This window comes from Carassius auratus, chromosome 8, assembly GCF_003368295.1.
Source record: "Carassius auratus strain Wakin chromosome 8, ASM336829v1, whole genome shotgun sequence".
Taxonomy (NCBI): Eukaryota; Metazoa; Chordata; class Actinopteri; order Cypriniformes; family Cyprinidae; genus Carassius; species Carassius auratus.
The window spans coordinates 22,624,480-22,912,837 of NC_039250.1; the positions used below are offsets into that span (position 1 = coordinate 22,624,480).

At 36.3% G+C, this 288,358-nt stretch overlaps 9 protein-coding genes, 1 long non-coding RNA gene and 1 pseudogene across 12 annotated transcripts; 4 read left to right on the forward strand and 7 right to left on the reverse strand.

The window, feature by feature from the left end:
- The first annotated feature begins 2,157 nt into the window (after positions 1 to 2,157).
- On the forward strand, positions 2,158 to 7,238 carry LOC113107684 (selenoprotein Pa). Its single transcript, XM_074559924.1, has 5 exons — positions 2,158 to 2,517; positions 3,408 to 3,635; positions 3,797 to 4,006; positions 4,103 to 4,220; positions 5,713 to 7,238. The coding sequence occupies exons 2-5, from the start codon at positions 3,433 to 3,435 to the stop codon at positions 6,211 to 6,213; spliced, it is 1,032 nt and encodes a 343-aa protein (XP_074416025.1). The 5' UTR covers positions 2,158 to 2,517; positions 3,408 to 3,432; the 3' UTR covers positions 6,214 to 7,238.
- Positions 7,239 to 14,349: 7,111 nt separating this feature from the next.
- On the reverse strand, positions 14,350 to 45,074 carry ghra (growth hormone receptor a). Its single transcript, XM_026270357.1, is given in 12 exon segments — positions 14,350 to 16,832; positions 17,371 to 17,440; positions 17,608 to 17,698; positions 17,824 to 17,977; positions 19,520 to 19,545; positions 19,548 to 19,616; positions 19,619 to 19,661; positions 19,663 to 19,697; positions 19,795 to 19,961; positions 20,462 to 20,594; positions 35,415 to 35,521; positions 44,743 to 45,074. Coding segments are annotated over 11 exon segments (1,803 nt in total). The 5' UTR covers positions 35,506 to 35,521; positions 44,743 to 45,074; the 3' UTR covers positions 14,350 to 15,908.
- A 6,037-nt stretch (positions 45,075 to 51,111) lies between these two features.
- LOC113107686 (F-box only protein 4-like) lies at positions 51,112 to 70,624 on the reverse strand. Its single transcript, XM_026270358.1, has 7 exons — positions 70,276 to 70,624; positions 53,027 to 53,259; positions 52,573 to 52,793; positions 52,373 to 52,448; positions 51,951 to 52,099; positions 51,577 to 51,764; positions 51,112 to 51,489 (listed from the first exon to the last, which is right to left on the reverse strand). Exons 1-7 carry the CDS (start codon positions 70,414 to 70,416, stop codon positions 51,406 to 51,408), a joined length of 1,092 nt encoding a protein of 363 aa, XP_026126143.1. The 5' UTR covers positions 70,417 to 70,624; the 3' UTR covers positions 51,112 to 51,405.
- Positions 70,625 to 71,480: 856 nt separating this feature from the next.
- Positions 71,481 to 75,612, reverse strand: rimoc1 (rab7a interacting mon1-ccz1 complex subunit 1). The gene is made up of 6 exons (XM_026270359.1): positions 75,385 to 75,612; positions 74,302 to 74,411; positions 73,538 to 73,684; positions 73,022 to 73,153; positions 72,822 to 72,936; positions 71,481 to 72,344 (listed from the first exon to the last, which is right to left on the reverse strand). The coding sequence occupies exons 1-6, from the start codon at positions 75,473 to 75,475 to the stop codon at positions 72,109 to 72,111; spliced, it is 831 nt and encodes a 276-aa protein (XP_026126144.1). The 5' UTR covers positions 75,476 to 75,612; the 3' UTR covers positions 71,481 to 72,108.
- A 768-nt stretch (positions 75,613 to 76,380) lies between these two features.
- On the forward strand, positions 76,381 to 113,123 carry oxct1a (3-oxoacid CoA transferase 1a). 2 transcript variants are annotated; one of them, XM_026270360.1, is made up of 17 exons: positions 76,381 to 76,642; positions 78,168 to 78,279; positions 78,664 to 78,754; positions 81,849 to 81,984; positions 82,119 to 82,268; positions 82,398 to 82,504; positions 83,560 to 83,620; positions 92,036 to 92,143; positions 92,256 to 92,370; positions 92,718 to 92,812; positions 93,709 to 93,757; positions 93,895 to 93,967; positions 95,515 to 95,590; positions 104,237 to 104,326; positions 109,944 to 110,024; positions 112,766 to 112,867; positions 113,080 to 113,123. In XM_026270360.1, the coding sequence occupies exons 1-17, from the start codon at positions 76,544 to 76,546 to the stop codon at positions 113,113 to 113,115; spliced, it is 1,581 nt and encodes a 526-aa protein (XP_026126145.1). In that variant the 5' UTR covers positions 76,381 to 76,543; the 3' UTR covers positions 113,116 to 113,123. The 2 variants fall into 2 exon arrangements, with proteins under 2 accessions (XP_026126145.1, XP_026126146.1); XM_026270361.1 differs by having other exon boundaries at positions 78,171 to 78,279.
- Positions 113,124 to 114,538: 1,415 nt separating this feature from the next.
- LOC113107689 (PI-PLC X domain-containing protein 3) lies at positions 114,539 to 130,478 on the forward strand. The gene is made up of 3 exons (XM_026270363.1): positions 114,539 to 114,970; positions 123,162 to 123,870; positions 129,003 to 130,478. The coding sequence occupies exons 1-3, from the start codon at positions 114,868 to 114,870 to the stop codon at positions 129,157 to 129,159; spliced, it is 969 nt and encodes a 322-aa protein (XP_026126148.1). The 5' UTR covers positions 114,539 to 114,867; the 3' UTR covers positions 129,160 to 130,478.
- A 14,009-nt stretch (positions 130,479 to 144,487) lies between these two features.
- Positions 144,488 to 151,180, reverse strand: LOC113107690 (regulator of G-protein signaling 7-binding protein A). The gene is made up of 6 exons (XM_026270364.1): positions 150,528 to 151,180; positions 148,875 to 149,041; positions 146,833 to 146,963; positions 146,389 to 146,533; positions 146,230 to 146,300; positions 144,488 to 144,956 (listed from the first exon to the last, which is right to left on the reverse strand). The coding sequence occupies exons 1-6, from the start codon at positions 150,666 to 150,668 to the stop codon at positions 144,865 to 144,867; spliced, it is 747 nt and encodes a 248-aa protein (XP_026126149.1). The 5' UTR covers positions 150,669 to 151,180; the 3' UTR covers positions 144,488 to 144,864.
- Positions 151,181 to 152,294: 1,114 nt separating this feature from the next.
- rnf180a (ring finger protein 180a) lies at positions 152,295 to 158,458 on the reverse strand. The gene is made up of 4 exons (XM_026268809.1): positions 157,440 to 158,458; positions 155,281 to 155,512; positions 153,075 to 153,200; positions 152,295 to 152,949 (listed from the first exon to the last, which is right to left on the reverse strand). Exons 1-4 carry the CDS (start codon positions 158,067 to 158,069, stop codon positions 152,747 to 152,749), a joined length of 1,191 nt encoding a protein of 396 aa, XP_026124594.1. The 5' UTR covers positions 158,070 to 158,458; the 3' UTR covers positions 152,295 to 152,746.
- Positions 158,459 to 159,863: 1,405 nt separating this feature from the next.
- Positions 159,864 to 161,763, forward strand: LOC113106783 (5-hydroxytryptamine receptor 1A-alpha-like). The gene has a single exon (XM_026268810.1). It carries the CDS (start codon positions 160,167 to 160,169, stop codon positions 161,373 to 161,375), a length of 1,209 nt encoding a protein of 402 aa, XP_026124595.1. The 5' UTR covers positions 159,864 to 160,166; the 3' UTR covers positions 161,376 to 161,763.
- Positions 161,764 to 200,108: 38,345 nt separating this feature from the next.
- LOC113106823 (importin-11-like) overlaps positions 200,109 to 288,358 on the reverse strand; it is a 118,624-nt pseudogene continuing 30,374 nt past the window's right edge.
- Positions 257,310 to 258,042, reverse strand: LOC113107691 (uncharacterized). Of its 2 annotated transcripts, none has more exons than XR_003292699.1 (3): positions 257,954 to 258,042; positions 257,747 to 257,843; positions 257,310 to 257,671 (listed from the first exon to the last, which is right to left on the reverse strand). It is a non-coding gene; the product is annotated as an uncharacterized LOC113107691 (long non-coding RNA). The 2 variants fall into 2 exon arrangements; XR_003292698.1 differs by having other exon boundaries at positions 257,314 to 257,648.

Sequence of the window (288,358 nt, forward strand, 5' to 3'; positions counted from 1 at the left end):
ATGCCTATATAGGCTAGTTCTCAATTTTATTTCGGTTTTAGTTAATTTAGATAAAATAAATCTATTTTTTTTTTTTTTTGTTAACTATTAATTGTATTATTGTTTTAAGAAACGTTTTAATGGTTTTGATTTTAATAAACCGATCCAATTTGACTTTTTTTTCCTAAACAAATTTCACATTCAAAAATGCAAATTCTCCAACTGTAAATCCACTTTTTTTTTTTTATAAACCTTTGTTAAACAACAAGGCGTTACAGAATGTAAAAGAAAGTGAAAAGTGAAGAGACATTCAGCCAAGTATGGTGACCCATACTCAGAATTTGTGCTCTGCATTTAACCCATCCGAAATGCACACACACAGAGCAGTGAACACACACACACACACACACACACACACACACACACACACTGTGAGCACACACCCGGAGCAGTGGGCAGCCATTTATGCTGCGGCGCCCGGGGAGCAGTTTGGGGTTCAATGCCTTGCTCAAGGGCACCTAAGTCGTGGTATTGAAGGTGGAGAGAGAACTGTACCTGCACTCCCCCCACCCACAATTCCATCTGGCCCGAGACTAGAACCCACAACCCTTCGATTGGGAGTCCAACCCTCTAACCATTAGGCCACGTCTTCCCCAGAGCACAGAAAATGCTATGTAGAACAGTACAGAGTAGCACAAATCTTTTCAACATTCATAAGACCGTTAACAGAAGTAATTACATTTTTAACTGAGGATATTTGAAGTTAAGCTGAAAATGTACATGATAAAATGTTTTTTGCTTCTCTCAGAGCCGAAACATGCGTTATTCATTGACAGACAAAGCTCTCTACTGTCCTCCTCAGGCACAACTGAGATACAGTAGCGTTCCACTCTTGAAGCGAAAGGTTCCATGGAGAATCTTGAACATCCATGGAACGTTTCCATTCCACAAAGGTCTCTTTATGGGGGAAAAGATTCTCACAGTTTTCTTCACATTAAGAAAAATGGTACTTTTAAGAACTGTTCACTGAGAGCTAAAAACGGTTGTTATGGCATCACTGTAATAACCTACTTTTGGAATCTTTATATTTTGAAGAGTGTAGCGTTTAATGTATGACAAAATACTGAGGCTTTTAAACAAAATTATAGCAAGAACTAAGATGTGATTGTTGGAAGCATGCGTACAATGTAAAATTAAATGTAAAAACATGATACAACATAACCTTAATTCATTTATCTGAGACATCAACAGGGTTACACATAAGCTGAGTATGTTGAACCATTGCAGGTTTGCTAGTTAAAAATTAGGCTAATCTAAAAATGATTGTCAAAACTTGAGAGAGAAAAAAAGCTTAAATCAAATAGATTAGACAATTCCTGAAGATGCTATTGATTTAATGTCCAGTTGTTGCACTTGTTACACATTGACTTGGATCTACAGTTTATTCTATATACTAAGAATATACAAATGTATTGTCAAGATTTACGAGAATTAGTTTATCTACTAAATGATTTCATAACACCTTCTTGAAGTTAACTATTAACTAGCAGTAATCAGTAAAATGTATATTAACTGCATCTAAAGTGCATCACTAGGAGGTCAAACTGTCCTCCATGATCATGAGATCTGATAATGAACATTAACAAATTGATTACTTATAAAACATAAGACAGTCTTAAGACTGTCTTTGAATGTTTATAAAAAGGTTTTTGGATGTTTATGCAAGTTTTAAACACGTCTTGAAAATGCACTCTATCGTTGTTTTTCCAGTTTTACCGAATTTGAAAAACAGGGTTTATCAAAGTTCAGCAAAAAGACAGGAAGTTTCAAAGTTTGATCTCAGCAGGAAAAGTGCTGACACTAACCCAGCTGTGCACTGCTGCACAAACAAAAATTACAGGATGTTAAGAGAACCATGCAAATAAAATGATCATTGATTCTGTACAAATGAATGCTTTGATAACCATGTTGCACACAATGATCTGATACATAATTGGTTGTAATTTCTTTTCAGTGTTGCACCCAGCCCCCCACTTTTCAGTTCTTAGGGAAACAGAAGTCTGGAATGCAGTGTTCGTTAACTGTTTACTATCTGGACATTTTTCATTAATTTTTTTGTGGCAAAAACAAGAGTAACTTTGCTATCAGTTTTTTATTTTTTATGAAAGGGACATGTGTGAAGAAATGAAAATTTTAGAATGGAAAAAATGAAAGAGAAAATAAAAAACAGACTTTGGCAGTGACACATTCCAATACTAATCCACTTAGACCTTCTTTTTTTTTCTCTGCTCAAGCTTTGGCGTGTCCTCTCAAAACACATTGTGGAGGTTACAGATATTTACTGCTGATGCGTGTAACTCCTGGGGTGAATACGTGAGCTATTAAAGTTTTTGAAACAGGGACAGAGGGACCTTTGCCCCGCTTTCAGTTGGGAAAAACAAGAGGAGTATAAATAGGAGGAGCCGTGTGGGAGTGGGTTGTTTTCGTCTAGAACACAGCTCAGAAAGTATCGCTGCTGAAGACTCTCAAGTAAAACAAGTAAGTCACTCATCAGTTATGAGATATAATATTTTTTTGATTTCTTTATTTTTTTTTTCTCCAGCAGCTTTGTAAAACATCTTCTTTGCATTGCTTATTCATTTTTTGGTGTATTCAAATATACTTCAAGTTTAATGTAGCCTAGCTATTAATGCATAATTTAAAACTAGTTTGCACATTAATTAGGCTCTTACAACTCTTTACAATGTCCCTTAGTAGCATCTGGATGTACTATGGACCTTGTCCTAAACTTGCTTTCATTGACTTTGATCACTAAATCAGGGTTAATTACCGTAATTACAGGTACATGATTATTATATGGCCAATACAAGAACAAAATGGTTATATAACTGCTGCATGGACAGTAATTTCAATATGTGCTGAGTCAAAAGAGACTATTCCCCTGCAGAGGTTCCCTTTTGTTTTGCACCATTTTTTCTGGTTTCCTGTAAAGCTTCTTTAGAACAATATGTACTGTGAAACATATAAAAATTTATTTTATACAAATATTATATTATATTTTTTATATCAGTATATTTTTTAGAGCTGCGACATTTGAATATAGAAATCAAATCAATAATAAAAGAAACATTTTATGTATATATATATATATATATATATATATATATATATATATATATATATATATATATATATATATATATATATATATATATATATAATGTATGTGTGTGTTTATATATATATATATATATATATATATATATATATATATATATATATATATATACACACACACACACAAAACACAATACATATTAGAAATGTTTGTTGTTGATTGTCAAGTTGGAACTGTATCAGCATTTTACAGTTCAAATGTGTTCTTTTGTTTTATGGATATGAGACAAACTGTTGGTCTTTGTGTTTAGGTCAGTGGGTTTGTTGTTCGGAGTCATGTGGAAGGCACTTAGCCTTACCCTGGCTCTCTGCCTGCTGGCGGGCTGCAGTGCAGAGAGCGAAACAGACGGAGCCCGCTGCAAACTTCCTCCTGTGTGGAAGATCGGAGAGGAGGAGCCCATGAAGAACGCTCTTGGACATGTGACAGTGGTGGCTTTCCTCCAGGCCAGCTGATTGTTCTGCATAGAGCAAGCCTCAAAGTGAATGCAGACTTTTTACCTCATACTAATAATTTCAAACATATCAGAGAAAACGTTGATGAGAACCTTGTTTTTCAAACCCTTATCTGGTCACATTCTTGATAGTGTTCTCTATGTACAATGTGTATTTATTTAATCCAACTTGTTGAATGTTCTTCAAGGCTCAATGACTTGCTCCTGAAGTTAGACAACCAAGGTTACGTAAGTATAAACTACATGGTGGTAAACAACCGAGATGAAAGGTCCCAGGAGATGCACCACTTGCTCAAAGAAAGACTGATGAATATCACCCTCTACGCCCAGGACCTCAGTCAGCCGGACATCTGGCAGGCAGTAAATGCTGAGAAGGACGACATCTTGGTCTATGACAGGTTTGGCTCACCACTCATCTAGTTCAATTCACCTAATGAACATGATCACTATACTACTTTAATAATAATATTCCATTAAACACCTTTTACTACCAGGTGTGGCCGACTCACTTACCATCTGTCTCTTCCCTACACCATCCTGAGCCACCCACATGTGGAGGAGGCCATAAGACTTACTTATTGTGATGGTATTTGTGGAGAATGCAGCATCGAGGTAAAACAGCAGTTATTATACATATAGTATGTAATATACATAATATTTGCTTTCTGTAAACCTAGCTCAACCCCAGTTATAAACCTGACCAGAATAAAAAAAATAATAATTCTCTCCGTTATTTTCATTTGCTCACCCTCATGTTACTAAACGTGGTGCTGAGAATGATATTAGATAAATAGTCAAGATCCAAAAAGCACATAAATGTACCATAAAAGAAGTCTGTATAATCTGTGCTCTATTATTTTATTCTCTCAAAATCTTCCTCCATCCATCATAATCTGACGCGTCTGTTTGTTTACGTAAGTGCGCTCTGCAGCATATAAGGGGAAGAAGGTGGGGCTAAAGAAAGCTATAATACATTTCGCTCGTCTGTTCCATAGACTGTATTATAACCAGCAGGTCTGTCCTTACAGCCGTAGATTTGAATGTTTGCAAGCGAATGCAAAATGCACAGGGAATTTACGTTACAATAGCTAATTTTCCCACTAGGAGGCCCCCAATCAAATACAGTAAATAGCCAGTATTTTTTTTATTTTTTTTCGTTTAGAAAAACAAATTCATAATATATACACTGGACCTTGGCATCCCATTAGGAACAATATACTTTTTTTAAACTGTTGTTTTTAATTACAGATATTGGTATTCATATTGTTCATTTATTTGTTATTTCTCTGTATATGTTTTACTACTGTTATTATTTAATGGGTATATATCCTAAAACAACAACAGAAAACTTAAACATTTACTTTTAATATAAATGTTTTTTTCTTAGGCTTTGGTTTTTATAATATATGTGATGCATTCAATACATAAGAATAAAAGCATGTGTAAAAAAAGGTTCTTTCTCTTCTGGGTTCTAATCTATGGCTCCATGAAGAAACTTTGACATTCGTGGAACCTTTCCATTGCACAAAAAAGTTATTTATAATGGAAAAAGGATCTTTAGATTAATAAAAGTATTTTTTTTGTTTTGTTTTTGTTATTTTTATTAAAATAATTGTCATAAGTAACACAGGTATATTTGTAGCAATAGCCAACAATACATTGCAGAAATATTTTGTAAATTTGTAAATTTCCTACAGTAAATATTTTAAAACTTAACTTTTGATTAATAAAATGCATTGCTAAGAAATTCATTTGGACAAGCTTAAAGGCAATTTTCTCAATATTTGGATTCTTTTGCACCCTCATATTCCAGATTTTCAAATAGTTGTATCTCAGCCAAATATTCTCATATCCCAAAAAACATACATCAATGGAAAGCTTATTTATTCAGCTTCCAGATGATGTACAAAATTTCAATAAATCAACCCTTATGATGGTTTCATGGTCCATTGTCACAGAAGGTCTTCTAAGAACTGTTCACTGAACGGCGATTATTTGGAGAACCCAAACAGTTTCTTTTATGGAATCTTTTAAAAAGAAAAACTTTTGGAAGCTTTGTTTTTTATGAGTATTTTCAATTTGCCATTTCCTCTGGTCATTACAGAGTTCACTGCAACTTGAACAGTGCAAGAAATCCACAGATGAGAATACAACAGAGGGAGAACAGCATCATGGTCATCAAGGACATGGTCATGAAGGGCATCAACCCGACGGCGTGGAGAGGCACAGGCATCATCATCACCATCACCACCATCACCACCACGGCCAACAGCAGGTTGATTTGGGTCAGCAGATGCTGGTCCAGGTTGACTTCGGTCAGGCAGCTGTTGAGCCACCAATCATGAAACGGCCTTGAGCAAAGCACACTAGGTGAAAGGTTCAGTACAGCTGACAGCAGGGGGCAGACGCTCCAGCCACCAGCTGATGCTGACACTGACGACAGCTCTTCGGCGACAGCAGGCGTGTGGCAGGCCTCTGACACTGTGAGGGGGCTCTTCCAGCCTCCTGACACTGACAGGGCCTGAAGGAGGAAAACCACATCAGGGAGACCTGACAGTGACGTCCCGTCCCACAAGCTGAATGAGAGCTGTCGCAAAAAGCCTGAGCCTGACCAGCAGGGGACGCCAGTTGAGTATGACAGGAGAAGTAAACAGGGCCGTTGGCTTTGTTACAATCTTGTCTGATCATTTATAGCTTCACGTAAACATCAGTGAACCCCGTACTGCTGGTCAACGCTCTCGCTTAATCTTACCAACTAGTATTTACACCTCAGTGTGTGGCAGCACTGGACCTTGGCATCCCATTAGGAACAATTAGCAAATTGGTTTATGTTAGAAGGAAGCGAAATCATTCAGGAACATCTAAATTACAAAATGTGCACTAGATTCGGATATTTTTTTGGTTACATCAAACAAACTTGAATGGGTCCAGTGTCTGTTTGCTACTGAGAGTGTGTTAGGTTCATCATGTTAGTGTCTTTTCTTCTCTAGATGCTTTATGTGGCCTTTATGAAGGCAGGTGCGGAAACTATGCACTAGTGGTGCCTGTTTGATGTTAGGCCACACAGAGCAGAGGGCAAAGGTCATGTAACATCCTGTAACCCTTGCTATATCCAATCAAAGCTATCCTATATGAACATCTGGGGTATTAAAATCTCTCTCTCTCTCTCTTTTTTTTTTTTTTGCTCTGGTATTCAGTAAGATGTTGTAGTTTTGCCGTGTGGAGATGGAGGTGGTAAAGCTGGCAGAGAGATTCCAATCTTAAAAGTTTCTTCCTAAAGACCAAACACTGTTGAATTATCTAGTCTATATCTGTTTTTAAATAAAAATCTAATCTATATCTGTATTCCTCTAGTGACTAGAACAGATGTTGTAAGGGGACTGTGAAATGTATTTCATATTTGGCATTACAAAATTGTTAATGGATTATAGGGAAATGCACAAAAATATTTTTTTCTTACTACACAATTATAAGAGTGGAATTTGTAACCAAGGGAGTAACTTGAAAAAGGTTAAGTCGTTGTTATCTTAGGAAAGATTGTTTGCAACATTTTACATACTTAATGAAGGTTTTCTGGAAAATCTAGTATCACCTGGGAGATCTGAGAAACTGTATGAAAAAAATGTATGCTGTGGTGCCGATTAAATGTGAATGTAAAACGCAAAGGAAAATCATGTTACTCAGATAAACTCAAATAAAGTAAAACAAACAAACAAACAAAAAGGCTTACTTTGATTTTTATACCTAACATATATTGAACAGACACAAATAATCCTACCAGTAAATCAAAATGTTACGCTTTGACTGTTAACTTGATTAATTTGAATTAATTACTTATAAGAGTTTATTATACATTAATAGATAACATATGATTATTTGTTTTATCGTTTAAATCATTATTTACTTTTTTATATAAAAATTATTTTTCAAAAAGTATAAAATATTTTATTAAGATGTTATTTAATAATACAATATTTTAATGATATATTTAATAATATAATTAATACATTTTCATGAATTCATTTAAAATATATAGGCTAACACAATTTTTTTTTTCTGAAGATGAATAAATATTGGTAACCTTTTATTTCACAGTGTCTTTATTAAATGTAACATGTACTTGTGGTAATAATAGTTAACCCTACCCCTACAAGTACACTTTGTACTCAGTACTTGCGCAATTACATTTCAACTTGCACCTTAAAATAAAGTGTAACCTAAATATTTAATTATATTATTTTCAACTTATTATATCTTTTATATTTTATTTAGACATATTTGTATATGTATATTATTTTAAGCGTGATTGTAATCGTTTAAATCATTAGCAAATGAACACATTTTTTAAAGGGAAAATATAACAAAATCTGAAACCTGTTCAAACCTGTTCTTTTCACGGTTTTATGTCATTCCGAAGTTCACCAACAGATGGCGCGCGCGCACTAATTCATTTTTCGTCTGTGTTGCTTCCCTTTGAGAGCCTCTCCAACATTTTTCTCCCAAACCTTGCACTCATGAGCTGTCTGCAGTGTTTCCTTTTAGATCCGGTTAGACACACAGATGTCTCTAGTCGTGGAACTTAACACACTCTCCTGGCAGAAAACACAGGTAACGTGAGAGAGAAAGTGAAGGAGAAATGAAATATTTTAACCGCTGCCATGCAACACCTAATTGCCAAATTATTTTTATTTCTCGGAGTATTAAGAGCAAGCGTCTAGGTTGCAGGCTTTGGGTTTCTACGAAATAAATACTAAAATAAATATTTACCAAATCAATCTAAAGCAAGCAGAACAACCAAATGCCTTCCGTTTCATTCTGTTATATTCATAAGTGAGATATTCATCGACACTTAGCAAAGAAATTGTAGCCCTAGTTTCGTTTTAGTGCCACAATCTCAGAAAAAAGGTATACAACTCACTGGCGCGGTATTATTTTAAAGGGTACAAAAATTAACCATGGTTTTATTTTATTAACAGTTGTTTTTACCATTACTATAACCATATATTTACTACAAATGCCATTATTAAACTATGGTTAGTGCTGCAAAATCATAGTTCATTTGTGGTTAGTTAACTAGGCTATAATAACCACTTTTGTTTGTGTGTTGCGTTTTTTTTTCGTTTTTTTTTTAGAAGAAAATTTTCCTTCACACATGATATGCTCCTCAACGTGTGTCGAAGACTGACATGGAAGAGATGAAATTGTTGAATAAAGTTGTTGTTTTTTTGTTGAAGCTTCATGAAATTAATTTTGAACCACTGATGTCACATGTCATGGACTCTTTTACTATCCTTACCTTCCGGACCTTGAACATGGTGGTTGCATTGCGGTCTATGTGCAGGGTCAGAAAAAAAAAAAATCTTAATTTGTGTTCTGAAGATGAAAAGGTTTTATGGATTTGGAAGGACATGAATGTGAGTAATTAATGACAGAATTTTCATTTTTAGGTAGCTAAAATATCCCTTTAAAATGCTAATGTGTACGATTTAGATGTAAATATATACCTTTTAACCTTTGTACTTTTTTTCTTGAGAGTATAGTGAAAATATTCATGAAGTAGATGAGCTGTTTCTTTCAGACCACATGACTTGCAGGATAGTAACCAGACTTGTCTGTTTCATTGTTTTCAAATCAGCAAGGGCACTGTGGGTTGTGTGGACAAGCAATAATTTGACCCTGAAACATTTAGCATAAGATCAAGAATGACGTTCCCCTCGTTTCAACAGCCCTTGAGATGCCATATAAACGTCAGCTCTCAAACCTCCCGTTCAAAGCATGCAATGCAAAAGGTCAACAAGCAAGTCGAGGCAATAAATGGTAAGGGTGGGTGGCTTTGATGGGCTTAATTGGCCTGAAGATCCAGTGCAGGAGAGCAGAGACTCACGGCCAATTACTTACAATGTCCTGAGAGGCGGACTGTGAGAGTGGGCTACACAGATCCAATCAGCTTCACGCAGTGTTGCTAAGTATGCACCGCTCGCCAAATTGCCTGATCTGCTTTCCCTATCAGCCGGGGTCCTGCTGCTTCTCTATCCACTTAGCAGAGACCGGAGAGCTTCTATCTGGTCCTTGCTGGACGCCTGCTCTTCCCCTCGCTCCCGGTACATTTAGGCTTTCGTGGTGTTGACCTGGCCTTCATAATGCATCAGGCCTTCTCCACAGCATGGCTCTCAATAATGTAGTTAAGTTAGTCTGTCATACACATCACGCCAACATCGTACTAATGGACCCCTTGTGCTGTAGGTTACAGTTTGTTCCTGTTTTCCTTTACAATGCTGTGAAATGAGAATGAAGACAACTTCCTGAGGTGTTATGAACTGGATATTTATGTGTAAGGAAGATGATTCATTTATTCACATGATGTCCATTAACTCCATGGCAGACCACAGAAACAATAGTATATTAAAAGTAAAAAAGTATATCAATCATATTAATATTATAATATATATATATATATATATATATATATATATATATATATATAGATAGATAGATAGATAGATAGATAGATAGATAGATAGATAGATAGACACACAGTTTTCTGAAGATTTTTTATTTTTTATTTGTGCACTAGAAGTTTGGGGTCTGTAAGATTTAACTTTTGCTCACCAAGGCTTCTTTTATTTGATTTAAAATACATTAAAATAGTATTATTGTGACATATTATTACAAATTAAAATAACTGTTTGCTATTTGAATATATATACAAAATAGTGTAATAAAAAAGTTATAATTTTTTATTTAAAAAGTAATTTATTCCTGTGATAGAAAAGCTGAATTTTCAGCATCATTACTTCAATCTTCAGTGTCACATGATCATTCAGAAATCATTCCAATATACTGATTTGGTGCTCAAGAAACATTTCTTATTTTTTTTATCAGTGTTGCAAACAGCTGCTTAATATTTTCACAATCCTTTGATGAACCGAAAGTTCAAAAGAACAGCATTTATTTGAAATGGTATTTTTTGCAATACTAAAAATGTCTTTGTCATATTTTTTAATAGATTTAATGCATCTTTTATGAATAAAATAATTTATAGTAAAAAGTTATATTGTAAATAATTCATATTTTAAAATTCTAATGAATAAAATAAGTTAGTAACTGTTATTTTATTTTATAATAAATACAATTCAATTGTAATCATTTCTATTCACTACAAAGGCAGAAAGGCACTAAAAAGGCACTACACTTTTCCTCATCTGTAACAATATTGTGGACTATAGGTTTAGTAGAACTCATTTTTATGGTATATTGCTTTATAAATGTAGACTCTTGGGTTGCCATAATGCAAGTCTAACACGTTTTCTTCTTTCACTTCTATTGCTTGCTTAAAAATGAATTTTGTTAACATGCTGGAGGCTTTTTTCAGTTGTTGTTCCCAATCAATCTTGTGTTCAGGGCTATTTCTGTTTATTTTTTACCAGTCCGTCCTCACCTTGAGGGAAATGATGCTTGAAAAGCCGAAACATATATTTTCACAGTAATACCCAAGTGCACAGTACACACATTCAGTATACTAGTATTACTTGCAACAAGATGAACTTAACAGTCCATGTCTATACATAAAACATGAAACAACCATCAGCATATGGCTACAGATAATCTAATAATTTGAAGCTATCGTTATGAAATTGAAGAAAACAGAACAAAGCAAATGCTGAAAATTAAGATCATCTGAGGTATGAGGAATTCAACCATTTCCAAATAGCAAACTGTACAAACGTTTCAATAACAAACCTGAATCAAGTTCTTTATAATGTCTCTAGTAATGCTCAGCAGTGTGCATCAATAAGGCAAATACATCATTTGATCAAAAATTGGCACAAAACTGCTCCAAAAACGATCTAGTCACATACAGGACTAACCGTACAGAAGATTAAATGTACTAGCATGTCTATATATCATCTGCATTCGTCAACTTGCATGTACAGACAGGCATTTAACTGCCTATGCATTTTCAGAATTTCGCAAAAGACAGAGATTCATAAGAAAATGCTACATGAGAAGGAAAGCGATAGGAGCAGCACATTCAGCGAAGCTTAAATGCATATCGTACACCACGTATCATGAGAGCTTAAGACATTTCCATTAAAACATGAACATGCTGGTTTCACAGCAATGGCAGCAGCAGAAGAGTTGTATAATACTTGATATTTCTCAATAAGGCAATATCTTTACATATAGAAGAATGGCATGTTGCTACCCACAGTGTTAAGATTGACTACATCATGTATAGGCCTACTATGAATCATATATACACAAAATAAACATGTGCAGGACTTCCCAAGTGAAATCGTTACTCCTTATCCTCACTGATTTAGCTTATGTCCGGTTGTGTGTGTGTGGAGGCACATAGAGTATAGGCCATTAAAAATCAGTTTTATATAACAGAAATATATATATATATATATAATAATTAATATTTCTGCATGTCATAATATAAAAGTAAATATTTTAACAGGTTTTTTTTCTTTTTCTCCAGCTCAATATAAGAAAAAGCTAAATACTTTCTCCTGTACCATTTTTTTTCATCTCTACTGCAGTATCTACACTACATATATCTCTAATATGAGCTTCAGCATCAAGTCTTTCCCTCCAGCTCACTGTTTCAACAGTTTTTTGGTCACATATGTCTTCGGTGTATCTGTGTGTTCGCACAATAACAAAGGCTCAGCATCATAATTATGGCACTTCATTCTACTGTGGTACAATAGAACAGACAAATTGTACTCTAAATAAATTATTAAATCAAACAATACACTTGATAAGCCTGAGCTGTTATTATGAGAACACATACACTACCCTCCAAAAGCAATTTAAAGAAGTTTTGTATTTAAATTGATTTTTCTCTGTAAACAAATCTGTGGATCTGAGATTAACTCCAGAATTTACTTGTGGACTATCAAGAACTCCTTAAGTTCTCCAGAATGTTAAACTACGTGCAGGTTAAAAATAACAGTACATTTTAGACCTTTTGCATACTAAGGAAGAAAACTGACCACAAAGTCTGCCCTAGACATGCAGGTTCTGCTTATGGCCTCTGTACAGATCTGGCAGAACATCAACAGGGAACGATCAGCCGTGTTCTGTGATGTCCGTAAATAGCAAAGTATGGGAAGTCATTTACAAAGATCAGTTCATCCAAAACAATATTCTGCCATTGTTTTTATGCACTCTCATGTTGTTGTAGAGTGTTATTTTAGGTTTACAAATTGGACTATACAACAAGTCATCCCTGAATTGTTCCAGAACTGACTGACTTCACTCTTAAAAATAAAGATTATTTTTTGGCATTTAGGATTCTATGCAGAACCTTGAACATCCATGGAACCTTTCAAATGCAGAAATCTATCTATCTATCTAATTTTTTTTTTTTTATTCTAAAAAAATTTCTTTTAGTTACTGTTCACTGAAAGGTTCTTTGTGAAACCTTTTATTTTTAAGCGTGTTCATGACCCAGTCTCAATGGAGCTGAACATTATCACTGAATAACAGCTTCAATTTTGGTTTGTTCATCACACAATGGGTTTATGGGTCTTTAAAGTCATTCTCTTTTGTTTTAGTAAATGATGAGGCTGTGATCTGCCTTAAGAATCAGTTTAAATATAGATTGAATTGAACTACTGAACTATTCCTTTAGCTTCTGTTGGAATATGCAATATTAATCATTAAGTGCAATTCATTGTGTCAAATGATTTGCCAAACTGGCGGTGTACCTTTAATATACTTGTTAAAGTTTGGGGCACAAATAACCTAAAAATTTGAATAAAAATCAAACACTTTGGGGGCACAAATAAATTAATTCAAAATCAGAAGAAAATTAACTGCTTTTGGAAGGCACTGCAAGCTGAACTACAATAGACTACAAAAATCCTTAAGATCTCCAGTATGCAAACTAGGCAAAAAATAAAGTCCTTTTAACCTTTTCATACTAAGAGAAACTGAGTCACAAAGCGCTAAATAAGCTCTTATACAACTTACAGATCTGCAAACATCAACAGCACGATACATTTGTGAGAAATCAAGATGGGAACTCTTTTACAAAGATCAGTTCATCCAAAACAATATTCTGCCATTGTTTTTATGCACTCTCATGTTGTTGTAGAGTGTTATTTTAGGTTTACAAATTGGACTATACAACAAGTCATCCCTGAATTGTTCCAGAACTGACTGACTTCACTGTTAAAAATAAAGATTATTTTTTGGCATTTAGGATTCTATGCAGAACCTTGAACATCCATGGAACCTTTCAAATGCAGAAATCTATCTATCTATCTAATTTTTTTTTTTTTATTCTAAAAAATTTCTTTTAGTTACTGTTCACTGAAAGGTTCTTTGTGGAACCTTTTATTTTTAAGCGTGTTCATGACCCAGTCTCAATGGAGCTGAACATTATCACTGAATAACAGCTTCAATTTTGGTTTGTTCATCACACAATGGGTTTATGGGTCTTTAAAGTCATTCTCTTTTGTTTTAGTAAATGATGAGGCTGTGATCTGCCTTAAGAATCAGTTTAAATATAGATTGAATTGAACTACTGAACTATTCCTTTAGCTTCTGTTGGAATATGCAATATTAATCATTAAGTGCAATTCATTGTGTCAAATGATTTGCCAAACTGGCGGTGTACCTTTAATATACTTGTTAAAGTTTGGGGCACAAATAACCTAAAAATTTGAATAAAAATCAAACACTTTGGGGGCACAAATAAATCAATTCAAAATCAGAAGAAAATTAACTGCTTTTGGAAGGCACTGCAAGTCTGCAACTACAATAGACACCTAGAACAAATCAGGAGCCAGTATGCAAGGATCATAGGCAAACCAAATCCAAAGCCTCCTTCTTAACCATCATATACCTCTACTGTGATCCTCTAAAAACAGAGAACACGTAAGAGTCACAAAGCGCTCAAAATAAGCTCATCTATACAACTTAACAAGCAATACTTTTTCTGTACAAACTTATCAACAGCACAGAATTACATTTGTGAGAAATTCACAGACTGGGTGGCTTGAGAACTCTTGAAAGTCAATTGTTGTAAATAAAAAAAAAAGTTTTTAATTCTCCAGTTATTATTTCTTCTATTATAATGCATGATTTCATAAAAGAGCTGTAGTTAAAAGCAGCTTTTGAGGCTGTGGTGCTGTTTCTAGAGGACATCACACAATTAACTGTCCTGACAAGAATTATAGCCTTATTTAATGGCAAGTCTTTGTCTAATAAAACAAGTCCAAAAATTGGCACATCTTTCCCAGCTATCCTGTAATGTAACTCCCATTGTAAATGCACATATACATTTATAGTGTCTTCTTCAATATAAAACTGCTACATGCACAAAGGTAACACATAAGAAAACTTGCCATACAGTTTGCATTGCACAGCAAAGACTCTACAAGCGCCGTCTTTTCACAATTCCCCTGGATACATTAATACAAATAAAGACAAGTTCATTTGTCACTTTTTGAACAAGCAAAGGTAACATCTTGTTCAGTGGGCTAATATAATTACAAAAAATAGTCTCAACATTTTCTAGTAATGATCTCAAATATACTCATATTTTATATATATTTTTTAGTGTTTTAGCATACTGAAAAAGTTCATTTTTCTGAGTTTATCCATCTGGCTATGGCAGAGGATGAAATGTGCAGAACGGATGCAGCGCTCAAAACGGCTCCCATAAATCTGAGGAAGCAGGTTCCCTTAACAAGATAAAAAAATATCGACTCGTCCACAAAACTCAAATAATTTGATTTCAAGAAAAATATTTTTGGGAACCTTAATATGATGCAATGGAATATTTGTAAAATTCCGTATGCGAGCAAATCCAGGTTGAGGAAATCACAGTAAAGCGATACGACTTTCACTTGTGTGTAAACAATTTAGTTTAAAGATATGCTTGGATTTATCTCATTGAATCTGTTTCATCCCAATGCCACTGTAGCTCTAGATCTGTATCTTTGTAATAAAATAAACACATTTTCTAAATGGTTCTCTGACACAGCAAGCGAGCATATTTCTGTAGTGTTTTTTTTTTTCTTTTTTTTTTGCATGTAACCAGCTGATGTTTCTGATTGTAAAATGCTAACACATTTAAACTCTCTTGGCGAGCTAGCGTAGCACTACTGCAACAGCTAACAGAAAATAAACCTTTTCAGCTCCTTCCATTTTGTAGCGTACAGCAGAGAAAATTAATGTGCAGGATTTCCATCCCGTGTCGCGCCATTCATGCAACTTTGGTTTCCAGCAGTGAGAAGGTACAGTACAACAAGACCATGAACTTTGCACCTTTTAGTTCCTTCACGGGGTCAGGTTTCCCAGAAAGTCTGGGGTGAGATATCCCATGGGCATGGTTGGCATTGCTGGGAGGTGTTTGTTTGGGCTGTGAGGGCATATCGCAGGCTGTGAGGAAGGAGGATTCAGGAGGAGGCTATGCTGGGCATCCACTTCCTGCACCACAGTATAGTCTGACACGGGGGGCAATATGGGGGATGGAGGAGCTTCAGGAAGGAGGTAAGGCATCTGGGAATCACTGGTGGACACCAGGTACTCCCCGTTCCAGATGTTCCCCTCAACAGCTTGGGTTGGAAATGTTTGGTACCCCTGCTCAGGACCAGGGCTGGACGGCACGTTGGCGGAAAGTTGCCTGGCTGTGTTCTCTGAGGTGTAGGCTCCATCGGAAACCAGCTGGAACTGTATCTTCTTCTCATTCTCTTCTTCCTTCTTTTTCTCCATAGAGCTGTTCAGTTGTCCAGGTGAAAGCACCACTCCTCCTGCTGGTGTGAAATCGCTTACTTGGGCATAAAAGTCCATGTTAACCCAGCTGGGCACAGCGGGTTGCTTTTGAATGGGCGTCTCCTTAACTTCTGATGTCTGTTGGACGCCAAGGTCAGGGATGGACGAGCTGCTTCTGGAAACCAGTGGGTGGTTATCTCCCCGTCCGGAATGGCCAGGCAGAAGGGTAGCCAAGTCCTCGGGATTTGGGATTTCTGGGTCGTAGCAGCTAGCACGACCTGAATCGTCGTCGCTTTTGAAATTCAGGACGTGAGAAGAGCCTGAGCGGGACAAGCCCAGCAGATGTTGTGTATCAGAGCTCTCATTCTTCTCTGCAGGGTCATCAAGGTCCAGCTGGATGAACTCCACCCATGGATCCTCATGGTAGAAGTCCGGCTTGTACATATCCTGACTGCTCAGCAAAGAATTGAGCTGGTCAAGCTTTCCATTCTGTCAGTGAAAGAGAGAATATATGCTGTTATTAGATAGGAAATAAGTGCTATAAAAAAATAAAAAAAAAACTACACTTAATCATTTTCAAAAACATTTGTATGTCCTACATTACATTATTATGTGGGTATAGGTGTGTTTGTTTTCGATTGCTCTTGGGGTTTAATTGTTTCATGCTTACACATCACTCTAAAAATGGAGTACGAGGGTTGTTTAATTAACAAGTCCCCAAGCTTTTTTGGAGATTTTAATAATTATGGGATAACACCCACAACATGTCAACAATTTTGACCTTTTCAAAACAATCAAGTTCTGCAGTGATTCATGCCATTTTAAAACTCATGGAAAATTTGCACAGAGGCGTAATCATTTCAGTAATAATTAAATAATTCTTATTTAAGACACTGGACAATAAATTTGCCATGCTGTATATACTGCATTACACATTCCTTGCAATTACAAATTTAATTTTTATTAAAAAATTAACAAAATAAAGTACATGTTCATGTAAAGTTGTACATGTTTAATGCAGAATTACCTTCAGCAGCTCTGGGTCGATGCCTTTAATTTTAGGTGCAGGAATAGGTGGTAAAAATATTACCATCAACCTGTGAAAACAAATTAGCAAAATTTTGTAAATGAAAATCATTATATGCATTTGTAATTCTGTGTTGTTCCAGGGGTTGTGTAGACAGAGCAATTCCCAGCTTATAGCTAAACATTAAAAAAATAAATAAAAAAATATTAATCTTACATTTTTTTAATAAAAACTCACCTCTGCTGCTGAGAGAAGATGAGGAGGACAAGAAGAATCACCACTCCAATCATTCCAAAAATCAACACCAACGTCGTCGGGAACGTTGATTCTGTGCGAAGAGAAATGGTGTTTTCTTACCCTGGAGCAATTTGCTTAACTGATTCCTGATGGTTGAGCTGCACAGCTGCTTTCACTTTGTGCGAACAACAAGTAAAGTGTCTGGCGTCGACTAACCTTTGCTTGGTATCTGTGCCACATGCACAATGATGCTGTCACTGAATTCACCAAAGTTGTCAAAGGCTGTCATCTTGCAGCGCACCCGGACTTCATACTCTTTGTCAGTATGTAAACCGTAGATGGACTGCTGTGTGCCACTCTCCAGGTCCAGCTGCAATAAGAAATGACGAAAAAGTGAATATGAAAAGCACTTAACAAGGGATTGAGCAATTAACTAGCATTTGTGAGCCATAACATTTACTCAAAGAGAAAAATCGATATGTGGAAAGAACTGTACGTTTTTTTCCCAGGACTGTCAATTTAATGTGTTGAGAAATGGTAAACAGATTTAATGTTCATTTAGTTGACAAATTGCTAAATGGATTACAGTGGACTGTAGGGCAATGATATGTAAATAAAGCAATATTTAAAGCCACTTTTTCAATGCATATATAATAACATAATGACTTCCTTTGAGGGGCTTTTCTCAACAATATTATTTATTTGTTCTCCTCCAAGCCTTACATTTTTGTACTAATCTAGCTATATTTAACCCACAAAGGGAATAACTGTCAAGAACCTCACTAAAAATAATCCTAAAGTTTATATCTGAAACTCTCTTGAGGACCCCAAAAAGCGAATGTGCTTGTATGTGACCTCAGCAGAGGGCCTACAGGAATAATTGTAACAGTGAATCATTCCCCTCTGATCTATTCAGGCCTGCCAACATACGGCAGTGATTAAACATGTGGCTCGGTGTGGTTTTTCGTGTGTCTGCTCAGGCTGGGCAGGACCGCTGGGCAGGCCGGGAGAACGTGGCTGTCAGGGAGTGTAAACCGAGAGAGCCCCTGAAGAGCCTGCCAGATGCAAAGATGTCCCAGAACTAAGCCTGAATTACAGAGCACATATGACTGCTCTGGACAAGCGGTGACCCTTTTAGAAAGAGTATATGAACACTGGTTTGCAATGTGTCTCCAACACAAATTGTATTTCTCAGAATACAATAAATAGCGTGGTACAGCCAATTTCCTCCACCGCAGTGCCTGGGAGTACATCAAGAGAGGAAGATCAAAACAGCTTCAGAATGTTCTGTGATGGTTCGATGAACTCCATAAACTTTCTTTTAAAGATGGCTTCTCTAGGTCTACAGTATTTCATGCCACAGCTCTGCTCATTTTTAACCCTCAATGGCTGATAAAAATGTTAAAGGTTAGGGTAACACTTAATTTGATGATGCCCTTGTTACAAGTTACATGTACTGTACTTACTATAGTAATAACAATAAATGATGCATAATTACATGCAACTAACCCTAAACCAAACCCGCATCCTAACCCTAAACCATACACCACCAAGTACAGTACATGTAGTTTTATTAATATTACTTAATACTTAAATGTAAATTAATTACATTGTAATAAGGACAGATTAAAATAAAGTGTAACCAAGGTTTGTTTTAATATATTAACGTGAATGATAAATTATTTAAGCAGCATTTGTATATTTATGCTTGCTTTTACAATCTTTTACCAGGACACTACAGCTAGCTAGATAGATAGATAGATTAAATACTGCAATTTCAGTAGCTGGGTGACAGTTCAAAGCAAAAAAGATCTGTGACTATAAGTCATGTGTATGGCTTTTAATCAAATTGAATCTCTCCCACACATAACACTGTTACTTTAATAGCTGCTAGAAACATTTAAAGACATACCATTTCCCAGTGGGAGTTGTTTCTGACCGGTACTGAACCTGGTACTCCAGGCTCATCCAGCCCATCTGCACATCTGCTGACGGGAGGGGAGCCCACGCACAAGGATGTCATAGTGCAACCCTGAGCGACTCACATTCAGCAGCAGTCCAGTTCAGCCCAATTGGCGGCTCAGGATGCACTGAAAAGTCACAAAACATTTGAAGTCAGACCTGCAGCACAGATCATTCTGTAACTGGGTAAACCGCCATGGAGCAGTTTCACAGCTATAAACTCACCTATGTTCTCCACCGTAAAGCAGGCCTCATCATAGGTTATGTTCTCACGAACTGAGCGCAGCTGAATGCAGTAGGAGGTCCAGATCTGTGTGAAGGTCTTGTTGAAGTAGCACTCGTTTTTCACAGTACGTGTGTAGTCTGGACACTCCTGCCACTCAGAGAGGGCACTATATGACAGTCAATGAAGAAATAAACAATTTTATTAGATGTATAGAAATATTAGACACCTCAGTACAGTATATTTAATGTTATAATTTGAGATTTACAATAAATATTTTAACTGCTACTATGTAAAAGGAATACTACTGTAAAAAAGCCCCTTTTTTGTTTAAAGTGTTTGAAAACCAAATGTTATTGCACTTTTGTTCATATAGGAGTACTTTTAAATTTAAAAAGAGCACAATACACTAATCTCGAATGCATTATTGAATTTTGTGCATAACAAGATAAAAAAATGTTTTGCCCAGCACTAAATATATTATATTATATTATAAACATTGGCTGATTTGTCATCTTCTACACCCTGAATCCTATTTAAGAATGAGTCTTATCATACTCCTGAGTCCTGTGTAACTTTAAACATACTATTTTGCCTTTTCTTTAGCTGCACATGTGACAGTGCAAGGTCTGCTTCTTGTGTCTGTGTCTTTTAGTGTTTGTCTCTTACTGTTTTGTCATGTAGAAGACCCTGAGAGCCCCAGGCTCGGTGAGGTTCTGGAAGATCCCAGCGCTCCACCAGCAACGGAAGGTCTCCTGCTCTCTGGAGCGGCAGCCCGTAAAATGAGGTCCTCTGCTTGGATCTGAAACAGGAAGAGAAAATAGAACGGGCTATAAAATGAACGAACAGCCTGTATATATTATTATTTAGATAGACAAATAAATACATCAATTATTCTTATTATACACTGTATGTACTGTATGTACAGTATGCTGTCTTTTGGCTCATTGTCAGCTCTGTCCTCTGCAGTTGAGCTCCTCTGGTGCCAAGTTTACCAGCAGCCCTCTCCGTCCTCTGCTTTTGCGCAGCCATAAATAAGCCTTGGAGGGTGCAATTGATTTCTCGTCCTCTATTTCTCCACTCCTTTCCTAACTGCAGTATAAATCAGTAGAGCTTGCACGTGGCACCAAATCGGCTAAAGGTATCAAGATTTTCTACAACAGTGTTTCTAAATTGTAACTGCAAGAGTAAATCCAGGTTAAATTAATAGAGGCTTTGGGGATGGAGAGGGCTGTTAAAAAATCTAATTTACTCTGAAGAAACGTTTCTGCTGAGGATCCCTTACACACCCATTTTTCCATATTCTCCTTCGTCTAGCCCGCGTCTGGTGACAACAAGATGTATTTCCCCCATCCCACAGCTGCTGAGCGCAACAAAACTGCTCCACAGTGACACTGGTCAGGACTGATCATGTGGGGAAGGGATTTCCAGTGACTTAAGTGTGTGAGTTCACAAGAATGCATTCACATACACATAAAACGGAAACACAAACCTTGCTTATGAAGGTGTGCTGAATTACTACAATGAGAAAATCACATTATTAAATGATTTTAAAAACAAATCTACTTCAAAATCACTTTACAATGATAAATATCGATACATAATGCTTCTAAAACAACTTCTGAAAAGGACAAAAACCAGGGATGCACAATATATTGGTACCACTATAGTAATTGATAATAGATATTACAACTTCAACAAAGAAATTTATAATTATTGGATCTTTAATTGTGCACTTGATTTTTACATTTAGATTATGTTTCCCATTATCTAATGCCCACTTAAATACAATTTAATTTTTTAAGTGTTTTTAATTTATACAGATTGAATTTATTTAAATAGTATATAATTTTTATATTAGCCAATTAAAGAAAAAATATCTTTCAGCCATTCTTAGTCATCATTTAATAAAAATCTTTGCTGTGCTACAACTACATAATTTTTTTCATAATGCTCCTTTTGTGTACCATGTATTAATAAAAAAGGAACCACATATGAGAAAGACACAGCGCTACCTGAATCACTAATAGACACTAAAGCTTTAGTCTGGATTTTCTCTGTGTCTAGAACTCTCTCTCTTCCCCTTTCTGATTCCCAAAACTCTGTTATTGCTACTCCCACCTCCGCTAAATTCCGGCATGTGCAATAAAAGAGTCTGCTATGGTAGCGATTAGGTCTGAGATGAAAAGATGATTTGTGGGCCACTGCGGAAAGGATGGGGACAGAACAGATAGGGACATTATCACCAGTAAATTGTTCCTGGTCAATATTTGGTTTGGTGCTGGAAAGGCACAACGGTCTTCGAACACACACAATTTGCTCAACAAAAAGATGTTGCAAAAGCAGCTGTAAAAATGCCAAATGACAACTTCGGGACCAGTTTCAACTGTGTTAGATGTCAGTTTGGGAACTTTTTATCACAAACAAATTGGGTGTGGTACAAGTGGAAAATGTGCTTTGGCTATGCTTTTTATGAGGTAAACTATGAAGAATAAAACCAGGTGCCCTCATGAGAAAACAGACTATAAATTAAAATCATATTTTTTCTTTGCTACAAAACAATCTCCCATAATATTAAGCAGAGAACACAAATTGTTTGTGGGATGTTTCACCATAATCTCTTTTTCTGATAATTATACAAGCAGTGTTTTTGCGTAAATTATTTCTATTTATCTTTAAAAAAAAAAAATTCATCAAAGAACCCTGGAAAAATGTATCAAGGTTTTGCTTTCATCATTTATAATCAGCATATTATAATTATTTCTAAAGAATCATATGACAGTGAAGACTGGAGTAATGGCTGCTCAAAATTCAGCTGTGTCATAAGAGGAAAAAATAATATTTTAAAATATATTAAAATAGGAAACTTGTTTTAATTGTAATAATACTATACAATATTACTGTTTTTACTATTATGGATCAAATAATTGCAGCCTTGGTAAGACTTTTTTCAAAAACTTTTTAAAAATCTTACAGACCCAGACTTTTTAAATGGTAATGTATGTATAGTACAGTGGGTTTACAGCCCACTGACAGGTGAAAACTGCGATAGCTGGCAGATTTACCATTACATTATGTACCCTGGTGTGGTGCTATAAACAAACATGAAAACATGTAAAGAATATTTCCTACTCATAGTCTTTGGATGAATGTGCATGGATATAAATTACAGGGAAAACAAACATGTCACATGAGTCTCATCATCTGCAAACAGTTTCCTTCAAAAGAGCAGAAAATGCTGTTTGTAGTTTTATGTGTTTGGTGTGAGGGGTCACTTGAACACCTCAAGCTATTTGGAAACATCACAAAGTGAGTAATCAAAAAAGAAATCCTGGCCTTTCTGAGAAAAACGACATGAGAACATTATGGTCCATTAGCATATGGATGCGTTTATTACCAGACAGGGATTCCAAACCTTTATCATAGAGAGACAGAACATTATGATTATCATCTATGCACTATCCACAGATAGCTGGTTGTTTTTCAATTTATTCAATGGCAACTGGTTTCGCAAACATTTTAACAAATATGCTTTACAACTTATTTAGAAGTAAATACTGAATAAACAAACAGCAATGGCTCGACGTAAATCCTGAGCTCATGATAGTCTTGATTCATATGGCAAACACATAAAAGAAGCTAAAACATACCATTTACTGCTTTGTTTACCTTTGTTTGCTCTGAAAGCCTGAATTATGGAAAAACACTGAAAGCTTCTCTTCATTTAAATAAAATGGTTGTGATAGCAAATCACTCTTTTTATTTGAAAGACTATCATGTTAAAAGCCTAACTTTTTGCTTTAGGTGTTCAATTACATTTTTGACTTAAAAGGTGACTTTTACCATCGCTGTTGTTGCCAGAAACCCTTTAAAAATGTATTTTTTTAAAACACATTTTTCTGACCTAAGGAACAAAAGGTCAACTTGGTTAACAAACAAGCCAAATAATGAGCACAAAATATGACAGCAGTTATTATGCAGTTTTTATTCTCTTAGTCCCTCAAATCTAATTAGCAATCACACACACACATTCACAGTCACTAATGAGCACATCTGAAAAGCCTTCTGACCCACGGCATAACTCCCTCTAAAGTGGTTCAATATTTAGTCCAAAACACAATTTAAAAAATCAATTAAATTTCAGAAAGCAAGAATTACAGCAGCAAACAACTCTGTGTAAATAACTTTTATGCAAACTGGTTCCTTAGCTTAAAAAAGATGATTTGCTCGTGTAGGTAAAATCTGATAGGGACAGATTTTCCCTCGGAAACCATCCAAAGGAAGAGCTTTCCAAATTACCCCTGATTAAAGTCCCATGAAAAGAAGGTCTCTAAAGCCCCTTTCACACTGCCATTCCGGCAAATACAGGGGTAAAGTGTTCCTGTAATTGTTCCCTGGTCGCTAGATTTGGCACTTTCACACTGCCAGTGATGACCCGGTATATGTGCGTGCTTTCACACACAACCCTTGAAGATCCCGTAACGACACGTGACATCAGCGCGTGACGTATAATGTACGAGTCGACAACGCTTAGCACGTTATACTTTAACTGAAGCAAGCAAACGATATCTGCGTCAGCGCGGAAACTGAGGAACTAACTGATCTCTGCTTCATTACAGTTTGCACATATGTTTTCGTCGCGATTGTTGATATTCTTTCAAAACAGCCGGTAAAAAAGTCGCGCGATAACGCGTGTCATCACTTCGATACCGAATTAGATCTGGCTTTTGTTCACACAGCGCTCGTTCCGGATCGATTACCGCAATGTTACTATGTCCCCGACCCGGGTTCGATTCGGTAATCAATTCCGGGACGTGGTTGCTTTCACACAGAAGGCGACCAGGCAATGTTACGGGAATATTGCGGGTCCGACGTGCAGTGTGAAAGGGGCTTATGAAAGATCCATTCCTGCAGGGTCATCTGGGGTGACCGTTTCAATGCTTTCAATGTTTATTACTGGTAATTAAAAATGTCATGTGCAAAACTGACCTCATACATAATTCCCCCGGAACTGTTTACGTGTACAACAGTGAGTGCAAGCTAGATTAAACTGAATATTGTGTAATTCACTATAGAGCTGCACGATTAATCGTTAAAAGATCGCGATCTCGATTCAGACACCCTCTCGATCTCATTTCTAAAAGACAACGATTCCCCGAGTCTGTTAAACCTTTGACAAAGTCTTACCGGATCATTCAAATCCGTGCGCGCACTGCCGCTGACACAAGAGAGAGCTCTTACCATGTTTGGTTAAGAAACATCTTCACAAACAGTCTTTTCAACTACACAGTATTATATCTGTCTTACAGTCATTTATATTATCACAGAAATACTGGGATAAAGTTTATAGTTTAAATATAAACATTGATGTCTATATGGCAGCGATCAAAATATAACAAATCCCCTTTTGAAAGTACTGCGCTTTAAATAACGTTTGTGTCGATTGCATTGTTTCACCAATAGATGAAACGTGTCTTAATTTATTTGTCAATGAATTAATTTTTAATTCAAGAGAATCGTTCAAAAACGCTGATTCATCCAGAAATGAAACAAGTGTAGTAGGTTTATGAGTGAGTCGTTGAATCAGTGATCTAAACAACTTTTTCATCATTCTAATATTAAAAAAACTGGGGTTTTAAATATATTATATATACACTACCAGTCAAAAGTTTTTGAACCATAAGATGTGTAATGTTTTTTTAAAGTCTCTTCTGCTCACCAAACTATATTTATCTGATCCAAAGTACAGCAAAAACAGTAAAGTTTTGAAATATTTACCATTTAAAATAACTGCTTTCACTTGAATGTATTTTAAAATGTAATTTATTTCTGTGGTGTGCAGCTGTATTTTCAGAATCATTACTCCAGTCTTCAGTGTCACATGATCTTCAGAAATCATTCTAATATGCTGTTTTGCCGTTCAAAAAAAACATTATTATTATTATTATTATTATTATTATTATGTTGAAAACAGATGAGTAGATTTTTTTCAGGTTTCTTTGATAGAAAGTTCAGAAGAACAATAATTGTGTGTAATAGAAATATTTTGTTATAAATGTCTTTGTCACACTTGATCAATTTAAAGAATCCTTGCAAAATAAAATAATTAATTTATATACTTGTGATAATGATAATGTTAATAGTAATAATAATAATAAAGAATCGTAGGAGAATCGTGATCTCTATATGAGATCAAAAAATCGTGATTCTCAATTTATCCAGAATCGTGCAGCCCTAATTCACTACAGTAGGACTTTGTTCACCCCCCAGAGCTGTGTGAGACACTTTTTATTAAGGATGGGCACTTTTTATTTCACTTCTTTTGGACTGATGCACTGCAACACCTCCTGAGTGGCATTAAACAGCTTGAAAGATCAAAGACAATTTTTTATATAACTCTGACTGGAGTCTGAAAGAAGAGAGTCATAAACACCTAGGATGACTTGAGGGTGAGTATAATTTATAGGCTAATTTTCATTTTTGGGTGAGCTAACCCTTTAATACTACTTAACAGATTTATATACTACAAGCACACAGATTTCTGGCAAATCTCAGAATATTATATAAATATATTTTAAATCATCAGATATCGGTCTTCTCAAAAAATGTTTTTGGCTTTTGCACCCATCAGATTCCACCTAATATATGAGGAAAACAGTTGAGAGACAGACATTATGAAAACGGTGCTTCCAGAACTGTGCTGAGCACAAGAATTTGTGTCAGACTAACATCAGTCGTACAGACCAGCACATAAAAATACTCACTGACAGTCCAGCATATGTACCACCCGCCCCTCTTGGTCCTTTAAAAAAACATTTTGCTGTAAGGGGGGCAAAGAGGACGGGCTTTGGTTATGGAGAAGAGTGAGAGAGATGACCCTATGTTAGAGACAAACTCTTCCAATAAAGCAATATAGATCACCCAACATTGAAAATTTGATAAATTCTGAATAATGTCCAGGTCCCTTTTTCTATTCAATAAAACAGAATATTACTATTCTATATACTGCCCTACAAAGGCAAAAGACCTGAACTTACTAGAGTTTGAAACTGATAAAAATTATGTTAAAGTTTTTTATTTGTCCAGATAAATTAATTATAGGTAGGACACTGGAAATCTGTCAATTAAATGTTTTAGTAATGAAAATTATATAGATTAAAAAACTGTGAGCTCAAACTTGATTTTTACCCCTATTTTGAAGTTACTGTAATCTGCCTTTGCAAAATTGAGAAGTCAAACCAAGGCAAAAAGCAGTAACTTACACTGATATCAAAACTGATCACCATTTACATAATCATTATAGTAACACCTATATAAAATCTAGTGATTATGGGCTGGCTCATAGGCTATTTCATATAGTAATGTGACTGTATTAATTGTTTTTTGATGGTGACAAGCAGACTAAATGATAAACATGAGTGGCAACCGGCACTGTAACTCATTTTGAGCATTCCAAACAAAGTAAAAAAGTATTTTTCCTTTGCACAGCATATAAAATAGTGGTTATCGGTACTCGGTATCAGCAAGTACCAAATATAGAAGTATCGGTATCGGGTGAATACTGGAAAAAGCTAAACAACCAGACCTCAGAGTGCCACCCAAAGTGCTGCTATAACCAATAAAAAAATAAATAAGTACATTTCCTCGATCATCGATTTAATAATCGATCATTGTAGGGCTGGGACAACAGGTTGAGGTCATCGATGACGTTGACGCAAAAAATACGTTGATGCAAAATATGTGCATCGATTTGTCCACCTGTTTTTATTTCTCTAAAAAACGTTTGCAAAACGTTTACCTTATGAGCGCTGAATATACGCGATGGCCTGATCAACATTCTGTCCAACGTTATATAACCAATCCAGGGGTATTTCTGCATTGATCTTTTTTTTGCCGGCTGTCAAAGCCGGTTAGTGATGTAGAATAGAATGACTCAACACGAGCGCTGTCTCTCTCGCTCTCTCTCTCTTTCTCTCTCTCTCTCTCCCTCATGCATATTGACCAAAATCATTACACATGATAGAAAAAGGCGGAATGCCAAAGTTTCACGTGAAGCATTCGGATATTTTTTTTTTCTCCATGACAAGCTGCTGGCTCCCACTGTTAATTTTTTTTTTTTTGAAAAAGCACTCTCTGTGTTAGCTTAAAGCCCTCAAGTTTACATTGGTTACTGTATTCTTTTTTTTTTATTGAATGCTAGACATCAAGTTGATGTTATTTTCATCTGAAAGAAGGACTTTTTTTTTCAGTAAGCTTGTTTCAGTAAGCTATGTTTTTTCAAGGCTTCAAGGTTTTATTGAATGCTATCTCTATACAAGTGCAAAGTTGTTCTTAGTCAGTCTTTTATTTTGTAATTTTAAGAGCAATAAACATATATTGCAATGTTAAGGAATTCATGTTTTTTTCATTCAGATATGTAAATCAACATGTATAAATTGTTAGTAGTCAATTAATGGGGAATAATCTAAATCGAATCGTCTGGAAAAAATTAATCGTTAGATTAATCGATGCATTGAAAAAAAAAAATCGCTAGATTAATCGTTTAAAAAATAATAATTTATCCCAGCCCTAGATTGTTGTCATGGTCGAGTACTCAAGTACTTGATCACTGTTGCACATCCGTAAAATATAATTATTAATTTATTTAGGTCTTTTTGTTTTTACGCCTGCAATTGTCTGTGGTCACAGCAAAACAATCTTGAGGATCAACTAAATGATCGAAGGCAGCAGACACTTACAGCAGAATGTAAACTGGTGTTAAAAATAACTGCAAAGAACACACACACACACACACACAGACTGTACAGAAAGGCGGATGAGAAACTCAATACATTGCAAGTGTTCACTTAACACAAACTCCAGCACCCAGATAATGTATAGAGGGAAGTACTTGAAACCACATTATATAGAATCTAATGGCAGATTTGGAGGACAAAATCCAGGCAGAGGCATCGATAATGACAGATAAGTGCCTATTGCATTTGCTAACATACAAATGATTGTTTTTCCAAATGTAATGTCAGGCCAGTGCAAAGAGCCATAAACAACTACTGGCCTCCAACTGTACTGTCTAAGTCCATCATTAGCACAACGTCTCTTTGATTTTCAGTGGACACAAATCCAGACCCTCAGGCTGAATTACAGCAGATTTATGTCAAGTGAATCTGCGATAATGACCATAATTAGCGATAATGACCATAATCCTCCCTAATACCATAATAATCAGGCCATTACTTTAGTTAATCTACTAAATCATTTCTTTATTGGGAATTATATTATATTATATTATATTATATTATATTATATTCGGAATATTCCGAGGTATGTTATCCCTAGATAACAACTGGTAAAAGCTAATAACAAAGGCTCATCCAGGTAACAGCAGTCGGCGCTGTACTCTTTCTTGAACTATTTTTTCTTGGTGGAAGCTTTTTGTTATTTTAGCTAATTATGTAATTATGTTATCCTGGTATTGCGGACTCGCTCTCGTTTCATACAAACGCAGCTACTGCTGCCCTTTTTTCTACGATTGTTTTGTAAGCTGTAATGAATTATAAGAGCATTAACAAACTGATAAGGTTTTAAAAACATTTTTGTCTTAATTCTTTTATTGCCTTAATTATTTATGTGGTGAAATGTTGTGTAATAAGTAGTTTGACTGCACCGTTTCACTTAAATGTCCGTTTAGTTTGAATGTGCCGCTTGCTCGCAACTGCTGTTAACGAAAGCTTTGTGTTCAAATATTTAAACTCAAATCAATATTTTGCGTCTAATTATTGACTTATGTGGCAAGTAGCCATGTAATAAGTGGGATAATGTACATCCAGCTGGTTGTTCTCGCAGAATAAACCCCTTCAGGCTTTGCGAGACTTCGCGTCAGGGTCCTTATCACCCTGTCGAGATTTATTCTGAGAGAAATACTGGTTGGATGTACATTATCCCTTACATTTTATACTTTAATTCACTAAAGATGCTCTCATTAAAGCTCTATTTAAAGGGGTCATATGATGCTGCTAAAAAGAACATTATTTTGTGTATTTGGTGTAATGCAATGTGTTTATGCGATTTAAGGTAAAAAAAAAAAACATTATTTTCCATATAATGCACATGATTATATCTCCTATATGCACCGCCTTCTGAAAAGCATTGATTTTAACAAGGCTCATTGGTCTGAAAAAGTGAAATGTGCTCTGACTGGCCAGCTATCCACTGCATTGTGATTGGCCGAATGCCTCAAGTGTGTGACGGAAACATTACGCTCCTATACATATGCCGTCTCCCAGGCCAGCAGCACGAGACTCAGTCCAGCTGCTCTGCTCAGACATCACTAGACAAGACAAAACCAATGAAACCTATTACAAACGTTGGGACATAATTACTGATTATAATGACTTATACTGTCTTTTAACACGTTGCATTTCGTATCACGCTGCGTATTGCGCTGCGTAAACATAAAGCCATGTCTGCATTTGTGATCTGAGAAACAACAACAAGCCTACTTTACACTGCTCAAAACTCGTGTTTGAATCATCATTGGCAAATTATTTAAATATTAATAACATACTTACAGCCTGTAAGTCAGAAGCGCCGACTGTCCTTGCAACGTTTGAACTGCCCAACTTTATAGAAACAGCCTTATCCTCCTAAAAACGTGCAGCACACATCTAAATATTTGTGTTCGACTGTTCTGGAACAGTCTGGAAATACAACTTAACCACTGATTTCTAGTTGTGTCCTCTTTTGTAAGGCCAAACAAGTAGTTTCGCTTTCACAACGAAACACACAGCGATTCCACGACATGGCAGTGGCGGCAACAGAGAATAAAAGTTACACCTTCTTTCTTTGCGTGAACATTTGGCCAGCGTTATGCAAATCTTCCCACATAGTGATGTAGAGATGTGGGGGCGTGTTAGGACGAGCCGTTTTAGGGGGTTTGGTCAAGTCTTAACTTTTATAAAGAATATCTCTTTGGATTTGAGACTGTGGGTTTTGCAACTTTACAGATCTTCTTCATTCACCAAGAGCTTATAACACTCCAAAGAGAAAGGAAACATTTAAATCGCATCATATGACCCCTTTAAACTGTATACTGTTTAACATATTTTTATTACCACAAAAATATTTGTCTCTCATATTTCTACAACCATTATGCTGAATTTGCAGACCACAGAAGATTTAAACATGCCTGCAGATGAAAAGTGTTTTTGAGATTGTTTTATGGCCATACGTTCCTTGTGGAAAAAGTTTCATGTGAACGGCCCTGCGATCCTGCTCTCCATTTGGCAACTGGACTCTGTTTTTCGGAACAAAAAGAGCCAACCACTGCCTTATGTAACGGCAAACTTTGCTGTTCTCTGCTGTTCTACTTTCTCTTTGGGCTCAGCTCTCTCCCTGACTCACCCTGCTGTCTAGCGTAAATAAACTTCAGCCCAAAGGGGCTCCGCCTGCGTCTGAAACTCCCTGAGTCACAGCAGAAGACTCTCAGGTTTCGGAGCACTCACAGCGCCCCCTGTGTCGTGTGAGGGTTATGGCAGACAGAACGGCACACAGAGAATTAAAGAATCAACACACCGACATCATCACTAGGCTTTTAAACACAAAAGAGCATGCTCTGCAGAAATCTTGGTTTCAGCTTTACAGTGGCTTGCTCCTCAGTGAACATATTGTTAGTACAGGAAAAATAGACAACTTCCAAGAATTTACTTGTGCTTCCCACTGTTTCCTCTCAGTACATCGATAGCTTTGAAGTCTTCCGTACTTCTGTTTGCTTATTTATTTATTTATTTAGAGGGCAGTCCCCTTAAAACAACCTGCCTTGGTCATTTTAGTACATCAGGATTGTGTTGAGATCCAAGCTTGTTGGGACTGCAGCCCAATTGAGATTATTGTAATCTGAAGGGCTCATTGGTTTTTCATTTTTAGGTTTAACAATAAATAGCACAAACAGATGGAAAGAAAATAGTAATTGTTTTTTTTCATTAATTACAAAAAAGAGGGGTAACAGACATTCATACTCAGATGAGAAGTACATAAACTTTACAGTTAGACAATAAAATTTCATTTAAAATTTTTCAGTATTCATAATGCATTTTGTTTTAATCATCTAATTCTTACATCAAAATGCAGAGATATAATAATGATAATAATAATTATAATAATTCTTATTTGTACATATTCATTAATAATAATAATAATAATTACATGTTATTTAATTACTATTAATAATAATCATTATATTATCATCATCATCATCATCATTCATTCATTTTGATTATATTGTAATTTACATTTTACCAATTAACTTATATTCATGAAGTTATTTAAATATTATGAATAACAGTTATATACATATTAATTTTATTAACATTATATTAATATTATATATAAATTTATATAATAATAATATATTATTAATTACATTATCATTAAATTACGAATTAATAACCATGTTTATTATTAGTTATGATAATAATAATTAATTATTATTAAATCATTGATATAACATCGCATATATAATATATATATATATATATATAGAGAGAGAGAGAGAGAGAGAGAGAGAGAGAGAGAGTGAGAGAGAGAGAGTGAGAGTGAGAGAGTACATTATAATAAATGTTATTATTAATAAAAAATATGTTCTGGGTAGTGCTGAACAAGTATATGCTAATAGTTTTTGAGAATGTAGTAAACACTTAACTCTCAGAAAAGTGCTGTCAAAAAATCAGGCATTTGATAATTCCTCATCTCTGCAAGATCTAATGAGAATTAAATAGAGAAATAAAAAGATAATAAACTCAATAACAACGATTCCTCGGGTCCTCTTAACCAAGAATTTAGCAGAACATCTAAATATTGTAACCACATGACACAATCATTGAGGATATCAAATATATCAACAGTCATCAGTTGTTTTAGAAGCACAACAAATCTGCATGTTGTTAATGTTTGAAATTTGCAGCCTTATCTCATTACACTTCTACCACGAAGGCCCATATGCTTGGCCCAGAGAGAGTTGAAATATAAATAAGCGAGTTGATCTACGCACATCTGATTTATTAGAGACACATTAGCATACAGGCATGACATTGACAGCACAGGCCTGAAGCGCTGCCAGTCCATTCTCTCCTCCATAAGACATCATCATGTCTTTGAAATTCCAGCCAAAACTGAAGAGTCATTTTTGCCAGACCCCCCTCACAAAAAAAAGTCCAGAAATATGGCCCTTGTCCGAAGCCATAACTCAAGACGATTACTTCTGTTCTCAATCAAAGCACAGCCTGTCCTCAGAACACCTCTGAAGAGACCTTAGTCAGGGCAGACAGCATATAAAAAGGCACACGGACAGTCCGTTCAGTAGGGTTTCCAGATTTCTGTCTCAAGGAATTTGCTTTAATGCAAAAACATATTTTAAATGCTGCATCATTTGAACACCCAGAAACACAAAGGCACCACCCATCAAACACTCAATTGTGGAAAATATCCTTGGCAAATAATCTGTTTTATGAAGCATAGCTAGAGCATTTTCCTTAACATGCAACATCTGCTGCTTAGTAAACTCATGCACTTTATGATCTCATATGGTGTTTAAAAACTCTATTAATCGCTTTGGACAATGCACTCTAAGGGCAGTTCGTAACTAATAGTGGTGAATTTATATATTTTAATACAATCTGCTTAGCCCCCACTGTGGACCTTCATGCTTCATATTCATACAAAATCACCAAAACCTAAAATTGCATTTTCTAATGAGACTGGGTTGGCTTTGGAAGGACATGTTTTACAAGGCAACATGGAATAAGTAAAAAATATTTTTTTGCAAAAAAATAAATAAATACCTTTTATGTCACAATAAGTTCTAGCACATCTTTGTTGGAACCTCTTTGGCATTGAATTACTAGCCCTTTCATTAATTTAATATATTATTATAAAAAATAAAATGACACCATCGACTTGTTCTCCACATCACCCCTTAAAAAAAACATGCACTCCAAAGGCAATAAGGCAATATTTTTATACATAGCAGTTAAATAATAGCTTAATAAACATTAAAAGAGTATATATTTAAACATAAAGCAAAAAAATATATATATATAAAATAAATCGAACTTTAATCGAAGTGCTAAAGTCTGGGCTCCAACTTGTGCACAGCTACTGGGTCATTAACCCAAGTCATTCATTGCATCTGTGAAAGCCTATTACACAAATGTTATTCACCATAACATATCAATGTCTCCATCTCAATGATAAGCTACGTGCAATGATGACATCCCATTTAGTTCATCATCCTATAAGCGCCACTGTATCCTGTCCCTGGACTTTGGATGACCACAGTCAATGTGTTTACTTTCAAACAAAACCTATTTATTGAAGGATTGTTTGACTAGACCAAAGTAAAATGTTCTGTGTGCTCAAAGGTGAATAATCTTGACACAGGCCCAATGATTTTCCAATAATGACCTGGCACAGACATCTACAGTTTAAATCCGGGATTGATGAAAGCCCTTTGACAAATTGTCATTTTTACCATCTTACACATACATTTGCTACAATTACTTTAAAATATATAACAAATAAATACATGTCCATTTATTCAAGTATTTGTAAAAATGTACTCTTTAATATTCTTAAATAAACAAACTGATTAATGACACTATAAATTTTATTATTTATTCATTATTTGTTAATTTTATTATTAAATTAATAATTTACAACCAAAATTATGCAAATTAACAATCCTTGTCCCCTAACCCATCTGTAATTTTTGCTGATGTATATATTTACATAAGCACACAATTAAACAAATAGGGCAGACTAAATGCATAAACTGCCTATAGTACAGTTGCCTCATTCCACCTCAGATAGACTGTAGGGCTCCACCATATTTCGAAATAAAATCAATATCACAATACGGCTTTGTGTGACTGTCAAATGGCCCTGGCAACGACTTAATTAAATAAAGTTATGCATTTTCCAACATGCCATTAAACACGTGTTGCTCATGATACAATGATCACTGTTCAGTATCTGAGAATGGCTTGGTTCATTTACTACTTTTTATTTTACGGTATTATTACAATATATTTTACTATATATATATATATATATATATATATATATATATATATATATATATAATATATACAGTATATATATATATATATATATACTATTTTGTTTAATATTTTCATTTAATAATAATCTACAATCTACAACTACAATCTCAATTTTAACCTACAACCACAATGAAACCATCACAATTATTATTCAATAGTGAGAATGTGGCATATGAAAGCTCAAGTGGAATATGATTTTTTTTTTTTTAAACGAACTGAAATGTTTTTTTAAAAGAGGTTTGAGGTGGCGCTTGTAAAAAGTAAACCCTAGTAAAAACGCACCATTCCGTAAAATTTTTCCCAAAACTTTCTGATTCATCTTTCCTATTTACAGCTATTCAATCATCTGATGAAAATTCCTGTATTCATTCATATCGAAATATAATGCAGAAATGCAAAAATATCTAATTATCATATGTAAGTCTTTTTTTTTCAATACTGATTTCAAATCAGACTGCTGCGGCAATGCAAAATGACCAATGTTTCTGACGTGGTTGTGAGTGCAGTACCTGGAGTGAACAGCTCAGATCTTGCAGACACCAGTCCGTTTCCACACAGCATGCCCAGGTAGAGCAGACTGAGCAAGAGAGAGTAAGCCATAGCTTCTGCTTTCTCCCTAAGTGAGGAAAAAAGAAAAATCATTATCAGTGGTGCTCCCGGATGACACCCCTCTGACAAATACTGAGCTGAAACCCCCTGAGAGCCCCATGGCCATTGCCATCTCCACAGCTTCTCCAATTCATTTCCTTACTCCTTCATGCCAAAGCGCGTTGGCGGTTACCGCCATTAATTCTTAGCTGGTCTGTGCAAAACCCTATTCGAGGACACTAGACAATTAACAAGCAGACACAGCCTCTGAGCCCTGCAACACTCAGCACTTCCAGCCATACGTGGGCTTGTCATTATCTGTAGGTGACCAGGGGTCTTTAAAGCTTGCAGACAGTGCGGAGGATGTTTTCACAAGCTAAGACTCTGCATTTACTGTGTTAAACTGGAGCTTCCATTATAAAATTATGCTAGGCCGACGGAAAACCTTTCAAAATGTCAAAACGTTCATGCTATCTCAGCTAAAGGTCCTGGTGAAACATCATCTCACATAGAATGAAGCATAAAGAATTTAAACTGGCTTGGTATTGTCTATATTAGTGGTGGATGTTAGACAGAAATACTGTTGACAAGTTGCCATCTTTCATACAGTGATTTATGTATGTGGGGGCGCTTTGTGATTTACTCGTTGTGCTTGGTTGAGTCTGTCGATGACCCTTCTCTATTTCCTCACCACTTTTGGGTCTTATCACAATAATATTCAATAGAAGAGATAATGGTTTGTCTGAAATGGCGATGACATTGTGACATAGTGAGAAATAACTGTCACAAGCAAGTAGTCTGAACAGGCTGTATCCAGCTAGCCGAAGAGTTAGGCTAAAAATAAGAACACTATGTTTGTTTGGTCACCATCGCAAATCATAGAGAGGTCAGTGGCAAAGCTTTGGTACGGATGAGTCTGATCTCAACAGTCCAACCGAGCCTGGAGATTTATATAGACAGTCTGACTGAAACAAAAAACACTACTGATATGGTTTAAATGTGCGTCAAATATATGATATCAAATCAAATTAAGTAGACAATTAATAAATACAATCAGCCAATAAACATTGTTTAGACTGGCCTCGTCCTGATGCGTTTCTGAATCTGGTTCGATTAGAGGAGTTCTGGGCTTAAACTTGGCTTTAAAGCTATTTTTCTTCTGCACTTGGCAGTGGATTGTTGAAAGCAGCACCAGGCTATAATTTCCAAATGTGGGAAAATGCGCAGTCAGCAAATAACTAGCTTTTCTGCATCTGACCTATAGCTTCACCTCATCTCGACGTCTAATAATGCTAGAATAACAACATGCAGGTTTCATAACCCTGTCTTTTTGAATTGTGAAATTTACAGTGTAAAATACTTTGGTATTTTGTATTTACATTCCCAAAAGCTAGCTAAAAAACTGTATGATTTACTATGGTCTATTAACTATCTAAGTCTGATACAGAGCAAACAAACACACCTCAAACTCGCCTTGACCGTCTCTATTCTTCTCAAGGAGATGGCTCTTCTCAGTCAGGCAGTCGAGAGGCCCCAATACTCAAAGGAATGCTGCTATCATACAGCAAGAGAGTGTAAAATACATTACACACCCATGTTGACAGGTCCAATGCTTATTAGCAGGTCTATGAGACTGTATTGCTTTTAGTTAAGTATAATTAAGTTCTATTATTAATATGATAAAATAGTAAAACAGTGCTATAGAAGGAAGAGGACTGTTTGGAAATGTTTGAAATGCTACATTTATTTGATAAAAAACACAGCAATATTAATAAATAGTATTACAATATATTTTAAAATGTAATTTATTTCTGTGATGGAAAAGCTGATTTTCAGCAGTCATTACTCTAGTCTTCAGTGTCACATAATCCTTCAGAAATAAATATAATATGCTGATAAGGTGCTCCAAATAAATAATGAAATAAATAAAATTATTATTATTTCTAACTGTTTCTAACATTAAATTTTTTAACTGTCATTTTTGATTAATTTAACGTGCCCTTGCTAAAAACTAAATAAATTAATAAAAGAAAAATTGCACTGACCACAAATTTAACACATATTATATTATATTATATTATATTATATTATATTATATTATATTATATTATATTATATTATATTATATTATATTATATTAAACAGGTAATTTTATGAGGCATAGACAAGTGCTCTATTGTCCCTCTTTTGAGTTTGCAGTCACATGTTTGGAGATACTGGGAGGACCAGTAGGGTCCGGCCTCATGAAGGAGTTAAAGGGGCACGACAGTCTTCACAGAGGGCCTGATTGTCCAGACAGCCATGAGAGCGAGGAGGGGAGGAACCTCCCTTGAATCTGATTGGCGGAAAGAATTTCCCGCTTTCTGAGTTCTTCACTGATTTCTCAGCACTGCATGCACATTAGGCAATGCTTCTCACCCTTTAACCTCAAAAATGTGTCATCTGTTGATAATACAGCCCATCTATGAGTATGGACGACATTTACATTTTTTGTAGGGGTGGAACGGTTCAACTTTTTCACGGTTGGGTTTGTATCACGGCTTTAGAGTCACAGTTTTGGTATGGTTCAGTATGTCTTATGTTTTTTGAAAAACTATACTTTCAAATAAAAATAAAGAAAATAAGAATATTCTATCTAATTACAAGCAATAGCACAAATAAATACAATAGAGTAAAGATACAAATAAAATAAACAGTGATTTTCAGGGTTTTTTTTTAGGTAGGTCTAGCATTAGTTTTTAGGTAGCCTAAAGAAATTGAATAAAGTATAATCAAATGTAAAACAGCATTGCATATTTGACTGTATAAATGAAAGATTAATCTTTATTAAAGTTACATAAGCTATTCAATCAAGAGCAGTGAGTAATTTATTTGTTGTTGCTGTTCGATTAATATTAAGAAGGTGCTGTCACTTTCAGAGAATGCACTGATACAGTACGTCTGCTGTAAGATACTTACCAAGTTGGGGATTTTGACATTTTTTTGTGCGAATTTGTCAATTTAAACACAATACTTTAGAGAAAGCTTAAGATTTGCTCATGTTCTGAGACACTGTTCTCACTGTTTGCATGAGCTCGCATCCTCTGGCTATTAAATGTTTCAACTGGCAGTGGCAAAGCTTAAATGAGTTTAGTTTATACACAGATATCAACGTTTGTTGTTCAGGTCTCACCTGTGTGCGTGCACTATCAACATCCAGGTGATGATGAAATAAACGCTTATATTCCAGCAAATGGATTTTGCATTGAACAAGAGTGATTTTTTTTAAAATTTATATTACAGATGTGTTGTCAGATTTAAGTTGAACCGCGGTCCCAGCGTGTGGAGAACTGTACGATTTGATTTTTTCCAACAAACCACCATTATTTTATTATTATTCAGTATTTTTTTTTTTATGCTGCAATGTTTCTCTTTTAAATCCCTCATAAACATGTGCAGTGTTGTATTTAGTTATGAGCTTAATGGGGAACCAAACACTTTTTTGTAACGCAGACACTTCCATATATATATATATATATATATATCTGGGCATTGTTGTAGGCTACAGTGCGTTGTGCAAATAAACAGGTCTGTTTTACATCAGTCACACTGTGTGGTTGGGCGGATGACAGCCCACAGTTTGTTCAGATTTATCTGTTGCTTAAAGCATTTGGAGCAAAACTTGATATAAATAAAAAAAATATTACCATCACTGAGGGTTTCAACCAGTCCTTACCATTCCACAGACAGACCACAAGACTCTTAAAATGATATAATTAAGGGAAATGATGCACCATTAACACTCTCAGACACATAACTCAAACAAATACAGAGATAGATAGATGGATGGACGGACGGACAGAATCACAAACTTCTGAACTGTTGTAGCTTCCCTAAATGAACTACTGAGCTATCAGGTCTAGAACTCAGGCTAACAAGAAAGAGAGTATAATTCCTATTGGGGCAGCATCCAAGACTAAATAATAACATCCAAAATTAGCAGTGAGTGAGTAATACATGCAGAGTTCACCATTTGAAACCTGTTGATCTCTGCTATATAATAAAACGTCTGGAGTCCCTGAGTCATACTCTGTTATGATGGTGTATTCCAAACAGGAAGTAATACTAAATCTGTGTGCGGTGATGTGCTCGGTCATAAACTGTTCTTAATGGCACCTATTTAGCAACTTTATATCAGCACTCAGACAATCAAGCAGAGGTTTAATCTGAATGACTGAATCTATGTGCATTAAGACTAAAACCACTGTGCCTTTTTCCAGTTCTTCTGAGCACAATCCTGCTGTCAGCACATCTCTGATGTAAAACAAACATGTGGACATCACCTTTAGCAAACTGTGCTGAAACTACAGATGATATCAGTCCATTACCATGAATGTTGGGGTAACATGTTACACAATTAAATGTATTTGTATTAAATGTAAGTGACATACCAAGTTACTTATCAAATTTACACCATACTATTCAAGTCACTTCAAAAGTACAAAAGTTACACACATTCCATGTGCATTTATTTTATTTAGTGGCAAATATAAATAGAAAAACACTCCCTTTCTATAAAAGTACATTAAAACAAAGATTATTGGAGTATATTTTACAAGACAACACTATTTCAGTCTTTCTGCATCAAAATTTTGTGTTTAATACAGTACGTTTTTTTTACATTTATGTGCAAAAGACATCAGCATCGGCAAACCCCTACTTGCAGTATGACACATACAATACTGTGGTTAACCCAGTTTCTGCATGCAAAATGTTTTTAAAGAATAAAACCTTTTCATAAAAGAAAAATAACACTTCTGTTGTAAAATAAAAATGCCGGAAGAACCCTTTTATTGTAGAAGAGAGTCTTAGTCAGCAGATAGTGTAACAATATGAATTACTTTTTATGGGTAAAGAAATCCCGCAATGCATTTTTTTAAAAAGTAACACTGTATCTCCTATTTAAGTCCAATAAATTACACTAAATCATACACATTTGGTTCTACCGCTTTTTTAATCAACTTTGTCAATGTGCTTTGGTTGGTCTTTAAAGAGACAAAAATTAAAATTCTGTCATCATTTACTCAATTTGTTCCAGACCTGTTTCAGTTTCTTTCGTCTGTTGAACATAAAAGAAGATATTTTGAAGAATGTAACGTGTTGGTACCCATTGACTTCCATAGTATGGACAAAAATTTTAGAAGTCAATAGGGTCCAGTAACTGGTTACAATTTTCAAAATATCTACTTTTATTATCTAGCTGAAGAAATAACATTCATACAGGTTTGGAACAACTTGAGGGTAAATAAATGATGACAGAATTTTTTTTTTCCTAATTATGGTGAAAATGTTGATTAAGAATTCTTGCAGCAGTGCAAACATTTTTGAATGTACTGTTGCAATCTAATTCTTGCTTAATCTTCATTGTTACATTGCTGTAGGTCTCACAGCATTCGAGTACTGCAGAAAAGAGGATATCAGACAGGATTCAACCTTTCCTATTCTGATTGATTTAGTCAGGAGACGATATGCACAGTTCAAAGGTCACATTCAGTCACCCCAGTTGCACAAGCAAGCAAACAGTGTGGTGAAACAAGCACAAAACCTTGTGTAAACCATTATACATGTATATGCATGTGCACAGAAAAAAAAAACTGCATGTGCTGCAGTTTTGCTGGTGGAAAGGGGGTTTAACTTGGTTAGACAGGGGTTTAACACTTCACTGGACTGTTCAAATAGAGATTAAAGTGGGCTTCTGCCAGCAGCAGTTTATGAGAGTCTTTTCGCTTTGTGATGGCATTTAGTTCTGACTGGTGAGACCCGATCGTCTCTGCCGCTCCTATTTCACAAGGGCAGTGGAAAAGTCTGGGTCAGCAGAGCAGGCTGCTGGAGGGGGACGGAGCTACATTCTGCCAAACCATGTGTGTGTGTGTGTGTGTGTGAGGGGGAGAACTCTAAACTGACTCTAAACAAGAAAGAAAGAGAGATATCATGCTTCAAACACCTCTGGTAAACTGAGGTCAATCATGTTTGTGCAGAGAGCGCTTGCAAACCTGTTTGTGCTGCAAAGGTCTTCGAACGTCTAGACATTTTTCATAGAGAGTCAAAAGCTGGTGCACTGTCACATTAAACCTTCATACTCTGTTCTAATACAGAGTTTGACACTCAAGCCACATCTAAATACGTATGCATGTCTTTGCATTATACACTGCTGTTAAAGGTTTGGGGGTGAGCAAGATTTGTTTACATTTTTTTTTTTAAAGAAATGTATATCTTCTGTTCATCAAAGATGCATTACACTAAAAAAAGGCAGAAAGAAATTACAAAAGAATGAATGAATTCAAATAAATGATTTTAACTATCTATTCATCTATCCATAAAAATATTAAGCACCACCTCTGTTTTCAACATTGATAATAATAAGAGATGTTTCCCAAACACCAAATCAGTATATTAGAATGATTCGTTCGTTACTTTATTAGGTTTGTTAAAGCTGCTGTAGGTAACTTTTGACGCTCTAGCGGTTAATAAACAGAACTGCTTTCGTCTTGCGAAAGAACATCGTAGCCGGAACTACTTCTCTCTGTTTATTTCTATGAAGAATCACAAAGGTACTGGGTTACTCCGCCGCGGTACCCCCGAAGCAATCTAAAATACTCCGAATATAAACACTTATTATAGGTGCACCCTAGTGATTCAGGACAAGCCAAGAACATGGTTTGGAAAATGGATTCATGGTGTACTCGCTTATTATAAACATATTTCTACAATTTGAACACAAACAAAGTTACGGACCGCAGCTCTGATTGGTTATTTTTTACCGGGAGCGCATGACTTTCTGCAAATGGCAATAGGACCACTGGGAGGAGCCAGAGTAGCTGGCTTTTTTTCACAGATTATCTGTCTCATATTCTACTGTCAGGACATAATGACAGGTTTAATAAATATGTAAAAAATATTTTTTTGCAAAAGTTCCCTACAGCACCTTTAATTAATAAAACAATACGCCTACATGTGGCTGTTCGAATGTCATTATGTTTTTTGGTAATGTGATGAAGTACAGCTGTGGTTATTCTGTTAGAACACCTGTGTTAACTTGAGGAAAACAGACTTCCACTAAATAAGACTTTTGGAAGATTGGCTCAAAAAAAAAAAATATTTCTGAGAAAACTGTTTACAGATGCCACTTGGTTTGATATTTTACATCCTGATATGCGGACATTATAAGTGTGTCCTAAACGTGTGCAAATACTTATACAATATCTAAGCTAAACTTTAACTCTTCTACCATTACCAGCACCTTGATCTCCTCTCTGCATGTGTAAACTGTGATTTCAGTCAACACAAAATGTTCCTGCAAAGCCTGGTACACAAAAAGCAATTACTATCAGCCGGAAAACATTTAATTGCAGACAAACATTAGGCTGAAACAAGTAATTCAGTTTACTGAGGGATGGCAACAATTTTATAATGAATTAGTTTAAACGAATAATGAATTTCAGGTTCAATAACTGCAGAAGGCATTTTGCAATAAGCATGTGAAAATTTACTAAACCCATAGAGGAAGCATTTCTCTTCTAAACAGCAGCTAAACAGCATTAGGGAAGCATTTTGTGAGTGTAAACCAGCCAATCAAACATAACATAAGCTGCTCTGTGCATATTATGCCTTAAAAAATGAAACCTGTACAACCTGTAACCTTTTCCACAACAAAGAAACGTCGGAAAAAATCTAAGTAAACTGGGGTCTTCTCATATTGGCAAAAAGTTACAAAAAATAAATAATTATAAAGCAGTAGATTAACTTAAAAAAAAATGTCATACATTTCAATTCAGGCAGTGTTTTAGGAATATGCCAATCTAAAACAAGTTCATGTGCTTCATTCACAGACCTATTGCAATCGGGAACTCATAACCTTCTGTTTAAGCATCTGTAACATGGGAAATTTGATTGCAGTGCTCTTTACATCTCTTTGTTCAGGATTTTGAAGAATTGCACAGGTAATGTCACCATGGCTGCTTGGAAATATAAAATGCAGGGAGTCTGAGATTTGCAGTCTCATTTCAATGCCATTCCGGTCTGAGAGGTGGTCAGAATCCTTTTTATTATTACTCCACACATTTTTTTTTTTTTAAGTTTTTAGACTTTTAAGCTTTGTTTTCTTCATCAATATTAAAATGCAAAGTGATTAAAAATTCACTGCAGCATTTTATTTGGGAATCATTGATTATGGCAACATTTTAAATTATGTTTTCAATTTTAGTAGGTTGATTTTTTTTTAGGAACACATTTAAATATAAGCATGAATATATTATTAATACTGCTAAAGTAAATCTAGCTAATTAGTTACATTAAATTCTAATAGTTTAGAATTTTCTAAAGTTATTTATTTTAAAATATTCCGTGTTATCGAGTGCTTCATTTTATAAAATCTCATTTTACATTAGCACAGAAATTATAATAATTTGACAAAAGTAGGAGACGTATTTGTCATAAGTAGGACGGGTAGGCTAAATTTGTAGCAATAGCCAAAAATACATTGTTAATGTCAAAAAATAGTTAAGGATATTAAGTAAAGATCATATTCCATGTAGATATTATGTACATTTCCTACTGTAATATAAAAACTTACTTTTTGATTAGTAATATGCAATTCTAAGAACGATTTTCTCAATATTTTGATTTTTTTCACCCTCAGATTCCAGATTTTCAAATAATTGCAGAAAGCTTATTTATTCAGCTTTCAGATAATATATAAATTTCAATTTATGACCCGAAGTGTGTCAAACATGCGGAAAACACCTGAATGACAGATGTCATGTGCACAAATCCAGCTGTCATGCAAATTCATAACAGGCATAAACAGCAAATGTGTCCATGAATTCCCGCTCTGTTTAACTTGTTAGTCTGGCCTTGATTGAACGAGAGCAATAAATATTTTTCAAACACTTTTCGCAGCAGATAAGCCACCTGAGGCCCCTTATAAACACTGAGAAGTGCGTAAACTACATTTCTGCCTTATTCCCACTGTGCAGAACAAAGCTTATACGACAGAACAACATCAAATGAAAAAGAAAAACATTACTTACAATCAAAATACTTCCAAACTGCACACGCAGCGCGCAAAAGTGCTCGATTTCGCAAATTGTTTACTGCCCTGTGCTCCACGAGCTTTGCACACCCCTTTAAGCCAACGTATTACAGTAAACCACTTAAAATACAGATGTTTAAATGTATACCATGCAAAGAATACTTGATAAGAAGACTCACTCAGCTCCAGAGAAGTTGTCCGCGAGAGAACTCTGTTGCAAGTTTTTACTTTCTCAACAGTTCGTTCATCCGGATCAACAGACTTGCGTGTTGTGGGTCTCTCGGTGTTCTCCCCTTTTAAACGATGTAAAAACGTGGTCAGATCAAACTCAAAAATCACCCGAACATCGTTTCGGGAAAACAGCTGAACGCGTTGCAGGGTTTTTAGGTATAACGCGCTGAAAAACGTTGACAGGGATTTGTTCAGAGGGAGTGGGGGGCACAGCGCGGATCCTGAAGGGTCTCACGTTGACTGCGTAGCACTTCAAGTCTTCAGATTCACATATTTACTGGTCTATCGCAGTGTCACTGGCTCGCGCCCCCTGTCGACAGATATTCCAGTCCTTGCGCGTGCTGCGAAATACAGCGCTCTCCCACGCGCTGAGCGCGCGCAAAATCCACAACACTCATGTCGCATAGACTCGAGTGAGTTTAATGAGAATAGATCACTCGCGGAGAGTTGGCTTTTGTTGTTTTTAAAAGTGAGCACTGGTCACTTTTTATCGTATTTGGCCACTTTAGAGAGCCAGCGTTTTTGAGGGAGACTATTTTGGTTGCTTACTTGGGAGAGAGCAGACTGCTTATTCTTTTCAACCAGTTTTTAAAAGAAACCCAGCTCAGGGCACTCCTTTTGGTTAGGGAGAGAGCCTTTCTGGTTATTTACAGTTTTTCCAGCTGCTTACACACAAAATCTTTATTTGTCGCATAATTTCTTAAACCTGACACTCAAACACCAAAACAACACAAATCTGCAAAACCATACTCTAATTCTCGGCCTTTGAATAAGTTTTGAATTTTTAGGACACTTTTTGCAAAACACAACACACAACTCTCTATGTAACACGAAAATCTGGTATTGCAAATGTTTGCTTTGAGGTGTGTTTGTGATGTTTTGACTGCAATGATTCATTTAGCAAGAGATGTGAGGCATTTTTGCATTTTGTGTGTGCAAAAAGTCCTTGGATTTGTGTGTAAAGTTTGGAAAAAAGAGGCAAACTTACCCACATTTGTTTACCTCTTTGTAAACAAACAAACAAACAAAAAAAAATCACTGCAAACTATGAAGACAAATAATATGCTCTTTTGAACTTTTTCGAATCTTGCCCAAAAACAATATATTAAATGATAGATTTTTATTTTTGTCAAAAATCATTATATGTAATAAAATCATGATATATATATATATATATATATATATATATATATATATATATATATATATATATATATATATATATAAATCATATGTTTCATGAAGATATTTTGGAAGTTATCTATCGTAAATATCAAATCTTAATTTTTTATTTTTAATATGCATTGCTAAGGACTTTATTTGGACAACTTTAAAGGTGATTTTCTCATTAAAAAAAAATGTTGCACCCTCATATTCAAAATTTTCAAATAGTCCATATATTGTCCTATCCTAACAAACCATACATCAATGGTAATCTATTTATTCAGCTTTCAGATGATGTATAAACCTCAGTTTTTTTAAAATGGACCCTTATTTGTAGCCCAGGGTCACATATACGGTACTGAAGAAAGTCCATTGGACATGTAGTCTTTAGACATTTAAATTTCAATTGCTTTACTACTATGACATAAATCTTAGGTTTTGTAGGTTATCTCTGTGTTAATGAACTGCAGATCAATGGAGCTGGTATGGAAGAATTTCTTTGTCTAGATTATAAGGACAACACAACTGCCAGCAAGAGAGTAATGACAGTAATTGTAGGACAATAATATTTGTGTAGGGCAGAGAATATTTTATTTTCGTCGTCTCTAACTTGCAGTGAAAGAATAGAATCCAAATCACTGTAAATGTTTGTCTGTACTCTGTACAGCTAAAATGACCTCATCTTTACTTTAGGTCAGAGTTCATCGTGTGTCTTTTAACATGTGACCTGCCTTATAATTATTTACTGGATTTGGCTCTAATGGAGTTGTTTGATATTGGTTTTATTAGGCCTTGAGAAACCTTACATCCTCTAATCACAGACATTCATTTTGCTTCATCATTCATGATCTCAGATGTGAAAGGGTACAATCTAACTCAAGGTCTGCATGTTTTTACTGAAGCTTGCCTGTCTGCTTACTATGAATTGAATCAATGCAAGAGCTGTGCTTTTAATACATGAGAGGCTATTAGTTCTCATACCCACAGCTGTCTTAAAAATATATAAGAAATTCAAGTTTTTTTTTTAAATATTACAATCTTTCTAAGAAACCATAACATGTTGAGGTGTGATAGTCATGTAGTGAATTTTGATCAGATTTTAGAAGGGTAGTCCATTGAAAGGGGCCCATTCTTCGCTCACTATAGTGCCTCAGTGAATGAGAGTGGAAAAAACAGCAACTTCACATTAAACGAATGTGGCATGTGAACAAAGCTCTTGGACGAGATGTTGAGTGTCCAACTTCTCTTTCACCGAACTTCAAGCGCTGCAACTTGCCCTTATATTTCATCTCAATAATGTTCATCACATGCTTGGCCAACAACTTTGTTGCTGTTAATCGATTTTGGTTCAGGGTCAAGCCCACATTCTTGAACTTCTGAATACAATATGTACACATTTTGCATACACACTGCAACTCTGCCAGTAATAATGTTTTGGAACTGATTTTTCTTACTGATTTGAAGAATGTTTAGCTAGATGCATGTAGTTATAAAAAGTATAAAGGTTGGAAAATGAACAGCTGGGTGGAAAATAGCCTTCGGATGGACCTTGAAAAGTGGTATAAAACAGAAATACTTGTAAAATCGTTCTTTTTCACTCGAAACATGGCCTTTTCTGGCTCCAAATGAAGCGTAATTCACTTAGCTGGTCTCACACCAAGCTAATGTGTATTTACCTCAGTGTCAGTATAGCTAAGCTTCAATTGGATTAGAATGGCTGTTGTAGTTGGACACAGCATTGGATTTAAGTTCCCTGAGGCGTTAATTTAACTTCAGTTGTATAAGTTGTTGCGGAATTGAAATGACAGTGAGGTGTACAAGGGAAAAGGGAAACATCAGATTATTAGACAGGAATAGAGACAGAATGCAATCTCCATCCACATCTAGAAGATCAGCGGTTATATTTTTTATAAGTTGTCGGAAAAATTCCTCAAATGCTCTTTTTTTGTAGTTAAAGTTGTTCTAAGAAATTTAAGGCTGGATGTAAACTTGATTGGCCAATCAACTGTTAAAACAGAACTGAAATCAGATTCTTGAAGTGGCGTTTGAAGACTGATTTTTATGTAAATCTTTCCACATGATATAGTTACACCCAATTCATTTAACCAGTTCGTCATTCTCAAATCAAGTCATTTGAATTATTCACTCAACCTATTTGTTCAAAAACACTGATTCATTCTTGAATGAAACAGTGTGTCTGAAATCGCATAAAATCTGAGTAGGTACTTCTTTTGGATAAGTAATTTCTGCAACAGTTTTAAAAAAATATGTTCCGACTACACTGTAGTATGAATGTGTGTATTATGAATGATATCCAGAAGTACTAAATTCATCATGTTGTTATTATCATGTGACCTACCAGAGTTAATAGCCTCGCTGCCATTCACAAATCCTCTCCTGTGGCCTCATGGGATAGTAAAGTCATGTGCACATCAGAATCTCACCAGCAGAGTTTTATGAACACTATAAATTCAGTCATACTACTCTTCTCACTTTCTGTTTTTGGCCCAAGGGAAGTATGTGGTTTCAGATGCAGCCATGGTTTTGTTTGGAGATAACATCTTAATAACTTACTAACATCAGATTTGGACACTGAATCGGGATGATTTGATGAACACTAGTGAAAATGTTTATCAGGCTGTAGAACTCAAAAGAGATGTTTTTACCCACCTGCTGACAGTCTCAGTGGGTGAGGAAAAAACAAAACAATTAGCATCCCAGTCCTTGTTTTAATGTAGTATGCAAATTAAATGTTTTCCTCATAATTTCTTGCGCATGGATGATCCTAATGGAGGTTAACATACAAGAATACAAATAAGACATTTAATTCTAATTGGCAGTGAAAAATGGGTGCGTATGAGGGGAAGGGAGGGAACATGGAGCCACGTGTGAAATATTGTTATTAATCCAACAAAAAGAAACTACAATGTGTCAGTAAAACATGAATAAAAATGTAAAAAGGAGGAAAAGTTCTGACAAAAATACTCTGCTGGGACCAGAACTGCAGGCCTGTTGTTTAATTCTGTTATCCTGTTTGAGGAGGAATGGTAACCGTAATAACACTAGTGGAAATCACAGGTATTATCTGAAGAGAAAATAGGATTAATTATTTTCGCTGATAGAAAACAACAACATTATAAGCTTTTACACAAAAAAATAGCCATTTGGAGAGGGAAAACCATGATACATTATCAGAAAAGAGATGCTACTCTGTAGACTCTGACCCACTGTGTCATGATGGAAAAATCTGAGTAAACAACTCACATCTTAACATAAGAACTGATATGTTAGTCACGTTGTTCATGACCCACCTCTTTATCCTTGTAGCTCTGTTTCTGAGACGAGCCGGGTCTATGCCACAGGTATTCTTACAGCTGAAGTGTTTGGCAGAGCTGAATCATATTAAAGATATTCCTACATATTTATCTGAAATATGTAGGAAATGAAATACAAAACTGGGCATCTATCGATATACACTACTCACAAAATTGTCTATCTATCTATCTATCTATCTATCTATCTATCTATCTATCTGTCTGTCTGTCTGTCTGTCTGTCTGTCTGTCTGTCTGTCTATCTATCTATCTATCTACATTAATTTGCTAACAATTAAACTAAGCCGCAATAATGATGCATGTAATCTTAAAATAATCCATGGAATTCAGCAGGCAATTTATTCTAAAAGGATTTCAGGCCTGTTATTTTTATGGGTGCAGACAATGCACAGTCTGTCTCACTACATGAAATCATGGCATGAGTGAGTTAGAGAGGGACCCGTGAAGGAAAACTGTTTGCAAGAGCTTCTGGGGAGATGAAAGAGAAGATTTTAATACGGAAAGGTCAACACTTTCTCCATTATGTCAAATTTCATTACAGAGCAGGCAGCCATCTCTTCCATTCAGGTTAGACTTAATGCATCCAAATTGCAGCAATTACGATTTCATTTTAAAACATCCTTTTTTTCTTTCTTTTTTTTTCAAGACAATGATTATTGCTATACATAATCATTTTAGGAGTAAGAAAATAGATTGCAAGAGAAACAATTCTGTTCTTACTTTAGGCAAATACAAAAGGACTAAACATAATTCAATACATCTTCTTCCACCCGGAATGGATTTTAGACCAAAAAATAATAATAAAAAAATAATAGTACATGCACTTAATGCTAAAAAAATGAGTCACATGTCATAAAAACCCATCTGTCTAAACTATCAAGTGCTCAACCTTTAAAATATGTTGGAAAGACAAAAAAAAAATAAAAAATACAATGACTCCTGTCTCATTTCTTTAAGGCACTTCAAGGCAACCTTTATCCTCCTATTGAGTCCCATTTTTCACTATTTCAAGTGACTTGGGTTGACAGTTTAAGCATGCTCTGTGGCAGTGTGGCCTTTAGTAAGGCTGAACTTTAGGATTAGTCTTAATTACTCAGTTTAGCACATTACCTCTGTAAAATGCAGAAAACATAGGCTGGTTTTCACTTTAATTAAACAGGAAGAGAACAGGGCCGCAGGGAGTCACCGACAAAGAGTAGACAGAGACAAAGCAATACCTAAATATTTCTGGAACACTGGCCACTGGATGACCTCCACCCTGAATAAAACAAGGCAGCAGGTTATACAAGGTCGATGTTCATATTGTTGTCAACAAATCATCTTAATAAAGCTGAGGATGCTGCCTCTTTGTGGACAAAAGAGGAAAAACACCCTTCTGGAGTAAGACGTGCTGGAAGAATGATTCACACTGAATAATAAATTATAAATAATAATGATTTTCTTTCCCCAAAAATGGGAACACTAAATTAGGTAAAGGATTTTCAGCACAACACAGGGTTTATAAAATTGAACTATCATTATTTCACGGATATATATTTTACATGCATTACTCACCTAAGATAGTTTCATAAAGAAAGGAAACTGTTATGCTTTGCAATAAAATAATTGAATTTAGCTGGCTGAGTGACATTAAGTGTAAATATTTACATATTTAGTCCAGCAGCACATGGACTATGAGAGTGACTCAATGAATCATTAATGCAACCAGTTCACTTAAAAACACTGATGTGCTTATAGTTGTTTGGAGATGGTTGGGTCTGCTTTGTAATTGATGTTTGAAAAGAAGAGAGAAGTAACAGGCAAAATTGTGTCTAAAGTGTAAGTTGATTAATATTAACTTCTTTATTGAACTGCATTGTATCACATTCTGTAATATTACCTTCAAAGCTATAATTTCCCTTTAAAAAAAAAAGTAATTTAAAGGAAAATAATTAGTGCAAAAGAGTGCAGTGTTAAAACAGTTCACTGAATTATGTAAACTAATTTCATGTTATGACTGTGGTCACCTCCAAAAGCACAACTGTTACAATGGTGTGACTTTTATGTACTTGTAGTAAGATGATTAAAAGGCCTCTTTTATAACGCATCCAGCAGCTTTCAGATTTTCTATTGGTTAAAGCTTGACTCCAGAGTGCCTCAGCAGCCAATCAATACCATCCAGCAGTCCTGACAGTGTTTCTGCAGCTGTGTCCTGAACCTAAAGCATGACAAAACATATTATTGCATATACAATATTCATTTATTCTATACAGAAATTCTTTGGTTATGTTTCCAGATGTCTTACTATCCAAGGGTTGGTCAGTGTGCTGAGCTGTAGCTGATGGGCAACGGTCACACAAGGTATTCTGCATCCGTCTGCTGTCTCTCTAGACACACAGGAGAGCACCAGGATAGGGCGAGACACAGCACCCACCGCAGGGTCTAAAATAACCCGGATCTGGGCACTTTCCTCCTCCCACCCTTGGTCCGTACCTCCAATATAGAAAGAGAGATATACTGTAGAGTATAAACTGCAAAATAACTTTGGGAATCTGCTTACAATGTTTCAGCAAACTAAAGAAATTCATACTTGAGCACAATTTATATTTGTGTACGAAACTAATTTCAAGCATAGAGGCTTAAGCCTTTAAATCCAAAGTGTGCTCAGGACAATCATACCTCTTTCTTTCTCAGCATTGACCACAAAGATAAATCCATTCACAGCTTGACAAACTGGATTAAACATGGGGTTGATGCTTAATGGTATGTTGGACTCACTATCCTCCTCATAGACAAAGAGTTTACTGCGCAGACTGAGGTGCTCCAGCCTGGACAGAACAAGAGCTTGAACAAGGGGTTGTGAAGTTTGTTCAGAAACAAAGAGGCCTGATCTCCCTAAATGCTGTATAAAGCAAGTCTGTATAAACATTTATAAAAAGATATAAAAATGTATATCTGAGATATAAATTCATAATTGCATGATAAAATTAAAAAAAGTCATAATTGGGAGATTTAAAAGTTTCAATTAACTTTTTATTTTTTTAAATGAAAAATTCAAAGTCTAACACTTCTAAATGACAATATAAAATCTTCTCCCTCACCTGTTTGTCGAATATAAAGTTGCAATATTGAATCTGTGCTGATCTTTGTACTTAAAACTGATTCCAGATCCAATGCCTGAAAAAGTAAAAATAAAGAAAAATCTCATCAAGGTCAAGTTTAGAAAATGCAACCACAGAACACAATATCTATATTCAGTTTGATAACTGACTAGAATAAACTATAAGTAATGGGACAGCACCATCAATCTGACGCTGAGGTAGTCCTGCTACAGGCAGCACATGAGGGGAACACATGATCGTATCCATGAGGGAAATCTCTAACTGATCGAGCCCCGGGCCCAACATGGCAAACTGCAGCTCTGAAACCGGTACAAGGGACTGGAAGAAGGACGTCACGGATTCAAACACTCTGGGTTGGTGTCTCCATTGGTTTCGACAGGCCGGACAAACACGAAGATACCTGTGGGTGCCACGTTAAAGAGAATATTCCAGTAAATATTAAGGGTTTTTAAATACAGGCAACAACTTTCATAGATATAAGTTATAAAGCACTTTCAATAATTTTCATTAAATAAAGTATAATGTAAAATTTTTTTTTTTTTAAATATTATAAATCTACCAGTGCAACGTAAACAGGGTGCACCTAAAGCCAATTATTTCTGATACTGAAGTGGCATAGCATTACACACTTACTCGGCCATATAATCAAGCTGCATCTCAGAGTCATCCAGCACAGCTGAGCCAGTGAGCTTGACCTGAGGCACTGATAAATGGTCAACTGACTGCCAGAGCGGCATATCACGCAACAGGAAGTACTTCCACAGGACAGGGTCTCGAACCATTGACCGCCAGTATGTACTGGTGCCTCCCAGTCTGCAGAGGTCTTGTGGAGACAGGAATGTCATAATGATAAACTGCATGTCAACCTGTGTTTGAGTGAGAAAGACAAAAAATGTGTTTTGGAGCATTATAATCTTTGTATATTTTAAAATGTTATTTATTTCAGGGACGACAAAGCTGAATTTTTAGCAGCCATTACTCCAGTCTTCAGCCACATGATACTTCAGAAATTATTTTGTATCTGTGCTAATGTTCTTCGTTCTTTCTTCTCTGATATATTTTTTCAGGATTCTTTGATAAAAGTTAAAAAGCAAAGTTTATTTAAAATGTATATATTTTCACCACTTTTGATTAGTCCTTGCTGTAATTTATTTTTTTATTTTTTTTAACCGGACTGATTCCAATATTTTGAGCAGTAGGCTACAGTATAAATAACACTAACACTAATTTAGAGACATTATCTGGCATTAACATAATAAACATACTGTAATGAATTTAGCCACCACTAGGAGCCACAGGTAAGCTTTCTTATTGCGGATTAACAACTATTCTGCCACCACCTTTGATTTTAACCCGGTCTGGTCCAGTAGGAGCACTGAAAACACACTCAAGAGTAAGAATTACCAAAGAATACACTTTTTATTAACAACAATAGCAGCCATTTGGCATTGTCTCACTTAAATATCCTGATTACATACACTGGTCATATTTCATTAAACCGTGACACACATTTAAAAGAGAACCCAAGAACTCATTCCAAATTCACAGCAAACAATAAATAGTGTAAAATCTCATGCAAAACACACAATTAGAAACTCCAATCCTAGATCACATGCCCTATGTGTAATAACCAGCACAGGCAATCAACATAATTCGGGAGGACAGTAATCACAAATGGCTGAACACAACAACACAACAACACACAACTCGTTAATAATAAAATAATTTCAGACTTCCCCTTCCACGTCCGACGACACCCTGCCGTCACTGTGAGGGGGGCGGTTGAAATGCTATTTCATGCATACTGAGTTTTTTACACTGTTAAACAGTTGGATTCCCATGCTAAACATGGACAAAGTTTCAAAAATTAAGTTGTATGTTTGAAGGAGTATTTCTGTTCCAAAAATACTCCTTCAAATACCTTGCCACAAGTTTCGGAAAGTTTTTTTCGAGTATGGCTCTGTGTGACGTTAGATGGAGCGGAATTTCCTTTTATGGGTCCTACGGCACGTGTCCCGGGAAAAGCGCGCGCTCCCGTATAGCAGAGCACTGACTGAGAGCACAACAGACGTACACTGATCAGAGCGAGAGCGTCGCGAAATGTCACAAAAAGGAGTGTGTTTTTGGTTGCCAGGGCAAGACAACCCTGCACAGATTACCAAAAAAAAACAGCATTAAGGGACCAGTGGATGGAGTTTATTTTTACAGAGCATCAACGGAGTTGTGCAAGTGTTTGTTCCCTGCATTTCGAAGATGCTTGTTTTACAAACAAGGCCCAATTTGACAACGGATTTGCGTATTGTTTATTTCTTAAGGATGATGCAATCCCAACAAAAAAGGGTCACGATCGTGTGTTGGAACCGCAGGCGGTGAGTAAAACTGTTTAAAATATCTCTGCCTCCTTGTTAGTGCGTCCCCTCCCATGCCGGAGACCCGTGTTCGAGCCCCGCTCGGAGTGAGTCGTTGCTGCTGCTCTCCTTCAGTTTCAGCCTCTGGATCTGATTCTGGATCATAAATAAATGGCTGAATCTGACTGTTAGACATGGTTTGTTTTTGGATTATGTTTTTTTCCTCAAGGTAAGGTCACAGCTTCCAAACGCTCTCAACGCAAAAGCCTACTGGCCCTCGTGATTTTTTAGCTCCGCCCACACGTCACGCCTCCAGTCGGTCGTGTTTTTCCAGGAAAAATCGGTACAGACTATCTTTCTCTTATGAATATAATAAAACTAAAGACTTTTTGGAGTTATGAAGGATGCAGTACTACTCTATAGGTACTCAAGATTAACAGGATATTGAGTGAAAACGAGCATTTCACCCACCCTTTAACAAATACAGCGTCTCAGTCTCTTTCACAGTTATTTATCAGGCAACAGAGTGTCCTCACCTTTCCCCTCACCCGCATTTAAAAGCATCCCAAAATTGTTCCTTGTCCACAGGTGTGCTCGAAGACATCATTCCTTCAGTGTTTGTTCGTAGTAGTGACATCATACACCATCAGTAGAATCATAATCATTACACTACTTCTCCTCATGAAAAAAACGGCCCCACTCTGTAGCAGATATAGCGGGCATAGGCAATTTGCCCCCAGCCACAGACAAATCGCTCCTGCCAGCCCCCTCAGCAACAGTAGACTGGAGACACCGGGGGGCAACAACTGTCCACAACTGGAACTTCCCCAGAATCTGAAGACACCTCAGCCTCAATAGAAAGCTGAGATGTTTGAGTCACTGATAGCAGCCGACAGCCCAGGTGAAACAGGTATTCCAGCAGCAGCAGGTGACCTAACCGACTGAAACCCCTCAGTGACACTGGTAGAAGCCGATGAATGGACAATCCCACCAGCAACAGGAAAATCAGGTGGCCGTAATCATCAAACACCCAGCTAGACCCAAAGCCTGGACCCCTTTCTTTCTTCCCCCTAATTGGGGCAGATGTAGTCTTATGGTCGGCTTTGTCTGTTGTATAGCCATCTGTAGAGTCTGCAACCATAGATTGGACATAAAGTTTCAGTTGATTAAAATGCACCATATGATCTATACCACAAGCCTCTGGCTGTATCCGATACAACACTTCAGATACCATTTTCAAAACTCTATATGGGCCCTTAAACCATTTCTGCAGTTTTGGACTTACCCCTTTCTTCCTAGCTTTATTCTTTAACCATACTAACTCACCAACTCACCCACTGAATAATACTGAAACTTGGCTTTAAAGCCAAAATACCTCTTTTGATGTTCTGAAACTCTAGCCTGATGATTTTTCACTGCCCCAACTACTATTGCAAGACTTTCAGCTACCCCTTTTACCATTGCAAGACTTTCAGCTACCCTTTACCATTGCAAGACTTTCAGCTACCCCTTTTACATACTCATTCACAGTTGCAAATCGCTCTTGTCCATATACATCAGGGTTCCTCAATAGGCAGCCCTACTGAGAGAAAAATGTTTGGCCCACACTAATTTAAAATATTGTTGTCAACATCATCAGGGTAAAGTCAGCGTAAGAAAATAATTAGCGCGAAAAATCTAACGCAGCTTCATTTAAAGCTTTCAGTCTGACAGTGAAAACATGGTGAGTGTGAAGAAAAGAAAAGTGGACACGGAAAATAGGCGATTTAGATGTGAATAGACTGAACAATTTTTTTTTTTTTGCCTGACCACTACAATTCAAAGCCAACGTGTTTGTTTTGCACGCAGACTGTGGCAGTCTGTAAGGCTGATAACATGAAATGCCATTTCATCGCATTGCACAGCAATTTTAACTGCAATTATCCAGAACATTTGGAGGGCCGCAAACAGAAGGTAACCCAATTGGTGGCAGTTTAGGAGCAATCAGTTGCTGTTATGCACAAAACCACATCCATACAGTAGAATGCATCCGCAGCTTCCTTATGTGTGTCTTTGAACCTGGCAAAGGCCAAAAAAAGGTGAAATGCTATTTCATGCATACTGAGTTTTTTTACACTGTTAAAGAGTTGGATTCCCATGCTAAACATGGACAAAGTTTCAAAAATTAAGTAGTACGTTTGAAGGAGTACTTTTGTTCCCAAAATACTCCTTCTGGTTTGTCACAAGTTTCGGAAAGTTTTTTTCGAGTATGGCTCTGTGTGACGTTAGATGGAGCGGAATTTCCTTATATGGGTCCTAGGGCACTTCTGCCGGAAGAGCGCGCGCTCCCATATAGCGAGGCTGAGCACAGACATTTCACTGATCAGAGCGAGAGCGTCGCGAAAAGTCTCAAAAGAAGTGTGTTTTTGGTTGCCAGGGCAAGACAACCCTGCACAGATTACCAAAAAAAAAAAAAAACAGCATTAAGGGACCAGTGGATGGAGTTTATTTTTACAGAGCATCAACGGAGTTGTGCAAGTGTTTTTTTTTTTTTCCCTGCATTTCGAAGATGCTTGTTTTACAAACAAGGCCCAGTTTGACGACGGATTTGCATATTGTTTATTTCTTAAGGATGATGCAATCCCAACGAAAAAGGGTCACGATCGTGTGTTGGAACTTAAAATATCTCTGCCTCCTTGTTAGTGCGTCCCCTCCCATGCCAGAGACCCGGGTTCGAGCCCCGCTCGGAGCGAGTCGTTGCTGCTGCTGCTCTCGTTCAGTTTCAGCCTCGGGATCTGATTCTGGATCATAAATAAACGACTGAATCTGACTGTAAGCCATGGTTTGTTTTGGATGATGGTTTTTTCCTTAAGGTAATGTCACAGCTTCCAAACGCTCTCAATGCAAAAGCCTACTGGCGCTCGTGTAAAAACTGTGCAATTGACATGGTGAAGGAAGTTTTATATCTCGATGACAAAACTAAGAAAATGGTTGTGGAGCTATTACAGAAGGTGCCATTATCCGACTCCACGGCAACAAGAAAAGTAGAGACATTGGCGAGTAATTGTCTGTTCAATCTTTTATCTGACATAAAGAAAGCAGAAGTCATGTCACCTGCAATAGACTCCTCTTGCGACCGAACTGACGTTGAATAGCTGTCAGTATTCGTCAGATTTTTTGCTGGGGACATTTTCCGCGAAGAGCTGCTTTGTTTGCTGTCAATACAGGGGCACGCAACCGGAGAAATCATTTTTAACAAACTGATGCAGTTCTTTAAAATTAATGGATTGGATTTAACAAAGTTATGTCAGTTGTCACTGATGGGGCTCCGTAAATGGTTGGACATCACAGAGGTTTGATTAGCAGACTAGCTGCTGTCAACCCAGCTCTCATAGCATTTCACTGCATAATTCATAAATCGTTATTGTGCGCAAAACTGTCTGGAAAAATGAAAGAGACAATGGATACAGTGATGAGGCTGGTAAACTTTATTCGGGCGAGTTCTGGTCTGCAACATCGCCTTTTCTGAGCCTTGCTGGAGGAAATGTCAGCAGAAAGGCACGATCTTTTGGTGCACAATGATATCCGATGGCTGAGCAAGGGCCGTGTGCTGGAGAGAGTGTGTGAACTTCAAAATGAACTTTGTTCATTTTTAAGCAGCCTTCAAAGCCAAAAGGCAGAGAAATTTCTGAGGTTTTTGACAGCATAGAGATGGCCTACGTGCGTTTTTTATTTGAACAAGAACAGTTGACTTGGAGGCATAAATTGAAAAAATTTGTTCATTTGTTTATAATACTTAACATTCAAAGTTATTTAGTATCTGAATACAAAATGTTCTGAATACAGAATGTTCAAAATAAAACAAACTACTGAGAAACAAAATGTTCATAATTATTTGAATAAAACAGACTACTGAGGGGAAAAAAATCGTATATTGTGTATTTATATTGTGCAATCAACAATAAAAAAAAAAAAATGCAACAATAACAATAATAATAGCAGAGCAAACATTGTGGTAAAAAAAAATTGCGGCCCTTGACTTCGTATTGTTGGCAGAATTTGGCCCTTGATGAAAACTAATTGAGGAACCCTGATCTACAACCTTGGTCGAAATGCCGGCTTCTAGGGGTTCCATAAGGACACATCCACTCTTCTACAAGTACTCTAGCTAGTCTTTGCCTCCTGGTCTAGGAAGGGGTACACTTCTGTCCACTTTAAAAAAGTTCCCCACAACCAACACGTTTATTTTTGAGGAGGGTCTCAAGGAAGGTGCCCTAATGTCAAGTGCAACTCATTCATAAGTACGAGACATTACAGAAGGAATAAGGGAAACCTGGGGGACCGAACCGATTTCCTTATCAACTGCGCATTGTAGTCGATGAAGTTGTAACGCTTTGACTCAGATAACTCGATAAATCCATGAAATGAAAGAGGCAGAAAACTAGGAGTTGGTGTCCCAAACATTTAATGGCTGGTACACGGCAACGCACTCTTCTCAAACATGAGATATTAACTCTTTCTTGCCGTTACAAATAAAGTAAAGACAAGATAATAAGGCGGCAGAGCAAAAATCATCCATAGTATTCCTTCTCTTTAAAGAACGATCACTTAACTTATAACACTCACTATGTGGTGATGACGTAGAAGGCCTACGTAAGAACCACTATGAATAAGTTCACTCTGCCGCCTTTTTATTTTCATGCACACCTTACTATAATGTGATGCATGCAAGATAGATTGGCTGATTCAAAGTCTTCATCCACAAACAGACGTACATCTTCTGCAGATATACAGGGATTTCATTGCACTTTAACAAATAATTTGAATGACCTGTATATGTGCAATATTTTAAACGAGCCTTCACTAACAGAGTTTAATGCCACAGTTATGTTAGAATGCATCTCATTCTTGTTTCTTTGGCGGTGCATCGGTCTCGTCATGAGGCGCGCGGTCCAGAGCATATTTGCATATTTCACAAGAATTTCATAGAGGGTCGTGATGGACGTGTAATGCATGTGTAAAAGACATCACCTAGTGACGTTCTCTCACAACCAATTCACAACACGGGTATATATTGAACTACACTTAGATAAAAGTCAAAGGAACAATTTTACATGCAACCCCATAGAACTATAGACATGTACAAACGTATTTGAATGCATTATTAGGAAATGTTGTGTGTTACATTTTTTTATTGATTTATGCCGTCGACTAATCTAACGATTATTTTTATTACAATAAATAATTCATCTTATGTTCTTTTTTTTTAATTAGCTAAAGATTCCTTTGGATAACTTTACCAAAAAAAAAAAAAATATAAGTACAACTTCTAATATAATATTTCAACCTTTATTCATTTTCAACTTATGTGGTTGAAGTTTCACAGTATAAAATAAATAAGAGGCAAAGAAAATTATTTTACTATGGTAAATATGAGTTTATGATAGCATTTATAATTAAACCACTGTAGCCATAAATTTACAGTTGTCTGAGACGTAATGAAATGTTCTTTAGCATCACAAACCATAAAATGTAGTCAGGGTTCTGCTACGGTTTAGCATGGTTTCCAGAGATCTGGAGCTGAATCGGGGTGGCTCGGTGGTTTGTGACTGTTGTCTCGCGGCACGCTGTCTTTTAAGGGGCCGTTCACATATAAGGGGCACGCTCAAGTTCGTTATTTCCAATGTAGGCGCGCGATAAGCGCGCTCATAATGGAAGCGACGCAGTCGCGACAAGCAGCGACGCGCTCGTTTTTTTTGCAGGCGCGTCCGCACCACATCGAGTTAAAAACATCTCTACTTTTCAGAATGCCACAAGCGCAAGAATATCAGACCTGAACCAGGAAGTTGGTCACCAGATCACACGGTAACCAGTTAAACCGGAACACCGGAGAGCGCCAAGATGTTTTCCTCTGAGGTGCTCACGCATTGCAGTTGTGCTGCCGTGGTTCACCATATCAGTTTTACAAAGGGAACAAAGGGCCATTTTATTTGTCCTGTGTTAAAAGTATTCACATACTTTTGATAACAATGGTCTCTGTTTTTGTGATAGAATGCAACTTTCTCCATTCCCAGTATGCCATTACGCGAGATGTAAACAAACAGTGTGACACGTCAACGCCTTTCACGCACGCCGACGTATTTTTGTAGTCGACGTAATCGATGACGTTGATGCGTTGTTGCAGCACTAATCTGTATACAGAATAAATGAGCGCTGTGGATCTGGATAGGCTAAAACTGGAGCAGTAGTAAGACAATTTCAACTTCTCAAAAGCAATAGGGCTGCTCCGATCATGATCGGCCGATCGTTATGCGCATCTTGTCAGTAAAGCCGGTTCTCTAATCAGCGGTAAATTCCATCAGACGCGTGATTTCAGATAGAGCAGCTGTTACAACACTAGGGGTGCTCCGATCACGATCGGCCGATCGTTAATGCGCATCTCGTCAGTAAAGCCGGTCTTCTAATCAGCGGTTAATTCCATCAGGTGCCTGATTTCACATAGAGCCAGAGATGTATAGTAAGAAGTAGAACTACTAAGTACTAAAAGGCGGTATCTGTACTTTACTGGAGTATTATTTTTTTTCTCCTACTTCCACTTTTACTTCGGTACATATTTTCGCTGAGTTTAATACTTTTACTCCAATATTTTTTTATGTGCTGCATCGTTACTCGTTACAATTATAATAATGTTACGAATCATTCCATTACAAATCACTGCCAGAACTGTAGATGGGAGGTTTGATGAAGCTGGCACATCATTGAGCGAAACAAGCGATTAAGAAGACTGCGCGTACTGACTGAACTGCTGTGAAGAGAGAAATGAAAACCGAGCCGAGCCAGATAATGACTCGTTCACGAGTCAAGAACCGGTTGCATCGGTTCTCGGATGACCAGTAACGTTAGTTCTTTCTGACAGTTCGATTCAATAAACCAGTTGAAGAAAACAGTTCACCGATTCTTTTGCGCTCGATGCAATGGCGTCATTGGCGTTTACTGCACCTGGGCTCATAACATTAACACAGAATCAGTTCAGAATCAATCACCAAAAGAATCAGTTCGGTTCAGACGCTCTGTGTGTCGGTTTGCTTCACGCTAAATCACACATGTGCAGTATCATCAGCTCATCGGTTCACGAATCAGACGCGTCTGACAGAAACGGTTCTTGACTCGTGAACGAGTCATTATCTGGCTCGGCTCGGTGTTCATCTTCAGTTCTCTCTTCACAGCAGTTCAGTCAGTGTACTGTTTGAGTCAATGAATTACTCCAGGATATTGGTTTGTTTTAACTCAGAGGGAGTGTCAGACACATTAAACAAGTTAACAGCTTAATTCATCTGTGGATTAATGCGTATTGGAGACGCGAACTGTTTAAAACGATTCAATTCGATTTGGTGGACTGTTTCAAAAAGATCCGGTTACATAGAATGATTCGTTCGCGAACCAGATATCACAAACTGCTTTGTTTTTAACTGTCTTACAACAGACACGGAAGAGAAGACAATGCTGAATAAAGTCGTAGTTTTTGCTATTTTTGGACCAAAATGTATTTTCGATGCTTCAAAAAATTCTAAATGACCCTCTGATGTCTTACGGTTTGAAACAACATGAGGGTAAGTTATTAATGACATCATTTTGGAAATTGGGCTAACTAACCCTAGTAACCGTTTTTTGTTTACAAGAAGTTACAGTCAAAGGAATTGTGATTGTCCTTTAGGTTAATCATTTGAAATAGTAAAAACAATATGTTCAAACTTTTTACTACTTTATTTAATAGCTACATAACACAATACTTCTACTTTTACTTTCAGTACTTGAGTAGTAAATTTTAAAATAGACTACTTGCAATACTTAAGTACAAAAAATGTTGAATACTTTAGTACTTCTACTTAAATGTGGTGCTTAAAGAGCACTTCAACTTCTACTCAAGTCACTTTTTTGATAGAGCACTTGTACTTTTACTTAAGTATGGGTCTCTAGTACTTTATACATCTCTGCATAGAGCAGCTGTTACTACACAGAGCCGTTGTTAACTGAGAAGATGCGCCAATAAACGCTTAAAATGAAGTGGATTTGCGCATCTTCTCTATTAACAACGGCTTTGTGTAGTAACAGCTGCTCTATGTGAAATCACGCACCTGATGGAATTAACCGCTGATTAAATAACCGGCTTTACTGACGAGATGCGCATAACGATCGGCCGATCGTGATCGGAGCCCCCCTATACAACACGGAGCCATTGTTAACTGAGAAGATGCGCAAATCCATGTTCATTTTCAGCGTTTATTTGCGCATTTTCTCAGTTAACAATGGCTCTGTGTAGTAACAGCTGCTCTATGTGAAATCACACACCTGAGGGAATTTGCCGCTGATTAAAGAACCGACTTTAATGACAAAATGTGCATTAACAATCGGCTGATCGTGATCGGAGCAGCCCTAAAAAGCAACCTGGCAACAATCATCTCACTGAAATCGCCTCCCCTTTTCTGTAAGCCGAAGCAATAGTCTAGCCAATACAGCAAAACCCCTTATAACGCCTATAATACGAAGCTAAGCCCAAAAAGCTTCATACCTCAGTCTGATTTTTAAGGATTGGCCACGATTGTACAGTTTCCACTTTACTGGGATCGGCCATAACCCCCTCAGCCGAAATAACATGACCAAGGTAATGCACTTTGGTGGGAAACAGACTGCACTTAGATCGTTTTACTTTGAGATTGGCAGCCTGCAATTTGGACAATACTTAACCTAACCGCTAAAGAGGTTCCCCAAATTTTTCTCAGAAAACTATAATGTCATCCAAGTAAACATCCGGACCACTGCAAATCTGCCAAAATCAAGTCCATAAGTCTTTGGAATGTACAGGGACTATTGGACAGCCCAAAAGGAAGAAAGGCTGTTTAAGGGCGATCCATAGGGTACACTTCGACCTGCCAGTAGTCACTAGCTAAATCCAAAGAGGAAAACCACTGTACATGATTTAGGCTACCTAATGCATCATCAATACATGGAAGAGAATATGCATCCTTTCTAGTAACACAATTTAACTTACGATAATCAACGCAGAACCTCAATAACCCATCTTTCTTTCTCACTGGAACAACAGGAACAGCACAAGGACTACAGGATGGTCATATGATACCCCCTTCCTGCATCTGCTTCACATGATCTGCCACCTCCTGCTGCAAATGGAGCGGTACCCGACGAGGAGCCAATTTAATGGGCTTTGCATCCCCAGTGTCAATCTGATGTAGGGTCCTATGGGTCTGCCCTAAATCTGTGTCACTTGTACTAAAAACAGGAAGATAGTCATTCAATTCTTGAACAGCTTGTAACTGTGTCGGTTCCAGGCCTCTATTATTCAGCCCCAGATTTTGTAACAAAACTTCAGCGGTCCATGGCTGCTCTGCTGAATCTTTCAGTGAACCTAGATAATTGACTGCACTATCCCCTATCTGAACATTGGTACACAAAGTTTCAATAGTCATCCCTTTTCTTAGGATAAGTTCCTCACTTGTCACGTCGATAACCCTTAGTGGCAACATTCCCTTTTACACCCTACATAACACACCGGCCACCTGAACTTCAGTAGCAAATCTATCCGAAGGTTCCAGCATTCCTTCCACACACCCTTGCCCCACTCCTTTGACACTACCAGGAATTATAACCGCAGTTCTTGGGGGCACAATCACATACTGCCTAACTGATACAGTCCTGGTCTTTTTGTTCACATTACTCAATTTTAGGGGTAGCTGTATTCTGCTGTATTTGCAATTTGCCCGTCCCAAAATTGCTCACGCGCTAGTAAATCTCAGGTATCACAATTAGCCAACCACCGGGCCAACTGGCCTTCCAAACCCTGGAAATTATGCAATACCGAAAAGAATTATAGTCCGTTTGCAGCAAAAACTCTTTCCCTAGCAGGAAATGTTTGAAATACTTGGTAAAAGTAACTACACTAATAATTGATTTCTTTGTAGTGGCGTATGTACATTCTTTTTAACTCAGGATTCAACTTGCATACACCACCACTTGATCTAAACCATCAACTTCTTGTGACAAAACAGCCCCAATCCCCATGTAACTGGAATCTGTATACAGAATAAATGAGCGCTGCGGATCTGGATAGGCTAAAACTGGAGCAGTAGTAAGACAATTTCAACTTCTCAAAAGCAACCTGGCAACAATCATCTCACTGAAATCGCCTCCCCTTTTCTGTAAGCCGATGCAATGGTCCAGCCAATTCAGCAAAACCCCTTACGAATCGCCTATAATACGAAGCTAAGCCCAAAAAGCTTCGTACCTCAGTCTGATTTTTTAGAATTGGCCATGATTGTACAGTTTCCACTTTACTGGGATCGGCCATAACCCGCTCAGCCGAAATAACATGACCAAGGTAATGCACTTTGGTGGGAAACAGATTGCACTTAGATCGTTTTACTTTGAGATTGGCAGCCTGCAATTTGGACAATACTTAACCTGACCTAAAAACAGGAAGATAGTTATTCAATTCTTGAACAGCTTGTTACTGTGTCGGTTCCAGGCCTCGATTATTCAGCCCCAGATTTTGTAACAAAACTTTACTGGTCCATGGCTGCTCTGCTGAATCTTTCAGTGAACCTAGATAATTGACTGCACTATCCCCTATCTGTACATTGGTACACAAAGTTTCAATAGTCATCCCTTTTCTTAGGATAAGTTCCTCACTTGTCACGTCGATAACCATTAGTGGCACCATATTCCCTTTTCCACCCTACAAAACACACGGGCCACCTGAACTTCAGTAGCAAATCAATCCGAAGGTTCCAGCATTCCTTCCACACACCCTTGCCCCACTCCTTTGACACTACCAGGAATTATAACCGCAGTTCTTGGGGGCACAATCACATACTGCATAACTGATACATAAATGGCTGAGCACAACACCACAAAACTCCGTAATAATAAAATAATTTTGGACTTCTCCGTCCACGTCCAACAACACCCTGCCATCACTGTGAGGACTCAACCTTCCCCTCAGCAGCAATGATGAGAAGGTTTCTTTAGAACAGCCTGCCATGTCCACCTACACTCTCTTCCCTATCTATCCAAGTTCCCCCCCTTCACGACAGTGGTGCTAGCCAACCATGAACGCGACGGATCCCCTGCTATTGTGAACATGGCAGGCTTAACAAATACAGCGTCTCAGTCTCTTTCACAGTTATTTATCAGGCAACAGAGTGTCCTCACCTTTCCGTTCCCTCTATATTTAAACGCATCCCAAAATTGTTCATTGTCCACAGTGTGTTCAAAGACATCATTCCTTCAGTGTTTGTCTGTAGCAGTGACGTCACGCACTATCAGTAGAATCATAAGGCTTGTTTGAGATGTGCCTTGCCTCGTCTGAAAAGTAGGTGAGAGTAGGCGGCTGCAGTGAGAGGTGTAAACAAAGCACAGGCAAGTCGGACAGATCTGTCTTCTCGTAGTGAATCTGACACCTGTGAGATCAAAGATGGATATCGCGGGACTCACGCTTGTGGACAGTGTTGCTAATAAACTGAATGTAATTCAAGTTCTGTTGCTTTTATATGAAAATAAATAAAATGAACAAGACTCCCATTTAATTACATACCAAAGACGTGTTTATCAATATTTTTTTCTTTAATACAGACATGATTTTTTATTTATTTATAAAAATTAAATTACGTAACCCAAAGAGATCAGACTGTCAGATAGTTTGGGAATATTCACACATAACATATACATATAAAACATGATATTAGAGTTTTAAAATCAAACATTTTAAAAGAGAACATTACATCACAGTTGTTTAAACCAATGATCATTAAGCTGTGTCGTCAGCATGTAATTTCCCATGGTGCTTTTGATCAGCACAGTCGGTGGATAGCAACTGCGCCAGACTGCAGAATCCGACACGTGCGCCTTGCGCTTGCGAGAAATTTGTGGCACAAGTCAGCATGACATCAGAGCAGTGGTGTCAAAAGTATTGGCATTCATTACTCAAGTAGAAGTATAGATACTAGGGTTTAAAAAGACTTTTGTAGAAGTTGAAGTATCAACTCAAGCTTTTTACTCAAGTAAAAGTGTAAAAGTACTGGTTTAAAAAACTACTTAAAGTATAAAAGTAAAAGTAATGTAAGGAAAAAAATGCCATTAAGAACAAAAGCTTGGGCCGTGCCACAAGGGCCTATTGTGCACTACCCCACCTCCTCAAAAAAACATTTTTCTAAAGGCCATAATGACTATAATGTTATATTAAAATGTTAATGTTGAAAAATTTGGGATGCACTAGGCTACCTGTTTCAGCCGCATATATGCCCATTGAAAATGAACTCATTTTAGTACAATGCAAATACATTAAAGAGCTAGAGATATGATGACTAGTTGCCAATAAGTATTGTTATGGTGCAAAAAGTCAAACTTCAGAGGCATGTCATCAATAACCTTGAATGGAATGTAAATGTACATCCAAGCTTAGCTGCAGGACTCTGTGAGGGCAATGGACAAGAACATTGGTGCAGGCTAAGAAACAATTACTCTTGTGTGGTTGACTATTTACAATAAACATTATAGTGCTGTCAAAATGAATGATTAATCTAAGTGATTATTCAAAAACTAAAAATGAAAAATAACTCATAATCCTGATACCTTCTTGATTGATAGCTTCTTGTATTCGGTACATACGTCTGCTATGTCCAGTGTTCGGAGGGTAACGAGTTACAAAGTTGATATAGAGCTTCACAGTCCCACCCACAGCCCAAGAGAGCTCTGGTGCCGGAAGTAAATTTCCCATTCATTTCTCCCATTCACTTTCGGAAAAATCCGTATCTAAAGAGTTTTAGAGCGTGTGTGAGGATAACCAGCTACGGCTGAACTCATAAGCATATAACATATCATTTCAAGTGAAAAAATTAAGACAAAATCCAAAAAAAGTCAAAGGTACAAGACTGTGTACATATTTTCATTTCGAGCGCAGGAACTACTCATCCCATAAACCACCGCGCCCCATTGAATTCGACTGAAGCCACAACTGCGAACGAGGCAACGAGCCTTTTGAGCGACATCCAAATCTGATGACGGCCGTTCGCGCGAACTTTTTCCTCCAGTGAATTTTATTTTATATAGTGAATGTGCAGTAATAGCAGTTCTTTCAGTATTAATCGTGTAAATAAATAGTGTTTTATATATGTATTGTGTATTGATTTTTATTTTATCATCGTGTATTTTATATTGTGTGCGTGTGTGAAAATGGTTAACGATAACGTCAGCAATGGTGCAGTGCTTTGTATCTGACTGCAATCACTGCTCAGTTGTCAACACATGTCGTTGCCATTACACAAATGTTCAGTAAATGCACAAAAAGGTATGTCTAGGCTAAATATTGTTTTGACAGTGGCTTTATAAAATGCTTGATATGACTCATTTCATATGGAGGCTACAGTAGCCTAGCTAAAGTGGACGATAATGCTAACTAAAGTTACAAACCTCCCTGCAAAACTCTCAATGGAAGCCAAGGAGATCATGATTGCACTGATAAGTCTACTGTGCAAAAACGCAACACAGGTTTTTATTCGATTTTATTTTTTTAATAATGATCTTCAGTCTTCACGGACCTTCGAGGGGTTTAACCAGACGGTTATACGAGCTCCACCAATCAGATGCATCACTGTGGGATTGTTCAGGATTGTGGGTAATGAAGTACTTAGCCAAGACATCGCGAATAAAAGGCATTTAGATCAAAACAAGGTTAGTGCCCCATGATCTTTTTACGTTTATATGAGCATATACTGTCGCTTAGTACAGCCATAGCTGGTTTTAAGTCTACCATGTATGGTTACGTTTTAATGGCTTATACCTTAAATGTCAATCCAAAAATTGTATTGAATTTTTAGTTCCGGCACCAGCTGTGGGTGGGACTGTGATGCTCTATAGCCTAGATATCACAACATTGTCATTTGCGTCATTAATCGCAAACGATAATTTTAAAATGGTACTGGCGCCTCAACGTGCCTGAACCGATACTTAAAAAAAAAAAAAAGAACTACAAAAAAAACTATGGATAACATTAAAGAACATTACAAATATGTAAAATAAATCCATAGCTTTCACCTTGGATGCTCTCATTTCCCAAGTTGTGCTTCCCTTAATCTAAGGCTAATAAATGTATTTCACAATCTGGGTCATTATTTAATACAAAAGTACACATAATGTTTCTACTGTATCTCTGTCACTCACTCTGATATTTAGTTAAGATGAATGCTGTCTGTCACTGTCTTAAATCAGTTCTGTGAATGACTGTATGCTCATTCTTTATAAAGTAGCAACAATCTCGTTTTTTAAAATACAGTACTGTGCAAAAGTCTTATGGAAAAGAAAGAATAGTGTTTTCACCCCAAAAAGGGTTTTAAGCCAGTTATTTATATATTTTGCTGCAATGTGTCAGTAGGACAGTAGTTTGCCATTAATTTTAATAATAATCTAGTGCGATTTTGAATGCACAAGCAGTTTGACGATGGCAAAATGAATGTTTGGTAATGTAAACTGATATTTTATACTGACACTCTACAGCAAAATATATAAATAACTGGCCAAACACCATTCTTTTAAGTGAAAATACTGCCTAAGACTTTTGCACAGCAGTGTATGTACGTATGATTAAATGAAGTATATTTAAATAAGTGTAAGGAAACAGCTGTTTCGTGATAAGCGGTGACAAGCGAAAACTTTACACTAGATGAGAAACCGACTGATCGTGACCTTTTGTAAACTGTATTTATGACAAAGAACTTCACAGATACAGATATTCTAACAATCTATCGGTAAACACACACCTTGTGTCCTCTGTCTCTGTTTGAGCTCGCGCTGCTCCACCGTGGTCGGCGGATTGAAGAGCGCGCTGAAAGACGGGAGGAGACCGGACTGACGCCGGTTTCATTTGAAATTTAAGCGGACTGACTCTGAGGCGATCGGATACTACTGGTTCCAACCTACTTTTAAGAAATATATTTTTTGATAAACGAACCCAAAACTGTCTATGCAGTGTGATGTGATTTGTGTCATGTGCAGGTGTGATGGATCGCGTATGGACCAATAGGGTGTCGGAATGGTATATGTGTATACTTATCATCCAACCACAATCAAATTCACTCCATCCTGATGGTGCGATTTATCTGGATAGTTTTTTTTTTCTTTCTCTCTCTCTGAACGATAACAATCCGGAATGAAATAGCAGTAACGAAGCTATTTTTTTAAATGTAAGGAGTAGAAAGTACAGATACTTGCGTGAAAATGTAAGGAGTAGAAGTAAAAAGTCGGCTGAAAAATAATTACTCAAGTAAAGTATAGATACCCCAAATTTCTACTTAAGTACAGTAACGAAGTATTTGTACTTCGTTACTTGACACCTCTGCATCAGAGCAAGGCGTACGTAACTCGGACACATTTCTAACCGGCATGCATCTCGCGCTGATCACCGGTGATCAGTTCTGCGCAGATTTTGCTCATCTCAAACAAGCCTATTATGGTTACAATACGAAACGTAAAAAAATCGTGCCTTACCGGCAGGTTATCCAGAGAGGGGCCCGTGACGTCATTACCTGGCCCCTGACCATCGCTTTGCTCATTTCTTTGTCGTCTTGTATCAAAAAACCTATTTCTAATACTCCTGAGACTTTGCACGACTATAGATCGGCTCAGCATACTGACACTTATTTGTCAGCTATTTCCTTGAAAGATTTCTATCCTTGACTTTTTTAACGGAGCAAAGATGTTAATTCATTTACTTTACTTAATTTCATGACATGTCAGTCAACTATTACTCCCGATTTCAGTTGAAGTATCCTTGTGATTTTTCCCGGAACTGTCAAAAGTTACACGTCTTTCGTGTTTTCACAGGCGTGCAACGTCACGTACAGTACTGCATTGTGGGAACTGTAGTTTTGAAATCGAAACTGCCAAACTACAATAGAATAAAGGTTGGTCTATAGCGTTCAGTATTTGGGAGGACTAGGAGTGACACGTGATAATAATATGAAGGAAGGAACAAGTTATCAATTTATCAATTCAAACATTAAAATATGATAATAACACTTTTAAATGGACAAACTATCTTTCTTTTATTTTTCATTTGCAAATGTATTAGCCTATCAAGTTAAAATCACGAATTGAATAAACTGTTCTAAATATCCAGTTATATTTCTCAATTTAAAAGTGATTTATTGATTTAACTACATTTCATAAATTTGAATTATAAACCTAATTCCTTGATTTATTTTGTAGATCACTCCTGTACCGTGAAGCAGTTAACCTACTTCAATATTGTTTAGTGCCCCAGTTAAAATAAAATAAAATTTTATTTTAGTGCCCCAGTTACCTACAGATTGTGAATACGGTTTTACAGAAAACTATAGTAATTTAATAGTAATAGTTATTCACAACCACCAACTAGTTATCTTTTGTGTGAAAATTTACATTGGATAAGCATATGATTTATTTTGGTTTAACATAAAATTATGTAGTGTTGCTATTAACCCCAAAGTTGATTACTGAAATGTAAGGTAGTAAAGGTGGATGATTTTACTATATCTTAAAAGGTTAGTAATAGGAGTAAAAAATACAGGTACAACCTGAAATTTAGTTGAAGACCTTTTGATGATTACTGGGGACATGAAGGCAATTCAGCATCTTGTATCTATTAACACTCCTTTGGTTTAACAACCTCTCATTAACGTGAAACCAAAACATCACTCAGACATTCGCATCTCAACATTTCTTAACCCAAAATTTATTTCAATGAAGACATAAAAAAACAAAAAAATGAACTTCATTTTAAAAAGAATATGACCAAAAGGTTTAGCTTTTTAAAAGTATACTATCAAAATATCCAAATTCCCATCTCTGAACATTACATCTGGTCAATGAAAGGAATAAAGATACAACTTTTAATATGTGAGCAGAAGAGGTGTCATATACAAAGAGATGTTATTAAAAAGAAAAGGTCCATACTTGAAAATGGTCACAAATACTTAAATATGCAACATATACCTGCATTTTCCCCTCCTTTGTACCATTTCTTTTAACATATATAAATGTATTTAATTGAAAATAAATAAATAAAAATTAAAATAAATAAAAAGTTGTGATGTTTCTCTGCTGGAATTTGTTTTCTTAAACAAATAGTCATTTGTTTATATTTTACATTAGAAGTATTATTCCACATTCTCAGCGAAAACACACATCCAGAAAACAAATCTGGACCGGAAGATAAGTGCCTTTTTTGTTTTCAGTATTTTCTTTTTTTAATCTTTTTTTGTTTGTTTGTGGTTTAGCTTTTTCTTGCTAGCTTCAGAACAATGACATTTTGTGAACCTCTCCTAGAAGCTCTCTCCAGGTTTACTGTAAAATACTAAGGATCTCCTTGGCATTCTCTGTGTTCCAGCCCTGACCCTGAAGTGGCCCCTCGCATGCTAGCACATACTTATGGAGGATTTGTGTGCCAATATCTCGGAAATGAAGCCGATCCTCTTTGCGCTCTGTGGTGTCCATGCTGCAGTCCTCATATTTCACTGCCCAGAAACACATCTCACCAATGTACATCATTGTAAGCAAGTGAGTATCAGAAAAGATACCTAATGAGGAAAAAGGTAAAAAAAATAAAAATAAAAATGAGTCAGTAAAAAGTTGCATATCATTTATTATTATATAGAAAGTGTTTATCATAATGAACTTTAGTTAAAAACAGCGCATTGTAAAACAGCTAGCGATCTCAAAAATATTGGTTAATATTGATTAATGCAAGTACTAGGGGTGGAGTCTGCAGGCTACACATCTTTGCAATGGAAAATCCATATCCTTTGTAAATTAACTTAAATATTTGAAGATACTGATAACCCACTGGCTGTGCTGTTTAGAGATGTAATAAATGCTTTGAAAATCCATCCCTGCAGAGACACAACCCCTGATGTGTCACACACAGAGACACAATCTGAAGTAACAATGACCTGCATGTCTGCAGTACTCAGCTCCCGAATTCCAAACAAAACTTCACAGAAATCAACCATTCGTCTTTCGGTTTTAGAACAGAAAGTACATTTACAAAGATGTACCTTCTGACAGAAAATTGGCGGTTGCAGAGTCATGAAAAACCACACCATCGTTCAGCTTGACTGAGTTCCTCACTTGCAACATTCTCATAAGGTAACGCACACCTTCTTGAAGACACTGTGAAGACATGGAGCATTGCAACACTTACTCAAGTCATGGCCACTAAAACTGGCACTGTGGAGTGAGAGGTTGGTGAAAGAACCTTAAGGAACGTGGCTTTGTTCTTCTTGATCCATTGCTTGCGTTGGTGTAGTGTGTGGCAGTACATATATAATAATGCCCCACGCCTCCAGTATAGGCACTCCAACAGCTCCAGCCCCAGAACAGACTGCACCTGATCCGAACCACAGCATCACACTACAGTTACTCACAGAACAGCTTTCTAATCTTATTCAGTCTATGCAAATTCAACTTGATTACAGTGTAGACCTGAAGGTTTTAATTTAATTTATGCTATGGGTGCTTAGAGTAAAGACAATTTTTTTTCTGAACACCCACATATAAAGTCATGATGCATAAAAAGTTGCACTTATGTTGCACATAAACGAACAAAATAATTATACTGTGCTGCATAAATTGCCACATTTCCAAATTGCACAGGTGGTCTGTAACCCAAAATATTAACCAGTGGGAGTTGATGCCTTATTTAGAATCAACAGCAAATAATGAAACTAATTGTTCTAAGTAAATATATTCTACAGATACAGAAATACAACACCTCTTGAGCAGGTACCAGTCGCCCAGCTAACACCTCTGGCTCTGTCAAGTCCTGTAGCAACTGCTGGATTTTGAAAGGGGAAGTGTCCTCAGGAAACTCCTGATCTACAAGCCTGTTTTCCTCATAGAATGTAATGTCCAAAACAACCTGTAGAAAAGTAGGTAAAACAATAGGTCATATGAGCCATTAAATCAAAAACAAGAAATCTGCAGTGTTTTTTAAATGAAATTTAAGACTTTATAAAGCCCTGGACAAATACAATAATGTATGAAGAACAAACCCATAAAATAAATAATATATTGCTTATTCTTTTACTCAATTGAACAGACTGGGAACACAAACATCTGCAAACCATGGTAAATGGACATAAAAAAAAATACATTTTTTCAATATGTACATAGGTATTGAAAGTGGCTTATGTACAAATAATTAAATATAAATTAGGTATCGATCAATTTTGGATTGCAGTAGGCCATATTGTTTTTCTCCTTCAAATTTAAGACCTCCTAAATTTATATTTATGACTTCGCATGAAGTCCTTTGATGCAACTGAATTCCCTGTGAAATCTTAAAAAAAAATGTAACTAGTATTTTTCCTTAAATTAACTAACATGAATGCTAATATAAAGGCTGAAAAATTATATTCAATTAATAAGACAACACTTCCAAATTAACTGTTTTATTCACATATCACACATTTCAATAGATAGCTAAGCTAAGCTTAAGGGAATGCTACAGGGTGAGACCAGTGTTATGTGAAGTACCTGTGTATAATCCTGCAGCAGTTTAGGGAGGCTGCTGCTCTCTCCTCCATGTCTATAATAGCTTTTCAACTTGTCTAGTATGGAAGATGCATTCTGTAAGTAGTCATCATCTAGGAAGGGGAAAAAAACAACAACAATATGTTAATATTTAACATCTAACAGAGGACATACAACATGAAAGTTTATAATTGGTTGTCTGAAAAAACAGTGGTGAATACATATCGTTCTTTTTTTTAAATACATTTTAAAGCTTTGAAATGTGTTACCTAAAGCAAAGCTTTTATTATAGACCAAAAGAAACGACACTGTATTTCATATAACAATAGCAAAGAGGAAACCCTTGTATGTCTTCTGTTTTATTCTGATCACATCATGGGAATAATTCAACTGAAACATTTAAAAATAAAAACCATTAGTGTGTAACGTTACACTACGTATAAGTGAAAGGACCTAAAACGCCAATATATTTTACAAATCTACATAATTTCAGATTAAAGTAAATAAACATGGCAGAAATGTGATCATTTGATCATACATTGGTTACTATTTTTATATTAACGAGACCTGGCTGCAGTAGACAAAATACTTATTGGATAATTCTGCTAAAAGAGTTTGACAGCACGTTAAATTCCTATTTATCTCTGATATAATTTAAAGTGAGATCGTAATATCACATTGCAGAATACGTATAACTAAATATGTTGTTTTATATTATTTGTGCGTCGTTCTGTATCATTGCATGACCACATGCGACTTCATTAACGCAAAATGTATCTAAATAACTAGCCAAAACATGTGAAAAATTACATAAAGTAATAAACGTGCTTTACATTTTACATTATCTTGCGGTTTAGTAGAAGTACTATGGTGTTCGTATAAATTAGTTAGTCGAACGTTTGTCTAATAAACAGGGTGATCGATGTGCGGGAAAATGTTTGTTGTGATTCGCAGGAATGCTAACGCAGAGCGGCTAAGCTAACTAGCCAACGATGACAACACCGGGCTGATTAAGCTTAAGAACCTGCGTGATCTATAATAACAGGAGTCTGGTTTTGCGCAACTGACGACATGATTCCTGGTTACCTGGTTTTTCAGTCCGAAGAGTGGCACACTTATTATCTAACTCAAAAATCCTCCTTTCCAGTTCGACGCTTCGTCTGTAGTCGTCGGCCATGACTGCAAACGACAGTCACGTGACGAGCGCACGATTACTCACGTGCAGAGGATTACATAGATGTTTTGTACTTTCGTTTCATTCATAAACTTCACGCTTGGCACGTATATCAAAGCAAGAGCATACTTTGTCCACTCTTATCCAAATTATTCCCATAATTCCCGTTGTTTGATTACAGAGGGTTTAAATATTGGCAGAAGTGATGAATGGGTTTCCATTTTTTTTTCCTGCGAATCGATTCTTTCAAACAGTTCTTTTAAAGAATCATTTCAAATAAAGATTCATCAGTTATTTATGTTATGACGTAATTATTGCATCACGTGGTGTCATGTTGTAGCTTGTGCTTACTTTTATTTTCTTCTGTTCCGTTTTATGAAATTTCCTTTTTATGTAATTTGCATACTGTTATTATGGGTTTTATGTTTTTGTATTATTTGTATTTGCATTTTATTTATTTATTTATTTGTAGCTATTATTCTGATATTTTAAAACTATATTGTAATTAAAAAAATAGCAAATCAATGTACCTACATTTTAATATTATTGTAAATAATAATAATAATAATAATAATAATAATAATACATATTTAGGTTCTAAATGTTTTTATGATCAAATATCAATGCTGCAACAAACGGAGACGCATTAATTGCTTATTTACATTTAACACTCTCGCTACCATCTAGCGATTTCTATAATATAATATAATACAGTATAATATAATAATAAATTATAATATAATACAATTATAAATTATAATATAATATATAATATAATATTGATCAGTGAGACTCGGACATGTACTATGCTGCGTTGTTCAAACTGGAACCACTTTGAAAGATTTAGTACGATTCGTGAACGAATCACTTCAGACTGGTATGGTGAACAACCATCCGATTCATAAGAATGATTCGGAAGTCGCTAGATGGTGGTCAGAGGGTTAAATGCAAATAAGCAAATCGAGCCCCCGACACTCCTTTGCTTACTATATTTCCGCCTATCTGAGATCACCGAGGGCATACTGTCACCATATTTCACTGTACATCAAATTAGGCCTTTAATTTGCAGACATGGCGACTCTAAAAGCGCTATCTAGAGTGGAGAGTGTGATCATCAGGAACGTGACAGCGACGATCAAGACGAACATCTCGCGATTCTCCGTTGGCAAGGTCAGTGTTTACAATCATAAGACGGTGCATCCGAAGTTTTGCATGATGTTGAACCTGTCGGTGCTTCTATTTTTGCCCCACTTTCAAATGCATGGCGAAGACGGAGGTGCAGATCGTATTAGAAGGCTATATAAGTAATCTCATATTATATATATATATATATATATATATATATATATATATATATATATATATATATATATATATATATATATGATGTGTGTGCTTTAGTCTCAAACTGATGTATATATTCACCTGATGTCAAAAGCTTGTCTAATTGTTAATCTCAGAGACTAGTAACACCAGTCATTTTGTGCTGCATTGTGTGTTTTCAGCAAACCATTTAAAGAGCATCAGCATACTTTTGACCTTGATTTCCAGAGTCACAACCAATCATTCATGTTGCTTTTCATGTATTTGTTTTATTGTTGACCTGGAAACAAATGGTCACTTTTTGTGAATGGTCACAGCAATTCTGTCATAAGGAATAACCACCATAGATTTTATCAATAACTTCCATAAAAATACTAGTTTTTTTAAAACTAGGACAATCAACTTGACTGCATTGCCAACACTATTTCTTGATTAACAGTAACCTAACTCTGCTCTCTCCTACTCACACACCTCCCCTTTTGTTCCACCCACCAGATTTTGCTTATTATACCTCACAACATGTGAACTAGACCACTGTAATAACTATTTCTCAGAACCAGGAGAGGAATTCTCCCTGACCGCTGAGCCTAGTTTTTAAAGTCATATAGTTATGACAGAGTCCCATGCTAGTGTCATGTGGCTGAAGTCGGAGCAGAAACCTTTGAATGACTGTTTCAAGGAATAACAGTGGTAATGATCATACATGGTTTCTTTGTTGAGTGAGTTATTATGGTCTTTGGAAAACTACTATAACTCAGTATTTTTGTATGTTATTATTTGGTAATAATGCTTAAGGCTAACATATATACAAAACAGAAGCAGATTAATTATTTATTGAGGCCGGGAGATAAGTGTTCAGCTGTTTCCTCTCCTTGTCCTTTGGTGGAGCTTTTGTGAGGTCAAACACGCACTGTTGTGTCAACAAATAAAGATATAAATGAAATGGACGTCTTGGCTGGACTCCCTGGGTTTATTTAGCACGTGCACATCAGCATGGGAAAGTGGTCAAACTGTTGTAGCTGACCGAGGAAATTGATCTTATGTTTATTTTAATTGACATTTCTATGCATCTATTCAGATTCCACTGCCTTGTGAGAAGCACAGGGCTCATGAATGGACAAGTCAACCTCTGATCTATGTAGTATTTTTTTCCACTAGGCTGTATTCCTCAAATCACTACTTGTATGGGATTGCCTTAACACTTAGTGGAAAAAAGGGATAAGATTGCCAGGGAGCTTAAAGGGTCTCAAGTGTTGAACAGATTAATTGACTGTGAATTCAAATGTGTAAACTCTTTCATTAATGCTTTAAATTTGTTGCCTTTTAATATGTTCAGCCTGCTTCATTCACCCTTCTAAATGTCTGTTGTTAGCAGACATGCGGCTGTTACTTTTCCACTTCAAATCAGCGGTCCCGACAGTTTTATTCAGACCCCCTTGAAGCAGTCAAAGATATTCCTAATGGATCGACTATTCTTGTGGGAGGTAAGGGTTATGATTTATCATCATCTCATCCTTTATCAGTAACTGTCTGCTTTATTATTTAGACTACCATTCACAAGTTTTGCGGTCAGTAACATTTTGTTAAATGTTTTTAAAAGAAGTCTCTTATGCAAGAGCTGGTAGTCCTTTACTCCAGTCTTCAGTGTCACACGATCCATCAGATATCATTCTGTAATGCTGATTTGGTGTTCAAGAAACATTTCTTCTCTTTAGGTTTCCTTGCTAAATTAAAGTATTAAATTATTATTATTATTATTATCATCATCATTATTGTATATTATGTTATATTACAACTGAATAGCCTTGATAAATAGCTGACAGCAACCATTTTTAAAAATTTTTAGTATCCTTTCTTCTCATTCACAGGTTTTGGCCTGTGCGGTATTCCAGAAAATCTGATCAACAGTTTGCTGAAGACAGGAGTTAAGAGCCTGACTGCAGTCAGCAATAATGCAGGGTAAGCCTTTTTACATGTAAACAACAACTTAAACCAAGCCAAAAACTGTGATTGCACTAAATTCGACCAACTTTCGTACTCCACTAGTTGGCCTAACACTGAGCTCCTGTACCTCCTGACACATGCAAACAACAGAAACCACTCATATTGAAGTATTAATACCATTGAAGTATTAATACGAACACATAACATCAATAAAAACGAACAGTAAATGATGCTTCTGTGATTTGAGATTTAAAATCTATTTGGAGCCTTTTGAGAAATAATAACCAAAACAGCAAGATACAACTCCATAACCTCAGTTGTTCTCTAGATGTCGCTACGAGAATTTCTCCCTTAAATGACGTTGAGAATGTGTGCTCAACTGACCACAAATAGAAAGAGATTGTCAGTATGAAGCATCGCACAACCTTTTTTTTTCAGACGGGATAAGCAAGTCTTATCTGTCAAGTAGGCCTAGTCATACTGGTAAATGCAGAAAAGTGAACACAGGGAAATGAATGATCAAAATTCCTGTAAAGGTTTTTTTTTTTTTAATGGCTAGTTATACAGTCTTTTTGCTATCTTATTGGATATTGGCGTTTGGTTTATTGCAGCTATGTTGCAGCTGCTCTGAACATGTGACTCAACACTATGTATAGGCCTCTCTGTTCTGGCATTTTCCCAGGTTGGTTGTCTACGAATATACTATTGCCTTATTTCTGAAAATGGGCCAGTTATGTTATTTGGGGTCATTTTTTTATTTATTTTCTATCATGACTACAGAGTGTGGACAGTGTGGGTTAGTGCTGAAGATGGTTGAAGAAAGCAATAAAGTCCATTCGAATTTTCCTAGTCAGGCTTAAATAAGACTATATACATGATGAATGCACACAAAAAAACACCTACACCATTTATTATTGTCAGCTCCTTTATAACAAAATACAAACTTCTTTAAAAAAATCTGTCTTTTTCCCTCAAGGGAAGTTTTGACCTGTTTTAAATAGAACGTTCTCGAATGATTCCTTTCTTGAAGTTTATTTCCTTTCTATCTGACTGTTTGAGTCCTGCTGTTCTTGACTGCATTGTTTGTTGTCGTAGACCTTGTTCTGCGAGTTCTGAATCTCTGTGAAAAAAGTCTTTCGGTCTACCACAGAGAGACTTCTGTAATGTGAAACCAGCGTCACAGCAGTGTTTGGCATTAGCATGCGTAGCTCGCACAGAAGGACGCCGTTTCCTATGCAACTTCTTTCCATCAGCAACCCCTGCTGATACTTTTAACGTGTTGCTCATTACTTAGAAATGGAGTGCTGACTTGTTTGGAAGTAGTTATTGGCCACTGTGTATTATCTGGTTACAGACTCGTGTTATTCTAAGTTGAAAGAGCTGCTCCAACTTTGTAGCAGTGTTAAAGGGATAATTATACAGCAGTTAGTTCCGCTTCTTGAATTTAATAGGCTGAGATGTATTTTAAGAGTGCTGCTTATAAGATCTTACAACATTGGGACTTGTTGAGTCGATATAATAGTGGAGTGGATGTTTCAGTAACCCTTTTGGCTGGTTACACATGTGACTGTTGCACTCCACTGATGTAGTCTACTTGAAGGAGCGAATGAAACTAATTGAGCAAATTTGGACGCTGATTGCGCCACCTGCTGGCGAGTTCTGGGAATTCATGGCGCTACCGTCAAACATTGGTTTCGGACATCATTACAAGCGCTGTCCCGTCAAATAATGCATTGTATGTGGGTATAAGGGGTGATTTTATGCACATCCTGTCGTTTTCAGTAAATCAATCATTTAAACAGTTGCTCAAAATAACAGATTTATTCAAGAACAAAACCAAACAATTGCGATGCACTATACTGATTTTGCTTTAGCTCAGTATTAACTTGCACTTGTTAAGTTATTGTGCTTTTTATAAAATACAGAAATCACCTCAGTAAATTCTAAGCACATATGACCTAGACAGTAGCTTCTTTTTCCTTTCTCACTTCAAGCACTTTAAAAGCCTTTGTCGTTTCTCTGGCAGGAGAAAAAGTGAAGAAGACACATTAGAAGAGAGTTAATGAGAACATGGCATGACACAGTATGTGTCTAATTGCAACCTTTCTTGGTCCAGTGAATGAGTCGTGACATCAAGAGTCTGTGCTCCCTGTTGATTAAATGAACCTAAAAATATGCATGCGCTTATAAAACGTCTGTAGTAACTTTCATCAAACATTTCCCCCTCATGTTTCATCAGAATCCCTTCGGTATCAATAGTGTAAAAGTGTCCAGATTTGCTCTACTGCACTGCCCTAAAGGTAGCCAACATTTTTATACCTCAGTGCGTTTCAAGTCATGCCATTAGTTAATGAGTGACAAAATCAGTTTTGAGTCACTGCTTCTGTAACTGTGCCAAGCCACCGCACACACCAAACTGAAGCGAGATCTGTAAAATGTTTCTTGCTGTAAAAGTGAGTTGTGTGGCCTTTGTCTCAGTATTCTCTGCGTGTTTTGAATTTCAATGACCTGTTTGTTACAGAATGCCCATTGGACACTGGATTTAGACCTGTTAAGACAATAAGTGCTACTTTTCCAACAGTAGTTCAGCTGAGAGTTTCAACTGAGAGACTTCAACCATAGATTCAAACTAATTTTTATTTTATTTTATCAAAATTAGTTAATATGTTATTCAGCAAGGAACAAAAACATTGCAGTAAAGACATTTAAAATGTAACTGTAAAATAAAATAAATAATAAACTCTCTGTTTGCCAAAGAATCCTGAAAAAAATGCATTGTTTCCACACAAAAAAAATTAAGCAGCACAACTGTCAACATTGACAATAATATGAAACATAATCAAGCACAGACTCAGCATATAAGAATGATTTCTGAAAGATCATGTGACACTGAAGACTGAAGTAATGATGCTGTTGAAAATTCAGCTTTGCCTCATAGGAACGAATAAATTACACATTGAATTATATTACAACAGAAAACATACCTTTTAAATGATAAGACATATTTCCCAATATGAAAAAAAAGCCTGTTTTCATTGAGTTTTTGAGCATATAATGCTTTTGATTTTCATGATTTTTTTTACATTGATTTTCTCTATGGTTTACACAGAGTGGATGACTTTGGCCTGGGCCTGCTCCTTCGGACCAAACAGATCCGGCGTATGATCTCGTCATATGTTGGGGAGAATGTGGAGTTTGAGAGGCAGTATCTCAGTGGTGAGCTGGAGGTGGAATTGACCCCACAGGTGAGACCATCCTTTACCCAAACCTTCAGAATAAGCACTTTCCTTTTGTTCTCAATAGCCAAGTATATGTATGCTAAAGATTTTATAGGACCATTCTTCAATTTAGTTTACCCATTGTGCTGTGTTGATGGCAGGGCACGCTAGCAGAGCGGATCAGGGCCGGAGGCGCAGGTGTGCCTGCCTTCTTCACTGCCACCGGCTATGGCACACTCATCCAAGAGGGAGGCTCACCTATCAAATACAACAAGGACGGCACCATTGCCATCGCAAGTGAACCCAGAGAGGTCAGAGCTGCTGCTTTTATCGTCCAGTCTTACTGAGTAATACAATAATACAGCTGATGTCTCCGCAGATGAAGGTTGATCAGTAAAAGCAGATCTAAGATTTATAGCGATTTCTATCTTGTGTTTTAGGTGCGTGAATTTAATGGCCGACACTATATCATGGAAAAATCCATCACGGGCGACTTTGCGCTGGTCAAAGCCTGGAAAGCGGACAAAGCTGGGAATGTCATCTTCAGGTACAAGTGTCTGTTTTTTTTTCTCAGGTTGTTCAGCCCTACTTCAATTAGACTAGACGTTGTTTTCCATAACTGTACAGTGTCACACGTTCACTGGTGCGGTTGGTGTTTTGCCCAAACCTGAAAATAGTTATGTTCTCTCACGTTTCTGTTTTCATTTAGCACAATCCCACAGACTTTTTCACTGGAGGGATGGCCACATGAGACACTCTTGTAAAAAGGAGACATGAACAGTACCTTGTTTTAGATTACATTTTAAACACAGTTGACAAGGCAAACTATTAAAATGACTGTAATTTCAAACCCAGTCATTTCATTCATTATACAACCCACAGAGAATAAGGTTCTAAAAATAGAAATTTAAACACATACATAAAATAAATACAATAGTGGCATTTTTTTTATTTATATTCTTTTAATATGCAGTACTATTCAGAGGATGTCTGCTTAACAGAGCTGCATTTGTTTGATCAATAATACATTAAAAAACCGTAATATTTTGTGATACTATTACAATGTAAAATTAACTTTTCTATTTTAGTATTAAGTATTGGTTTCTTTAAAAAAAAAAAATCTTACTGACCCCAAACTTTTGAAATGGCAGTGTGTGTATGAAATGCAACAAATCTTTATAAAATGTTTTCATGTTGAAACTATAGAATTAGTTTTATAAAAGTTGCTGTGTGGTAAAATTGTGTTATGTTGCATACAAAAACATTGAACATTTCCAGTGTTAAATCATTTTGTTTTACCACAAGGGTGCACTGTTTCCTTTTCCATTAAATATGAATGTGCTCTTGTTCTTTTTTGGTTAAAGGTTTTAAGCATGAGTGCAGCACTATGGATGATGACTTGATAAAAGTTGTTTTTGACAATAGTCAAACTGATTTGTATAGCTCATCATTCTGGCCTATTTCTCTATATTTCATCATCAGTGCCTTGTACATGGAGGAAAGAACATTCCATTCTTTCACATTTCACCTCAGCTCTGGATGTTTGTAAAGTTGGTTTTACAGACTTTAATACTGAGCATCTACTTTTTTTTTTACTATCAGGAAAACAGCACGAAACTTCAACCAGCCCATGTGCAAGGCAGCCAAGATCACAATTGTGGAGGTGGGTGGATACCACATGACCACATAACACATGTGCTTCTTTTAGATTCAGTTTGGTGCATTATTACAAGTTTAAAAGCTTGTACATATATCATATTATCCCTCCTATGAATTCACTTGCCTGGAACATTCATCTCTCTGCCTGCGTTTCATTTCATCACTGTTTTTCACATAAACAAAATAAACTGTCAGTTTCATCTAGATCTTTGAAGCCCCCCCCCATTCACTCCTTTTTCATTTCCTTTCTACTGAGAGCGCTTTTCAAACACTTCAAATATGCTTTCATCCAAGCCTTTGTTCAAAACACGCAGCTACGAACAAAAGACTTATCAAAAGGCATTTTCAGTGGCCATGAACGAACTCCATTAATTAATATGGTTCCAGCGTCTTGCAGCCGTGGCTGGAAATGGTTTACAGTGTGAAACGATAACTGAATTAAAAACCTTTGAGTAGATATTTCTGTAACTAGTCTTCACCCTTCACAATCTGGCTACCTATCAATCCATCACTAGTAGTGTCATCAGGAAGAAAGACTTTTATCTCGCTCATATTGTTTAATTGTCTTTTGCAGCAATCGTGTCGGTTGCTATCAGCACATTTTATATTACTGCTTTTCAATCTTTATTGTGGCAGTGCAACAAAATGAGCAGTTATTAGTGGCCAGTATCATCTGACAATACGGTTATTGCAGTCCAACTGAAGATAAGCTTATCAGTTCACTAAACACCCAGTAATGGTTAAAAGCCTTCTTCAGTGTTTGCGCATCTGGTGATGAAAGCCGTCCTTCTAGGAGAGTGGATCAGTTGGCTGAGTGCTGAGCAACAGTGTGTATCTTGCATTCTGCCTCTGTTTGACTGGTTAAGATGTTGTTTGTGGCAGCAACCCTTCAGCTTTCACAGCAGGGACTCAGAATAAAGATTGACTCATGCCACGTGCTGCCATCACTGTTGTCTGGGGATGAGAAAAGAAAACAGTCAGCTGGTTTACTACAGGTGTCGGTCTTAAATGTTTTAAAATATTAACTCCAGGATTCTATACTGATCCATTGTGCATATACAGTACACTACCATTCAGTTTGGGGGCAGGATTACTTTTATTCAGTAAAGATGCATTGAATTGATCAAATGTTCAGGGTATTTCGTATAACCATGTTTGAGCAATACGTTTATATATGTAGGATGTGCAGAAATATCTGTCAATTACATTGCATTGATTGCTTTATGTTCACAACAGCAACTGCAAATTCAGACCAAAAATGACAATTATTTGTTCTAGGGATGTCAATTTATTGTTAATTTAAATTTAAAATTGTAAATTTATGTATTTAGCAGACGCTTTTATCCAAAGCGACTTACTGTGAATTTTTTTTTACCTAATTATTAAAACAATTGTCTGATTAATGTATTAGAATCCTGTTATGATGTTCATTTCAAATTGTTTATATTGTGTGTATTAGTAATGTCTTTATTATTAACATTTTACATAATACAATGTAATATAATAAAATGCAGTTGGAGCAAGCTGCAATTAATGAACACATAAACCTCAGTTAGTTGATTGCATTTAGTTACTATGGAGATAGTTAATTAATAGATCATATAATTAAGTTATACATTTACTTGATTTACAGTCCTAGTTAAAACGTTAGACTAAAATGCATACAGTGGAGATTTTGTGCAAATGCTTTTTGAGCGCATAGTGCTTGTGACCCAGTTTTGTGGATATGCAAATACATCTCTTTTCCCAGACAGAGCCATCCTGTCATGTGAAGATGATGATGTGAATCATCCTTGCAGTCCTTGATCAGCTTATTATGGTCTCTTCTGTTTGATTGGAACCAGCGTAAGCCCTGTCCCATGTTTTACTTCAAAGAGACTGCCATTTCGTTTGGCCCTTCACCTGCACCCGAGCTTGCATATATTATAAAACTACAGCATTTCATTCTTTGACTTTCTGCCATCTGATTTTTCACTCTAGAATAGCTGAGGCCATATTTAGCTGCGTGGAAGGGAGACAGTGTTTTATGATCATCCAGTAATAATCTGCCAAAAGCAGCAGCCATGTTGAATTATTTCCTCTCAATTGGCTGGCTGATGAGGCTTGCCAATGGCTCAGTGTTTTGAGAGAAGCGTTCCTGTTGCCTGTCAGAGCCAGGCGCTGGAAATACTGATGCCACTGGAGGAAGCTGCCACCTTATTTCCTCTCGTTATGAAACGGAGAGCACGTCACAGCATCCTAATTAACAGGATATCTGATAGCTGCGCATCCATAAAGCCGCTGTTTTCCTAATGAATTAAAAAGAAATGATCATTAGCATTAACCAAAGGAAATGCAGATTGCCCAAAAGACAATAATAAAGCAGGTGAACTCGATTCGGCCAGTCGGTTGCCAGGCGACAGAATCACGGCAGATCCGTGGCATATTCCAGTTATCCGGTTCTCACAGGTACAATGAGGCCCAAAGCATTGAGGGATGCAAGGGCAGTTGGTCCAAACAAGGCCATATTTGCTAGTCGCATCGGTTCTAAAGGAACCAATCTGTGTTTTTTATTTAATTTTGTTGAAACGACAGGTTGCATGAAATGGTTTTTTTCCAGGATGAGGCTAATTGGTTATTGATGAAATTCGTCCTCAAAGGTATTATCTCTCCTCCCTCTGTCCAAATTCAAAACGCTGATTATCCTTTTGGTTTGTTGCACATAAATTACCAGTGCAACAGCTGGGGCATTGTGAGCCAGATCAGGGATATTGCAAAATGTGAAGCCAGTAGATCGTAGCATTGATTTTTCAATTCTGTTTCAATTCAATAACCTCCTTGTAGAATATTTGTGTCTTTATGTAAAGATTTCCTTATTATTCTGCAAATTCTTAGTTTTGCCCCCCCCCATCACATTTTGAAAAGGTACTTTTGTTTTTATAAGAGTATAAAAGTATAAAAACAGCATCAGCGTCTGACTTGTGAACCGTTTGTTATTTTAATTTGAATCTTTTCAATGGATAAGCTGTTCTGGTTCACAAAATGATTCGCTCGCATCTGAGATTCTGTTCATTTGCTGAGTTCACTGATTCATTAACTCATTGATCTGGATCAGGAGATGATTGTCTGTGGAATTATTTGATTCTCACACATGTACTATAAATACACATTTTTGCAGCTTTAATGTTGTCTTTTGTGGTGTGTTTTTTGAATACTTAAAAAAAAAAATGAAATTACTGGTCAAAAACAATAACAATAACAAAAACAAAACATTTTTTACGTTAAATTACATGAAATCTCACATTAGATTTATTACACTGTACACCATATAAAGTATTGAACAGGTTTTTACTATATACATTTTTAGTCTCTTACCATTAAAATTATCAAACTTTTTCATAGTAAAGCATCAGTCATTGTTTGCTGTATGTGGAATGATTATGCATATAATCAAAATTTTCTCCATTCATGTTATCATATGAGACTGAATAAATGTTGACAATGTAAAAGAGCACGTGCAGAGACTATATGATAATTAGATATTTATATTATAGATTGCCTTCTTAGTTTATTTGAAAGGCTTCATTCCTTGGTGTAGATTAATTTTATAAAAATGTTCTACACTTCGATAAATAGCATTTTTAAAACGTACCTGCTTCTTTAGAGGTCCCTTTTTCTTCAGTTGGTGCATATTCCCCTCAAGGGCCATTTGAGTGAAGTGGTAATTGTATTTAGCCTCAGGTTGGCGGCCCCTCAAGGTGCATGCTGCTGATAGGCCAGGACTCTTCTAACATACTCCTACTGAGCTGAAACCTGCTTCAAAAACATCTGAAGAGAAGTAGATAAATAGACAACACTGGACAAAAATACTACTACAAATATATCCTTATTATTTTTAAACATACCTGGTTTTGTGTTTTTTGGAAAATGTTGTGTTGTAGGCTTAGTGCTGTTAGCTTTATTCTCCCATTGGATTTTGGATTTGGATTCGTCTCATCATGCTCAGTGCCACGATGCCAAACTATTTTTGAAGATTATGGTTTATTTGTGCACCGTCTGTTGCCTGTGCTTGGCATTTGCTATGAAGTGAGACATGCATAAATAAACTGGAATCATTTTTAGCTGCCTGCCTGATTCGAAGCGATATGAAGAATTTATCCACTGCATGTTTCTGATCGAGACCCCAACTGTTTCATAACAACATGTGTCCATCGGCTTCTATAGATCTAACCTGCTTTGACAAGGATCTCAGTCCAAAAGAAGAACAAACCCTTGAAAAAAGATTTCTCTGAATCTCTCAGGGATGTTGGATCCCAAGGGATTTTCTTCCTTCTAGATTACATCAAGGTTATTTTCATTCCCATTGAAGACCAAACGCCACTTCAGAAGAGTTGCACTTTATAGTATAAAATATAAATGTTAATAAACTATTTATAAAGCAGTACATTTTATAAATGGTGTAATATAAAATAACACAATATAATATAAATGCTTCAATGTAAAGCAGTATATATACTTATTACATTATTAATTAAAATATTATATACAGTATAATATAAATGCAATACATAGTCTTTTTTTGCAGTCGTTATATCTAACAATATAATGTAATATAATATAATATCAATTACCTCTGTAATTGTCACTTTAAATGAATAAATTATCAAAATAATAATAATAATAATAATTGTTAAAACTGTAATTTATTTATTTATTTATTTCAGTAATGGCAGTGAAATAAGAACATAAAGATTTTCATTTCATTTTGGATGTACTGTCCCTTTAACCAGTATACTATCTCTCTGTATCTTAGCACTATAGCATATATGGTAAATTCATGTATGAAGGGTTAATGAGGCAGCAAACTCTGCAGGGAGAGTGTTGCTAACTCCTACAGATTTCATTTTGCGCTCCGCATTAAACCCTTAGGCCGTCTGGAAGCCTGAGCCCTTCAGTCACTCTCTGCCCTGCGCAGCCCGTCTAATGATAAAAAGCCAAACGCCACCAGCGGTAACCATGACAACAGCAACACCGCTCAATCTAGGCTCATGTTTCTGCCCTCTCTAACAGCGCCGTGTGCACAGTACACATTTATTAATATGCACCGATTTCAAGAAATGTCTCTCTGTGTATGATGCACAAGTGTGCAGAATCTGAAAAGTAAAGTCAGATGGGTGAGGTCTGTAGGATCCTTAGCAAGCCTGGCCTTTGTTCTCTGTTTGTGCACATCTGCAGGGCTTAAACATGCTTTGGGTGCATCGATTTGCTTCTCTGCGAAGTGTGTTTTTCCCCCCGAGCCTTTATCTGAGCTTCAGATTTTTGTTCAGTATTTTAGGAGCTTATTTTTGGTCCTTAAAGGAGTGCTAAGCCGCTCTGTGAGCTCTCAGCGGCGCTGTCTGTGAAACCGCGGTCTGCGGCTTTGTGCCGTTATCAAACACACCACCAGAAAGAACAGGTACAACATCAACATTCCTCACGGGAGGATGCGGATGAAGACACGTTGAGACATACACATGAGACATACTCGGCAAAATGTGCACTGATCACAAAGTTCATCTAAAAATTTTATGTATTTTAAATGTCTTTTTAAATAATTTTCTCTGTTCCATGAAACACAAACAGGGTTTTTTATCAGGATGTTGCACACTCTATTGGTTGTTGGGCACCTTGTAACTGATCACCATTTGCAAATATTAAAGCTGCACAAATTAAATATCAATTACAACATTTGGAGTATAATAACTGGTTTGTTATTAGTAATGGTAAAAACCATCTCTTGTTTTTCGTAGCTGGTTACAAGTGCCACATTTGAATATGCAAACAATAAAATTACACAAATGAGATATTAATTATTAGTATGGAGTATTTATAATTAAGCACCAGGTTTGTAATTAGTAATGTTAAACACTATTTATTCTTTAGTTTCTCATAACTACAGTATTTACAAGTGCCAAATTTGTATATGCAAATATTTAAATTGCATAAATTAACTAGTATTAGAAATGAATCACTAGGATTGTTATTAATAAAGTTAAACACTATTGGTTCTTGTTTCTAATAAAAAGGTTAGAAGTACCAAATTTGAGCAGCGCTTATTTGATTACAGCTGTTACCGGGGAAAGCGCTATATCTCTGCTCCAGCAGTGTCTCCTGCTGGCAGAGAATTCACTTGCATTCTGTGGGAAACGCTGGTATCTGTCAGTAAACAAACAAAAAACAAGGTGCTTAAGTTCTGAGCCATGGGGGGGGGGGGGGGGGGTTGGGGGGGGGGAGAAAACCGGCCAAACTTATCAGCCAAAAAAACCCCAAAACAAATCTGCATCATATATCGGCAATCAGCTGCCTTGGTTTCGAAATATTGGCATTGGTCTCGGCCAGTGAAAAACCCATATCGGTCGACCTCTGTTAAAATAGCACAAATGTAATATTCACTAGTATTGTGGTGTTAATGAATTCTGGATAGTTGACCCAAAATTGTCATTATATTTGGTCTTTAATTAGCCACCCTCATGTCGTTCCAAACCCGTGAAACCTCTGTTCATCTTCAGAACACACTTTAAGATATTTTGGATGAAATCTGAGAGCTTTCTGAGCCTGCATGGACAGCAACGCAAAGGTATTAAGAACATCGGTAAAATAGTCCATGTGACATCAGTGGTTCAACCGTCATTTTATGCAGCTACAAGAATCCTTTTTGTGCGCAAAGAAAACAAAAATAATTGAACAATTCAGTCTCCGCCACGTGTTTACAGGAGGAGCACAAATCTGTGTTTCGAAGATGAACAAAGGTCTTACAGGTTTGAAACGACATGCGGGCGAGTAGTTAATGACAGTTTTCGTGAGTGAACTATCCCTTTAAGAATGGTTATAATTTTCTTGTTTTTTTATTTTTGTTTTTTTACAATTAATCACTTTGTTATTAATAGTTGTCATTTTTGGTAGTGCTAATTGTATGTAAAAGAGCTACAGTATGTGCACATTCTGCCAAACATCTCTGTAAAAAAGGACTTTTAGAGACTTGAGTTTAAGATTACTGGTTACGGAAAGTTTGTGATTTATGTTTATTTATTTTTTAAACTGTCAGCACTTCATTCCCTGCTTCTCATATCCTCTAGTCTCCAAAGAGAGATAGGTTAACTTTTTACCATTTGCAGGGCAAACCCTCCTCAATCAGGCTGCTTGTATGTGACAGCTTTATTATTCCCTGTAAGCTCCTCAAAGCTGCCCATTTCAATGCTGTCTGAAGGTAAAATCAACATCTCGGAATTCAGAATAAAAGCTTTTACTTGCATCTAGTGTAAGGCGTCTCTACCATTTTCTGGGGCAGTTTGACCTACAGAATATGGTACATTTTTCAGCTGTAATGGATCCCAGACAGGGAGCTGATGATAGATGATGATACAGGGCACTGAAGAATTGTTTGACACTGAACTGTCATCTAGCCTGGCATCCATTTAAAGCGCAGGTTTTCAACCCCACCCAAGAGTTGTGAGTCTTAAAAAAAAATGGGTTGTCAGGAAATTTAAGGAGCGAGTTCACCCAAAAATGACTCACCCTCATGTTGTTCCAAACCCGTAAGACCTTTGTTCATCTTTCGAAACACAAATTAAGATATTTTTGATGAAATCTGAGAACTCTCTGACCCTGCATGGACAGCAGTGCACCACCATTGTGGTAAGAGTATCACGATGCATGCACTTCCACTTAATGTGAACAACACATGTGCATGGCGCTGCTGCTTACGTTAACATGCACATGTGCTGTTAACATGAAGCAGAAGCACATGCATCGTGATACTCTTCCCACAATGGCGGCAAGCCACAGGATTAAGTGGAGAAGTATTGTTGAATAAAGTATATATTTTTTTGTTTTCTTTATGCACAAATATTTCTCGTAAAATGACATTTGAAACCCTGATGTCACATGGACTATTTTACCGATACTTCTTTTTAAAAGTCTGTACACACTTGTGATCAATTTAATGCATTCTTGCTGAATTAAAGTATTAAAAAAAATTTTTCAGATAAATAGGCTAAATATCTGTGTTCTGTTATTGCACAAAATTATAGTCATCCAAAAAAATGAAACTCGCGGATTATTCAAAATAACCAATATAGTATTCATTGCAGGTGATCTGAAGTCTGATAGTGCTTTAAAAGGAATGAATATAGAGAAGCAACTTGTCATGCTGACAGTACTGAAAGACTCTTAGCGCGCTAAGTGCTACGTATACTGTCAACATCCTAAAACTGTCTCTGAGAGGTTATGGCACCCATTTTAACCACTACACACAACATTTAAAGCTACTTAAAACAATCTTGACAGTACTAATCAACGGACAGTCAGCAATTCTGCCCATCTGTAGTTCCTTTCTTATTGCAAAGAAACATGATATCTTAATCTCATTGTCATCATCAGCTGGTTTATGTTCTGTCTTCAGGTGGAGGAGATTGTAGACGTGGGCACGTTTGCAGCAGAAGACATCCACATCCCCAGCATCTACGTCCACAGGATTGTCAAGGGAGATAGCTACGAGAAGCGGATCGAGGTGAAGGGGCTTGACTCGTCTGGCTCGTTTCTATCAGTTTTCCTTTATCCATCTATCCTCTGTCATCTTTTTTTTTTTTCTTATTGCCGCCCCTCTGTCTGACCTTTTGCAGAGGCGTACAGTAAAGAAAGGCCAGGCTGAAAATCCCAAACCCAAGAAAGACTCTGATATTGTGAGAGAGAGGATTATTCGCAGAGCTGCGCTGGAGTTTGAGGACGGGATGTATGGTATGTACAGTGTTTCAGACCATGTCACCTACATTTTATCGATTTTAATTTCACACTGAACACTGAAATTGAAATCTGTCATTATTTATTTACCCTCATGTCGGGGAATTTTGAAGAATCTGTCTTTGCCGTGCATTTACAGTGAATGGGAATTGAAGCTTTCAGAGATTAATACAAGTGAATCACACAGCTTGTGTGCTATATTTCAAGTAAATGAAAGCTATATTGAAATTTGGTGATGTTCTCCTTTAATTTTAACCAGTTATTATGAGCAACAATGGTTTTGATGTTTGCTAAGAATGTAATTCCTGTTTGTCTCTCATGATTATCTGTTAATGCGGTTTTAGCTAACCTGGGCATCGGAATCCCCATGCTGGCCAGTAATTTCATTAAACCAGATATTACTGTCCACCTGCAGAGTGAAAACGGCATTCTGGGGCTGGTAAGCTATCTTTTCTCAGAGTTGTATTGCATTTGCTAAATACAGTTATAAATGCAGTTATACAAGCATTTGAAAAACCTGTCTGTTATGCTTTTATTGTACTTGCATTCTTGTTTATTTTAATGAAGTAGAAAATCATTCTAAAAAAGTGTAGTTGTTTTAAGTTTGAAAATTTTGACATTACTACAAACCTACACTACCATTTGGAAGTGTTTTAAATCCTTTATTCATGAAGGACACATTAAAAGTGATAGTAAAGACATTTGTAATGTTACAAAAGATTTAAATGCTAATCTTTTGAATGTTCTTTCCACGAAACTATGAAGCAACAAAGCTGTTTTTAGCATTGATGATAATAGGAAATATTTCTTGAGCAGCAAATCCGCATATTTGGATGATTTTTGAAAGGACTGGAGTAATGGCTGTTAAAATCAACTTTGCTTTCATAAGAATAAATTACATTTCAGAATGCATTAAAATTAAAATAGAAATTAAAACAGAAATTATATTTAAAATTGTAATATTATTTCTGTATACATAACTATTTTTGATCAAATAAATGCAGTCTTGTTAAGCATTTGAGACTTACATAAAAAATCATACCAAATGCAACGGTAGTGTACAGTACAATATATGTACAATAATGTATCTTTAGTTTGTATGATTTGTATTGTATTATTGTTTAACGTCAAATATTACCCCTATTAGATATTCAGCTGGTATCATGTATGAAAGGAACAATAATTCTTCATCTACATGAAGCAACAGTTGAATCCTTGGCTCCATTTAATTTTAATTGTTTTTATACCTTGTATTTATTTTTGACTTAATATGACTGAGTTTTGCACTCCTCATAAAATCATTCCTAAGTTACTGTGCTTTTTTGAATAATTCAGGGCCCTTACCCAACAGAGGATGAAGTTGATCCAGATCTCATCAATGCTGGTAATAATTACCCCTGATTTTCATACTGGTAGACAGTCATACAGCATTAGCATTGCATAAATTGCCTTTTAATAACCTAATTTGTCCATTCAGAGCACTTAATGAAATCTCTTTCCATTTCACCCTCACCCTTTCAGGTAAAGAAACTGTCACAGTTCTTCCTGGAGCCGCTTATTTCTCTAGCGACGATTCCTTTGCCATGATCAGAGGGTAAGGACGAATCACAATCAATTCTAACATTATTTAAAATCATATATAAGGACTTTTTATATATATTCAGTGTTTTATAACCATCCCCACAAAAGATTTTTCCCGAGTTGACTCAGTAGATTGTTCCTCAGACAAGCTGAATACTTCGCCCCAGATGGTGTCACTTTAAAGAGCTCACTTAGACATTCCGGTAACAAATGTGACTTTTCATGTCGAATGAAGCGCCGTGGCTGTTTTGTGTGTAAGGGCTTGATTTGGAGCTGGTAAAGGGTTGTTTGCTGGGTGTAAATGGTAAAAGTGAGGGATGGAGCGGAGACAGAATATGCAATAAGACGGCCGTGATGCTGGCTGCGCCTCGGGCCACGTTGGCTGACATTTTCAGCTGTGTCAAAACAGGTGGCTATTTTAATTGGATGCTTCTTGTACCGCTCAGTAGGGTGAGACGGCCGGAATGAAGGTGCTTTGTCTCTGCCGGGACCGCTCTGGCCTTCACGGAGAGATCGTGTGGTGCTGTCGATAACGCAATTGACTCTTGCTGGTCTTAAGTGCGTGAGTGTGTAATTGTGCATCCTGTTTGTGTGAATATCAATTTCCTGATGACACCATTTTAAGTGGTGTTTTTCACAGTGTATTTTATTAGGGCCCAAAAGCTACTAGAGTCTAAGACCACAAGGAAAAACTATGTATATATAATATTTATATAAACAGATATATTTTATATATATTGTTCATTTTGATTCCTTCCTGTTATCTGTTTTAGTGCAGTCACAAGTTTAAACTTGCCTTTAATAATTCTGTTATTTGCATAGCTGTATGTTAGGCAATAGTGCCATGTCATTTAGAAAACTCCCTGTTGATGTTTTATGAGCCTTATCGATTTATTCACAGGCAGCTGACGCCTTCTTCCCACAAGCTTCACTGTTATTTCTGTTTTCTCCATCTGCGAATCCAGCAGCGGTCATATATTTAGGCCTTAATTGTCTGGTGCAATAGGGAGCACAGTGAATGGTCATGGGGTCTTTGCGGCTCAAGGGGAGTCATGACAGCACATACATTAAGAATAGAGCACTTCCACCCACTTACAGTCTGTCTCTAGATTCACGAATAAGACCTTCTGACAATCCATTGGTTTAGTGGTGCACTATTTCAAGCCATCTTTTTGGCATGCAGGAGCTTACTACTTAAAAGATTTAGTCCAGTCTGTTAAGAATTGTTTATGTTTTTTGGATGGCCTTTTAGAATTGACAGTTTTGCATAAAGGGATACTATACCCAAAAAGGAAAATTCTGTTTAATTACTCACCCTCATGTTGTTCCAAACCAGTAAGAGCTTTGTTCATCTTCGGAACACAAATTGAGATGTTTTTGATGAAATCCGAGAGCTCTCTGACCCTGGAGAACTACAACGTTTTAAGGCCCAGAAAGGTAGTAAGGACATTAATAAAATAGTCCATATGACATTGGTGTTTCATTGACAACAGACAATACACCCTTTTTCCTCCATGAAATTCATTATTTAATTAGATTTTTTTTGTTTGTTTCCTCTAGGGGTCATATCAACTTGACCATGTTAGGAGCCATGCAGGTATCCAAGCATGGAGATCTGGCCAACTGGATGATTCCGGCAAGTTCCCAGCTTCATTTCCTTATTTATACATATAGCTGTATGACTGACTTTGAACAATAAGAGTGGAGCTGAAACAAGATTTTTTTTTCATGCTTAAATCTATCCATTTGCGTCTAACACACAAAACATTTTGTGGTTTTGCAGTTACTGTATGTTTGTAATTGCTTATAGTTGTGTCCTTCTTAAGTATTTTAAGACAAGTGTACAACCTTATCCATAGTTTCATTATGCACACATTGCTGAATCAAACTGAACTTCAATTCTTTCCCTTCTTTCCATCTGCATCCGTTCTTCAGTCTCCCGCTGAGATTAACTTGAGATCTTTCCTTTTGTTTTCTGGAAATCACTGAGCAGCTAATGACAGAACTCCCAGTGTGAAATCCGAAATGATTTATGTAGAAGATGATGTTCTCTGAAGAGCACAAATACAGATGCATGGTCTCATTTTACGCCTGTTACCGTCTCCTTTCAAGCAGAATAAAGAAGTTGTCACTCAGGTAGCGCTTGTACAAACCCATGAAGAGTTTAATTCATTTTGTAACATGGTAGTGCAAACGTGCATATCAATTTTGGTCTGTATTAGCTAAAACAAAAGCTAATCCAAATTTTCAGTATCCAAATTGGAGATTAGACAAGTCTAATCTGTATTTTTTGGGGTCACAACCCATGAGTTGAGAACCACTACAGTTAAGAACCACAACATAAATGCCAACAGTTGAAATGTACTGTAGGTAGTGATCTAACACGGACTCCAGTTAATCAGACCCACTGCATGTCAGAGCAGTTTATCCTATTTTTGTGTAATTGTGTAATTCTTTCTTACAGTCATCCAAGTATTGTCTTTGCATCAGTTAGTCTGCTATTGTCCTAAATCCAAAGTCATTGCTTCCCTCTAGGTTCACAAAATGTGTTTCCAAGGCTTAATGAGAGTCGGTGTTGGCTGTGGTTTTTTGGAGCTGTTGGTCTGCTGGCTGTCACCTGTGACGCCTGGTCTTGCTGTCATTTGAGGGACTGTCGATACACAGCTGCCCTGCTTGCAGACACCTCTGCAGGGTTATTTATAGTTCTTCAGGGCCCTCGTCCTGTCACTGACTGATGCCTCCCAGCCTCCTGGCCCTCTGCGCGTCTCGCTTATCGAGTTTGGTTGAAGGTTATTTCTCGCAAACTGGCACACATAGACCATAAGATGCATTCTGCTTTCAGTGATCCCCCACTCCCCCACCCCCATCCTTGTTTTTGTGTTTCATTTTTTCCCCTCTCGTCTCCTCACTTGCACTTCAGTAAGGGCAAAATGTGAAGCATACATTGAAATGCAGAGATTACGCTCATGAAAGATGTGCTACTTAATGTGTCTAAGATGCCGAAGATATGGATTGGTGAGTTGATAACATTTAAATGAATGCATTTGTCAGAGGCTTTTATCCAGAGCGACAGCAACATAGCATTCAGAGTATACACTTTGTGTGCTCCCTGAGAATCAAACACATGACATTGGTGTTGCTAGTGCATTGCTTTACTATTTGAGTGCCCTGCTTTACCATTTGTACCTTCTTACAATGGAACTTCAATGGGTGCCAGCCAGGGAGAAATATATGTTATTTTAATATGTGTTCCAGTATATAAAAGTATATTATTTGTTGATAGGTTTTATTTATTTATTTATTTATTTATTTTTTGCTAAAATGATTTTATTTTATTTCTATTTTCCAAAGCTTTGAAATATATGTTGCCTTAAGGGGGTATATTCTAATAAATTATACAACCATTTTATTTACTAATATAATTTGTTTTTTGTTGATTTCAATAGTAATAAATTAAATCATTTTTTATTTTATTTTATTTTCATCTAATTACTGGACATTTCGGAAATCTCAGGCTTTCTCACGTTTATACTGCATATTGGAAAAAGAAAACTGGCAAACCCATAACACATTATGTACAAAGGCTTTCAGAATAAGGATGATTTTTGTACACAATAGTTTTACAAAGTATTTGATCTAGGCTTAAATAGCCTTTACCAAAAGGTAATTTTAGATCCATTTATACTATTACACATTTATTTACATATGTCTGACTCTTTTCAGTCAGAAACATAAATCATTCCACTAGCTTAAACAGTGGAGCATAGCATTAGCAACGGCAAGTTCATGGCTCGATTTTTAGGGAAGTGTGCAATGTAAATATAATGCAAGTTTAATCTAAATACAACAGACCTGTAAAGACTATATTCTCCTGTGATGGTATGTTTAGGTCAGTAGCTGTACGTGGGGCCATCAGGGTACATTATCAGACATAACTAGGTTTGCATGCAGCACTAGAGTGTGCTGTTCTAAGCTGTCTTTAGCCTTTAAACTCTTAATGAATCAGACAAGCCTGGCAGACTAATTACAATAATCCCTCCAATTACTGTGGGCTCCCCGGCCACCTCTCAAACTAAAGGGACAACAGACTGTAATGTAGCCAGAGGGCCTGGAGCTGAAAGACTCATACTATCAAGAGAGGAACAGGGATGTTATATGTCCCCTCCTCTTCTTTCTGCTCATCTGCTGATAGCAGCTCTCCCTTTCCACGGCATCCCAAATGGTAATGAAGACATGCTACATCAAATAGTCTTAGCATCTTCAACAGGGGGCCGGTAACAATAAAAAGCAGACGAGTTGTGTCAGGGTGTGCCAGCTTACAGTATTAACTTTTATTTATGGGAAGAAAAAACTGGTGTTCAGCTGTTATTATTAATCTTCACTTTTTGGACTATTAATCAACAAATCCCCTTTAAATACCACAGGTGTTATGATGGTGACATGTATGAAGGTTAAAAAAAAATTCACCGATCTAACAGGTTACTAAAAACCCAGCTCTCTCGTAGATCATCATGTAAAGTCATTTCAATTCAGAATTGGCCAAAAGTGGTGTACTTTCTAAAGTCTTCTTTATAATTAATTCAAGTTTCATCAGTTTGACCCATTCCTTTGGATTTACTGACCAATTGTGAACATAATAGAGTTTGTTAGTGCCTACCTACTTTTGGTTCTGTTAATATTTCTTAAAATTCTCACATAAATATTAAAAATTAAAAAAAATTTGTTAAAGCATTATAAGCCATGAACCAAGCCAACCAGCTACAAAGGGGAATCACAGCATTACTAACTTTGATTTGAATCAAGAAAGCATTTGAAAATCAAACAAAAAGTATAAGACTGCATATTTAATGGCTTTAGTGATTCTTGTGATTCTTTCTTTGAATGTGATTTACACAGCCTTTCACCAAATAAAAAAAAAAGATAAGGACATAAATTGTTACTTGTGAAGAACCTGTTTTAAAATCTTAGGGCTAGATTTACTAACAGCTTATACCAGCGCAAACCATCTTTTGGCATTAAAATAAGCACTGAAGAGGCATGGACACAGTTATTTTTGTGCCTCTCCTCACCTGCATTTGTAGGAGTTCACATTTCAGACGCGAAATTTATGGGAGTAGAATATTAAAATGAATCATGCAATGCAATTTACTAATGTTTGTGCTCATCAAATGAATGGTATTTGTGGTGTTATTTAACTCCCCCAAAAAGAATAACTTAAAACAAATGGTAATTTAAATGGTTCTTGGTAGATTTTTCAGCTTATTTTATGCATAACATGCACTATGATATGTTTTGTCCATTATTCACACATCTATTTTGTATTTTGCAGCATTTTGTGTATGGCTGAAGTTCTAATGACTTTGAACTCAAGTTAAAAAAAAGAACCTTGCATTTTTTCCCACTGCCCACGTCTCAGTTTTTCAATGCAAAAACACATGCTGTGTGAATGGACAATCTGACCTTTCATGTTTAATTTTATTTTTGTACTGTTGATTGTTTTCTCATCCAAATTATTTTGATGTGCTTGGGTCCTAGGAGAAAATGCCCCTGAAGCGGCAGTAATGGGGATTTTGAATTTGCGTTCGTAATGTTCCAGAGGAGCTTAATCCAGAAACAAATGTACATCAGCCTTGAGCTCTCAGAAGAGCTGATTGGCATTCATTGGTAAAGGAAAGTGGTTTATGGACAAGAAGTGGGAAAATAGAGCCATTCCTCACTTTATAGTCATGCTGTGTCTTTAATTGTAATGTACAACGCAGATGCAAAAAATGGGGGTCGAACACAATCTGAACTTGATGATATGAAATAGTCCCGCTTGCTTCCACATCCTAACACCCACACACTCTCTTGTTAAAAACATGTGATTAATGTGAACAAACTGTAGTTGGGACTCTAACTCTTGACCCTCACTAAGAAATGGCTCTTATACAGCCTTTCAGAAAGCCCAGACACAAAATTATAGTCCACTTCAAATTACCCATTACCCGACGGTACTTAAGGACACAGAAGTTGCTCAGTCTTTGCTCACTCTTCTGCATGAATCTTGTTCTCTCTTCTATGTTTTATGGCTTTCAATTTAACATCTTAAAGGGATGTTTCACCCAAAAAGGAAAGTTTGATGTTTATCTGCTTACCCCCAGCGCATCCAAGATGTAGGTGACTTTGTTTCTTCAGTCGAACACAAATTATGATTTTTAGCTTCAGTCGTTGCAGTCTCTCAGTCGTACAATGCATGAAAAATGGTAACCGAATCTATGAGAGTAAAAAAATCTTGGATTTAAATCTTGGATATCCTGGGGGTAAGCAGATAAACATCTAATTTTCATTTTTGGGTGAACTATCCCTTTAACTTAGTACACTTAATTATCAGAATAAAATAAAATGTAATAAAATAAAAACAAAATTATGGAATGTATGTTTTTTTTTAACAGTAAGATTTTTTTTTCTTTTTTTTAAATTTATTTTTATTAAAGAAGTCGCTTCTGTTCACCCAGCCTGCATTTATTTAATCCAAAGTATAGCAAAATACTGTAAAATGTATATATTTTTGTTACTATTTAAAATGTTTTCTATTAGAATATACTTCTAAAATATAATTTCGTCCTGTGATTTTAAAGCTTAATTTCTAGCACCATTACTCCAGTCACATGGAACTTCAGAAATCATTCTAATATTCTGATTTGCTGCTCAATTTTTTTTTATTATTATTAATCTGTTGAAAACAGCGGAGCAGATTTTTTTTTAGATCTTTTGATGAATAGAAAGATAAAAGAAGAACACCATATATCTGAAATAGAAATCTTTTGCAGTATTATTAATGTCTTCATCAACACTTTTGATAAATTTAAGCATCCTCTCTAAATAAAAGTATTAATTTCTATAACCCAGTGAGTTTTGAAGGAAAAAGTGACACTGAAGACTGAGGTAATTATGCTGAAAATTTAGCTTTGATCACAAGAATAAATTACATTTTCAAATATATTCAAAAAGAAAGCAATTATTTTACAATATTACTGTTTTGCTGTATTTTGGATCAAATGAAATCAGGCTTGGTGAGCAGAAGAGAATTCTTTAAAAAACATTTTCAAAAAATCTTACTGTTAAAACATTTGGACTCACAGCTAAAGTAATTAATTCACCAAATGATTTCCCCTATTTAAAATGTCCTCACAACAGCAAAATAATTAAAACCCTTTCTATAGCAAACAATAGGGGAAAAAAATAAATTACGAATTATTTCCATGTTTTTGCCACAAAGTGCCATTTCATTATATACATAAAGCCAATGCTTCACATCTTGGCAGCATCATCATCTCAGGTGTGCATTATTTGCTAATAATTCAGTGGCCTGCTGTGAACTATTCCTTACTTACATTAATAATATTCATAGTATCTTATTTGCTTAAAGGGATAGTTCCTAATTTACTTACTCATTATTTTCCAAGCATATACAGTCTTACAGATTTGGAAATGAGTCAATGATGAAATTATTTTATTTATTTATTTATTTTTTATTTTTGCAATATTTGTGCTTCAAGGTTTCTTGATATTAATTAAGGGAGAAGTGTCAGTGGCTAACACACTGCGCAGAGGAAAGCCACCGTTCCAAAAGGTTATGTTTCTGGTTAATTATATATATAAAAAAAGAACCTGGAATGTAATACCCTAAAGTTCACAGACTTCATAAGATGTGATAAAGAATTATACAGTGGTCTGCAGTTGTTCGGCTCTGTTAAACTACAGCCTTTTGTCACACTGTCATTAGCACTTCAGTTGTTGTCTAAGAAACGGCATTAATGCTAAACGCTATTGAATTGCCGCGCATTTAAATGTCCAGCCTGTTTGTGTAGGAGAGAATGAATTTAGAGGAGCGGATAAGGATACAAACCGACAAAAGGAAATCGCCTGAAGTGAAGGGCATAATTTCTCGTCTTCATCAGCAGTCATGAAAAGCAAGGGTAGTGTGATTTACAGGGGAAATATTTGATAAGTTGTCATGGAAACTCTGTCTGCTGTCCACTAAAGTTGCATTTTTTTTCTCCATGTGAAATATCCCCTCAGCACATATACACACACACACACACACACACCCACACATCACTTCCATGTGGCACTTCCCCAACGTGTAAACAGCTCTCCTTCCAGAATGTGCCTCCTTCAAAGCCTGCATAAATGAAGGAGAATAAAGCCCAGGTGTCTGTACTTGGGCCCTTTCTGTCCACTTTGCTTCCTTTTATTTATTTGCATGCTTGTCAAGCTCTCTGTGTTAAGAGCCCTTTGCAGTGATGATGAGAGCTTGATGGTTGATTGATTGATTTGCTCTTTGTGGTTTTGAGATAGACTTTTGGTCCATTTTCAATCGGTTAATGCATTGTTATTCTTCATCTGACAAAAGACAGTTCGAGTTTCAAATCCATATATGTCATTTGATGTGATTTGTGAACCGTTTTCAAGGATGGAAACTCAATGAAAGCTTACATCACTCTTTGGCAATTCATTTTTCTATTGTTATTCAGTTGTAGGAAAGCCATATACAGTATAGGGCCGGGAACAGCAACTATCTCAAGATTCATTTCAGTGAATAATGTACAATGTCTCAGTTGGATTGCATTTATTATTACTGCTTTAAACTAATTTGGAAATAAAATTAGTTTTTAATTGCTTTAATAAAAATACAAATATTACAAAATATGCCAATTAAAGAATTATTGAATGTTAAAAACCACATTGAGCTTGTGACATAAACCACACGCATCTGAAGGACATTGAAGGACTGTCTACTGACCTGTCAGTAAGCAAATTGAGCAAAAAAGGGTTAAATGTGTCCAAAAAAAAATTAAAAATCATACTTTATCAACATGTTACGCTCTGATGTACATGATTTATTAAGTCATGAAATGACCACACTCTTGAAATCAGTTTCATTTTAGTATTATTTATGTATTATTACAGTATTTATGAACATTTTTTATATATTTATTTATTCAATTTTATTATTTTCTATTTAATTTTAACTTTTAATAACATTTGACTTTTCATTTTTTTTATAATTTAGTTCACTTAATGATTTTTTTTTAATTAGTTTTAGTTAACAATAATCACATTGCTTGAAATTCGGATCATACTGTAAGTGGTCACAGGAGACTCATTGGAGACACATGTTACTACTAGCTATAGGTCCTGACCACTATTGAGATATATTGTAATGTGTAATGTAATCTTGGCCCAGCTCAATTAAATATCCAAGTGGAACAATATTGAGTATTCCTAATCGTTATATATTAATACATAATTAGCCATATTATGTCTGTGTGGCCTCTTAATTTACCTAAGATTTCTCCAGCACATTTAGAGTAAACAGAAATGGCTTTCTGTAAGTCTGTATTGAGGACATTATCATAGATTAATAGACCTTGAAAAATAATATTGTTCAAATATTTATTTTTACAAGATATTCCTCCATACATGAGTGTGCACAAAATGCAGACACCTGTAGTTGAGAAAAACCATCAAGACTTTAAGTGTTCCATTTATATTCACTTCTTTTTATTGAGAATCTACTCAAGCATTTCAAGTATGACTGTCTCTGTTGGAGACTGAATAAGATCATGCTGGTTGAGCGTAAGCCCAATACTTGAAAAACAAGAGAGGAGATTTTCTTAAATGAATCCCCAAAGCCTATAAAATAGATTTGAGAAATTCCTATAAAAAGATACTACGGGGGATCAGGAAGCATGAACGGTCAAGGCCGTTTCCATTTGTCATAGTGGATCTAAATTATGGCGGAATATCTAGCCATTTACTTAATGTGTTGCTTGAGGGATGGTAGGAAATGTTATGTTGATGCATTCAAGAGCAAAACTAAATCTATATGGCACAAGACAAGCTTATCCTCTTATTTCTTAGCTTCCGTGTGCCCAGTTTGTTTGTGCATGTGTCTGTATTTGAGCATGTTTGGGGGAAAAAAACTATAAAATAAACGTCACTAAAAAGGCCCTTTTGTTAAGTGACTCCAGCCACAGGTAATCTGGTTTATGGTTTCCTAGCAACAATGCCCTTTCCGATCTCTTCTAAAACAAATCTGACCGAGCACTCCTGTGTTCCTCAAATTGAACTAAAACACATAGACCACTGTAGGATTTCATTTGAATTGCTTAATCAGTTCTCAATTGTTTCCTACAACCTGAAATATTGTGTTGTTTGTAATGCAAAAATGTGTTTTGATTTATATGCATGTGTTGCTTGTGTCTTGCAACATCTTTATTTGTATGTTTCCCTTCAGGGTAAGATGGTGAAGGGCATGGGAGGGGCTATGGATTTAGTGGCCAGTGCTGGAACTAAAGTGGTTGTTACAATGGAGCACTCTGCTAAGGTAGGTGTAATCATATGAGACTGTGTTATACTGGCTTGTTAGCTGCTGCTCAATAACAAGAATTTAATATAATTTGCATTTCAGACACAACATGGCCATTTGTTTGTTTATGCTATGCTAATAAAAAAATTCCAAAAGTCAAATGATAAAGTTTTGAATGTCGCATATAGTTCTGGAATGCAGACAAGCGTAGTGACAGATGGTAAAGTGTTCTGTGTTTGAATTGGGCTAGAATGACACAGAATGATGTTCGGGACCTGCGAATTAAAAAAGAAAATAAATTCCATTCCATTTTGATCCAGTACACAAAACGTTTGGTAACACTTTATCTTAAGGTGTCCTTGTCACACATGTTGCATGTACTTACTATTATAACAACAATAAATTATATCATAATTACAGGGTTGTAAGTTGTTCTGGAGAAACTGACAAAGGTGTTTGGATTCATCTGCAGAGCTTTATTTCACAAGGTGGTTTCAAAACAGGCAAGGGTTGGACACTGGCAAACAGGCATATCTTGGGCAAGACAAAAGAGTAGTCCAGTAAACAGACGTGGTCAATCTCTGGCGAACAATGTCCAAACAGGGTAATCCAAAGATGAAGTGTAACCAAAAATCGTAAAAAGTTAGTAAAAAAATTATACAATGAAAATTACCAATTTTTCAATATATACACTAGGGGTTGCAACAACTAATCAACTAGTCGACTTCAGTGCTCTGCCATGATGCTTTAAGCTCGACTAGTTACTGGTCCTATAGAGGGTGCAACAGGATAAGAAATCTTTGAAGGACTTTTTTACGCTCCTTTTCTGAACAGTTAAAAAGACAAATAAATGCATGTTCTGAAAGTGCTCCACAAAACGTGTGATTATATTACTGGATGCTTGAAAACTGAACTGGAGAATACACGTTTTAAACAGTCTATTGTACAGTGAATGAATCGTTGTTTTAATCTAATGCGCTTCTGCACTGTAACACACACACATAGTCTACAGACAGTAGCTCGTACATCACACACATCATGCAATCGTTCTCAATAATGCATTCATATGAATTTAATCTTTACTGTGCTACTTTATCTGTATCTGATTTGAGCAGAAATCTATAAACGAAATATAATGACCCAAAGAACTGATAAAAATTAGCTTTTATAGGAGCAAAAGCCATGTGGGAAGTGCTGTGTCATATGCCATAGCTGTGGACAAGATGTTTAAGTCTCAGCTTCAGAATAATTTGTTCATTCATGTAGTCATCAGCGACTAGTCAACTTCGACTCGAATCTCATCACATAAAAGTCGACTTCAAAAAATCAGAAGTCGTTCAATCCCTAATATGCACTACTGTTCATACTGTTCTGTTCTGTTTTTTTTTTTATAATTCAGCTGAGTTAAACTGATCAGAAGTGACAATATTACAGTTAAGTTTTGCAAAATATTTCAAATAAATTCTGAATTGTCTATTCATCACAGAATCCTGGAAAAATGTACCATGGCTTCAGCAAAAATACAATAATAATAATATAATATGAAATGTTTCTTGAACATCAAATCGGTTATTAGAATGATTTCTAAAAGATCATGTGACACGTAAAGCCTGGACTAATGGCTGCTGAAATCTCAGCTTTGCCATCACAGGAATAAATTACATTTTTAAAGGGGGGGGTGAAATGCTATTTCATGCATACTGAGTTTTTTACACTGTTAAAGAGTTGGATTCCCATGTTAAACATGGACAAAGTTTCAAAAATTAAGTTGTACGTTTGAAGGAGTATTTCTGTTCCAAAAATACCTCTTCCGGTTTGTCACAAGTTTCGGAAAGTTTTTTTCGAGTATGGCTCTGTGTGACGTTAGATGGAGCGGAATTTCCTTATATGGGTCCTGAGGGCACAAACTGCTTAAAATATCTCTTCCTCCTTGTTAGTGCGTCCACCTCCCATCGGAAACCCAGGTTCGAGCCCCGCTCGGAGCGAGTCGTTGCTGCTGCTGCTCTCGTTCAGTTTCAGCCTCGAGATCTGATTCTGGATCATAAATAAACGGCTGAATCTGACTGTTAGCCATGGTTTGTTTTGGATGATGGTTTTTCCTCAAGGTAATGTCACAGCTTCCAAACGCTCTCAACGCAAAAGCTTACTGGCACTCGTGATTCTTTAGCTCCGCCCACACGTCACGCCTCCAGTCGGTACAGACTATCTTTCTCTTATGAATATAATAAAACTAAAGACTTTTTGGAGTTATGAAAGATGCAGTACTACTCGATAGGTACTCAAGATTAACAGGATATTGAGTGAAAACGAGCATTTCACCCCCCCCCTTTAAATTCTTATAATATTCCACAATATTCTTGTTTTTACTTTATTGATTTTTTTACTTAAATTTTTATTTTTAATCAAATAAATGCAGCTTTGGTGAACCTAAAATACTTCTTTCATTAAAAAACAAAAAACATATTGACCTCAAACTTTTGAACAGTATTGCATGTTAGTAATTTTAATTGGATAATTATCAGAAGTTGCTTGGCTTATTAAAAGTGAGCTTTAGATCCAATGACCACTCGTGCCATATTTGTACATTTATTTATGCCATCCATGACTTTTCCCTAGTCACTAGATCCACCACTCAGTTTGAAAACTTTCCCCACTCCTGAAATCCCAATTCATAAGCTGGTTTTTAAAAATGTCAGCACTTTTTGGGAAGCTACTTAAAAAAGTAATATAAGTGATGTTTCTTTCTCGTGAGTCGATGGTAAATCAACTATCAAAGATATGGTATGTGAACAGAGTAAGGTGTGTTGAGCATTATGTTATGAAGGTATTTCTTCAGTGTTTCTTGTAATTCGTCCAAGTAGCTTGGTTCTAAATGTAGAAGCAAGTGATGATTGCATCAATCTGTTTTAATGAACAGTTCTTATTGAGGCACATTGCATGGCACATATTCCCTGTGAGAAGGGCATCATTATTTCCCGTGAGTGACAGAATCTCTTTTCCCTAAGCAGACATTTGGAGGGGCATCAGTATTCTGAGAAGCTTTCAGCTGTGCAGACAGGGGAATGCATACATGCCACGTCAAAAGGTGTATGCTATGCGTATTTGCAATCTTAAAGGCTAGTTACCCAGAAATAAACATTCTGTCATTATTTACTCGCCCTCATGTTTTTTCCAAATTTATATGCTGTTATTTTATCAGTGGGGAAATTTTTGTTTGTTTGTGAATAACATACAAATAAATGTTTTGCTCCAAACACCCAGGGATGTACAGCATATCGTTTACCTTATCAGTTTTGGCTGATATTAGAGAGATTCTGCATTTTTTTATAGGTTTCAGTTTTGATCACTTTAGACCAGTTTTATTTTAGTTTCATTTATATACTGATATACCACTCTAGTTTTTTTTTTTTATATTTTGTATTAGATGTTGTTTTCTGCTTTTAAAATTATAGAAAGTTTTAGTAATTGTTTTGTTTTGCCATTTTCATTATTTCTTTTTAATCATCAGTACCATATATATATATATATTTTTTTTTACTTTAATTTATTTTAGTACTGCAAATTAAACAACAAAAATAAGAAATATTTCCTTGGCAGCTAGATTTTTATGGTTTTAGTTTTAGTTCTAAAAATTTTTTTTATAGAATTTTAAGTTGAATAACCATACCATGAAAACAATTATATCACCCATAGTTTTAATATTGATGCATTCCTACAAGAAAGCATCATGAAAGTATCCTGAAACTGGCTTGTGCATTACATACGTACCAAGTATTTTGAAGCTATATATAATAGCTTTGTATGGCTTCAAAAGATTTGTAATATATTGCATGAGTCACATGGACTACTTTTTCTGCTGCTTTTGTGGTCTCTTTTTGTAGCTTGACAGCCACTATGAACTGTCATTTAATGGAAGGAGCTGTGTAAAGATTCTTCAAAAACCTTTGACAGCATACAGGTTTGAAAAGACAAGAGGGTGCTCTTTACTGTTTCTTGAAACAATCCTTAAGGTACAGCTTTAGTGGTATGTTCAGCACATTTGGAAATTGTCTGTGAAAGAAGAATCAAAGAAGAATTTAAATAGAATGTAGTAGAAAGAAATTAATATTTATTTATTTTTCTTCAGAAATTGGCCATCAGCATTGAGTATTAATTATTAATAAAATTGATTAATTAGCCATATTTATTTTAATTTATAATTTTACACACACACACACACACACACACACACACGCACACACACACACACAGACACACACACACACACACACACACACACACACACACACACACACAGTATATATGTCAATTCTTCATGCAGGCTGTTGTAATAAAGTTAGTAGCAGCACAAAAAAATTAAAGAGAGAGAGAGAGAAAGACTCAGCCATAGATTTGGATGTTTTTGGATGTGTCCATCAACAAAACCCCCTATTAAACCTAAATGACACCATTGTTCAACTATCTATGTCAGAGTTCAGTGTTCCCATCTGTGAAATGTAGATTTGTTCAAGGCTTGTGAATAGTCTCGGTTATGACAGTGGTGACATAATTCCCTTCACACCACTCAGATCACATTGATTCAGACAGAGATGGAGTGAAAGACAAGAGAGATGGGCATAGAAAGCTGCGGTCACATGCTGCCCTTCTTTGTTCATGTTGGCAGTGGCCGGCCTAGAGGAAGGCTAACAGGGCCAGCTGCCTTTCCCTGGGGGGATGAACTCTCTGGACACGAGTAGAGTTGACCACCATTAGCCATCTAATTATGATGCCCTGATCCAACAGCACATGGAGTCAGCAGGGCAAGTGTATCCAGTACGCCTGATGATGAACACTGCTAGCTTAGAGTGTTTTCTGTACCCATGAGTGGATGACGGGTGTGCACCATTCAGCATTTAATTTAGAGCGCCTTTTTTACATGAATTCAAATTTCAATTCAGTTTTATAAAAAGTAGAATTAAAATGGAATGTAGTGCAAATAAATTCATGTTGAATAGACGTTTTTCTCAACAACAACAAAAAGTCATAATAAGCATATAATTAGATACAATCATATGGAGTATTTCTGAAAAAAAAATTCATGTGTGAATGGATTAAAATGGGAAACGATGATGAATAATGTTTTTGTATTTATATTATAACTATTTAATTGATCATACTTGAATATTAGAAGTATTAAATAAATATTAAACATTAAATATGTATTCAGATAAATAATTTATTGTAAATAAGTTATATTTAATGTCATGTATGAAATTATATTACTTATAATTACTTATTGTATTATTTGTAATATTACTATAACTATTGTTATATTATGAATCACTAATAGTTAATTTTATATAACATATAATATTGTCAAATATTATATAATTTATAATATTACTGTATTAATTTTTTTTAAAGAATACCACAATGCTTTAATGTAATAACTAATTTATTCATGTTCATATTCATATTTATTCATATTCATTTGTTATAATATAATTTCATATATATGTCATTTACAACTAATATGGGCCAAAAGACATTTTATTTTTTGAATTCCTTGTTTTCTTGTGCTAATGAAACATAACATATTTTAAATATTAAATATTCTACATTATATTTTGTGTATGTTTTGTTACATATTTTCTAGGGTGGCAAACACAAGATTCTGGAGAAGTGCAATCTGCCTCTGACAGGAAAACAGTGTGTGGACCGTATAATCACAGAAAAGGTGGGTTTTGATTTCCAAGAGCCATTGATTTTACCTTTTTAACACAGGAGACTACTTTAATCAACAGCCCACACCGTGTCTAACCAGACTCTGCTGCTTATCACTTCATCAATATACAAAATCAGCCTTGGATAAAACTTCAGTCGCCACAGTGAAAAGCTGTGAAAATGGCTTTGCTCTCTTCTCTTAACGCATGTGCAAAGATATAAGAAGATATGATGAATTGTTATGACACTGCACATAAGCAGTGGAAAATGGAAATCCAATTATTGGGCCAACCTTTATCAAATCTCCTGATTGGAGCAACATTACATATCGACTGTTTTTTGTTTGTTTGTTTTCAAACCCAGAGCTACTTAATGTGAATGCTACCTAATAATAATATCAGCCCTGCCAAATGGCCTGTATTTGAAGAGCTAGGTGCTGGAGCCTAAGGATTTGCTGTAGTCTCATCAAAGAGCCTTACTAGATGGTTCAGGGGCTCTTGACTGCTGTGTCTGTTCAGACTGTAGCTGCTGGTTTTTATGGAGTGCTGCTGGCACTTGTTGAGCCGACCTCTCGCCTCGCCAGCAGTGTCACTGGACTGTATGCACCACAGCTTTTCTCCGCTACTTACCTGTTAGTCTTCTGTTTCTCTTTGTGTGATTTGCCAGCGTCTGCTTTTGTAACAATTACACACTGTGGTTTCCAATGAAAGGATTCTGTCAACATTTGGAAAGGTTAGACCTCTCCAGCTACACTGCCACCACCTTCTGTTCAGCCTGTGTTTGTCATGCTACCCTGCTGTTCAACACAACCCCTGTCTGTCAGCCTAACAAGCTGAGCTTTAACTTCGCTTGTAAGAAGAACCTTGGGACTCTTTAACCCTCATGTTCTTCAAGACCCCAAGGCCATTTTAATAGCTCAAGAAACATGTTTAGCATTTAAATATATCCTTGATACTTGGCGGCTTTGTTTAATCTTTTTAGAACGTACTGTATTATAAGGAACTGAAAACAATTTAAACTTAAGAACATTCTTCAAATATTTTTTTAAATATATTTTGTCAGTTTGCGGTCTCATATGATACAGGTTCATAAATACAAATATGAATGATAGATAAATCATTCTAATATGTTATTGCTAAAGAAACCTTTATTATTATTACTAATGTTGAAAACATGAATGGAATATTAAAAATCTTTTTTTTAAAGAGTCTTAAATGGCACATTAATTTATTTAATGAGACCTACTTTTGAAGGATAATGTATATTTTCTGCACTGTGATATATCTGTTTATAATATATGTTTTATTTATAATACAGTGCTTTGAAATATTAGACATTTTTTATATATGTAGAAATGATCATTAACTAAAATCATTAACTTTCATTAACTTTGTGCTTTCTAATGCTTTAAGTAATAACTAATTGAAATTGAAACTTAATACTAAGTTTCAGTAATATCTCCCTTCATGATTTAATTAGGTAACATAAGGATTTAAAAGAATTTGAAGGAAAAATAAGATATTAATTTTGAAATTACTACTATTATTTTGAGGCACTGCACATCACTGAGACTAAACATATAGACTGTCACTCAAAAAATACAAGGTTTAAATTGCTTTTCGAACCTCTATTAAAAATATTAACAAGAAAGAGCAACTGTTAGAGCCAGAGGATCTAACTTAACATATGTGGTTCATATGTTAGTTTCATTATGAGCTGTTGACTTCTAAATAGAACCAATACAGGGCAAACATCCTTGATTCCTAGAATGCATATGAATCCAAAAATGACATTCTGTGCCAATTTGCCACTTGTCATTTCGTCAGCACACATATCTCCGGCGATGGAAGTTTTATATAAATATTGCTGGCAAACTGTGATGTTATTATGCCATCCATCTTGCCATGTTTGACTGTTCAATTCGCTTTCCCCAATTGTTGAAAAAAAATAAAAATAAACAAGCATGCAGTACAGAAACATTTTTTTGGACTCAGAGTTTACGGCTGGAAATCTCGCAAGTACAGGCCTACATTGTTACACATCCAGGCAAATCCTCCAGCAATGAGAGACTCTCATTTAGGTGAAGGAGAGGATGCAGAGACAGCAGGCCCAAGGCAAAGCTGCCCATGGCAGGTTGTGCTCCACAGGTATTCAGTGAAATGAGACTACGGCAACATTAGATCTGGGTCACATTGAACGTTAAAGGGATAGTTGACCCAAAAATGAAAATTCAGTCATAAATTACTTCATTTTTGGGTGAACTATCCCTTTAACAACAGGCTACTGGTATGATGTGAACATACATGATTTGGTTCAGTAATGGCCTTTAGCATGCACAATGCATGCATTTGACCTCTTGCAGGTCATTGTGAACCACGTACATGTCTTGACTAACAAATGTGTTTTAAATAAACAACACTGTGTATTATGTATTGTGTTATTATTACAATAATAGAATTAAAAGTTATGTTAATGATGTTCTGACCTGTTTTGAGCCCATTGAATCACTGCAAGCTTAATGAACACAATAAAAGAAATAAACTGCACTAATAGTAGGCAGGTTTATATTCCCTTTTTTCCCCAGTGTGTTTTTCTGGATACATTGTTTTCATTTCATTTTTTTTTTTTTTTAACCACATTTCCTTTCTCTACCCCATCTGACCACATCTTCAAGGTCAGAAGTATTCACTTACACATGGCTGCACATTTGATGGCACTTCTGTCATGCTCACATTGTTTTCCTTTCTTCTCCAGGCTGTATTCGATGTGGAGAAGGACAAAGGTTTAACCCTGATTGAGGTTTGGGAGGGTCTGACACCAGATGACATTAAGAAATGCACAGGGACTGACTTTGAGGTAAATGGCACAATTGAATTACAGAAACACGTAATAATGTTAAACACTTTACACCATACTGTATGTAATATAGCCCACTATTGCATTTTACAACAGACAAAACCCTTTAATACTTGCTTGAATGAAAACTAACAGCATTAGCTAGTATCACAGAAGGTCATAATTTTGACGTCTGCTTATTTTCCTGTTGTTGTTTGTTTTTTTCCCAACAGGTCTCTCCTAACTTGAAACAAATGCAGCAAATTTAACAGTTTTAAAAAATGCTTAAGGCTGTTTAGACATCTGATGGAAACCACACACTTGTTAAATCCCCCATGCAAATCCTTTTAGGGCTTCAACTGAGGAAATGTCACTGAAGCATGTTCAAAACAACAAATATCCAACAAGGCCATCACTGTATCTTCATCTGTTTCAGTGATTTCCATGAATGTGCAATTGCCTGAATGGTTGTTTTGGCTTATCAATATCAGTTTATTCAAATGCAAATTCAAATGTTAGAATGTCGATAGGTGTTGAATAGAAAATATTGTCAATAGGTTAAACAGAAAGTATTGTGTTTATTTTAAAACGAACAGTCAGTCATTTCATATTTAGATTTTCCATCTAATTTAACTTTACAGGATGGAAGCCTTAAATGTTCTGTCTACAATATGTACATATTATTTGTACAAAGCAATAAATGTGTATTCAAGACCTGAGCAAAAACCCTTCTTAAGTGTGTTTTTATATTCATTAACTTCTTCTAAATCCTTATATGTGACCCTGAAACACAAAACCAGTCATGACGGTCAATAATAAAAAAATAAATAAAAATGGAGTAACTGAACAATAAATAAGCATTGCATTGATGTAGCCTATGGTTTGGACTATTTTGGGCTGAGATATGACCATTTGAAAATCTGGAATCTGAGGGTGCAAAAGAAATCAAATTATAAAGAAAATCACCTTGTCCAAATTAAGTCCTTATGCTTATTATGCAAAAAATTATTTTTTATACTTTTTCGGTAAGAATTTTACTAAATGTCTAAATTTTTACTTAATATCCATTTTACTTAATATCCTAATATTTTTCACATAAAAGAAAAATCAACCATTTTGAGCCATACAATGTATTGTTGGCTATTGCTACAAATATACCTGTGCTACTTACGACTGGTTTTGTGGTCCAGGGTCACATTTTATTCAAGCTGTGTGACTGAATTTTGTAAGTGGAACACAAAAGGTGATGTAATGCTGAATGTTAGAGACAGCATATTTTCTTCAGGCAGCCTATGAAAGTGAATGGTGTCATTCTGACTAAGATCTCCTTTTAATTGGTTATTTGTACTGTGTTATCAAATTCTTTGAGAATATTTTTGGAAGCTCTGTAATTTAAGCCTGTTGTTTTGTAATTTGTGATGCATCTGTTTACACTTGTTGCACAACCGTTTGTTCTTAACGTCACTTCACAATTCAGACTAATGAAGATGTTTGTACAGTGTTATCATATTCTTTGAGAATATTTATGGAAGCTCTGTCATTTAAGCCTGTTGTTTTGTCATTTGTGATGCATCTGTTTAAACTTGTTGCACAACCGTTTGTTCACAATTCAGACTTATACAATTACATAATAATAATAATATCCAGCGTGAAAGGTTGAATGTGTATGATGCACGAATCCAGGATTTGTCCGCCCCGTTCCTCTGCACGCAGTAATTGTTCAATAACATCAAATGGATTTAATAAATCCGCGCGCTCTGAAGTCTATAGTTGCGCCCACACCAAGAACACACATGGGAGGGAATAATTTAGACATTTTCTTTGCAACGAGCTTCAATATGTTTTTAAAGACGCTGTTTAAATCCAGACCAGAAGGCAGGGGGAAATGTGAAGTAGGAGCGGCGCGCGCCGTCTCGGGGGTGTGGTGTGATGCTCGCGCTGTGAACTCACGCGAGCGCGGGCGCTGAATACTAGAGCACTCAGAGCGAAGCACCGACACCGAGCACCACAGAACCGACGGCATGGCATCATCTCAGGGGAAGAGCGAACTCCGTTATGCGGACTGGATGTCAAGTTTACCGGACACCTTGCACAGTATCCCTCTTACCAACCTCGCCATACCAGGTAAGCATTATTTGCCTTTTAATGTTCGCATTGGACTACCTGTGGACAGTGAGAAACTGCTGCAGATTATATAAATATGATTGTGGTCATTAATGACTTAACTGACAGTTTCAAAAAAAGTTTTTAGTACTATTTTAATCAACTCTTGTTCAAAACGCACATTGCGTTGAGAGGTCACCCAAACGTAGCCTAGATAAAATGGGTTCTGTCTGTGACATAAGCAGTTGTGTGACTAATAGGATGTCGACATTAATATTGCTCCAATCTAGCGAGTTTCTAATAATGTTAAGACGTGTGACAGAAATTAAATAGGACACTTGTTGCTAAGGGCTCGAAATCCGTCTATGCGATGGATTAAGAGACATAGGCTATTACACGTGTGCCACAGCCTTGACCAGATATGATATTACCAAATAACACTGAGATTATATTTGGAACCACAATGTAGTTGGATGAGGAGTAAAAGAAAAATATAAATACCAGCGAAGTGAAGAATAATTGCTTTGTTACTTTTTAACCTTACCCTATACATATTCTCAATATTCACAAAAACCCTAAACATCTAATTCACAAGTAATAGTTTACACAATAGCAACCCCCCCCCCCCCCACACACACCTTTATACATATATTGCCATCCGTGGTTCTATAAAGAACCTGTAATCTATATAGCCCATGGAACATTCCCAGTGGAAAGTGTTCTTCACAAGACCTCTTAAGAACCATTAATTAGTTTATTTGAGGAACCCAGTATGATTCTTCTTTGCCTTTGCTGCAAAACCCCATTGTAGAAACCTTAATTGTAAAAAATAAAATATTAATAAATAAAAAACCTTGTTAGAATCCCGGGGGTTCAAGACTGTATTTGCATATAGACATTGCATGTTCTTGGTGTACAAGGAATAATGATTCATCACTTTTTGTAAATGTGTCAATTCTGTTGAGATGAATGCAATCAGTGATTGAGCGCTCATTACTTGTAGGAATCTGTTTAAAGGAATAATACTCTCCCCGAAAAAAACTAAAAACAAACAAGACATCTAAAAATGTATTTAGATGTGGATGAGCTTTTTTCTTCATTTGAATATATTTGGAAGATCTAGCATTACTTGATCACCAATGGATCTTCTGCAGTAAATGGGTTCCGTTAGATTAGAACAAGAGTCTAACCGGCTGATAAAAATCCACAAGGGTTAGTAAGTTTTCAGCAAATTTCCATTTTTAGGTGAACTGATCCTTTAAACTTTCAGAAAGGCTTCACTCTGTGCTCAATCCTGGGTAAACCTAGGGTTAAGCAACATTTCAGGAGGGTAGTACAGCTTTTATATGATAGCAGGGTTCTTTTTATCCCCAAACTATAATGCCAAATAAATACACATTAATTACTTACCCAGGTTAATGTATGAACAAATATAAATCAAGATGACTCAGGATTACGTTATTATTATTTCAAATCCAAAAAGCACATAGTTCAGGATGGTTCTGAAAGTAAGAGGTTTAGTGTTTTTTTATAGTGGAGTTTGGGTAGTTGAACTGCACCAAACGCTGAAACAATCAGCCCTGGACAGCTCTGATTAAAACCCCTGATTAACGTCTCTGTCACTGATTTTGACCCTGAGCCACAGGGACCAATTAACTGCCCTCCAAATTATCAATTACAGATTCTGATTTCTTGATCGTACCATACAGTAAGTGCTCTGGTTTCGAGATACAATATAAAGGCAAACTAAATAGCATGATTTTTATGGACTGATCTAGTGGAGAAGATCACAATGCCACTGATACTGGTCTGTGCAGGATTCATCATTCCAGCAGTAGTATAGAAGCAGTAGCCTACTTAAGGACAACTTGACCCATTGCCATCATCACTCTTTTGTAAAACTTTTGTAAAACAGTGTTGTCGGCGAGGCTGTGGGTGGGTGATGGAAAGTTGTAGTGTAGCAGCTGTTTATCAAAAAGCTCTAAACGAATGAAGGCTTCGGTAAGAATTCTGAACACGTACCACTCCCACACAGATATCTTGCAAATCTGTGAGCTTTTGAGTTTGTCTTACCATGTGTGGGTAACATTAACTCTTAAAGACAACCATAAATGATCCATTAAAATGTAAGCATCTTGCCCAGGGGCTCGTATACAACTGACACTGTATGAAAAAGTATATATCTGTCTATCCATCTATCCTTGTTTCCATCCATCCATCCAATTATTGTAGAAATGCATTAATCATCTGCAACAGTGAGAGGTTTTGTACGTCCATTCATTCATCTATTTTGACCCTATGTTAGTCAAGCCTGATGTTGCTTAAGCAACTGGTAATAAAGTGCATTTTTCAGTTTAAATATACACCGATATAATTAGAGAAAGCATTGGTCATTTTAGCTCCTCAAGATCAATTCCAAAAACATAATCATTGATCTTTCGCCTTTGTCTCATGCATATTTCAGTAATGCTTAATTTCAGCCTGAGGCACTTTTGCTCTCATGCTGTCATATTGTCAGACTACTGGAGGTCTGCATGATTATCCAAAAACATTATATTTTAGTGTTTTTTTTTTTTTTTTTTTTCAAAACTTGCATAATGCACTTTGTTTTACTTTGTAAGTCTGTATTAAAGACACCATGAAACCACAATCAATCTATTTACTTAATGCATGTTCCTTGTTTTCTGGGTTGTGCTGGTGTTATTTCAGAGCATTTCAGTGTTATTTCAATGTTATTCCCATGAAAAAACAAAACCTTTATTAAAGCCATAAACCAAAACCAACCAGCTGCACAGGAAATAATAATGGTACAATTTTGTATATTAAGAATAGAAAGAATGTAAAATTGGATAAATAGACAAAGATCCAAGACTGCACTTAACAGCTTTAACCAAGGAACAAACTACCCAAGAAGCATAACAAATGAAATAATTGAATTCAAAAACAAATGAGAATTATAACTATTGATTTAAAGATTGTATTGAAACATTAGAATTTGTTTATTGCAAACTCTATTATTTGGGGTGCTTCCTGGAAGTGGGCAGAATTCTTTTGGTGCGATTTGCTTGCCATGAGTCTCTGTTTGGTGGAGATGTATGTGCAGAATCATGGATAATGCAGTTTTTTCCACCAGGAATTCAACAGTTTAATGTGATTATTTAAAATCAGTTTTTGATGGCTTCAACAAACGCATACCTTTAACAACCTCGTAGTTCACAGTAGGTCCTCCTTCACAAGTCATGATTAAAATCAAATTCCTCTACAGAGAAAATGAATGTGATTTTTACTTCCAGAACCCGACTAATGCAGTCTAAAACTTGCTTTTGACCTGCCTCCATTCTGGTATGTAACATTCACTTTTCACAATCCAATCAATTTTAGGGTGAAATCAAATCTTGCTCTACATTTTCTTGGGAATACATCATATTAGCAACGCTTAAACTTGTGATCATTTCTAATAGCAATTCCTTCCTATACAACGATATTAGAAAGCCATCTGCTTTAAACTTTATCATAGTCAGTCTGTGGATGTATTATAGGCCCTGATATTTTTAAGCACTGCCACTCAAAAACAGGCTCTGCCTCCTCCTGCTGCGTGAAGGTCAATGTTTGTGCTAAGAGAATCTGCTGTGTCTTTTATTTCCTCTATCGGAACTCTTTTTATAGTCATTCTAAATTAAGAGGCTCAAGAAATCATTATAGCCTCTCAAACCTCTCTCTAAAATTAAAGATTTGACTGATCCTCCTGTTGCAACTCAACATTGTTTACTTGCAGCATCAGTATTGGCAGTATTTTGGAGGTCGGCTAGTCATCCTCCACATACACACTTGCAAAAACATGATTCATTCTTCTATCGGCATACAAGTCCCCAGGGGGCAGACATAAAGTGTACCATTACTGAACTGAATAGATATTCTATGTTCTACTCTCAGATTGTATGTGCCAGGGGGATCTTTGTCATCAAGGGATACATTTATCCCTTTGTTGTGGACATTGAACAGTGTTTATGTCCATAAAAAAAACATGCGTGCCTCGGCTAAGCGTCTTAAAAAATGCCTTATTTTTGCAGAGGAAGTCTTTTGTGTGGCTCTTATATGACTGTGCTCTGCTGGATGGGTGGCTTGATGAGGTCATCACCCCGTTACAGTCACCGTTGTAACCTGCAGAGGAATTGTGTCAGTGCTAAGGGCACCTGTGCTAAAGTGTACAAGCCTACAGAAGAAGCAGGCCACTGCTGCTTTTATCAGACACCTGTGCTTTGAATGTATGCAGGGTGTTGCAGTTGAATGGAACCAGGGCTTATTAGGTTTTATGGAGAGCCATAATTGATATTCATGCTACGGCTCTCATAAGGGAATGTGTCTCTGCCCCTTAATCATATTTAGTATGTAATCAGCTTTTGAGTGGCAGCCAATGACAGACACTGTAGAAACTGAAAAATCTGTGGGTTGTTGAGTGTTGTGCAATTTTCATTTATTTATGCCATACAAATGTAAACACTTTATTTTCTGCTATGTATTAAACATGACAGATTTTGCTGATATTAAGCAACATTATATGAGATGTAAGAATTTTTCATGTTTACTTAAAACATATTCCTGTGACATTCCAGTGTCACATGATAATAATATAATATATTGCTAAAAATTTTGTATGAACTGTAAAGATGTTTGCAGTGCAAAGCTGGAGTTATCTTGCCTCATTTTTCATACATGGTAGCATATGTAATCCCACCTATTCACTAATGAAGAATAAGTAGTATTACGCCACTAACCAGAGCTTTTTGTTGATGAGCTTTACAGAGGCTTCGTAATCTCACTGCAGTGCTATGTTAGAAGTGATCTTGTCTGGTCTAGACGTCTGACCTTGAGGCATCAGGAGAGTGTCATTAGAAACTCATCTGCTGGCCAAGTCTTTTCCTGTCCATGAATGGCATCCATGGCCAATTATTGGCTAAGCACTTGGATTGCTTGTACATGCTCGATTGAAAACCAAAAAAATCATCCAACTCAAGGCACATCTTTGTTGCAGATAATTGTTCTCTGAAAATTAGTTTTTTAATTACCCATTTTACTCTTCTCCACTCATTTTTCTTCATAGTAGAGCATTGCATTGCTTTGATGTCAAAAATGCCTGCCCAAAATGTTTCCTGCGGTGAAGTGTAGGAATTATTTCTTTATTTCCTGACAGATCTCACACACACACGCAGCAACATGCGCACGTACAAAATGATTTCAATTACTTAAAGTTGTACTAGAGGCATGAAAAATCGTAATGGATTCAAACCTCGAAGGCACCGTTTGCTCTTGTCTGATTCATCTTTAAATCTGACCATCCGTCCAATTGTTCATCCATTAATCCTGCACTTTAGACCTAAAAGAGAGGATTTTTAGCCTGCCATGTCTCAATAAACAAGATAAATGGAATAGATTAAGTGACCAGACATGAAATTGCACAGTCACCATGGGGAAAAGATTCACTTTTTCCTGTAATGATGACTTTTTTTCCTGCTGTACTGAGGTTGACAGTGACATGTCAATCTTTTTTGAGTAGTTACATCATCACACAGCAGCCTAAGGGTTCACAGTAAACCCCGGAACAGAATCTCCTGTATGCTTTGCTGCAGCTGGTTTGTCTTTTAGTATGACCAGCATGTCTCTGGGCTGCATTATGTGATGTTGGACAGGTAACCCAGGGAGATTTTGACAGATCACATTGGAAAATAATTCATGCTAGCTCTTATTCACCATATCCATGGACAAAATCACATTATATCAGAAGATAAAGTCTTAAGATGAAAACACTGCAGCACTTTCTCATCTAATTTGTTCAACTAAGCCGTGGAAAGGTGTTTTGTGTATATATTTTTGGTGTTGTAATATAATTAGCTTTTTATTCATTTTACTGTAGACAGGTCTGTGACTTCTCTGCACAACAAAATGTATTGTTTCACTAATCATTTCTGAATTGCATGTTTCAAAAACAAAAATGAGTCTTTAATCCACTCTAATGTGCCTCCTCTCAGAGGTTCAGAGGTGAAACATGAGCGCAGTCAGTCGCATTCATTTTGTTAAATGGTCCATTTTCCCAGAAATAATTTTCCTCAAACCTTCCCAATATCAGCTCAGTGCATCTCAAAGCAGGGATCTCATAACAAGAAGATACTCTTTTGCATTTAGCTGAGGAGCTATCAGAATGCCAAATAAATGCACTGGGTCCTCATGGAGCTGTAGTTGTTTAGGCCTGTTCTATTTCATGTGATTTTCTTCTGAATACAGCTTCCTTTGTCTTTAAGTTTTTCACAATACCTTAAAGAGAAAAGACAAGTTGCTTTCAATTAGTTTTTGTAAATGTAATAAAAGAGGATGAGAATAAACATGTTTAAATAGTAATGTATAGTGCTGGTTTCATAAAAACGTATTTACGGTTATGCTCACATCTTATTTCCCTTCACAGTCTCTGGTTTAATGAGATGTAGATGTAAATTGTGTTAGCTGAGACTTCCCTCCGTTTCCACATACCAGAAGGCATTACCTATGTCAAGGAGGAAAATGAGACATACTTTTACTCATGAATCTGAATTTGACACAAGAGGTAACAGCAACAAAGTCTGTATATTTCCAGGCTGATCTGTTTAATGAACATTCATTAGATATATGACACACATTATTGTCATAATAGAGACAGATTGTCATTAAACTGGGAAAACTGTAGCAAATCTCTGAGTTGCAATGCTTTCTTTCTTTCTCCTTGGCTTGTTAAAAGCAGCATCTATTGCTTCCATCATTTGGACTGGTTTTGTTGTTGTGGTGATTGCGGGGATGTCTTTGGCGAGCAGACAGCTGTTTGCCTAATGGCCCTTTCCCATGGTGAATGTTGATGCTGCCTTCAGATGCAGAGCTGCATTGTTTATTCATCAAAAATAATATTCGTAGAGTCTCTCTCACATGCACAGGATATAGACTGCTTAATGCTTTCATTTAATTGCATTAGCAATGCATCTATTTAAGTAGTTGTTTTGATTTTTGGAGATCAAACATAGCACCTGGCTTTGCTCTGTATTTACACTGAAAGCGTGCTTGTGAACTCTGTGTTATTGTCCTGTAGGCCCTGGTAACGCTTTTTCTTCTGCTGCAGTCTGGATGCAAGTGTTGGCTATTGCATTATTCCATTTAACTGTTACAAGAGCCATTATATGTATTCTTAGATTCCTGCTGTACAAAAGTATGCAGATTGTCAGACAGTTTTAGATTCGAGTCTTTCTCAGAGAAAGACACCTTAAAATCATTGTGCTCATCATTTTAGAGCGGATGGCCTTGTCCCAAAATGGTACATGTGAAGTGCACTCGTAGACTTGAAGTGCATGTCTGTGAAGTCCATAAAGCTGGAATATTCAATAACTTTACCAGAAAGGAGCCAAAACGGAATATTTTCGTGGTATGCCAGTCAGAATATTCTGTCAAAAAGCTGGTCTCTACAATTTTTTGCTGTATGATAGTTAATATAGTAATATATAAACTTAATCACTTCATTGATCCACAGAATACATTTTTATTATTAAATACACTACTATATTTATCAAAAGTTTTTGTCTTGTGGTCATCAAGGCCTCATTGATCAGACATACAGTACAACCTGTAATATTTTGAAATATTTTTACAACAAAATTAATACAAAATTCTATGTACATTAAAAATAAAATGTAATGTATTCCTGTGATGCAAAACTGAATTTTCAAAAGCCATTACTCCAGCCTTCAGTGTCACATGATACTTCATAAATAATCTTAATATGCAAAATTGTTGCAAATTTTTTTTTTTTATCAGTGTTTAAAAACAATTTTTTCAGGATTCTTTGATGAATCGAAATTTCAGAAGAGCAGCATTTATTTGAAATAGAATCATTTCTAACAATTTATATGTCTTCAATGTCACCTTTAATTTAATGCATCCTTGCTGAATAAAAGTATTAATTTCTCTTTGCTTTTGAATAGGAGTGCAGGTATATTTTATATTATATTATATACTAAAGCAATGAAAATATTGCCTTTATCATTCCACAAAGATTGGTGATTCTGTATTATACATACGATAACAAGTTCCCTAAAGAATGCTTTATATGAGCCAGGAAATTGCATTAGTTCGCTCAGTTGTAATAATTTTTATGTTCTATCTTAATGAATATCACTAACTCAGAAATCTTCTCATCCAGGTTCCCACGACTCTTTTAGTTTTTACATCGACGAAGCCTCACCAGTTGGGCCGGAACAGCCTGAGACCGTACAGAACTTTGTCTCTGTGTTTGGCACAGTGGCCAAGAAGCTGATGAGGAAGTGGTTGGCGACACAGACCATGAACTTCACCAGCCAGCTGGAGGGGGGCATCCGCTTCTTTGACCTCCGCATATCCACCAAACCCAGAGACCCCGACAACGAGCTCTTCTTTGCACACGGCCTGTTCAGCGCCACCGTGCGTGAAGGCCTGGAGCAGATCAGCACCTTCCTGGCCTCCCATGCTCGCGAGGTCGTGTTCCTGGACTTCAACCACTTCTACGGCGTACAGAACCTCCATCACGAGAAGCTGGTCCAGATGCTGCGCACCATCTTCGGGGACCGACTCTGTCCGGTAGTGTTTGCTCAAGAGGTAAGCCTGAAGTACCTCTGGGAGAAAGAGTATCAGGTGCTGGTCTTCTATCACAATCCCATGGCTCTTGAGGTTCCTTTCCTGTGGCCTGGTCAGATGATGCCTTCTCCTTGGGCCAATACCACAGATCCCGAGAAGCTCATTCAGTTTCTTCAAGCCTCAGTAAAGGATCGGAGACGCAAGGGCACCTTTTTTGTTTCCCAAGTGGTTCTCACTCCCAAAGCAAGCACTGTCATGAAGGGTGTCACCAGTGGTCTGAGGGAGACCATCACAGAGAGGTAGGCTATCTTACAAAATGCATTCTGTGAAATGTGTGGCATCAAAGAACATGTTGACTCATTAGATTTCACTCTCTGTTATCTTCAAATCAGCGCCAGGCAGATTTTTTTTTACAGTCCCAATTTAATCTCATTACAGTTATTAGCCGTTGCTCATAATCTCTTGGGCTTCACTGATCAGGGTTTGTCAGGCTTGGTTTGAAACATGAAACTCTTGGCAGAAAGCAGATTTCGAAATGGCTCTGGACGACAGAACAACATATTCAGTGCATTAATTCTAGAGTGCACCAATATTCTGCTCATTCAAATGACTGAGAGGGGGTCTTTCCACTTCCCGCATGGAATACATTGGCATCTGCGGCTGTCAAAGGATGATCTTCTGTTATTCTTTCATGATATATAGTGTACCACTGGGCATGCAGCTAAGCACAGCCCTAACAACTAGGCATTGGAATCATAGGGAAATATAATAATTAAATTCCTCTCAGTGATTCTAGTTTCTTAAAAGAATGATTATTTTAGTATTTCTGAAGAAGAAATATTTGGAAACAATTTCTGCAAAAGATGTTTTTACCCAGATGTTTAAATTACTCTTCATATTCTTATCATAGATGCAGTACATAAAGTTGGTGTTAAATTTGCAATACTGAATACTGGGGAAAAAAAAGGTTTAGAGATTTTAATGCATTTATTTATTTAATAAAATACTACCCACACACAAAACGCATAAAACTTATGTTTAATCACACATAGTCATATGAACAACCAGTCAGTGAAGTCTCATGATACCTAAATACAATCACAGATTGACTAAAAAGAACCAGCTAATTTTTTCGGGAATCATTTTGACTACATTAGTCATGTTGTATGGATTTGATTCATTAAAGAAACAGCTAAAATGGTTCATTCAGTAATTAGTCTACACTTGTCACATATGTTTTTCACTATACACTACTGTTCAGCAGTTTGGGATCAGTATGATCTCTTAATGTTTTTGAAAGAAGTCCCTTACGCTCACCAAAGCTGCATATATTATTGTGAAAAATAATGAAAAAAACCCCAGTGACATTCAGATGTATTCCCTTGTGAAAAATAATATGTATTTGAAATCCATTAATTTCATTCTAAGTATACTAAAAATTTATTTACATATGTATGTACTTAATAATATAACCTGCATTTGTAATTTTGGTGTACTAAACTGGTACTGTATACACAGTCTGCTAAACTAATTTTTGTTAATTGTGTTAATGCACTCTAAATGTTTGAAAGTTGTACTGAGTGCAACTAAAGATGTACAAAATAATTTTTGCTAAAGTGGAACTATTGCAAATATACTTAAGGTACACTTTAACCCTTTAACTGTCGGGACGCCTACATTTACTTCACTATATTAAAAATTAAATCTAATCTAATCTTGACAAACTATATATCGTTGGAAAGGTCTAAGACTCCCAAATATTTATTTTACCAATGTTTTTTGTCAAAAATTATGTAGGAAAAGTAATAGATTAATTTATGACAAGAGTGCACCCTTAAAAATCTACATTATAACAGGAGTTTTGACCTTTGTTTAAAAAAAAAAAAAGACTTCTTTGTTGCCTTTTTCTCTATCACATTTTAGAAATCATCAGAAATTATATATCAACTGAAAACTTAAAATCTCAAAATTCATCCTTTAAAACCCATTTTAACCCTTATGCGTTGTTGGGGACGTTTTCGTCCACTATGGGGTAAAGTTGAGTCTTATTTTGGCCACAACTTTCTCTGTTTGAGCTAATGGAATGATTTTTGGTGACAAATCTTATTTGTCCCATATTTTGGGAAAATGCTTTTACATTTTTCAAAAGCTCAACGGTACACTCTGGGCAAATTCGTTTTGTGCAGCATTAGATTTTAATTTTTTCTCCCTCATTTGTTGTTGGTGGCTGGTTTTGCCCCATTTACTTCCATTATAACAAAATTTTTTGATTGCAAAGCCATGACACCATATAATCATTCATGCCCAAGACTGTAATAAATAGTTTTTTTTATTTTTTTTTAATCCAGCCGCAATTATATATTGAAAATAAGTCATTGTGTGTGTTTTTTCCCCCAAATCAGTGACATCATTTATGAACTTGGCCATTAAAGAGTTAAAATCTTGGATTAAAAAAAAAAAAAACATTTGGTAGTTTTGATCAGAAATGAAGTTGATTAACTTAAAAAAAATTGAGAAAAAATATTAATCGGACACATTTTTACATCAGTTTAATTGAGTGGATGTTTTCATCCCGAACATAACGAAAGGGTAGTGAATTTGAACAAGGCACAAGGGTTAATATCAGACATTGCATTACCATGTAAATGGTACATCAATATCATGTTACAAAATGTTTTCAGTCATGAATTATAAAAATTGAAGTTTGAATAATGCATTATAAAGTCTATGTTCAAAAATGTGAGTGACAGTTGCAATTAGTTTGCAAATATCTTGCAATTAAAGACCAGTATTATTCAAAGATCATACAATCCTCACCAACAGTGACATTAAAACACATTTTAGGCTTGAAGGGTTAGTACACCCAATAATCAAAATTATGTCATTAATGATTCACCCTCATGTCGTTACAAACCCGTTTGACCTTAGTTTATCTTCGGAACACAGTTTAAGATATTTTAGATTTAGTCCGAGAGCTCTCAGTCCCTGCATTGAAACTGTGCACGGTATACTGTCCATGTCCAGAAAGGTAAGAAAAACATCATCAAAGTAGTCCATGTGACATCAGAGGGTCCGTTTATCGAAAATACATTTTGGTCCAAAAATAGCAAAAACTACGACTTTATTCAGCATTGTCTTCTCTTCCAGTCTGTTGTGAGATTTCAAAACACTGCAGTGTATGATATCCGGTTCGCGAACTAATCATTCGATGTAACCGGATCTTCTTCAACCAGTCCACCGAATCGAACTGAATCGAGAACGAGTCAATCTTTTGTTCGTTATCTGGCTCGGCTAGGTGTTCATCTTCAGTTCTCTCTTCACAGCAGTTCAGTCAGTGTACTGTTTGAGTACATGAATTACTCAGGGATATTGGTTTGTTTTAACTCAGAGGGAGTGTCAGCCACATTAAAAAGTTAACAGCTTAAGTCATTTGTGGATTAATGCATAATCGGAGACGCGAACCGTTTAAAACGATTCAGTTCGATTCAGTGAACTGGTTCAAGAAGATCCTTTTACATCGAATGATTCATTTGCTCCTCAAGAAAATATCTTAATAAAATCAGTGTTGAATTATCAGTGCTGTTTAACATGATAGATTATTTTCAGGATTCTTTGATGAATAGAAATTTCAAAAGAAAAGCATTTAAAAAAATAAAAATAGAAATCTTTTATAATATTATACATGAATGTACAGTCTTTTTTTGTCAGTTTGTGTCCTTGCTGAATTACAAGTATTAACTTCTGACCCCAGACTATTGAACAGAAGTATAGATTCAGTAGTGGTGTTATTGGTACCGATGCATAGTCGGCAGAATTTACCTGATTCTGCTAACAGAACGGAGCATAATTTTGTTAAGGTATTTAAAAAAGTCGAACCATATCTGAACTGTAATCACACCTTATGATACCACCTTCATGCTATCCACACACGTAGCAGATCCCCCCTGGGTATTTGGTGAGGAGCAGCACATTATTTCTGCTTAGTGTAACTGGTACATTAGCTAAAGGGCAGAGCTGACACCAGCGTTAGTCACCCTGGTTACAGGAAGACTCATTCAGAAGTCTCATCTCAGCATGTAGCAACATCTTAAGCATTCAATCTCTACTTTCTTTTAGGAAAATGCACACTTTTGTCGTATGTTTAAGTTTATTTTATCCAGGCCAAAGCCAATGTGATCGTTTGGTCGATGGTGTCATTATTTTTTGCATCAACTGTGCTGATGGCAAATTAATTATAGATGAGGGGAGAGGTGGGGCACAGAGAGTAAAATGATACGGCCTCTGCCAGCACACTGCAATCTGACAAGCATGGCGTCTTATTAGCTGATAAAGCCTTCTAGCCCTTGCATCATCTGGGAGGGAGCAGCATGAGATAACTCCTGAGTCATAGTCCTCACAGGAGGGAGTCTGTGTCTGCCGATGTGACACCACTTCAGGTGCATCACCACCTGCAGACAATTTATAGACAGACCCGGCAAACCATGCATATTAGATTTGTTCCAAAATGTAGTGAGCTGCTTGCCTAGACCATATCCTAATCAAATAATTTAATCATGCTTCCTGCTAAGACAGGGAAACCCTGTTTCTGCCACATAAGAAAAAAAAAATTACTTTGGTAAATAACTGTGCCACATAAAAAATTAAATAAATAATAATTATGACAAAAAATTTAAAGATGATAATTATGACTATGTTAAGAATGTTTAATTTCAAGGTTTTGACTTGTCGCAATTTAACCTTTTATCTCTAATTATGGAGATAATTAGATTTTTTTCATCTCATAATCATGACTTAGTATCTCTTTGAATTTTCTGCGTTATAATTAGGACTATTAAGCATGATTTCTTATGTGACAAAGTCGAAGTGATGACAAAACAATTATGACATCAAAATAGAATCTTACAACTTAAACAACAAAAAGTTGAAACTATGAGATAATTTTGACAAATTAGTTATAATTATAGAATAGCTTAAATTATTATAAAAATTGACTTTGTCATAATTTGTGTAAAGATTGATGTTTAATTTCAGAATTTTGACTTTTTGTCATAATTTCAACTTTTATCAAATAATTGACCTAAAGTATGTTCTTATTTTGATTTAGTATCTCATAGTTTCGACTTTGTAAGTCTTTATTATTATTTAACAAAAGCATGATTTTTTTTTCTTCTGTGGCAAAGAAAATGTGCTTCCATTAGATAACTAATTTTGACCACATTTTAAGATAACATTGCATGTATTCTTGAACTGTATGATGGCAAACGATGCAAGAGCAAGGCTGATTATAATATAAACACACTCATAATTCGTTCAATTCTAAAAAGGATTGCCTTAAAAGGAATCTTGCCTTAAAACTGATCAATTTTTTGTTCTGTTTGGGAACTAATCTCCTCAGATTGTAATGGGCTGGTATATATATATGTTTTCTCAGGGCTCTTCCTAGCATGATGCAGTGGATCCGTTCACAGCGACCTGGGGAAAGTGGAGTAAACATCATCACGGCTGATTTTGTGGAGCTAGGGGAATTTATCAGCGCCGTTATCACCCTCAACTACTACCTGGATGATGAGGAAGAGAACGCCACTTGAACCGCCACATTTCTCACATTGCTTGTGGTATCAATTACTTGCTCCCTCTCTCTTTGCCATTTGTTTATTTTTTATTGATTTTTATTTATTTTTTGGATCATAGAGGCGGTGTTCGTCTGACATTTTCAGGGCTAATGGAAACCATGAGAATGAAAGTAGAAACCAGACACGGTCAGGTGGAATAATTTCAGGTTTTGTCAGAGGATGAACAGGGGCAGATGGTGAATTCATTTCTTTCTGGGCAAAAAAAAGGTGACTGGCCTTTTCCCATGTTTCTCTGTTTTCAGTCTGTGGACTGGTAGTTACTGATCTACATTGCTCGAAACCTCGATAAGTTCTGCCCAAATTCTGCTTCTGATCAAAGTAACAGTAATGTTAACTTATTTCATGGGAATAAATATTGTTTGTACAGTGAATGTGATGCTGAATCTATTGTAGGTTTATTTCTAGTGGTCATAGTAACTTGTATGATTGTCGAGTTGTAAATACTTGTAAACCTGTTGAATTGTAACTTGGCTCACTATTTGTCATGCTGAACACACATCAAGAGTTGAGGTGAAGAAGTGAACTATTAGATGTTTGTATTCACAACCAAAAATTGCAACTGTATGTAACAGCTTTTTTGCCTTTCTGCCGTTATCAACACTAATAAGTAAGACTTTGTATCTACATTTTTGTAGTCATTCTTTACTTTTTCCAACAGATTATTTTATATATCCATGAACAACATAAATATTCTTTGCATTTGCACTGCTGTGACTGTGGACTGTTAAAGAGTGGCCACTGAAGTTGCAGAACACCCCCCCCAACACCACCACCATACAATTCATCACTTAATAATGCACAAATTGCATTAAATTGTAAACATGCATACATAAACAAATACTCAAGAGACTCACTTAATGGGTGTGAACAGACTTATTATAACACCATTTTCTAATTAGCCAGACTAATTGGGTAAATGGCCATGCTAATGTTTTAATCACACAGATGCCAAGTAATTGAATTTGTTCAATATATGACATTATGAAACAATGTCCCACACTGCTGCTGCCTTTCTTTTACAGTCAGGTGGCACTGTAAAACTAACTAGAAAGTTTGCAGCATTGTCTGTTTATTGAAGTGTAAATCATATTTATTAATGTGACAATCCTATGGCCAAACTGGAGCATTAATCATGCCTTTGTACAGTATAAAATTGCATGTAGTTGTCTAGTTCGAGAAATTGTATGTAAACTTTCCATGGGTATATGTCCTAATCGAACATTTCTGACAAATCTGGTGTACAATAAATGTAAATACTGCATATATACCACAAAGTGTGTTTTTTTCCTTTTTATTAAAAAATACACACACACACACACACACACACACACACACAATCTCATTTGTACATATCTTTATGATCTGCTAATGCACAACTAAAGGTCTGTTCACAAGAAAGGACAATAATTAGAACATTACTGATAACTATAAAGCAGCCAATCAGAATCCACCTTACTTTAAAGACCTTGAGTATTTAAGGCACTGGACAAAATTGCAGCACATACTTACAAGAAACAGAATACCTCTATTGGTGTCAACACTAATATTGTTGTCCTTATAGTTATCATTCCTGATGTGAACCAGCCTTCAATGGATAGTTCACCCCAAAATAAATATTGTCAACTTGTTCTAAATTTGTATGAGTTTCTGAACGCAAAAGAAGATAGTTTGAAGAATGCTGGTAGTCAAATAGTTGTGTAGCAAATTTAAGCTCATGGGAAATGTATATAAATATTACAATTAATTTTGATTAATTACAAGTATTTATATGAGCTGCCAGTAGTAACTGCAGTAGACTTAAATTGCCATCAACTAATCTGGGGTTCCAGCGAACCTTTAGTGTAATTTCATATAAACTCTAAGAAAGACATGCAAGAAGAATAAATTAATTCTGCGCACCATTTACTAATTCGTTCCCTCACTATACTAAAATGTGCACATGTTTACTATTGCGTTTCCTCTAATTACAATTTATAAACGGAGTGAACTAAATAGTAAATTGAGGGAACGCAATAGTAATTATGTGCACGTTTTAGTACATTGAGGGAACAAATTAGTAAATTGTGCACATGATTTAGCCTACTATTTTTTTTTTCTCCGTAGAAAGGATATTTTCATGGCCACAGAAAATATTTCATACAGTATAAATGCATTAGAGCATGTAGCAAAATCAGAATCGTAAAGGGACATTTTTTTGTAAGGCAGAATTGGAAACTCATGTAATTTGTGCACAAGAGTTTAATTAACTAAACACTAACGCAAACTAGTCTAACAAACGAACATACAATCACTCATACAGGGGAAAAAGGCAAATGAGTTTGATGGATGATGCCATCATGAGAACCAGAGAATGAAGCTATGGAAAGTGTCAGTTAACCACCTGAGTAAAGCCATCGGCGCTTTTTCTAACGGGGTCTATAAGTTATACTAAACCTCTGATTCGTTTAGTTAAATATACAATACTTGCATTGCCTTGGCCTGGAACGAGTGCCTTGATGGTTTGAAGGTTCGGTGTTGTAGGAGTTGCGATCACGTTCTTCCGGTTTTGAAGAGTGATGAATTCCAAAGATGTCCTGACTCAGTGGTGATTGGGAGTTTCTTTCTAGCGGAAAGTGAAAAGAGCTAAAAGAGATGTCAGCTGAGATCATAAGATCTCTTGTGAATGGAAAGTGCAGACTTAGGGGTCCAAGAGAGTTCTAGCTCATCCTCCTCATTCCCTTAGGATCTAAAACAGGGGTGGGGAACATTGTTCCTGGAGGGCCTGTAGGTGTTTCTCAATGTCAAGGAAATCCGTCGAAGGACTGTTCCAATGTCGAGGATCCTCGGAATTTCAACCAAGGACTGAGTCCTTCATTCGAAGAATATCCGATACACAGGAAAGGATGCATATGTGTATCCTTCGCGCTCTCAAATCACCCACAATCCTATGCGCGCAGCTTTGCCATCTAGTTCAAAAATTCAAAAATGTCGAATGTTAGCGTAGTCGAAGTGTTAACGGTTTTTATTTATGTGAACAAACATTTGTTATAACTGTAGTAAATATAAGTTTGACGTTTACATGCCAGTACAAATTACTACCGTATTGATATTGTAAATTATACAAATACAAATGGTTAACTGAACCGGACCTGTCATTTAACAATTGGTTGCGTCATCGGCATTTCTTTTATAAATAACTAGTTAAGTTGTCCAAAGTAATTTAATGTTACCATTCACAGCATTATTCAAACAGACCTTTTCACTAAAGTAATGACGCAATTACGTGCACTTGCTAGCCTGTTCCATTTACATGTTCTCTGAACGCGAAAGAGGAGTCTCGCCTAGCCTCTGAAGGAATTAACTTGGAAGGATCAGTCCTGCCAAGGAAGTATCCTTGACATTGAGAAACGCCTTGAGTCTCTGCTGAGTTTAGCTCCAACCCTTATCAAACACACCTGAACAAACGAATCAAGGTCTTCAGGATACAGATAGGTAGTTTTTTTTTTCAGGGTTGGAGCTAAACTCTGCAGGACATTGGCCCTCCAGGATCAACGTTCCCCACTCCTGATCTAAAAGAACCACAGACTAAAGGCGGGTCACTGATGTGAGGCCTCCAAGGTTTGAGAAGGTTCACACCTCTCAGGATGTGCTTGTCCAATAAGGACGGCTGAAATTCCAAGCAGGAGGTTGAAACTAATGAAGAGTTTTACAACCCTTTGTGTGCAAGTGTATAATCAGAAGACAAATTCATAGATACTAAACATGGTAAGATTATACTGTATAGGTAAGATTACATAAACGAGTGGTTCTATCATAAGCATGCATAACACTCTACTCAATTGAAATTCAACAGACAATATACAAAACAGCAATAATATACACAATATCCTAAAGGATATATGTGTTCATTCAAAGACAGGATTTCTTATGAACTTATTAGAGAAGAGTCCCTTTTCATGGGCATTGTGTGTCTGTTTTTGAGAAACTTGAGTTAAGAGTTGCTTTGCTGCATTCCTGGGAGCCATAAACTAGTGTCATCAGATAGTGTGCCTTTGGTTGCTATGGAACCAGAGACCTGTTCTGCCTTTTTTGAAGTGATAGTTGCATTTCGGGGCAAGGGTCCATAGACCCTTTGGTTAGATGAGGGGGTGTTAGATATTATTTGTTAAATATAACAAATAATTGTGTGTATGATTGGTCCAAATGCTACAGTTGGATGTACTTCCATAATATGGTAAAATATCAACTGTTTGACAAAATTCTCCAAATATCTTCTTTTGTGTGCAGCAGAAGAAAGAATCATATACGTTTGGAACAACTTGAGGGTGAGAAAATGAAAGGAACTCTCCATTTAAGGGTTAGGTTTAAATTAAATTAATGAATTTAACAGACACTTTTATCCAAAGTAACTTACAGCACATTCAGGCTAACATTTTTTACCTAACATTTGTTCCTTGGGAGTTGAACCCACAACCTTTTGCACTGCTAATGCAATGCTCTACCACTGAGCCACAGGAACAATTTATGTTTAGAGGTCGCCCCCAGTTTTTCTTCTTTTTTTATAATTTTTAACTCAAATTATACAAACAGCTAATCTTCCAAAAAACTGATACTTTCTCATGAGGTTGGGTTGTAATGTAATCTATACAAATGGATATACAATCATAACTGATAATTAAATTAAATTCAGTGCTGAAATTCTTGCTACAGGCCTTCTATGATATCCTCCACCAAATGAGCCATGACTGTTGAAATCTATTGAAATGAAGATGAGAAGCTAATTTGAATAAATAATGGTAGAAAAGTAACATTTGCAGTGATGAGCATTTTGCCAGTTCTCTCTCTCTGTATGTGATGCTGAGAACAGAGTCCGTGGCCTCATTACATGCTTTCTCAATTACAGCTTTCATTGCTGGCAGAGGTCCGATCAGCTTGTTTTGACAATGGCACTATGCAGCTGTGAAAAACCTCTCTTTCACTTATTCGGAGCACTTTGTGCTCTCTTTTCTGACCGTGAGCTTATTAGTAGAAGCTGTTAGTCTGCTGATTGTATTTTTCATACTGCAACAATGAAGTGTTGCTGTAACTGTGATTCTCCTAATCAGTGCACAGCAGATAGACAATCTCTGCTGTTCATGGTATGTAACTGACCTTTTGAAAACCACACAAAGATATTTGGAGATATTGTACGGTATATTCTGTGTGAGTGATTTTAACCAGATTGCTGACTTCTTCCAGTAGCTATACTTAACTTCAACTACACAATCTTCATCCAAAAGCATCCACTAAAGAAATGTCAGCAAGAATCACTCACATGTAGGCAAAAAAAAAAAAAAAAACTTTATGATTGTTAGTATTCTAAGGGATGATCCCATGACTGTCTTTATTGTTTACAGAGCCTATAGTATACTTAACCTGTTATATCTGTCAGGTTATGGGGACATTTTATTGTATGTATTCTAAAAATAATTAGAATTGATCTGCATTAATTTAGCTCAAATTAATTAGTTGCTAATATTTCAGAATGTTCATGTTGTAATAATGTTGAAAGGAATTCTGTGTACCATTACATTTGTTAAGAAGATGAAAATGGTCATTTCTTTACTGTGGACAGGATTCAGGAGCCTTCTTTATCTTTACCAGGATATGACATCACACTCAGAGGTAATAATACTGTAGGGCTACACTTGATTTGTGACTGTAAAGGAGCAGTTGATGAGCAGGTTAGCTGTAATATTTTCGTATGTCAATAGTGACAAGCCTCAGCTGACCTAGAAATTAATTTTCCTCGATTTTTTTCCATCTGGGTAATTGTTATTTCCCATTATAAAATATAGAACTTAATAAATGACATCACAATATTTCAGATTGTAAATAACACTAAACCAATGAACCCCATGTGCCACTTTTTAGTGGGGAAAAATCTAATCTAATAATAATAATAGCAACAATTATTATTATACTAAGTTATTAGAACATGTTAGATTCAGTGCAGTTTTCTAATATGGATTGGGGTGTAACCTTGAGTTCTGACACTAATTCATCTACTTAATCAGCAACAATTCCTGCCCAGTTCTAGATGTATGTAATTCTAGAGAAATGTTTCTCTTGGGCATAAATAAAAACCTGTTGTGGGAGGCAGTTATGATATAATCATTAGTCAGTTTCCATTTCTGATTAAGAGTGGACATTGTCTGACTGGCTCTTTCTCCTGCCAACTCAATCTATTCGTGTTTGACAGTTGCTTGCAGCGACTTTAAAAACGCTATTCAGATCGCCAAATAAGGCTGGGCATAAACCTCGCATTCACAGTCCACAGTGTAATTACAAGCAGCGTGGCACCATTTTGAAAGCAGCACTGGCGTAAGATAAGAGTTTCCCTAATGCCAGCATGCTTTCAGACAGGCAGCTGAACAATATTAGCTAGTTAGAACATCCTAGTTTGATAGCATCCATTAACAACCCATATTGAGTCAAATAACACAAAAGTAACTGTAGAAAAAACGTTTTTCGCCACATTTTTGTGATGTTAACAATTTAAACAAATACTGAATATTGCTGTATTTATTACAATTTAAAGCAGATTACTTGAATATGCTAGTGTTGTATAATCTACAGTTTCTTCAAACTGTCAGACACTGCAAACCTTGACTTTGAGATTTACTTTCTAAGCTGGATTCTTCACTTTTATGTCATCAGAAGAACAAACTGAAATTGTATTTATTTATTTAAATGTGATTTATTGCTCTGATGGCAAAGCTGATTTTTTTTTCAGCCGTTACTCCGGTTTTTAGTGTCACATGATCCTCCAGAAATCATTTAACAGGCTGATTTGCTTCTCAAGAAACATTTCTAATAATTATCAATGTTTAAAAGAACAGCAATTTTGAAATAGAAATCTTTTGTGACATTACAATTGTCTTTACATCACTTTTGATTAATTGAATACATCCTTGCTAAAAAAAAAACATGAACATGATCTGCAGGTTTAAAAAAAACTTAAGGAGTTCCTGCAGTGTGAGTGATGTTGTCAAATTATATAAGAGATATATATTCTTTAGTTTTTAAATAACATTTTCAATTCAAATCACAATAAATGAAAAAACGAAGAACAATCATTTGCTCTACTGTTCTCAGACTTTGGGGACCCTAGTGAACAAAATGTACGACCTTTTAATGAGTCTAATGAGTGATTTGAAGAATGCTGTAGCTGGTGCCAGCAAAAGGCCTAGTTAGATCAGAAATATTACTTTTTTTCAGCTCCCAAACTTCTAAGTTTCCATTCATTCATCAAGATTCAAATTATTAAAAATATCCTAGTGTTAATGAAGAAACACACCAGAGCTTCCAGGTCCAGCTGTAGAACTTTCCTGCTCTGTGCATTTCAGTGTTAAAAGATATTGTATGTATATATTTCTGTTTGTGTGAACACATGCAGGAAAGGACACAGTGACCGTACGACTCTGACATGATTTTATGATGCATTACCTGCCCGCTGAACATGTTGCTAATAACAGCTTGCTGATGAGGGGCTCACTGAGAAACTCAATTACCTTTTAATTATGCAGATGAGATTCTCAGAGGAACTGTGGATCCTGAGTGGGAAAGCATGCCAATTAACCCCTGACCCAGAGACAATACATGGCATTATTATTCAAAAAGGCATCTATATGCTGGGAATGTGCTTTTGTTCTCTTAGGAGATACATCAGGAGATTTGACTTTTAAATACAGTGACCTTTCCAGTAAACAAGACGTCTGAAATCTAAAAGAGGCTATATATTAAATTCTCCACATTGGCAGCATCTTAAAGGGATAGTTCACCCTAAAATTAAACTTTTCTGAAAATGTACTTATCCCCAGGCCATTCAAGATCTAAATGAGTTTGTTTCTCTCCAAATCAGAACAGATTTAGAGAAATTTAGCATCACATTACTCATTAATCCTCTGCAGTGAATGGGTGCCGTCAGAATGTCTAAACAGCTCATAAAAAATTCCAATAATTCACAAGTAATCCTGAGAATTCCATCATTTAACCTTTTGTGAAACAAAAAGCTGTGTGGTTTTAAGAAACAAATAAATTAAGGATTTTTTTTACTTCAAAGTGAACTTGCTAAATCAGGAGAGAAATAAGCATAGATTAGCTTATTTAAAAGCAAAAACAGTTCCAAACAAATGTCAGTGGATTTTGATGTGAGAGAACAACAGAGAATTAAGTTTTTCACCGGCAGAAGTGTTAGTATGGATAAAAGATTTGTTATTTTGACCAGAAGAAAGGGTTTATAGTTAAAACGATGTAATAAATGGATTTATTTCTTACAAATACACTGATTTTCTCTTCACAGGACGTTAATTGATGGAATGGAGTCATGTGGATTACTTGTAGATTATTGTGATGTATTTTATCATCCGTTTGAACTCTCAATCAGACACCACCCATTCACTGTAGAGGACCCATTTAATTCAAGTTATGTCATGCTAAATTTCTCAAAATTTGTTCGGATGAAGAAACAAAACTTGTTAACATTTTATTTTGATAGTCCAGTTTAGACATTCTGCTGATTACAAAAAAGTAAGTTTCAATTTATTCTACTAATCCCTACTCTAATGAGAGTTAGGTGATGTTTAGTTGCAAAGTTATTTACTGTTAGTACAATTTCTAAAATGTGAAATAAAGTGTGAAAATAACACACACACACACACAAAAAAAACTCTTCTACATCTTTGATTACCTGAGGGTGAGTAATTTTTATTTTGGGGTGAACTGTACCTTTACTGCTGCAGAACTGGATGCGAAATGGTGCTTTGTCTCCATCAAGTGTCTACTGTGTATATTTACTTGACATAGAGAATCCAATTTTAAATGTCTAATTCACAAGATGCATGGCAGCTACCCAAGTGAACATGATTTAATCTGTCTGTTTACTCAAATGGATATCCATAACTGACTTTGAGTGTAATGCTTTGTATGCAATGGAGATCATGACTGTGAAGATGGCTCAGATGAGTGGAGATGTGACAATAAAGAGATCTGTGACCTGCAAAAACCTCCAACGAATGTAGAGCTCATTGGTCAAGAGCAATTTAATGATATTATGAGCTATAATAAAAAGAAGAACATGTTACCAATGCAAGTCCAGAACCTGGGGACTTTCTTTCAAGGTTTTTTTTGTCTCAGTTTCTGAATTTGTTTTTGCCAGTCACAGCAAAAAATTATTTTACAGATGAATCAGCAATATGACAGCACTTGGCACTACCTTAATCACATTGAGCATCATTCAAGAACAATAGGCACGACTCATGGACATGATGATTTTATCTTCCATGATGAGCTGTTACAGTCAGAGGTACTGTATGTTTCAACATATTCACTATATAATATTGACATTAACTCTTGAAATTATTTGAACATATATTGGGGATTGTTTCATATTTCACTATGTTTTATGCTGTTTTAGTAATTTGTCCTGGCCTGTCAGAAACTGTACATTTAACATTCATATTTGCTTATGTATGTGGTTAAAACCATTGGTTAAAGGGATGAGCATGTGACCTATGTTTGTATACATGCTGACCCAAATCCACTCTTTTTGTTTTAAGTCTTCTAAAGTACTGGAAAAATAAAGCTGTCTCATCACTCATCACTGTTCAATATTTGTAACATTTTCTCTTAAGATTCTGGAAACTAAAACTAAACAAAACCTAAAGCTAAAAACAGCCTGTGAACTTTTTAGAGCCAGTTTACATTATCAATGCAAGATGTTGTTAAAAATGCGTAAGTGGTATGTATGTCACATATTTGTTTCACTATTACAAGAATTCGTTAATGTTGTTGATGATGTCTTTCAAGATGTTTCATTTCCCCATGAGCTGGGGAAAGAGGTCTTGTGTGCGTGGGTAAAAAAAAACCATCACTTAAAGCACACAACTGAGACTTACCTCAGTGAGAAACAACCATGCCAGAATAAAGTGTGTGTAAACCAGCCACCAAAGGAAAGGGATGCGGGCATGGGACACCACAAGATAAACAACAGGGCACAGATTACACTTAAATTATATCGCATGGATCAGGGTATTTTTATTTATTTTTTATTTTATTTTTTACACTTTTTAAAGCCACAGACTCCAAATGATGATGATCCCAGCCCAATCTCAAGAGAAAATGTTACCGTTTTAAGAGTTGCCAATTATAAATGATTCAGTCATGATTATATAATTGATTCAGGTCAAGTCAGGTCAAGAGATACTATGAGATAATCAGAAAAATAATTGGCAGAATCAATTAAGGAAACCTCTGCTGTAAAGCAGCTTTAATTATATTATTATGTTAAATTGTTATATTGAAAATGATTTGATTTAAATGAAAATGTAATTAAAAAATAAATAAATAAAAAGATTTGCCTCAAAATGTATAAATTGCCATGCCAAAATACAAGACAGCTGATTATTACCATGCATAAAGAAGACAAATTTACATTTGTGACATGCTTTATTTTCATTATCCATATTTAGAGTATTATTATACTGTAAGTATAAACATGAAGTCAATTGTGTAATGGTGATTTAGCTAATGAAGTTAATCTTTTGAAATCATAACAAAACAGTAATGTTGTAATTAATTTTTTTTAACTACATTCATTTATAAATGTAAACATTTATTTGATAATAACTAAAACCTTTTTTAACCACTTTTTCAAATGTTTTTTTTTTTTTTTTTGTATATGATTTTACTTTATGATATGAGATTGGGAATATGCTATAAATGTATATTTAATTTATTCATTTTTAAGCATGGCTTAAGTATCCAACTGGGGGGGGGGTGGGGTCACTATACTTGTTTCTGAGTGTCCAGTTCATGTCTTTGTGTCTTAGGAGTGATCCATGGAGACAGGGCCGGTTGGTCTTTATGGAGCTCCTGCAAGGACGGTCAGTAACGCTGGAGTCACTCCTTCAGGCAGCAGGGGACTGTATTGGGAACGCTGTGGAGAACACAGCCTGGGATGATGAATTAGATTAACTACTGTGAGGAAAGGTCACCAGACTGTTCAGCAGCACAAAGCTCTGTTCTGGAAAGCTGTAATAAGCAGTTGTTTTTTACAAGGTGCTAGAGACCCAGAGAAAGTTACTGTGCAACAACACTGCCACTATGTGGAAACCTGATTAATTGGTTTTGACCTATTTTCAGTATGGTTGAGCCCCTTTGAAAATTCATTCACACACCCTTCCTTCCTCGCTAATGGGTTTCTTTTGGGAGTAATAATTATGATTATATTATAATAATTATATTATTACAATATGATTGAATATGTTTTTTGATATGTTATAATGTTGTCGTCCTCCCGTGATTGCAGTATCTCAAAGATGCATATCCAGCAGGCAGTAAGACTGAGTGATCTGAACAGGTTGAGAAATCAAACAGAGTGCAGGAGTAAGTGTACAGGACTTTTTAAAGCTGTCATTTGCTGATGGTTGTATCTATTTTCAGTGTATCTTCATAAAGAATGCCTTTATAAATACTGTATATAATATTTTAAATATTTACATAAGCCATGGTTCACAAATACTTAACGATTAATTAGTAACTTTACTTAAAATCTTTTTATTAGCATTTTGTGTGACAATACAGATTGAAATAATGATAACAAGGTGAACAGTCGGATATTGTCCATTTATTAATCCCTTCCACAATCCCCCCATTCATATAAACTCAGACGGACAGAAAAATAAATAAACATTAACAAATTAAATAAAATAGATATAATTAACTAATATATAAGTAAATAACAAAAAAGATGTATTAGTAACTAAGATTATTTATATTTCACTTTTTAAATATTAACATAATTACTCTTTTGTAATATATATTTTATTGGATTATTGCTGTTTTAATTATTTTAATTATACACTTTAGAGAATGAGAAACCATGTTTCAGAAATACTAAATTACATAAATAATATAATTTTTTGTAATGCATTTAAGATATTTCAATATGTGTTTTTTCATTGTTTTTTTTTTTTTTACTTTTTAATGTTTTAGAGTTCAGAGAATTGAGAAACTATAAATATGTTATATATATTTTTAAATAAATGTTACTGGTTGTCTGCAGAAACATTATGTGATCTACCTCAGCTTCCTCCAGATGTCACTGGAAGCCTGAGGAAGCTTACGTATAACATCGGTGAAGCTGTCTCACTCTCCTGCCCTGAAGGGAAAGTCAGAGAAGGTCCGGCTGAGATTCAGTGCAGTGCTGGCCTTTCCTGGTCACCGCAACCAAAAGAAACCAGGTGTCTCACAGGTACTAAACTAGTGTGGAAGCTGTGCTTTGTATGCAATGTCAAAATAAAGGAATTGATACACATTACACAAACATTGTGAAGTGAGAATCATTACAAGGTCGTTCATTGACAAATTGATGCATAAAAATGTAGAATTATTTTATTTTGTTTTCCACTACTTTTTAAGTCATCCACTGTGCCAGTGCAAATGCCAGGAATGGGAGAACCTGGCAAAGGACAAAGGCAACTGTAAAGTACCCCATGAGTTCAAGTATGTTCCCAGGAAGGCTTTTAGCATGTACATTACACAAATGCAATAAATAAATAAATACATGTCATAAGGGCATTTTTATACAGCCATCCACCAAAACCCACACATTTTATTTTAAGTTTAATAAAGGATTTTTTCTCTCTTCTGCAGGTCTTCCTTGGAGATATGTGGTACTGATGAGAAGGGCGGTGGGACACGGACACTGAGTCTGTGTAAAGTACCGGATATGTTCTGTCTGGGACATCAGTACATGCTTACTGAAGACATCGCTCATCCACTGCTCGCCCACACTGCATGCTCTGGGAGATGTGTGATGGTGAGGGATTATAAAATACAAAATAAAAAAATGGCACGCATCCCATGATGAAAAAGAAGTTTATAAATAGTAGACCTACTTAATAAGGAAATAATATACCTAAAAAAAAGAAAAAAAAAGGGATAGTTCCTCCAAAATGAAAATTCTTTCATTAATTACTCACATCATTTCAAACTCATAAGACGAACACATATTTTCATATTTTTGGGTGACTTTCTGACCATACATAGATGTCAATGCAACTATTCATGTTCAAGGCCTAGAAATGTAATAAGGACATCGGTATTATAGTCCATGTGTCATCAGTGGTTCAACGATCATTTACGAAGCTACGTGAATATATTTTGTGCGCAAAGAAAACAAAAATAACTATAATCAATCACTTTTGTTCAAAAGGGTCATTTTTTTACATGTAAACTGAGTGTGCAGACACTTTTACATTTATTTTGCCATTTTGAAATCTTTGTGGTTACATGACTGAAGTACATGCTTTCATACCCAAACCTGAAATGTTGCCCAATGCTTTAATGTTGTAAAACAAATCATGGTCATCTTTTCAAATAATGCTAACAACAGAAATTGAAAACTGCCTTTTGAAAAACCCATTTGATATTCCTGAGGGAAACCCATGGCCTGAAAATGTAAATTCTTGCTTTAAATTGTGTTTTTGAACCTCGTATTTAAAAAACTTAAAATATTGCAATCAGATGCAATGTTGTATTCAGGAATGCTTGGCTATAACAATTTTGTCATTGTAGAGCAAACAAACAGCTGCTGTTGCAAGACAAGTGAGGAATGCTCATCCCCGGACGCTTGGATCCATGTGTGCGTGCAGCAGGAAGGAGCGAGCGTCTGCAGCAGTGACAGAATGTGTACGCATTGTCAGCATTCAGCCCTGTCAGTCATCATATCAGAGCCTCACTTATCAATTAAATAGTGTAAATGAATTTTGTACCCTAAATATACAATCAAACACTACACCAGAGTCACAAAGCGTCCATGTCTTTATTAAAAAAAAAAAAAAAAAAAAAAAAAACATTATTCATAAAATGTTTAGTTAAAAAAGTTTGCCGGAGTTTTCCTGTTTGCTTTGATGATATTTAATGTCCAAGACAAGCTCTGTAGTCCCCTTTAACTGCCTTTTTTTTTCAAGACAAGCAAAAGCTTAAAAAAAAATCACAGGGGAGTGTTTACTCATGTACTTTATGTCATAGAATAAAATGAGAATCAGTGGCAGACAAAAATCAAGCAAAACTGTCTTCAGTTTCCTTAACTATTTGATTAGCCTAATAACCAACAAAACCAATAAATGAATAAGAATAGCACGAGTTAAACATTAAATCCTGTCAACCTGTTCTGGACTTCCACTGGGCTCTATATTGAGCCAGCTCCAGACGTCCTGCCAAACTCCTGACAACCAGCCCGGATTCTGCCAACAGCTTTTCCAGCGTCAGCACTGCAGCCAAATAATTCACCTGAAAACCATGTCGGTTCCCGTAAACGCTTTTTTTTTGCACCCTCCATTACTGCTTCAGCATTGTTGCGAGAAAGTAAAAGGGTAGGCACTGCTGCCAGGTGTGAATTTCACAGCCTCCCTATTAATGTGCTAACAAATCCAATTACCTATAACTGACTGAGATCCAAACGGGATACATTTAATGGGAGACGTTGAAATTGGAGTCTGTGACCTGTCAGAGGGTTGTTCTGAGAATTGTGGATAATAGGGAGGATATCAGATGGTTTATATTATTTCTTATTGAAAATCTGACTAATCAGAGGGTATCTCTGAAAAGAGGGTAATACTTATTGATACTGACTTATTATTCCACAGATTCATATTTTTACCTTTTCTTATGGTATTTTTATGTTAAATAAACATAACCATTTCTAATACAAGACACAAAGTTCCAGTTTATTAAATCATTAAAAAAAGGTTTATTACCAATGTAAAACGACACTGCGCCTTTTCTTAAACACTACAGTATCTTCACCATGCCTGACACATTTAGAACTGTAATTAATAAGCAAGACCCATGCTGAGTCCCTCCAATCTGGACTTATATCACACCACCAGATGGATAGACATGCCAACCTTTACTGACAATCTCTTTAAAAGAATCACACTTTTGAAAAATAATTCAGAGCGCTAGGTTTACATTGTATATGTACATCTCTACAATTACCATTTTTAGATATATTCTTTATTTACAAAGGCTTCTTCAGGTATTATATACTCCTAAAGGCTGAAATAAAATGAAAAAAAAAAGGTTACAGGATTTCGGTTTATGGAAGACTAAAAAATACTGTAGTAAAAACATGGTAACAGCAAAAAAACAAAAACAAAAATCACATTCAATCATGTTGCAATATATATATATATATATATATATATATATATATATATATATATATATATATATATATATTTATATTTATGTTCAGCATAACCTCTGCTCTAATTAGCACTCTTGAATGCCTCATTACAACATCTGTCTTGACAAGAAGCACAGCATATGAATCATGTGGACAAACATAGCATTATTCATACTACAAACCATTTTCTTTACAAAGCATAATGTAGACGAACATTCAGTTATAAAGAAAATCTGTTGTACTGATCAAATATTATATAGTGTCTGTATGATTACTGATATTACACAGATATTACTATTTATTCTCATAGCAGTAGGAAATTGGACGGAACTCACCAAAAGAAAGTACTGGTTTGGGAAATGGCAGTAGTACGGTTGATTGGTGAGTGTCACACATTGTGAGGAAACGCAGTCATTTGTGACTGGATTCTGGGAGAGAGAGAGCTCTTAGCTAGACACCAGACAACAGAGGCCAAAGAAACGGCGCTTTCTCTGCCGGACCAACGGGTATGGCGTCAGATTCAACAAACTGCTGTCGTCTGCATTGATACGAAAACAGATACATTTTAAGATTAAAAGAGCAAACATTAATTAAACATCTGTCCTTTTTTATTTAACAAAACATTATTTCTGTCAAATATGACCAGCAATTAGCATACAATTAGCATTGCATCTGGGCAAGAACTCCCTGTGCATCCATGCAGCATAGCATGGATGAGAACAGGGAGAGCAGCGATAATCCCACTAGGATAAACAGAACAGAACCAGAAGTAAAGTCTGTTTCAAAGGGCAATCAGAAGGCTGAATCTTGACTGGACGAGAGGAGCTGGGGATGGAGGAGGGTAGTTAGCTATAGAGCAACACGAAAGCTGCTGATAATACTGAAAGACCTTATATATGAATGCTAAGGTAGGCGTCACAATCCTTTATGTTGACATTGATCAGCTGAGAATCAGCTAATGCGAACTTGACTAACATGACCTGCCAGAATTAACAATACGCTTGATTTTGAATTCAATATTTTGTTATCATCTAGCCAGCATTAACTAGTAGCAAATTTAATTTTGAAATAAAATCTAAATATTGCGATATTCTGATAATTACAAAACGGAAATAAGAATGTGTTCACATATTGAACCAACTACATTATTATTAGTATTAATATTATTTTCTGGCAAATAATCCTTTTAGGTCTAAGGACATCTTTAATGCTAAGTGAATCCTAATATATTACCATTCATAAAATTGGGGTCAATACTATTTTATTTTAAGAAATGTATACTTGTATTCAGAGAGGATGTATTAATTAAAAAAATACAGTAAAGATATTTACAATGTTACAATTTTTCAATAGATTTCAGATGAATATAGTTCTTTTAAACTTCTGTTCACACGTGAAAAAAAAAAATTGCAGTAAAAATATGAAACAGCTGTTTCTAATCTTGATCAGCAAAATGTGACACTGAAGACTAGAGTAATATCTGCTGAAATTTAACTTGGCTATCAAAGGAATAAATTAACATTTAAAAATATATTAAAATAGACAACATATTTTAAATACTATTTTACAATATTACATTTTTTACTGTATTTTTGATCAAATTAATGTAGCCTTGGTGAGCATAAGACTCTTTTTTTTTTTAAACAGACAATCTTACAGCAACAAACATTTAAATGGTAGTACAGATAAATTTGAGACCTTGATAATGTTGAATGTTGTTAGATGGTCATTTTGTGTTTCCAAAGAATTTCAAGTTTTCAAGTGTTCTATGAATTTGTTGGTAAAATATTCAGAAAGGTGAGAGAGATTACCTTGGTTCTTCAGTGGTAAAGGCATGGTCTCCCTGAGTTTGCTTAGCAGGTTTTTCATTTCTGTCATGTCCCTAGAATATCGAGGAACCGATTCAGATTCAAATGGTCAGTTTCATAGAAAAAAGAAGAAGATCCTGTTCAGCAGCTCAGACTACTCACCTCTCGATGTTCTCAATGTCTGTGGCCACCAGGAAGTAAGTCTTCGGACAGTCTGGCGGAGTGGATGACGTTTCTTCCAGGATTGGGATGTCAGAGCTGTCCTCTTTCTTACTTTCTACCTTTGTAGCTCCAGAAAAATGTTTTCCTGGAACACATACAGTGAAGACATCACTAACGGACTCTAAACAGAAATGGTCAAAATATGTCATCTCAAGGTTTGACCCCAGGGCAACAAGTCAACCTGCTCCATGAGCATCCATATTTACTGTTTCTGATAAGCTCAAATAAGATACAATTCACAGAAACTAGCAGTGTCGGCTCCTGCAAACATCAAGCCACTGGAAAGCTCTACAGTTAGACAAGCCAGGCTTCATCAGCACCAATTTCCTGTCGCTGATGTGGCTGTTTCCTTCTGAGAGCCCAGGGGCGCCCTCACAGCATTACCTTTCCTGTGGAGCTGCAGGGATCCCAGCAGACACACAGACTTCAGCATCTCCGTCAGGTACATTTCCAGACAGCACTGCAGCTGGATGAAGAGGCGGCAGATCTCCGGATGTATTTCTCCATCTTCTGGGCTGTGGAAGAAAAGCATCAATAATGCATCTTAGATCTGGATTCTGCAGATTTCTGGCCCCGAGCCCTGCACTACAACCTGTCTAATTTCTCACAAGATACATATCCCTGCGTTCCTATGCCTCGCAGTACACTACAAGTGACCAGTGACGGAAATCATCTCAGACATATAGTCGTGCTGGAAAAATATAGCTATTAGCATCTTACATCTTGGTATTTTCAGAGTTTTGATTAATGTTCAGTTCAGTGTATTTGTATTTATTATTTGCAATGAAATTGCTTAGTGTCTTTTTCCAATCTGTAGGACCATCATTTCAATTAAACAGTCACTGTAGATTAAAAAATTCAAACATTGAAAACTGAATTAAAAGCAATTATGGCTAAATTAATTTCATTTATTCATTTAAACACAAAATATAACAATACAAATAAATAAATAAAAAAATGTATTTGAAGCCGAGTGAATGCAAATTGAGTTTTGAGTTGGAACATGGAAACAGAACTGATTCACAAAAAGGTATCGAACTTACCAGTTCTAACACCGGTTATGCTATTAAATTATTTATAATCCCTTTAGGTTTTAATAACATTTATAAGCCATTAATACATCTTAATGAAAATTAATTAATGACCAAAAAAACTAATTGAAATCATGCCTATATTCTTCATGGCAGCAAAATCATTATGAATATATCATGAATATTGAGTATATCTCCCTAAGTAGATGTTTGACTATTGCTGAGCAGGATGTTTTCAAGGCTATACAGAAAATCTAGAGCTCTAAACATATTAGCTCAGTGGCGAGTGAGACTTCTCAGAAAATCATATTTCTCAGAATCCTACGTCTGTAATTACTGCTCTGTAATTCCCAGGTGTAATGCTGTGGCTGCTTTATTTTCCTGTTCTTTTTCCCCTGTTCTTGAATTACTTGGAACAGAGAGATGCACCAAATGCATGCATAAAAGATGAATCATGTAAAGCAAAGCCATAACAATGCCTTGACCATTGTAGCTAACCATTTTTTAATGAAGTATATAGAAATAAAAAGCTAGGTCTATTTCTATTTGTAAAGGAACCATTGCAAATAATATTTAAAAATATGCTCACATTTATTCTTATTTGTATGCATAATATGTTGAAAATGCATAATTCAGTTTTAATTTTTTATTTCAGTTTTAGGTTGGTTTGAATCACTTTATATCACTGTCGGTTGTTTCATTACATTCAAATTACCTTGCTCTTTATCAATGTTAAAACTGAAGCTTTGTGCTGAAATTCACGCTGGGTTTCTATGTACGGTAAACCTCACCTTCTTTAATTCAATGGACAATCTCAATTATTTTGACATTGACAAACACTGTCAAAACACTGAGACAGACCAGCTTAAAAATGGAACTTTAAAACCTTTTTGTCATCCTAACAGCAACTTAAGAATTTCAGATACTGGGGGCACTATTTGGCAATTTCTAATCAAAAGCTGTGGTATTGATTTATTGTGTTCTTAGAATATGAAATCATGTAACAGCCCTGTGGTTTATGGTAAATGCACAGTAGAAAGTATATTTTACAACTTAATTCGCATTAACCTGCTCATCATACAGTATATAGTGCATGATATGCCAGTCAGCACCAGATGATATTTATAACCTTATGCTGCTGTAAAGGTGAAATCGTGCCACAGTTTCATAACATATAACATTGATTTCAATAGGGGAGCCGAAGGGGTACTACAAGCTAACTATAACTTGATAACGAATAGATTTTTGTAAAATTAAACAATTTATATATATATAAAAAAACATATTAATTTGAAATAAAGCTAATGCCACATTAACATGTACTGTTATTATGTAATGTAAACATATTACTCTTTGCATCCACGATCAAATACCTGTATGCATGTATGTTTTTACCCTGATATTGCAGAAAGGTTTTGATGTGCAGTCCGTGCCATCTCACAGCCTTTTGTGCGTGTCTTGTGCATTTCCGCACGAAGAGAGGGACAATCAGTGGAAATCTCTCCAATAGAGATTACCAATTCCCTATAGAGGGCCACAAGTGTATTGAACTCCTGGACAACCTGATGGAAGAAAGAAAAACAAATGCAAACTGAGAAAATACATGGCTCATAAAACCATTTTAACCTCGAAATTGTATAAAGCATATAAAGGAAACATGACAAAACATTGATGAAAAGACATGTAACCAACTTGTCAAGAATTTGATTTTTCATTCTGAACACTGAAACAACCTGACAATGCCACAAAGGTAAAATAGGCTATTTGTTGGAGAGCAGCGCCACAGGCGACAGATGCTCATGCCATTTTATCAATATTTGGCAGAAAGGAAGCGTTCAATGGCAAGCTGTTTTAACATTTAACAAACCTTTAACCAGAGTACTGTTATTACTCGTTTTCATGTTTAATTACTCATAAGTAGTCTCAAAGTTATTGCTGTGTTTTCGAATTATTTCTCTAGTAACTATTCATTACAGATTAGCATGTATTTCAGTAGTGACTAGTATCTATTCTACTCAGTCACTAATACTCACTCATTACTATAGTGACAAGTAACGGTTACATTACACATACTATTTTTGTTATTGAACTATGCAGATAAGTTGCTTACAAACACTACAGAACTTACAAGCAAAACTGGAATAGTGACCAGCAACAACTGGAATACATATGTGACCTGGACCACAAAACCAGTCATTAGGGTAATTTGTTTTGCAATTGAGATTTATACATCAGCTGAATACATTTCCATTGATGTATGGTTTGTTATGATATGACAATTTTTGGCTGAGATATAGCTATTTGAAACTCAGGGATCTGAGGGTGGAAAAAAAAATCTAAATATTGAGAAAATCACCTTTAAAGTTGTCTAAATGAAGTTCTCAGCAATCCACATTATTAATCAAAAATTACGTTTTTATATATTTATTGTAGGAAATTTCCTAAATATGTTCATGGAGCATGATCTTAACTTTATTCTAATTATTTTTTGGCATAAAAGAAAAAATATATAATTTTGACCCATACAGTGTATTTATATTGCTACAAATATACCCATGCTACTTGTGACAGGTTTGTGGTCCAGGGTCACATATTAGTCATAAATGAACAGCTAATATCAGCAACAGAGAATTCAGTGTCAAAAATTCAAAGCAACTGGTCAATGTTAACACGGCTTGCCACAAGCCTTCTGTCTGTTAATGGGGTAAAGACTCCTCAAACACAACACAAGCCAGTTTTCTTTCCAAATGTGCTCGCAGTTTTACCCCAAAATGGAGTACTAAATCATATCGCTCACTCCATGCCATAATCAGCCAACTGAAACGTTGTTGCTGGAAAATGAAAATGAACATGGAACAACCGCCGTACCATAGGACAAGTCACAGACCTCCAAGCCAAATCATTCAATATTTAACGTCCCTAGTGTCGCATTATACATTTAGGATGTTGGCACTTGCAGAACACTGCGTGAATTTCAAACAGTGCTTGAACAATCAGCAGGATTCAGAGCAGAATAATGCTGTAGGGTCATGACGCAGGCATACGCACCATTCTGCAGTCCGCTACGGCACGCAGAGCCTCGCTGCTCTCCCGGCGCTCCGACTCTCTGGACGGGGGCTTACTGCCGATCTGGAAAATGGTCCCGGCTGTTCTGGGGCGGTTTTTGCGCCCATTCGGTGCAGAACTCATGCATACACATCAAGTGAAGAAACTGCCCAGATATAAAATGCCGACTGATCAATATAACTGCCACTCGTTTGGTAAATTTCTTACTCAATTGATCGATCTGCCCGTGTCTTGCTCCTGGATTCTCTCCGCATTGCCACGATGCAGAAGCCGAGTCACCTTCATTCACTCCAGCAGTGAGCTGAAGTGTCCTTGTAGGGCTTCGTCTTCTTCAGCAGAGAGACGCGATAACAAAGAACCAGATGCAAACATGTCTTGATGCCCCGTATAGTCTTTCAACGAAGAAATAACAGCCGCTTTTAAACGAAACACCTCCCAGAGACAGTAACCGCAACTCGAACTAGACTAATATGCGCCGCAAGTTGAAACGATAAACTCTCTATGGCGTTTATTGAGAGTAGGTAGCAGAAGGTGATCTAAGAGCGCTTTTCTAACCTTGATAGGTGCAGTTGCTCGAGGCATGACGTGGTTGAACACACTGCACTCTCATAGGATGAGAATACTAATGCAACAGATTCACCAACTCCAGTGTGTTCACTGGAAGGAACAGTAAAATACTCGAGTCAAATCACGGGCAGCTAAAATCTAGGCTATCTACCCTGCTGGGAAAAAAGCTCAAGTTAAATAGCCTCTCTGGTCTTGGCTGGTCTTCTAGTCTGGTCAAGCTGGTGCTTGGTGCGGGAAAAGTGTCCAAAACACTTTTAAACCAAACACACAGATATATTGGAAGAGGCTGGAAGACAAATCATCTTAGATTGGTTTAAAAAGTTTTTCAGCAGGTATCTAAATAAATAAAAAAATACAGTAAAAAATAGATAATGAGTGTTTGTGTGTGTGTTCAATAAAACAGTTCCAGTGTAAGCCATTTCAAATTAATCTTATTAAATATTCATAAAAGTAAAGTATCTTTAGGCTGGTTATTAGGAAATGTTGTATTTGTGGTTTACTCATACTGTTTATTGTACCAAATCCTAATTGTACAGAAAGCAAGTGGCAAAATTAGACTTAATATTGGATGAGTTGCTAATGGCAGCCTGCTTTGCTGTACTCTGCCAAATCACTGGAAACCACTGCATTTGAGATACTGTGTGTGTGTGTGTGTGCATGAGATACATAATGTAGAATTGATGTGGAGTGTCTTGACATCCCATTTAGAACATGTTGTTGAACAAGACAGCTTGTGTTAACAGCATGGACTGGATGAGTTTCCAAAGGACGATACTTCATGCTTTCAACATGAAATATTTATTCAAGTGCAGGAAAAGATTCAGACAGCTGAAAGATTTTTATTGCTGCTTCATGTTTTTTAAAGAAAAAAGTTAAATTAATACTTGAGAATAAAATCTATATATAAAATATAAAATAATAACATCAATAATTTTCATAATCAGAAACAATCTATGACCAAGAAACAATAAATTGATGTCCTTGATATCTTCGGTGAAATTTTATGGAACTTTATGGAACAAATAATTGTTTCCTCATCATATGCTGAGAGAGAGAGAGAATATAAATTGTGTTGCAAAAGCCTATCTAAGACAACAAACTGAGTATTAGGTATTAAGACCAGACAAAGAAACTTTATGGCAAATTTACAAATTCTGGAAAAGCAAGCAGAAAACGTTAAAAACTAATGAACTGTTATTATTCTCTGCATATTTTATGAATAGTTTAGAAGCTGACCCATAGTTATGGATAGTTTACAAACCTCTAGAGAAGACCTTTTACAAGTTTATTCACATGAAAATACAGCATGTGAATACAACTTGTAGTGAAATGAATAGTCCACTTGTGATTATCCATGCAAAGCTTCTCCATGCACGCAGTCAGCCAAAATTCTGTTTAAAAGCAAACAGATATCAGGCAAACCACAAACTCAAAATTCATGATTCATCTTTACAGTAAATGAACCATCACACTCTTGAGTTTTAGCTGTATGAATTCATTTGTCTCTGTGACTGGTTGGTGTTTCTAACACATAGTTCAGAAACAGCTGCAGTGCAAGGAGATTCTCTTCTTGACGACTTTGGTATTTTCCTAAAGATCTGAAACACCGCAGACAGTTTCCCTGTGCTTTCTCTTTAAAAAGAGAGGAAGAAGAAATAGCAGAAGAAGCAGAAGATAATGAAGCCAATGACCCAGTTGACGGAGTATATATAGATGATCACCATGTCCATGTCAAATCGCCAGCCATGCGAATCATCCTCAAAGTTGAAGGCATCAAGCCGGTAGCCCCCGTGAGGGAACTGCCGTCTGCCGATTGGATTTGCCTGCCTTCGAAAGCCTAAGAAAGAGAGAGTGGGAGAGAAAAAAGAGCAAGACAAAGAACAGTGAGCATTACTACCATATGAAGAATTACAACTGAATCTGAAGGGGAAAGAATTGGAACAGATGTAAAAATAGTTTTACCTCCAAAAATTCGAAATAGTTTACGGCAGCTTGGAAGAGGCCATTTTGCACAGCCCGCTTTCTGGAAATTCTGCTTCCGAGACAGGTATTCCTTTGGGAAGAATGTACGGGCTGTTTGGTTCAGTTCTGTGAAGAGTGGGATGTGTGAATTTATTTGTCTGTGAATCATTAGTGTGCTCATGTGGATCACTTCCAGAAAGCCCAGACTCGTTTGAAATGGATTTATCATATCTTATACAGCTTGTTTCTCAGGTCATATTTCATTTCATTTTTGGTGTTTGAAATCAATGTAAGATCAACATTTCTACTCAACCACTCTGAAAAACCAGTGCAACTAAAATTAATTCATTTTCATCTCATTCATTTTTTTCATTTAGAAAACAGATTTTAACAATTCTCTATGAACGTTTTGAAAATTTAAAATTTTAAAATTGGTAGTAAATTTCACAAATAATTAAGACACAATGCATTAAACAAATCTTTGAAGTTGAAAGACTAAATTTTTCTTTTAAAACTTAATATATGCACAATATAACTACATACATTACAGTGTACATGAAAAGAAAAGAAAAGAAAAGAAAAGAAAATAATTCTATCTCAGAGCTTGTAAAAATGTTTTGAAATCCCTATGGACAGAATAAATGGTAAAAGTACTTCCAGAACCAAAGTGTCTGATAAATGTAGGCGCTCACTCTTGTGCTCAATCCCACTAAAATGGTCCATAATGTAAGGGAAGGATGTTACATTCGAAACCTACATTAGTTCCATTATTAGAATTGGCTTTTAATATCTTCATAACATATCTCTTTGCCACATCCTTAGCCATAGAAATGCTTTTGTCCAAGCATTATCACTGCATTTCTTGATTATTGCAATGTTCTTTTCTTTGCAATACTCTGCAAAACTATTAGCAGACTATTCAAATAGCAGTATATTCAAATAGCAGTTAATAAATATATAGTTTAAGGTACAAATTCTTCTTTTGACGTTCTGTGACCCATCTTTCTGAGCTCCTCTATCCTTACATGCCATCTCTTTCAGGATCTTTAATTCAAGTCTATTTCAGTTAGTAGATTATTCACTGTCATGAACTTTCTCCCTCAGATCTGAGCTTAAGCTCTATTCTCACAGTGCTTCTTCTCTCCTCACTGCTAATCTTTGTCTTACAGAACTGTTTGAAGGCCAACCCAGAAGGCTAATGCTACATGTGTTCCCTTGGGAATTTCTAATGGGTTTTCTTTCTACTGAGCCTCTCCTATTTGTTATGTAGAAACCTGTTAGCCACTTATGTTTATAAAGCACATAAAGGTTGAAAAATTCAGGCTGAGGTATGACTGTGTGTATTTTATGTTGCTGGAAATTATGTGAAAATCTTTTGAAGTAATGTGAGCCACAGACCTCGTTTTACTAACAAATCTAAACTGCAATCTAAACCCATTGGAAATTCCTGAAGAAATCGATTGCTTGTTAATCCTAATTGTCTTCAGGGTTTTAGGACTACAAAGTGAGAAGATCTGTTGTGCTCTTTTGTTTTATTTTGCTACTCTCTCTTTTTTGATGTTCTTTCGTATTATGCATTGCTTCTTTCCTTGCTAACCTTTTATGTATACGCTCTGTTAAACATTTTTTGTTTTCATATTTATGGAGTTCCTTTGAGCTTTGGAGAAAAAAAGTATTATTATTTTAAATAATAACAGTAATATTTAAAAATAATAATAATGTAATTATTATTAGGTGTTTTTGACAAATTTCCAAATAAGATTACAAAAATAAAAATACAAATCACAACAATAAATAATGATAAAAAATATTATTAGCATCCGTTTTTTTTTGCGACATATTTGAAAAATCACAATAATAATAATAATAATAATAACAATAATAATAAAAATAATAATAATAATAATAAATTAGAAAAACAATTTCTGTTAGCTAGCTATTTTTATTATTATTTTTCATTAGCTAAAGTTGTGTGTGAGCCTAATTTAATTTTATTTAATTTTATTTTATTTCAGGATTTTATTCATAACTCTTGGGTGACTTCTTTGACAAATTATGTTAGCTGTTTTTGTGAAATTCCCAAAGAGATTCCTGAAAATTACATTATTATTATTATTATTATTATTATTATTACTACTACTACTACTACTATTATATTTGCAAAAAGATAACAGAAACTGTAATATGGCTTTCTTCTGAAACAAACCTTTCTGGAAGAAGACGTGTGTTATGGTGGTTCTGCACAATGGACAGGGTGTGTTGGTGGGGCAGTTCTTGGCCAGTGTCCGCAGACAAGGCTCACAGAAGACGTGGCTGCAGGGATGGCACATGTAGGGACTGAAGTAGACATCCAGACACACAGCACAGATATAGCCTTCACGATCCCGGCCGGGCAGCTCCTCGTCCTCACTACTGCTAGATGGGTTCCCTGTAGAGCTCTTCAGCAGAGTGAGAGAGCAAAAGAGATGACTCAGAGCTGCTATTAAACTCAACAATCTGCTGAGCTTCACCTTTACTAGGGAGAATCGCTTGCAGTGTTATGCTGATGGCTCGCATAAACAGTGTTTTGACTTGTTGGACTGTCAAACACACGGTAAGATTCCCTGAACTGTCCTGTTTTGGATTGTGTCCCAGGCAGCACCCAGAGGTGTTGTGTCACACACATGACTCCTCTGGTGCACAGGGCCTGTCTGCATAATCACAGCTCTCCCACCCATGGGGACCTCCAGAGCCTATGCCCCTTGTTCCCTAGGTGTGTCTTTATCACCAAATACACATCTCATAAAATCCTGCACATCCCACTTGACAACCCAGAAACGCTTCCTGTGGACGCCAGAATCCTAACCTCAACATCTCACACTGAACCTGTTAGGGCATAAAGCAAAGTCAAACATTTTTATATAAATGGATAATGTAAGGGTCCTTTGTCTGCCAAATCAAAACCCACCCCACTTCTAGACTGTGGACAATGACAAATGAATGAGGAAAATATGTTACTGCATTTGAATACTAATAATCAGACCAAAACCAGGTATTAAAGGACTAGCACTTTCTGAGAGCTGTCTTCTGTGGGTTTTGATTTCATAGGAGACACTTTGGGGTGTTGTTGCATTAAAGGATAATCAAAATCATTGTGGAGAGAATTAATTTGAATTTTTACAATCATTTTAAATCTTTAATTTGGCTTTAACTGAAATTGTACATCATTGATAGAGTGAGCATTAATGCTCATGAGTTTATTGCAGTATATTCAGAACCACTAATGCAGAATCTGTTGATTGTTGAAAGATGCCCTCTGCTGGAAAATGATCAATTCTGAATTATCTGTGGGTGATCATTCTGCTTTATAATGTGCTAAAGAAAAAAGGAAGTAATAAATAACATATGAATATAGGAATATATGTAAGAAATGATGTACAGCCAGTTGACCATTATCACAAAATAAAGAATAATTTGAAAAAACAAATATTTGAAGAACAATAGTCTGTTACAATGTAGAAATCAATCAGTCTTTAGAAACAAGACAAAACAAAGGAACAAAATCATAAAAGTAATATATTATTATTATTATAATTTCTGCTCTTTGACTTTTACTAGTTTGGTGCCTTTTTCTGGGTGATAAATGCTTTGTCTTGTTTTAGGTTTTATATATCATAACAGTAATACTGTAGTCCCCTGATTATATTTTAACCAAGTCAATAAACATTTATAACTTATATATATATATATATATATATATATATATATATATATATATATATATATATATATATATATATATATATATATATATATATATATAATATGTAAGATTTTAGGAAATATGTAGTAAATATAGACAATACACATGTGGCATCAACATAAACTAATGAAATACAATATTACACACACACACACACACACACACACACACACACACACACACACACACACACACACATATATATATATATATATATATATATATTTACATTATTATTTATTTAATGATTATTTTTTTCCATCAGCACTTGAAAAGCTGATGATAAATCAATTGAATAAATTGTATTTATTAAACAGACAAAGTTTTTTTTAATAATAATTAAATCTTAGGCTCTAATTTAACAGAAAGCATTACTGATTCAATGACTATGGTCTTTATTTTGTTTCATTGTTTGACTCATTTGTATCACATTTGATAGAGACTTTAAAATTGCAAATAAGTTTTTCTTATCTTCATTTGCCGCCAGTGTTCACTTCTCTAGAAAAGCAGCTGAAAAGGGCTAATATTCTGACAGAAAAGCTTTAGTCCTATTACAGCTCATACATCATGTCTAAAATGTAAACTCATTTGTAAACTCATGCTTGATTGCGTTTCTGTTTCACCTGCACGTTCTCCTGCTGCTGGCTCTGTTTGCAGAGCTCTCTCCTCCTCTGTCTCCTCCTCAGGCTCTTCAGTTGCTTCCTCTCTCTCTTACCCAGCCTGCGTTCCCCAGTGGGAGTGGGTGTTAGCAGGGATGAAGTCACGCTGAGCCCTGCTGGAGCTCTGCCAGCCTGTTCTCCAGCCTCCTGTTCCTCCTCAGAGCTGCTGAGAGACATCAGAGGAGCTCTGCGGTTGAAGGAGCTGCCTGCTTCCTGATCCTCACGAGAGATGCGTGAGCCTCTAATAATATCCGACATAACAGGATCTAGATCAGACCTCCTCGAAAGCATCACAGTCCTGCCATAGGGAGGAGGGCTTGTCCTATGGCATGGGGATGTGGAGGCCTGTTGTCTGGCTGTGGACCTCAGCATATGCCCTGCCTGGAGATCACAGTCTGGAAAGTGCAGATCAGAGTATCCTCGTGGGGAGTTTTGCCCCCTGTAATGAACTACCTGGTGGGCATTTGTGTAGTCCAGACTGAAAGTCTTCCTGTGGGCTAGTCTGGTTCCAAGTCTGTCCCTCTGCAGAGGCCTGATCTCCAAACACAAGGCCTCCGCCGTGCGCCCAAGGTCCTCTTCTCCATGTGAGTCCATCTCAGATCGGATAACTCACTGTTGAACTGAAACACCCCCCCCACCCCACTGTGCCCAACTCTACAGCAGACCAGGAAACATTTGAATTCATTGTTGAAGAGGTGAGCAGGAACATACTGGCCCCCTGAGGTATTTTGCACTGTTGACAAAGGTAAAGCCCCCTAAATAGTGGCAGTTCAGCGACCCGATTGTCTCTGGGGGCCTATAGAATTCAAACAACCCACAATGCATGCATTGTGTTATAAGGGTGGCAAAATTAGGTGAAATAACTAGACCATCCTTTTTCAGCAGACACCGTCAGCTCTTTTTCTGTCTGAACAATTGGCAGCATATGGGAATATGACAGTCACGCTGACTGAAACAAAATCTGTGGTCATTTTATACAGTTTGCATGTGTGGCTTCTACTTGGTGCTTCATTTTTCTTTTTCTTTTTCTTTTTCTCTTTCTGTACAGTCATTAGGTTATAAGGCCAAGTTTTAAACAATTATTTTAGTTAAACAATTATAATTTATGGAAACGGATAAAAGATAAATGTAAAAAAAGTGAAAGATATCTGAACTCTTAATGGCAAGCAAAGCAAATTAATAAGTTTATAAAAAAATAATAATATATTTTTTAATTATAAATATAATATATATATATATATATATATATATATATATATATATATATATTTTTTTTTTTTTTTTTAATGCGGCAAACATCTGTTTTAGCTTATGTTCTCCAGAGTAAATGGCATAAAGAGTAAATTAGTGATGTGTCTTTAATGGTCCTCTGCAAACGTTTTTTTTTATTCGTTATTTTTTTTTTCTCAGTTTTTTGTTTCGCACACCTCTCACAACTTGGCACGTTTTCAAAGCCACCTACAAGTCGAATGCCATTACATAAGGTTACGTAAGCTCGTTGTCGCAATTTTTCCATTATTAATTATGCATGTTGATAGCTTTGCGATAGCCGTAGTAAAAAAAAATAACAATTACAAAAATCCGTATTAAATGATGTTGGGGAAGCAAAGTCTATGCTGCATGAAGTTAAGAGTGGTCTGAATCGTTGGGAAGAGGGGTCTCGTTCCACAATCCGTTCTCGTTATGTTCTTTCATCTTTTTGCCATGTTCTCACCAGATGGCAGCAGATTTCCGTTCTGGGGAACTCATGGAACTGTCCGCGGTGCTGAAACTTCATTTTCCCGATGCATCTCTGCAACAAAGGTAATAGGCCTTGTAGGGTACAGTATTACAATCAATCCAATAATCTTCAAAAGGTTTGTGATATTCAAAATATTGAACTGTCATTATATGTTACTGAAAAAATGGAAACCTAAAAAAGAACAGCTATTTTGGATAATAGGCTACCAAAGTATACCTAAGTATCTAACTAAGTACTTTAATACAAGCAAAACTCATTTTTTTTGTTAATCAAAACTCTTTAAGGTAACAATTGCAGGTTACGAGTTTTTAGAGTGTAATGCTCATATAATAGCCTATGACACTTTTTGTATTCACATTTTTTATTTATTGTAATTCATTCATCAGATCTAGCTATATGAACTGTATTTTTTATCATTTCGTCATGATTATCTTTATTATATCTTAATTATCTTATACACATTTATTTGTCTCAAGTTTCAGATTTCAAGCAGATTTTCTTTATCTGCAACGAAAATCAAATTAATTGAAAGAGTCTTTCACTGTAATAATAATAATAATAATAATAATAATAATAATAATAATAATAATAATAATAATAATAATACATTTACCGGACGGAGCAAGTTGTTGAATTTGCATGCGCAACTTTTATAACAGAAACTGTTGAATATCTCAAAACATATTGTACTAGAACTCTGCAAAAACGAAAGGACAACTTTGTCCTGCTGTAAAGCTTGCACGGCCGCTCTGCAAAGTACGCGCGCCAACCTCTTCTCAGCCATCTCTGACGCACTTAGCACGACTCGTATAAATGAATTCACTTCGTCACTGAGCGCCAATGATAGCAGCTCGAGCGTGCGGCACTTCCTCAGCCCGGAGCCCGCCATGCGTCTTCAGAGCAGCGAGGTGACCGGTGCGAGGGACTGTCTCTGAGTCACCGCTCTCACCATGGAGAGTTACACCAATACCACAGAAAGCCAAGACTGGAGCGGGAACGCGACGACAGCTGGCCAAGTTGCTTTGAGTTACCAAATAATCGGCTCACTTTTCCTGGCCGCGTTAATTCTGTTTGCCATATTGGGAAACGCGTGTGTCATCGCTGCCATCGCTTTGGAGAGATCGCTTCAGAATGTGGCTAACTATCTCATCGGTTCCCTGGCCGTCACAGACCTCATGGTGTCGGTTCTAGTGCTACCCATGGCAGCCCTGTATCAGGTTCTGAACAAATGGACTTTGGGACAGGAGATGTGTGATATTTTCATTTCCCTAGATGTGTTGTGCTGCACCTCTTCCATCCTACACCTGTGCGCAATCGCTTTGGATAGATACTGGGCCATCACCGATCCCATAGACTATGTAAATAAAAGGACCCCGAGACGAGCGGCTATCTTGATCAGCCTCACTTGGCTGATAGGATTTTCCATTTCCATTCCTCCCATGTTGGGCTGGAGGAAACCAGAGGACCGGGCTGATCCCGACGCGTGCACAATCAGCCAAGACCACGGGTACACCATCTACTCGACTTTTGGAGCTTTCTACATCCCCCTCATCCTCATGCTTGTCCTCTACGGGCGGATATTCCGAGCGGCGAGGTTTCGCATTAGGAAAACTGTGAAGAAAACCGAGAAAGCTAAAATTGCGGACAAATGCCTGGCCGTGTCTCCGGCGCTGTTCCCGAGGAAAGCGATCGGCGAGGTGAACAAAACTTGGAGGCGAAGCGTGGAGCCGCAGCCGAGCTCCTGCGTAAACGGAGGACTGAAACACTTGGACGACGGAGAGTCGTTCGAGATTACAGAAGTTCAGACCGTCTCCAGAAACCACCTGAGCCTGCCCAACAACCCTCAGCCGTGCTTCGAGAGCAGAAACGAGAAAAACACGGAAGCGAAGCGCAAAGTGGCTTTGGCCAGAGAGCGCAAAACGGTTAAGACTCTGGGAATCATTATGGGCACGTTCATTTTCTGCTGGCTGCCCTTCTTCATTGTGGCGCTTGTTTTGCCTTTCTGTCAAGACTGTTTCATGCCCGAGTGGTTGAGGGCGGTCATTAACTGGCTCGGATACTCCAACTCACTTTTGAACCCCATCATATACGCGTACTTTAACAAAGACTTCCAGAACGCATTCAAGAAGATCTTGAAATGCAAATGTATTAGACAGTGAACGGTGCTGTTTAACGGATGCTAATATGCAGATATTGATTGTTAAAGAACTGCTCTAAAGGCATTAATACGAAAGGACCCAGTGCGGGACAGTACAGCACAAGAAGAGGTAGAGCTCTTTCCTTGTGTATTTATTTATCTGTGAAGTTTATCTGCTTCCAAAAAAAAAAAAAAAAAAAAAAAAAAAAAATGCATATACAACTGGATGGATTCAGATAATACCAGGACTCTCAGACCAGCTGTGTGCATTCAATAATAAAGCCCTTAAAAAAAAAGGTTTTTATTTTACTGTATATGATGAAAGCCACCTTTCATCGAGCAGGGAGGTGGGATTGTAAGCACACAGAGATGTCAAGATCCAGCAAATCATTTATTTAGAAAAATGTAATGTGAAACCATTTCTCATTTTTTTATTTATTTTCCGCAGTTTTCTTATATTACATGGACTGACTGGAAACACCTTGAAATAAAACATAAATCTAGATCAATAAAATGGACTGAATTTGAATCATTGCATTTGGGGTGGGATGGGGCTATTTAATGGGGTTGGAAAAAAAAAAATCATGTGGTTAACCATACACTGTTCAACTGTGTAATTTAGGAAAGTCATGAACAAAAATATAACAAGTTAGTATGACAATATAATGCAACCTCGCTGAAAGAATTATTTTCTTTTTCAATTGGCATCTAGGTAAGCCAAAAATATTTAATTTAGCATTCAAATATGTGCACTTAGATAAAAATGCATTATAAAGCATGTGTGAAATGTCAGTGACAGTTAGAATCAGAGATGCTAAGAGTACGCAATGATCAGTTTGCCTCAGGCACAGCTAGGCCATTACCCATGGGCCCTTTGTTCCTCTAATACTGCAGCCTTGCCATGTTGCATTAAAAAGTAACTTAGAACCCATAAACCAGTTCAAGTGATTAAAACTTAAAACCCTTATGTTTGTTCTCATTTTTTTTAAAATGCCTAAGAATAGTTCACCCAAAAATAAAAAAATAGATGAAAATGTACTCATCCTCAGGTTATCCACAATGTAGATGAGTTTATATCTTTGGCGATTTGGAGAAATGTAGCATTACATCACTTGCTCTCCAATGGATAACTGAATGGGTGCTGTCAGAATGAGCATCCAAACAGCTGATAAAAACATCACAGTAATCCACAGGACACCTATCCCTCAATAAACGTCCTGTGAATCAAATCGAATGTGTGTTTAAGAAACAAATACAGTCGTTAAGACATTTTTAACTTCAAACCATTGCTTGCAGCCAAAATACGAGTCATCTATTCATAATATTACTTGCTTCAGTAAAAAGTCATTTTATCTGAATTATAAGAGAAATATAAGCACAACATGCACCATTTACAAGCCAAAACAGTCTAAAAGAGTTCTAAACAAACATATTGGTAGATTTTGATGTGAAAGCTCAAAATATATGGGATTTTGCTCTGAAAGAAGCATTATTATGAATTATGGACTGGTATATTGTTAATTGTTAATTGAACTACAGTCGTGTTGTGATGTTATTGTGATGTTTTATCATCTGTTTGGACTCTCATTCTGATGGCACCCATTCATTACAGAGGATTCATTGGTGAGCAAGTTATGCAATGCTACTTAATTTCTCCAAATCTGTTCAGATGAAAATTTTCATTTTGGGGGAACTGTTCCTTTAAAATCTAAAGCAAAAAAAAAAACAAACAAAAAAAAAAAAACACTTCAGCTATCATACAGACCTCCTCTGGTAAATTGAATTGGCTTATGTCACCCCAAACATATTTTACATGGGTCTCCAGATGTTGAATTCTTTAAAGCTAGTCCTATAGATTCTAAACCTCCTCCACGTCCAGTGACATTTTCAGTGTATAAAGTCAGTGGCCACATGCACAGTGTGCTGGGGAGAGGCAATGGTGCAGAAATGTTATTCAAATAACATCCTAAGGCTCTGCCCACACAGAGCCCTGGCAAAATATAAATGTCAGAAAAGATAAATGAAAAATACTCAATGTATTGTTTATGATTTGCCTTCCCCACCCCTTACATTTGTAAGTGTGCTGTTTTACTGACACACTGCCATGTGACGAGGACGTTCAGAGGAGCTGACAGCATTGATAACATGACAATGGATATTGTGAATGAGCACAAATCACTTGCTGAAATATCCTCTGTAGGAGTGAAATTTTGCTGACTCACTCCCTTTGCACATAAAGGACTCATGAACTAATTTTACCCATTTTCACTTCTCATGAAGGTGGTCATACCCTCATGTCAAAGTTATAAATGGCCAGCCACTAACTTTGGCTTGATTGGACACTATTGGGGAAAGACGCAATATGTATTTCTTCTCCTTTGTGCCCTGGAGTAAATCGAAATGGCTACATTTGCAAGGAACATTCACAAGGTCATTCTAACCTTGATGCAACTTTTTTGTGAGGCTAAATGACTGTGAAAGAACATTCTGAAGTCAATCTTATCTTCTGAGGAACGTCTTATTCTAGAGACAGCTAGATTTTTTTTTATGTGGCTGTTAGTTACTCAGCTGACCTTTGCTTTGGAGTATTAAGAAGAGATTAAACTGCACGTTTGTCATTTCTTTCTTTCATTCAAAAAAGTGAGATATTGATAACCCATCCATCATCAATTCCTTGTATATTTAAACAAGCTCTGTTGGTTCTTTCCCCGGCTGAATAATATATTGAAAGCATATGAGAATAGTATAACAAGCTGTGTCGGTATGATAAGTTGTGATAATAACAAACGCAGTGTTTGTCTCTGGATTGTAGCACATGACCTTGTTGAGCACTCCTATTAAAGGACATTTAAAATCAACACATTTTTCTAGATTAAAAAAATTTAAATCAGCTGCTCGAATGGATTTTTAATTCCTTTATAATTCAGACTAGAGCAGGGTAAAAGTTTGGGGTCGAACATAATAGATAATTATACAATGCATTGATCTCTCCCAATGGCACTTTCAATATGTTTTATCAAATGGTGCGTTATAGATTTCAGTGAGCTAATTTTAGAGGGGTTTATTTACAAAAGGGATGACAACAAACTCCTTTTAAGGATGTTGAAGTTGAAAGGCCATAATGTAAAGATGAGTTCACACTAAAGCATGTTTAGTGAGTCATTATCTCATCTCAGCTTCTGTTTCAGTGTTAGTTTTGGAGAGGGTCAAACCAAAGAGCTTTATGGGATCAAAAGTCCTCTGCTGGGATCATGACAACATTTATTCAAAAAGAAACAGAATGCAAGCTAGTTGATTAAATAGATATTTCTGTTTCTGTTCACAGGCAAGACACACACACACACACACACACACACATATATATATGTATGTGTGTGTATGTATGTATGTATGTATACACACACACACACACACACGTTTGATTTAAGCCCTATAGATACAGCAGAAAAGGAGAAGAGAAAACAAAGCACACAAGTGAGTAATTTCATTTGATGTAATCTAAAAGCTGTTTTACATTTGAATATAAATGTTTTTAGTAAAATGTAGATTTTCCTTATTGCCCTCTCTTTCTCCTATATATGGTGCTTCAGCTCAAATGAACTGAGCATGCACACAATGAAAAGAGAAAAATTAGCAACAGCAAAAAATAGCATTTTTGCATTTCTAGCCTAGCCAAGGGGCACAATAATCTCATTGTGTGATTGCTTATGAGTCACGTCTTCAGCTACATACGTCAACGAAGTCACGTTTTTGATTCCCTCTGTCTGGCTCCGGGGCCGCAGAGCTCTTGTTCACTTCAGAGCGTGATGTTGTGATCTCCTTATTTTTATCTTAAACAAATGTTTGTACTGACACAGTTTTAACAATGTTTGAATACAGACCGTTCTTAATAAAATGAGACAGATTTTCTTCACTGCTCTCCTTGTCTTCATGGTGTTAGGCTGCACTGCTCGCCTGCTCTACTACCAGCTCCATTAAATGAGTAATTCCATTAGCTTTCTTACACACATTTGACCCAGCCATTTACGATTCAGCTGAAGGTCTCCCTGCTATTGACCTGTAGCACATTCCAGCCAACTTTCCCTAAGTGCATTCCCCAGTGGTTTGCTCAGAGACAGAGATCCCACCGTGTCCTTTGTCTGCATATATTTTATGACACATTTAATCATAATATTTAGTAATTGCATTTAATTTTTTCAAGATCAAAAACAGCTATTAGTGATATACAGCCAGGTACATGTTTTGAATGTGTAATTGTCAGGGAGTCGCCATCTCAGTCACCATCACAGTCAACAGCCCTGGTGCACCAGATGTGTTTACTTATCCCGAGATGCTCCACTGGATCACCTAAATAAGACAGTCTTCTTACCTTCGGCTAAGAGACTTGAATTCCTTTCCTCCCTTAAATGACTCCTCCTTAAATTTCATCTTGCTGCCCTTTCATCAATAAATCTGTTGTTTTGAGAACTTACCTGTGTTTCTGGCCAGTTTGCTGACAGTAATATACTTAACAATGCATTAGTTTATAAAACATTTATAAAATATATTTGTTCAAATTATATATATATATATATATATATATATATATATATATATATATATATATATATATATATATATATATATATATATATATATATATATATATATATGAAAAGAAATGTTATAATAAACAATGTCTTCATAAATTTGTTATTTTATTCTTTTTTTAACATTTATAATTATATAGATGTTTATAAAATTATAAAAAAATGTCAACATCTTATAAGTTCTATCGTAATTTATAACTATATAATTATAATTTAGAATTCTATCAAAAAGAATTTGGAAAACAATTAATAAAATACATTATGATTTTTTTAAATATATTTGATATTCTTCATAAATGTTAAATAGACAATTTGCTTTTAGTCTTGGATTTATATATTATTTTCATAGCATAGTCAATTTTATTACTTATATTCATAAAAATAATGAATAAACTGCAATTCTCAGAGTCTACTGAAAAATAATATCACAACTTCCTGTATCATGTTGACTTTGTTAGCTAGCAGATTAGCTTTAATGGCATGCTAATCTATTTAAATTGTCCACATGCAGGGTACAATGCTAAAACTTCATTCAGATATGTATCACGAAGAGCTGTTCTCCAACCACTGCCATCAGATCAACGCTGAACATGCAAGAAGTATCGCACTTTATTAAACCAGACCCCTCGTGGTGCTCAGAAATGTCTGTGGCATAAGCTGTATTCTTTCCCCCCATTCATAAGAAATAATACCCAGCTATTTGGATACTTGGAGGCAGTGCTGAGAGCTGTGCTGGTCACCATGGAGATGCTCAAACGCCGAACCTCTGCAGTTCCAAGGGAGCAATTACCTGATGACATCAAAGCCCTTCAGCAGCACAATAGAAGCATGCAGGACAGACAGGCTTCAAACAAATTAGTCTGAAGATTCTCCTCATTTGCATTAAATTTCCACTCCGTGTCCGCGGAGCAGAGCGCAACAGCAGGATGCAAATCAAATGTTAAGAGTAAACAATGTTTGATGTACTGCAAAGTACATTTACGCTTGTGGAGAATGAAGGAAATTGGCAGCATTATTGAAGCATTCCGGGAAAGCAGGCAACGTAGTTCTCTTGTTAACACTCAAAAGTTTTTTGCAAGGGTACAATGAGTACCAACAGTTCCTTACAGTGACACAGTGAGAGCAAGATCTCTCTGGCTCAACTTGACTCAGTTGGAGTGGGGAAGGACATGAAATGAAAGCGTTGCCAACATTAGCATGCTAAATATTTTTTTTTTTAATGCAACACAAAATTAAGTAACACATTTTCATTCAAGACATATGTTGTGTAGGGTTCTGGCAGGAAGGGAACAGTGCTGCTCATTTCATCAGTGATCACCCACTGAAATTTGTCATTTTACCTAACACAACCTGTTCTCATGCACAAACCCAATTTTCATTACTGCATAACCCCTAAAACATCAATTTGAGAGAAAAAGGGAACAAGCAATATGATGCTGTCTGTTACTCACTGTATATGCAAGGAAACAAATCAGCTGAATATTTCACCTGTGACAAAGGTCAAAAATATAATTTTCAGACAAAATAATTGCTTGCTGATGCAAGTTATTTTTATACACCTAGCATCTATTAGCTATATATATATATATATATATATATATATATATATATATATATATATATATTTCTAATAAATATAATGTAAACTACTATAAAATAAACATATAAAATATAAACTATAAACAAAAGTTTGTAGTTATTAGCTGTTTTTTTTAATTTATTTTTTTTACTTTTTTTATCCTTAGTTTTTATTCAGTAAGGATGCATTACATTGATCCTAAGTGACAATGAAGACATTGATAATTTTTCAAATCAGTACTGTTAATTTGAACTTCCTATTCAACAAAATACTGGACAAGTATAAATATTACATGCTGTATTCAAATTCTACAGGGAAGCTGTCTTCAACAATGATAAAAAAAAAAAATATATATATTAATTGGTTCTTGACCTGATAATTATAATAGGATCATGTGACACTGAAGACTGGAGTAATGACTGCTGACAATTCAGCTTTACTATCACAGGATTAAATAATTATTTAAAATATATTTAAATAGAAAACAGTTAATTTAATTTGTAATAATATTTCATAATATTACTGTTTTTTTCATTGCATAAATGCAGCCTTGGTGAGCATAAGGCTCAGACTCATAAGTGTTGTAGTGTCGTAGTGGTTTAGTCTCAGTTATACTGAACACAGGATGTGAGTTCATTGTGAACAGGGATCAGCCGGTAATTGAGTCAGAGATCACAGTCCTTTCAGAGAATCAGAGTTGTGTCCTTGGGCTACATACATTGCTCCAGTGGGATCTGGCCTTGCAATTAGAGTACAAAAAGTCACACTGAATCCAAATGATCTGTCTAATAAACTATGAGCAACTTTTAAAGTACATCCCTGTTTATCACTAAGCAGTGCTAATGTGTTGTTTCTCACCTTGTATAAGGTGAAAACTGCGTTCAGGGTAATCTTGTGTGTGTCACATTTCCAGCGGGCAATGTTCTGTACAGTGGCTCTATACAGCGTGTTGTCCTCATTAAGGGAGCCCCGAAAAACATGTGCAGAAGTCATTTATAAAACATGAAAGGGTGAAAGATTCTATTGATCTCTCGGTCAAACTCATTGCTTTTAATATGAGATTTTACAAGTCTTACATTAAAGGGATCGTTCCCCTAAAAATAAAAATCATTTACTCACTCCATGTCATTCCACACCTGTCTGACTTTTTTTCTATTCAAGACAGGACCTGCCAAATAGTGATAGACAAAAAAAAAAAAAAAAAATTCTAATAATTTTCATTCAATTAGCCACTATGTTTGACATAATTCAAATAACTGACATATCTGCTAATGGGTTTCTGAAGCTCAATAAGAGGTTGTGGTCTATGATTTGCTCCCTTAAAGAAACAGTACACCTAAAAATGTACAAATGGATGGAAATTTACTCACGCTCATGCCACCCTAGATCAAAACAGGAGAAAATTAGTACTACATTACTTGCTCACGTGCATCCTTTCCAGTGAATGGGTGCCACCAGAATGGGAGCCCAAACAGCTGAAAAAAAAAAGCACAATAATCCACAAATAATCCACATGACTTTAGTCCATCTATTAACATCTTATGAAATTTAAAGCTATATACATTCAATTTGATTCACAGGATTTTAACTAATGTGGATTAATGTGGATTAATATGATGACTCTTATTTTGATGGCACCCATTCACCACAGAGGATCCACTGGTGAGCAAGATGTTCGATTTCTTCAAATCTGTTGTGATAAAAAAAAAAAAACCTCATCTACATCTTTGATGGCCTGAGTGTAAGTACATTTTCAGCATTTTTTGAGGGCTGAACTATCCCTTAAAAGTTTTAATGCCCTAGTTGTAAAAGCTTTGACACACACACACTGTGCACATACTTGTTACTACAAAAAGCAAGATCACACAGCTCTCCGTGACGCCCCACATTCATCCCCTACTGTGACCTGCACGAGTCAGTCAGTAAAGCAGTAACACACCTTAATCCTCCTGGATCCATCTCTGCATTTATACAAAGAGTGATAATTAACTCTGCTTCACAATGCAAATTCCTCTCCTATAATCCTGTTGTTGTTAGTGGATGTTTTGTTCTGCATGCAATAGATAACATATCTCTTAGTCAGAGTCAGTGCTGTTAGCTAATGTGCATAAAGATTCTTGCAAAAAAAAAAAAAAAAAAGTTTCACACAAATTTTAGAAAGCAAATATCCTGTGATGTTTTCTGCAATGAATGTGCACATTTAAATGTTTGTATAATGTGGCATAAAATGTCACAGATTAATGTGTCACATTACCTTTCTACATGTCTTTGATCTTTAAAAGCCTCTGCATTATTAACCTGGAAGCTTTAACTTCTATATATACAGAGGATTACCATGATTACGGTCAACACCGAGACATCAAACTAACAGAATGCATAAACAGAAACAAGACTGAACAAGTTTGCGCTCAGATAAAAAACGAACTGTTAATGAGAATCCAGCGGTATAGCTGATTATGTTTGTTGTTTTTATGACTAGCTACAGATTGTGATGTTTACTGTTCAAGGTCATGACATCTAGTTTTAACACTTCTGATGAAATAAAGCCTTTTAAAGATGTTCCAAGTAACATGTTTTAAAAAAATAAAATCAAATAAAAAAGTCTATCTTACGAAACAATGTCTTTAACCAAATACACTTTAATAAACCTGCAATAATTAATATCACAATACAATAATTTATTATAGGCCTACCTAAGAAACCATAAAATAGCTGTTGGTTTAAGAGATACATTTTAACTGAAATAAAATAGATACTTTTACATTTTTTAACTTTCTTTCTTTTTTTTTAAGCTAATCTTGATGTGCTAAAATTGATGTACTAAAACCAACACTAAAATACAAATTAATTAAAATGATATACATATTTAAAAAATAATAGAAATGACAAAAAAAAGATTACTAAAACTTTAACGAAAATGAAAATAGTCAAAATAAAATAATTTTTTTTATTATAGATATTTTTTAATTGTTTATAATTATGATCTCTGGTCTACTAACTTAACCTTGAACAAGATGGATTATGTAGGAAACTGCAAACATAAGCCATTTTCTCACATCATCTCACAACGTTGTTCATATAATTAAGAATATTATTTGATCTCATATTTTGATTTGGCCATGGACGAATACATATTTGCTTAATGCTTTGGCCTACATTTTAAATAATTTTATTTCATTAGACATCATTATACCATGTAGCTAAAACCAATGTTTAAATAAACATTATCTTTATGAAGCTGCTTTGGAACAATATGTATTTTGAAGCACGACACAAATAAATTGCATTGAACTGAACTGAAAATCTCTGAGGTCCAGCAACTTCCCAGTCTGATTCAATTTTAGGGACTTTAAATGTTTTATCGCACAGCTGTAAGACTAACCTTAAACTGATTTCAAACAGTTGATGTTTGTCTCCTATTACGGTGAAGCTATTTATATTATTTTAGATTGATTTAGTTTGTGGAAAGCACTGGTGGAGGCCATTAAAGAACAGACCTTATCCCTTCAGCTCTTATCGGGAAACTCCATTTTGAGTGTATCGCAGAAAACACAAGCACTTCTTCACAGGACTTGACTGATTTTAAGAGACAGCGCACTTACCCCAGGAGAGCTCTCGCATATACCAACCCACAGCATGGACTTCAATTCTGTTCTACAACAATAGAGGAAAATCAGGACTTAATGGTGAGGAGTGCGAGTGTTTGGGAAACAATCATCATTTTTACATTACAGTTCAAGATCATAAATATTTGAAAAGGTCATATTGAGGCTGAGAAGCTTCATATATTTATAGTTCAAACGGAAACCCTTAGTTTGGTGACTCGTCTTAATTTTTAGTCTCCTTCACTAATAACATTTTCTGTTTGAAGCTGTCAAATTTCACCCCGAGTCAATCCCGTGATCATTATGGGATTCTCTGGGATTCCATTGGCATTCATTTATTCCCTTATGCTTGCTGGGCCTTGTTCCCTTGTTCTTTGTAGTCTATCCTTTTAAGAGGTACGAATCCCTCTTGCGAGTTCCTTTGCCTGGAGCTCAAAAAGTAGAAGCCTTAAAGGTGGCAGACAGTGAGGAACTCTGGGTAAAGAGAAATGTCGCTGTATCTCAAGGAGGGCAGGGGACAGAAAGAAACTGACAGAGAGAGGAAATGAAGAGCCCAACCCATCTGATAGCTGAGAAAAGAGATCCTTTATGTCAATGCAAATCTTCCACTGATATTTCTCTCTGCATAAAGAATAAATCTGATTCTAAACTAGAAGAAAACATCAATGCACTGAAACTTTACTTAGTAGAAAGTGCAAATGCATGCAGAATTTTTTTCATTTAAGCCATCCTGACACTGCAATACTAATGTAAGAGAGGAAATATGATTTCTCAGTTCTTTTTTCTTCTCATAAAGGAAACAGATGTTCACACTGCGCTTGAAAGCATGCTTAAGGCTTTATGATCAGTCTTTCTTTTCTTAATTGTTTGACCAATGCATCACAAAACCAATTAATTTAAGGTGTCAGATATTAGTATTATAAGAAAGATTTACTCCGCTAATATAATTAATTAGCAACAATCAGATGTAATAATAAGCTGTTAACCAAAAGAATGAAATATTGCTCATTAAAACTGTTCAGCACTTATGCAATTAAACTCCTACATGAAGACTAAAGTAAAGCATGACCACATTTAATTTGAAAGAAGTAAGGAACAGTTTGAGGACTTTGTGGGGGCAAGAAAGAAAAACAATGAAAGTACTTCACTCAGAGCCCAACGTAGATCACTTCTGAAACCTGTCAAAATTGAAAGAGAAGAGAGTGAACTGGGCTTCAGAAAGAGAAAAAAAAGAAAAGAAAGAAAGAAAAAAAATCCTCAGAGTCTTTGAAAAAATGCAAAATAAAAGGCTTCACAGTCTATAACATCCTTCAGCGCCAAGAACACTTTGCTACCTTTGAGGTGTTTTTGAGCTATAATTACTGCTTTAATAGTTTAGAAAATCATTTGAATAAGTCTGTCCTTATAGGCACAAAATAAATACTGGCATTTTAATATATACAATTTAATATTTATAAGCCAGTTGGCTGCTTGCTCAAAATTGGTATAATTCACTTTTTTTAAATGTTTCTGAAAGCACATTATGTTTGGCCACGTACCAGGAAACAGACCAGTCCAAATCTATTTTAATCTTTGTGAATTAAGTATTCGTTTGCTGTTTGTCTGATCTTGCTTTCTGAAAAGAGGTGAATCCAGTGTTCTCCCCAGGCAAAGAATGTGTCAGGCTCTGGGGCTTGTGTAAAATACCTTTGCACTCATTTCCACTTGTTCTGTTTTCCCTCTCTGCTTTGTAATGTGTGTGCTTGAGGCCTCCAGAATTTCCTGTTAATAGTGTAAGGACAAAAAAAAAAAAAAATTATATTATATTATATTATATTATATTATATTATATTATATTATATTATATTATATTATATTATATTATATTATATTATATTATATAAAACTTCATCATTTATGTTGCTGAAAATGTTATGCTGCACAAAATACATACAAATTAACATATTACATTAGTTTACTGTAGAATAATACAGAAAACTAGTAGTACATGAAGTATACACTTATTATGATCTTGGATGCAGTGTCATAGTTTCTAATTAGAGAATCAAAAAGCAATAAAGCTCTAGCTCCTCCAGGTTATTTTGAACAACAAGTGTGTTGCAGCATTCAGGAGCACAATCTTTCATTCATTAAATCCGCTGAAATCAGCTCATCTGCTGAAACACTCTTACTTCTACACACACACACACACACACACACAAAAGAAGCAAAACATTTTGTCTCAGTAAGAATCTTCTAAATCTGAATTTGAAAATGAGCCAAAAAGAGGAAAGAAAAGGGAGTGCTGTGCATTTATGTTTGCTGGTAAATAGGTGCTGCTGGCCTCAAGATTATAATTGTTCACTAAATAAACTAAATAGTCACTAAATAGATTAACTAAAGCTGTGAGGATGTGCTGAACGTGAAAAAGGAGTGTGCTTAATTGTATTGAATGTGGATTAGTGTCATTCCTTGAGATAATATAATTGTCATAATAATAATAATAATAATAAAAACACTTAAGGGTATTATTTATTTAAATATAATGATCTAAAGCCCAGATCATACTGTCTGTGCTGCCGTGGTTCGCATGATTTACGTGAAACCAGACCTCATTTGCACCAATCGAAAGCTTATTTACACTGTCTGAATCGTTCCCTATCACCTACACTGTGCATTACAAGCCATTCACTGTACAGGAAATACTAGACTGTGAACAAATGACTGATCTCATGCTGGCGTTTCAACATCTATTTATGGTGCAGGGGGCGGACGCTTCTGATTGTAGAGAGCATTTAATTGGTCAGAAGATTTGACGAGAAGATGAAGTACGATGTGACATCAACAAAGTGACGAACTGCAAACTTTGAAATCTCATATCTTCTAAATGCAAATTTTGTCACTGTTTTGGAGCACACTTCCTTATAGACAACCTGAAGACTGACATATTAACACCCCAAAAAATGTATGGGGACTATCAGTGGGTCAAAAAAGCACTCTATTCAATACATCAATTTTGAAAACACTGCAACCGTTTTTTATGCTAATCATGCTAAATGTACTTAATATTCAAGATCACATGATCATAAACAACAAAACTACTTAACTTCAGATGTAGTTCAGTAGACTCAGTAGTTCACTTTTGTATACTCTACATCCTGTCCTCCAGTGACCTTCAAAAGTTTGTAAATTCGCCCAAAATATTCCAAAGACCCAACGAGATCACATCCATCTCACATTGCCTGATGTTTGCATCATACCCGGTTACTGTCACTATATAACCATGAATAAAGTGATTCTTTGATCCTGAAAAGCAACTAAGTATGCTCAAATTGCCGGAAGGTCAGAACTGATCAATTCATTCAGAGCATATCCTATCTTGAAAATTGAACCATGATTCAAGTCTCTTCTTGTTTAAATTAACAAAGCCCCATAATCCTAGATGCAGTGATTTATTCTGAGTGCTAAGGGATTAAATCAACGAGCATCGATTCATTGACTTGTCTGTGATGAGAACTTGCTCGACAGCAAACAAGTGCATAGCGACAGCACTGCTAGAAATCATCTGCCGGCATAAACCTGACAAACAGGCTTTTGTTAAAGCACAGTACATTACGTCAAGGTCCTCCGAACAACATCTTCCATAATGTAGTAGCACGATCGATCCAGACCATGTGACCTGGATTAGGAGCAGACGAGGCGGCGAGCGTTCGCAACGACTGACAAAACACCCAAGCTGCCAGATGATCACACCCGCCGAACATGCAGAGGGAGAGGAACGAGATTGCATGAAGCACTAATCAATACGTTGTCTACGCTGAAAAAATTAATTCCGAGCTTTTAATATCCCAACTGACTGAGCATTACAGAGTCCTAAATCTTCAAAAAGATGGGCTGCAACTCTCTAACCTTGGTTAGTGCTGCTCCATCTTCTGAAATATAAGATGGAAGTCCAACCAAAATATATTTGGCAGGCCAACTCTTATTAATAATTGATTTGTGTAACCGAGGGCCAAATATTGCTCATGTGGAGGAATAAAGACTTGCTACATTGCTGTCAAGCTGAGATGCCCCAACAGAAAATTAGTTGTAAGATGTTAAGTGTAAGAAGGCAATGACAAAATGCACCAGGAGGAGAGCAGACCTTGAATGCAAAATAGCGGTCTCCAATCAATTAAGAAATAGTGACTGAATAACTGGCATAACGACTAGACCGTGAGTCCAAGAAGAGTTTAATATTGCATGCCGGCTTATTCATGAACTCTGTATTTGTGTGGGATTTAAATATGTGAATATGTCAGTTATGCTCATGCTTGCTTCATTCAATTTTAATGTTGCCTTGAGTCAAATCAAAATCATTTGCATAATCACAATTCCACTGAGATTTCTCAGCAGTGTAATTTACAGATTTCCTCATGCAATATTACTCAGGGTGAATTCTCAATGGACTGAGTGCCTTTGTTCATGACTTTTACACTTCAGGTTCATTCACCCTATTGCTTCGTAGTTTGTCAGAAGGCATCAGCAAGGAGTCATGAAACATAAACATCTTTGAAATATGTCAGCTCAGCTCCTCAGGAGCTAGATGGAGGCATTTGTTTTGCACTCAGTGTGCTATTTGTCTCGTAGCTGGCCTTGATGTTCTTTTTTTTTGCTTACGTTGTGTCATGTAAGAGCTATGGTAGTCCTGGCAGACAATTTTCCGGCTTGCTACCACATCAAAAGAATGGAAACTAAACCTCAGTACTTAAAACCAACCTTCAAAAGTATGGTTTGTTGCACACAAGCAACTTTAAATGGGACATTTAGCATATTCAGCCGTGAATACGGTAGCTCAGGACATTTTATATACATATTACTGGAAATGGCCGTAGTTGGGGAAGTCTATTCAAACATAAATACCTCTGTAATATATTAAAATAATAATGCCAATTATTTCATTCATAATATAACACTCACATTTTTTATATAGTGTCTCTCACATCAAATCATTTGAAAACCTACAGCTTTGGTCAAAGGTTTGCACCCCACTTTCAGAATCTGCTCTTAATGCATTGTGTTTCCTTCTTCTGCATCATAAAGCATCTGTAATAATAGTCCATCAGTTGTCTTCATTGTAAAAAGATGGATCTGAAAATCATAGTCATCATTGGAAAACATTCAAATACACAAAAAATGTGTGGGATCTGAAGGATTTTTCTAAAAGAATAGCAGACAGTTTAACTGTTCGGGACAAACAAGGGACTTATGAACATAAAAAAAAGAAAAGAAAAAAAAACAACAACTTTTGAACGGGGTCATTTTAATATATTGCACTATTATTAATTTTTTCTTGTGGATATTTCACATAAACATCTTTTATGTGAAATATCTTATTCAGGTCAGTACTAAATAAACAATAACATGCATTTTTGATACCTCTTATTATGGTAAAATAATTACAATTCTGCAGATTCTGAATGATGATGTAAAAATGATGTAAACTTTTGAACTCCACTGCACTTCAACTAAATTATATGCTTTCTTGGGACTTCATGCAGACATCTTGAGGAAGCAGACCAATATGGCTCATTATTTATTCTTGTATTATGTTTCATACACAGTTGTGAATTTTTGGTCTGTGAGCAAATAATGGTGTTCATTGCAAGGATTGGACAAAGGAAAAAATCTTTTATTTATTTGTTTTTTTTTCTTCTCTAATTTCCCACCTGGCAAGTTAACAACCCCATTAAGGCACCATTTTTTACTGACAGTGTACATTCACAGATGTGGGTAGCCAGACATAAAACACTTCTTGTTATCCGGTTCTACCACTCAGATCTCAAAACTGGCTCATAAACTAACAATAGGAGGACAAATAATAGTAAAATAAGGCTTAATAATGCCAGGATTTAAAGCAGTCGTCCTGATATGGTATTTGTGTGGATTAACGGGGTCCATGCAAACAATGAGGAAGGGGAACAATCCAGAGGTCCAGAAATAGAATTATTTGTCCAGACCAAACAACAGCTTCAGAAGCCAACAACACCAGGATAACGAGATAAACCCATAAAAATAAAACCGCAAGGCAAAGAAATCCCATTCATCTGACATACTATAAATCTGAATGATACTCAAGAACAATATGCACAACAAAAATGTGCTGCATTTTTCCTTTATGAATAGAGAGATGGCACCTAATAAAGGCATTGTGGAATCAAGGCACACACAGGCACAGCTAGTACTCCAGAAGAATCAGACACGTGAGTTTTGTGATTATGTTCCAGATATTTGAGCTAATCCATCTAAATTTGTCATCTATCCTACACGGACCTGAAAATATTGCATTCAAATCTGAACCTAAACTTAGCAAAGCTTGGTAAACCCAAAGCAAATTACTTGGAGTTGAAAGCTTGATCTCTCAGAAAGATTTTCAGTAAAAGAAAAATAAAGCTCGATTTAATTAAAGTTTTCACTTTCGCTTAGATCGAAGGGAAAAGTGTCCTGCCCAAACTCTGGCAGTAAAGATGAAAGAACTCATTCCTCTTTAATGCAACTTTATGCCACAATTTTAAGATCTGTAGAATTAAGAGACTGTTAATTAAACCCATTAATTATATGGGGGTGTCCATACTTCTGGCCATGTATTAAATGTTGGGATTATTGGCAGTGTAAATAATTGAAGAACTGCTTACATGACTGCTCAAGCCAATTAAATTAAATAGACCAGGGGTTTTCAGTCTGAAAGAGAAAATATTTGGGGGCATGAAAAATAAAAAATAAAAATCTCTGTTTTAAATTCAAACCAAGGTTATTTTCATCCATTTATTTTTCAGCTGTTTAACCCCAAATGCCTGCCATTCCTTCCAATTCAGACACTGTATCATTGGCTTTCATTTTTGAGAAGCATCTTAAATAAAATCCACATCTATATAAGAGGGTGAACACACCAAAAATCAATAACTAAAGGATTATGTCGCTTAATTAAAGAAGGATGGTGAAAAGCATAGAAGAGTCCTTTTGAACTCTGCAGATTTCACAAGCTGTTGATAACCAGTAATGGTGTGTCTAATTGTAGCTTGTTAAGGAAATTGAGTTTTTTGGCAGCAGGAATGCCACCTGCAGTATATTCCACAAAGCCTGTCTCTAGTCTTGCCTGTTGAGCAGCGATCTCAGGGTACTTCCTTTCAACAGCGAGCCCCAGGAGCATTTCTGGAAATCACCCAATCAGCAACACATTGGAGGTTATTTAAGATGTCAAGATATAAGAATTAAAACCTTGTCACTAGTTTGAAGTCTGTATGCTCTTTGAAGCTGACACAAAGCTGAGGGTCAGAAAACTGCAGGAGAGACGCAAAGGGCAACTGTCAGGATCAGTCCAAGATCACAGCAAACTAAGACACAAGAAATACAGTAGCCTTATCATCCAACACAAGAAACTAAGCCCATGCTGTGATGGGAGATCTTAAAGGGTAAGTTTTCCCCCAAAATTGGAATACTTTTATCATTTACTTACCTCAGCTTACATCATGTTGTTCCGAGCCTGCATGACTTTCTATCTGAACACAAAAGGAGAAGCTTTAATGAATTGCACTGGCCATACTTTTCCATACAATCAGTGCCTATTATTACCGGAGCTTTCAAGCTTCAGAAGGATGCAGAAGCACCATAAAAATTGATACCGATATAGGAACAGACTGAAACTTGAGCCCTTATTCACAGAGATCAGCATTATCACAGACACAACCAAAGTTAATATAACTATTTAATGTAATATTCATTTTATGTGTCTATTAAAGCATTTGCTTCCCTTTATAAATTAGATTAACATACAGTCGTATCATACTAGTCCTATATGGAACACATTTATGATACTTCTATGCTCCTTTTGTTCACTGTTTATAGCTTTAAAGCCTCAGTCCCCATTCATTGTAATGCTTTGAAAAGAGTGGCCAGTGCATTCAGCATTTCTCCCCTATTGTTTTCATATGGGGTTTGAACGAATGCCACCGTTAGCTAAAACAAGAGACCTTGACAAAGTATATTTCTTATTAGGTTATGTTTATATACAAGTTTACTTAAGGTGAAATACTGGTCTGAGTGATGGAGAGAGGCTCATACATTGAATTAATTCAGATAAAATGTCTTTTACCACCTGCTTTTAGATAAATGCACAGACTGCAAAGATATTTGTAATGGCAGAATATAACAAAATTAATATTTTAGCTACATAAAACTCATTCATTTGGCAGATGTTCTTATATTAAATGACTAAGAGTGCATTTAAGGTACTTTACTTTAATCATGTGCTTTACAAACCCAAGACCTTGATGCTGAGCTATACTTAAAACATGGATAAAATCCAGATGGCTGTTAAAATGTATCTTTGCCATCACAGAAATAAATTACATTTAAAAATATCTCTAAATAGAATTAATTGGTAATAATGTACAATTTTGTACTGATTTATTTTTGTAGAAATTCAAGACTCAATCCTGCTACACTGTTTCACTTTGTGAAATTCCCTTGCGTTGACCTAGCTGAGGCGTTTTGGCTTCAACAATCCCCCCATCGCATTTCTGAGTCCTGATTTCAGCGATATGATGCAGAGTCTCTGATGACTGCGAGAGAACACACGCTTCTCCAGCAGCGCAGACGCCCCCTTTAGGGAGATAAGAGATCACTGCGCTCATGTCAAAGGAGCTGTAATGAAATCTTTTGGAGTCAAAATGTCTCATCAAGAGCAGCATCTCCAAGTCTTAATTGAGGAGAGAAGAGTAATATAGGTGACTGTCTCCTAACCACAGGGGAGCTGTGTAATTCCCCAAAGGAATCATAGGAACGTGATTGAAAAGTGTGCAAATCAAAGGGTGGGAGGACGCCTGGTGCAGGTAAACATGACTGCAATCAGAAATCATCAAACCTGAACAGTTCAACATCAGCTTAAGAGTTCAACTCTGACATCACTATATGGAAAGCTCTTGACACACTAAAAACTTTCAGAATGACATCAAAGGGTCTTTTCAAAGAGAATAATCAAATCACCGTCTGGTGTTTGTGCTCCAAAAAAATGGTTTATCACTTTCAAGAGAACTATAATCATTAGAAACAAACTGCGAAATGAACTTTGCAAGATTGTGGTCTCAATTAACCACCTACAGGCATAACAAAAATACTATTATGACCTCTTATAGCAACTATTTTCCTTTCACACCAGCTGTTCCTATAGAGATATTAATTTATAAAAAAAAAAAAAAATCAAACCACATCAGAGAGATGTAACCTAACAAATGATTCATTTGAAATCCCTGATAGCTCTTGAATGCTGTCGGAGTCTCAGGGTGCATGCTGCTAATAAGCTTTGCTGGAGGCATGAATGGACACATTGAGAGCCTAAAGGCACAAAGACATTGTTAATGCAAAAGTATTGACCAATTCCAGACATGTCACATAACTAAATTCTTCTGGCTGCTCATAACAAAAAGAATGAGACAGCACTGATTAAGCACATTGTTGTGTTCATGTGCACAGAGTTCAAAAACACCTGGAGTGATCATTTGCTTCACTTCAATTGCACAATTACAAGGACTCTTAATTGCAACTTTTAACTTTAACAGCAGTAGTACACAGTGAGTGGAGTCCCACAGAGCCACAAGGATTGCTATATAAAATCTTTTCACTCTCAAAACGCTTTAGGGGTAATGTTATTCTTGCAGACTCTTAAAAATAAAGTTTACAAAAGGGGTTTGTCACAGTAATGCCATAGAATAACTGTTTTACAGTTCCCCAAAGAACCTTTCAGTGAGCAGTTCTTAAAAGAACCACTTTTCTTCGTCTGAAGAATATCAAAGAACCCTTTTCACCATAAAGAATTTTAAGTGGAATAGATAGGTTCCATGCATGTACCATATAACCATCAATGCCAATGAAGAAACTTGAAACATTATAATGTGAATTACCACTATTTTTTATGTTTTGACATTTGGCATTTTCACTTTTTGCTGCTAATTAAAAAAAAACATTAAAACACTAAATGCAATACAATACGGGTTTCATGACTATTCATTCGTTTTCATAGTTAATTTTTCTTCCCTGTAGAAAACACTTTGGGATGTAAATTTTTTATAAATAACCCATATTTGTTTTTTTCCTGCACCAAGTACAATGACATTCAGCTCATCCAATCTTTTAATTAAAACTGTGGATTTTTGTTTTAGCAGCGTCTTTTTTGTTCTTTCTTGAATGTAAATTGCAAATTCATCCTAAAGGATAAAACATCTGTCTTTAGTCTCGCTCCAGCTCCTTTTTCAAGTGCATGTGCATGAACACATTGAATTACATTTCAGGTCGACCGTCTTTAGCACACAAAAGATTCTAGCCACCCACGTCTGTAAGGCCGGTATACACCAGCTTCCCATTACTCTGTTTTGACACCTCGACACATCATTTTGTTCCTCCTCCAGTTTAGAAACTTTAAATTGATTTGACACTCGAATGGATAAAAGATAGTGGCTTACCAGTCACAGTGAAAGCTTTCTGTGCTTCTGTGTAATCATACTTTGCCAGACAAAACAGGCTTTAAGGATTTAATGTGCTCATCTTTTAACACCTGGCTTCATGTAATCAAGGTCTTTTCAAAACCATAAACATTACTAAGAACCCATTCCACCAATGAGCAGCAGTGAAAACTTTTGGATGAGAACGATAAGTGAATTATACTTGTGTTGGTAGTACAGTAAGTAGCCTATGTGTTGGCAGCAGATATTCGTTCATTTTGAACCAATCTTTAATGTGACCCGAGAAGAACGAGTCGTCTCGGGGAGTGATTCGTTCAGTCGCGCATGCGCAATATTCTATAGGTTCTGTTCTGCTAGTAGTAATTCACATGTGTCAGTCAATGCAGTCTTAAGCCAGAAAGAGAATTGATTAGTTCATAGTTCGGGTCTATCGGGTTTTTGACGCGTTCCTTAATCACGTGACAGACCATACGCTAACCCAATGCGGTATTGAGCTGGAAAGAGAATAGATTAGTTACTCTTTTGGGTCTTCGGGTTGTTCGTTCTTTTGTCATGTGACATGACAACATTGGCTAGAGTAGCCTAATTAGTTAATTTACAACCTTCCTTACAAATCGGTGCATAGTACTTATTATTATTTTTTATCATAATTATTGGTTATGCTTTAAATGTTGTCCACATGATGGCAAATTTTTTTCAAAGAATTTAAGAATTCACTGATTTGTTGAAGTCATCACTCAAAAGTGTTTCCAGAAGTCCTTGTAGTACTTATAGCTTGGCAGGCTTCATTTTCAAAAGGTCATCTAGTATGACATCAAGCGTTTTTGCACACCTGGAGGCAGCAGCTATGTGACCTTCAACCAGGACATTGAGAGATTTGGTGAGGTAGGAAAAGGAGCTCAGTCTTGTCAAGATTATGCTTGAGGTGACGAGTAGGCAGCCAGTTTGATATGTCAGAGAGTCACGCTGAGATCCTCTTTGAGATTGCATTTGTGGAGACAGAATGGAGGATAGAGATACTATTGAATATCATCTGAATAGCAATGACAGCAGTGACACAAATGAAAATATTTCACTCTCTCAGACACAGAGCATTCAGTTCCACTTAGGTCTGTCATCTTCACACAGTTATTGGATCGAAATGAATCTTGTGATAGTCAGTAGGAAGGGGGTGAAAATGAGATTGATTGAAAATGGTGTTTATGCATTTATAGAGAAGATTTCATAGTAAAGTAAAAAAGTTGTAAATTTTAGAGAGAACTCAACTGAGAATTTTTTATTTTTTATTTTTTAACAGACAAAAAGGTGTCTTAAAAATAAAATGTGAAAGCATAGGCATGACAAGCAAAAGTTGAACTACTGACCAATCCTTTTTGTTGATCCTAGTCTGTTCTTGGAGCAAAAACTTTTTTCTTTTTATATAGCTAAATCATTACTTTCTGCCCTTAAAACACTCTCAAGTAAACCCCATTTGTGCTGAAAGTGATTTTCAGTGTGAACGATGTTGTTCAGTCAATACCACAACAATTGGATTGCTGTGTGTCTAACAAGAGTCTTCCAGGATGTTCTGCTTGACATAAATCTCCATTGGCACGAAGCTCTGATCTCGCCAATGCCTGGCACAGCCACTCTTGACTTTTAACTCAAATTCTTGAGAATTATTACACCAGCTTGAATGGAAACTAAGTTTAAATGTTTGGCTGAACTCAAGCAAATGTATACTTGTTTATTTAGCACCGCAGACAGAAATGTCCCTTTAACTGATTTAAGTAGGACGTTGTAATAAGCAGTGTGACGGGAAACAAGGGCAAGTTTTGAGGTGGAGGTAGACCAAAAAACTCTGAATGGTGAGGGATCTGATAAACCATTTGTTGGTTCCAGGAAAATACTGCTTTTGGCTTTTATTTACTCTATAGTTTACAAAAATGTGAAAGTTTTAGTAATTGTTTACATTTATACTAGCTATTAGCTAAAATGCTTACAAGAGAGCAGATAATAACCTTATATAAGTGACACAAACTCTATCTTCACGTCTCGCATGATAAATAAGCCCTTTCCACATTAGTCTTAGCCTCCGGCAGTTCAGTATACACTTAAACTGCTTCTTTAAACAATCAGGGCGACAGGCCAAACACTTCACTTAATTGATAACAGTATTTACCATCGAGTAAATTCTTATAATTTTGACGAACTGGAATCCTAAGGTCCACTGTCAAGCATTGATTCCCGAGTCATTATTCTCAAGTGATTGTCTCACACTGAAGTCTTAAAATAGCAACACAGCGCTGCATTGTGGGAAGCGAAATGACTGCTCATATAAGATGCTTGTTGTTCATTGCTTGTGTGCCCAGAGGGGGGTTTAATTATATCATAATCATCTCCTATACATTCTGAAGAAATCTGTCCTCATTTCGTGTGGTTATCTTTTTCATAGTATTGACGCAGATTGTTTCCTTATCAGTGTGATGAGGTAGCTTGCCCTGACTTGTATTTTATTATTTTTTTTACATCAGTTGCATAAAATAGGTGAAAATGAATGAGTTGTAACATATAATAACATGCAAATAGTGTATAGATTCAAAGTCTCCTCATTGTCCAAGAAAATATTCCAAGCACAACTATTTATGATAAAATATTTCCGGATCTTCTGCTGCAATGAAAAAGCTGCTTGTTTTCAAACATTTTTTACAGAGTGGTAATTAAAATTTAAATAATATATATATAATAATAATAATAATACAATTCCATAATTGTATTAATAACGTGGGTTTGAGTGAAATTTGAGTGAAGACTTTGATTGCAGACCTATTATACAATAGAAATGAACCAGCAGTGGATTTGCTTGAATCAATCTCAGAAACCATTTTGCTTAGAAAGCCAGTTTATACACAGATTGCCTTAAGATGAGTGAGGCTTTTTAAATAACTAGCACCACTTAAGACTTTCGCTTTAAAGTCAAGAATCAGCCCTTAAGACCGTAATCAATATTAAGTAAAAGTGAGAGACATAAATAATAACAGTAATTCCAGAAATGCCATCAGGGACTGTTTTTGGTTATTACATCAGGATGATAGTGTTATATATATATATATATATATATATATATATATATATATATATATATATATATATATATATATTAAAAATGACATTTCCCTTACATTCAACTTCCAAAAGTGCATTCATCTTTGCCATGTTACATTCATTTAGTTGTCCAGTGCTATGTGCTGTAGTAACAAAAACATAAATGGCATTAATAAAAACACTAACACTGACAAGCTACGCAATATAGTGTTCATAATCGAATGCAATTCATTTAATGAACACAATATTGCATAGCTTGTCAGTCATCTATGACTGTATTAAATGTCGCTCAATTTGAAAGCACGTGATGGAGATTTACCGGTACTATTAATCACAGAATCGGCTTTACAGACAAAATGCGGATCACAATCAAAAAAGGGAGAAAACATGCCCTTATAACTGTTAAATAAAACATTTTCCTTCTTAATAAATAAATAAATAAATAAATAAATAAATAATAATAATAATAATAATAATATTTTAGGGACTATTTGAGTTATGGGAGACCATAATAAGACTCTAGAGGATCAGACTTCCAGAATAAGCCCAGAGTGAGTTTGTAAAAGTGAATGGATGATTTTAATATAAAGATGCGGAACAGCAATGAAATAATAAAGCACTTAACACACAAAAAAAGATATCATACCAAGATAAAAAATATATGAAATATGAAACCCAGCATTAGAATTACCCAATAAAATATCCACCTGCTTGCAGAAACAGTAACAACAACAACAACAACAACAAACTTATGCTAAAAAGGCAAATGAAAAACTGAAACAAAAGCCTTTTCTAAATTTGGTTAAAGAACTACTTTGATATAGGACGAATAAAACTGATATTAAAGAGGAAAATAAATAGTGTTTTTGTTTTCAGGGTTCAATACTGGAACATGATCTCAAGTATACTTTTCTATTCTGTTTATAATAAATCAAATCTATTCAACCTGCATATCTGTTTGGTATATTTGTTGGAGGACAGAGACAGTGAGACACATCAGCAGACAACTGTGAAGGAATTTTCTTGGTCTTAAAGCAAAGCCACTGATCTGAGCTCGTATCATATGTGACTTAACACACGAAGACTGAAATGAAAACACGAGACACCCATTCCCTCTCAGTATTTATATGCTAATCACCTGTGCTAAAACAAAGGGCTGACGTCTAGGCCCTCATGATGAATTCAATAATTGAGTTTGCTTTCCATTATGAAGACAAAGCAGTATCACACTTTCTTTCTGTCATACACTGGGAAACATAATACATGATTAGGGTTTATTGATAAAATGACTCAAACTGTGCTGTGGGATAGAAACCGTGTTCTGTTACATCCTCTTCTGCCTGAATAGCTTTTCTTCCATGAGCACGAGCTGAACAGGCAACAGTCATGATTCCAGATGCACTCTTAACCATTTATGTTTCACTCTTTTATTTTTTAATTATATTTGGCTTCAATTTTGAGTACCAGGTTTGTTATGTGAGAAAAATAATATCTCTAAATATGAAAGTACAAAAGTTTAATTTAGAATATTTAAAATACCTTTACATTTTCAGTAGTAATGTTTCAGAAGGCAAAGCCTGTTGATGAATCTGCATCACTGCACTCATGCAGAGTCAAACTGTAAAGCTCTAGAATACTGTAACACAAGCCATAAATAATGCTCTGCTAATGAAGGGGGAGGGACATGAACAGAGCGAGAGAGCGAGAATTAGCATACTGTTGTTGCATACATTAACCTGATGCTTCAGTCTCTATGCAACCAATGACTAGAAAAATCGAAGTAAATGCAACATTGTGGGAAATCTATTAAGGATGGTGTCATTTCCACCCTCGTTTCGACACATGCTGATTGATATATTCAGTCAAACTCAACAGCAATGTTATGGTTGTAAATATTACATAAACAGTTCATTAATACATTATATGTTGTATTTAAAAAAACATTAAGTGTGTCATGGAGCGTACATCTGTCAGTGTGATGAGCATTAACAATACCAGCTGTGATTTTTTTTTTGCAATTATACTTATTCACACTAAATTAACTCTAGCAGCTACCCTGCGGCATATGAAAAATCAAAGAGGAAAAAGTCATTTTCCCCAGTACTTTTGGATTTAATGATTCCAAATGCCACCATCTGCAAACTGTAATATCCTCCAAAAAGGTTAAATATGACAAATTCCTCACACACTGTCTTTCTCCTCATATAATACTGGTGTAAAACACAAGACTCAACATTTGCCTTCCCAGAGACATTTGCACAGAAAACTTCCTCCCAGCAGCTGTGTTCAGATCTTCTCCTGAGGCGTTTGATCACACTGCTTCACCTGACTCTGTGATGGCTCTCAGGTAAAGGTGTCTCAGTGTGAACACAAGCACCAGATCTGAAGCAACATGCTCTCATGGCTAGTCTGAGCCAGATGAAAAAACTATCTAACCGGATCCATTGCTTTAAAATGGGCATTCTGACATGTGTATTTGATAATCAAAAAGATTGTGTCTGAGGAAAAAATGAGATTATATTTACAACAGATATCCTGGTGTTATCTGAACTTAATGTGTGACTGTGTGAGTCCTGCTGTGATCTGAACTTAATGTGTGACTGTGTGAGTTCTTAACATATTCAGTCCAGAAGGATTCAACCTTAATAGCTGCTTATTTTTCTTTCTAAGTGAATTTCCAAGTCACTGGATTGATTTGACAGAGCCCTGCATTGACACTGCTGGCTATACACGCAGTAATATACACTGAACAAACTATAACTCAATTAAATTTTAACATTGCAGAGCCAGACTCACTCTGCAATGTGCTGAATGAATCACAGTATTTCAGTAGGTCTTCTGAGTAGTTTAAAGATACCCTCTGTAATTTCTTCTACATGCTGGGAATATGTTAGACTTGTCATTAACACCTAAAATTAAATTAAATTAAATTTGATTTAACTGCGTTTTCATTTAGCATATTTTGATGTGTACTGCTTACACAAATTTAGAAAATACATTCTTTCTAAGCTTTTCATTGAAAAACAGCAAACTATCGGCAATGCTTGAGGCATAGATCTATAGAATAATATAGTTGTCAAGATTAATTATGTCCCTTTCATTGAATCTGTTTGTAATGACTGACATGTGCAAACAAATAAAGTTCAGTGCAAATGACCTCATAATTACTAGGGGTATAAAACAGATGGTTTGTCATGATACGATACGATATTGATTCTCATACCCAGCGATAAAATGTTTTCCGATACTTTACAAAAATTATACGAAATGATTCCAATACGATTCTCTACAGGAGAATATCAATCGATATCTCAATATTGTTATATATACCTATTTTAAACAACCATCTACATTTTTATTAACCACAAATGCACCCAAAACATAACATGAACATTTATCTTAAATTTTCACATCCTGTTCCTCAGTTGGGACATTCACAACAAAAAAAATAGGCCAACACTTTTTTTAAAGAAAGATAAATAAATGCGGGGGGGGGGGGGGGGGGGTGTCTTTCAGGTGAGTCTTTTTTTGGCTGCTAGGCTCAGTGCTAAAAACATTTTCTACAGATAACCTAATTACAAGCAATAGCAGAAAATATTAAGCCTACAATATAAGAAAGACACAAATTAAATAAACAGTGCTTTTCAGGTTTTTCAGGCAGATCTAAAAAATATTTTCAGGTACAGAAATGTAATAATCAAATGTAAAATAACATTACATAGTCTTCACTGTATAGATTATATATATATATATCAATCTTTATAAAAGTTGTTCAGTTAAAATCTGTCAGATATTTTCTGTTAGTCTGCTTTCCCTTTAAGAAGGAAAGCACAGATCCAATATACTAATGCACATGCATTTTCTTTCTCAACTGTTTAAGTTAGGACATAAGCCTACCTGACTGTGTTTACTAGGATATTTGCCAAGGCGCACAAGTTGATGTAACTTGGTCTATTTGTTTATCCATGCACACAAAAAACGCAAGAGAGCTCAATTAGGTATTAGGGCGCTGTCGATGCGGCTGTCTGTATGTGTACACTTTGGATGCATGTCACAAGCACTCGACAATTCCGTCAACTGTCCCAGGTGTCTTTTACACTCGCCCTTCAGTCAGTCTTATAATCCCAACATGAGAAATTGAAAGAGAGTTCACAAGTTGGCAGTAATGCATAGACAGACATTGACGGTGTCAAAATAAGGTGGCTATTTATACTACACATATCGATATTTTACGGGCGGCATCGATACATCATATTGTTAGACATTTAATCGATGTATTGATCCATATCGATGGATCGTTACACCTCTTATGATTACAGTATCAAAGTTGAAACAGAAATCCACTGATTCTAGATAAATGGTGGAGGTTGTGACCTTGGTAGTCACACAGAATTGTACATACAGACTAAATCAAATCTCTCCAGCGATCCGATGTAACCTTGAAGTTTTCCTGGGAACACAATCAATACATCTATCAATTGCAACTGGACAGCTTCAAAAGAGAGAAAAAAAGTGGTTTTAAACTCCACTGTTCGCTCAAAGAAGCATCATTGAGCTTCGAGGGGATATAGACATGATCCCCATCATTAGTAAAAATCTTTTATGAGTGGATGAATTGAAGTGAAGTGATATATGATCACCAAAATGCAATTGTGATATACACGAAACAGCATCTAGAGCTGTATGTGTAAGTCAAATGACAATAGAAAGCACCATTGTCAGCACTCGCACAGGAAAATGCCTGAATTTGAGTAGGTATTATACTATCTCAAAGAAAAATCAATTAGTTCTGGAAAGAACAGTGAAGTCTGAAGTCTTCAAAATGGGTTCTTATTGTAAGACATGAATCCTTCTGCATAACCGAAACCTCCAACACCATAAAGACGATGCATTGTTGAGACCTAGAAATGGCAGGAAGCAGTAGGTCCTTGAAAAATTGAAGAGTTTTGTTGAAAAACAAGGATGGCTTTAAGGAAGAAGGCACTCCGAAAAGGAACTTTGAAGTATTATTCTATGCTAAGCCAGTGCTATAAAGCAGAGAGGCCTCTGGAAGAAATCCTGTCCGAGCTGCTGTGAACTTTTAATGGATTTTATCAAATGAATAAAGTAAAAAAAAAAAAAAAAATTTGAAGACCGGATGAGTAAATGCCAATAAAGTCGAACCCAACTGTACTCAGGCAGTCATCTATATTTAAGCTCAACTGGACCATTGATCCATTTTTTTTTCAGCATATTTTAGTCTCAGTGATCCCCCATACAGACTTTCAAGATTTACTCAGTACCACTGTATAATAACTTTCATAAAGAACATCACATTAAATTATTTTAAACAGATTATTAGTCAGGACATTAACAGCTAGAATTTGAAAACCTGTAAGTTGTTATTTACCATAAAATACATGTAATATTTAGAAAGTTAAACTTATAAAACAGACAAAATGTATATAATATTAATAATGCTCAGTCATGATTTTTTTCAGTTCCTCTTTGAGGTAAAAACATATAAAATAAAATTAATAATTAGCCATATTCATAAAACAAATGACTAATTTCTGTTTAAATCATCCATAAATCCATTCTTTTGTAAACTGTCCAACTAATTTGAATGCAATCATTTATGCAAGAATGGTTTTACATGTCATATCCACAGGAATTAATTCTGCTTGTTTCATAAATGTAGCCCAAAGCGAGATTTGAGGCAGAATCAATTTTCACACTTTATGAATAATTATTTTTAAAAAGTCACGGACTGGAGAAGTTTGCAGCTGTCACAAAAGTCCACTTCTCATTAACGTTTGTAACACGTATATATTAAAATAAAAAGATTAGTTATAGCAATAGTAGTGTTTTGGTTGTTAGGAAGATATTTTTGGTTTGGTGTTCATGAAGGGGCACTGATGTACTGTTACTGTAGCTGCAAAAGAAAGAAAAATACATACTAATAAAAACATTTCTAACCTAAAAGTTTGTCAGTCTCGAGTAAACATCAAAACAAAATCCATTTATATACATTTGAAAAAGAAAATCCATTAGAGAAAATCTGATTATGGGCTCCCTCTCATATTGCCCATAAAGTGTCTACTACACAAAAGAAGAGATGTCTGCGACAATCACTGCAGTTCCACAATCTCAAAATCTCAAATATCACAGTCTCTAATGCTCTACATAGAAATCAGTGTTCACTCAAATGGTCCTGAGACATTGTGTATTAAAATCTTTCTGGCATAGTGAGTGAGATTCTAGATTTATAACCCACATGAATTCTTTGCAAACATTTGTTCAGTTTATGAAAACCAAGTTATAAGAAAATTGTGCGTACATTTATAAACTTCAGTCCTCATTCTGTCTCAAAGTAAATAAAATGGAGATTACACAGATTACATAATACTTTTTAATTATGCATGCAACTTAAGCAAGACAATTCCAAGAGTTTGACCTTCAGGAGTCAAACTTATCATTAAAATTAAAATAATCAGAATTATTTTCATACATTATATCAATATTAATTCATTAAATTAACCTTGAAAAAAATACTATATTTATAATATAATGAAATGCTGATGTATATTGAAATGGCAAATACATTTTCAGATGCCTAACTGTCCAATCAAAACCCTGTGAATTGTATGCCCACTGACTACAGCTGCACATCTCCAGCACTGTAAGGTATTAAAAGCCAATCCATAAATCTGTTTTCCAAAAGGAAAGGTCAGCCTGACTGTTTATGTAGATCAAAATTTTCAGGGAAGATGGGGCAGCTTTGATTTACTTCCCGAGTCCCAATAAATCCTACCTTACCTTACAAAGTTGTCTGAAAGGTTAAGCCCACGTTTGCTTACTTTGCACTTCCTCAGGCTCTTAAAATAGACTCTAAATGATATTAATGGTGTGTTTGCATCCACTTTGCTGGGCTGGTAATGAGGGTGTGGGGGAGGGAGTGGATCAAAGACATGGAGCCATGCTTCATGAATTTCTAATTAGAGCTTTAAACCTCATCAAGTCACTCAAAGAGGCCGTGAACTAAATGAGAACGGCGCTTTCCCATACAAATCGCGCATCAGTCATTCAGAATCAACCATCATCCTCTTCTGTGTGCGACATTGTCTTCCGTGTTCTTGGCGAACAATGGCTTTTCTTTAATCTGTTGGGTCACACAGAAGTGAAAGGAGTCGTGGGTGGCCCTACTCGGGCCAGTGACTTTAATATCTCTGTTTGACAGATGTGTCAAAGCAGCAGATCATTTAATAATGAGTGGATTCTCAAAGTCAAAGGCTGCTGTAGTCTCAAAGCCTTTGGAGAGGAAACGGCTCGTCACAAAGTTGTAATCATTCATATGATTAATGGTGAATTGCAGCTATGCTAAACTTTTTTTCCATGGTAACTCTTAAGGCTGTTATACATTTCATTAATTAAGTTAAACTGATAAAAAATACTGGGGCTGGATTCACAAAATAGAACAGAAAATATTTCTTCTTAACTTTATTTAGTTTCTAAAAATATTAACACAGAATGCATTTTTGCTGTTAAAAATGTGAGACTTGTGATAATGACAAGGTCTAGTGAATGTCCACATGGAAAAACAATGGAAAGCAGCACAGTGGAATGCAAAATGCATTCTGTGAGAACGGCCCTAAAGACTGTTGTTTTTATCTTTACTCTTAAGACAATCGGCCCTATCAGCGCAATGCGATGCAAGTCACGCAATTGTCACACCATTTAATTAGCAAATGCATTCGCGATCATTTGTGCACTCATGGGCATGCTGGTCTAAAATAGAGGTGCGCCAACCGTTTTTCCGTCGTTAAAATAGCAAAAGTGGATTTGGACAAGCCCTGAGTGCACCTGTGCCATGCGCTTTACACTTTGCATTTAGATCGTTAAAATAGGGCCCAATCATTGTGATAACCTCCTCAAGTTAGGATATCCTCCGACTTGTTTTATACCCAAAGGTAAGATGTTTAGGGATGTTGGGATGTTTCAAATATTAAGCATGGTAATACTACATTAATTACATACATTTTAGGGTATGAAAACACATGAAGTGACACTAATTATCAGTAATGTAAAGAATGATTTCTCATGATTAAACAAGGCATAAACATTTTCTAGAATTTAACATTCTTACAAACTACTTTCTAACTAACTTCTTAAAGTATATCTTTGTGAATAAACCCCCTGGTTATGAGAGACTAGTAAAATCACTACTGGAACACTACAGTTCTTGTTTCACTAAAATAAGACGGCAAATTGTCTTGGTGGTTTAACCCTGACAGATGAATGACAGAAAGACTTTGCAATTTTACCCTTTGTACAATAAAACAGTATCCCTGTATTGATTAGCTTTAATCCCACTAGTAATCAAACTGTCTGTGTAAGCAGAAGTCTGGCAATATTGTACTTCGTAAATAAGAATATGTCAGACATAATCCATATTTGCTTTAACTGTCTGAACTGAAAAAAGAGACTTTACCAAGTCTGAAATCTTATATGCAACACAAATTTTTAAATGGTGCTATTGAATTGCCTGAAGCAATTCAATAAAACAAAAGATAAATGCATCTTTCTTCACAGACTGAAAATGGATATCACTTCTGGAAAGAGATCCACTGAAAACGTGTCAAAGTAAATTCAGTATATCATAAAATATAATCTGGATTATATTTCCCTTGCCACAGCGTTGTTCTATTATGGAAGGGGTGGGGGGAGCTAATCAGGCCTTTGCAAAGGTCTAGATGAAGTTAACATTCAAGATTTAACACCCTTATTTGAAATTTCGCAAGACTAAATATACCCCTGAAGCAAGAGATTACGAAAGGTCAAAATTAGCATTTCTGGCACAGCAGCAACACAACAAAAAACTGCTACTACAGAAACAAGAGATTGCAAACTGAAAACAATTACTTAACCTGAAAGAAAAACATGAATATGATAATTGATCATAATTTATTTAAGTGATCATGGTCCCCATGACCACTTACCTAAATTATAAACAGTTATTTTATTAATGTAGAGGTTTTGCACAACATAAAAAAATCACCTCAACACAATGGAAACAAGCCACAATGCATAGGACTAATTTCATTGTTTTGCGCTAACTTTGTTGTGTCACACCTTGCTTGTTTTCATTGTGTTGTGCAAATTGTGTTGTGTCGCTTGTTTCTGTTGTGCTAATTGTGTTGTGTTGTAGCTTGTTTCTGTTGTGTTGTGGCTTGTTTCTGTTGTGTTGTGCAAATTGCGTTGTGTTGCAGCTTGTTTCTGTTGTAATTGTGTTATGTTGTAGCTTGTTTCTGTTGTTTTGTGGCTTGTTTCTGTTGTGTTGTGACTTGTTTCTGTTGTTTTGTGACTTGCTGTTGTTGTGTTGTGCTAATTGCATTTTTTTGTGGCTTGTTTCTATTGTGTTGTGTTATTTTCGGTGTAGTGAGGCTTGTTTCCTTTGTGTTGTGGAGATTTCGGTGTGTTGTGCATTACTGGGCCAGTGTAGGAAAGCAGTGTCAGTTTCAACTTAAATTGTAAAACGAAGTCTAATTATATTTAAGCAAAAAAAAAAAAAAAAAAAAAAAAAAAAACTATAGAATTATAGTTATATAAAAAAAGATTGTCACATGAATAAAAATAAATTAATACAAATGAACGAATTAATAAAAAAATGGTCACATGATAAAAAATGTTTCCTAGATTAAGAGGGTGACGCAACTCTTCCCATTCTCCCCATAAGGCATTTAGCAGATGCATTTTAAGAAAATGTTTATTTGCTAATTGCAGGAAAACTTCCCTCGGAGCAATCTGAGATTAAGAGTCAGTGGTGACAATGACAGAAACACTGCTGAGAGCTACTCACTAGATACCAGAAACTCAGTCTGTCACCAAATAATTAAAAACACCATGTAAATAACTCAGAAAAATGCAAGAAAACACAAGAAAGAGACCTGTCTTACAAGATACTTCCAAAAATATTTCCAACGCCACTTCTCAACTTAACTCAAAGCACCACTGACACAATCCTCTCCAGTCACTTGAAGGAAAGAGAGGTGCTGCTCGATCCTGAGAGGCAGCTCTAGAGGACAGAGTGCTGTTATGCTAGCGGGCTAATATGCATGGCCACGTAAAACAGAAGAGAGGAGAGAACGCTTGAGAGGGTTCTCAGTGTGGTCCTATCAACAGACTGAAGGTTAAGCTGTCTGAGACATGTTGAGAGCTCTTCATTTAGGTGTAGAAAAGATCAGAGACCTTTAAAATCTTGCATGTAACCACAGACTATTCTGGAGGGGAAAACAAACACTCTAAATACTGACAAACAAAACCATCTAAATAAAATAAAATCTATAATGAACGAATGATTGGAAACTAACTGATTTCCTGTTATATTTAAATGACTAGGACTACAGTCCAAAGTTGTTAATTAAATATTCCACAGAAGAAAAGAAAATTGCACATTGTTTACAATGCCATGAGGATGTGTAAACAATTGACAAAAGTTTCACACAAGAGAACTCTGATTCCCAACACAAAAGTCATAGGTCCGTTAAAAGACAAAATATCCCAAGGACAAAATCCTACTAAATGTTATTCTCCACTTTACCAGTTTCTGAGCTTCCAAAGCAGTGTTAATGGCTGTTTCTCCCACATGCCAGTTTCCTCCCTCTTGCTGCCCAGTCAAAACTGGCATTTTACAATTATGATGTGATGACAATTGCATAACAATCTAATTAGATTAAAACCTTGAGGGCCGGCTTGAAAAATTTATAGGCAGACTGGAGAAAGTATTTCAAAATCAACATATTTTATGTGAAATTCAATATTTTATGTAAAATTTTGGTTTCTAATTTGGTTTTGACTCTCTCACTGACAAATACATCCAGCTAATTAATGATTTTGGGAAAAAAAGTTAGGCTAAAAGTTCAAACCAGAACATAAAATATTGGAATGCAGATGATCTCAAGTAATAGCAATTCCACCAAACCAAAGATAAAAGAAAACTCTGTCACAGGTTAATTCCTCTCAATAATATGTCAGTGCCACTGGCCAATAAGTTACACTAGAAAAACTACTTTAATTTAGTCTAGAGTCAGTAAGATTATTTTTTCATGAATACATTTTATTTAGCAAGGACGCATTAAACTGATATTAATGAAAGCAAATTAATTTTTAAATGTTACAAAAGCTTTATATTTCAAATAAAAGCTGTTCTTATAAACATTTTATTTACCTTAACTTATTTACCTTTTTTTTTTAAAGAATCCTGAGAAAATAATTTGCAAAAAAAAAAAAAAAAATCTTAAGCAGGAAATTAGAATGATTTCGGAAGGATAAGGTGACACTGAATACTTAAGTAATAGCTGCTGACAATTCAGCTTTGCATCTCAGGAAAAAATTACATTTTAAAATATATTACAATAGAAAACGGTTCATTTTTAATTGTAATATTATTTAACAATATTAATAATAAGATATAAAATTCTTACTTAACCTAAGCTTTTTAACAGTAATGTAGGCTAGATCGAAACAAGACCACAACATATATGAAGACACATGAAATCAAGTGCCTGCGGACCTCCATACATGACATTTAAGAAAAAATAAATAAATTGTGCGCACAATTTACTAATTCATTCCCTCAATGTACTAAAATGTGCACAAGATTACTATTGTGTTCAATCGACTTACTATTGCGCACGATTTACTAATTTGTATATGAATTAGTAAATTGTGCGGCACAATTTATAAATCAAGTGACCAAAATAATAAATCAAGGGAACGCAATAGTAATCGTGTGCACGTTTAAGTACATTGAGGGAACGAATTAGTAAATCTTGCATACGATTTAGCCTACTATTTCTTCCTGCATGCCATTTGTGGGGAATCTGTATGTGCCAATAATTTAAAAACAATCCCTTTTTTCCCTGAACAAAACAAAAACAAGGAAAACTCGCCAGCACAGGGAAATGAAAAGTGAAAAATTAAAAGTGTGTGAAATGAGGAGCGTTTTGCTCAGAGCAGCATTAAATAAAAAGACTTTTAACAGGCTAACTGAATCTGGCACACCCTGGGATTCACAGGCAATAAATCAGAGAGAGATGTGCTTATTAAATAGATGGAATCCGTTATGAAATATCACATCCCGGAAAGCAAACTGTTTTGATTCAGTATTCTTGTTTGGATTGACCTTCAAACCCTAAAGCGCACAAACAAATAATGAGAAAAGGCAGGACTGACAAGAAAAAAAAGGATGCCGCTATGAGCCTCAGTATTGAGTTTGATTATGACAGAGACACTAATGCACGAGGCAGCATCAACAATAACAGATTACGCATGTTTAACCTATCCTGTTCATGACATCCAAAACTGACTAATCCCCTTCAAATAAATAGCCGTGGGATGCTGTATGCCTTCTTGGAAGATACTTGTCAGTATGAATGAATGTAAGTAAAACCATCTACTTAATTACTAAATTAAAAAAACTATGGCGCTTTATTGTAAATTACAAAATATGTCCATGGAAAATGCCAGTGTGAAACGAGTTCAGCTCTATTTTTTTTTTTTAAATAATGACAATATGAAATGCCACACATCAGTCGCACCACAATGACAGGTTAACCAGTTTGGAAACAAGGTTAAACAAGGTTAACTTCCGCCCTATTACAGAACTTTCCTGCTGCCTAAAGCTGCTGGCACCAATTCCGTACGGGAACGAGTGCACAAATATCACCCTGTCCATAACATCATGACAGTTTGGTGGTTAATGGCTCTGATGATTCGAAATAAACCTTTTAAATCTAAACCTGCATTCATGCTGGGAGAAGTGATAAAAAGAGGACATTTTTCCTTTTAATCCATTTTGTGCATCATTAACCAAGAGGAACTTACACCTTCCCTGCGTCAGGGCAGATTTGTAGCGTAATACATCTCTTTGACTTTATCTTCTGACTGTTCGGCACCCAAACCGCCTGTTATGTGTGGACTGATTGCTCGGTGTGTCCATTTCCTCCGTCATCTTCCTCATTCAATGCAATTTGCACTCCGGTGCTTCTTCAAAACGGCTCTGAACACTGCACTACTGCCTGGAGGAAATATAACGTAATTCAATATACTGCTGCTTTTTGAGTACCGTGTCAAAGTGATCCAGGTACATGTTCCATAAGGAAATACATCCAAACAATACAGAAAACAAGCTTATTTGAGTCTCTTTATGTGGTTAGATCATGTTAACTAGATAATAACCTGTCAATCTCATCCCTCCTACTTGAAGCATTTCTCTTTCAGGGGACGTAGGTGTGAGTTTAGTTATTAGGGATGAATAATTTGGTCATTTTGTCTTTTTAAGCACTTGACAGACGAATCAACAGAGTATTCAGATGTGATGGAATCCATCTGCAATTGTTTAATTGTTGGTCAATGGATGTCTTTGTTTTTCTATGTAAACATAAGCTAGAGAGACATGTCAGACCATTGCAATTTTCCCATTGCAAACCCCCCCCCCCCTCACCCTATAGTTACTTTTGCTATATGTGACAAGCCATGGCACACATGTTGTTCTCAAGCAGTGAAAAATACATCATGGAGAAAAGAGGAAATGTACAACACATCAAGATACAAAACAGAGCACGTTAACTTTCATATGAAACAGTCTCAGCTCACTTTGTAAAATAAATAAAACAATAAATAGCTTTTAGTGGCTCTTTAATGTGTCGTGATAGATTGTGATAAAGACTCAGTTCAAGCAGCACGTGAACCTCTCTTCCTCTTTACTAGTTATAGCATGCAATAAACATGAATGAACATCAGAAACCACAGAAACCATGTTTCAACCACAGAAATCAATACACACCATTTTGTAAGTCACTTTTTTAAATGTGTCTAAAACATCTGCATTGTGTCTGCTTTGCATATGCATCTGCATTGTGATGCTGTGGACGCTTTGGCTCCAGTCTACGTGTCCAGTTATAGTACTGATGATGCAAACTGTAGCAAAAAGGCCTTGCCCTTGCAAAAGCAAGGAATCATCAGCAGCAGCACTGTTTATTTTTATTTTTTAAAAACTTTTCCCTCTCTACATACTTTTGCAGAATGTTTTGTAGAAAAAAGGTCAATTGTGTAGTGTCACCGCTGTCTTTTTAGAGTACTCTGGTATTGAGGTTCATCCCACATCATTCTCTAACAAAGAAACATTGTCATAAGACCACTGAGTAAAGGTTGCAACTTACAAATACACAAATGTGCTTCATTTCAAACCCGCTACCAGCTGAAAGTATCAAATACCACCAGGACCATTTCATCATACAGACAATTAAGAGAAATGACTCACTTAAAACCACTCGAACATGCTTTTGAACTACTGCACTTCACATAGTACATTTGCTCATTTTCAGTGGCTGTTTGAAAGCTATTGGTGTTGGCAGATTTTCTATCAGAAGCACCACTCAACTGAAACATGCTCATATGGCTGTCACACAAAAATAACATTAGGAAAAGACAGACTGATATTTCACAACAGTCCTCTCCAAAACACAGCAATGACATTTTATTCTCTCACTATTGTTTTTAGCTAAACACTTCTGGTAAATGGTTCCCATAAAAAAAAGAAGAGAAACACAAAAACAAACACACAGTTTGCCGCCCACGAGTCGGTGCTTTTCTGCCAAGGTTCATCTAATCAAACACTTCACAAGTGGTAACACTTCACATCTGTTAACATTAGATACAGATTTTTAACAATAAACTAACTATTACAAATACTCATAGATAATTTAATAATCTTATTTTTATTTTATTTACTAAAACATTATTTAAATCAAACGCGGTGTCCATTAATATTTAATGGATCTGAGCTGACATGAACAAACAATGATCTAACATTAACAAAGATGATACATACTGTAACAACTGTATTGCTCATTGTTAATTAATGCAAGTTAATGTATTAACTTATTAACAATAACTAATGTGGACTTAGGATCACCAAATACATATAATTTGCAAATGCAGAAATACTCTGTAAAGACACTGCAGACATACAGTCTAGATTATAAAGTTAAAACACCAGTTTTTATACATACTAGCCTCAAGTCAATCTAACTGATTAATCTTCACCTGTATTAATGCATACAAAGTATTTACTGTGCCAGAACCATAGCGACCCATGAAGAATTTGAACCTTTAACCCACTATCTTGAGTAGGATGTTCGTCAATCTTGATCTTGAGAAATTGATTTCTTTACATTAAACACTTTCTGACCTGTTGGTTTGTGAGCAATGCAGTGAATTCAATTCGTTGAATCAGTTTTAATGTACTATATCAGCTAGGAGTGTAAGAAAATATTTATACACGTGAATATCACAACATTTTGTTTTGTATTTTCGATTCTCAAAAATGCAATATTTATCTATCTATCTATCTACACACAGGGGAGGGGAAAAGCCAGTGTGTGTGACGCAGGGACCCCAGTGGACAACAGTGATGATCCTCGGTGATCCAGTGCTGTAATCCCAGTGATGGTGCTCATGATTCCGGTGCAAGGAACAAGAAGCCTCGACAATGAACAACGGGGGAATCCACAATCCAACACAGCCAGGGGAACAGAACGGAACACAGGGAAGAACCACAACGATCTGACAGCATGAGACACCAGTTACTGCACTTAAATAGACACACACAATGGGACGCAGGTGGTGCTGTTATACAGTAGTGATCAGGGACCACGCCCACAGACACACACCTGTACACTAAACAAGCCGAGAGAGAGAATTCACAAACCGTGACAGTACCCCTTCCCCTAGGAACGCCTCCTGCCTTTCCCCGACGGACATACCTGTCGATTGTAATCATTGGTCAGGGAGTGATCCAGAATGTCCCTAGCAGGAACCCAAATTCACTCCTCCAGACCGTAACCCTCCCAGTCCATCAAGTATTGGAATCTGCATCCCCTCCTTCTCGAATCGAGAATATGGTTAATCGAATAAGTGGGTTCCCCATCTACGAGACTTGGCGGGGGAGGAACCGAGACCGGCGGGTTAATTAGTGAATGAAACAGAGGTTTTATTTTAGAAACATGGAAGGCGGGATTAATTCTCCTGTACGCAGGAGGATGTTTGAGGCGGACTGCCACCGGACTAATGATTTTGGTGAAAGTAAATGGGCAAATTTATTAGATACGCAGAATGCAGAATGTTCTTGGTAGAAAGCCACACTTTTTGACCAATGAGGTATGCGGGAGGCTTTGACCGGTGCAATTGGCCTTGGTGCGTGCCCCAACCTAGAGCAGAGTCTCACATGCTCTTTTCCAGATGTGACGGCACCTCTGGATGAAGGCCTGAGTGGAGGGGACCGCGATTTCGGATTCCATACTGGGAAAAACTGGTGGCTGGTAACCTAAGGTACATTCAAATAAAGAAATGCCTGTGGATAACACTGGCAACGAATTGTGGGTGTACTCCACCATTGAGAGTTGTTGACTCCAACAGGAAGGATTCTTGAAAACCAAACATTGCAACACTCTCTCCAAATCCTGGTTGGCTCTCTCACGTTGTCCATTGCTTTGGGGATGAAACCCCGAAGATAAACTGACATTTGCCCCCAGTAATCTACAAAATTCTTGTCAGAAACCATGTCTGTCAGGAGGCCATGTAAACAGTTACCACTGTCTCCTTGGCGGACGGTAATTAAGACAAGGGAATAAAATAGAGAACCGGTCCACGATGGTCAAAATGAAGTAACCCATCAGGAGGTCAATTGGAAGTTTTACCAGTGGCACAAACTGAGCAAGTCAAGACAAAACTGTGGATGTCGCGAGTCATTAATGGCCACCAGAATTGTTGCTTAACCAAAAAGGTGGTGTGATTAACCCCTGGATGACATGCTATGCTGGAACAATAGCCCCGCTGAATGACGTCGACCGATACCCCTCTGGCACAAATAACCGATTCAGTAGGCAGTCGGGCGGAGGTGTTGCCCCTTCTAAGGCCGTTATGACCTTCGATTCGACCTCCCACCTGAGAGTGGAGACAATAAAAGTCTCGGGTAAGATACACTCGGGAGTAAACAGGCGTTCGGAAAGTTCAAAAATACGAGATAAAGAGTCTGTTTTGATGCTTTTGGAACCCGGGCGGTACATCAATCAATCAATCAATCAATCAATCAATCAATCAATCAATCAATCAATCTATCTATCTATCTATCTATCTATCTATCTATCTATCTATCTATCTATCTATCTATCTATCTATCTATCTATCATACAATCATACATTAATGGCAGTTGTTTGGTTTTGAGTATATATCTCGACCGCTAGACTGCAGTCTTATTTCTAAACTTAAACAGTGACAGGAAGCATAAAGACATACCACTAATGTTAATGTAATGAAGGAAGAAAGAAATGTTCCAGTTCACGCCTCAGTGTACAAAGCTGTCGTGTGGCATAATTTTGGCTTTCATTACAGACAGGCATAAAAGAGATTCACAAAAGTCATGCAGTGTGTAAAATGTGCAATGCCAACATCAAATATTCGAAGAACACACACATCTGCAGTGCATCACCACATCGTGGCTACTCTATTCAATGCTTGTGTTTAGCGGCATGTTCCAGAAGCGGTCCTCCTTGCTGTTTTGCTAAAGATAGGTGCCTAGTCTATTCTTGATGGACACAGCATTCAAGCCACACATAATTAAATAATTGAAGATGTGCTTTAAATGACTAAAAACAGTTACAAATCTTTTATCCTTGACGTTCACAACTAGACTTTGATATGATGTAAGTCATGAAGCATTCTTTTTTTCCTTTTGGGGTTAATTTGCATTTAATTTTCTTCACTGCATTCACACACTGACACTTTCTTTCTTTGTGACTCACACTGTATGTGTGTGTATGTGTGTGTGAGTGTGTGTGTTCACATGTGCTCATGTTCTTCACACAGAATCCTGCAAGCACTTTATTATTCATTGATATTAAGCAGATGTAATTATTTTGTTCGGATCAAAATGTTATGACATTATTTGTTACAATTTTAAACTTAAACTTTGAACCTTAAATGCAGGGTCTAAAAATATATATGGTCTGTTTATAACATTAAATATATACAGTATATATATATATATATATATATATATATATATATATATATATATATATATATATATATATATATATATATATATATATATATATATTAGGGGTGTAACGATACGCGTATTCGTATTGAACCGTTCGGTACGAGGCTTTCGGTTTGGTACGCGGTACACATTATTTACCGAACGGTTCATTGGACTAATTAATTATATTTGAAAAAAAAAGAAGTGAAATATAATGATATGCGTTCAACAAGGTAGCCCAATAACCCATACGAAGTAACAGGCAACGCCCCTGACACCCCCGAAATAGAAAATAAACACCAACTTAGATGTTTATGTTAGGCTCAGTCAGGCGCTCGCTCACTCAGTACACACTGAAGGCTCGTTGCAAAAGGGCCAATGCGTTTAACAAACCATAAATAGAAGATCCTCCAATAACCAACAGGTCTGGTGTTTGGGTGCACTTTACCAATCGATCGGGGCATCCAAACAAGCACGGAAATCAAAATGGACTAGTACTGTACTGTGTCGGAATTTCCTGAGCAGTAAGATAAAATTAACAGGCCTGCACGTTATTAGATAGAAGAACTGTTATAAATAGAACGTATGCACGGGCAGTTTTGAAAACTCCACCTACTTAGCTCTTGGCATAGTGCAGCGCAAATCGTGTTGTATCTGAAGAGCAACGCTGAGCCCAGGGTCCAGCGCCGTGCATACCGCGTCCTGTGTGAAAGACCCTTTGGCCATTTTGCAACGAGCCTTCAGCACGTACTGAGTGAGTGGAAAACGCAGGTTTTAAGAACATGCTTAATGTAATTGAGCCTCGTTACAATATTCCTTCACGAGCCCATTTCAGCCAGACGTTAATTCCTGCTTTGTTCCAAAAAACATAAGCCCTATAGAGAACCAATTGAGTAAAAACACACTCAGTATAAAGAGTTATAGAGTGCCATATAAAAAGTTACATCTTTGTATTTGTTCATAACTACTACAACAATATAACATTTTCATTTTTTTTTTATAAGGAGCTGTTTTTGTTTTATACAGTATGCTGCTAAGAAAACACCATAGAAGATGGGTAAAGAATAGCTCCATCATTGTTCAATGTAAAAAAAAAAAAAAAAAAAAAAAAACATACTTTGTTAAAATCAAGGAAATTTATCTGCAAATTTTTTCTTTTTGCTGTATCTAAAACGTACCGAACCGTACCGAACCGAACCGTGACACCAGTGAATCCTATCGAACTGAACCGTGAATTTTGTGAACCGTTACACCCCTAATATATATATATATATATATATATATATATATATATATATATATATATATATATATATATATATATATATATATATATATATATATATATATATATATATATATATATATATATAATTCATATATAATTTTTTTTAAGGTTTGCATATGATGAAGTGTTTTAATGACAGCTTTCCAAAAAATATAAAATTTTCCTAAAATAAGAAATATCCCAATATATTGCCTTGCTTCCAGTTTCGCAATGTATCACACCATATTATATCACAACCCCTGTATTGTAATGCATATCGTATCGCAAAATTATTGTCGATTCACAGCCCTAATATCAGCATTCACTATATCTCATCAATAACAGCCTTTAAGTGACAGGTGTCATCGATAGGAGTGTGTATCAGCTGTGACCTTTGAGGACAGGGTAAAACACTCACCAGTTTTCTCCTCTTGTCCTGTTCTGTTGGGGGTTCCTCATCATCTGTCAGCTTTGGCTCTTCGGAGTGGCTCATCAGCATGCAGCTAGAGGACAGGCAGCCAGAGAGAGTGTGTAAGGTCGTGAGGCATGTGGGCATGTTTGTGTGTGTGTGTGTAAAAAGACAGAGTGCAAAGCAGAGAAATCACATTCATGTTACACATCATTTCTAAAATGTGCCACTTTTCCCTGTTCTCCAGCAGCTGTGTAATCTCTCACTCCATTTATGAATCTCTTTTGACACCCCACTGAAGTATGTATGAGGCAGGTTGTATCCATCCTGCTCGGAAATGATAAAATGCCTTAGGAGGTGAACTTAAGAATATAGCACCATATCCTGAGGTCATGAAATATTGGTTGCTTTGCAGTATCATGCACATTTCATGACCAGCTTACATACAACCCAAGCCTATATGTACGAACAAACATACTGTTTTCTTATGTGGCATACCAATTTTTATGAATTCTACATTATAAATTCATTATGAATTATTATTGTTATTGTTATAATTCTTAATATTAATTAATTAATGTCATTAGATAGATAGATAGATAGATAGATTGAAAGAAAAAGAGAGAGAAACATAACTTTGAATTTAACTTTAATCATTTGTTAAATATAATTAAAATACAATTAATTTCATTAGTCACATTACAGAAAAGAATTATATTCGAGCATCCATATCAAACTTTTAGTTTTTAAAAATATATATTTTTAAATAATTACATGAATATATAATTGCAGAACATTTTATATTGTTATGAAATGTATAATCATATAGAAATATGTATTATTATAATTATTATGTGTGCGTGTGTGTAGACTACATACACATACACGTTATATTGCATACACATATATATTGTGTGGGATTTTTATATATTTTATAATTTTTTATAATATAATATAATATAATATAATATAATATAATATAATATAATATAATATAATATAATATAATATAATATAATATAATATAATATAATATAATATGAGTGGGACGGGGCTGAGAGCTGTGGGAACAGATCAAGGCTGGTGGAGCAAGTGATAATGAGCGACACCTGCGCCACTCACTGCTCTAGAGTCCCACAGAGGAGCTCCGGAAGGATAAAAGGAGGAATGACGAGGACCAAGATGAGAGAGGACATGGACTTGATTTTTTTTTTATGTTTTGTGTGCTGTTGTCATCTGTGAGGGGCTGCCGCTTTCGGCTGAATTGTTACATAATTTAAATATTTTTATATTTAATATATAATGTGTAACAAGCAGGAAGAAAACACTGAAACAGATCACAATCACTTCTCCTAATGCTTAAGAATTTGTTTCATGAAATACCCTGCCATGACATTGTGTGCCCTTGTCCAGCATCGGAGGAGAAGTGTCATCAAGAAGAGAGAATCAAACATACTCCTTGAAAGGTAGCCATCTCAGGGTCTTCCATCATGACATTGTGCAGCGCTTCCACGCTTATGTTAATGATCCCACAGAACTTGTCCTGGATCACGCTGAAAAATGATCGCAGAGGAAAACGTTATTCAGGGAATGAACACAATGTTCCATCATTCACACTTTGAAAACAATGTGACAGAAATATGTTTCAAAGTGTCTTCACGGGCCAGTGAGAAGGGATGTCATGGTGGTAATTTTAGTAGAAAAGAAAATGGAATTTCACAATACTCAATATCAGTTTGAAAAAATGACTTTAGATAAAAAGTAAACAAACTAAATAAAAACAATTATTTCTCAATTAAACTTTTTTACCACACCAAAATGGCTATTTCAACAAAGAATGTCTTTGCATGTGAGTAATAATATGAGCGTTCAAAAGCAGTCACATGTCAGTGACAGGTGTGGGTACAGTTGATACTCGACTAGCTAAACTTTAGAAAGACTGCTATTGTTACTTTTTGTATGTTTTCGCATTGAGTTGGTAGCAAAGGCAGCTGTACTCTTGACATCCCTACCCATGGGTATTGAGATTTTCTGTCTAAAAAAACAAAGTTTTAATCCAGGAAATAACTTGCACTCACAAACCCTTTCTGCAAGGGAACAATCAAAAGCTTAAGAAACACTTTCAGTCTGACTGACTGTTAAAATCTGAACTACACTCAAGGGACCTGAACATTAGACCGCACATATTATCTTAAGCAGTTATCGGCAATAAATGTGAAGATATTCAGATATTCATTAGCTTAAACCCTTAATGCAACTGAACTTCATGCTTTCTGTGACATGGCAACAGTTAGAACTTTATGAAAGACAATCTCTCCATTTCACAGCCTTGAAGCCTTGACATAGCTGATTTAAAAATGAAATTTCTGTCACAATTTACAACCACCATGTCATTTCAAATGCATACTATATGACTTTCTTCTGTGAAACAAAAATGGAGAAGTTTTGACCAATGTCTAAGCTACTCTAATCTGTATCGTGAAAGTGAACTGTGACCACTGGCTGTCATGCTCCAGTAAGAAAAAAATAAATAAATAAAAATAAAAGAATATGCTACTTTAGTATTATTTATATATAGCTTGTATCAACATTTTGAATTTGCTTTTATTTTTACTTTATTTTTTATGCATTTTTAATTTAATTTGTTTTTTTTTTTTACTCTAACATCATTATTATTTTACTTAGTTTTAAACATAACTATTTAGGTTATTTAGCATTTTTAATACCAGTTTTAAATTTAGTTTAGTTTTAGTTTTTTTTTTTTTTTCTCCAGTTGTTAATTATAGTCCTTCAATTAAAACTAAACAAAAATAGAAATGTTGCCAGCCAACTGAAATATGTTTTTGATTATATTGTATTTTAGCTTTATTTTAATGTTAATAACATTTGTATTTTAGCTTTATTTTAATAGAAATACATTTTGGATTATTATTAATAACCCTGATTCATATGACTTGTGTCCTTTGTGTAAGAAACAATGTGTGTAAAATTTTAATCATTATTCACTGAAAATATTGCACAAGGGTTGTGGTTACCATTCACTTCCATTGGATCTAAAATATCAGACATTCAGCTATAAATATCTCCTTTTTCTATTCAACAGAAGCAGCACAGGACACAAAAGTGAGTAAACGATGACATTATTTTCATTTCTTGGTGAACTATCCTGAACTAACTTGACCTTTCCAGCAGTTTTCTTTTATAATGTGTGGTGTGGCCAAATTTCCTGTGTTTGGCCCTTTCCACCATGGTCTTCGATATAACCCCTCAATGCCTAATACAAATTGATTCATTCGCCACTCAGAGCCAAAACACACATAAACCCTTGAATGTCCACTTAGAACCCTGTGACGATTCTTTTCTGCCTTGTATCTGCACACATGGAGCATTCAGTGAAAAACAAGATAAGGAGGGTCATTTCTAAATCTCAAAAACATTGCTTGGTGAAACGAGTTGATGCCGCTTCTGGAGCAGCCATCACATCTCTGTTTTGGTGATATAGAGAAAGATGATGAGGTACTGTAGTTGCTAAGAGAGAGGGACACAGCTGATATGACTTAATAACAAGAAATTGGTCAGGAATGAAAGACGGGTGGTATGAAATTATGATTTCGATATGATGTGTGCCTCCCCACTACCAATCTGCACCCTGGTACTGAGGAACTGAGTTAAAAGGTGGTCATTTAATTTTATCTGCGGCCTCATTTATTTTTCATACATAAAAGTAAAATGATCAGTATAGCATATGGCTCGCCGTTCAAAACTGATGACTGAAAAAAGTTTAAATAATTTAAAATGGGTCATGCCAAGCATATATTAACATATATGAAAAGCCAATGACCATTTGACTGAAGACACCCTGAAAGTCAGCTACAAGCAAACTTGGCAAACACCAAAGCTAAATATCTACTCAGTTATACATCTAATAAAGTTTACAGCTATATTACTTTTTGTAATACAGGGTAGGGGGAAATCTTATCTCAACCCAACAATATTACAGCTATAAGAGCTGCGCTAGTGACCTATCAAAGATGCATCATATTAAAGATTTCTTATCACTGCTTGGAGCCGAAAAAGAGGCCTTTATAACACCTAATGACACCCAAACCAGCCCCTTTGGACAAATAAACTTGCAGAACCACTTTTTCTTTTCATTTTTTTTTTTTAAATATTTTACAGGAAAACATATCAGAAGAATTGCATTTCTATTTTTGTGCTCTTATAATGTTAGTTAAATTTTCATGAACAAAGTCATAATTCAGCATTTCATGATGTTTGACCATCAGAATTTTTTACCTTTAGAATTAAGGCCCCAATATAGTTCAAATGGAATCAAAGAACGAACTGATATGTAATTTCAAACAAAATCAGGCCAAAACAAAGTTTATTATTTTTTTTTTGTTTCATCAGTTTAAAAACCTGTTTTGGCTCCTTAACACCTTCCATTGGTCCATGGCGATGACACAATCAGTGGGTGTGTTCTGGAAGTCCCCCTTCTTTGACATGCACTTTTTTCCCCGGTTAATTTCTCATTTAGTGGAGGTCAGGCAGGAGAACAACATATCCAAGTCACTAGCAACATAAATATATTGTGTCAAATAGCTGAGCTGCCACAGATAAATTCACACCTGTAGGATCGCTCACGGAGAGACTTTAAATATTCATAGAAAGCATTGAATTACTAGAAAGTAAAGAAAGAAAAATGATGCATCCAGTTTAATAAAATAAATGAACACTAACAAAATAAAGTAACAAACATTTTTGTGTTACTGTTTCCACATCATGCTAATGTTTCAGACTATAAGCCATTGGCAGTAGGGAACTTTTGACGCTCTAGCGGTTAATAAACAGAACTACTAGCGTCTTGCGGAAGAACATTGTAGCCGGGAACTACTTCTCTCTGTTTATGTCTATGAAGAATCACAAAGGTACTGGGTAGCTCTGATTGGTTGTTTTTTACCGGGAGCGCATGACTTTCTGCAAATGTCAATAGGATCACTGGGAGGAGCCAGAGGAGCTTGATTTTTTCACAGATTATCTGTCTCATATTCTACTGTCAGGACATAATGACAGGTTTAATAAATATGTAAAAAATATTTTTTTACAAAATTTCCCTACAGCACCTTTAAAGGGGTCATATGATGCTGCTAAATAGAACATTATTTGGTGTAGTGAAATACGTTTATGTGGTTTAAGGTAAAACAAACAAACAAACAAACAAAAAAAACATTATTTTCCTCATACTGTACATTATTGTTTCTCATCTATGCCCCAACTCTGAAACATAATTTTTTACATGTGACGACCCCGGGCTGGACTCAAGATCCAAAGTTGATGTATTTCCTCAGTGACCAGCACGGATCAGCTCCATGCATGACGAAGCGGATATCGTCCTCTTTTGGAAGGCCAAACAAAGTAGTTTCACTTTCACAATGAAACACACAGCGTTTATACGACATGGCAGCGGCAGCAACAACAATACTACAACAAGAATAAAAGGTATGCCTTCTTTCTTTGCGTGAACATCTGGGTGGCATTATGCAATCATCCCACATAGTGACATAGAAATGTGGGGGCATGTTAGAACGAGCCATTTTAGGGGGTGTGGACGAGTCTTAAGTTTTAGAAAGAATATATCTCTTTGGATTTGAGACTTCAGTCTTTGCAACTTTACAGATCTTCTTCATTCACCAAGAGCTTGTAACACTCCAAAGAGAAAGGAAAAATTTAAATCGCATCATATAACCCCTTTAAAAAAAAAAAATTTTGTGTTGAAAACATGACAGGGCTGTGCAAAAAATTGAATATATATACTGTCAACATCATATATCCCATTTGATTTTCTTTTGAATATGTATTCCAATTGTGATCAAGCAAGCAGCTTGCTCTAAATTGTCTAAATATTCTGACAAACTCCAACATCATTCCAAAAGCAGCTGGTTGAAAACACTCTGAATGGTTCAGTTTGTGCATGTGTAAAAACCAAGACCCAATTTGCATATCCCTCTTCCTTTTTTGGCATGGCTGTATGCGTGGAGATCATTACATCATTATTATCATCTGTTTATTCTGCACTCTCCAAATGACTGAAGCAGAGACAAATCTGTACCGTTTCATTGATGTCATCACTGCAGTCATACTTCATTAGTGGGTGAAATTATTTGTGATGTATTGAGCCTCAGAGAAGAAACATTCAGTGTCTTGGGCATTGCTCTGAGCCCACAGGTGTTTATTCAGAGGGAGTCAGAACACAGCAAATAGAATAGTAATGGCAGGATCAGAAAATGCCATTCAAAGCACCCTGAATGCCTGTGAAAATTAATATGCTGGGCCTCATTTCATGCAAGTCTCTCGGCGCCACTAAATATCCTTCCAGAGTCTGCTTTCATAATATTCTCTGTGCCGTTCAAGTCACATGAGTCCAGAGACGAAAAAGCATCTGATTAAAGATGATTGTTTACTGGCAGAGCACAATTCCTCTGTAAAATAAGTTTGTATATTGCAAAACCACTGTCATTAAAATGGCAATTTAAGCAAAACCAGACAGAAAAAAATCCCTGTCTGGGTCAGGGTCAGAAACTTAAGGTGAAATAAGGGCAAGAAAACTAAAAATACAATTACTCCAGGCTTCAGTTTCACATTATCAGAAGTCATCATTTCAGAAAATATTTGTGTGGAAACCAAGATACATTGTTTTTCAGGTTTTTTTGATAAAGTTTGTTATAAACACCTTTACTGACTTCCTTTAACATCCTTGCTGAAATAAAGTATTAATTTGTTATTTTTCTCCTAAAAACAAAACTGACTCAGATTGAATGGAAGCTTATTTCTATTCAAGAATTCCACCTAGGGTATTTGTGTTGTTGTTTGCTTAGGCATCTGTGTTCAGTTTTATGCTTAAAACTCTTAATCTAAAAACCAATTTATAGGCAATAATTTTCAATTAAATTCAGTTTGAATCTGAATAGCGCGTTCAGCGCGGGGGCGTGGTCACATTAGATATAATGAAGGGAGACGTGAAAAACGGACATCGCGTTGTTTTCATATGGACTACTTTATCACAGAATATCTGTTAGCAGCACTTGTTACACTTCATTTTAATGACGTGTTTGTAAATGAAGATCAGCACAGACAAAGGCTGCAGACAGCACACATACTGATAAGACGCTCGGGAGAAAACAAACACATAACTTCATAATCATACTTTGCGTTGTGATTCGGAGATGCTTGTTGGTCTAAATAAAGTTAGTAATGAACACTCTTTTATGGCCAAACGCTTTGAAAATCCCGCCTTGTACTCACCGAGATTAGAAAAGCAGTCATCAGTGAAATGTTGTGAACACAACAAAAGGGATTTGTTGTACTGCTCTGTTATTGTGGTAAAAATTAATTTTAGACATTGGTTCTTCTGATCTTCATTCTTTGGCAGTGAAAATAAAACAAACTTGCCTTTACAAATAAAAACACACTGTCTCCTCGACATGATGCTATCACACCAACCAGAGTGTCTGTGTGGGGGGTGGGGCAGGTCAGAGTTCCGTTTCTCTGAAGACGGTAGGCGGAGATTATTATGCAAAGTGCTTCTAGTGACGTACATAGAGAAGGGCAAAAGATTTGAAATCTATAACGACTCGTTTCAGCGATTCAGAGTCGACTCCTTACTTAAGAAGCCAATAACTTTATAAATCGTGTACTTTTTGGTTTAATTACTTTGCACATTTTTACACTGATGGACAGCTACATCATACACTGTAATACAGGTAATTTTTGATTTACCATCTGTGTGGCTCTTTAATTAGTAAAAAAGCTCCTGAAATAGAGCTCCACGATTATGAAAAAATATCAACACTGTTGATTATTGCTCTTGATATTGTAATCACAATTTTTAAAGATGATTAACTAAAAAAAAAAAATTATATATATATATATATATATATATATATATATATATATATATATATATATATATGGACTCGTGTTTTGTCCAGTATTGAATTGATGCAGTAAGACACATTATGGAAATCATTTCACAGAATCTCTAAAATATTATCAATATTTTTGGATTTTATTTTTTTCTTGATGGGTAGTTTCTTGATTGTATAGCAGCCATAGCAGTAATAATGGTTATGTAATAACTCCACAGCCCTACCCCAAAAAAGTAATAGAAAAGTTTATTTCTGACACTAGATTGGATTCGAGCAGAAGGCAAGATGCAACAATAATGGAGAAAACAACATCTTGCATCTGTGCTTCAGAGACTGAGGCTCAGAGATATGGCTCACAGATCCAGGCTGTCTCTACAAGCATGATAATGCATGACTATCCCACTCTCCCTCAAGACTCAGGCTTAAGCCACATGGGGAGCCTCTCCTGTATATCACTGCAAAGCCCTGAAAACTGCAGAAGGAAAACAAGGCCATGATGGAGCTGTCATTTTTGCCAGTTAATCATTGCTTTGGTTGTGAGGGAGACTGACAACGAAGGGCTTTGGTATTGATGGCATTATTGATCCTATAGAACAATGACACATAAGATCAATCTCAATGAAATAAGGTGACAACAGACCTGCTGCGGCACCACAATCGATTCACAGTCCCCAATGCAATTTCATGATACAAGATACTGTATCACAATGGGCACATATACAGACAAATACATACATACAAAATGTGGACACATACAATAGATCAGATAAATCCAGAGCGTGAAATACTTAGCAGATGACCGGCTGCATGCAAAGACATGCTCAAGTGTTTTCATGCGTCCAGACTGAATATTTATATTGTAATGAGAAACGAGAAGTAGAGTCAATCATGAATTTATCCACCATTTCTCTTCCCCTTACAGTTTGCATATTTAAAGCAATATGACCGGACATATGGTCCGGTCTTTAAGGTGGCAAGGGTCAGCAAACTGTTTGACGTGAAATTTAAATATATCTTGTTAATCACTGTGCCACAAGGAATAAAAATATGTTATGTCTGCAGTGCAGGATGCTTGACACCGTTTCCTAGAAAAGAAAATCATGCAAATTACCACCTCATTGTTTACTGTTATTGCCATTCACTACATTATGTGTGCAGTGGAGGTAAACAGGTGCATCTCTTTCCTTGATGTGATTTTGAGTCAGAGTTGAAAAGACTGAAAAAGAAAAGTAACTCAGGAAACTGTGTTTGGCTGCAGAGATCCTTGTTTTTAACATTGTTCACAATGGAGAAAGTTTCACCTTTGAGAGCAAAAAAGCTGCAAAACACCCCAGAGTTGTGTACAAGGGTTAGGTGTTTTCCCACTCAAATTCCAATCAAAGGTTCTAAAACTAACAAAATTATCAGACAAATTAGTTTTATATGATCATATTACTGTTTTTCTATAATTAAGACTAATGGTGTAATGTTCAATTTGTGAAATTTGGTGAGCAAAAAGAGTTTATTATCTACTGTCAATAGTATAGCAATATAGAAAGCACAGCTCAGTTTCAAACCAAGCAGCCTTCTGTTGATCAACAGGACGAATTTGTGTGATCATCTTCAACCTGTTGCAAAATTTGTATGGCCTAATCATTCACTCTCATGAAAAATTCCCTATTGTGTGGATTCCTTCAAGTGTGAGCGGTCACACTTCATTTTAATGTCCAATTGTTGTTATTAATAAACAATTAACTATTACTTTTGTCTCAATAAACTCTTAAATTGCTAAGTAAGTTGTAAGTTGTAAAGTTTAGGTATTTAAGGATACAGAATATGGACATGCAGAATATATGCTTTATAAGTACTAATAAACGTCCAAGATGTTAATAACAGGCATGCTAATAAGCAACCAGTTTAAGAAATTAAAGTTAATGAATTTAAGTTAATGAATTTCCCCTGAAAGCAATAATCCTATAAATATCACAAAACTTAATTTTTCCAGTACACTATATATACATATATTAGTATACTGTATATATATATATATAATCATCAAAGGATTTCTTAGATTTCTAAGATTTCTTTGATAAATGTTGCTATTTCGATGTTAATTGTAATTTTGACGCACACAGATATGCTTTGCAGTCATAAATGCATTCATACGGTGGCCGAGAGTGCTCAACGAGCTATATATATATTTGTTATACATTATACAGGTTCACACGTAGGCCTACTCCATTTGCAGTGCGTATATAGTATGTGCGCGGTACAGAAGCAGCAGCGAGAGAGCATTAACATAACGCAAAAGCACATTAAAATAATTCACAAGCACAAATCTCTCTGTTCGCATGCAGATTTCCTTTGCTCTGTCACAAAACCAAATTATTTTCGCATGTTTTTATTTCTAGCCTTTTACCGTGTGCAGTGTGAACGCTCTGATCCATTAACATAGGGCTCTGAAAAAGGTGCATAACAGACAAGTGTGTGAACCTGGAGTTAGGTATATGCCCAGTCTGTTCTGTTCTCGCGCTAGGCGCAATGCATTCTGATTGGATCGGATAGCATACTGCGAGAGGTCAGGACTTTGAAAAATTGTGCTATAAAATTATATCTCAGCTATTCACTGTTTATTGAGGATTAAATAATAATAATAAAACAAGCCTATAGAGAAAATAAATTAGAAATAAATTTCTAGAACCAAGGTCACTGAAAAAAAATGTGGAAGATCGCTCCGTTTGGCAAAGTTTATGATTAGTATTGCTTGTGTATACTGGCTGCCATTACTCTAATAGATGTTGCTATTTGTACTTGGTCTATTATATTAGCAGTTGAAAAAAAATTTGAGGCTTGAAAACGTAAATGACATCCAAACTACTGACGTGGCTAAAACCAACAAGCCATTTCTCCCGGCGGGTCATCATTACAAAGTCATTTTTTATTTGTATGGTCTCCGTTGTGAATGTCAAATGATTTATATAAATGTTATCACTTGTACAGCTTGCTGATGAGTTCTGCTATTAAAGCATCAGTCATTTGCATGCAAATGTGATAGGAAGATCCTGCAGGTGTTTATAATGACAAACCTGTTGTCAGACGGTAAAAGCGACATGAGCGCCAGGGCAGAGAGCTTTCTCCTCTCAGACTGGGTGATGTTGTCCATGCGGTCCACCCACATCTCATCCACGCTCCCCAAGAGCTGGTCTGCCTGAAAGAGCAGAGATGACCATGATAAACAATCTAGTTCACACAATTCTGGGAACAAGATTAATACACCCTTCATGAGATAAGAGGAAAACATTAGGGTACGTCGAGCCGCCTGACAGAGCGAATATATAAAAACCTCCATCTTTGAAGTTATTTGGCTGATACTGTAAATAAAGAAGGGGTCTAGGCAGGAAAGATATTTCTGGGATTGAGGAAATTAAGGAGAATACTGACATATGCTGAGACTACAATAGTGCAAATGAGTTCAATAATTTGGTGGGGAGATACGGCCCAGGGTTGAAAGGGAATGATGATGTGTGGGCGGCTTGGCAAAGCATCTTGGTCCACTGGGACCAAATTACAGTAAGATCAGCTTCCACAAACCCAGCTAAAGATACGCTGCACAGATGAAAAAAAGCTAGGCCAAGCTTGAGGATTTTTTGTTTGTTTGTTAATGATTTTGTGCTTCAGTGTACTTGACCTTGACATAAAGGAAGGATAAAGAAAGTACTCGGGAAAGAGGAGATATTTTTTCATCTAATTATTCAGATTCAGATTCAGATTCAGATTCAACTTTATTGTCATTGCACATGTGGGCACAAGGCAACGAAATACAATGGACAGGGGAAGAGATAATAGCAAAACATTAGGAAAGAGAGGAGAAAAAAAAAACAGCACCCAGACTGTGCTCCTATGGGAGCACCGTTTGAGAACAGTAAAAACACCACAGCACAAATGCACATAATCAATACACCATAAACACACGACTAGCAACTGGGGATGGAAATTTGGGGGGTCGAGGTGATCCAGTCCAGGCAATCAGCATCCGGTCCAACAGCCATTACAGCGCTGGTCACAGGCCCGCTTGCCAGACTGGCGGAACAAAGCGGCGAAGGCGAGGGATGGGGGTGTGGGGTGAGTGCATATCTGTATATGTGTAAGAGTTTGTGTATTTGTAGGCCTGGAGAATTGCGATTCTCTCTAGATGCCTCAGTCCGCAGATTATACAGCGTCACAGCAAGTTGCCATGGAGACAGCCTTGGTCAGGTCCTAGACAGAGTCAACAATCAACAGGTGTGGGGGGAAACGGGTGAGGAACGCAGAGTCTCTCGCTGCCGTGCTTTCCAAGGAGAAATTTGTTTTCCAGCCAAGGCCAAGCTGGTAGTGGAGCCGAAAGAAGATAAGATACCAGTTGTTTTGGTCTAGTAGCCGCATTTCTTTCACGGTCACTATGATTTTTTCATTGTCCATTGGTCTCCAAATTCTCCAATTTCTTTTCCAAATCCGTGAGCTTCTTCACGATGTTATCCATATTGCGGTTAATAGTCTCAGTCTCAATGCTGACCGCTCTGCCCACTACTTCAATCATGGCGGGCAGCCTTGTGAGGCTTTGGACGGCTGTTCCCGTCTTCTTAATTTTCCGATAACCCAGGGTAAAGCCTAATCCAATCAGCAGAAGACCTGTTATCATGGTTCCGAATAGGTAGATGTCTTCAATGTCCTCCACGGAAAGAGTCGCCAGACACACGACCCGCCAATTCGCCCACGCGTCCATCGTGTAGCCAGCTGCAAACATTCCGGCAGGGCAGTCAGGTTCCCCCGAACCCAGGCTTCTCGTCGAGAAGATGGTGTCAATTGCGTTGAGAGACCAGTTTATCAAATCCATATTCCAGTTTAGGAGAGCAGTGCAGAGAGAGTCTCTCAAGTAGACAAGACAAGAGAAAACAAGCGAAGCAAGGAAAGGCAGGGAGGAGAGGAAAGAAATGCGACCGCCTCCGTTGAGAGCTATCTCCAATTCCAATTCCAATTATGTTAAGCCCTCCAACATCTGAGGAATGTGAGCTGGACTTCTTTATTTAAAACCATAACATTAATTAGTATGCACCAATATTAAATTTCTGGCTTTTATAACAACTATTAAAGTGTATATTGAGCCATAGCTATTCATTATGGCACCCCCTAACTATAACTATCTACTATTCTCGAAAGAGATGCACAGTATATTGCATTATCAGTTATTAGGCAATATTAGTATTTATTAAGTATTTATTATCTATTATATCAGGATTATTATGATTAACTTAAAACCTTTAAAAAAAACATTTGCTTATTTGCAAGAAAATACTGAAATAAAATACATAAAAACCTATGGAAATATAATAAAAAACAGAAATGCCAAGAAAACACAACAAAATGACAAACTGAATTACATTATTGAATTATATTTCTACATATATGAAAAATACACAAGTAATAAATAGAAAAAAAAAGAATCTGTAAATATAAACGCACAATGAAAAATGTAATATTGGTGAAAATATATTGTTAGTCAGTAGCTAGTAAAAACAAATTACAAAGAAACAGCAGGTAAAACATTGAATTAACGGTGATATTTTGCAGTAGAATGACTGAAAAAAACATTTTCTTGTAAAATATACTCATTAATCATACATTAATCCTTGTTTTATTTACAACTTTGTTATTTTAAATATTTTTACAGTGTATCCAAGTGAAAAGGTGTTTTTGCATCAGAGCTACCGGTAGCTGGTTTTATAATACACTGCTTTATCAGGTGGCCTGGCATTCATCCTTACAGGAGGTTGAATTCCACAGCCAAGTGATGTGAAAAAGTCTGAATTCTGCAAGATATTCTGACCTATTATACCCAGGTATGTAGACATAAACACAGTATACCTCTGCAGTCAAACACACAAGCATGTGTCAACATTAAAAACGGGACAAAGTACATTTTCAGTGAAATTAGGTGTGTACAATATGATTACTGTAATAGACTGTGCTGTGTTCACACTCACTTCGCTTTTGACTATCCCCCGTAACACAGCTGGCAGAAGAGGCTGAAACATATGGGAGCCCAATACAGGACTTACTTTTATGGCAATTTCAATAACCTATAAGAGTAGAAATTGGGCATGAGTAGAAATTGAAAGTTTAACAGCCTTAAATTTCCTAGTACTCAAAATGGTTGTGAGCAATTTGAACACACATCTTTAAATTCCCCGGTTTGATGTCCAACTGTCTATCCACAGTGTAAAATCAAAACCTTCATACTGCATTATGTTTTGTTTTCTGCAAAAACATTATAAACAGGGGTTCCACATCACTGGGTGGTATGCTAATTATAACACTATGGAGGAAAGTTAAGTAAAAACATGTCTAAGATATATATATTAGCAAACTTTAAAATTAGTGAAATTTTGTTGAACATTTTTTGTTAGATTTGTTCAAATGTGAATAAATCACTGTACTCAAATCTATCACATTTATTAGATCCCATAACAGATTGATTTAGAAAATATTAGAATTTTTTTTTTTTTTTTTTGAGAACCGAGGTCTTAGGGAACTTAACGAATCTTAAAAGAACATCAGGGTCATATATGGCTTGTTCAAGGGCACAATGGTGGTTGTTCAAATCAAACCACAAGGACTCTATTAATATTTTTTTAACATCATCGTGAATCGCGAAGGAGAAGGCCTGAAACAAGCCTACTGGCATGGCCTTTAGGAAATGGACTAATAAAAAGCACATTAAATTATTGTGAGTTTCACAACTCTGCTTAATATTATATCACCAGCAAAATCCGATTGAATAAATCATAAATATTCCATTTATCACCCAGCACTGCTGCACACTTCTGACCTTGAGGACAACCAACTAATGTTCAATGATGTAAAATTGCCTTGTTGTTCTGAAAGAGGGCACGAGGAGCTTGCAGTTGTGTGAATTCTGTTGTCAGACTAAGAATTGGCTAGAGAAGGGATCTTGGCAGCCCAAGGCCATTACCCTTCTATTCCAGCCTCTCTTTGACAGGATGCAGGATGAAACGCTCCCTCAAGGTGCGCTACGGTCTTCATTTTTCTTCTTCAGACCACTGGTGCACAAACAGCCTGGCACATAGAGCCGGACTTTACTTAAGTGACTACAGCGGGGTAATCTAGAAACAACATGTACTGTATAAACAAATGCATCTGATGTATCTGGATTATAGCCATGATGGAGTAGAAAAGCTTGAGCTGGCAAAACCTTGCCAAACTGCTGTGGGAAATACACCACTTTCTCTTTCAAAGCGTAAAAAAACAAACAGGAAAACAAAATGTTAAAATACTTAGGTACACTTTACTGTTTTCTGGTTCACTTACATTTACATCTACATTCTGCACATTGGTGCAAGCACTTTATTTATTTATTGTTCATTTTGAAATGTCATCAAGATTTAAAAAAATAATAATAATTATAACTTGGAAGTAAACGCCCATTTCTATGATTGCATGTGACAGCATTTTTGCAGAAAAAAAGAAGGATTAGTCAAAAGCATTTCTTGAGGTAAATGTATGCTATAACGATTGATACAGCTTGAATTATAGCTTATATCATATAGCTGGAAATACACAAACCACATCAGTTTTGTAAGTAGTTGTAAGAACGTTTCTCAGAGGAGGATCTGGGCACTGACAGTCCGCAAGCTTGTGGTCAGTGTGTGCGAGCATCCAAGGACGCCCCTGTGGGCTCCCACTTGTACTTGGCTCCAGCTGCACAGTTTGCTCTTCAAATCAATCACTAACTACCACATGTTTCCCTGCGGATGTCCTGGCCAGGGCAGATAGAAGGCCAAAGACATTTTCCTAAACCTAACTGAAATCATTCAAGCTAGCCTGACATACAGCCCTAGTTTCATGCAAGTTTTATTAAAGGACAGTTCAGCTGAAAAGGAAAATCTTGTCGTTTATTCACCCTCATGTTGTTGTAAACTGTTTTTGTTTCTTCCATGGAACAACGCTTTAAAGCTTTTGTTTTCATTCACTGAAATTGTATAGAATCAGAAAATCAGCACAGATTTTTTTTCCAGACAGATGTGTCTACAAGGTTGAAATAAAATGTGGGTGAATAAATGATAACAGACTTATCATTTTTAGCTGAACTATCACTTTAAGCCTGGCAAATCCAATCGACCTCGTGAGCAACATCTTTATCTGATTTTTGAGCACTCTTAACAGAAGTGCCTTAAAATTAGTTCCTCTTGACAAAGGTGATTTCTGTCATAAAAGAACATGAAGTGTAAAGTCCTTGATCTGTGTTCTCCGTCAGCTAAATGGCCTGTCATCTCTCATTCTCCTTTAGCCTTTACTTCAGCGACATCTCTCCAAACAAATTTTACTGAGAAGATGGCCCCTTCTTTCTGTGTTAATTAAAAACAACAATAAAGAGAAAACAGTGCCGCAAGATACTGCTGATTTAAACAAACAGTTAATTAGGGACCCGATGATTTACGTATCAAACGTGCTACCTGCGGTGTAAGAAGGCAGGGAATCCTCTGTGAGGTTAATCGAATGGCTGCACACACTTCTGAGACTTTCACTGGTTACACAGATGCTTTAATGCATTCAGAACAGTTCCCATGTTGAGAAACGATTGCAGAAGTGCAGGCCAGACAGGTAGTTTGAAATGTAGACTAGTAAAATGTTAACTTATTAACCTTTAAAAGAACAACTCACCCATAGATAACGTTATAAATAAACGAATTCCAAAGCTGTATTAGTTTAATTAATTTAATTTAATTAGTTTAATTTGAACTTTTGTTAAGTAAAGTAGAAGACAAGGACAAAAGGACCACCAAAATTGGTTCTGAAGGAATACTATACAGGGATTCAGTAACAATCACTCTAAACAGTTTGAAAACACTGTAGATTTTTCCCTCAGCATACCCTACCTTTTATTTTCAACAGACGTCTTGTACACTTAGATTCCCATCATCAACAGGCACAAAACGAGGCTTTCTATCAAACTGTCAAAAAAAAGAAAAAGAAAAACATGTACGTCTCAGATAACCTTGGGCTTGTTTTTTTCCCCAATTAAGGTTGCCTTCACTCTCGTGGAAAGATGTTGCCTATTGGCACAGTGGAAGATGCGGAGCGGGTAAACACGTGCGCACACACCTGCGCTCCACGCTACTTAGGATTGAGGGAGAAAAATGACTAAAGTTAATTAGAAAAGTTTCACAATGCCCTAAAGAGATGACACAACAACGATGCCACAATAGGACATTAATATTAACACAAATATCCAAAACCTCTGGTAACATGGCTCATCCCAGCACTCCAGCTCTTCCTGCGGAGGCTCAGAGTGCATTTTAGGCTCCAAATTGGCTTGGGGTCTCTAATGAGCATCTGCTAACCTATGAAGGAGCAGCTGTAGGCCAAGACGAAAAGCTTTATCTCTAATGGCAGCATCCTGGCAGCCGTTCCACAGCACTCTGTCCCCCTGCCTCCAGAGAGAACCGGAAGTGCAGAGCGGACAAGAACCTTGCTTTGAAGCCCACATCAGACAGGCTTCAGCTGTATGACCCCTGTATGATCATTATCTGTGCTAAAAGGCCCAATTGGTCACACTGCTAAATTAATGAATTACAATGACTGAAAATAAGTTAATAAAATAACGGGGTCCTGTACGTAGCCCTTTCATCATTTCTTCAAAGTAAAAATCTGCCCCAACTGTTTGTGTGGAAACAGTGTCAAAAAGCACGCTCCTTCTGTCAGATCTAAGAGCTTGAGTGCATTAACTAAAGCAAGCAAAGTCGAGAAGGGCTTCAAAAAAAAAAAAAAGCTGAGCTGACTGTGAACTACTCGAAACCAAAGAGACAGTGTTGAGGAATGCGTTTTCATAGTCATTATTCTGCAGCAGTGCCAGGGCACTTCATTTCACAACAGAGCATCAAGAAGATGAACAAAGAGCACAAAAGAGCCTTGTGGGGAAGGATTGAGTCGTACCTTCAGATCCTGGACTTGGCCTTGTGTGGTGATCCTGGACTTGGCCTTCTCTCAGCAGATCTGCAAAGGGCTTCAGCATAGCTCTAGAGAGAGATGACTACATGTAAACACAGAGCACAATCATTACTGTCATGCAGTGCCTCACATAGTATATGTCTTAATACTCTGGTTATAAGACGAATAGTTCCAGTCCTTGGTTATGATTAGCTGAAGACATTGTAAAATAACACATCAGTAATTACATCAGTATTACATTGCTGATGTACTGGATTGCTTGGCAGAAACATTATTATTTATCATATATATATATATATATGGGTATATTAGTGCTTATTGCTTGAATAAAATATTAAAATACTGAAAAGTAATAAAAAAGGAAAATCTTTGGTTGACATTCTTTAATTAAGTAAATAAATGTGTCTTTGTTTACTTAAAAGTCTCGGTTGCCATTTTTGCTAGATCTGTTAAGTTCAATTTATTTATTTATTTTAGTGTTGTCAAAATTAGCTTGTTAATGCAGGTGATTATTTTTTTCAGTTTAACGAGTTAAAAATATTTAACCCAATTAATGCAGGTATGGAGTTAGGATGGACCACCGCACTCTGCTGCTTTTGTCTCTTTTTGTTTCCTGTCAAGAAGTGCATTTATTCAGTCGCAGAATGTCTTCGCGACCATCAAATGGGAGACATTTCAGAAGTGCACTCCATCTTCACCTCAGCACCAGGCGTGAATCAAAAGAGCGTGGAAACGGTACTGTGCTCGGAGCGTATTCTCCCGAGCATGCTTAGCTTATAACAGTATCATTAAATATCAAAACACGAATGAAAGTATCTGTATGCAATGTCGTATCAGCTAAGTCAAGAAGTTACCAAAAGGCGATTAAAGCTGCCATTAAACAAATATTAAATATATACGGTCTTAATGTTGTTTTTGTACATTCATTTGAAGATCGAATGTAAAATAACAGCAAATTAAAAGTATATTTAAGTTAATTCAAGTTAATGATAGGTGGGATTAATCGCGATTAATTTCAGAAAAAAAAAGTATTAATTTGTTAAAAAAAAAAATCAATCGACTGACAGCACTTCTTTTTTTTAGACATGATGAGAAATATTCCAGATGTTTCTTTTTTTATCCAACCATAAATTTCCCAATAAAACATTTTGAGAATACTCTTAATTCATGATTAATTGATTGTTCCCGAGACCTCAAATTTACTTTTAACCCTGCACAGAATTCTTTTTTTTTAAGTTATAGATCTTAAAAGGTCCTGCCAACAAGAACAACCCTGCAGAAGACACTCATTACATAAAAAAATATATATATATTTCAAACCGAATCATCACACACTAGTATGTTCAGATTTATGCCACATTCATCTTTCGAGAAAGTGCAAATAAGGTTATGTTCACACAGCCATTCCTTAAATGTCTACTTATTTGAAGTCTTTTCTTCAGGCAATCTGTAAGAAATCTGTAGCAGAGAGATAAATGTAGGCATTGATGGTCTGAAAACATGTCCGCACGTTCTCCAAGCTCAGTTTCTGAAATAGAGAAACAAAATAAGAACGATACCAGGGTGAAGCAATATCACAGAGCAATATCTCTGAGAGAAAAATAACAGGTAGGAGAGAACATGAACACCAGCAGTGAGGGAGACAAAAGCTTTGTCTGGAAAGACAGGAAAATGGTTACATTTCATATAACAAAACATCAGTCTGCAGCACAGACAACTCTGACTCATCCAGAACTCACACTCCTGCAGACGGAAGACAAGACAACAGGAAACAACCACAGTGGTAGACCTTCGTATATTTAAACCTTTATGCAACAACATCTTAGTCTAAGTAAGATTGATTATAAATAAACCACCATTTAAAAGGTTTTGTACGGGGTTTGTACGATTTTCAATATTTCTAAAAAATAAATCTCTTATGCTCACCAAGACTAGATTTATTTGATCAAAATGCAATAAAAACAGTAATATTGTGAATTAATATTACAATTCAAAACAACTACTTTCTATTTTAAAATGTTATTTATTTTTGTGATGGCAAAGTGTTTACTATCACGTGATCCTTCAGAAATAATTACAATATGCTGTTTGCTGCCCAAGAAAAATGTATTATTAATTATTAAATTTCAATGCAGAAAACATTTGGTGCTGCTCAATATTTTTGAGACAACAAGTAGTTTTTTTTTTTTCCCCAGCATTCTTAAAAAAAAAAAAAAGTTTTGAAAATAACTATTTATTTCTGAAATTTCTGAATAGGCTGTTCCCAGAGTGCTGTATCAAGGCACCTCAGTGGGAAGTCTTTGGGAAGAAAAAAGTGTGGCAAAAAACGCTGCACAACGAGAAGAGGTGACCGGACCCTGAGGAAGATTGTGGACTGAGTTTGGAGTAGAAACATCCAGAGCCACCGTGCACAGGCGTGTGCAGGAAATGGGCTACAGGTGCCGCATTCCCCAGGTCAAGCCACTTTTGAACCAGAAACAGTGGCAGAAGCGCCTGACCTGGGCTACAGAGAAGCAGCACTGGACTGTTGCTCAGTGGTCCAAAGTACTTTTTTCAGATGAAAGCTAATTTTGCATGTCATTCGGATATCATGGTGCCAGAGTCTGGAGGAAGACTGGGGAGAAGGAAATGCCAAAATGCCTGAAGTCCAGTGTCAAGTACCCACAGTCAGTGATGGTCTGGGGTGCCATGTCAGCTGCTGGTGTTGGTCCACTGTGTTTTATCAAGGGCAGGGTCAATGCAGCTAGTTATCAGGAGATTTTGGAGCACTTCATGCTTCATCTGCTGAAAAGCTTTATTGGGATGAAGATTTCGTTTTTCAGCACGACCTGGCACCTGCTCACAGTGCCAAAACCACTGGTAAATGGTTTACTGACCATGGTATTACTCTCCTGACCTGAACCCCATAGAGAATCTGTGGGATATTGTGAAGAGAAAGTTGAGAGACGCAAGACCCAACCCTCTGGATGAGCTTAAGGGCGCTATCAAAGCATCCCGGGCCTCCATAACACCTCAGCAGTGCCACAGGCTGATTGCCTCCATGCCACGCCGCATTGAAACAGTCATTTCTGCAAAAGGATTCCCGACCAAGTATTGAGTGCATAACTGAACATAATTATTTGAAGGTTAACTTTTTTTGTATTAAAAATACTTTTCTTTTATTGGTTGGATTAATTATGCTAAATTTTTGAGAAAGGAATTTTGGGTTTTCATGAGCTGTATGCCAAAATCATCAGTATTAAAACAATAAAAGACCTGAAATATTTCAGTTGGTGTGCAATGAATCTAAAATATATGAAAGTTTAATTTTTATCAGTACATTATGGAAAATAATGAACTTTTATTACAATATGCTAATTTTTTGAGAAGGACCTTTATACATTGTTTTATAACAGTTTTATGGATATAAAACATGTCGAACAAAATACTGACATCTAAAGCCATTTTGTTATGTATTGTCTTCATTAAAATATTGCAATCTTTTCATGAATTTCACTTCTCTGCAGCTACAATCGATATATGTAATTAATGTTAATGATACTTTTTTTTCAAACTTGTAAGTAAAGAGATACAGCAATTACAGTAACAATTACATCAATACACAGCAGCATAACAATTAACAATGAGTCTATTTGCACAGATCAACTGCAAGAAAGGAGCAAGCCACTCATCTGCTGCTTATCTTGTTATTTATTGCTACAGTTGCTATGGAATCCAATAATCACTTTGACGCAATACCTTCAATTAGATGTTGGGGCTGATCTTATTGAGCTTGAACTGAACTGTGGCATATATCATATAAAATAAGACTTATCTTTTAAAATCATCTTTTTAAATTATTTTAATTGACTTCCAGAGGTTAACTGGGAAAATCAGTACACCGCGGAGGCTGACTGTCCCGGCTTCCCTTTGCAGTTGACCTTGCACAAAGCCATAGTGACCTCAGCTGGAAAAAAAAAATGGCGCAAAATGTCTCAAAGGCTGAACAGGATTTGGGGTGAATTTCAAGGGCTTTAGGATGGGGGTGACCCTTATATTGTTAACAGTAATGAGAGATGGCAGAATCACTGCTTCAATTGTGCCAGGAACCGCAGCGTGTTTTGTACTTTTCAAAGGTCAAGAGGGTCTGCATTCTGCACAACCTCACAGCACTTCTGCCATCCTCAGCTGATGATCTAAAGATAAAATTGCTTTTCTGAGCTGGTTATGTTCAAACTCAACATCACAAGCCCCTTTGAAAGCAAAATGGACAGAAAAACGCACAAATATCTACAGAAAACACAGTGGCAAGTTTGAAGGTATCAGTCCATAAAATAATTAAGATTTGTTCAAAATTTTGAAAATAATCTATTATGTTCACTAATGCTGAAATGATTACTCAACATAATCGACAACATCTAAATCTAATCCTTAAATCAAGCAGCTTTACAGTATTAAACATGAAAAACCATGGTCAGTGTCACTTTACTTTGAAATTACAATTTGATTTTCTGTTATAAATCAGCTCTCCAATATGGAGCTATCATAATTTTTATGAGTGGGAAAGAAATTGTATTCCATTAAAGTGATAGTTTGGTTTGCAAAGATCAAAGCTTGATCTAGTTCAGGGCTGTTCTGATTATCATAACCCTATAAGGTCATTAAAGAGAGATTATGTTAAAATATCCAAAAACATCACACCTTTATTTTCTTTCTCATGTCTTTGACTAACAAAAGAGATGTTCGGCTGAATGATGTGCCATTCAGTTACTTGTTCATATGGCTAAACAAATGATGGATGAGATAGTTTTAAAAAAGTTTTAAGTTTTAAAAAAGTGATTACCTTTATCTATTTGTTATATCTTACCCTGGACCAGTCATTAAGGTCAGAATAAATAAGCTTTCCATTGATGTATGGTTTATTAGGATAGGATAATATTTAGCTGAGATACAACTATTTGAAAATCTGAAAACTGAGGATGCAAAAAATTTCTAAGTATTGAGAAAATCGCCTTTAAAGTTATCCAAATTAAGTTCCTAGAAATGCATATTACCAATTGAAAATTACGTTTTGATAAATTTATGGCAGGAAATTTACAAAATATCTTCATGGAACATTATCTTTATTTAATTTCCTAATGATTTTTGGCATGAAAGAAAAATCAATAATTTTGACCCATACAATGTATTTTTCGCTATTGATACAAATATACCCCAGTGACTTAAAACTGGTTTTGTGGTCTGGTGTCACGTATGTATACCTCAGTATATTAACTAATTTGCAAAAGCTGAATAATTGATCAAAGCCTACTGATTAATCAGTGGAATAATCATTAGTCAATTAATCAGTTTAATAGTTAGATTAATAGATTCAATGCTCATCATGCATTTATTTGATCAAAAATACAGTAAAATCAGTAATATTGTGAAATATTGCTACAAAAAAAAATAATAAATAATAATCCAATACACAACACATTTTATTATAATATTTATTTTAAAACTTAAAACTTTAAAATACTTTTCCTGTGATGGCAAAGCTGTATTTTAAATGCCTTAATTATATACACAAACACACATATGCATACATACGTGCATACATACTGTACTAGTGCTGTCAAATGATTAATTTGATTAATCACATCCAAAATAAACATTTTTGTTAATATAATGTGTGTGTGTTCTGTGTATATTATGTATATACAAAATACACACACATACAGCGTATATTTTGAAAATATTAACATCTATATATTTATATTCATATCATTTGTAAAAATGTATTTAACACACAAATGCAATTTTTTTGTAAATATTTACATGCACGTGTGTGTATTTATATATACATAATAAATACAAATAGTACACATATAATATGTGAACAGAAACTTTTATTTTGGATGCGATTAATTGTTTGACAGCACTAATACATGCATATGATAACAGCCCCACACTCTTCAGAAAAAGCAGCTGGTTTCTCTGAAATGGGACTTTTTCGACAGTGTTGAGTGGTCCATTTCCTATACAAGAGCACTTTACGCTTCCCCCTCTTACTCACACTATCATAAGAACGCTGTCTGCAGACTGCTTGGAGTTCAAATTATTTGAATAAAATTAAATTCATTCCCAATTCACAATAAATAAATGAAAACACTCATCTGCTTCCCCTAGCCATGATTTGCAGACTGATAATGATGATGAGGTACGAAACCATTTAATTTCTATCATCTCGTGCAGTCCATGAATATTTATGTCATCAGAAGAACGGCAGCTCTGCTCAGCCTCTAGAGCACTGTAACAAGTGCGTCATGAACACACACAGAGGAAGAAAATGAGCTGAAGAACACAAAGATGGAGGGAAAACAAGAACTTCAATCTGCAACAAGGCTCATACTTACAAACCAGCTATTTCAGAATTAGTCAGCAGGTATTGTTCAGGCTTTATGTAAACAAATCTGATTTATATGCCGGTACAATGAATATAAGTGGAGTGATTGATGATATTTAAATCAAAGTGAAAGACAATATAATATTGTCCTGGGTGGTTCTTCAGCCTTCAGTCACTTCAGTCACTTTTGGCCATGTGGACTTAAAATAATGCAAGTTTAAACACAAACTCTCATAGTTTATCAGTCTACTGACAATGTCCAACAGTTAATATACATGCATCATAAGTGTCATGTTTTCACATTTTTCCAATATGATAAAAAACTAATTTACATCATTTAAAAAATATACTTAATTTACTAGCATTCTGTGGAGGAAATGACAGTTGTATAAAAAATAAAAAGTCACTTATGTTAATATTCCTCTCTAATGTTTCTTGATTTTTCTTATGTGGTGAAATTACACAACTGCCGGACACGTTTTTGTAAGGTTGATAAATTATTGCCATACTATAATACTTAACAGTTTTTTTTTTGAGTTTTGTTTTTGAATTATAACAGTTTCTATGTAACAACCTAAGGCCGAAAAGTGCCTTAAATTGAAAAAGCACCTTCATTTAAATTAAAATAACACAAAACAATTGTAATATCTCTTCTCACTGCCTAAAATAGGTTTTTAAGAAGACACCTCTGTGAAATCTTTGTGTATGTGTGTGTACGAGTGTTAAACTGTGAAGTGTTAAATCTATTACTGATGCCATAGCAGGAGTATTTACACCACTAATGAAGCTCTGCTGTCACAAATTGAGAAGTTCATTACATTCCTGAAAACCTTATTAAGCCAAGTGTCAACATTTCAGTAGCCCACATGGAGTTAAAAGCCTATTAATTGAAAATAGACTGGTGCCATGTCATTTAGTATTTAGCTCTTATTCTTTGAAACCACAATAATGGGGAAGACCGCTGACTTTGGCAATGGTCCAGAAGACAATCTTTTGCTGTGTTTCCACCTAAATTACCCAGAACAATTGTACCAGGAACTTGTTTTTGCAGGAACTTTTTACCCCCAGACTTCTTGCTTTCTGTGTTTCTACCGCGGTCAAAAGTACCTTGAAGATTAGACAAATAGTCTGGTGACATAGGTCTGTGTGCGTTTCTCAATACAAAGTATTGGAAAATTTCGGACTTGCATCCTCGGTAGTTCGAACTTTGTGAGTTCGAGTCAGGAGTGTGATCTCCCGCGGATGGGACGACACAAGTCCGGTAATTCTGCAAACAGCAGCGTACTTGATAACATCAGTCAGCTTGCCTTGGCTACTGCAATTTTCCTCACTGTATATTTATAATAAGACAAAATATGATATCAAACACCACTGCCTCGTTTCGTTTTCATTTAAACATAATAATAGCCAATTATTAATGTAGCTCAAATGTAGCTCAAATGTAGCTCATGGAAAATGTGTAGGCCTATATAGCTTACATTACAATGAAACAAAATATTATATCAAACATTGATATAATGTTTTATTTTCATTTTAACATATTAATAGATTGATTGAATAAAGACCAAATATTACCGCTTAGATTTACCCAAAACAAATTATGTTTTATGTTTAACCACTAAAGAGACATCAGAGCCAGCGGCAAATGTCAGAAGGACTAGCCGAGTTGAGATTGCTCTTGTCAGTAACATGAGCACTGAGCTCCCGCTAATCACGTGGAGCTGATCGTCTCCAAAATCGACAAAATACATTTTAACATTGGCGCTGTCTTTATAAATAAACCGCAGATTTGAGTTTTAAACAACTACATTCTCACCTGAAATAACTTTAAAACTACTTTTCATGACACAATAATGTAGCTCATGGAAATGTGGAGGGACGCATGAGGAAGTGACGTCCCTTGCGTCTGCGCAGTGCGACCTGATGCAGCCGCTAAAGTGAGACACAGGCAACAGAAATACTGCTAAATAATAATAAAAACGCAACTAAACGAGGTGGAATAATGTTATAACATTTCGTTTCATCTCTTTTGGTCAACGAAAATGAAGAGACATTTTAGCATAGTTTTTAATTCGTAAACCCCATTTAGTCTCTTTTTTTATTCATCAACAATATTGCATTATACATTTAATTATAGACATTGTCACATGACCAGCATTTACACTGTGTTCCACAGCAGGAACCAGGATATAAATAAAGTTCCATGTAAAAATTTGCCCCTCAGAAAGTCCCTGCCCACAAGGTAGCACTTTTTCAAATGTCTGTAACTTTCGGGGGCGGGACTTGTGTGCTAAACATGCTGATTGGTTGAATTCACGCAGCATTGTGATTTCAACTACCATTTATTCTAATAATTTAAAAATATTACTGTTATTCTGTAATGAAAAGTATTGAGTGCATAAATGAACATTAAAGAACCTGAACTTTTCCTTTTTTTTTTCTATTTTGAGATATCAAAGTCCTTTCAGGCAAGTTGTGCCACTCCACCGCCATCTTGGCAACGCCTCCGGGCAGCTATTTCAAAATAACAAGACCAGCTCCTATATAAATGAATGGGCAGAGAGTCAGAACTGCACTTTCACTGGTCATAAAAACAGCATGTATAGAAACAGCAGTGAAATATGATTAAAAAAAATTGATGACTTTGCCCCAAAATAAGGTTTAAAATGCTTTTTCCCCACAGGTTATACCTTTACTACGCAAGCACAAGGGTTCCTCAACTGTGCGCATACGTCAGTGGAACCAGACGATAGGCTTAAATGTTTCCCGGCTTGACTGTTAAAAGCAGATGATTGGCTTTCCAGCGGGAGGGGCGGGACATGTGCACACAACCGCCATCTTTGCCGTTACGGGTTTTCCTTATATAGTTGTATTGAGGATTGAGGAAGTGACTCTTATATCTGACTCTATTCATAAAAATTGAAACAATCAAACAAACAACAACAACAACAACAACAACAAAAAGTGTTTGAAATGTTTTACTTTACGTGTTAACTTTTTCACGATGGTCTATTTTTTTGAGATGCACATGTTTGTTCACAGTGCTGTAATGCTTCATTTTATGTTTTTTTTTTTTTTTTTTATAAAAAAAGTTGGCAAAGTCTGACAGCACAGTGTGATGTCAATTAAGGCATGGCAATGGCATTCATAAATCAAAATAAAGCCACTTTCAGGCAATCATTATGTCTACACTGCCATTACTGGAGTTTATGTAAAGACGCCATAAAAGTTAAATCTAAATATTATAAAATATTTTATTTTTTGCCAAGAAGGAACAAAGTGCTAGGTTTCTCTGAAATCTATTACTGATACCACAGGGAACAGTAAAATGAATATTTGTGGAGCTTGTATTCAAATCCATGTTTGAGCATAATTAGCTGGGAATCTTTGGACTAATGCAGTCAGACTGAATTATGATCTAATCCTGCTTTGACTAAACCCTGCTCCCTCTGAGAATATAATGACCAGTCCATTAAGGCATGATTAAACAAGCTGCCATACAGCTACTTCAAATCTTTTTCTCCCTTCCAGTTTCATGTCAGTATTATATAGGCTGTACAAGCAACCTGAACGGCAATTAAATGGCATTAACTACAAATTTCTTTTGAAGTATTTTAAATCTTAAAGCAAATGCATTTTTGGTGAAAAACCTTTGGTGTAATAGTACAAAAGAACATTTACAGACACTTTTATCAAATGCATATTACAAATGAGAAAATGTTTTTAGTTAGTTAGTTAGACAGTCACTCATCAAACACAAACCATTATAGCAAAATAAATAAATAAATAAAATTACAATAATAATAATATATAGATATCTGCATAAAAGCAGATGAATAAGTGGAATTTCAAGACATAACTAAGAAACTGTTTAGTGCTTATTATGATGCTGTGAGACCATTTAAATATGTAGGGACAGTGAGTGACAGATACAAGGTCTTGCTTGTGCACCGAAGTGGGAAACAAATCTTATAATTTCGTCCCTTGTGCCAGATAGCATCGTTTTAATATTCAGCCATTGTTCCTTGCTCCATTAAGACATTAAGAGCTGATCTGAGGCCTCAAAAATTGTTCAGTGAGTGAGTGCTCAAGAGTGCAAACGGCCAACGGCCAAGCACAAAGCACAATGAAAAATAAAAAAATAAAAATAAAAAAACACCTATCAACTGAACAGATGTGTGCAGGGGATTGATAAAGCAATTATATGTGAAAATGAAAATAAATAAATAAACAAACACAATTCTATAAATCTCACACAGCTGCCATTCTTTTTCACTGGCATTAAATCAAGACAAGCGATATACAGCCTCTCGAAGAACCAACCCAACCTCAGTGGATTTTCTTCATTAAATTATTTCTAAAAAGGTCACATAAAAAGGTCAGCTGTAGCTTGAGGCAACAAACCAAAGTAAGAGTACATACAATTCCATTAACAATATGAAATATTACTAAATCAATGTAAGATTTGTCTGGTCAACATGAAGCCACATTTCTAAAAGAAACTCAAACAAGCTAAAAGGCAGACATTTTGCCATCAATGTTAACAGCAGCTTCACATATGCATCTGCTTTCATAGAGGTGATGATAATGCTACAATAATTCAACTGAAGTAGATAATTAGATGTTCCTTTTTTTTTGTAGAGATAGTTATGTAATTAAACTGCCTTTTAGAATGTATAATGTTTGTGAAACTCTCGCTCGTTTGCTTGCCATAATATAAATGGCTATTCAACTGATAAGGAACATAGTAATATTTTTATTTACAGAAATGAACTCTTTCATGCAAAAGAAAAAACCTGCTTCATTCTATACTATTTCTTGAAGTAGGATATTAAAGTGAACCAGATTTTCAAATGGTGCCATCAGTGTTATGATTATTATAAACTGTCCTCTCCCTGTAGGGTCTCTTGTTATGAACAGACATACAGAACATGCAGGACAAAGACATGTCACAGATTTCCACTACAACAGACATTTTAGTTCATTCAGTCTAACTGTAAATCAGATCTTGTGACTGGAAACAAAAGAGACTGAAAGAGAAGTTTTGTAAAGGTGATCTGCGGAGATTAATAGCCAGAAAAGACCTTGATCTTTAAATTTGAACATTTATTTCAACAATGTAAATGTAGTATTTTAATTGAATGAAGAAAAAAAACAGTTTTTTTTTAATATAAAGGGCCCTTTAGATAGATAGACAGATAGACGAACGGATGGATAAATAGAAAGAAAGAAGATGGATGTACAGACAGGCCAACCAACAGACGGATAGACGTGTACAGACAGACTCAATGAGACATGGACAGATAGAATGACAGAAACAGACAGATATAATGACAAACAATAAATAGATAAGATAGATGGACACACCGAATGATAGACAGATAGAATGGCAGAATGATACACAGAGGCAAATAAAGTAAGACAGAACGATAGGCAGATAGAATAAAAGACAATAAACAGATACTACAGACAGACGGATGGACAGATAGAGAGACAGATAGACTGATGAAAAGACAGAACGACAGAACAAGAAAATGTAAACAACAGAATGGCGGACAAACAAAACGATAGACAGATAGAATGACTGAAAAATGGTTGAAGAGACAGAATGACAGAACGATAAATGGACAGATAGAGCAACAGAATGATAGAAGACAGACAGAGAGGTAGAACAACAGAATGATAGAAGGCAGACAGAGAGGTAAAACAACAGATGACAGATAGATGGATGGATAGATGTATGCACTGACAGAACAAAAGACAGATGGACAGACTGACAGATAGAATGGCAGATAGACAGATAAAACAACAAAACGTTAAACTGACAAAATGACTGACAGATAGAATGACAGAATAAATGGAAACTGCAGACAGACAGACAGAGACAGACAGAATGATAAATGGACAGACAGAACAACAGACGGACAAACTGATCGACAGACATAATGATAGACGGACAAATTTAATGCTAGACAGGCAGATAGAATAACAGAGCGATAGACAGACAGAACAATACAAACATAAAATGACAGATGGACAGATAGATACTGCAGATAGAATGAAAGGTTGAAATAATTACAGATATTACTACAGACAACTAAATTTCCAGCGGTCTGTTAGAGAGACAGACCGAAAGATGGATGTTCATTTTTTATTTTTTATTATTATAAAACAGAAGTACTACTTTGTTTTCACAAAGCCAGTGGATTCTGACTTTGTACATAACTCTTTGTTCATATTTGAGTAGTGCTTCTAAAAGTTTAGTCCTATAAAAATGAGAGAATTTTTCATGCCTTTGAGGGCTTGTTATGAGATGTAGACAGCGCTCCATTTCTAGAATCTCTCATGGGCACTGATCTTTGCTAAAGGCTTGTGGCTATGACTCTTTGACACAGCCAATAAACACTGCTAACAGCCTGAGCATCTAGGCAAAGAGATTCAAAGAGGCAGATGGAGTGTCATTTGATGAGATAAAATCCAGACAAACAGCATATCTATAGCGTTATATGTGTTTCACAGCATGTCAGAAACAGCAGACGCCTCATTACTCGTCCTTGCAGTAACGACCATCCGCAAGTATGAAAAAACACACACAAGTGCACGCTCAGCAGTTTCAAGTGAGACAGACTAAAACGTTGGCAGTCGGGAAATTTTTTTCCACCTCTGCAGAAAATCAGTCAAAGGGTCGTTGAAATGTCCACAAGGTGAAATCAAACTCGGTTTGAGATAATCTATGGGCTTTTGCTGCTGGGGTCAAAAAAAAAAAAAGAAAGACAATTCGGTGAACGTTTCTACTGCAGGGCCTGATAAAACTGGGGGTGGAAAGAAGGGACAATTCCAGTGCTGTCAGTGTCATCAACTGCTGCCATCAGTAACAGTGAAATAACTCTCTATGGAAACATATTTCTTGAAAAAGCAATGACTTTCGTGCCACTGTGAAGTGCTGTAAGTAAAGCAAACAGGCTTAGGCATCAGCCCGATGGCATTTCCGACATTCACCGGCGCTATCAAAATAGCCACACAAACGTGAACCAAATTTCCTTAGGTTATTAAAACCGCTGCAAACGATTTGGCATTTAAAAGGTAAATCTCACGGCCCTAAGTCTACTTATTATGGGATTTCTGTTGTGTACGTGTGAGAATAAGCATGGTGACCTCATCCTCAGGAGTAGGAGTATTTACACCGCTAATGAAGCTCTGCTGTCACAAATAGAAAAGTTCATTACATTTCTGAAAATCTTATTAAACCAAGTGTCAACATTTCCATTATGGGTTCTAACCCCCAAGCGGGCTACGAGAAAAGTCACTGAACTCCTGTAACTTTGCAGGTCTAATAGCACAGAGTAAATGTGTAAAGCACCAACCCAACCCACTGAATAAAGCCATTTCAGATCATTTCAGAGTTCTTAGAGGTGCTGCAATTTTACATACATTTTCATTATTGCTTAATCAAAAACTTTTTCTACGAAATGTTGAATATAAGCTAAATAAGCAGGAACTCTATATTTGTTTAGTATCCTGATATAAAATCATTGCTTTAGCAAGTTGAGCAGTACTTCTGTATGCATTTGTGTGTGTGTGTGTGTGTGTGTGTGTATACATAATATATATGGTATATATATGGTATATATATGGTATATATATGGTATATATATGGTATATATATATATATATATATATATATATATATATATATATATATATATATATATATATATATATATATATATATAAACACAAAAAAAGGTCAAAAAATAGGTCCAAAAAATCAAGGTTACATTGAAACACATAAAATGGTAAATAGAGCTAGTAAATGGAACAGGATTCACAGAAGGTTCTTTAAAATGCTCAAATGTAACTTTTAGAAATTTGAAATGCTAGAAAACCTGGAAAATTCAGTTTAAAGTGCAGGGGGAAAAGTGTATTTGTTTTATACACACAATACAAAACAGAGAAAAGCAAGGCCTTTAGTAGTAGCGAAAAAAAAAAAGGTAGAATACCTCCGATTCAAGATATATCTGAAAACTTATTCAGGTTCAACATTTGCTTTGGAGTTCAACTAAAAGCTTTAATAGTAGGTCTTAATTTAAGTTTGACCTCAACTACTTTCAGATACAAGCATCTTGTTTTCTATAGCAAGTGATCCCAGACCAATTTCCACCTTTAAAAGCTAAATGTACTACTAAAGCTATTTCACTGTAACAGAAAGCAAATGGGAGTGCCACAGAAAACCAGCTCAGCATCACACACCTGCTCCAGATTCAGAGAAAGACAGTAGTGTAGTCAGCAGGAGGGCCGTGGCAGGAGCCTCTCATCCCAGACCTCAGCAGATGAGGAGCTGCGAACAGTGAGAGATGAGGAAAGTGAGCTGTTTGGCGCACAGCGAGAGATCTGCTCCCATGTCGAACAGCGCTAAGAACACAGAGTTACAGCAGATGATGAGATTTCATCATTCAGGCAGATAAGCTGGCCCAAACGCTGTGCTGCGTTCGCTAGAGTGCTGGCGACAACCTGAAACTTTTTCTTTCACACTGTCTCGAGGAGTTATTTTTACTTTTCTTGTCACACTGCACATTTTTAAAAGCGATACAGCTATGAATACGAGATGATAGGGTTGTCATAATAACGAAACGTAGTCAGTATCAATACCAGTGAAATACAGTGATGCAACTACAAAACTATGCTACTCAAAAAATTAATAATTTAATAATTAATTTTCAAATGACTTCTAACAGATAAATGACTGATATTCTATGCAATTTTCTAAACACACTAAAAATAAAGGACAAAAAAATAGGCCTATATATAGCCTATATAACAATATAATTGCCTTTTGTTCATATATTTTAAGTTTTTTACCAAAGTATTTTCAATATCTGTAGATGATTCGGATTCATTTCCGGTCAGAGGCCATCCTCATTCCAATCAATAGAGAGAAATAATTTTTTTCCCATAACTAGCTTCCCAAAGAATGGATGAAAGAGATGGAGTCTTAACAGGCCCTTGTGCTAATATTACCATCAGCACCTGAAAGAGACGAGGACAGGAGAAATGAGCATGCAAATGGAAAAATCGCTTCAATCAGCTGCCTCTCTTTGCATTTCAATGTGCCGGCAGATGCTTTAATGAAACACTTTCTCTTATTCTCTCTCTCGTGCTGACCTCTTGCAACCCTCGACTCCAATGGCTATGCGTCTTTCGGACCATTTGAGGTTATGAGAGATGTTGGCCTAACGCCTGAACGGCTCCTCTTGAGCGGACACTTCTGTGTGACATTTCCCAGAGGCTATGGTGGTGGAATGGAAGCGGTGATGCAAGCATATTTAATTACAGTGCCCCAATCAAACCGTTAATTATCTAATTCTAATACAACCCCAGGGAAGCAAAACAAGCAATTTTTGTGTCGCCTCAGTCACTCTGTAAATCAATGTATTCACATCTTAGAAACAATTCTATTACAACCAAAATAACATTTAAGTGAATTAAAAATACGAGAGTAAGAGACAACCACTAAAAGGATATAGCTGAGCAGAATAAAGAGTTCAACAACTGCCGACCAGAATAAGAAACTGCCTTGAACCCTAGAATAACACCTTGAATGAAAGAGTACATTAAAAGTATTAACTGCTGATTGACAATCAAACTTACTTCACACACACACACACACACACACACACACACACACACACACACACACACACACACACACACACACACACACACACACACACACACACACACACACACACACACACACACAAAAACATTTAATTTCACCTCAGGATTGAGGTCAACTTAGTTAATATTCAGCCAACAAGAATTGAGAAAATTGGAGAGGATGAACTAAGTTCTGCTTTGTAAATTCTGCAGTACAAATCAGTGAAATGTATTTCAAGGCCATACAGCAGTTAATGTTTGTCCGTATTAAAAAAGCAAACTGGAAAGGGCAATTATTAGCTAAATCAGGGGTTCTTAACTATCATGTGGACTATTATAACAATGTCCTTACTACCTCTGTGGGCCTTGTACGTGTCAGTTACATTGCTGTCTATCAGGGTCTGTGAGCTTTAAAATTAATCAAAAATATCTTAATTGGAGTTCCGAAGATGAACGAAGGTCTAAAGGGTTTGGAATAACATGAGGGTGAGTAATTAATGACAGAATTTGTATTTTTAGGTGAACTATCCCTTTGAGTGTTCTGAAGCCCAAAAGTCACTCCTTGAAATATAAGTCAGATTCACTGAAATTATATGACTCAAAAGAAAAAAAATGGGATCTCACTACTTCTCTCATGAAAACAAAAAAGAAAAGTGATTGGCAGATGATACAATTTCAGTAAATAACAAATTCCAGTCTGCTGCTCTGATAAACCTTCGAAAGACTTATAGGAATATAGTGTACCACTTTCATGATACTCTAATGGTGCATTTGCATCCTTTTTGGAGCTTAACCAAACAAGTGTTTATACTTAGTCCTTAGTCTTTATACACCTCCATTAAATTAAGAGGAGTGTACAGGAAATTTTTCACTTTTTGTAATTTAGAGCAAAAAAATCATATGACTTTGTAATGACGCAGGGATAAGGAAATACAGAAAAATAATGGCAAAATATACCGTTTAAAAATGATTTCAAAGGATTGAGGTCAACAAGAATTTAAATAAAGATGATGAATTCAGCCAGAAAAGTCTGTGACTTGCATTTCAGGGCATGTCCGTTTGACAGTTAAATTGGCATTGGCTTTCATCTTGATATTTAATTTAAAAAGAAAGTGGACACTTAAAAGGCAACTAATGACCAAGCAGGGAGGACATATTCTGGAAGATCCTCAAAAGCGCAGGTGTGATGGCAGGGCTGTTCTCTAGTCACCAACCAGCATGAAGAGAAAGATCATGCCATTTAGAAAGCCTTCATTTAATATGCAATACCCTTTTTCAATCAAATACGTTGCTAGGTAATCATGACAAAAAAATACTTTAAATGACAGTAATATTACAATGAAAGAACTATGCTTTTAGTGCCCATGGAAACTACAGTGGCATCAATTCATAAAAAGGCCTGCTGCAAGCCAAACATCTTCCATCTTTAAACAAAATATTCAATCTTTCATAAAAGCATTCCAGAAAATGAATGGGTGCCGCTAAATTTGTTGAAGTGCTGCTATTTTGGATCCAGAGGCTACAGAGGAGTCTTTGTGCAGGTCGGGTTATTGTACAGAGCGACTCTCTGTCTTGATACAAGAGAGATAGAGTGACTCAGAGAAAATGATAAATGGACAGCGGGGAACAACAACAAATCCAGAGAGCGAGTCTGAAGCCTTGAACTTAAAGGGAGCAAATGAACCCTCTTCAAAAAAAATGAGCGAAGAGAATGAGATGACTGACAGAATGGAGAGAAAAGAAATTCACTCAGAAGGGAGATAATAATGGGGAGTGTATGAACTTCAGCAGTAGAAAAGAAATCTACAGTACGGTAAATACAAAGTAGCATTGGGCTTTTCACAGACAATATCGATTATTATGTAGGACACACAGTTTAAACCCGGAGCTGGAGATAAATTAATATATGCATAAGATTCCTCCTGACTCAGCGTCTTTTTTTTTTTGCTTGAGAGCACGGCTAAGTGTAATGTGGCAGTTATATATAAAAAAAGGGTTGGTTCCATTCACCTGAGGCACGACTCCAATGATTCATGCTATCAATGTATCTGGACAGGCAATTTGTCACACAAATCTTTTAAGCATTACGTGTCACTAGCTGACAGGACAAAGTATCCAACAACTGGAAACCCATTTAGATTGAGGGCAGGTAATACCACTGCAATGCTTTAGCTGTATTCCTGAGGCTAGGAATGATTTGAACAAAAATAAGGACTGAATTGAAATGTGACACCCATATCCTCAAGTATACCTTTGAAAGGTCAATGGATTGTGTAAATTTCAACCTATTTAAAGGCTATGTAATATAATACATGAAAATGTTTTGTTAATATAAAAGTGTGAACAAATTTACTCTCAATTCAGAATGGAAAAACTCTTTTAAAAAACTTTTAAAAATGTAAATACTAAATATGTTTTTTTTTTTATTGTAATATTGTTCCAGTCTTCAGAGTCAGATGATCCTGAAGAAATTCTAAAATGATGGTTGCTGCCCAAGAAACATTTAATGTTACTACCAATGTTGACAAAACTTTTGCAGTACTAATAAGCACTAATCATTTTTGTGAAACAGTGATAGGCACCATCATGACACAGAAACTGCACTATTCAAAATTACAAATGGCTTCTTGCATCAGACCAAAGCTGCATCTGCCTTCCTACAGTAGTTTTACTTGATCTTAATCTGCATTTGACACTGTAGCCCACAACATACTCATAGACTGATTACAAAATTAAAAAGTATTCAGTGACAGGCATTGAAATTATTTAATCCTGCATGTTTGACCGTTACCTCTTTGTTTATTCAAATGAGGAATCATCTAAGTTAGTAAGTATGGAGTGCCACAAAGATCTGTCCTGGACCCATCGCTGTTTTCAGTATACATGCTGCCTCTTGGTAATATTATTAGAATACATGGGTTTCAATTGCTGCTGTGCCACTTTTTTCTTGCATCCCATAATGAGGACTAGGATTCAGACAGTGTAGCCATATCCAAATTGGTTGCTATAGTGATGTTCTATTCATCAACAGTATGCCACTAGGTAACCCTCATGTACAACTGTGAGCGACAAGCTAGCTGTGTGAAGAGAGCTGACAGAAAGCTGGAAATTTGTCCTCTCCTTATGTTCACCGCAGTGGCCAGCTGCAGAGTAGGACCCATGCTGTGAACAAAACAGCATAAGAGCTGGAGGAGGGTGCATGCCACATTATTCTGTGCTGCCCTCACCATCGGCATTGCAGAGCAGCGTGGAGTGCAGAGGTGAAAAAGCCACATGAGTCACATGTGGTTTTTGGAGCATTTTATGACAGATTTGAACTTTTTATGCACTGAAGGAATTATCAACAGTTTGTGGTGGCCAAAATTGTAAGAACACCTGACAGATGACTTCTGACTTTTTTTTTTTTGGCCTCCAAAACAAGATTTTATTTCATAAAGTTCATAAAACATGCAGATGGTTTCTCTGAGCACAACAAATAGCAGATGAAGTGGGTTGTACTGTTTTTTATCCACTTTTAACTTTAATATTTGGTATATCCAGCTTTTGCATCAATTACAGAAGCACATCTCTCTGGCATAGTGTCAATATATTACCTGAGAACAACACTAATGTTGTCCCATGCCTTCTGCAACTCAAGCCAAAGGCTTTCCTGTAATGGACAATAGATCTGTTGAGTTTATTTTCCAATTCGCCCCATATTTGCCCAATGGGGTTGAGGTCCGGACTTCGGGGGCCATCATTTTCAATGCTCCAGCAGATTTCTTCTGTCACACGTAGTTCTGTTTTGGTAATAGTTCATTTAATGGGTATTGTAATGGCCAATTCAATAAAAACAAAATGAACCTCTTAAATATGTCAACTGTTCTAACAATTTTGCCCACCACAGTGTAATATAATATCATATCATAACACATTTTAACAGAATTCAATCTTTAACAATGCAGAGGAAGCAACAGGGCCCAATAGGTAACAATGAAAATTGAATGAAATCAGAAGAGTTAGAGATATGGGATCCCAGTGATATATATTCATATAGGCATATAAATTGTATAAAACTGTGACAGTATAGATATGAAGATCAGACCCTATTAGAAGAACAGATGCAGAAATACTGAGAATATGAAACGGAGAGAGTGTAAAAGAGAGAGAGAAAAAGGTCTTTAGAAACATAAGTGAGAATATAATTAATATTATAATAAAAAGGGTGAGTTAGGGAGTGGGTAATATGACAAAAAATATAATATCATGATTTTTTTTTCAGGAAAGTCTTGATTCACGATTTGATACAAATTCTGTCATGTTGGTTCTACTGTTTTGCAAGTAGTCTGAGCAGTGCAGCCAAACTAATTTTCCTATTTTAAAAACAAAGACTTACAAGTTAAATATCTAAAATAAGAAGGAATTGCTAAAATTTAGGCCAAAGTGGGGAATAATAATAAAACAAAAAACACAACAACACATTTTTTCATTATTTTATCTGTCATTAAACAACATCTGATAGGGTTTAAAGAGTTTTGAAGTTCAGGAAATTGTACAAATTGATTAATTTGCCAATTCTAATAATAAGGATTGAAATCAAACTTTATTTATTTATTTGCAAACTGCTGTATCTATAATGCTTTGTTGAATTGACAAAACTTGGCATGGACAGTGCCAACTAATGAACACCTAGGGCCCTATTTCAACGACCTTAACGCAAAGTGTAAAGCGCACGGCGCAGGTGCACTCAGAGCGTGTCCGAATCCACTTTTGCTATTTCAATATATATCCATATATATTTTAATAGCCTACAAAAAATAATTATGCATTATTAAGAGCATGTTAGTATAAAAACTGTATACTAACACGCTCTTTAAATAACAAAGAAAAAACATTGCGCCAGACTTTAGACCAGGTTTGAGTTGGTCTATGGCGCAGTCTATTTTCAGCTCCTTAAAATGGCAATGCCCCAGCAATGCGCCTGAACACACCTCTTTTTAAGACCAGCATGCCCATGGGCGCACAAATGCATTGCTAAATAAACAGTTTAGAAGAACAGCATTTATTGAAATATTTCATAACATTATAAATGTCTTTATCATCACTTTGGATCAATTTAAAGCATCCTTGCTAAATGTATAAATTTTCCTCTAATTATTAAACATATGTATATACAATGGACAATGCTACTTTCACAGTCACAAAATATAAAAATGCACAATCACAAGGCTAAAAAAGCCTTTCAGTAACTACAATAAAACAATAAAAATGGAGAATCAATTGTTGTAGAACCCATGGATAAATTGTGCACTGTAAACGCATCTTGTGTGGAAGCACAATGTGTTGCTTCTGCATATGGCACTGCACTAATAGTTATAAATTATAATAGTTATAAATATTTATAAATAAAGTAAAATTAGGCAGTTAAGTAGGCAGCATGAAAAATATTAAAACCGTCTTGTTGTTCTCAAAATCTCTGTATTATGAAATTACAGATATGGACATTTGGACAAAATTACACTACCACACCGAAAACATTGCAGTCCTGCAGATTTTCTAACTTGGGAAGCATATTATATTACGAAGACTATTATTAAATGTACAGTAACAATTGATGACCTCATTTTTTTTTTTTTTAACTATACAGTCAAAAAACACTTTTCAATTCATGATGCCACAATTCATCTACAAAACCCATTTCAACCATTAAAGCATACACTTTTTAATTCAAATACTTTTCACTGGAATTGTACAAAAGTCATAAAGACCTAGGGACTGGGTTGAAGCTTTATTCCTAAATTAAACCTTTGGCTCAGAAACATTCTTGGAGACTTACCACAGCTCCAGACCGTCTTCCAGCAGGTAAACATGAGGGGGCTGAGAAACCTCTGTGCTGAGCTGGATAACAGGTAGGAGGAAGGAATCTTGCTTTCTGCTCCCAGACCTTGAATAACACAAAAACATTTCAACCCATTATACAAGGATTAGGGAACACTATACTCACTCAACTTTTCAAAATAAACTCTAACAAGCTTGGGCTTCTCCTACAAGTGTTTTTGAATCGCTGAATATTAGCTTTATTACACAGTCCTACCAAAACAACAGGCTGTGCGATGAAGATGCAAGCAAAAAACATTTGTATTCAGATAAAATTGTGATAACAGGTTGTCAAGGGTATGCTGCCAAAATGAGTTTTCATTCCATTTTACAGTCAATCACAAGAAACAACATGTTCTGACTGAATAGCAGCACGTGCGATATTGTGTCAGATTTCCATGCTGTCTAGTACGGGAATCTCAAGAACACACCAGCGGCCATGTGTTTTCTGGGTTCACTCAAGGGCCTGGTCTTGAGTGCAGCCTTGCCCTCCCCTGAGAGAGATATGTCCACTCAGCCTCTGACTGATGAGGGTTCATCACAGAGACCACCGCAAAGGGCTCTTAAGTTCAGGGCATGACTACCTTCGACAGTCTGCTGATTCTGAGCTGTCACAGGTGGAGAACTCTGGGGGCTCAGAGAGGGTAGCAATGCAGTATCCGCAGGATCTAGGTGAAGCTTTGTATCTGTCAATGGGCCAATGATGAAAAAAATACAATAATCCAAGGATACACACTGTAGAAGCCAAAAGTCATAATTTAAAAAGACAACAGTGTATTGAACAATGGTAGTTTGAAAGTTGAGTGCAACAGTGTACTTTTGTCATGCGTCTGGATGTATTACTATCTAGATTGTATTAGCACCAAACTATAAAAGCTGGAGTTTTTGGTCAAAAATCATGAATAATGAGAATCTGGAAACCTGTCTGGAAAATCAGCATTTATTTTTCAAAGAGTAGCACAACAAACACCAACATGGTGTATTAAGTATTTCACTGATCATACAAATATTATTGTATTGTTATTTAAATTTTAATAAAGGTTTTTTTTTGTGTTTTTTTACACACCATGGTAATACGACTTTTGTGATCTAGGGAAATGAAAATACATTTTTACCTCCGTAATCAGAATTTGAAGACGAGTCCAAAGTATCAATTATTATACTGATTTAAAGGGGTCATATAACGTTGCTAAAAATAACATTATTTTGTGTATTTGGATTAATGCAATGTGTTTATGCGGTTTCAGCTTCAAAAAACATTATTTGCCACATAATGTACATTACTGTTGCTCCTCTATGCCCCGCCTTCTGAAACATGCTTATTTTACAAAGCTCATTGTTCTAAAAAGCGAGGTGTACTGCGCTGCATAAACATAAAACCATGTCTGCAGAAATGACAAGCGTTACTCTACACTGCTCAGAACTCACGTATGAATCATTAGTGGAAAATTATTTAAATATGAGCACGTACTTACAGACTGTGAGTCAGAAGCGCCAGACTGTCCTTGCAAAGTTAGAACTGCCCTACTTTATAGAAACAGACAACGGCATTGGCTAATCCCACAGGAAGCACTCTTCGTCCTCCGCAAAATGGGCTGCACAAATCTTTATATTTGGGTAGAACTGTTCCAGAACTGTGTTGTAAATACAACTTAACCACTGATTTCTAGTTTTGTCCTCTTTTGGAAGGCCAAACAAAGTAGTTTCGCTTCTAAAATCGCTAAAAATGACGCCTTCTTTCTTTGCATGAACATTTGGGGGGCATTATGCACATTTTCCCACATCGTGATGTAGAGATGTTGGGGCATGTTAGAATGAGCTGTTTTGGGGGGAGGTGGTAGACTCGTAACTTTTATAGATAATATATCTTTGGATTTGAAACTTTAGTCTTTGCAACTTTACAGATCTTCTTTATGCATCAAGAGCTTATAACACTCCAAAGAGAAAGGAGTGTTAAATCGTATCAAATTACCCCTTTAAACAATTGTTATCAATTAATTATATTAACTTTATAATATATAAATAAATATTAGTGTCTTAATTATTTACATTTTTATAATGCTTTACCTTTTTGTCAATCCACCAGCTCACATTTACAACTGCATGTTTGATGTAAAAAAAAAACGATGTTGATTTTTGCCAACCAGCAGAAAGTATTGATCCTTTCCTGTGCTAGAAAATAGAATATCTTGGAGTCTATGGGGTTTAACCTTGTCAGCTTTGATTACTCATCGTGAAACCTTAGATTGAGGATCAACCCAAGTATGAAGAGCCCAAATTTAAGGACCCACGGAAACCCTGACAGACAGATGTGGATGTGGAACTGAATTCTACATATAGGCTTGCTGTAGCTCTTCAGGAGCAAGGTGGTTGGCTATGCTTGATGTAGGGCTGGATGATTAATCGAATGTGATTGTCATGCATATTTTTTCAGTGAAGCAAAGTTCTGTAATAAGTAGTAAATCTCCATCCAAAGGCCAGAGGGTGCTCTCGTGCTGAAACTCCAATTAAGCTCCGCAGAAGAAAGACCTGGTGGTTTTGTGGTCCAGGGTTTGTGTTTATTATTCACACTGAATCAGTGAAAGCAGAGCAATCTTTTGTTCCCAGGAACGATTTCTGTTTGGCTTATTATTAAGTTTCAGCTCGAGAGTTCTGACCTTCCAATGGAGATTTTCTACTGATCACAGAACCGTGCTTCACTGGCAGCCATGAGAAGTAGTTATCCACGATCTCGTTTACCAACAATAATTCCAGCTGTCTTACAAAAGTTCCTAGTTTACCAAAAACTGTTCCCATATAACACCTCTATCCATAAAAATGGCCAATTTTGCAAGGCATGGCATGTGCCAAGGCAATTTGGCTTCTGCAGGTCAACAAATCATATCTGAATGTGCAATAAAGAGAGCATACATTTTGAAACATCTGCCAAAAATATGCTTTTGGGGATGGACCCATGATAGGGCCATTTAGGGATGATTGACTTTGAATGTTCACTGGTAATATTGTCTTTTCAGCATTCTGTGCCAGGCTGGAGAGCAGCAGCTGTGGTACCATATGGCTGACAGAGGAGGCCACAGAAAACACAAACAAATGCAAGGTTAATAGCAAACTGTTGATGGCGGTTGGTAAGATATGCACACAATAGATGGTTTCCTGAAGGACTGCTGGCATTTTAATATGCAAATCTAAGGACTTGAGCAAAAATAAATAAAAAATAATGAGAGCAGGTCTACTAAGCTGGCACAAGTGGTGGATCTTACGGAGTATGCAAATTTCGGCCAAGCCTTCGGCTATCTTTCAGACTGACTCATGTGCCTGTGATTTGCAAGAACTGAAGATGCTGTAATGAAGGGTTTTTAATGTGAGCGAGAAATGTTAATATGCAAGATTTAGTTACCGAAGCACAGAGCACTTTCAAAGACAAAGAACAGCTTTCAAGCTAATGACTACTCCTTAAAGAAATTAACATTAACTCTGTTCCACACAAGTACAGTATAACTTCGCTCCATGTAATACCTTAAGAAGTGTTCTTAATCACAATGCTGGTTTGTCCACAGAGGTTACGGGGAAACAGCTGTAATTCAGCTTTTACATAAATGCCACCTAGTTTCAGAGAGGGGATTTACAGAAACTTAGGCTGTATTTAATGTATATTCCACTTGTGTGCAGCAGGATTTGTATGGCCAAAAAAAAAAAAAAAAAACGGACCGATTTTGCATGCACTGCTGTAAGCTTATGTGGATTCTACACAAGTAAACAATTTAGATAAGTTATTTAGAATTATTTATGGAACAGATAAAATACATATAATCATTTATGAATCAATCATCATTTTGATTTAACGCTTTTCTTCATTTAAAGGCTGAAATGTGAGGTTTACCCTTTTAAGAAACGTTTTCAATGCTTTTTTTTAAATTTGATTTTTGAATACGTTATTAGATAAGCTGTTTCCATTAAAAATCTTGAAATCACTGGTAATGTTATTGTTTTAGTGATTATGCAAACAAAAAGTCATTTTATTTGTTGTTTGTTGAATTCAAATATAAAACTTAATGATTGGATGTTACACATCCAATGTTTTTTCCTCAAATTCCCCAAATATTCACTTAAGATATAACTTATGATATAACATGTTATTTTTTGCATCAATTCATATATATTTAGCCTACTCTAAATCTGTGTAGGCTATATGTGTATTGGGATAGAGCGCCATCGGTGTCATCTTTATGTGGGCGCTTTGGATGTCAATCAGTGTGAGAAGTGAGCAGAGAAAAGGTACTCCTCTCAGAAAACTTACAATTAAAGATGTTTTTAAATGTTTAAGTACTATTTGGAGCATAAGGAATGCTAGATGAGGGTTTAATGAACAAATCTTTGTTAAAACTTCAAATTTGACCAAAATCAACATTTTCCTGTTTATTATTATTGTTTTTTTTTGCCTGTAGCACAAAATTAGCCTGTTCGCATTCCAACTAATTTTGCTACCACGGGTCACATACAGTATGCTTTATTATTTAAATAATTGTTAGTAATAATTTATTCATTTAAATGTCATTACTGAAATTCTCATTTTTGCATTTAACGATATTTAAACATGAAACGATATGCTAATGATATTTGCAAGAATGCATCCATAGAGTTATATCTTCATAACTAGCAGTCAAATTCACTTGTGCAGCCACTCACAGCCTTTTGTAGAACTGTAAGTTGCAATATTTCATTTTTATATACATCATGTGTAGTATTTCATATAAGATGCATTTGGCTGAGTTGCGTTGCACTAAAGTGCTTCATTGTAGGCCTGCTATGGAGATTATCACTTCAGCGCACAGAACGTAGGACAGTAGGAACTCAAACAGAAATGCAAAATATTAATAACTATGACTGGGGCTGTCAAATACATATAACATTACTGTGAGAACACTATTATAATAAAACACTGTGAATTATTAAAGTATAGTTTAGTTTCGTGTTTCTACACATTGTTGTGTGAAGTACGTGTCCACAACAGGAGTTATACAATCAGAGCAGCACAGACATGTTCATTTTCATTTTGTGCGGATATATGTCATAATTGTTAGGTTGTGTACTAGTATAAATAAAGAAGTGTCCTTCAGGAAATAAATCTGTTAATTAAAAACTTGCTAAGTGCAACACTGTACTGATCTTTAGCACGCCCAACTCAAAACAGAAATGCTGAACATTAATAACTAGGACTAGGACTGTCATATACCGTACATCAACACAGTCTCACTCCCAAAATATTTAGAAAGAATGCTAGACTAATCCCCACAACTGAAAAAGGTGGTCATGTGACTCCATTGTTGTCAGATAGCAAATTCAAATTACCGTTAGGAGTGCAAATGAACCTAATAGAGACTGAGAAAGTTAGACAAGTACTAACTCAGAAATATGAGATCCATCCAGACAAGATTTGGTCTGTAGATGAATGTGAAAAGGTACTAGGAGCATCTATTCGCAAGAATAATGTGAAAGGCATTATCTGCTGCCATAGAGAATTTGCTTTAGTGCTAGTTAGACGAAAAAAACAAAGAGCTCCGTGCTAGAGTTGCCTTATTGAATAAGAAATTGAACCACCAAAAGCTGCAGCAAAAATTGTCAACCTGATAACATTTATCCTGACTTCTAAGCTTTCTTTGAAACAGATGTAGCCATCCAATCAGTAAATTATGTGCCTGTAAATTCAGTGAAGGTATGTGGCGCTAGGAGAATATCTCAGGGAATTGAGGAAACTGAAAGTGTTCCTCCCAACTTTTCTCTTGTACAATTACAAACTGTTGTCAAAGTGCTAAGACCTAAAGATATAGAGAGATTATTCCAGAGTGTACCCTTAGCACGCACACATTTTTTCTGAATTTAGAAGAGCACTGAGTAGAAAAATGCATCTCTACTATATGTCGTAGCTGCTGATGTCACAAATTCTAACTGAATATGAATTCAAAACTTTTGAGTCTGCTGTTACTTCTGAATTACAACATACCAGTAAAGGCAATTTGAGAGAAGTTGTTTTGAAAATTCTAAAGAATATCATGGAACCTAAAATAGACTGGTCCAGAATCACTAACTGTGTGCAAAGGAAAAAGAAACTGTGAGTGAATACAATGAAAGGTTTTGTCAGTCTACAGTGACACTGGAATAGTCGATGATCCTGAAAGTGCGCTAGATGACAAGGGACCATTAGTCCGCGTCTGGTCAGATGGCCTTGTAGCCAAATACAGAAAAGCCTTTCCGTTCCTAGATCTAAATTGGTCTAACAAAACTCTCAGAAGTAATCTAGACAGTTTAGCTACTTGGGAAAAAGACTCTTGTTAAAGCCAGAGTAAAAATTGCAGCAGCATCCTTTCAGGTCAACTGAGAACCGACAGAAATGTAAAAGTACTAGGAGGGAGGGCAGTTGTCATTACTGTGGTAAACCTGGACACTTGATGAAAGCGTCTAGGAAAAGCAAGAAGACATTAGGAGAAATGAACAGTGTTACTCAGCTCCTGGTGAGTCTACTTCCTACTCTGAAGCAGGCCCTCACCTCCCCACTTCTCCAAACTGTTGGAGCAGCTTTCTCAGGTGTTAACTGTTAGGGCTGTGAGTGCTTAATTTCACAAGTAATGCACAACAAAGGTGAAGGATTGTTTGTAAATAAAACTACAGGAAGGTGACTGTCACTTACTTTCATTGAGAGAAAGTTAAATACACTCACAGCCTTCAAAACTATATTACAGTACATTCCAGTCACTCACCTTTCCTCTTTGGGTTATGATGTTGTGTTATGACTGATGTTCCATTAGAGGATGGAGATGTCACACAGTAAAGTTTGCACACCAACTATAGGGGCAAAGCCCAGGGAAGAGCAACAGGCCTCAGGGGCCAACCTTGTGGTGAAGACTAGGTTTCCCCTATCATTAGTTTTATCTCCACCTCACTGGTCCATAAGTGTCAAATTACTTAAAACTAGATAGAGGAAAACACTATACAATCACCAGATTTAAAATACCTATACAATCAACAGAAGTCTAAAAATGTCTATGTATATAATGCTGGTCTGCTGTTTCTTTGTTTTCTTGTTTTGCAGGTATGTGTGCATGCAATTTCATCTTTATAAGCAGCACCCTGATGTAAAGCATCACCTCAGACATCCATGAACAAGCTTAATGAGGACAAAGAGTCACCTGAGAAAATCTACGTGGAGAATGGACTACAGAAAAAAGACTTCACTGCTTTTCAGGTGCCGTGGACTTCAGGACTTCCACTCTAATGCTATGGTTTTCTGTGTCTACATATAGTTTTCACGACATGTTACCATCCATGTTGTATGTGTCAACAGTTATTTTAAAAATAACTATTACACCTAAGTAACTCTAGGACAAGACACAGAGTAATTTATATGTGCAAGTAACCTTTTCAAGTTAATGACTTCAAGATGGGGCTTAGGTTAACAAACATCGGCCATAGAATGGACTTATCAAGGTTTAAATTTGTGTTATGTGAGCATTATTAGAACTATCAAAGGGGGGACTGTGGGATTACACATTTAAGAATCTGTTTAAAATATGTTGTTCTGTTGTTCTGACATGGCATCACATGAACAACTAACGTTATGTAAAGTGTGTATTACATTTTGAGGTAAAGATGATGACATTCCAATAGGATCAAGTCAAGTAGCCCAGGCGTCTGAGACACTTTATGCACTTCCTGACTTTTGGGCAGGGTCCACCAAGTTAAAGGTGAATGCTAAGCTCAAGGCACAGCTGTGCCTTCGTCTCAGTGGTAATGTGAAGGTATGGCGATACTGTCAGACTGATTGGGTTAGCATCCATGCATTTGGTGCTGATGAGATCATGGCTGGGAAAATGCCAGTGTCGGGCTGATTCCTGTAATGCATTTGCATTTGCATTTTATCGTGTAGATTGTCTCCATCTCTACTGTATGTATCCCTCCTTCTTGAATGTATATAAACTTCAAAGTATCACTGCTTTGGTTAGACTTTTGATTACTGCAGCAACACGCAGCGCGTTCTCAACAAAGCGTCCTGCTGAAGATTACCCAAGAGTCTCCTGGTCTACGCTTCAAAATCCTGCACACTATAAACTTTGCAAAACAATAAAATAAATACTTTAATAGCAACGTTTCGATCATATGATCTTCATCAGGCATCAACATTGTATTCAAACGCCATTGTATTTAAAACAACATGACAAAATGTTTGGTATTTCCTATGTATGTAATTGTGGAGTTAACAATGTGGTGTGGTGTTAATGATTACTCAATTACTAATCTTGACTGGATATTGATAATTCTTCACTGTGATGTGTCATGTTGTTTTAAATACAATGGAGTTTGAATACAATGTTGAAGACTGATGAAGGTCATACGATCGGGAACGTTGCTATTAAAGTATTTCTTTTATTGTTTTGAAAGTTGATAGTGTGCAGGATTTTCTTATTTTCTCATATTTTGACTATATCAGTCTTTTTTTCCTACGCACCTATATATGACCTACAGGTGTGCGATGCTAATTGATCAATTATATTTTGATAAAAATAAATGAAATGACATGGAAAAAGATTTGTTAATTTTACTAAACGAGACTCTTAAGGCCCGAGCCAGTAAAATGATCCGGACTGCCCATCATTAGTGCTGTTTCTGTGCGTGCATTCAAAGAAATCTGCCAGAAAAAGCCTTACATCAGCTATTGGCTTTTGTGTGTCTCATGACCGATTGCATCATGTTATAGGAGTATCTTTTTAAATAAGATGTGATGTGAGTGCATTAATGGAGCAGGATCATTCTAGGCAAATTAAAACCTTATGTTTTACTCTCTTCTTCACATAAAAATAGCGTATGGCTTTAGAAGACTTGGCATGTTTGCACGACATGTTTGTAATCCTTATATTGGCCTACTGCTTGTTTATGGTTGGTTTTTGCAATAAATACCTGTGGCTGTACTTTTATTTGCCTGTTACATGTTTTATATTGTTCAGAAGTGGGTAGGTTAAGTAGGGGTGGGGTTATTTGCTCCAGTGAAAGTATACATTTATATAAAATTATTTTAAAATACAAATGCATTAGAAAGCAGGAAATACCTGCAAACATTTATGCACTACAGTATGTAATGTAGCGTGAATCCAAACAGATCATCAGAGCAGATCAGTAATTTGAAAACTTTCTGTTAGATGGAATTTCACACACAAGTTTGAGTGATTGGGATTGAGTGGTACCGGCATCTTTCACTCTCTCAAAATGTACAAATGACCTCACATCCATAAAATCCACGTTGAGTTTGCTCTGACTAGAGCACATACGGACAGTTGAAATTGCCACTTGGAAGTCAATTTAAATCATGACAATTTAAACATTCAAGCTATTTTAACCCATAAAGTACGCGTGCACTCTCTGGAAGCTGGTCTTTAATCCACTCTGAGCCAAAAGTGTGCACAGCCACCTCTCAAACAGCTCTCAACACTTGAGTGTCAGATTGAGTCATTACATATTTGATTAAAATCATTTCCTTTTTGTCCAGCTATTAAATTTATTTTATCCATTGCATGCATTTTTATACAGCCTAAGCTTTTATTTATATTTTTACGTCGAAAGTAATGTTGTCCAATGACTTGTTTGCATTATTTACATGATGTGGTGACTAATTTTAATCACATTAATCGCACATCAAATTTGGAGTTATTACTCAAAAAAGATAATTTAAAATCATTGTGGTGCAAAGCATCAAACAGAGAATACAAAAAGAAGGTTCAGCAAGAAATATTTTGTTTGATAAAATGTATTACATGTAGCCTACTCTTTTGGACCATGTGAGTAAATGATGACAGATTTTTCATTTTTGGTTGGGTGAACTATAACTTTAATAATTTATTTTCTTAATTTTATTATTATTACTATGGAAATATGAAATTCTTTTTTTTAATGAAATTATACTTTAAATAATAAACTAAAACTGCCAATAGGAGGTGGTAAATGTCTTAATGATTAAGTCATCGAGTCATTTCTTCATTAATTAGATTCGTTCAAATGGCTGATTCTTTTAGAAGTGAAGTAAATGGTTCTTTACGAATGGTTCATTGAATCATTAGGCTTGTTCGACTTGAAGCGGATCATCACAATCAGACCAATGGGCCGACCGACATCAAAATACCGCAAGAGAGCAGACGACTCCTAGTGCTTTTGAATCGCTCTCGTACTTTGATGTCATACACCGATTGGTCTGTGCAGCGCCACTTCAAACCCAACGCATAGGATCCCCAGACAGCAAGCAGTTTTGTGGCCCACGTGAAGTCCATGCGGCCCAAATGTGGGCTGGATCTGGGCCAAAACTATTTTTTTAATTTTTAATTTTTTTATTTTTATTATTATTAGTTTTTTGTATGTGAAAGTGTGAAAAGGGTTGTTCTTGCAATGAGCAAAGAGCTGCTCAGTGGTGTTCTCAGTTAAACCGAGCTTAAGATATCCAGCTACTGTATCCTTCGGATGGTTTAAATGGGAGTGTCACTCATCTCCTCAGGGGCCGGAGTGACACAGAAACTGCTCTTGACTCATGGAGCAAAAAAAAAAAAAAAAAAAACACAAAACAAAATGAGCAGCTTGCGGGATCCCATGTGGAGGAAGATGGAGAAGCACAGTGGCAATTTCCAAATACACCCATCAGTAACAAGCCCTTGTCCACATGTGTGTTCATACTCTCACAGCAGGAAGGGATGGAGTGTATCGTACAAAAATAAAGGTCTTCTGCAAGTATCAGAAAACCTGAGAAGTGCTCAGCAGAGCTGGAGGGTATTTGTTCATATTCACACTATGACGATTGTGAAAATGAGGCCCCCTTTGGTAAAGCTACGCACATGATGTTCAAGTGAGCACTTGAAGCACAGACAGAATGCTAAACACCTGACTCAACCATTTCAAAGGCTCGTTACCGGTTTCATTCCTGGCCCCTCGGGCATGTCGCACCCATACGAGATGGATGAGGGTAGTGAGGATGGAACAGCAGAGCATGTTGTGTTCTTCAAACTGCTTCCAATGAAGAGGAATGTACTGAACCAAGCAGCCCACGTACATCTGACTCTAGAACAGAGGAGGGGGGGGGGGGGGCAGTTGGAGTCTAGCACTGATCTCAATTGTAAAGAACACACACAAAATAAATGTTTGTTTGAACTTGAATGTTTCAGATGAAAACATGTAAAAAAAAAATCTGAATACAGGTCAATAAATTATAAATGAAATTAAATGTATAAAGAAATAAATTCAAAGAATGATACTTTAAAAAATAAATACATAAAATAATAATAGTAATAAAAAATTATTGTCATCATCATCAAAATCACTACCATCACTATATTTTACCCTATTTTTCTTTTAACTTCCCTGAAAAATTGCATGTTATGAACCATTTATCCTACAATTAAATTAAATTACTACAAATTACAAACAACTGTAAATTTATTTATGTTTTAATACCATATCAGCAACAATTGCTATATTTAAGGCAACATTAACAGTATCATTTCAATACATCGTAAGAAGAAATAATTGTACATAAAAAATAAAAAAAACATACAAATAACAACAATAGTACTGATAAAACTCATACAGAATCTTTCGATTTAAACACTGATAAAAATACTTCTCTTTTTTTTTTTTGGCAAAATCTACTTAATAAGCGCTGTGCTGCAGATCTTTATTTTCATGCTGCCCTTGCATTATTCGGTCCTGCGATTTGGGTCCTAATTTAATGAACAATACTCCATGAATTATTCCTATGGATTACATTTGGAATCTCAGTCTAAATTCTCCCTCACATCTCTCTCCTTGTCTATTTTTGCAGTGGTGCATTAAAACTTTTCTTATTAGCATCCTTTAGTGATGGGATGTTTCTCCAGCAGAGAAAAACTATTTATTCAGAACAATGTCGTCAAAATAGATTTTATTTACATACAAATGTAAAACTCATCTGTGCTTCTAGTGTTGACTTCTTAATGATACTTCACATTTAAATGTCAAACAAACTTAAAACTTTCTCATTGCAATGGAATGCAGTAGTTTAGTCAACATTTAGCAAACATTGTGTTTTTTGCTGTCAAGCTCTTAGCATTTTGGTGCTTTATCAGCATTTTCTTCTGCTCTAAGGAAAACAGTTTAAATACACCGTAAGTAGTCTGTCACTGTGCACCAACCACTGATGACAGTATTTGCATAACTTTAAAAAAAGAAACATGCTTAAATTAACTACAAACTATTTTATAAATTAATCGGATTACACTGCCAATTTGAACCTTTAAATATATTTTTAAGCCCTGCCTGCACTACATGTGACAAAACTAGGGTTTTCACAAAGGTCTTACCAAACTGTGGGTGTTTTTGTTTGTTTGTTTGTTTTACTGCTGTGCCTTTAAGAAAAAAACACAATCAAAAGTAAACTGCAACTTTATTTCTCACAATTACAACTTCAGATATTGCAACTGGGAGAAATAAAGATGCAACTGATTTTTTTTATTTTTTATTTTTTTACTCTAGGCTGAAACGGCTTCAGCTGATTTAAATTGTTATTATGTCTTGTAATTGTGATTTTATATCTTACAGTGTGACTCAAAAAGGGGCTTCCCTCAGTGTAAGACTGAAATGATAAGGGATCGTATTCACAAGAAACTCTTTCTCTTTTTCTTTAGAATGCTGCACATCCCTAATTCTAAAACCGTTCAAAAGAAAAAGGCATATTAAGTCCCGTGCCTAGAACATTCCACACCTTTTAAAATGGGACAGCCAGTTGAGATTTTATACCATAAAGTGACGTGAGCTTTAACAAAAGTTGAAAAGAGCTAAGCTCTGGCAAGCGGAACTTAAAAGATCAAGGAGAGTATAGCAGAAAAAGACATTATTTAACAAGTAGTGAAAAAATGTAAAAATATATATTACTGCGCTCATTATGACGGAAAACAGAAATAAATTCCCTCCTAAGGTGGTACAGAACATCTACATGAACCAAAACATGGATGGACATGCTACATGAAAACACATTCATATTTAATACTGTTTATTTGAATAATCTTTAATCTGAAGACGAGGCAATACAGATGAGCACTAAATCATTTGATAGGGGAGTAAATATCTCCTGTGCTGCGTAAACTTGACATGGAAGGTTACTTCCAACATACATATGGTATGACCGCCTTTTATGTAATTTATGCATGTTTGACTGAACAAAGCTTAAATCACGAGTCAGTCTAACATGATGAAAATAAATGTCATTCATCAAATGTCTCCAAGTCAAGGCTCACGCAATAGCTAAAGGTTATTTTCAAAGCAGGTCGTGGCCTTGTGCTCAGTCAGCATTGTCTGGTAATGATATGACATCAATATGTGTTTTTCAGTGTGCAAAGACAACAAGTAGTGTCCTGAGGAATATCAAGAAAAGCAACTGATTTTAGAGTCAAGATTGAACCGTGTTCATTTGGATGACTTCATTTGACCTCTCTGAAGGTTTGAAGCTCACCTGGATGCTGACTCTCTCGATGGCACAGGAAATAATGTGGAGAACTTGCATTTTGGTGTCACATTCATTGACCTGTTGTAACAGCTGGAGCAACAGGCTGAATATCAACGCCAAATACAGAAAAGGAATAAAAGAGTTGCTAATGAAGACATTTAACTCAACAGATTAAATGCAGTGATGTCAAATGTTCAAAACAACCAATCCTACCAGTAAGAACTGCTCAGTTCTGAACTCAAAGTCATGGGTAAGGCTGAGTTTTGTGTTGACTGCAGGTGAGAAGCAATGTCCTCTTAAATACACATGATTATCTGACATGCAAATGAATGAGGATGAGAGTGATTCAAGTAATCAAACGACGCCATCCAAACAAGTGGGAGTTGTTGAATGACTATAGGTTAATAGGCAAACTAATTACAAGAGTGATTAAATGCATCCAATTAAATTTGAGAAATGACCAGCCTGGTGTTAAGTCTGTAAACTACGGCAGGCATTACTCAGAGGATATCTAGCTTTAGAGTTGTGGCTCTTTCAATGCAAACCTGAAACAGAGAAAAATTACATTATTATACAAAAATTAATAAAGCATGATCTGCGCTGTGAAGTATGAAATTTTAATGCTGAAGTGTTACCTCCACACCACTAGTGACACCAAATGAATTGGAAATAATTATTCAGAGATTCCACACCTTATGAACAAAAGCATTTCTGAGACTTTTTTTCAATTTATTTTGGATTCATTATTAATGGATTTCTAAAATAATTTTATGTCAAAACTAACATGTATGATAACAATTTAATTAACATTTTCACTGACATCAGGATTGGTGCCAACCATTTTAATAAGTTTATTATTTCTAGATTTTTTATTTATTCTTATTAAATAGCTGATGAAATATGTGAAAGCTGACTAGGATCATTTTTCTTCATTATAAACAATTCCATGACTTTTCCATAAATGGAAATCAGCTTAAAAGTTAATTGGGCTTCTATAACCGTAGGGACCCAACTGTTTGCATACACTAATTTATTTTGTACATTTTTTGAATAAAGTAATAACTTAACTGAATTAATCAATAGTGAAAGTCAGGCAATTATAATATCACTAGTGCTGTCAAACGATTAATCGCATCCAAAATAAAATATTTCTTTACATAATGTATGCAAGTGTACTGTGTATATTTATGTATGTATGTATGTATGTATGAATATATATATATATATATATATATATATATATATATATATATATATATATATATATATATATATATATATATATATATATATATATATATATATATATATATATATATATATATATATATACACACACACACATGCATGCATATATTTCAGAAAAAATATGTTATTTTAATATATTAAATATACTGATTTATAATCTAAATTAAATGAATATAAATATAGACATGTAAATACATTGTAAATATATACTGTATGAGTGTGTATTTATATATACATAATAAATATACACAGAACACACAAATATATTATTCAAACAAAAACTTTTATTTTTGATGCGATTAATCACGATTAATCGTTTGACAGCACTAAATATTACCAAAGATTTCAATTAAAATAATATATATATATATATATATATATATATATATATATATATATATATATATATATATATATATATATATATATATATATATATATATATTACCAATATTATTGAATGGTATACGCGTTTCCCCAAGACCTCTACTGTACCATTGCTTTCGCTGCATCCCGGTAGGTGTACCACAAACTCAGGTGGTCTGCCAACCCCTGGCTTGACCAGAGTACACTGCGGCCCACTTCAGGAACTCTGCGTACTTGTGGCTTACTTGTAGTTTTCTCTGCACACTATATTTTACTACTATTTTACACGCTTCACCTCCGAAGGAATCTTTTAAAGGACAGCCATTAATTTCACCTTAAATCAGTGTGGTACATGTTGACAAGAGACCTCTAAGCTTAATCGAGTTTCCTCAACATATAAATCTTGAAAGAGTTAGCCTGTAACCAAAACAAAATTAACATCATTAAAAGGTCGTGCCAGTATGGGATATCTGAGGAGCCTGAGGGTGTTAGCAAGGATCGCATAAAGAGTACGACTCAAGCAGGTGGCTAATGACAGACCCCGCCAACCTCTCACAGTGATGTATTACACAGGCTGATGGGACAGCATGCTGCGCTCCACAAACAGGTTTATAACGAGCTATAGCAGGAGATGATGAAATTTCCCCAACACATCAAACTTAATGATCAAGCAATCTTCTGAGTAATAGCCAGGGGTCTGGAGCAATGCATTTATAAAGTAGTTAACTGACAAAGACCCAAGCGGACAACAAAGACATTTTGATTTGATACATCTTTGGATAGTTCTTTTATGTAAAGTCTGTCAGCTGCTTTGTTGCATCACCAATGGTCGCTGTTGTTTATGTTAATGGAAATTTTGGAAACTCAATATTGATAACTTTGTTATTATATATAATAAAGAAATACCTGTATGCGATGCACAATATCATACTGATACAATTATTATATATTATAATAGTGTTAACTTTTATGTTAACTATTTAATACATTATTCAACATGAACTATAAACAATATTTTTAACAGCATGCTTTGTTAATGCTAAATACACAAAATACATATGTTCATTCATAATTAATTAACGATCAATATTTCACTGATATGTTATTGATGTAAATTATTTTAATGTTTATATTTCATAGCAAATTCATATTATTTTGTGGTCTTATATTACTTTGTGGTCATACATAATCATTAATACCGTAATATACAGTATATAATAAATGCTGTGTAAGATACCCATATTCTACAATCCTGGCTGATACAGATAATCCGATAATACTTTTCTTGTTATTACCAATGACCTGTAAATACGTATTATTAAAATTCTATATTGCTGTGATATAGTATTGACAAATATTTAGAATATTTAGATTACAAAAAAATAAAAAATAAAAATAAAAAAATACAGTTTCCACAAAAATATAAAGCTGCAAAACTGTTTTCAACATACAATAATCTAATATTCTAAATATCTCTATATTATTCTAAATATCTCACACACACATGAGTAAGACTAATCAAAATAGAATTGTAATAATATACATTCACTGGTCATTGGTAATAACAAGAAAATGATTCTCAGTGTATCTGTATCAGCTAGGATTGTAATAACTATGAATTTGGAAATATTTTATATTTCACATGGCCATCTTCAAAAAAAAAAAATGCTAAAAACACATATCTTCCATCTTTATTTAACAGCCTAACACTTTCTATTCTAAATCTATTTTATCTATTTGTTGACCCTAACACTTGAACTCTCGTTTCGTTTTCTAACTGCTTGTTTTCTTTAAAAACACTAGCTTTCTCTACTCTTTCGATCTACTTGTTTATATTTTATTTAGCATAATTACAGGAAACTAACCTTAAACCAAACCTTAACCCAATAAAAAGTACATGCTGTGAGCTATTATTGCTCAGGACATAATTTAATAATTACACTGTAACAGGGAAACAAAGACACCTTATTAAAGTAAAGTGTAACCAAATTATTCTTGTTAGATGAAGGAAAGCATATTAGATGAAAGTATGTAATTTTGGATACAGAAACTGCCAGTGTGATCATCCCATAAGTCTCTAGGGGGCTACATCTGTACTCGTGAAAGACTGTAAGAGCAACGCTGCACAGGTGCTACAGTTTGCACTTCATTTTTGCTCCTATTTAAGCACCAAATTAGACATAAAACCTACTATTTTCTAAGCACTTTCATTGCTAAATGACAGGTTGTAAAGCATGTAGCTACCAGAAACAATACGTCAGATAGAAAAAAAAAAAAACATGTCGACCGTTATGGAATTCAATCCATCTTCATTGGAATGGGTTTAGGAGGGCTTAGATATTCTACAGAGAAATAAAAGCAGAGATAAGCAGAGCCGCCTTCTCTCTCAGAGGCATCTGCAGCATAAAACATCAAACACCGGCTGAAAATAAAGCACTCCGCTCCCTGCCAGAGTACAGAGCGCCCACCCAGTAGATATGAGAGAATTATGAGTGAGGAGATGGGATTCTGTGACAGTAACTCTTTAACGAGGTAGACCCGTGCCTGTGGATGTCGGACAGGTCCATATGCTTCCTGTTTAACCAGAGCAGTCGATCAACACGGGTCTGCTCACCCAAAGGTTCTGCCCACATCACTGTTATCAGTCTGCTCAGCTTGCCTCTGTTATGGATATGAGCATCTAATCCTGCTTTTTTCTGCTCGTCTGAATGGAGAAGCTGCTGAATAATAACTATTAGTCTCTACAAGCAATCGCAGAAGACACAGCTTCCGCAGTAATTCCATCACACAAGACTTCTCACGCAAACACAGATCCATGAGTTGTGCACTTTCCAGGTTTTATTTATTTTTATTTTTTAGCTATAGTTTTTGTGGTATGAAAAAAATGCCCTATCAATGTAGTCAATATTTAACATGTTATTTTTGCGTGTTTTAAAAATGGCTTAAAATGTGTTCAAGACAGACCTGCAAAATGGCAAAAATCGCAACACATCATATATTTTTACTTTTTTTTTTTTTTTTTTTTTACAGATTTTTCTACTAACAATTCATAATTACCAACAACCTTTTTTATGTTTCAAAGTTCATTAAGCACTTCACTATATTGTCGTTCCATTGGTAAACAAGTATATTTTTGAAAGCATACATGCACAATTAATCTTCAACAAAATCTTCACAAAATACATACATACAAAGTTTATTACGTTTTAACAACTATAATTATTTATTGTAAGCCCTGTAATATAATAATAGAATAGAACAGAGCAGTAGTGGCTCCAGACCGTAAATTGAGGTGTACCGTAATGTATTGTCTTGGTCTGAAGTGAGCTATGGTAATGTGAAAATAAGTGGAGCAGTCTCAAAATGGCCCAAACAGCTCTCAATTACAGCATTCTCCACTTTTCAGTACATTGCAAAATTACGTGTATTTTTTTATTCAGTTTATGTAGGGTTCTATGTTTTGGGTGAATATACCTGCCCTAACAGGTGAGCCGTGCCTGTAAAATAAAAATAAAATAAAATTTAGCTATTTCCTCTTAAGCAGCTCAATCAGACCAGTCTCATTCTCTCTTCTTTTTTCCCCCTTTCAAACATATTAACTCTTTTTTTTTTCTTCATATTAATATATATATATATATATATATATATATATATATGTTTTAATTCAAATAATTTCATTTAATCATGACTATTCTTGGCATCTTATTTTCATTATTGCTGACAAAATCAGAAACTTAATTTTGAGTAAGCTTGTTGAAGAGATAAACATAACAATATCCCTTATAACTGATGATACAAAACAAAAACATAGACATGGATAATTAGACAGTCTTTTTTCCCCCAGTGTAATTGAGGGCCGCTGCGTGAGTGTACAGTATCTGCAAATACAAGTTGTATATATGTATGAGGCTGCGTGCATATGAAAGCGATTAGTCTATTCTTTTCAAGCTGACAAACCATGAAATAGAAGTAGCCCGATCTCATTTCCTTTGCATAATAGAGTTCGGGCAACGTTGAAACATGTAAGATAAATGATCTACTGCAGTGTTGAAAGCTCCTGGAGGCACGAGAGCTCCTCTGTCTCCAGCTCTGGTGAGGTCCCTCATATCTGAACTGGCCAAACGCTGGACATTTTTCGCACACACCTGACTATTCAATGCTATTGACCAGCTGTCTTGTTGGGCCTAGGATAGAGGTCAATAAATAGAAGACCACAGCTGACATCCACCCAGAGCAAAGACACTGAATAAATTAGTATACAGTAATGAAGTATCCACCTTTTTCTTCAATGCAGAAGTAAGCCTATGGATGAGACTTCAGGTTCATTAGGCACTATAGGTGAATAATGAGGAGAATAACAATGTGCAGTAAATGGTAAAAGTGTTTGCACTACAAACCAGTGTGTTCATAATTAGGATAGTACATTAAAATAGTACAACACAAGACACACCAACATTTAATATCAAGCAGCTTAATATCGTTCAGCTAATATACTGTATATATTAAATGATCTACTCAAGTCAAACACACAAGAGAGTTTATTTTCAACATTTTAGTTCAACTTTTTTTTCTCAAAGCCAACGACTTTATACTCAAAAATTTAGTTTAATCACGCATTATATTGACTTTGATCTTGATATGTTTTTATTTTTATTTGTTTATTTATTGGTCCTTATCCTCTTTCATACATATGTATCTGTATTATAACAAAACTAAATATTTTAACAACATATAATGTAGATTACTGTACATATTGGACCATTTTGGATCTGTGATTAACCAGAACCTTGTATTTACTCTGTATAGGACACAAATAAAATGTTCCTGGTAAACACATTCTGACAAACAAATATAACTAAATTGAAAAAAAAAAAAATTTCGCCCCTCACACACAATTGCAATCTTCCACCTCTCACACTGAAATCAAAACCACACAGACCACAACTTGTCATTGTTTGAATGATGGCTGACTGGACTATAATGAATTTCTAGAATAGTGAAGCTTTATATGATCCCAGGAAATGGGTTGTTTTATAAGCAGAAGGATAAAATTGTTGATATGTTGAAGCCGTGTAAGAGTAGTTCGTCTTTGCCTGGAGCCTCTGGGCCTGCGGCAATTGTCAAGACTACTCACCCCGCACGTCTGCACACTGACATGACAGCACCTCTAGAGCGCTGACGGCACACCTCGCTCATAAACAACGCCTGTCTGTGGAAAACCATGAATGTAGAGCCCGCTAATTTGCAGAAAGTGAAGTCTGTTTAGCAAGTACCTGCTTGCCAGTTCAAATGTGTTTTGGTTACAGTTGCAGATAAAAACTGTAGCCAAAAGTTGCAGTTAAATGATTAGTTCAGCCAAAAATAAAAATTCTATACAAGGCGCTGTGTTCTTAAATGCAAGCAGCTCATGATCCGATGATTTCAAGCATCTCAGAGTGGCTCGGTTCAAACTACATAACCCCAAACTCCATTTTTGTGGATGGATCAATTCACTGGATTTGTAAAGAGATGTATTTGTAAAACTGTTCTCAAAGGAACTGCAGATAAAACAGCAAAATAAAAGCTTTAAGGTTTAACCCTTGCAAGAGAAGAAATCTAAATTTTTCAGTTTTATTACAATAGTAATTTATAATTCTCTTGGGGATAAAATAATAAGAATTATTTTATTTTATAGTTTAATTAATTAAAAAAAATATTCTTTTGCTTTCTAAAACACCAGTGACAAAGTGATGTGGACTGAGACACAATTACAACAAAAAATAATTTTGAGTCCACTTTAAAATCAAGGTACAAATTGATAAATACTTCATACTCTATTCAAAATGGGGGTTGATTTGATTAGATTTTTTCAAAGCACAACAGGCTTGATCCATTTAAATGTAAAATATTTTCTTCCAAGGTCCATCATTGTCTGTGGGGAACAATGCAATGGAATTCAAAACAGCAAATTGGACCCTAATAAATTTCACATCATGAAAATATCTTATTGTGTCCCAGAGAAGAATGAAAGTCATACAGATTTTGAAAGACATGAAGGTCAATAAATAATAACAGAATGTTCATGTTTGGGTGTACTATCCCTTTAATGCTACACCATAAAATTGCTGCTTCCTAAGTCAGGAGCCAAAATTAAACAATCTCAAGAGACTCCCCTGGAAAATAAGCCCCGGTACGCTGATGAAATGCTGTAAACGCCTCAGGTTTTACATCCATATTGCTCTGTCGCCATTTGAGACTCACCCCGAGACGCGACAACATTACAATGCCTGACACGTATGCGATGAAATGTGAAATACATTAAATGAATATCTTATTGCCCTTTCCCAGTTTGTTCCGTTTTCCATCGTTCAATAATATTTGTTCGCCATTTCATTTCTAGATGGGTCAGCTGAGTGAAACGGAGCTGTTTTTTTTTTTTTTTTTTCTTACTGGGTTTGATAATTTAATATTAAAGATGTAAACTTTATTTGGACTCCCTGTCACACATACCTAGCAGCTGCTCAGCTGAAGGAGAGTTAATTGTGTTTGGTAAACCCGTGGTTTGCCTCGTTCCAGCGGTCTATGACTGCAATTTCCCGTGGCACGCACATAAATACATACACAAACACCCAAGCGAGTGTGCTCGGCGGGGAGCTCTCAGACATTTGAACAGCATGCTAATGGTCTGTCATCTGCACAACTTAAATATTTAAACTGGATCGGCTGAGCCCGTGGAGCCTGCAGGGGCGATATGACATGAGAGAGTGGGCCGCACATCGACATTGGTCCTTAGACTACACTGGCTTCCATAAATACAATGAACAGATCAATGAATAAATAAGTACACAGTAAGGTCAGGCAGTGTGGTGGCACAACAGCATGATGCCAGAAAGATCCACATGGATTGTGAATGGGCAGGACTGTGTTATGTAATATTTACATGCTATTTGAGAGAAACATGAAATATAAAACTACGGAGTGGGACATGTCTAAAATAAGTAAATGGTGAGATATTTGCACAAATCAAAATTATATAAAATTCAGAAATATTTGAAAATCTTAAAATATAATCCTTTGTGACACTGATATTCAAATTCAGTAGAACTAGGATTAGTCTCATTTTTGAAATTGTATCACTGATTGTGCTACTTTACTGTGCAATACTGTTAGAGGCTGCTTTGGATCAGTCTAAATTGTATGAAGTGCTGAACAATATGTATTGTACAAAAATAAATGGAGATTCGACTTGCTGATATTGCTGTCATTTTAGTAAAGGAGGGACATGCCAAACAGTAAAACATTATTTTATTTTATTTTATTTAAGTTTTATGAAAAACTGTATGTCATTATTTTTTCATTAAAGAAAAAAACACAATTATAACTTTTGAAAAACGCAAAATATGAGCATTTTCACTAGTGATTTTAGAATTTTACATTTACATTTAATTTTCTGGACAAATAACTATATTGCAATTTATGCAGTTACCATGATATAAAACTACTCATACAGCTATGAGAGAATTTTATTTTAAGATAATAAGTTTAAGTTGAAACGCTAAAATTACTAACTGGTTGCATTAGGCATTACTTAATCTACTGCACATTGGATTTCAGTATTTAAAACTGAATTAAAACCTTTAAATAAAACTACATGCAAAAATAAATGGAACAAAAATGAGAAATAATTAAAGAATATGCACTAAGTCACTAAGTCAAATATTAGAATTTGTGAAACTGATCATATTAATTTTGTATAGTCTTTAAAGGGAGACATATAATATAATTGACAATAGTTAAAAGTGACAATAATATAATTTCTAGTAAAGAAAATGCAATAAAAATAAAGTAGCTAGTAGGGATGCACGATAATATCGGCACAATATCGGTATCGGCCGATAAAAGCTTAAAATGACCATTATCGGTATCGGCCGATATGAATATTTCTGCCGATGAGCCAAACCGATATTCTCCAAGTGAAATAATTGACCTGTTTTTCAGATGTGAATGTCTGTCTACATTTGTAAAATAATAAATTTATGATAGAATCAGTACAGAAGAGATACATGGATTTCTCTTCAGTAAAATTAAAGTTTAAATATATCAGTATATATTTGTATATATATCGATATCGGTATCGGCATCGGCCAAAATTATTTTGAAAATATCGGCATATCGAATATCGGCCAAAATCCAATATCGTGCATCCCTAGTAGCTAGTAGTCTTATATTTCTACATTTACATTACATTTCCTGCAAAAATAAATATGTTGGTATTTATGCAGTTGCCATGATATAAAATTATGCATACAATGATATAAGACTGATCATACTGCCCACCCCTAACATATTCATCTCCATGCTAAGTGCTGCACAGTAACAATTTTCTCCACCTACTATGACGACAGAGGTGCATACTGTTCCATAATCACTGCCTTAAATGTAAATGTAATCAAGCCAGGAATGGACAACAGGTAGGAATTAAACCTAGATAAAACGCTTGGATGATTTCACTCTGCTGTCCCCATTTTAGAACGCAGCATTTCGTAGCCAGCGACAGCAATCAAAATTCCAATCAGGTTGAAGGAAATGAAAATGATTTGTGGATCGTCCTTCGCCTTGAACGTTCGAAGAAATCCCCAAAACACTTCTGTGATAATTTCCCTCTCTCTCCATCACCGAATGAACGTGTCCACTCCTCTGCCAGCTGATAAAGCCTTCATTCCATTTTCTCCGATAATACCAACAAGAAAGGATTCTCACCAACATCTGTCTGCACAAGATGAATACCAATAGCTATTGCTGACATCCTAGTGTCACATAAATACATTTTTACCACATATAAGCTAGAAACATTAAAGATGTGCAAAACTAGATATTTTCAAGCAGTTTGAGATGCATTTTGAATGGCTACAGAAACTCCATCCGTTGAATACAAACACCAGCAATTAAAAACTCAACACATTAACCGAAGGAGATTAAACATTTCTGTGCAAAAACAAAAAAGGTTAATGATATTAAGCCTGTCATTCATAGTCTCCACAAAGGAAAGATTATGCAAAATAATGTGGACACTGCTCACAGCTGGTTATTTGAGATCAGACAGTAACTGTCTTGAAGTTTATTGTTAGGTAATGAATGTGCTACAATTGCACTGCTCTGATGAGTACAGAAGCTGTGCTGTAATGTTGGGGGATGTAAAGCACTCTGAGACAGGGTTTTACCATGCTGACAGTCTGTTTTAGCACACTATAGCACAGCTGGCTAATACTGTCTTTCCCTTGAGAAATTAACCCCCCTTAAAGAGCCACCTCTAAAACCAAAACTAGATAAGCTGATAAAACAAAAATAAAAATAAATAACTGCACAGGCTTGATGCAGGCAGTCAATCCTGTCAATGCATTTAACTGCATGAACATACATATCTGAATATCCAATGAGAAAAGGAAACACTACTGAACAAACAAATACAAGACTGTACACTGGGTAAAGTGTTGGACAGCAGTAACTATACAAGGTTCTCGCGGCTCTCATTTGAACTAAATGTGGCTAAGCTGCAGACTGGAGGGTGCGTTTGGTCACTGGCAGTCATATTAGTGATTACCCACGGGTGCTGCTGATTAATGGTGCTCTTCATAAGCTGGCATCTAATGATGGTCTCTCATTATTTACTGTGTGACAATGCAACTAATCAGAGTCCTCACATATTCCTAATTGGGGAAGATGATATTGATTTAAACCAATGGGTGATTTGTCAAGACTTTCAATGCTAAGAAAACAAGTCAATAACTGGTAATGCTCATGGGAAATTCATGACTGCTCACCTGCATAACATCACATCACATCAGGTTTAGTGTTAACGTCTCGGTTACGTATGGTAACCCTCGTTCCCTGAAGGAGGGAACGGAGACGCCACGTCGGATGACCGACGAATATGGGATATCGCTTCGATAGACCAATCTACTTCGAGTGTAAACTAAACGAGCCAATGCACATTGGCATGCAATTATTGCATCCAGCTGCCGCTGATCACTGCGTGAGTATAAGAGGGCAGCAGGTGCAATGCATACCAGTTTTTCGCTGAGGAGCCGAGCCGGGAACCCGGCAGCTCAGCGGCGGTACAGCAACCATGGCGACGGGACGTGGCGTCTCCGTTCCCTCCTTCAGGGAACGAGGGTTACCATACGTAACCGAGACGTTCCCTTTCAGTCGGTCACTCTCGACGCCACGTCGGATGACCGACGAATATGGGATCCCTATCAAAGCGCCATGGGTGCTGCCCCTTCCAGTGCCCTGTGCGAGCCGCCTGCGCCCCTATTAGGTGTAGGCCGGGGCTCAGAACAAGTAGCTCCACTCACCATTGTCAAAGCACTACCTCACTGGGTGAGATTGGATAACACTGGGAAAACGTACCCGGTCCGCTTGGAGCCGGGACGCTGCGGAAGCCCCATCCTTCCCGAAGGAGGTCTCGGAGGCAAATACACATATAGCATCCGTTTAGGAGTATACGGAGAAATTTGAGGTGATTAAAACCCTCTTGGGAAGGCAGAAGTCTGCCGGGGAAACACGGGCTCTAAGGCTATACCATGGACTATACACATACGAGTACCGCTTAGGTCTCAATATGGAGCCCAGCCTTCCATGGTTCTCACGGATTCATCATGAAGGCCTGGCGCCGGACGTTCCGCCGCGTCCAGCTGCCTAGGGTGATGGAGGAACTCAACAGGGTCTACAGTTCGGACACTCTGGAGCAGTTTTAGCAAGCCGACACTAACCGGGGCCTCTCAGTGCCACTACCCGTTTGAGGTGAGAACACAGGAGGATACCGGCTCTACACGAAGGCTATAGAACCTAGCGAACGTGTTAGGGGTCGCCCAGCCCGCAGCTCTACAAATATCTGTCAGCGAGGCGCCACGAGCCAGCGCCCAGGAGGATGCAACACTTCTAGTTGAGTGAGCTCGAAGCCTGAACGGGCAGGGCACATCCTGAGCCTGATAAGCCAGGGTTATGGCATCCACAATCCAGTGGGCCATCCTCTGCTTAGAGACGGCATTCCCCTTCTGCCGGCCTCCGTAACAGACAAAGAGCTGGTCTGAGGTCCTGAAGCTTTGCGTCCGGTCCACGTAGCACCTTAATGCTCGAACAGGACAAAGCAAAGCCAGGGCTGGGTCTGCCTCCTCCAGGGGCAGCGCTTGCAGGTTCACCACTTGGTCTTTGAAGGGTGTAGTGGGAACCTTGGGCACGTAGCCAGGCCGGGGCCTCAGGATTACCTGGGAGTCAGCCGGCCCGAACTCTAGGCACGAATCGTTGACCGAAAATGCATGCAGGTCCCCTACCCTCTTGATGGAGGCCAGTGCAAGCAGGAGCACAGTTTTCAATGAAAGAAACTTTAGCTCAACTGAATGCAAAGGCTCGAATGGGCCCTGCTGTAGTGATTTAAGCACTAGAGACAGGTCCCAAGAGGGTATACAGGGGGGCCGGGATGGATTTAACCTCCTGGCCCCTCTAAGGAACCTGATGATGAGGTCATGCTTACCCAAAGACTTCCCATTCACAGGGTCATGGTACGCAGCAATAGCGGCAACCTGGACTTTGAGGGTGGAGGGAGACAGCCTTCGCTCCAACCCTTGCTGCAAAAAGGATAGCACGGCCACAATCGGGCATCTTCGGGGGTCTTCTCGGCGAGAAGAACACCACTCAACGAACAGGTTCCACTTCAAGGCATAGGCGTGTCTCGTAGACGGTGCTCTTGCCGAAGTGATGGTGTTAACTACCTCTTGGGGTAGGTCACCTAGAACCTCCGCGTCCCGTCCAGGGACCAAACATGGAGTTTCCAAAGGTCTGGACGCGGGTGCCAAATGGTGCCCCGTCTCTGAGTCAGTAAAACCCTCCTCAGAGGAACCAGCCAAGGAGGGGCTGTCGAGAGGAGCATTAGTTCGGGGAACCAGGTCCGAGTAGGCCAATATGGCGCTACTAGTAAGACTTGCTCCTCGTCCTCCTGGACTTTGCACAACGTCTGTGCGAGAAGGCTCACTGGGGGAAACGCATACTTGCGTAGGTCCCGCGGCCAGCTGTGTGCCAGTGCGTCCGTGCCGAGAGTTCCCTCGGTCAGGGAGTAGAAAGCCTGGCAGTGAGAGGTCCCTGGAGCAGCAAACAGGTCTACCTGAGCGGCTCTGAACCGCCTCCAAATCAGCTGGACCGTCAGGGGATGGAGTCGCCATTCTCCCGGGAGCATTGCTCAAGACAGCTCGTCGGCTGTACGACTGGGCAGGCCTGGAATGTGAACAGCACGAAGTGACCTCAGAACCTTCTGACTCCAAAGGAGGAGGTGGCGGGCGAGTTGCAAGATGCGACGAGAGCGCAGACCACCTTGGTGGTTGATGTACGCAACAGTCGCAGTGTTGTCCAATCGGACCAGCACAGGCTTGCCTCGTAAGAGACCTTTGAGATGGTTCAAGGCAAGGTGCGTTGCTAACAACTCTAGGCAATTGATGTGCCACTGCAGCTGCGGGCCCGTCCAAACCCCTGAGACTGCATGCCCGTTGTACGTGGCCCCCCCGGCGGTGGTGGAGGCATGCGTGTAAACCACAGCATGCCTGGAGATCTGCTCTAGGGGCACCCCTGCCCATAGGAATGCCAGATCTGACCACGGAGTGAGGGTTTGGCGACAGGCCGGTGTAACTTGGACCCGGTGAGTGCCGCGCTTCCACGCCCACCTCGGGACTCGGCCATAAAGCCAGTGCCGGAGCGGTCTCATATGTGATAGGCCGAGCGGTGTAAGTGCCGCTGTGGCCACCATATGCCCCAGGAGCCTCTGAAAGAGTTTCAGTGGGACCGCCGTCCTGCTCTTGGACGTATTCCAGCAGGCTAGCACCGACCGCGCACGTTCCTCTGTGAGGCGTGCTGTCTGTTCGACCGAATCCAACTCCATACCGAGAAAAGAGATCCTCTGCAATGGTGAGAGTTTGCTCTTTTCCCAGCTGACCTGAAGGCCCAACAGGCTCAGGTGCCGGAGCACCACATCCCTGTGCTCGCACAACTGATCTCGAGACTGTGCTAGTATCAGCCAATTGAGAATGCGAACACTCTGCTCTCTGAGAGGAACGAGAGCTGCCTCCGTGACTTCCGTGAAGACACAGGGAGACTGGGACAGCCGGAAGGGCAGGACCTTGTACTGATATGCTAGTCCTTCGAACGCAAGCCGCAGAAAAGGTCTGTGGCGCGGAAGTATGGACACATGAAAGTACACGTCCTTCAGGTCGATCGCTGCAAACCAATCTTGGGGACGGACGCACCTGAAAATGCGTTTCTGTGTCAACATTTTGAACTGTAGCTGATAGAGGGCCCGATTCAAAACTCGCAGATCCAAGACCGGTCGTAACCCACCGCTTTTCTTGGGTACAATGAGGTACGGGCTGTAAAGCCCCTTCCTCATATCGGCTGGAGGGACCGGCTCTATCGCGGCCTTCGCCAGTAGGACTGCGATCTCTTTCCGCAAGACAGGGGCATCGGACGCTTCCACTGTAGTGAGGCGGACACCGCAGAGCTTGGGGGGAAGCCGGGCGATCTGAATCGCATAGCCGAGGCTGATGGTTCGCAGAAGCCAGCGAGACGGGCTGGGTAGCACTGACCAGGCGCCTAAGAACCGTACAAGCGGGACCAGCAGAACCACAGCCGTACCCGCAGTGGGGCAGCGAGGTGGAACACAGGGGCCCAACTCGGGCGGCTTGTGTGGTGCGAGTGTGGGGTGCAGGGCTCACCTGGTTCCACGGGTTGGCAGAGGGTGCGTGAGTAGGGCCTTTGTTGACGCTCTCGAACCGCCCGCAGCTGCCATCTGGCGAAGGAGGAGGATGAGTGAGGTCCGGTGCTTGGCCGTCCGCAACTCTCCGTGCCCTCCTGGGACCCAGAGAGGGAGGAAACTACTCTCCTGTCGAGATTTCCAAATTCTCCGCCTGGCCCTCCTCCAGGGGAGGGAGAGGTGCCTACACCATCCCCCAGAAAGCAGCTACCTCTCTCTGGGTCACCCGTCCCAGGGCCTCTTGCTCTTCTGCTTACCGTCAGGTTTGACGGGGGCCAGGACGGGAGGGGCAGCCTGCCTGTGCCCAGCTCAACGGCACCACTTGGAGGCTGCTGCAGATGCGACGCGTGAGCAGGGGCGGATGCAGGGGGCTGCCCTCGGCGACGAGCAGGCTGGGGCACTGCAGCCGGCGGGTGGGTGGAGATAGCAGCAGCTGCCCGCCGGGGCAGGATGTGTCGGATCGCCTCAGTCTGCTTCTGGGCAGCCGAGAATTGCTGGGCCAAAATCTCGACTGCGTCGCCGAAGAGGCCGGTCTGGGACACAGGGGCATTGAGAAACCGGACCTTGTCGGTGTCCCTCATGTCTGCCAGACCCAGCCACAGATGGCGCTCCTGGACCACTAATGTGGACATCGCACGACCCAGCGAACTCGCGGTGACCTTCGTCGCTCGAAGCGCAAGGTCAGTGGCGGTTCGGAGCTCTTCCAGAAGCGCTGGATCGTGACCACCCTCGTGCAGGTCTTTCAGTGCCTTAGCCTTGTGCACCTGCAGTAACGCCATAGCGTGTAAGGCGGAAGCAGCTTCCCCGCAAGCCACATAGGCACTGCCGGTCAGACCAGACGAGTGCATACAGGCCCGGGAAGGGAGCACCGGGTCTCCACGCCAGGAGGCGGCGGACTTAGGACACAATTGCATCGCTACCGCCCGCTCCACCGACGGGATTCCTGAATACCCCTTCGCTGCACCGCCCTCGAGGGTGGTGAGGGAGGAGGAGCCCACCGGCTGGTTTCTGGCAGTAAAAGGTGCCATCCACGACTTGGTGAGCTCGTCATGCACTTCCGGAAAGAAAGGCACTGGGGTGGGGCGCTGAGAACCAGCGCGCACCACCCCGAGAAACCAATCATCCAGCCGTGAGGGCTCGGGACGCGGTGGGGGATTCCACTCGAGCCCTACCCTCTCGGCGGCCCGGGAAAGCATAGCTGCCACTTCGGGATCCGAATCAGGCTTTGTCACCATCCCAGAGGACGGTAGCGCAACCGAACCGTGATCCGACAGCTCTCCCTCCGATGCTGAGATCGACATCTGGTCGGGGGGAGTCCCACTGGATACCGCGATACTAACGCTCGGCTCCGAAGCGAAAAGCTGGTATGCATTGCACCTGCTGCCCTCTTATACTCACGCAGTGATCAGCGGCAGCTGGATGCAATAATTGCATGCCAATGTGCATTGGCTCGTTTAGTTTACACTCGAAGTAGATTGGTCTATCGAAGCGATATCCCATATTCGTCGGTCATCCGACGTGGCGTCGAGAGTGACCGACTGAAAGGGAACTAAAACTATAACTAAAGATATAAAACATAAAATCTTAAAATCAGTTTTATAAGCTGAAAAATAATAATAATAATAATAATAAAATATAAATATTTGATTTTAAAAAACTTACAGAAACTTACAGTGCCTTGGCTATTAACAGAATAAGTTTATGCTCTAAAACTAATAACTGGAAACAAATAAAATACCTCAATAAAAAAGAAACAAAAAAGAAAATAAATGAATACTAAACAGTAATAATTAAAAACAAAAAATAATAATAAAAATGACAAGAATACAACAAAATTACTACATTTGAAATTAAAATAAAGATCAAATATTTATGAATATACTGAAAATATGAAAGTTAAAGATAATTAATTTCAATAAAAACTATTATAGTATATGAATAATATTCAAATAACACAATTAAATTAATGTATGGTTGTTTTGTGCAGTCTCCAGCTTGCTTGGGGATTCTCGCAATAAACATATTAATTAATCATGGAAATTATACATAAAACATCATACATAAAATAATAACAAGGTGCTTGATTCTTTTGAGGAAGACAAAAGTGGAGATTAAAAAATGCGCTTGTCGCTCTTTTCCATGCAATGGGAACTGAAGCTTGAAAGCTGGAAATAGCATCATAAGAGGATGATAAATGTGGTCAGTGAATCATTCAGACCAGTTTATGAACTGGACCAACTGATTTTTTAACTGAATAGAACGAATAATTCATGAACCATACTTTGCTTCATCTCTTGTGAATCTGGCAAGGACAGTTTGAGTAACATAAGTAGTTATAACATAATTATAACATAATTTTGTATTGTTTTATGATACTTTTATGGTGTATTCATGTACTTTCTGAAGCTTGAAAGCCTCAGGTTGCATTCATTGCAACTGCGCAAAAAAAGAAAGCACAGCAAATTTGGAGTAAATTTTAATAGAGTACTAGTGTTTCAATCAGCCAGATCACCCAACTTGATCTGATCAACTTGTACCTAAAAAACGAAATATGCCAAATTAGCATTCCTTTGCATTGTCCTGTTTAAAAATTCGTTAAAAAGCTTATTTTATCTGAGAAGTAATTGCCAGTGTAAGACAACATAGGGATGATGTCTGCAAATTGTCTTTTACAATTCAAATATTGTATTCAGCACACTTTAAACTTTTCTGATTTTCATGAAAACTGCACAACTTAAAGGTTTCTGTTTTCCCAGGAGGAAAAAAATCACGTAAGGTTATAGTATTCATAAGAGAAAAACTTTCTCCGGGCACAAGTCCAGAATAAAACACTGAATACATATAAAGGGATATAACAATCCGAATGCAAAAAAAAAAAAAAAAACTTCCTAACATTCCTATGAAAGCACAAAAAAAATCCTTCTTTAATTAGTGCAAATTATCTTAAAATTATGCAGGCATGAACGATCGAACGCACTCCACCTACAGAAAGCCCCCAGATACCTCTATACTGTAAGATTAAACAATTAAAGTGCATGTGGAAATTGATTTGAACGTTACATATCTTAGAAAAAGCATATACAGCAGTGAACCCAAGGGCACCTTATATATGTTTCCAAGTTTAAGACCGCTCAATAACCAAATCAATGGTTCATTTTCATAATCATTGTTATATTTATTCATTGGCCACACTGAAATGCACATCATTTCCAAATCAAGATATATATTCTCATTGAAGCTTAAAGAGGTTTAGGGTGCACTGCTTGTGGAATATTTATGCATACATTGCAACATACATACTAAGACTGCCTGGCTATTCTGCCCCTCTCTCTATGTTCAATTTGCACTTTAATCAGTTTCATTCGTCCTCAACAATAGGTGACGAGTTTGGAGGATGAATTGTAAAATGTAGGTTAATAACTTTTAAATACGAGTCTGCTGCTTTCACCCATCTGTACATTGATTTATTTTTGTCAATAACTCTCCTCCTCGCTCCGCTGTCCATTCTAGACATCTCACAGATGAATGCTAGCTTTCATGCCTCAGAATAACTTTTTTATGGATGTCTGCAGATAAATATTATAAATATTAATAAATATAGAATAAATATAGAGGACATTCAAAGTAAGACTCAAGCAGAAATAAAAAAAATAAAAATAAATATATCAGAAGCAGCGAATCAGGGTATTTGCTTTTGCAAAGAACCTGCATTTCCCACCAAAAACCAGTCCCAGTTTTGAAAGGTTTTTGCAGGATCAGTTCTCCAAAGTAAAGCAGGCATGACTTTTGAGCCCCGGGGATCTCTCAGGTCACTGGAGACAATAAAAGAGAGTCTGGGAGGGATCATTTTAAGGCTTTTTTATTTTTTGGAAGAAAATATCTCTGGAGAAACAGGTTGCTGTGCCACTGGCGTTGATAAAAAGTAAGGGAGCATGCCGGGGGTTTAAGCTGCTTTCGTTTACTTGCCAGTGAGCGACAGAGTAATTAGAGCCAATGGTGATAAAAACTTCAGCATCGCATCCAAAACCACCACAACTAATATCACCAGCACCTCATTACATCAACTATAAAGGTCACTCCACAGAGAGATCAAACACATTATCCAAGCTGTGAGTCATAATGAGTCCACTCTAAGGTAACGAACGACGCATCAAAACACTCTGCTTGCTCTACAACACATCTGCTGAATGACATGTACCCAGTGATTACTCCCAACGAAGTACAGCACAACATATAAACATGCAAATAAAGGTAAACATGCCTGCTGCCGAGGGCACTTTGCCTTCCTGTTCACTTATTAGTTTGAGGAGTCTCCAAAGAGACCTCCTTTTCCTATTAAATAATTTTAATTCAGTTTTAATAGAAATTTAATATGCAGTGTGGCAAGAAGGTAATGAGCTAAATGGACATTAGAAAGGACAAGGACACAAAAAAAAGAAAAGAAATTGCATTCTGATTACTGTATAAACAAATATAATGTAAAATTATTTAAACCATAAATGTAAGAATTGTAAACACATACGTATATATACATACAAACAGACCAACATACATGTATATGCATATATATAAATATATATATATATATATATATATATATATATATATATATATATATATACACACACACATGGTATATAGGTAAACACACACACATGCATAAACATCCATAAATGTATATATATTATTCTGTAGATTACTAATGCTAAATGTAATTCATTACATTATTATATATTATGCATTTATTACATTATTGTATATTAATATTAACAATTATAATTTGAGATAATATAGAATTAAGATAGATAGACGAAAATCCTCAGTCATATAAAATAGCTTGCATTGTTTGTTTGGTAATATGCATCATAAACTTTCTACTGTATGCATGCCTGAGGTAGTGTCTAAAGTGCTTAATGAATCACGTCAGACTTATGCAACTTTTTGCCAATGTTCTGCTCAATATTTCAAGACATAAAATGTCAGTCCTAAAAAGGAAAGGCTCAAGGGGTTTTCGCAGCATAGTCCATCAGGACAATCTTTATATTATTACTGTGAAAAACACATCTTACAAAAATGGGAAAAGGGGACAGAGTTCCTGCCGTTGTAAGACTGGAGAAAGAACTATTAAATGTATCAGAGCGCCGTGACTGTGTCGCACTGAAAATTGAATTTTTGTGATTTAGTTATTACCTCCACTTGCATACATTCATATATGCGCGGTTGCCAGGGAAATCAAATTCTGCTATTTAGTATTTGAATCACTTCAATAGGAGAAAAAATAAATATGTTCTCAGTAGGCCTGAAAGAGGCTGACCATAAAACTCTGCCTCTATTCAAGGGAATGATTGATTTTAAAGAGGGCTGCTGTCAAGTGGCTGCAGCTCAGACATGTCAGAACAGACTATGGCAGGAGACGTCACTCAAAGACTGCTGATAACCTCAGTCTTGTCTGTGTCAAAAAGAAGGGTACGGAAGTGAAGCTCTATAAAAGGAGACTGAATCTTGTGGTCTCTCTTAAATTTGTCATGAACACAAACACTGAAAGGCTGAAAGTATCTGTTTATGACCAGAGGGACTTGTAAATAAAACATAGCTTCAAGAGCCTCCATTACCTTTTTAAACAGCCGAGTCATCATACAAGCCTCAAACATGCTGTGCTCTGAACACACACACACAAAGCACAGCAGCATTTCTTTAATTACACACCTCTAATTAGCAACAAACCATTATAATGAAGCAGGCATGATGAGAAACAAAGCTTTGACTGTGAATCTTTTGCAAATGTGGATATTTGCATTGAAGGCATGCGAAGAACAGATATTTTTGATATTAGGTAAAGTTTTAGTTTGGAACAATCTGTCAACCCAAACTGAGGCTGTTTTGATCAGCAAAAAATTTGGTCCAGTCTGCAGTTTATTCTTGCCAAGGATCACTCACTCAGATGCTGACTGATCAAAATGTATTCACACATAACCAGATTATCAGTATTATTTGGACCAGACTGCAACTTATTCTGGCCAAAATACACCTACTTAAACAGGATGGGGAAGCATAGCTAGATTGTTGACTTGCAGCATAAAATCTGGTCTAGTCTGCAACTTTATAGTCAAAAATCTAAATTCAAACCTAAAGATCATATGATTGACCTGTATTGTAACCTGCCTCTGTTTTTTTTAATTTTAGGGGCCAGTGGAGGGAAAAAAAGTATTAAAACACATTTCAAAATATGAAGAGTCCACAATGGTATATAGATAAAACTGAAAAGCATATCCGAATCTGCTTGTACAAAAGTGACCATTTCAGACAGAAAACAAAGACTTAAAAAATAGCAAAAATTATCAAATTAATAACAATACATTCTAAATGTTTATCATATAATAATACAAAACTAATATTTTACAAATAAACGAAATAGGAGTAAAAATGGCACGGTGCCTAAAGCTGAACTGGCACCACAGCTGCCATGCTGAAGCTCTGAGCTGAAAAGGTCATTTCACGCTGCTGTGAATCGCACACTGACCATTACCATCACACATGCTGCTGCTCTCCGAGCTTGCCTGCAGTGGGGCTGCTATGCTGTACTTGAAACGCAATAGAGTATGGCATGTGACGAGAGGCCAAGGGTCGCTGAGCATTGACTTGATTCTCCACGTGAGCCAAAGGATGCGACCCAACTAGGACAAAGAAAGGGCACCTGCCTTCAAGAACTCTCCTAGAGTGGAAGTAGCAAAGATGGATTTAAGTCAAGTGAGAACTAAAATTTTCAAAACGAATGCCAAGTAATCGCTTTCATTTTGGCTGTCCACAAGTGCTGCATGAAAAAACAATCATACAGCATGAACGGTGTAGTTTGACTTATGAACAAGTGACTTACAGTGTGAACTACACTTTCAGCTCAGAGCTTCAGCAAATATACAGCACAACCAGTGTAGGCCAATTCACAATCAGATTGTAAAGTACAAAAGCCTGTTTGTGTTAGTGAATCAAAAAATATAGTGTAGTTTGATTTACAAACAAATGATTCTCAAAGTATGAACATTTCATGTTAATGAATCAAAAATGACTAATGTAGTCAGAATTATGAAAAAATTACTCATTGGTTTATTATAGTAGGGCTGTCAGTGAATTAAAATGTTTAAAGCTGCAGTAGGGAACTTTTGACGCTCTAGCGGTTAATAAACAGAACTGCTTGCGTCTTGCGGAAGAACATCGTAGCCGGAACTACTTCTCTCTATTTATGTCTATGAAGAATCACAAAGGTACTGGGTTACTCCGCCGCGGTACCCCCGAAGCAATCTAAAATAGTCCGAATATAAACACTTATTATAGGTGCACCCTAGTGATTCAGGACAAGCCAAAAACACGGTTTGGAAAATGGATTCATGGTGTACTCACTTATTATATACATTTTTCTACATTTTGAACACAAATAAAGTTACGGACCGCAGCTCTGATTGCTTGTTTCTTACCGGGAGCGATGGAGTTCCTGCAAATGGCAATAGGACCACTGGGAGGAGCCATAGGAGCTTGATTTTTTTCACAGATTATCTGTCTCATATTCTACTGTCAGGACATAATGACAGGTTTAATAAATATGTAAAAAATATTTTTTTACAAAAGTTCCCTACTGCACCTTTAATCTAATTAATTACATGATGTGTCGATTTATGAATCTAATTAATCACAAATTACATTTAGCTGTGAAAATACCCCCAAATGATTATTTAAAGAGATCTTTGCTTTAAATGAGAAAGTATTAAGTAGACATTACAAACAGTACCTTTAAGGCTTGTTCACACCAGGACGAATATTGCACGCGATTATCGCTGTCTTTTAACGCCTCGTAAATAAACAAAGGGCGCTAATATGATTGTGCACTATGACACGCAAAACATGAGACATAAAAGCGTAAAAAAATGCCTCGGGCTTGTTTTTTTGGTTTGATGCACCGCGTTAAAAACTGCCCGATCATTGAGATTGGCACATCTGTTCCAAAGCCTGGAGCTGCTGAATTTACAGTAAAACACTACTTGATGATGCTCAAGCACAAAATGTTATTTCCAAGCACACTTGATACCTAACGATGAAGAAGAAGTAAGTAGACCAAAAAGATGCATTGAGGCAAGATGAATGTAGAGCTGCTGGTTTCATTGGTGTCTGAACAAAAATGTGACAAATGTGACAGCGAATACAAAAATCTTGATAAGAGGGACATGTTATGGAGAGTAATTGCAGATCAAATAGGATTCAATGTGTACCGTGGTATTTCTGTTTTTCTTTAAATGCCATCTAATGTCAGGGAGTGAATTTAAACATTCACTCACCTTATCACCAGCGGAAATCACTTGGGTATGGACACAAAAGACGCGTTGAAAATGAATCTATTTATTTTTATTTGATTGTTTATTTATTTATTATTATTTTTTTTTATACTGCCACATAAATTTATCTATATGAACGTTAGTCCCTTTTATTCAGGTTTGAGGCCATGTAATGGCTCAGTGCACTGTCCCCAATGTCCTGGGCCTTAATCTTTCCAAGGAAAGTAATAGTTTATTTTGTCCCGCTACAATCTCAGGGCGGAGAAGAAACGTGACAGAGTTCCTGAAAATGAGGAAGACGGATGCAACTAGTTTCCCCAGCCTATTGATCTGGTCCTTAGCAACACCTGTTCAGCGCTGCTGCCCCTTTTGACCTTAGAGCCACAAGATCAGTGCTCAGATAATCTGTCTGCCAAGGCAAAGCGCAAGAGTCTGGACTTCGTGACACACTAGGTCGAATGAAGTGATGAATCAATGGGAGGGTCTGGAGGGCTGCCAGTCGGGAGAAATGACAGTGTACAAGGTCAAGGAATTTTCAGCTATTTCTCATAACAAGCAATGAGGACTAATTACGAAGGTATAATGCATATTGGTGAATTCCTGCTGAATATAAACTTGTCAAATCCCAAAGCCTAAGGCACAGATGGCAGATGTCAGCACCAGGGTTACTCATATGTCTCTCTGAAAATCCCTCTGAGCCTTTCTCAGGCATACTGTCTCATCATGACAGTGACAAATGTGCCTGATTAAAGAGTGGCAGGCGTACATTTGCTTGCTCTGTCAAGACTGCCTCAATGCCCATCAACACACACTCACGCACTCGAGTGCTTGACTGAACCCCACTGGAGCAGCACGCACACACACACATACAAAAAAAGCCCAACAGCACATAACACACACACACACATTTGCACATACACTGCCTGCAACACAGGCACTCTTGAGTATGTTGATGCCAAAACAATTGAGACAAGTGGATTGTTACAAACAAACTACTGTGGAACTCTGAAATTCAAGACTTCTCTCTTTCCTTAAATAAATGGATAATAATAATTTTAATAAAGCATATATATATATATATATATATATATATATATATATATATATATATATATATATATATATATATATATATATATAATTATTATTATTATTATTTTTCTTCTCACTCTGAGGCCATCCAGGATGTAGATGAGTTTGTTCCTTCAGCTGAACAGATTTTATTACACTTTATTACACGCATTAACTAGATCACCAATAGATCCTCTGCAGTGAATGGGTTCCATCAGAATGGAGATTTAAAAATAAATGCCATGATTAATTTGTTTCCTACGAACACATAGATTTTTACTTCACAAAACATTTGATAGACTGCGTCGTGTGGATTATTTGAGAACTGTAGTGATGTATTTATCAGCTGTTTAGGATCTCATTCTGATGGCACCCATTCACTGCAGAGGATCCGTTGGTGACACAGTGCAAAAAAATCTCCGAATCTGATTCACTTTGCATATATTTATATATTTATATGACTATAATTCTTAAGTTTAGTTCTTTTATTCTAGAAAATCACTTAAGAAGTGCAGTTTTCTTGCTGTTTTTGACATCTTTTTTATTGTAACTAAGTTTTGACAAGACATTTCCACTTAGTTATGTCATTTCTCTGCAATAATTTAAAAAAACTGATGTAGTGCGTGAGTCATTCATATTTTTGTTCAATTTTATTGAGGAAATCTGTACATTTTTAAATATGTATCTGATAGAATTTACTTTTGTTGCCATTTATAAATATGCTTGCATGTACCCTGTTTAAAAGTTAAGGGTCTGTAAGATTTTTAAATGTCTTTAAAATAAATCTCTTTTGCTGACAAAGGCTGCATTTATTTGATCACTAAAACAGTAAAAAGAATAATGTCATGAAATATTAATATATATAAATTTAATTACTCTCACTTTTGATCAACTTTGTAAATTTGAGGCAAAGTATTATTAAAAAATACTGAGTGCAAACTTTTGAATGATAGTGTAGATGACCTCAAAACATAGACTAAAAGTCACAAAACTCTCATTTTAATTTCGTGGAGTCAACATGAACGTTTGGAAATATGCAAATTGAGGTTTAAATCCCTCTTTCCTTACTCAGTAGGAGAAAGAAACAGAAAAACAAAAACAAACAGTGGTGAATGGAAGAAGACACTGGCGGTCATGGTTTCAAATGCGATTATAATGAGATCTTCCACAACAGAGGTCTGTTTCTCCACTCTCTTTCTCTCTAAAGTCAAAAATGATGGTTTGTGTAGAGTCACAGTCTCCATTACTTCTTTATTTAATTCTATATCTTTGTCTTTTTCTCCCACAGAACTGTCACCAAAACATAAAAACTGCATCAGGCACTGGCAGTTCACAGCAGTATTGGAGAGTAAATGACAAAAAAGTAGAAAGAACTAAATTTTTAATTGCATAACACTAGTTTTTCTACATTGCTAGTTAGATACATCGCTATATATTTTAATAATATACAGCCAAATGATAGAAGTAACTAAATGAAGAAAAAACCATTTTGTAGTGCCTGTTTAAGAAATAAATATTAATTTGACTTACAGCCCAATAAAAAATTAGATAACTAATAAAATAAAAAATAAAACCAGTGTTGCAAGCAACATTTTATTATCTTGTAGTGTAACTAAATAAGTAGAATGGGTAGTTTGACTCTTCATTAACTACTGTAAATTATGAGCAGCTTGTCAAGTCATCTTCCCCAACACTTCTGCACCTACTTATGCTTTGCTTTTAACATCTCATTTATTTATTTTTATTTCCAAGTTTCTTTACTTATTCCTCATGGCCTTCAATTAATATTTCAACACATTTCTCCACAGGACGTTTATTTAACATATCTGATGCCTCACATCTTCAAATGCACTGCTGGAGTCTCCCAGAAGAACATTGTTTAACCAATCCATCAACCACAGCTGATATAATACTGCTATTGTAAGAAGGCAGTAAATGTCATTGAGGCGAAGTGTAAAGATTATCCAGGCTCCCGTCTGAGAGGTTTATCTAAATCTCGATATCTTTGTGCTGTTCTTAAAAAGACTTGCGAGAGAGTGAAAGATATCAGCTCTTTCCAGGGGCCGTCCTCATTCAGAATTTTGATGTTATCCGGCACAATTTTTAAACTCCTGAGGCCAAAAATAAATAAATAATTGAGCTATTAAATTATGTGTTTATACCTGTTCACCTTTATGTAACCAACCTAGATTTCTAGAAAGAAAAATCATGGCAAAGCAGCAAGAAACTTGAAGGTGCTGGGCTTCATTTCACATTCTTTTTGATAAAATGCCTATCCGAGCTCACAGAGGAGTAATGCAATAAAAAAATTAAAAACTTCTGAGAGAAAGCTTTAGTCTTTTATCTACAGAAGGGTGAGACTCTATCACTGCACAAGCTTCTTTGAACTCACCCGTGGAGTGACATCACTTCCTGGGAAAAACAATAACAGGAGTGAATACTGTTTCACCTACAGAAGGCAAGGCTTTAGAAGTTCCCATGACTTTCTGGCTTCATTCACTAACACAGACCTGCGGGTATTTTTAAGAATGTTTAAATGGAGTAATTTATTTAAATTACTCCATTTAAATTGCCCTAATGATCCATTTAAATTGCCCAAATGAATTCTTATCAATGCACATTAGTAATCAAAAATTTTGTTTTTATATATATACGGTAGGACATTTACAATATCTATTTACAACATTTAGGACATCATTAATATCTTAATGTAACATGATTCTTTACTTTAATTTTTTATTTTTTTTATTTGATTGAGCCAGATTTTTAGTCTTACTGAAGAGAAAGGTGTTGAGTGTGCAAGGGTAACCAGTAATGCATGATGGTACCTGCATCCTTCATGAGCATCTGTACTGGATCCTCCACATTACTGGGGTCTGAGAGGGAAAGCAGACATTGTGCTTTTTAAATTTTCATTTATTGTCTCCCCTTACAACCTGCACACAATGTGCTTTAGGCCTGTAGGGAACATCTAGCACTTTTACACATCTGTAACAATTGTAAGTTAACCACTTTGCAAACCATCAAAGTAGTAAAAATGGCAGAGCCTGTAATAAAATAACATAAGCAACTAAAACTTTTGGCCCATTTCCCTTAACCAATCACAATTATCCATCATAAAATGACAAGTCCAAATATAATTAGAACACAGGAAATGCACAGAAAAAGACAACGGCCCTACTAGGAAATTAACTGTGGTCATTATCAGAATCCTCATCTAAATGTGTGCCTTTATAATGATGTTGACTTCACACTTTAATGACACATGATTTGTAAAAAAAAACCTGCTAACTAATTTAATCATCAACTAATTTACACGGAAAGCTTATTTGAGTCATTCACTACTTAATTAGTAGCAAGCCAGATCAAAGGCAATGAGAGCGTAATGCTAGTTGAACAGTCCTTGTATTTGGCTGAAAGTGCAAGCTTAATTGCTACACGCAGCTGTAAGTGGTAGCACTAGCGCTTTAGCTTAGCGGGGTGCATGTCCTTTATAAAGGTGACATTTGCCCAGCAAGGCTACAATCAAAAAGTCCACATCTAAAGTAGAACCCCACATGACTTTGTCAGGTTTTCCTGACAAAAAAGGTAGAGAAAACCCCTCATTTGGAAATAAAAAGAGCATTGAAGAACTGATGGCATGGCATGTGTCATTTGGTGTCAACCCAGCCTTTCTAAGCTAATGTCAGCCGGAAGCTAGAATTGACAGTACTTCTATGCTGAAACACTTCAAAAAGGGGTTCTCTAAAAACAATGTGGTATCCGGGCACATTTTCAGCACTTCCCATTTGTTGGCTTTTTAAAATATTTGATGTAAGAAGCTAACATGTTAATTACTATAGATAAAAAGTGTCCTGCAGTACGGAACTTTCAGTTTTATTTTGACAAAGAATAGCTTACTTTATATATATATATATATATATATATATATATATATATATATATATATATATATATATATATATATATATATATATATTTTTTTTTTTTTTTTTTTTTTCTTAAATACACTTTTTTTTTAAAATACATTTCTTTCATTATCACAACATAACAGCAGTTCATTTGACCAGTGAGTTTAATTTGATCTCCAAGTCTTTAAAGGGTTACTCCACCCCAAAATATGTTTTTTTATTTTTGTCATCAATCACTTACACCCATGTCGTTCCAAACCCGTAAAATCTACGTTCATCTTCGGAAAACAATTTAAGATATTTTGGAAGAACACCTGGAGGCTTGAGACTGTCCCAACAGGTCCATAAAAGGTCCATAAAAGGTATGAAAAAAGTAATCGTCAGAATACTCCACCTGCCATCAGAAGCGCAATCTGGGTTATATGAAGTGATGGGAACACATTTTGTAAGCGAAGACAACTAAAATAACGACTCTATTCAATAATTCCTTTGTCAAGGTCTTCTCTGTGTCTCTCCATATCACAATGCTGCGTGTGCTCTTCTGTGTCCTCCGCACCACAAGGGTGTGCTGTTTCTATGTGCATTTCGCTTTGATTTGAAATACACGTAGAAACAGCGCACACTTTTTCTTTGACAATGGAATTATTGAATAAAGTCAGATTGAGTATTCTGACAATGACTTTTTATACCTTTTATGGACCTTGACAATGTTATTTACTTGGCAGTCTATGGGACAGTCTCAAGCCTATAGGCTTTCATCCAAAATATCTTAAATTGTGTTCCAAAGACGAACAAAGCTTTTACAGGTTTGGAACGGCATGGGGGTAAGTGATTAATGAGAAAACTTTCATTTTTGGGTGAAGTATCCCTTTAATCAGCAGCACATTAAAAGCTTTGACTTGTCTAATTCATTCACTGTGTCCTTGAATGCCAGCAGTCTTTGCTCACTTTTTTCTTTTTAATAAGGCATAATGAATCTATCCCTGCTGGAAAAAATCAACAACTTAAACCAGGAAAAAACGTGTCTTAGCTGGTTTAAGCTGTTCTACCTGGTTAAAGCCACTCTACAACCTTTAAAACAGAACGGCCTTAACATCTTGGCAAGACTAGGAAGACATGTGGATTTTAATCCTGTATATTTTTATTTTTTATTTTATTTTTTAAGGAGTGTAAATAAATACAATTTGAAACATTTGATCAAATGTAAAAAAACATGGTTAAAGATTCACAAACAATAAATAAAGTGTCACCACAAACTAGCATTATGTTTTATTATACACTTATGTAAAATAATTCCTATTATTCTGATTTTTTTTTTTTAATTTGATAACATTTTTATCCCAAGATAGTCTAAATAATATTTATTTAAAAATCTGGTTAAACCAACCTCGAAGATTCTGCACCATTTCTTGAAGCAATGATGTCAAAGTTTGACTGTAGCTGTGGAAAATGTCCAAGAAAAGCACTTCTGTGCACGGCTGTAAAGATATCGAGTTAAACAAAGAGTATTTGACAAGGAATAAAGAAACAACATTTAAACAGAAGCATTAACCTACCAACACAAACACATGAAAAGAAAACCATCGGATTTTCAGTGGTGTCCATCGCTCTAGCCAACACAATCAATAGTTTGCATTGAAGGAGGGGTCAGGGTGCGAGACCTGACTCTGTGGCCTTCAGCATCTATTATTACATGCTTGGACACTGACCTCACAGGGGACTAAAGGAGGTCAAATATCACACCTTTGCAAAGTGCATGTGGCAAGCTCAACAATCACCACATATGTCACATCATGTTCTATGCCTGCAGGAAATCTGACGTGATCGATAAAGTTCAGAACTGGATCAATAAGGGCACTTAGGGCAGGTGCCTGGACTGACTATGGATGATCACAAGAGAAAGGACTTCATTCTGGCCCAGAGGTTT

What these genes read in the sequence shown, in the direction of transcription:
- rnf180a (XM_026268809.1), bottom strand. Translation starts at nt 158,069, where the DNA reads ATGGACTCACATGGAGAAGAGGACCTTGGGCGCACGGCGGAGGCCTTG. An exon ending in AGCAGCAGGAGAACGTGCAG is followed by an intron (nt 155,513 to 157,439) that starts GTGAAACAGAAA and finishes ACTCTGCTGAAG; the next exon opens with AGCTCTACAGGGAACCCATC. An exon ending in ACTATTTCGAATTTTTGGAG is followed by an intron (nt 152,950 to 153,074) that starts GTAAAACTATTT and finishes TCTCTTTCTTAG; the next exon opens with GCTTTCGAAGGCAGGCAAAT.
- LOC113106783 (XM_026268810.1), top strand. Translation starts at nt 160,167, where the DNA reads ATGGAGAGTTACACCAATACCACAGAAAGCCAAGACTGGAGCGGGAAC.
- LOC113107686 (XM_026270358.1), bottom strand. Translation starts at nt 70,416, where the DNA reads ATGCTGAGCCGATCTATAGTCGTGCAAAGTCTCAGGAGTATTAGAAAT. An exon ending in CCTCTCTGGATAACCTGCCG is followed by an intron (nt 53,260 to 70,275) that starts GTAAGGCACGAT and finishes ACTCAAACACAG; the next exon opens with GTTGACATGCAGTTTATCAT. An exon ending in ACCTCAGCGTCAGATTGATG is followed by an intron (nt 52,449 to 52,572) that starts GTGCTGTCCCAT and finishes TTACTTTTTCAG; the next exon opens with GCATTGGATCTGGAATCAGT.
- LOC113107689 (XM_026270363.1), top strand. Translation starts at nt 114,868, where the DNA reads ATGGCATCATCTCAGGGGAAGAGCGAACTCCGTTATGCGGACTGGATG. An exon ending in TACCAACCTCGCCATACCAG is followed by an intron (nt 114,971 to 123,161) that starts GTAAGCATTATT and finishes CTTCTCATCCAG; the next exon opens with GTTCCCACGACTCTTTTAGT. An exon ending in AGGGAGACCATCACAGAGAG is followed by an intron (nt 123,871 to 129,002) that starts GTAGGCTATCTT and finishes ATGTTTTCTCAG; the next exon opens with GGCTCTTCCTAGCATGATGC.
- LOC113107690 (XM_026270364.1), bottom strand. Translation starts at nt 150,668, where the DNA reads ATGAGTTCTGCACCGAATGGGCGCAAAAACCGCCCCAGAACAGCCGGG. An exon ending in GACATTGAGAACATCGAGAG is followed by an intron (nt 146,301 to 146,388) that starts GTGAGTAGTCTG and finishes TCGATATTCTAG; the next exon opens with GGACATGACAGAAATGAAAA. An exon ending in TTTACCACTGAAGAACCAAG is followed by an intron (nt 144,957 to 146,229) that starts GTAATCTCTCTC and finishes GTATCAATGCAG; the next exon opens with ACGACAGCAGTTTGTTGAAT.
- rimoc1 (XM_026270359.1), bottom strand. Translation starts at nt 75,475, where the DNA reads ATGGCCGACGACTACAGACGAAGCGTCGAACTGGAAAGGAGGATTTTT. An exon ending in TGCTGCAGGATTATACACAG is followed by an intron (nt 73,685 to 74,301) that starts GTACTTCACATA and finishes ACTTTTCTACAG; the next exon opens with GTTGTTTTGGACATTACATT. An exon ending in CGCCAATTTTCTGTCAGAAG is followed by an intron (nt 72,345 to 72,821) that starts GTACATCTTTGT and finishes TTTCCTCATTAG; the next exon opens with GTATCTTTTCTGATACTCAC.
- oxct1a (XM_026270360.1), top strand. Translation starts at nt 76,544, where the DNA reads ATGGCGACTCTAAAAGCGCTATCTAGAGTGGAGAGTGTGATCATCAGG. An exon ending in GCTGGGAATGTCATCTTCAG is followed by an intron (nt 82,505 to 83,559) that starts GTACAAGTGTCT and finishes TTTTACTATCAG; the next exon opens with GAAAACAGCACGAAACTTCA. An exon ending in GCTACGAGAAGCGGATCGAG is followed by an intron (nt 92,144 to 92,255) that starts GTGAAGGGGCTT and finishes GACCTTTTGCAG; the next exon opens with AGGCGTACAGTAAAGAAAGG.